We start from the raw sequence: 288,358 nt of genomic DNA, 5'->3' as shown, positions 1-288,358 counted from the left end.
TGATAGCTGTACAGTGACAGACAGTGCAGGCTCAGCAGAAGGGGAGCGGATGCCGGCATCTGTCAATGTCAATGACAGCGGACGCCGGCATCTGAAGGGCAGTGTAACAACTAGTAGTAGCACAGCACTAGCAGGCGGCCAGCCGCGGTCAATGTCCCCGACGGTGGCCGGGAATATCCATGACTGGCTGATTGAGCAGCCTGGGCTCTCCATTCTGTCAGAGTGGCCAGGCCCGGTACAACTGTGCACAGGGCACCCCCTTGATGGCGGCCCTGTCAGCTGCTCTGCATAATTTTATAGTATGCAAATTATAATTGTTGCGTCAATGCTGATTGGTTGCCATGGGCAACTTCTCCACAGGCTTACTTCTCAACACTTTACTCTGCTTCATGAATATTCCCCAGAATGTCGACAAAGTGAGTGCATACCAATTATGTAATATATCTATTGCAGTGGTTTCCAAACTGTGTGCCCTGGTACCCTGGGGGTCTTTGGCACTTGCAGGAGTGCCCTGGGTTGGTGGTCCAGGACCAATTAAAACTATTTATGGTCAATGTAATAGGCAAAATCAGTGCTTATGGCTTCCCATAATAAAATATTTGGGCAAATCCTGTCCCTTACCACATAACTGAACCTAAGGATGGCATATAAACACAATTTACTTAATTCAATATCTTTTTCTAAATTTCACAATAAGCGACTTCTGCCATAGGGGTGCCGTGAAAAAAATCTGATACTCTAGGGCGCTGTGATTTAAAAAGAAGTTTGGGAACCACTGATCTATTGTATCTAGCAACAATACACACACTTATACCTAATTTCATCTTTTTAATTATGTAAAAAAAAAGTCCCAGTGCCTTTATGAGGCAGATCTCCCTTTTGTAAAATCATGTTGAAATAAACACTTGCTTAATGGTGATTAAATTGTCAGTTTGATTCACCACAGCCCAGGGCTGAAAAAAGGGCTGGATGTTATGCAATGCCTCATGGGACGAGCTGCTGCAGCTGGACATACACAGCTGATCATTTCCTTCCATGTTTACATTGTGCTCAGAATGAAGAAAAGAAGAAGTCCAGAGAAAAGAAAGTTTTGTTCTGCTCATGGGATGTCAGTGCATCTGTGGGTGGCTCATGCCACAGACACTTTCTGTTTGTTCAGTATAAAGCTGGGTACACAGTCGATATGTCGTTCGATCTGGTGATCGGAATGACATATCGGGCACATCCTCTAGTGTATACCCATTATGTCGCTGACGATGCACACTCCTGTGGGTGTGTCACTAGCGAGGACCATCCCCGCATCGGCAAGTGTGTATGCAGCTCGTATAGCGTGTACCCAGATTAAGATTTCTAGTCAGCCGCGTGTGTGTGTGTGTGTGTGTGTGTGTGTGTGTGTGTGTGTGTGTGTGTGTATAGGGGAGGGGAACGGGGGAATTACAGGGCACCTGGAAACTGTCCCTGAGTGTTACACTGCCAGGGCCATAACTAGGGGGGGGGGGGGGGGGGGGCTAAGGGGGCATGCGCCCCGGGTGCAGGAATTGAGGGGGTGCCAAGGAGTTATGGAGGAACAGGATTGTTTTTTGTTGTTGTTTTTTGTACCAGCAGTGCTGTGCTGCTCCAGTGAGACAGCAGACTGCTCCCGGGGCAATGTCTCTGACCCACCTGTCTGCCCACAGTTGGCTCCGACGCTGTGCGTATGAGCTGCAGTACCTGGGATCTCTCCTATGCCGGCTACTGTCTTAAACTTTCTTCTTCACCATTGAGAAGACACGCTGTAGTGTAGTGTTGTAGTTCAGCAGGGGATGTTGTACGAGTGATGTAATGCAGTGGATATGGGAATGTAGTGCAGTGATATAGTGCAATGTATGGGGACTCACAGGGGGGCATGTAGTGGAACACGCTGCTGGGGGGGCATGTGACGCTTAGGGCATTTGGGACACATAGTGGAATATTGTCCAATAGTATCCCCCTTTTTTTCAAATTTTTTGATAAAATTATTATTTTAGTCTGACAGTGTTTGTTTGCATGTTTTTTTTGTTTTTGTTTTGTTTTTTTGGGGGGGAGAGAGGGAGCGGCAAATTACCGCCTTGCCCTGGGTGACGAAAATCCTAGTTTCGGCCCTGACACTGCTGTTGACTATCATAGAATCATACCTCCCAACTGTCCCGATTTTAATTGGACACTGTCCCGCTGTCCCTCCCGTGGGTCGCAGTGTCCCACGGGCAGGGGGGTAGTTGGGAGAGGTAGTGATCACCGCTGCTCTGCTTTGCAAAGAAGCCGGTGATCACACTATCAGCACAAGGAGGGGAGCTGGGGGCTGTCCAGCAGCTCATGGAGCGCTGGACACGCCCCCAAAATGACAAATACAGGGGTCATGGCAATAGGCCATGCCCCTTACTGCAAGACCCTCCCCTCTATCCAAAGGCCCGCCTCTTTCTAGCTGCGGTCGCACCTTCAGCGCAGCATGTCCCGACTCCAAGGGACAGAAGTTGGGAGGTATTTAGAATGCAGAGAGCACTTTTATGAACATTACACAATATTATAATTAATTAACCCCTGCTCAAAAATGATTAACTCCTTCCCTATTATCATCATATTATCATTACAACGCCACTTATCTTAATTAGTGATGAGCGGATTCGGTTTTACTCGGTTTTACTCGGTTCTCAAAACCGAATCTTATTGGCTCACTGATGTCACGTGTTTTGGATAGCCATCATCACTAATCTTAATTAACTCCTTTATAATCATTATCTCCCTCATCCCCATCATTACATAATCCCTGCATCATCATCAGTTAATTCCATTCATATTCATATACCACACTTATTATCTCCCTCAGGGGTCTATTTACTAAGCCTTGGATGGAGATAAAGTCGCTGGAGATAAAGTACCAGCCAATCGGCTCCTAACTGTCATTTTTCAAATACAGCCTGTGGCATAGCAGTTAGGAGCCGATTGGCTGGTACTTTATCTCCAGCTACTTTATCTCCATCCAAGGCTTAGTAAATAGACCACTCAGTCTAATCCAGTGATTCCCTAACTCTTTTGGACCACTGTCTCCTTGTTTCAATACATTTATTCCGGTGCTAACCACTCATTGAGAACATTACTCAAAACAATTTATTGAGAATTCTATTAAATGGTTTTAATAATATGAAACCATACCAATCAGATTAATAATGGAATTAACATTTTTATATAATTTACAACACAACAAACAATTGATATCGTTTAAAGAACACTTTTAATGAAACAGGTACTTGCTGTAGTGAACATTTGTTACAACGCTACCGCTATTGCTCGTCCCTCTGCAGGGTTACGGTCATTGCTAGGCAACCAGGACATAGAACGACTTCCGCCCAGTGGCCACCGCCAGTTCGTAAGCAACCAGGACGGCGGGTGGTGGTTTCTAGGTAACCAGGGATGCTGCTGGTCATATGTGCAGCACTCCAGCTGCACAATGTTAACAGTCACTAGGCCATGGGTCTGCAACCTGCGGCTCTCCTGCTACTGTGAAACTACACTTCCCAACATGACCTCCCTCAATTTTAGCATGCCTTAATAGCAAAATTGTAGCAGGGCATGCTGGGAAGTGTAGTTCCACAGCAGCTGGAGAGCTGCAGGTTGCAGACCCATGCACTAGACACTCCCAGGCCGGCTCTCCCTTATTGGCTTGTATTGTTCTTAAAAGCCAGCCAGCCTAGATCTCAGTGCTAGTTATAGTTTGTGCCTTGTGTATAAGCCGCTGTCCATGTCCTGTTCCTGACCAGGTCTTCCCCCTACCTCCATCCTTATGTGTTAACCATTCATCTGCCTTCCCAGTGTACCTGTGCTCAGCCTGCAAGATATACCATTTGCTCTGTTCCTGCATTCCATCTGCTCAGTGCCTGCATACAATCTACCCAGTGCCTGCTAGCCATCTTCACAGAGCCTCATCTGCCCTGGCTGAGATTCCAACCCAGCTCTGACCTCACCCTCCATGCTCCTGTGTGTGTCTAATATTCAGTTACTACCAGTCCATTGTCCTGTGGTCTCCAGCATATTGTTTGAGCCCTTACTACTGGAGGTTTAAGTCCAGGAGGCCCTCTAAGTACCGGTGTGCGCATCAAGCACTAAGGGAACAGCGAGGGTTTGCTATTGGCAAAGACCCTCTTGAGGGCTCAAGGGGTCTCACACCAATAGTGCTGGAGTTCCCTAACAAAATTTGTAATGTGATAGATGGGATTGATGAAGTACCCACATCAGAGAGACAAATCTGTGGAGGAGCAGAGATCTTGGAGTCGGGGGTGATGTTACTTCTGTGCCTATCTAACTGCCTATTCAATGGGCACCAGGGACGTTTTAAGAGAGGAGGCCTGTGTTCAGCCTCCTCCATTCGGGCCCCCTCCTATCTGCCCGGAGTGCTGTAGAGTCTGAACGCTAGAGGGCTCAGACTCTACTGCACATGCGGCCATTTTCCCTGAGATTTCTCTACTGCGCATGATCAGAACTCCGTGAAAATGGCCGCTGAGCCATTTTCACTGTGTTCTAATAGCGCTGCGGATGCCAGCACTGGACTTCGGAGGGGTGAGTATTTTTAAAATGGGTGCAGTGTATGCAGTGGGGGCCCCCTCTGGACTCAGGGGCCCGTGTGCACCGCACACACTGCATCCATTATAGAAACGCCAGTGATGGGCACCTATCTCAAACGTTTGAGTGTGGTAAGCTGCACCGTTGCCATCACCATCATTCGAATGCCCCTGCTTCACACAAAGTTAATAAGTTAAAGGCTGGCTAACTACTGCTCATAAACTGTCAGCAGTAAAATAACAGTATTCACCCCTAGTTGCCCAGCCACTTTTTCCAATAGTGTAGTCTTGCATTATCTCGGTACCTACTGTACGCTCTCTATTCATCTTGTTATGGGGAAGTAAGGTGCTGCATGGTTATATTTTTACTACAAAATTTCAGACCATCTTACTTGCCTACTCTTTGTAACTGGAGGGGATTACAATATTATGGCTCAACTGTTCAATTCCCGCATTGTGCAGTGCTGCGATTTACATTATTGTGCTGCAGTAGTTGGATCATGATAATATATATTATTTGCAAAGAATCACACACACAACCCGGTACACTTTATGAGAATATTGGGTAAGATTCAGCAGTATGGTCTGCTCTCCCAGTTCGGAAAAACACCCTGAAATGTGGGTATTTCATGGAATTCTCTGGAAGGGAGTCTTTATCAACAGGTGCTTTATAGTTCCTTCGACCCCATTACTGGCTGCTGTTGGAAAGCCTGAATGCCTGTCCAGTGAGACATTCAGAGTTTGCTGTCTGGCTCGAATAATCTGACCAAACACACAAAGGAAGAAAAGGGCAAACATTGCAATTCATGTTGCCTTTCAATAATGCAACACACATCACATAGCCAGCTGAGCAGAAAGATATACCATTTCCATTATAGAATGAGTAGTAATAGTTTATTAAATACAAATATCACTCCTGTAATAGGTAATCCTTAAAAAAACACACTGAATAACTTATTTATTATTATTATTCTTTATATGGCACCACAAGGGTTCCGCAACGCCTAACAAAGTACACAAACACATGAGCACACAAGAAAACATATTACAAGACATGGCAAAACAAGTACATGATTTATAAACATTGCTACATCAGTGGTTATAGCACTCAAATAAGCAGCATGGTTGCAGAAACCAATGGTTAGGTGCCATTGAAGGGAGCACGGCGTAGATGATGGTATTAGTAGGGAAACCAAAGTACATGAGGGAAGAGGGCCCTGCTCGTGAGAGTTTATATTCTAAAGGGGATGTGCAGACAGACAGGGCTGACACAGATGGGTGACACAATGTAGTGTCTGCCATACAATAAAGAACATTTTAGGTACCACAATACAATATAATGATAATTTTAGTCGTCTCCTGCATAGTCCCCAACTGTCACCACTGGAGAGAAGACTCTACAGAGGACCCAGACCACAGACATGCTCCCATGCACGAGCGGATTGAAGGTGCCCCTAGGCACAATAGTAACGGCCACCCACTGCCTTCTTAATTTTATTATTTTTATTGATTGGTTATAAGCCCTCATTTAATGATAACCAATTTAATAGAATAAGTAAAAGCCACTAATTACGAAGTTTTCATTTATTTAATTATGTATACATATTTCACTAAATGGGACAGCTTAAAGGGGCTGTATGTGCATGCCCTACCCATTTACACTCCATTCAAGATGGCAAATGATACAGTACAGTGGAAATATTTTGCAGTTAGTGGTACTTTTTGGGCTGACATTACCAATACAAGCATCCAAGTGTCTCAACCCCAACAAGTGCTGCCCCTAGGCACGTGCCTCAAGTGCCTAATGGGAAATTTGCCACTACTCCCATGGTAGTACTAACAGCCAGTGGTGCCACCACTTCCCGCAGTCCCTGCTGCCGCTGGCGAGTAGACATGTCTGCTGTGGACCCGGACCACAGACCTGTTCTCAAGGTAATGCTAACAGCTGGAAGTGCCACCATCTCCTGCACAGTTCCCACCACCGCTGGAGTACTGATTGTGATGTCTCTAGTGGCAGAAGGAACTGTGAAGGAGGCAGCAGTATTGGAGGATAAGGTGCGAGAGGTGTCAGCGCTGCCAGCTTTTAGAATTACTATGCGAGCATTTCTGCAGTCCTGGTCCTCTGCAGACATGTCTCGTCTCCAGCAGAGGCTGGGACTGTGTGGGATGCTCCATTCAGCTCAGCAGCTCTGTCACATTGGCACAGCTGCAGCTGCTATGTAAAAAGGCAGGAACTGCCAGGAAGAACACTGGGGTGGCAGCATATTTGCGTACTTTTGAAACAGCATTTCAGGGAGAGTGTGAAAGCAGCACCTATAAGCGCAGTGTTAAAATGGAAATGTGCTGCTTAGAGATGAGCGGGTTTGGTTCGTTGAGATCCGAACCCCCCACGAACTCCACCTATGTTACACGGGTCCGAGGCAGCCTCGATTCTTCCCGCCTTGCTCAGTTAACCCGAACGCGCCCGAACGTCATCATCCCGCTGTCAGATTCTCGCGAGATTCGCATTCTATATAAAGAGCCGCGTGTCGCCACCATTTTCACTCGTGCATTGGAGATTGAATGGAGAGGACGTGGCTGCGTTCTCTCCCTGAAAAGCTCTGTATCTGTGCTCAGTGTGCTGCAAATATCTGTGCTCAGTGTGCTGCAAATATCTGTGCTCAGTGTGCTGCAAATATCTACGTTCTCTGCCTGAAAACCGCTCCATATCTGTGCTCAGTGTGCTGCAAATATCTGTGCTCAGTGTGCTGCATTGTGGGGAACACCTGTATATAATTCTAGTAGTACAGTACAGTAGGCCATTGCTGTATCTTGTAGCTCTGTGTCAAGTATACTATCCATATCTGTGCTGCATTATTGTGAGCAGTATATAGTAGGACAGTGCAGCATTTTGGTGACCAGAAGTATACATATAGTACAGTACAGTAGGCCATTGCTGTATCTTGCAGCTCTGTGTCACTTCTAGTATCCTGATCAGTGCTAAATATCTGCTGCATTGTTTTGACCAGTATGTATACTGTACTGTGCGACGTGTGTTATACACCTGGTGATTTTATACATCCTGTAATCTGTACTGAGCGATGTGTGAGATACACCTGGGGATTATACACCCTGTATACTGTACTGTGCAACGGTTGTGATACACCTGGTGATTATACACCCTGTATACTGTACTGAGCGATGTGTGAGATACACCTGGGGATTATACACCCTATATACTGTACTGTGTGATGTGTGAGATACACCTGGAGATTATACACCCTATATACTGTACTGTGCGATGTGTGTGATACACCTGGTAATTAATTATACACCCTGTATACAGTACTGTGCGACGTGTGTTATACACCTGGTGATTGATTATACATCCTGTAATCTGTACTGAGCGATGTGTGAGATACACCTGGGGATTATACACCCTATATACTGTACTGAGTGATGTGTGAGATACACCTGGGGATTGTACACCCTGTATACTTTACTGTTCGACGTGTGAGATACACCTGCTGATTATACATCCTGTAATCTGTACTGAGCGATGTGTGAGATACACCTGGGGATTATACACCCTATATACTGTACTGTGTGATGTGTGAGATACACCTGGGGATTATACACCCTATATACTGTACTGTGCGATGTGTGTGATACACCTGGTAATTAATTATACACCCTGTATACTGTACTGTGCAATGTGTGTTATACACCTGGTGATTATACATCCTGTAATCTGTACTGAGCGATGTGTGAGATACACCTGGGGATTATACACCCTATATTATTATTATTATTATTATTATTATTATTATTATCCTTTATTTATATGGCGCCACAAGGGTTCCACAGTGCCCAATTACAGAGTACATAAATAATCAAACAGGAAAACAGCAACTTACAGTTGATGACAGTATAGGACAAATGCAGGTTAAATAAACATAGTTACATCAGCAGATGATACTGGAATAAGTATCAGGTGGCAGAAGACTGCTGGATGTGGTACAGTTGAAGATTATTAAAGTAAGACAAAAGGATAAGCACATGAGGGAAGAGGGCCCTGCCCTTACAATCTAAAGGGGAGGGGTAGACAGACAGGGGTGACACAGATGGGGTACATAGAGAATGTGGAACAGAGGGTTAGGATGAGATTTGGCTGGGTTTGGTGAAGAAGTGGACCCCCAGAAGGCACAAGTCAATACTTAACATTGCAACATTTTACTGGGCTATGCAGGAGAAAAATAAAAATAGGGGAAAATAATAATTAAAAAAAGAATCGATAACTTCTACCGCTTTCAAAAAGGTCAATGGAAGCTGAAATAATGGACAACTACCTCATGGAAGCCAGATACAGTATACTAAACAGTACTTAGCAGAGTTAGGAAGGAGTGCTTATGAAATACAGTAACATTTTGTCATAATATTTCAGAAACTGCATGGCTGGTCTCTTGCACTCTTTTGCTCTAATACACCACCTGCTTTAGGATTTATATTCAAAAACATTATGTCTCCATAATCCCAAAAACGTCAGTTTTCTTGGAAAGTGGTTTGTTCCTTTGTAAGAAAGAGAACAAACATTCTCAAACAACGGTTTCTCAATTTCTTTTTCCTCTGGGAAGGGATTGTGGATTTGCAGGAATATCTGAGCATTTCTGTAATCAGAAAGCAGCGACTTTCTACAAATGTTTACATTAGATTACATTTGGCAAAAAAAAAAAAAGTACAGAATCCCATTTAGGATGTCTTCACCAAATCGTAGACATGAATATGGAAATCGTCATCAAACTTAATGAGGTATACAGATGGTTTAGCTTCAACTTGATAAATAACCATGCCAGTCCTTTTTGAGCCATCTTCTTTGGCATATTCCACTTGCTTGCCCACCAGGCTGTCCACAATCTTCCCTGGTTCTCTTTCAGCTGGAGGGGAATCATTTGAGTCTGGCATGATCCGAAGATCTCCTTGTTTATAGTCATCTAAAAGTTGATACATATATAAGACTGGGTCCTTTTCATAAGTTATATAAAACCATGTGTTCATAATAGGTGCTCGTGCTAATACCATCCCTCGCCACTCATCCTTGGAACCATCCTCTGTTTCAAACATATGCTCCGCTGCTTTATCAATCATTGTGTCAGCCAAATGGGCATCGCTGATTCGGGATGAGGCAACTCTGTCTGGTAGAACTTCAAGAGCAGACACCCTTTCATCCTTGTGAAGCTCAAGTCCATAGACACAATCAAATCCATCATACTTTATAAGATAGACGGAGGGATTCACTGGTACTTGATCCAGAACTGTTCCTTTCCGCTGGGTTATTGGCCCACTGCCCTCTTTCCACCCATGCTGTATTCTACAGCCTACAATATTTTGCCTTGGCTGGGATATTGGTTTACTTGGTCCCATATTGTTTCAATGTTCCTTATGAGATGTTCTTTTCTTCATCATATTTACAGAAACACCTGCATGTGCTGCATCAGCTCTTGATCGCTGAGAGGCCGCCTTTCCAAATGGAGTTCATTCATCTGTGTATTAAAGGGCAGCAGGGCTGCCGAACTAGGGTGAAAAGTGTAGTCACTCCAAGTTTGTTGTAGTCCTTCCAGTCTACATGAAAAAGAACCCCTTCCTTTCCACCTTTCAGAAAAACTCCAACCCTCAATTGCTCTGATCAGAAGTCACTTATATGGGGCAGATAGGATGTGTTTCCCTACATTCCCCCAGCAGGTGATGGCTGCGGCACAGTGCTCCCCTGCGGCCAGTTGCCCCAATCCTCCTCCTCCCTCCTTTGTCAGACTCCGTCACCACCACTGTGCGCTGCTATGGAAGAGCAGCTCCCGCCTCACTCCCCCTGAACTTCCAAGCCCTCCGCTCAGACACTCCAGTGCTCGTTCCCTTCCCTCACCCCCTCCCTCTCCACACACTGCCAGATTTGGAGCTGGCTGCTACTATACGGCCGCCTGTCACTCTGCTGCCAGGACCAGGCTTCGCCTTCTTGCCAAATACTGATCCTTTCAGAGCTGTATACTGTACTGTGCGACGTGTGTTATACACCTGGTGATTATACATCCTGTAATCTGTACTGAGCGATGTATGAGATACACCTGGTAATATCTGTGCTCAGTGTGCTGCATTGTGGGGACCACCAGTATATAATTATAGTAGTACAGTAAGTACAGTAGGCCATTGCTGTATCTTGCAGCTCTGTGTCACTTCTAGTATCCTGATCAGTGCTTAATATCTGTGTTCAGTGTCAGTGCTGCATTGTGGTGACCAGTATACTACAGTACAATAGTCCAGTGCTGTTCTCGCTGCTCAGTGTCAGATCTCCGTAGTATCATCAGTGATCAGTATAATCAGTTCTCAGTATAATCAGTGCGCTGTTAGACGTGTGCCCATTTTCCGCCATTAGTGCAGTGGGATTTAGACAATTGATGAAGTTATTGTGTCCCCGGTACAAAATCCCATCTAGATTCCACTTCACTAGGCAGGCGATAGCGAGATTTTACCAATTAATATCAGTGATTTATAATTATTAATTACAGTGATCTTGCCAAATAATTCCAGTGATTTTATCATTTTCTTCCAGTGATTTGGACCAATAATACCATTGATTAGAATGAATAATTCCAGTGATTTTGTCATTTTCTTCCAGTGATTTAGACCAATAATACCATTGATTAGAACGAATAATTCCAGTGATTTTGTCATTTTCTTCCAGTGATTTGGACCAATAATACCATTGATTAGAACGAATAATTCCAGTGATTTTGTCATTTTCTTCCAGTGATTTGGACCAATAATACCATTGATTAGAACAAATAATTCCAGTGATTTTGTCATTTTCTTTCAGTGATTTGGACCAATAATACCATTGATTAGAATGAATAATTCCTGTGATATTGAGGTGTTTGTGTCGCTTAGCTTAGCCATCCAGCGACCTTGGTGCACCTCTTTTTCTCTTTTCCTTGCATCGTGCTGTTTGGGACCAATTTTTTTAAGTGCTATCCTGTCTGACATTGCAGTGCCACTCCTAGATGGGCCAGGTGTTTGTGCCGGCCACTTGGGTCACTTAGCTTAGTCACCCAGCGACCTTGGTGCAAATTTTAGGACTAAAAATAATAGTGTGAGGTGTTCAGAATAGACTGGAAATGAATGGAAATTGTGGTTATTGAGGTTAATAATACTATATGATAAAAATTACCCCCAAATTCTATGATTTAAGCTGTTTTTGAGGGTTTTTTGAAAAAAACACCCGAATCCAAAACACACCCGAATCCGACAAAAAATTTTCAGGGAGGTTTTGCCAAAACGCGTCTGAATCCAAAACACGGCCGCGGAACCGAATCCAAAACCAGAACACAAAACTCGAAAAATTTCCAGTGCACATCTCTAGTGTTGCTACACCTGAGAGTCATGTCATAAAAATGACTTACAGTACATTCAAATGCAAATTAGCCCCAAAGCAGTTGATGAAAAGACACAGATACTTTTCAGGTCTCACTCATGTACTGTGTTTTAAAAGTGGTTCCATATAAGTGACCACTAGAAAACTTATTATAAAATAGATAGATAGATAGATAGATAGATAGATAGATAGATAGATAGATAGATAGATAGATAGATAGATAAATAAAATTAACTACAGGTTTTAGATCGGTAATAGCAGCACAAATCTTAATACACCCCTCAACTTAACTGAGTGGCAGCTTTTCACAATAAGGTGTGTTAGTGAGACACACAAGGTAGTAATATAGGGGGTCATTCTGACCCGATCGCACGCTGCACTTCTTTACAGCCGTGCAATCGGGTCAGAACTGCGCATGCGCGGCGGCCGCACTGTGCACGCGCGTCATTGCCCAGCGACGGCCGCGGCTGAGCAATGACAGGGACAGCGCCGAAAGTGATCGCAGCGGCGATCGCAAGAAGATTGACAGGCGGAAGGCGTTCCGGGGCGGATACTCACCGTTTTCTGGGAGTGGTGAGTCCAACGCAGGCATGTCCAGGCGTTTGCAGGGTGGGTGTCTGACGTCAACTCCGTGACCAGTCATGCTGAAGACATCGCAGCCGGTGAGTATGTCAGGACCTACTTAGAAACTGCACAAAATCTTTTTGCATAGCAGGGCTGCACAAGCGTTCGCAGCCTTGCTATGCAAAAAATTCCTCCCCCAAAAAGCAGCTTTGTGCGATCAACTCGGAATGAGGGCCATAGTACGTTGGAGTGAATATAGCACCTAATGGTGTGGAAAAATAATAAAAAATTGGGATACAAAGATACATTTAGCTTCCTTTATATTAAATTCTTCAATCAAATGACGGAATTCAAGTTATATGCAAAACAAACAAAAAAACAATAAAAACATAGTGCAGCCTGTTATGATGCAAAGAATGGTTGTGTGTATATATAAATGTTTCTCATATAAAGGAACTGTATTTAGAAACTGTTGCAAGTTCCAAAAAAACAGTGTAGAATGTTTTTTGTATATATATAAACAATAATTTCATCGACATAATATTCCAAGTGGCAACCGAGAGGTATTGCACGTACAAGATAAAAAACAATAGCTTATCTGTCCAGAGACAACCGGTTCCTTAATCACAGATATTCCAAACGCTAACCAATAGGTAGAAAACATACAAGAAATAAGTTAAAAGAAGGCTTATCTGTCCATCAAAAGGGGTCCAGATGGCATAAGTTCCAACGTGTTTCGTCCTGGCTTGTGGACTTCATATAGACATTAATTGGGATTATTATGCCTAACCAATGCAGGGAAATTACACTGATGATCCCATTTGGATGTATATATAGGGAGAGTTGGCAGGTATAGGTGGTGGTCTCTCAGTTCAGTCAGTCAGGCAGCTTCCTATCGCACATAGGGGGTCATTCCGAGTTGTTCGCTCTGTATTTTTTTCTCGCAACGGAGCGATTAGTCGCTAATGCGCATGCGCAATGCCCGCAGTGCGATTGCGCCAAGTAAATTTGCTATGCAGTTAGGTATTTTACTCACGGCATTACAAGGTTTTTTCTTCGTTCTGGTGATCGTAGTGTGATTGACAGGAAGTGGGTGTTTCTGGGCGGAAACTGGCCGTTTTATGGGTGTGTGCGAAAAAACGCTACAGTTTCTGGGAAAAACGCGGGAGTGGCTGGAGAAACGGAGGAGTGTCTGGGCGAACGCTGGGTGTGTTTGTGACGTCAACCTAGAACGAAACTGACTGAACTGATCGCAGATGCCGAGTAAGTCTGGAGCTACTCAGAAACTGCTAAGAAGTGTCTATTCGCAATTCTGCTAATCTTTCGTTCGCAATTTTGATAAGCTAAGATTCACTTCCAGTAGGCGGCGGCTTAGCGTGTGCAAAGCTGCTAAAAGCAGCTTGCGAGCGAACAACTCGGAATGACCCCCATAGCACAGCTCTATCCCCCAGACTGTGGGGATACTGGGCCTAATTCAGATCTGATCGCAGCAGCAAATTTGTTAGGAGATGGGCAAAACCATGTGCACTGCAGGGGGGGTGGGAGGGCAGATATAACGTACAGAGAGAGTTAGATTTGGGTGGGGTGTGTTCTAACTGAACACTAAATTGTAGTGTAAAAATAAAGCAGCCAGTATTTACACTGCACAGAGACAAAATAATCCACCCAAATCTAACTCTCTCTGCAAATGTTATATCTGCCATATCAAAAAAGGAGGTGTGTTTATACAATGCGCTAAACCGCGATAATGGAATTTTAGAGATAAAAAATTGTCACCCACAATTAAACAAAATAGAAATAAAGGTATATCACCAAATCCCTTTGCGCAGATTTTTCGGAATCGAATAATTCGACATCCACAATGGGGTTTAACCTCAAAAAATATATGAAACATCATAGCATATAACTGTGTGATTAATCGAATATTAGAAATTATTCACTCTTCTAACCACAACTCGTACCAGATAAAATGGTCTACACAGATAAGTAGACAGTATAGCAATATATCTCCTCAGGGTCTGACCGGAACTGCTGACATTCTTGCCCTGTTCTTTCAATGACCTCCAAAGAATGGAAAATTGCTCCAAATAGTGTAAAAAGGTTTTAATAAAATACATAAAACATGAACAAGATAGGGCAAATTGGACTCTCGCCAACTCAATCGGTCTACTGAATAAGTAGACAAATAGCGCATAAGAATGGAGAAAACCAGGCGTCCCCGGAACATGCAGTCCTCACGGTGTTCGTCCAAAATCCACAATCAGCTCTCCTGTCTCCAACCCTTGAAAAAGGCCCCCTTGTGGTGTAGAAATGCTCCATTCTTATGAGAGTCCAATTTGCCCTATCTTGTTTATGTTTTATGTATTTTATTAAAACCTTTTTACACTATTTGGAGCTATTTTCCATTCTTTGGAGGTCATTGAAAGAACAGGGCAAGAACATCAGCAGTTCCGGTCAGACCCTGAGGAGATATATTGCTATACTGTCTACTTATCTGTTTAGACCATTTTATCTGGTACGAGTTGTGGTTGTAAGAGTGAATAATTTCTAATATTCGATTTATCACACAGTTATATGCTATGATGTTTCATATATTTTTTTGAGGTTAAACCCCATTGTGGATGTCGAATTATTCGATTCCGAAAAATCTGCGCAAAGGGATTTGGTGATATACCTTTATTTCTGTTATATCTGCCATACCTGCAGTGCACATGGTTTTGCCCAACTGCTAACAAATTTGCTGCTGCGATCAGATCTGAATTACCCCCACCGAAAAGTGTTTAATTAGGAAGGAATGAGAAGATACAGAAAGTGTTACTCTAGTACATAACAGTTTAATAAAAAGCATTACATTCGTAAGAAGTAGCTGTTTAAGTGTTAGATTAGTTTACTATATGTAACAAGTTTACAGACAGTCTGAAGTAGTTTAGTTATGCGAACCCAGAGGGACCTATGTTCTGAACTTGAACCCTATAGGTGCCTTTAGTTACGCGATATAATACATATTGAGAAGCAATATGTAGAGGGATTTTCTCTTTCTTTTAATTTTGCTCCCTTATCTCCCTTAATAAATAAACCCCCTAGTTTGCTTGTATTATAAATTCTGAAACATTACACAATAAGATTCCCTAATATCATGAAAATAAAAGGTGTTTAACCAAGTAGTAGCAATTCTGCCAATGTAGAAGAAGCGAAGAACCTTCCCTAACAAACAATGCCATATTATTTAACATCGTTTCATAAATTACATCACTTTTGGAAACATTAAAAGCTAAATCAGTCTCTAAATTGATTATAGGGGAGGAAGTCAGTTCGGAACCTGCATTTTTGGTTGTTAAAGCAGACTGCTGAACCTGTGTCTACCTATAAGAAATCAATCGTGAATCATCTTAACTGCACAGCCTTATCAGTAACTCCAGTACATTGGCAGTTTACGGCCCCTCGCTCCCACCATAACAGAATGGTTCTTTAGACTGGAGTATTATATGCCCATGTACAACATTTTGTTGTTCGGAGCTACTAGACTCCAAGAGTTCACCTTAATTTGGGGCTCCTGTCTTCTGTTTAAAGAAACCCAGTATTATTCAGACCCAGTGGCAAACGCAGGATTTCTAGAGAGGGTTTCCAAATGCAGTCTACAATTTCCCACTCTGCATAACATTGGAGCATGTACAGGAGTCTGGGAGAGCGTCAGAAGAACCTAGTAACAACCCTGGACTTTAATGTAAACATTGGTCTTTTTATACACTGGACAGTGTACGGAAGGGATGTAGTTATGTGACCGGACAACATCTCCCCCTACATCCCGCCCACGAGAATCCCGATAGTCTGCATGCCGACCAAGAGGGACTATTCCCACTCGTTGGTGTCCACGACACCCATAGAGTGGGAATAGAACCTGTGGAGACAGTAGGTTGCCTCCGAGCCTGCAAGGGGCTTGTTGCGCTCCCCCCCCCTCCCACCGGCATTCCACTGTCGGGATTCCAGCGGAGGTATGCCGACCGGACACGCATACCCAACTTGTATACAGCATTAATATTTAACACTATAGATGGTCTATAGTGTAGGCTTTATCAAACATATTTAAATTAGAGATGTGCGGCGAGCACTTTTCGTGTTTTGTGTTTTTGTTTTGGTTCTGGTTCCAATCTCGTGTTTTGGATCTGGATTGGTTTTGCCAAAACCAGCCTTTCATGTTTTGGTTTTGGATCTGGATGATTTTTGAAAAAAACATAAAAACTGCTAAAATCACAGAATTTGGGGGTAATTTTGATCCTACGGTATTACTAACCTCAATAAAATTCATTTCCACTCATTTTCAGTCTACTCTGAACACCTCACACCTCACAATACTGTTTTTAGGCCAAAAGGTTGCACCAAGGTGGCTGTATGACTAAGCTAAGCGACACAAGTGTGTGGCACAAACACCTGGCCCATCTAGGAGTGGCGCTACAGTGGCAGACAGGATGGCAGATTTAAAATATAGGCCCCAAACAGCACATCATGCAAAGAAGAAAAAGAGGTGCAATGAGGTAGTTGTATGACTAAGCTAAGCAACACAAGTGTGCGGCACAAACACCTGGCCCATCTAGGAGTGGCACTGCAGTTGCAGACAGGATGGCACGTAGAAAACCTAGGCCTAAACAGCACATAATGCAAAGAAGAAAAAGAGGTGCAATGAGGTAGTTGTATGACTAAGCTAAGCGTCACAAGTGTGCGGCACAAACAACATGGGACGTGCTGGAATTTGCCCAGATGTAATAAATGCACAATATTGTTGGCACAGGAGAGCATACCCCTAAAGCACACACACACACACACACACACACACACACACACACACACACACACACACACAGCAAAGCCTGTTAGAATTAATTTTGATAATAATAACCCTTTTATTTGGAGCCAAACCCTGTAAAAATGATTTGTATAATAATATATGTAATGTATATAAGCCTTTAATTTGGAGTAAATACTATACAGCACAGAACACTACCACTGGTCCGATGCAGGACAACACAGCAACACTGTAAGGGACTTATTATGCAGCAGCACTGGACATATGGCAGCAGAGGACACCACCACTGTGACTGGTCACTGGACTGACTGATGCACAGGACACTACCACTGGTCTGATGCAGGACAACACAGCGACACTGTAAGGGACTTATTATACAGCAGCACTGGACACCCCCACTGTGACTGGTCACTGGACTGACTGATGCACAGGACACTACCACTGGTCTGATGCAGGACAACACAGCAACAGTGTAAGGGACTTATACAGCAGCACTGGACATATGGCAGCAGAGGACACCACCACTGTGATTGGTCACTGGACTGACTGATGCAGCTAAGACGCTACACTGGACTGAGTAGCACAAGACAGCACTATAATCACCACCCCACTTTCCCACCCGCACAGACACTGAGGACGGAGACACGTCCTCTCACTATACTCTCCAGGACTGGAGTGAATATGGCGGCGACGCGTGGCTCCTTATATGGTATCCAAACCCTGCGAGAATCCGGCAGCGGGATGATGACGTTTTGCCTCGTTCTGGTTTCAGAGTCAGGCGGGAAAACCCGAGCTGGGCTCGGATCCGGGCTCAGGTAGTGAAGTTCGATAGGGTTTGGTTCTCTGAGAACCAACCCGCTCATCTCTAAATTAAATAATATAAATAAGTGGTCAGGAAAAGGTTAAACATACCATAATACATAAATACCCAAACATAATAGAACCAGTGCTGCACTTTCTAAGCACCCTTTCCACCACCTCATGATAAGGCTCCTGTCTCTTGTTCCTCTTAACTACTCTCTGGTCCAGAGCAATGACTGAGGACTGAGATCCACACACATAGCAAACTTGGTAGAAGCTGCTGCTACCACTGGGCATGTGCAGCAGTTCTGCTCTTTCCCTTAAACTGCAAGATGTGATGACAGCTCTAGTAATCATACTATATACCATTGCTATTGTTGTCATAATCTGAGCCACTTGCCAAGAGGAGGGAGTTTCCGGGCAACTGGAAAGCCTACTAGGTTTGCCTATGAGACCTACTATGAGATGATCTCTAATGCGCCTGCTAGTTATATTGTGTGCACTAACTTCTTCTTGGGTGGACTTCCCTATTTACCTACCTTTCTCCTTCTGTTTCCCCCTTATCTTTCTTTTTTCTTTACACCTATATATACTGTTAGCCCTGAGAGATGCACTTGAGTTTTAATTTTATTTGACTTTGGTATTTTTTATTTTCATATGCTACTGTGTAGTCCATGGTGCCTTTCTTTTTGTGTGTGTGTTGTCCTTCCTACTGTATGTTAATGACTTTGCTGACTTTAATAAAAACCTTTAATGCAAAAAAAAAAAACAACAGTAGTTTATGGTTAAAAGACCATTAATGTTCCTTTGCAACTTACTAGGCAAAAAAAAAGAATAGCACTCAATCAGGCATGATTAAAGCAAGCTATTAAATGCTTTAGAGACAGTAAAGCTGATATCAACCAGATCTCAACACTTAAACATGATCAGTGTAAACTTTGCATTATGTTCTACGTGCGTAATCTATCTGTCAAAGTGCCATATTGTAGTGAGCTGGATCTCCACTGCTTATAGGACAGTACAAAGAAAAGGACAATCTTATCTAACAGCTCAGTAGGTATATGATGATGATGGTAGTTTAGCATTCAATAAGGTTATGAGTAATTTACTGAGATCATTTTTTCTGGAAATAAAATCCCCTGCCTCATGCTGGGTGATAAAGACAATCTAACAGGAAATGAGGCATGATAATACTGCTTTTTACATAGAACATAAATACATGGAAATGCAGTGGGCAAATGCAGAAGGATTTAGATACTGTATATAAAGTTATAAAGACTATCAACATTATTATTACACAATTATGTTCCAGAAAAAACTAAAAATATTTTTGATAACGGTCATTTTCAGTTACTTAGCACAAAACGTCAGAGGTGTAGCACAGAAACGCAGCTGTGAAGTAGGTACCCATGAGTTTTTTTTATTTTGGATAATAAATGAGGTTCACTTTGTGAAGCAAGATCTTAAAAATGAGATAAAGCCTTTGAGAGAGCACATTTTTAGGAACGCTCCATGTTGTACGGATGAGGGCACAAAGAAGCTGACAGAGACTGGGAATCACTCGACTCTATCCTATTAGTGGGATGCATTTGGTACCTTACTGGTGCACTTTCGGTAAGGACGTGCATTTCTAAATTCTAATCAGACTTTTCCCTGTTTAAAAAAATAAATAAATACTTTAAGAGCCACATATGATCTATACAGTTCCCATGTCTATTCGTTCTCATGAGTAATGTTATTTTTATTTACAGTATAAGGCACCAGAAAGTTTCTACAGCGTCATACAAGGAGTATGCATAAAAACACAACCGAATTATGGAGCATAAGCAGGGCCGGATCTAGACCTTGTGGGGCCCAGGGCGAAAAAATAGGGGTGTGGCTTCATGGAGAAGGGGCGTTGTCAATTATGCCCCCTGTAGCTATGCCCTCAGTAGTTGTGCCCCATTTCCCCTGTTGCTGTGCCCTCAGTAGTTGTGCCCCCAGTACTGTGCTCCCTGTAGAGTTGTACCCCCAGTACTGTGCCCCCTGTAGAGTTGTGCCCTCTGTAGTATTGCCCCCAGTAGAGTTGTTCCCCTTGGTTGCGGCGCTTACAAAAAAATAACTAAAATAAATTAATACGTACAATCTCCGCTCCTGCTTCCCGACCGCTGCTGCCCTTCGTCTCCGGCCGCCGGCACCGCTCCTCTGATCTATGGGAGAGACGTCATGATGTCTCTCCCATAGCACCTCATAGACACTAGAGGTCAATTATGACCTCTAGCGTCTATGTGCCGCTCCCACAATGCAGTGCATCTCACTGGGTAGCAGGGTGAGAGGGGGCATTAGAACGCCATTGGGGGGGGCGCGGTCCGGACAATGCAGGCATGTCCAGACCATTGCTGGGTGGGCCGTGACGGCTGTGTGATGTCACATGCAGCTGCAACCCAGAATGTGGTGGGTAGCCGACTGCCAGCACAGCTAGTATGCGCCGGCAGGGAGCTACTTGGCGGGAGCGAAAGAATCGCCGCCGAGCAATGCTTACGCACCCGTGCGGGGAAGGGGGGTGCATAGGACCTGACATGTGGGGCGGACTGGCTCTGTGCTGGGCGCCCCCCCCCCACATGTCAGAGAATATGATTGTAGATGTGCTAAATTTAGCACATCTACGATCAGGTCTGAATCACCCCCAATATTCCCTTAATAACAATAGAGTACATTAACATTCATATAATTATGATAATTAGCCTAATCTTTATTATTCTATGTAAAGGATAAATACTCATACTTCACACACTCTTTCACACACATTGGGAGTTTTATCGAATCTTCTAAAGAGTACAAGTGAAGAAGTTACCCATAGAAACCAATCAACTTCCTGCTATCATGTCGCAAGTACATTCTTTAAAATTAAAGCTAGATGCTGATTAGATGTTTAGGGCAAAATTTCCAACAGTTTATATTAGAAGGTTTAATACATCTCCCTTTAAAAGTATTGTTCTCTCTAACGTCATTGTTAACATTGAAACTAAACTCCTTGAAGCAACATTGGTGCACAAATATGTAATAATGCTACTGTTTGTCTAAAGCTCATTTGCTGAGATGAGAGATGGTAAGAAAGGTAAGTAACGGGGGCAGAAATGGCATATGAGGGTGAGGGGGACAGAGAGGAGATACAGGTAGATGTGGAGATAAAGGGGACAGAAAAGAGAGATTGGCAGAAGGGAAGGTAGGGTAATAGAGATTAAAAATGGGACTTGAGGGGAGGGGGGGAGAGATAAATAGGATTTTAATTACCTACCGGTAAATCCTTTTCTCGTACTCTGTAGAAGATACTGGGGTCCATATTAGTACCATGGGGTATAGACGGGTCCACTAAGAGCCATGGGCACTTTAAGAATTTGATAGTGTGGGCTGGCTCCTCCCTCTATGCCCCTCCTATCAGACTCAGTCTAGGAAACTGTGCACGAGGAGACGGACCTACTTTGAGAGAAGGAAATAAAAGGATAGTGGTGAGATTCCGAACCAACACACACAGAGGAAAGCCAAGCTTACCAAACTTTAAACCAGGAACAGCAACCGCTGAACCAACAATACTTAATCAAGTAACAGTGCAGGAAGAAACGAAGCACTGGGTGGGAGCCCAGTATCCTCTATGGACTATGAGAAAAGGATTCACCAGTAGGTAATTAAAATCCTATTTTCTCTTACGTCCTAGAGGATACTGGAGTCTATATTAGTACCATGGGGATGTACCAAAGAGATGATGTTCTTGCAGCACTGATTGACCAAACTGAAGGTCCTCAGAGGCCAAAGTATCGAATTTGTAGAACTTGGCAAACGTGTTCGAACCTGACCAAGTAGCCGCTTGGCAGAGCTGCAAAGCCGAGACACCCCGGGCAGCCAACCAGGAAGAACCCACCGACCTAGTAGAGTGGGCCTGTACAGATTTTGGAACCAGCAAACCTGCCATGGAATAAGCATGCTGGATAGTAAGCCTGATCCAGCGTGCAATTGTCTGCTTTGAAGCAGGACACACAATTTTATTGGGATCATAGAGAACAAACAGCGAGTCAGATTTTCTGTGACGAGCTGTCCGCTTCACATAGATCTTCAAAGCCCTCACAACATCCAAGGACTTTGAAGTAGCAGAGGTGTCGGTAATCACCGGAACCACAATAGGTTGTTTGATATGAAACGCAGACACCACCTTTGGAAGAAATTGCTGACGAGTTCTGAGTTCAGCCCTATCTTCATGAAAAATCAAATAGGGGCTTTTGTGAGACAACGCCCCCAGCTCCGACACACGCCTCGCAGAAGCCAATGCCAACAGTGTGATGGCCTTCCACGTAAGAAACTTGACGTCTACGTCCTGTAAAGGCTCAAACCAATCCGATTGCAGAAACTGCAACACCACGTTGAGATCCCAAGGTGCCGTAAGAGGCACAAAGGGTGGTTGGATGTGCAGAACCCTCTTCAAAGATGTCTGAATCTCAGGGAGAGAAGCCAATTGTTTCTGGAAGAAAATGGATAAGGCCGAAATCTGGACATAGGCCCATATCCACACCCGACTGCAGAAAAAGGAGAAAACGTCCCAGTTGAAATTCCACCGCAGGAAATTTCCTATTCTCACACCAAGAGACTAATTTTTTCCAAATACGGTGGTAATGTTTAGACATTACCCCCTTTCTGGCTTGGATCAGGGTTGGAATAACCCTATCCGGGATCCCGTTCTGGGCTAGAATTTGACGCTCAACCTCCATGACGTCAAACGTAGCCGTGGTAAGTCTTGATAGATGAACGGCCCCTGTTGGAGAAGGTCCTCACGAAGAGGTAGAGGCCACGGGTCCTCTTGGAGCATCTCCAGTAGATCCGCATACCTGGCCCTTCTTGGCCAGTCCAGAGCAATGAGAATTGCTTGCACCTTTTCCCTTTTAATTCTTTTGAGAATCTTTGGGATCAATGGGAGAGGTAGAAACATGTACACCATCTGGTAGACCCATGGAGTCACCAGAGTATCCACCGCCACCGCTTGTGGGTCCCTCGACCTGGAACAATACCGCTTGAGCTTCTTGTTGAGACAAGAGGCCATTAAATCAATTTGTGGAATTCCCAACTGACGTGTCACACACCCGAACACCTCTGGGTGAAGGCCCCACTCTCCTGGGTGGAGGTCGTGTCTGCTTAGGAAGTCTGATTCCCAGTTGTCTACTCCCGGAATGAAGATCGCTGACAACGCCACAGCATGTCTTTCTGCCCAGAGGACAATCCTTGTTACCTCTGACATTGCTGTTCAGCTCTTCATTCCGCCTTGTCGGTTTATGTACGTTACTGCCGTCACATTGTCTGACTGAACTTGAATGGCTTGACCTTGAAGAAGATGTGATGCCTGTAGAAGGGCATTGTATATGGCCCGTAGTTCCAGAATGTTGATCAGAAGAATGGCTTCCTGACTTGACCATTTTCCTTGGAACTGTTCCCCTTGGGTGACTGCTCCCCAACCTCTGAGGCTTGTGTCTGTGGTTAGCAGAATCCAATTTTAAATCCCAAACCTTTGGCCCTCGGTTACGTGAGAAGTCTGAAGCCACCACAGAAGAGAAATCCTGGCTTTTGGGAACAGACGGACCCTCTGGTGCATGTGTAGATGCGATCCGGACCACTTGTCCAACCGATCAAGTTGGAAGGGCCTTGCATGGAACCTTCCATACTGTAGCACCTCATAGGCAGCTACCATCTTCCCCAGAAGGCAAATGCATAGATGCACCGATATCCAGGTTGGTTTCAGAACATCCCTCACCATCGACTGGATCACCAATGCCTTTTCCAATGGAAGGAATACCTTCTGTGCCTCCGTATCCTGTATCATCCCCAGGAACGGAAGCCTCCGTGTTGGTTCCAGATGAGATTTTGGCAGGTTCAGAATCCACCCGTGATCCTGGAGTAGTCAGATTGAGAGGGCAATGTTGTCTAACAACCTCTCCCTGGATGGTGCTTTTATCAGTAGATCGTCCAGGTACAGAATTATGTTCACTCCCTGTTTGCGGAGGAGAAACATCATCTCTGCCATTACCTTGGTGAACACCCTCGGTGTCGTAGAGAGGCCAAATGGCAGGGCCTGGAACTGGTAGTGACAGTCCTGTAAGGCAAACCTAAGATAAGCCTGATGAGGCGGCCAAATCGGAGTATGAAGGTATCCTTGATATCCAGAGACACCAAGAATTCCCCCTCCTCCAGACCTGAGATCACCGCTCTCAGAGACTCCATCTTGAACTTGAACACCCGTAAGTACGGGTTTAACGACTTGAGATTTAAAATGGGCCTTACCGAACCGTCCGGTTTCGGTACTACAAACAGGTTGGAATAATAACCCTGGTTTTGCAGCTGAAGCGGAACTGGAACAATGACCTGAGTCTGTACCAGTTTTTGAATTGCTTCCTGTAAAGTCACACTTGCTTCTTGAGAAGCTGGTAAGCCTGATTTGAAGAATATGTGAGGTGGGAGTTCCTTTAACTCCAGTCTGTAGCCCTGGGCTATAAGATCTTTGACTCAGGGATCCTGGCATGACATTTCCCATATATGACTGAAGAATATTAAACGGGCTCCCACCTGCCTGTCTTCCAGGCAGTGCGGTCCACCGTCATGCCGAAGGCTTAGAGCATAGGTCTGCAAACTCGGTCCTCATTACCCCATACAGTGCATGTTTTGTAGGTAACCCAGCCGGTGCACAGGTGCATTAATTACTCACAGACACATTTTAAAAGGTCCGCAGGTGGAGTTAATTATTTCACTTGTGATTCTGTGAGGAGACCTGCAAAACATGAACTGTGTGGTGTAATGAGGACCGAGTTTGCAGACCTATGGCTTAGAGGAAGCAGAACCGGGGTTCTGTTCCTGTGAACCTGCAGTTTCTGATTTTCTGGGTTTACCTCTATTGCCTTTGAAGGCCGTAGAAGAACCTTTGGGTTTGTTTTTAAACTTCGCTGTCCGAAAGGACTGCAGAGTTGGAGCAGTGTAGGATTTTCTAGCCGGGTGAGCTGCGGAAGGAAGGTATGTAGACTTACCCGCCGTAGCCTTGGATATCCACATATCCAGTTCATCTCCAAAAAAGCTTCACCTGTGAAAGGTAGGCTTTCCACACCTTTCCTGGAATCCGCGTCCGCAGTCCACTGGCGCAACCACAAGCCCCTGCGTGCTGACACTGCCATGGCAGTGGTGCGTGCATTGCATGGCAGTGGTGCGTGCATTGAGTAAACCAATTTCCTTTATCGCCTCCACCATAAAGTTAGCAGAATCCTGTATATGCTGTAGGAGTAAAATTATCTCCCACCCTGGATAAGGAATCTAACCCGTCAAATAGATTACCTGACCATTTTGCAATGGCCCTAGAGATCCATGCACAAACTATAGTGGGTCTCTGGGCCACCCACGTAGCTGTGTACAGAGATTTGAGAGTGGTCTCAATCTTGCGGTCTGCAGCATCCTTCAAGGAAGATGCCCCAGAAACAGGTAAAGCTATCTTATGTGACAGCCTAGAAACCGATGCATCAACTATCGGTGGGTTTTCCCATTTTTTTCTTTCATCCTGAGGAAACGGGAAGGATGTGAGTAACCATTTTGGGACCTGAAACTTCTTGTCAGGATTTACCCAAGTTGCTTCAAATAGGGAATTTAGGGGGTCATTCCGAGTTGATCGCTAGCTGCCGTTGTTTGCAGCACATCGATCAGGCCAAAAATTGGCATTTCTGCGCACACGCGTTGTACTTTCACAAAATCCGACGTAGTTTCACACAAGGTCTAGCGACACTTTTCTGTCGCACTGTTGATCGTTGAGTGATTGACAGGAAGTGGGTGTTTCTGGGTGGTAACTGACCGTTTTCAGGGAGTGTGCTGAAAAATGCAGGCGTGCCAGATAAAAACGCAGGTCTGGCTGGAGAAACGGGGGAGTGGCTGGATGAACGCAGGGCGTGTTTGTGACGTCAAAACAGGAACTAAACAGTCTGAAGTGATCGCTAGCTAGGAGTAAGTATCGAGCTACTCTGAAACTGCACAATCTTTTTTTGTAGCAGCGCTGCGATCCTTTCGTTCGCACTTCTGCTAAACTAAGATACACTCCCAGAGGGTGGCGGCTTAGCGTTTGCACTGCTGCTAAAAACAGCTAGTGAGCGAACAACTCGGAATGAGGGCCTTAATTCCTTAGATGCAGGGAAAGTAGCTGAGGATTTCTTTTTCACATTAAAATAAGATTCCTCCTCGTCCTCTGACACCTTATCAGGAATGTGCAGGACATCTCTAATAGCTTCTATCAGGGCCTGTATACCCTGTGACAAAGCTGCATCCCCCCCTCCCGAGTCCACCTCACCCTCCTCTGGGTCTGATACATCATCATCATCATCGGTATCAGCCGGCATGATTTGGGCCAGAGTACGCTTATGTGGACAAATGGCAGGGGTCTGAGACGCAGGAATGACCACTGAATCTCTATTCATGAGGTCATCAACAGATTGCCTTAAATATTGTGTCTCCTTCCCATTTTGGGATAATGTATTTGAAATATTTGAAATCATTCCTTTTAATGAATGTAACCATACTGGTTTAGATCCACTAGCCACTGAGAATGTGTTCTATCCTGAGTACACTGCAGTGTCCCTCAGATTGAGAAAAACACTCTGCTGTGCATGATACACACTCCTTTGACATAGCAAATGTGAAAGAACACACACACACACACACACACACACACACACACACACACACACACACACAGGCATATAGGTTAAAAGCACAGTGATTCCACACAGAGCCCTTCCAGGGAGACACAGAGTATAATGGAGCCAGCCACACAGCGCCCCTGTAGCTAAAGAACAAGTTTAGCTGGGTCGTAAACTAAGTATCCTTAATAGGGCTTAGTACACCAAATATTACCCCCCCCTGCTATGACCCCCTGGTACTGTTGAAGTGTTCTGGAGTCCTTGTGGAGGAGCTGCGCTTCCCTGCCAATCTGGCTGTGTATAGCTGCAGAGGGAAAATGGCGCTGGTGAGCTGCTGGATCCGCTCATAGTGAAGCCCCGCCCCCTTAATGGCGCGCGGTCTTCCCGGGTGTTTTATACTGGCTGAGGTAAATATTCTATTCTACAGTGGGTTAAAACCCCTGTAGTGTACTGCCAGTGTGGGTATCATTAGTGGCTTCAGCTCGCCCCCCACAGCATTCTCACAGTGTCTGTGAAGCATGTCAGTGCTGCGCTCCTACCCTTGTGCCGCCATTACAGCCGATGACCCGCTAACCGGGACACCGGCAACCTACTCACCACTCTTCTGACTTCTGGCTCTTTTAGGGGAGGCGGCGTGCTGCAGGTCTGTACGCTCGCCGTGTTGGGGCTTGCGAATAGGACCCTCAGCAGCTCAGTGTCCTCTAAGCAGGGAACGGGACCATTAACCCTAGGGAGGTGGGGCCTTTCACCCCCCCCAAGTCTCACGAAGCAGGCAATCTGGTGCCAACCAGACCTGCCTGAAAATAAAAAATAGAAAATAAATGCAGAAAACTCTTCAGGAGCTTCCCAAGCGTGACCGGCTCCTCCGGGCACATTTTCTAAACTGAGTCTGGTAGGAGGGGCATAGAGGGAGGAGCCAGCCCACGCTATAAAATTCTTAAAGTGCCCATGGCTCCTGGTGGACCCATTTATACTCCATGATACTAATATGGACCCCAGTATCTTCTAGGACGTAAGAGAAAGTGACATGGGTGTCAGGGGGACATGGAAGAGGCAGAGATGAAATACATGGATGGGGCATGAGAGGAACCTTTCAAAGCAGGGAATAATAACTAGCGACCCGGCATGTGACGATACAAAATACTAGTATATGAATACATAGCTGTGAAGGATACAGTTGGACTCCATTGGACTTTAAATAAGAGATGTGCAGGGCAGATATAACATGTGCAGGGAGATCAGATTTGGGTGGGGTGTGTTCAAACTGAAATCTAAATAGTAGTGTAGAAATTAAGCAGCCAGTATTTACCACGCACAGAAACAATACCCACCCAAATCTAAATCTCTCTGCACATGTTACATCTGCCCTGCCTGCAGTGCAACATGGTTTCGTCCAATTGCTAACTTTTTTGGTTTGCTAACAAACCTGAATAGCCCCCACTGAGCGGTGTGGCAGATTTAAATAGGTAAAGTCCTACCAGTGGCGGATTTTTACTATGACCTGCAGCCACCCCTACTGTGCGATCTGCCTCTGACAGAAAATCCAGAGTGGTATTACAGAGGTCTGCATAAAAGGAGCATAAACTGTTGGACTAACCTCGAGAAAGAAATAATCCATGCTGGTTCATAACTGGTAATTTATACCCCTTTCAGACTGCAAGAGGCGGGTTACACCCGCCTCGGCCCCTTCACACCTGTCCCCAGCCCGGCATATTGCCGTGTTGCTGACATCAGCAGTGACGGTTGGGTAGGCAGCGCTTGGAGATGAAAAGATGATCTCCCCACCCGTGCATACAGTGTGAATGAAAAATGTGTCGCATCAACCCTGCAACCCATTCACACTGCACAGCGACCCGGGTTGAAGCCGTATTCAACCCGGGTCGCTACCAGCGACGACCTGGGATATTTCCCCTGGGCACTTTTATACTGCACAGCAACCCGGGTTACTGTGCGCTCATGTGCAATAACCCGCATTACAAGCTGGCGGTCTGAAAGGGGTATTACTCTTATATAGGTTGTGGACACATTGGTCTTAAAGACAATTGTTTTCCACTGAACATTTAAGCTTCTACAGGGAAATATGTTTTGCACTTAATATTTTATATTTTTTAGATTAATTCACCTCCATAATGAAATATATTGAACGTTATAGATTATATTTTTATATTTAAAGTGAATTTTGTTACTCTGATATATTGGCAACCGGTTGCCAGCACATTATTTAATATATTATTATGATGATGATGATATGTCTGGATCAGTAGCGGACTTTTGCCCGGGGCGCCGCCTTCCGGAGGGCGCCGCACCAGGGCAAGATCCGCTGCTGCTGTGTGCCCCCTGCTGCCGCTGGCCGCTGCCTCCCCGCTGCCACTGTGAAGGGAAACTAGACGCGTACGTGTCTAGTTTCCCCTCGTGGAGAGGTCCTTTACTGTGCGGTGCGCGATGACGTCATCGCGCACCGCACAGCAAAGGTCCTCTCCACGAAGGGAACTAGACGCTACACGTCTAGTTTCCCTTCGTGGAGAGGACCTTTGCTGTGCGGTATGCGATGACGTCATCGCGCACCGCACATCATTTGAGTCTGTACAGGAGGCATAAATGACCACGCCCCCTGTATGAAGCCACGCCCCTTTTGCCGCCCGGGGCACACAGAGCGCCAGAACCGTCCCTGGTCTGGATATGTACCTTACCAGACACCTTGTAGTGTTAGTGCGCTGCTGGTGCTGTCTATATAAAATAATAATGATTCCATGACACTTTTACCTGTCAGGAAAACCATGATGACAACAGCAATCATGATATTTGCCTGAATTTACCAAACTATAAAATAAACAAAAAGGTCACTTACAGTATAAAGGGTGTCCCTCTTGTTACAGGAAGTGCATGAACCTGTGAGTGAAGGTCTTTGAGGGGCCATATTTCAATAGAAAGCATTGGGCAGACCAAGGCTGAATACAGGTTTGGCACCTGGTATTTACCTACATCAGGCATTCCAACCTAGTCCTCAAGGCACACCAACAGTACAGGTTTCAGTGATTATCCCGGCTTTAGCATAGGTGACTTAATTATTACCTCAGATATTTTGATTTAACCATCTGTGCTAAAGCCTGGATATCACAAAAACCTGGACTGTTTGTGTGCCCTGAGGACCGAGGTTGGGAATGCCTGACCTACATTTAAATAGGTTTTCCAGAACGTTTGACAGAAACCTTTTGGACCTGCCAGGTGCACTGCATAAAGTGAAGTACATTACGTGCATTTTTGACATAATAATGAAAACATTATAAGGTATGCTAGTGATGAGACACGTAATAAAGGCTAGTCCTATACCCAGCCACTGGCAAAATTAATTTAAGGTGCACTGTAGAAGGGCAATATTGTAGCAGTATTGTAAGAGAAAAAAGAAAAGCAAAGGAAACAATACTGTAGCTTAAATTAAGCTGATGGACAAAAGGTGGCTGATAGTAGCTCAAAGAACAATTTCACAAATGTGCCATGTAGTGAATATTTCTGAGTCCAGTTCCAAAAACTCTTTGAACCTGAGGAATCATGGGAGCCAAGATGCAGTTGGGTGGGTGGGTGGGTGGGTGTGTGTGTGTGTGTGTGTGTGTGTGTGTGTGTGTGTGTGTGTGTGTGTGTGTGTGTGTGTGTGTGGTGGGGGAGTATCTCTTGGACCATAGTATATCACTACTTAAGGGAGATGGGTGAGGACAACATTTTCCATCAATATATCCTTTAAAGTTGTGCTACGAATAATTAAAAGAAAGAAAAATCAATATGTACGATAAGCTGCTGGATTGATATATTTAGGCCAGCTGATGAAACACGCACATTTCCATTAGGGAAATACAGATTGAACAATCATTTCTCCGAAAACTTGTATGAATAAGCTCTGTTGATAAAAGTCATTAATAGTAGCATCAGATGCCTTGTGATGTATGAACAAAAATCTATCCCAAAGATAATCAGTCTTTTCATGCCAGAATTGTTTAGACATGTCCCAGCCTTCACATTGACAACAAGGCAATTTTGAGAACACACTGGAGATAAATGGTGTTAATGCCGCTCAGCAAACATGGCATTTTTGTTGTACTCTGGTCATAGACGAGTCACTAAGTACCGTGATTAATCACGAATCAATGTTACCAAGCTCATTTAGAAACTATCTCCCTCTTCAAAAACAGTTAGAGGCTTGAAATTTCTAAGCTAATGCGTTTATTCAACAAGCATCATCCATATTATTAGTTCTAACCATTTGAGAATGCAGGAAATGTGCTAGCAATTAAAACAGAGTGATGTCCTCCTTGTAAACACTTTGGCACTTTTTTATCTTACCGGATAACTGTGCAAATATATAAATGAAATAATGCATTGCAGATAAATTATGGCTAATGCAGTGTAGTTGGAAAAATAGATTTATTTCAATAGGATGATGGGTAACAGAATATGCTCTTTATCGTTTTTCTAAATGGATGGATATTTGCCTTGATTTTTTCCTGATTAGGAACATTATTAATTCTGATATACTTTTTTACTGGCATTGTTGTGACTATGCTTTTTTAGTTCTTCTTTTTAACAGTGTTATTTGTTGATTATTTAATTAGGCAATAGGTTGTTCAGTGCTGTAGATATTTAAAGCAATTACTTACACAGGTAATGCACGGGATGGATGTCAAATGTGTGTCAACAAGACTATTTTCAGAGGCGCAATAACAAATTTAAGAGCGATAACATTCTGTTGACATGTAGTTGTAGCAGAGGGGGCAGCCATCGTGTAGGCCCAGAATGCACTAGGAACTTGTGAAATCACCAAGGCTGTCTTCATTTTGTAGACTAAACTTTGACTAAAAGTAGTCATCAACTACAATTTATTTCAGGAGTAAAAAATAGACTAAAATAAGACTAAAATGAAAACTAAGATCCACTGACTAAAAACTAATGCATTGCAAAGCAAAAACAACAACAACTATGACTAAAAGTAAATTATTGTCAAAATTAGCACCGGCAGTAAGTAGGGCTTTACATTTTTAAAGAACAATTATGTGTTCTTGATATTTGCAGAAAATGAATATGAATGAATTCAAGGAAATGGGATTGCGTATTGCACTTGTTTGTTGTAACAAACTTAAGCATTTGTATATGATATATGAGAGCACTATGGTAAGTCAGACTCAGTATGTAACACATGCTCAGCCTACTGAGCCCAGACTACTTAACACATAGTTAAAGGCACAGTATGCAAACTTCTCAATGGAATTTTAGAGAAATGTTCTTCAGCAAAATCCATTAATGTATCATTAAACTGTTTGCAAAAGTTATTACTAAGGGGGAATTCAATTACAGTACATTGACTAAAATTAGACTAAAATTAAAACTGAGATCTACTGACTAAATCTTGACTAAAATGAAGCAAAAGAAAAAGACTTTGGGGGTAATTCTGAGTTGATCGCAGCAGGAACTTTTTTAGCAGTTGGGCAAAACCATGTGCACTGCAGAGGAGGCAGATATAACATGTGCAGAGAGAGATAGATTTTGGTGTGGTGAGTTCAATCTGCAATCTTAATTGCAGTGTAAAAATAAAGCAGCCAGTATTTACCCTGCACAGAAACAAAATAACCCACCCAAATCTAACTCTTTCTGCACATGTTATATCTGCCCCCCCCCCCCTGCAGTGCACATGGTTTTGCCCAACTGCTAAAAAATGTCCTGCTGCGATCAACTTGGAATTACCCCCTTTATACCAACTATAATTTTAAGTGAGAGACTAAGGGATATATTTTCTAAAGTGCGGTTTTATAAAGGTGGAGATGTTGCTATTGCAATCAATAAGATTCTAGCTATTATATTCTAGAAGGTGCTAGATAAATGATAAGTAGAATCTGATTGGTCGCTTTGGACAACATCTCCACTTCTATAAACCCGCATAATAGTATGATATACCTCTAAGATTAAAACTAAATTAAAAATCCTTGTCAAAATTAACACTGCACCAACGTACAAGGCACTGTGGAGTAAAATGTTGCACACAATTAGTGTTTTTTTAGGATGTACCGCCTCTTTGTTTTTGTTTCTTTTTGAATTCCTGTAACTAATTCCAAAACCAGGAAGCAATCAGTGGAATCATTTCAGAAATGAATAAACAAGTGTCTAAAGACTTGTCCACATCATGGAAGCTACTACACATCTTATATCAACTTGTAACTTTAGGTGAGAAACTGGACTTTATATCAGAGTTTCCCAAACTTCGCCATTACAGATCAGGTTTTAAGGATGTCCATGTTTGAGTCCAGATGGGTAAATCAAATTTACTGAGATACTAATTATGTCACCTGGGCTCAAGTTTGGAAAATTCTGCTTTATTTCACAGAAAAAAAAAGCACTGCATGCAATAAAGCATGAAAGAGGTTCTCACCTTCAGTCCTCAAGTACCACCAAAAGGTCTTGCCCCAGTGACTTAGGGGGACATGTACTAAGCAGTGATAAAAGTGGAGAAGTGAGCCAGTGGAGAAGTTGCCCATGGCAACCAATCAGCATTGACGTAACATTTCTAATTTGCATACTATACAATTGTATGGAGCAGCTGATTGGTTGTCATGGGAAATTTCTCCAATGGCTCACTTCTCCACTTTTATCACTGCTTAGTACATGTCCTGCTTAATCTATTTTGTTGGATCAGTAATTATCCCACCTGCCTCCACAGGCAGAAATCCGCAAACCATGGTAAAACTTGAGGGTTACGGTTGAGAACAACTGCACTACTGTATATAGCAGAAGCAGCAAATGATTGTTTTGTGCCATGTGTAACAGCAGAATACTTTGCTATCTGTGATTTATCCTCAGCATCTTTGATTGATTGATTGGTCGTTTGTTCAACCATTAAACTGTTATTACACTAACCAATTCAATCCTGGAGAAGTGAGGCATAGGTTGACATTTGGGTTGCTAGATCATCCCTTTAATAAGAGACACACAGATATGAATTACACAGATTGTGCGGCTGGCTGACTTCAAATCTCCATTTCACCTGGTTTAAATCAGCCACAAAACCTGTGTAATCCATTTGTGCCCTTTATTAGGGTTGCAATTAAAATACCGGCTGTCAGTGTTCAGGAAACCCACGCCGGTGAAATACTGTTGGAATACTGACCACCGCCAGGTGTTCCCACTCAGTTGGTGGGTCCACGCCACCAACTGAGTTGGAATATTACTTAAGGCGAGCAAAGCAAGCCAACGGGCCCGAAGCGCGACAAGCGCAGTGAGCCCATGAAGGGACTCGCTGCCGGGATTCCAACAGATGGGATGCCGCTGTCTGTATACTGACAGCCGGCATCCCGTCTGGCAGTGTACCATACCAGACCCCTTTATTAACCCTTTCATGCATGTATTATGATGACCTAGTACAAGATTTAAAAAAAATAAAGAATAGCTTATAAAAAGTAAACACAAAATAAATAGTTTTTTTTTAACTATCATACTAAAGAAGTTTTACTTGTGTCCACTTGAGGAACAACATGCATCCACAGCATACTGTAAAGCCTCCCGTATTATTATGGAACAGTATTTGTTTTGTTTTGGGGGGTTTTGCAAAAAATGTCAAATGAAAATACATTTGGTATGGTTCAAAGTTGTTCTCATCATGTTGCATGCTGTATTTTTTCTCTAGAAACAAAAAACCTCTAAGTTGAAACCAATACATGTTTCATCGCTGGGATTCTGGTCGCCAGAATGCCAACAGGGGGGAGAGCGCAACAAGGCCTCTTGCGGGCTCACTTGGACACCCACAAGTGGAATAGTCCTGGGCCCCCTGCCAGCATTCAGGCGGGGGGTATCCTGGCGTCGGTATGCTGACTATATATTAACTACATCCTCTTTCATGCCTATCTATGGATATATTCATCCAGAAAAAAAAGGTCCTCAGTAATTATAACACAAATACTTTCATTTTTTTTTTGCATTTGTTTCATACTTAGAAAATTACTACTAAATTTGACTGATATTAATGCTTGGTGTGAAATTTGGAGAAGCACCCTGGACACGAAGGCTATAGATACTGCATGCAGATGTACTTAGTTTTACTCATACAAGCTGCATTGTGGCACCTATTCACGTGTTTTGCATTCGTAAGCCTTGGCCAGTAATTTCCCACTGTGACCCTGATTTCAGGGGGTGCCTTTGACACAGTCCTGTGCTTCAACAGAGGTGGTGTCTCACTTGGACATTGCTCCACAGAGCCAGCGTCGATCATGGCTCAAGCATTGGATGCTCTGAAATCCAACTGATTTCTTGTAATTGAATCCAGACATGTGATACAGCAGCCATGCGTTTACACAAGTCACATCAAGAAAGAGAAAGAACAACCGAATGTACTCCTGCTTTTAGGTCTGTATGGGTACATCACCACACACTGATCCAGGAGATGCACTCCACAATGTGGCTGTTATACTAGTCTGTACCTAACCCTGTTACTATATGATCTTAATGTCTGGCGAAAAACAATACTAATACATACCTCCCAACACTATGCCCAGAAGGGGTGTGGCCTATACAAAGGGGGTGTGGCTTCATGGGAGTGCCGCAACCGCAAGTTACGCCCTGTCTTTCATCACTATTGGGGCATGACCAGCGCTCTGTGAGCTGCTGGCATGCCCCCTGTCCCTCCATCTCTAGTGAATAGAAGCTCTGCGCATGCGCATCGGGCCGTGAGTACTGGCCTTTACAGTATATACATAGGCAGTGATCACAGTAAGCAATTAGATGTGGCAGTAGGACCAGACTGTCTCAGTTGAATGGTTTAAATCCGACTGTGGCCACTATTCCACGATCCAAGTCCCCTACTCTGAGGAGCCCTAAAGTAAGTCTGGAAGGCTGAAGGGGAGAAAGAAGTAACTAACATGAACACTGGACATATTGTATATAGGCAAATTGGTCTCCTTATTCATTAGAATATGAAATATGAATATGAAATAGAGTATGAAATGCATTATTAATAATAATACCCCTTTTCTGCCAAACAAATAACTCAGGTTATCGTTAGGGCAACCCGGGTAAACGTTTGGTGTAAAAGGGTATGTGAAAGCTGAACTGGGCCCAGTTACCCAGGAATACAACCCTGGTAGTTACCAGGGTCAAACCCAGAAAGGACCCATGGTTGCATGCGGTGTAAGCGGGTGACCCGGGTCACGCTAAAAGCCTATAGAGAGACAGCTCAGGTGTCATTTCACACAGGAGAGTGTGGTCAAAAATGACTGGAAATTAATTTTATTGATGTTGATAATACTGTAGAGACAAATCTATGTCCAAATTATATGATTTTAGCAGTTTTTATCAGTTTTCAAGTAATACAAAACAAATCATAATCCAAACACTTGAGGGTGTTTTTGCCAAAACCGAAAAACAAAAACAAAATACTGAGGGTGGTTATGGCAAAATAAAAACATGAGGGTCTGTGCACATCTCTAAGTATAACCAGTAGGAGAGAGAACGGAGCTTTCTAAGAACACATTCTGTCACCTCATGTTAAGACAGCTGTCTCCTCTTGTCCAGTGCGCTGACTGAGCACCCAGGTCCACATGCAGTAGACTTGGTCAGAAAGCCCTCTTCCCAGTGGCAAATTTCCCATTAGGCATTTGAGGCACGTGCCTTGTGGCGGCACTTGTTGGGGTCAGCCAAAAAAGAACTAGTAACTTGAAAATATATTTTCACTGTACTGTACCATATGACATCTTGAATGGAATGTAAATAGGTAAGACATGCACATACTGCTCCTGTAAACTGTCCCACTTAGTAAATATGTATAAAAATGTAAAAAAAAAGTCATAGTGACATTTTTTATTATTATATTAAATTGGCTATCATAATATGAAGGCTTATAACCAATCAACAAAAATAATAAAATTAGGCAGGTGGGGGGCGGCCATTACTGTTGTGCTTAGAGGCACCATCACCCCTAATTCCGCCCCTATCTCTTCCACCCCTAACCCCTCTGTTGTGACCCCAGCTCTAGCAAAATCTAGCATCTGATAAGGCTGGGGGAGGTGTCCGGGCAACTGTAAACTGCTGTGGGTTTGCCTGTGTGCAGTTATTATAAAGTAAACAGCAGCAACATTATCACATCTTACCGTAAATACTACACAGTCGAGTTACATTATTATGACCACCTCCTACATTTGATGTCGGCAGCGCGTAGCCCATGAAGTACGTCACATGCCATGTGCTGGCTTGGTGGGTACATAAAGTGGGCGAAAGGCCGTCTGCGCACATATAACTCGTTGCCGTCATGGGTAAAAGGGGCCTTTCAGCCTGAGGGTGGCATTATTTCTGAAACAGCACAGTTTGTGAACTGTTCTCAGGCTGCTGAGTTGACGGTGTATAGTAACTGGACAAATGGCAGCATTGCGAATAACTGACATGGAAACTGACAAGTAACAAGTGCCATTGATGCGAGAGGTGAATGTCGGGTACTAAGGTGCGTCAGGGCTGACCGACATGCTACAGTTATGCAGCTCACCATCAAAATCAGCCTGGGGGGGCTTACATATCTGTTTCAAACCACAGTTCAGCACATCTAGCCGCTTTCTGTGCTGCACACGGTGGTTACACTGGCTATTAACTGGAGGTCATAATAATGTGACCGTGTACTTTTGCACGTTGACAACTGAGTAAAGTTGGCCACAGACAAGTTGAATTTGGTGTAAATAACAGTGTGTGCATATGTGTATGTAACAATAAAAAATAATGTTTGAAATAGTTATAATAAGGGTGACTGACAGTTTGTCAAGTGTAAACTAGAGATGTGCACCGGAAATTTTTCGGGTTTTGTGCTTTGGTTTTGGGTTCGGTACCGTGGCCGTGTTTTGGGTTCGAACGCGTTTTGGCAAAACCTCACCGAATTTTTTTTGTCGGATTCGGGTGTGTTTTGGATTCGGGTGTTTTTTTCAAAAAACCCTAAAAAACAGCTTAAATCATAGAATTTGGGGGTCATTTTGATCCTAAAGTATTATTAACCTCAATAACCATAATTTCCACTCATTTTCAGTCTATTTTGAACACCTCACAATATTATTTTTAGTCCTAAAATTTGCACCGAGGTCGCTGGATGACTAAGCTCAGCGACCCTAGTGGCCGACACAAACACCTGGCCCATCTAGGAGTGGCACTGCAGTGTCACGCAGGATGGCCCTTCCAAAAAACACTCCCCAAACAGCACATGACGCAAAGAAAGAAAGAGGCGCAATGAGGTAACTGTGTGAGTAAGCTAAGCAACCCTAGTGGCCGACACAAACACCTGGCCCATCTAGGAGTGGCACTGCAGTGTCAGGTCGGATGGCCCTTCCAAAAAATACTCCCCAAACAGCACATGACGCAAAGAAGAAAAAAAAGAGGTGCAATGAGGTAGCTGTGTGACTAAGATAAGTGACCCTAGTGGCCGACACAAACACCTGGCCCATCTAGGAGTGGCACTGCAGTGTCACGCAGGATGGCCCTTCCAAAAAACACTCCCCAAACAGCACATGACGCAAAGAAAAATAAAAGAAAAAAGAGGTGCAAGATGGAATTGTCCTTGGGCCCTCCCACCCACCCTTATGTTGTATAAACAGGACATGCACACTTTAACCAACCCATCATTTCAGTGACAGGGTCTGCCACACGACTGTGACTGAAATGACGGGTTGGTTTGGACCCCCACCAAAAAAGAAGCAATTAATCTCTCCTTGCACAAACTGGCTCTACAGAGGCAAGATGTCCACCTCATCATCATCCTCCGATTCATCACCGTGTACATCCCCCTCCTCACAGATTATCAATTCGTCCCCACTGGAATCCACCAACACAGCTCCCTGTGTACTTTGTGGAGGCAATTGCTGCTGGTGAATGTCTCCATGGAGGAATTGATTATAATTCATTTTAATGAACATCATCTTCTCCACATTTTCTGGAAGTAACCTCGTACGCCGATTGCTGACAAGGTGAGCGGCGGCACTAAACACTCTTTCGGAGTACACACTTGTGGGAGGGCAACTTAGGTAGAATAAAGCCAGTTTGTGCAAGGGCCTCCAAATTGCCTCTTTTTCCTGCCAGTATACGTACGGACTGTCTGACGTGCCTACTTGGATGCGGTCACTCATATAATCCTCCACCATTCTTTCAATGGTGAGAGAATCATATGCAGTGACAGTAGACGACATGTTCGTAATCGTTGTCAGGTCCTTCAGTCCGGACCAGATGTCAGCATCAGCAGTCGCTCCAGACTGCCCTGCATCACCGCCAGAGGGTGGGCTCGGAATTCTGAGCCTTTTCCTCGCACCCCCAGTTGCGGGAGAATGTGAAGGAGGAGATGTTGACAGGTCGCGTTCCGCTTGACTTGACAATTTTCTCACCAGCAGTTCTTTGAACCCCTGCAGACTTGTGTCTGCCGGAAAGAGAGATACAACGTAGGTTTTAAATCTAGGATCGAGCACGGTGGCCAAAATGTAGTGCTCTGATTTCAACAGATTGACCACCCGTGAATCCTTGTTAAGCGAATTAAGGGCTCCATCCACAAGTCCCACATGCCTAGCGGAATCGCTCAGTGTTAGCTCCTCCTTCAATGTCTCCAGCTTCTTCTGCAAAAGCCTGATGAGGGGAATGACCTGACTCAGGCTGGCAGTGTCTGAACTGACTTCACGTGTGGCAAGTTCAAAAGGTTGCAGAACCTTGCACAACGTTGAAATCATTCTCCACTGCGCTTGAGACAGGTGCATTCCACCTCCTATATCGTGGTCAGTTGTATAGGCTTGAATGGCCTTTTGCTGCTCCTCCAACCTCTGAAGCATATAGAGGGTTGAATTCCACCTCGTTACCACTTCTTGCTTCAGATGATGGCAGGGCAGGTTCAGGCGTTTTTGGTGTTGCTCCAGTCTTCTGTACGTGGTGCCTGTACGCCGAAAGTGTCCCGCAATTCTTCTGGCCACCGACAGCATCTCTTGCACGCCCCTCTCGTTTTTTAAATAATTCTGCACCACCAAATTCAAGGTATGTGCAAAACATGGGACGTGCTGGAATTTGCCCATATTTAATGCACACACAATATTGCTGGCGTTGTCCGATGCCACAAATCCACAGGAGAGTCCAATTGGGGTAAGCCATTCTGCGATGATCTTCCTCAGTTGCCGTAAGAGGTTTTTAGCTGTGTGCGTATTCTGGAAAGCGGTGATACAAAGCGTAGCCTGCCTAGGAAAGAGTTGGCGTTTGCGAGATGCTGCTACTGGTGCCGCCGCTGCTGTTCTTGCGGCGGGAGTCAGTACATCTACCCAGTGGGCTGTCACAGTCATATAGTCCTCAGTCTGCCCTGCTCCACTTGTCCACATGTCCGTGGTTAAGTGGACATTGGGTACAACTGCATTTTTTAGGACACTGGTGAGTCTTTTTCTGAGGTCTGTGTACATTTTCGGTATCGCCTGCCTAGAGAAATGGAACCTAGATGGTATTTGGTACCGGGGACACAGTACCTCAATCAAGTCTATAGTTGGCTCTGCAGTAATGATGGATACCGGAACCACGTTTCTCACCGCCCAGGATGCCAAGGCCTCAGTTATCCGCTTTGCAGCAGGATGACTGCTGTGATATTTCATCTTCCTCGCAAAGGACTGTTGGACAGTCAATTGCTTGGTGGAAGTAGTAAAAGTCGTCTTACGACTTCCCCTCTGGGATGACCATCGACTCCCAGCAGCAACAACAGCAGCGCCAGCAGCAGTAGGCGTTACACGCAAGGATGCATCGGAGGAATCCCAGGCAGGAGAGGACTCATCAGAATTGCCAGTGACATGGCCTGCAGGACTATTGGCATTCCTGGGGAAGGAGGAAATTGACACTGAGGGAGTTGGTGGGGTGGTTTGCGTGAGCTTGGTTACAAGAGGAAGGGATTTACTGGTCAGTGGACTGCTTCCGCTGTCGCCCAAAGTTTTTGAACTTGTCACTGACTTATGATGAATGCGCTGCAGGTGACGTATAAGGGAGGATGTTCCGAGGTGGTTAACGTCCTTACCCCTACTTATTACAGCTTGACAAAGGCAACACATGGCTTGACACCTGTTGTCCGCATTTCTGTTGAAATACTTCCACACCGAAGAGCTGATTTTTTTGGTATTTTCACCAGGCATGTCAATGGCCATATTCCTCCCACGGACAACAGGTGTCTCCCCGGGTGCCTGACTTAAACAAACCACCTCACCATCAGAATCCTCCTTGTCAATTTCCTCCCCAGCGCCAGCAACACCCATATCCTCCTCATCCTGGTGTACTTCAACACTGACATCTTCAATCTGACTATCAGGAACTGGACTGCGGGTGCTCCTTCCAGCACTTGCAGGGGGCGTGCAAATGGTGGAAGGCGCATGCTCTTCACGTCCAGTGTTGGGAAGGTCAGGCATCGCAACCGACACAATTGGACTCTCCTTGTGGATTTGTGATTTCGAAGAACGCACAGTTCTTTGCTGTGCTTTTGCCAGCTTAAGTCTTTTCATTTTTCTAGCGAGAGGCTGAGTGCTTCCATCCTCATGTGAAGCTGAACCACTAGCCATGAACATAGGCCAGGGCCTCAGCCGTTCCTTGCCACTCCGTGTGGTAAATGGCATATTGGCAAGTTTACGCTTCTCCTCCGACGATTTTATTTTAGGTTTTTGAGTCCTTTTTTTACTGATATTTTGTGTTTTGGATTTTACATGCTCTGTACTATGACATTGGGCATCGGCCTTGGCAGACGACGTTGATGGAATTTCATCGTCTCGGCCATGACTAGTGGCAGCAGCTTCAGCACGAGGTGGAAGTGGATCTTGATCTTTCCCTATTTTTGGAACCTCAACATTTTTGTTCTCCATATTTTAATAGGCACAACTAAAAGGCACCTCAGGTAAACAATGGAGATGGATGGATACTAGTATACTTATGGATGACGAGTGACTGACGACACAGAGGTAGCTACAGCCGTGGACTACCGTACTGCGTCTGCTAGTATAGAGATGATAATGATATAAAAAATATATATATATCACTACTGCAGGTATATATAATATAATGACGGACCTGCTGGACACTGTCAGCAGACTCCTAAACTACTAGTATGAAGAAGATAGAAAAAAAAACCCCACCACAGGTAGGTATACAATTATGGATGAGCACTGACGACACAGAGGTAGCTACAGCCGTGGACTACCGTACTGCGTCTGCTAGTATAGAGATGATAATGATATAAAAAATATATATATATCACTACTGCAGGTATATATAATATAATGACGGACCTGCTGGACACTGTCAGCAGACTCCTAAACTACTAGTATGAAGAAGATAGAAAAAAAAACCCCACCACAGGTAGGTATTCAATTATGGACGAGCACTGACGACACAGAGGTAGCTACAGCAGTGGACTACCGTACTGCGTCTGCTAGTATAGAGATGATAATGATATAAAAAATATATATATATCACTAATGCAGGTATATATAATATAATGATGGACCTGCTGGACACTGTCAGCAGACTCCTAAACTACTAGTATGAAGAAGATAGAAAAAAAAAAACCACCACAGGTAGGTATACAATTATGGACGAGCACTGACGACACAGAGGTAGCTACAGCCGTGGACTAGCGTACTGCGTCTGCTAGTATAGAGATGATAATGATATAAAAAATATATATATATCACTACTGCAGGTATATATAATATAATGACGGACCTGCTGGACACTGTCAGCAGACTCCTAAACTACTAGTATGAAGAAGATAGAAGAAAAAACCCCACCACAGGTAGGTATACAATTATGGACGAGCACTGACGACACAGAGGTAGCCACAGCCGTGGACTACCGTACTGCGTCTGCTAATATAGAGATGATAAAGATGATAGAGATGAACAAAAAAAATATAACACTACTGCAGGTAAATATTTATATAATATAATGAATGACGGACCTGCTGGACACTGTCAGCAGAATGCGTTTATAGAATAAAAAAAAAACCCACCACAGGAGTGTTTAACTTTTTTAGGCAAACAATATACTGGTGGTCACTGGTCAGTCACACTGGCAGCAAAAGTGTGCACTGTACTCCTGCTATAACTGCACCCCAGTCTCCCCCACAATTCAGCTGTGTGAGCAGTGAGCACTCAGCACAGTCAGATATACATAGATATATCATGCAGCACACTGAGGCTGAGCACAGATATGGTATGGAGCGTTTTTTTCAGGCAGAGAACGGATTAAAAAAAACTAGCAAAACTCTGCACTGACTGTACTCTTCCTAACAGCTCTCCCCAATCCTCCCCACAATAAGCTAAGCAGCAATCAGATCAACTAACTACTAACAGTAACTATAAACGTAGAGGACGCCAGCCACGTCCTCTCCCTATCAATCTCAATGCACGTGTGAAAATGGCGGCGACGCGCGGCTCCTTATATAGAATCCGAGTCTCGCGATAGAATTCGAGCCTCGCGAGAATCCGACAGCGGGATGATGACGTTCGGGCGCGCTCGGGTTAGCCGAGCAAGGCGGGAAGATCCGAGTCTGCCTCGGACCCGTGCAAAAAGGCTGAAGTTCGGGGGGGTTCGGATTCCGAGGAACCGAACCCGCTCATCTCTAGTGTAAACCGGCACCTACTCGTACACCTACAAACTAGTGTTACAGAGTATGCACTATACATTAAATCCTTTATTTTTCTCTTTTTTAATTTACAATTGTCATTAATAGACTATTGTCTATTATTTCCCACAGTAGTAATAATAAGTGTCACTAGCTTGCCCTCTGGTGGCCAAACATAGTAGTTTAAGCCACTTTATACAATATTACACTTGTCATGTTATCTGACCAGTAAATTAATTTCTATGACCTTACTATATTGGCAGACACTACAATTGTAGGTGGCAGCGGTGTGCAATGGAGGTTTATTAACCAGGTTCAGACAAGTACAGGTCAATATAGGTTTAATGGTAATGCAACAGGAACAGGATTCCTAGTTGAAGTCAGAAGCATTTTGGTAGCTGGACACTGTGGTGCACCAGTGTAGTATACACTATATGTGCTGCTAATGCAAAGTGGTAGCAGTGGGAATTATAGTAAAGTAAGCGTGTTTATATAGTGGAACCATGGGGTCTTTGTGGGCTCAGGGGCACTTCCATAATGGAAGATGCCAAAGAGGAAAGACGTGGCGTAGAGCCATGCAGAGCCGGCCTTAGCTATAGGCAGGCTAGGCATTTGCCTAGGGCATTCAAGCATGTCTAGGGGCATCCAAGCATGTCCCTGCAGCATCTCATGCTGAGAGGGACAGTCCGCAAACTAACTGTTACTTTCCAAATGTATTCAATCAGTACTTGTATACACTGCTGTTTACATTTGTCAAAAAAAATGCACACTGTGCCTTAAACTTCCTCTGACATGCTTGAATGCCCCTGACTTGTGAGACCTCAGACAGACAGCAGAAGCCCAGTAAATGCAATTCCTGGACCTGTGACATTTTTACTGACTATATAAGGTTATTACTGGATGGCTTCTTATGATAACACATGTGTATTTTGGAAGACTGCTTCACAGAAACCTGACATCACCTATACTGCTTGTGCACATGGGGGAGGGGGACCCTGCCATCCTGTGTGTGTCCCTTATCCCTGTGCAAACCCCAGGTGTCTGCAGGGACATAACATGGGCAGTGTTCTCCCCACACTTTATTTCCTAGTCAGTCCATACCGTAAAATTCCCCTGCCATCTAGCACTGTAACGTGGTCAGTAAGTTGCGTTGTGCTATTTCTAAACATCAGTGCAGCGTGACTTTTGGACACATCAGACTGGAGGGCAGAGCATTTAGCTCCCACAGTATAAAGTAAAGGGCATGCAGTTAACGGGAGTAACAGACACCAGCAAACACACTGAATAGTGAAGAGAATGGACAGTTTCTACATGTTTGATACTGATCTTTTTGTATAACCAGCAAGTGTGGCAGTATCTGTGGCAGTATATGTGTATTATGGGCATTACTAATGTGGGGCATATGTGTAAGGTGCATTACTGTGTGGCATTATGTGTATTATGGGCATTACTAATGTGGGGCATATGTGTAAGGTTCCTTTACTGTGTGGAATTATATGTATTATGGTCATTACTGTGTGGCATTGTGCAGAGTTGAACTGGCCCACAGGGTAACCCCCCGGTGGGCCCCACTACCTGAGCGTTGCAGGTACAGATGCAGAACTAGTGGCGGAGCTAGGGGGCACCAGACAAAATTTTGCCTAGGGCATCAGATTGGCTAGGGCCGGCTCTGGAGCCATGCATGCGCAGAAGGTGCAGGTCGGAGGTTGCGCTTCCGCGGAGAGCTGCTCCAGGTCTTCGTGTCCACCGGCCAGCACTGGTAACATAGAGGCAGCACAGAGTGCAGCTTACTAACATACTAAGTATAAATTTGAATCTCGTACAAACATATCTTTAAACTAGAGATGAGTGGATTTGGTTCTCTGAAAACCGAACCCTACCAAACATCACGTCCCGAGCCCTGATCCGAGTCCGGCTCGGGACTTCCCGCCAGACTCGGAAACCAGAACGAGGCAAAACGTCATCATCCCGCTGTTGGATTCTCGTAGGTTTTGGATTCCATATAAGGAGCCGCGCATCGCCGCCATTTTCACTCCAGTCCTGGAGAGTGTAGCGAAAGGACATGTCTCCTCAGTGTCTGTGTGGGAAAGTGGTGTGAGAGCGACCTGCTCTCTTATGTGTCATTCCAGTTCTGTCTTGCGCTGCATCAGTCCAGTGGTGGTGTCTTGTGCTGCATCAGTCCATTCACGGTGGTGGTGTCCTGTGCTGCCATAAGTCCAGTGCTACTGTAGAAGTCCAGTGCAGTGGTGCTGTGTTGTGCTGCATCAGTCCAGTGGTGGTGTCCTGTACTGCCACAAGTCCAGTGGTGGTGTCCTGTGCTGCATAAGTCCAGTGCTGCTATATAAGTCCAGTGCAGTGGTGCTGTGTTGTGCTGCATCAGTCCAGTGGTGGTGTCCTGTGCTGCCATAAGTCCAGTGCTGCTGCCGTATAAATCCAGACCAGAGGTGCAGCCGTATAAGTTCAGGGGTACTGCCGTATAAGTCCAGTCCAGTGGTGCAGCCATATAAGTTCAGGGGTACTGCCGTATAAGTCCAGTGGTACTGCCGTATAAGTTCAGTCCAGTGGTGGATTCTTGTGCTGCCATAAGTCCAGTGGTGGTGTCCTGTGCTGTATATTATTTACTCCAAATAAAAGGGTTATATACTTATATTATTATCCAAATAATTTTTACAGGCTTTGCCATGTGTGGTGTAGGGGTACGCTCGCCTGTTCTGCATATTATTATAATAGCTCCAAATAAAAGGGTTATTATTATCCAAATTATTTTTACAGGGGCCCTTTGTGGTGTAGGGGTACGCTCGCCTGTGCTGCATATTATTATAATAGCTCCAAATAAAAGGGTTATTATTATCCAAATTATTTTTACAGGCTTTGCCGTCTGTGTGTGGTTTAGGGATACACTCTCCTGTGCCACCAATATTGTGCATGTATTACATCTGGGCAAATTCCAGCACGTCCTATGTTTTGCACATAAAATTAATTTGGTGATGCAGAATTTTTTTAGAAATGACAGGGGGGTGCAGGAGATGCTGTCGGTGGGCCGAAAAATTGAGGGCCACTTTCGACATTCAGCCACTGCGTGCCACTCCTAGATGGGCCAGGTGTTTAAGCTAAGCGACACAAGTGTGCGGCACAGTCATACAGCTACCTTATTGCACCTCTTTTTTTCTTTGCAACATGTGCTGTTAGGGGCCTATTTTTTAAATCTGCCATCCTGTCTGCCACTGCAGTGCCATGCCTAGATGGGCCAGGTGTTTGTGCTGCACACTTGTGTCGCTTAGCTTAGCCATCCAGTTACCTCATTGCACCTCTTTTTCTTCTTTGCATGATGTGATGTTTGGGGCCTAGTTTTTAAAAGTGCCATCCTGTCTGACACTGCACTTCTAGATGTTTGTGCCGCACACTTGTGTTGCTTAGCAAAGTCATCCAGCTACCTCGGTGCAACCTTTTGGCCTAAAAACAATATTGTGAGGTGTGAGGTTCAGAATAGACTGGAAATTAATGTTATTGAGGTTAATAATACTGTAGGATCAAAATTACCCCCAAATTCTGTGATTTTAGCTGTTTGTTTGTTTGTTTATCAAAAATCACCCAGATCCAAAATCAAAACCAAAACCCGAAAGGGTGGGTTTTGGCAAAACTAATCCAGATCCAAAACACGAACGAGCATCCAGATCCAAAACCAAAACACGAAAAGTGCCCGCCCCACATCTCTACTTTAAACACCTCTAGAAGGTAAATAATGTGACTCTTCCTTCCCTTTGTGTCTTTGAGAATCTCCGAATCTGTCCTCAAAAAATACCCCAACAGACAATATGGGTAAGAATATTAGCCTGCCAAGGAGTATTTCAAGGATATAAATTGAATGGGAATAAATGCTTCCATTTCCTTGACAAACTCCATGACAGCCATAACATGTGGAACGTACCCAACCAATATATAAAAGAAGTCGGAGTTAAATATAATCGTTATGGTAGACTTACCATTGATAACTCTATTTCTCCTAAGTCCACAGGATCCACAGGATAAACATTGTGATATTAGGTAGCGACAGCGGATTATCACCAACGATCAAAGCTTTTGGCCTCCCATAATGCACCTGGCCCGTCCCCTATATCCCCGCCTCCTGGCTCAGGCAATTCAGTTGTTTTCCAAAGCTCAAGGCAGGAGCATCATAAAGAGCCCTAATTAGGCGAGAAGAACACACATGCACACCCTTCCGTACAAGAAGGAAGAGGTTAGTATGTTAAGGGATTCTCAAATCAGGTGTGTCAGGGTGGGATCCCTGTGGATCCTGTGGACTTAGGAGAAATAGAGTTACCAACGGTAAGTGTACCATAAGATTATTTCTCATGCAGGGTCCACAGGTTATCCACAGGATAAACATTGGGATGTCGCATAGCAAATTTAGTGGTGGGGACACTCCTGATTAGACAGGAGAATCCTTCGCCCGAATTCAACGTCCTGAGAGGCAAAAGTATCAAAGGCATAATGTCTAATTAAAGTGTTAATGGAAGATCATGTGGCTGCCTTACATATCTGTTCAGCTGAAGCACCACATTGTGCTGCCCATGAAGGACCTACATTACGAGTAGAGCGAGCAGAGACATTAGTGGAATTGGGAGATCAGCTTGAGAATAGGCTTCTGAAATAGTCATCCAAAGCCACCTCGCCAGTGTCTGCTTGTCAGCAGGCCATCCTCTCTTGTGAATCCGTAGAGAACAAAGAGAGTGTCTGTTTTTCTGATGGCACTAGTACAATCCACATAGATCCTTAAAGCATGGACTACATCCAACGATGCATTTCCCGCAGAAAGGTCCAGCCCTTTAAAGGCCGGGACTACAATTTCTTTGTTTAGGTGGAATTTAGACACCACCTTAGGAAGATACCCAGGTTTGGTTCTGAGAACCGCTCTATCTGGATGAAAAATCAGAAAAGGAGGGCAACATATTAATGCCTCTAAATCTGAAACTCTTCTAGCTGAAGCAATAGCCAGCAGAAAGAGAACTTTATCTGTCAGCCATTTAAGATCCACTTGCTATAGTGGTTCAAATGGAGCAACTTGAAGCACTTTTAGGACTACATTCAAATCCCAAGGCACTGCAGAAGGAACAAAAGGAGGTTGTATGTGAAGCATTCCCTGAAATAAAGTGCTTACATCCTGTAGGTTAGAAGTTTTCTTTTGAAACCATACAGTCAATGCGGACACCTGCACTCTCAAGGAAGCCACCTGTAGACCTCTGTCTATTCCTGCCTAAAGGAATGCTAGGACTCTGTAAACTCTGAAAGACCTAGGATCAAATTTCCGGTCACTGCACCATTGAATACAGGCTTTCCATATTCAGTGATGAATGCGAGCTGAGGATGGTTTCCTTGCTCTGAGCATTGTTTGAATTACATGTTGTGAGAATCCTCTTGCTTTCAGAATGGAAGTCTCAAGAGCCACGCCGTCAAAGACATTCGATCAAGATGCTTGTAATAGCAAGGACCCTGTTAGGCGCCGGGGTCCGCTCGTCGGTGCGGCCCGGCGCCTAGCAACCAGGGACGCCGTGCGCGTACAGCCGCCGGCTCCCTGGCAACGCTAGACGCCGGGCGCACGGAGCCGCTCTGACCTTAGCAACGGGGACGCCACGTTCGGCCGCGTTCCCCGTTGCTGGGTCTGTTCTAATTATATTTTGGTGTGCTGGCCGTGCAGCATGCAAGCTGCACGGCATTACCTGAGATTACCTTGTCTGGATCCTGCTTGGAGGGTTCCTGAATAAAGGCACTCTCAGGACTTCTTACAGACGCCGGTGATAGCTTCCTGTTTGCCTGTGTCAGCTACAGAGAGTTTCCAGTCCTGCTCAATCCGGTTGTTCCTGTCCTCAGTGATCCTGTACTCGGAAGTTTGTCATCTATTCCTGGAGTCTGACCGAGCACCTTTAACATCCTGTGGTGTTCGTGAGTCGCGGCGCAGCCGTGTGTTGCGGCTTGTCCGCTTACTGTTTATTATTTAGTTTATTTGTGTTCTGGAGCTTTTGTGGAGGATTCCGCTCCCACAGATCCACTCTGGTATCCAGCGGTGCTGGATAGGAGTAACGGATCAGTGGATCTTTGGTTGTCCTTTTCCCTGGCGGCTAGTCCGCACATACCTTTGGTTTAAGTTAGTTAGCTTGTAACCCCTGGCCTGGTTGCTTAGTCAGAGGGCCCCTTGTTATCACCCTGTCTCGGATTTCCCTTTGTCTCCCATTAAGACCTGCGGGGGCATCGGGGTTGGGCAGACATAATCCGCCCTTCGAACGCGGCTGCCATGGGCTCAAGCAACCATAGTCTCGCAGGGGATTTCTGATAACACGGGCGAGACAACGGAGTTAGGGCGCCAGGGGTTACTAGGCTCTCCTGCTCCCACAACCAGCATATCTTCCCAGTACTCAGACCTCTGCCAAAAGATCACCTCTGGTCTGGAGTACGGGAATCATAACATTATCACCGGCCAGACAAAAGAAAGAAAAAAAATTTTTAAATTAACAGGAGTTAATCTTTTTTTTCACTTATTCAGTTGGGAGATTTTGTCGGCCTCATGAATCCCGCCGGTGTTGGGCCAAATCCTGGCCAGCTTCTAGTTAGTCAGATTCAAGAACTTACTCAGATGGTTCAGGATCTGTCCCTCCGGGTGAGGTCACAGGAAGATCTGTTACGGACTTCCCCGAGGGTCATCCCTGAACCAAAAATGCATCTGCCTGACCGTTTTTCTGGGGATAGAAAACAGTTTTTTAATTTTAAAGAGTCTTGTAAACTTTATTTTCGTTTAAGACCAGTCTCCTCAGGTACGGAGGCTCAGCGGGTTGGAATTATTATTTCTCTGCTTCAGGGGGATCCTCAGACCTGGGCTTTTGGTTTAAAGACAGACGATCCGGCCTTATCGTCTGTAGACGCCTTTTTAAAATCTTTAGGGCTATTGTATGACGACCCTGATAGAGAGGCGTCCGCTGAGAGTCAGTTGCGTGCTCTTAGACAGGGTAGGAATCCCGCAGAGAGTTATTGTACGGAGTTTCGCCGTTGGTCGAACGACTGTGGATGGAATGACCCAGCCCTACGCAGTCAGTTTCGCCTCGGCTTATCTGAATCTATAAAAGACAGTCTCCTTCAGTATCCCGCTCCTGAGACTCTCGATAAACTCATGGAGCTCTCTATTAAGATAGATCGTCGGCTCAGAGAGCGGAGGGCTGAAAAAGGGGCATCTGTCGGGTCTACTCCTTGTGTTCTTTCCATTCCTGTAGACATGGAGGAGCCTATGCAGATAGGTCTTTCCAAATTGTCTCCTGAAGAAAGAACCAGGAGGCAAAATTCTGGTCTTTGTTTATACTGTGGAGGTAAGGGACATTTTGCCCGTAGTTGTCCGAACAAGTCGGGAAACTTCCTGACCAAGTGAGTTGTGAGGGGGTTCACTTTGGTCTGCAGCTTATCTCCTCAAATAATTCACTGTTAGTTCCTGCTAAAGTTTCCTTTGGCAGCCTCTGTTCCTCGGTCTCTGCTTTTGTGGACAGTGGAGCTGCAGGGAACTTTATGGATTTAACATGGGCCAAGGCCTTAGGTATTCCTCAGTTAACCTTGGGTAGGTGTGTCACCATGCATGGTTTAGATGGGAGTCCCTTGTCCAATGGGGTTATTTCTCTATGCACACCTCCTGTTTTACTCTCGGTAGGAGCTCTGCATTCTGAAAAGATTGAGTTTTTCCTTACCCATTGTCCAGCAGTTCCTGTGGTTCTGGGTAACCCTTGGCTGGCCTTTCATAATCCCATCATTGATTGGCAGTCGGGGGAGATCTTACAATGGGGTACCATCTGTAATAAAGAATGTATTACGCTTCCTATCCGAGTAGCTGCCGCCGTTCCCGCACCCATTCCTGGGGAATACCAGGATTTTGTTGATGTATTTTCCAAGGGCAATGCGGATATTCTGCCTCCCCATAGGCCTTATGATTGTGCCATTGAGCTAATTCCTGGTGCCACGTTGCCTAAAGGAAGGTTATATGCATTGTCTGGTCCTGAAACTGTGGCCATGAATGAGTATGTGAAAGAAAGCCTTGGGAAAGGATTTATCAGGCCATCTAAATCCCCTTTAAGTGCAGGTTTCTTCTTCGTAGAGAAGAAGGATGGTTCACTCAGACCCTGCATTGACTTTAGAGCTTTGAATAAAATTTCAGTACTTACCCTCTGCCGCTGATCTCTGTCCTCTTTGATCAGCTACGTTCGGCTGTGATTTTTTCTAAGATTGACCTGAGAGGAGCATATAACCTCATCAGAATCAAGTCAGGGGATGAGTGGAAAACGGCATTCAGTACTCAGTCAGGCCACTATGAGTATCTGGTTATGCCATTTGGCCTGTCTAACGCTCCGGCAGTTTTCCAGGATCTCATTAACGATGTGCTCCGTGAATTTCTTGGAAGATTCGTTGTAGTCTACTTAGACGATATTTTGATATATTCTGACTCTGTAGAACAACATGTTACCCAGGTGCGTCAGGTTCTAAAGAAATTACGTGAAAATCACCTATATGCCAAGCTGGAGAAGTGTGAATTTCATGTCACGGAGGTATCCTTTTTAGGGTACATTATTTCCCCTCTGGGATTCCGTATGGAACCAAAGAAGCTCCAAGCCATCCTTAGTTGGGCGCAACCCACCAACTTAAAAGCAATTCAGCGCTTTTTAGGGTTTGCGAACTACTATAGAAGATTTATTCACTCTTTCTCTGACCTAGTTGCTCCCATTGTGGCACTGACTAAGAAGGGAGCAGATCCTACCAATTGGTCACGTGAAGCTGAGTTATCTTTTCAGGCCTTGAAACAAGCCTTTGTCTCAGCCCCTGTCCTTAGACATCCCAACCCAGAATTGCCTTTCATGGTTGAGGTTGATGCCTCGGAGGTTGGAGTAGGGGCTATCCTTTCTCAGAAGGATCCGGATTCCCTTGAATTACATCCTTGTGCCTTTATGTCCAGGAAATTCTCATCTGCAGAATCCAACTACGATGTTGGTAACCGGGAATTGCTGGCTATTAAATGGGCTTTCGAGGAGTGGAGGCATTGGCTTGAAGGAGCGACTCATACCATTTCAGTTTTGACTGATCACAAAAATCTTCAATACATTGAATCAGCTAAACGACTGAATGCCCGGCAGGCTCGTTGGGCTTTATTTTTTACTCGTTTCAAATTTATTATCACCTTCAGGCCAGGTTCCAAGAATACTAAGGCAGATGCCCTGTCACGCAGTTTTCTTCCAGTTCAAGACAACAGTCCTGTTACTCCCATACTTCCGTCTTCAGTCATTCGGGCAGGCCTCACACAGGATGTATTTACCCAGTTAAAGCTGCTTCAACATCAAGCTCCTGGAAATACTCCTGCTGGTCGTCTTTTTGTCCCTGAGTTTTTGAGAGCAACTGTTTTGACGGAGTTTCATGATAGCAAAGTTGCCGGGCATCCGGGAATCGCTAAGACTTTGGAATTAGTCTCCCGCTCAGTATGGTGGCCTGGTCTTTCCAAAGACATTAAAGAGTTTGTTTTTTCGTGTCAGGTCTGTGCACAGCATAAAGTTCCCCGTTCTTTGCCTATAGGTCAACTTATGCCCTTGAATGTTCCTCTTAGGCCATGGTCGCATATCTCCATGGATTTTGTGGTGGACCTCCCTCTGTCAGCCGGATGCCGAGTCATATGGGTGGTAGTGGACCGTTTTAGCAAAATGGCCCATTTCATTGCTCTTCCCCGATTGCCATCTGCCCAGGGATTGGCAGTCTTGTTCCTCCGCCATGTTTTCAGACTCCATGGCTTACCCACTGATATTGTTTCTGATCGGGGTCCACAATTCATTGCACAATTTTGGAAGTCTTTTTGTGCTTCGTTAAAGATGAAATTATCTTTAACGTCCGGCTATCATCCCCAGTCCAATGGGCAGACTGAGCGAGTTAACCAATCTCTAAAACAATATTTGCGTTTGTACTCGGCCAAACTCCAAAATGACTGGTCTGAGTTTCTTCCATTGGCGGAGTTTGCTTATAATAATGCCTGTCATTCCTCCACCAATGTGTCTCCATTTTTTGCAGTTTTTGGTTTTCACCCCAGAGCTAATTCATTTTTTCAACATTCCTCTGTCTCCTCTCTGGCCCTGACCTCTCATCTTAAACTTATTTGGAGAAAAGTGCACCTGGCTCTCAGAAAAGCAGCATTCCGGGAAAAAAAAATTTCTGACAGGCTCCGGCGGCCGTGCACTTTTAAAGTAGGAGACAGGGTGTGGTTGTCGACTCGCAACATTAAACTTCGACAAACCTCAGCCAGATTGGGTCCTAGATTTATTGGACCATTTCACATTATCAAAAAAGTCAATCCAGTTGCTTTCCGGTTACGTTTACCAAAAACTTTGCGGATCGGAAATACCTTCCATTGCTCATTGCTGAAACCATATGTTTCGTCTAGTAGATTTCCTCGTAAAATATCTCAGGGGAGATCACCAATAAATGTACAGGGTCAGCAGGAGTTCTTGGTGGAGAAGGTTCTCGATTCCAAGTTGTCCCGGGGTCGGCTTTATTTTTTGGTACATTGGAGAGGTTATGGGCCAGAGGAAAGGTCTTGGGTCCTGGATGAGGATCTTCATGCCCCGAGGCTCAAAAGGGCATTTTTTCGAGAATTTCCTCAGAAACCTGGCTTTAGGGGTTCCTTGACCCCTCCTCAAGGGGGGGGTACTGTTAGGCGCCGGGGTCCGCTCGTCGGTGCGGCCCGGCGCCTAGCAACCAGGGACGCCGTGCGCGTACAGCCGCCGGCTCCCTGGCAACGCTAGACGCCGGGCGCACGGAGCCGCTCTGACCTTAGCAACGGGGACGCCACGTTCGGCCGCGTTCCCCGTTGCTGGGTCTGTTCTAATTATATTTTGGTGTGCTGGCCGTGCAGCATGCAAGCTGCACGGCATTACCTGAGATTACCTTGTCTGGATCCTGCTTGGAGGGTTCCTGAATAAAGGCACTCTCAGGACTTCTTACAGACGCCGGTGATAGCTTCCTGTTTGCCTGTGTCAGCTACAGAGAGTTTCCAGTCCTGCTCAATCCGGTTGTTCCTGTCCTCAGTGATCCTGTACTCGGAAGTTTGTCATCTATTCCTGGAGTCTGACCGAGCACCTTTAACATCCTGTGGTGTTCGTGAGTCGCGGCGCAGCCGTGTGTTGCGGCTTGTCCGCTTACTGTTTATTATTTAGTTTATTTGTGTTCTGGAGCTTTTGTGGAGGATTCCGCTCCCACAGATCCACTCTGGTATCCAGCGGTGCTGGATAGGAGTAACGGATCAGTGGATCTTTGGTTGTCCTTTTCCCTGGCGGCTAGTCCGCACATACCTTTGGTTTAAGTTAGTTAGCTTGTAACCCCTGGCCTGGTTGCTTAGTCAGAGGGCCCCTTGTTATCACCCTGTCTCGGATTTCCCTTTGTCTCCCATTAAGACCTGCGGGGGCATCGGGGTTGGGCAGACATAATCCGCCCTTCGAACGCGGCTGCCATGGGCTCAAGCAACCATAGTCTCGCAGGGGATTTCTGATAACACGGGCGAGACAACGGAGTTAGGGCGCCAGGGGTTACTAGGCTCTCCTGCTCCCACAACCAGCATATCTTCCCAGTACTCAGACCTCTGCCAAAAGATCACCTCTGGTCTGGAGTACGGGAATCATAACAGACCCTTGATCTGGACATTGAGGGAGTAGGAATGGAGCATCCATCGACAGCCTCTGCAGATTTGTGTACCAATGTCTTCTGGGCCAAGCCGGAGCTATTAGTATCACGGCGCCCTTTCCTTGTTTTACCTTTCGTATCACCCTGGGTTACAGGGCGATTGGTGGAAACACATAGACTAGATGAAAGCCCCATCTCAATGACAGGACATCCACAAAGGTCGCTCTGGGATCCTTTGTTCTTGACACGTATGTGGGAACTTTGTTGTCCTGATGGGACACCATGATATCTATCACCGGTAACCCCCACTTGTCTACCAGAGTCTTGAAGACCTTGGGGTGTAAAGCCTATTCGTTTGCATGAATAGTGTGTCGACTGAGAAAATCCGCTTCCCAGTTTAGGACTCCCATAATGAATACTGCGAACAAGCCTGGATGATGAAGCTCTGCCCACTTTTACGTGCGACCTCCTCATTGCTTTTTGGCTGGGTGTTCCTCCCTAATGATTGAGGTACGCTACTGCCGCTGCATTGTCCGGGTGAATTTGAACTGGTTTCCCCTGGAGGATGTCCTTTGCCTGAATGAGTGCAATATATATGGCCCGAAGTTCCAATATATTTATTGGCAGGCAACTTTCTTCCTTGGTCCACTGCCCCTGGAAGCAACTCTTTCCTGACACTGCTCCCTGTTTTGTTCATATGTTTGTAAATCCAGTCATAAGGATACAGAGACATGTGAGTTCACTGCTGTGCGGTTTATTCCATCACCAACTCCAGACACACTGCACACTGGACCACCCACTTCCCAGCATCCCCCTGGTCCTAGGGACCATCACTGAAGATTCAGGCTTACACAGATTAGTAAGGGAGTGTCTACAAATATTAAGCATTCTAATACACTAACATCACATCCACTTTTCTTTAAAGATAAGCCCTATACGCTTCAATGCAACAATTAACAACGTCATATTAAGAACATCATCTAACACGTTTCAATGAGTCTCTCAGGTCTGCGTATTTCCCTTTTGGGTCTTTCATACACAGTCTGTGTTTCATCGACCATGTTGGACCTTTCTAGAATCGTGGTTGGTTCACCATTATCAGGATCATCATACATGTCAGATGAAGGGTATTCTTCAGTCATGTTGTCTTCATTATGGTTAGGTTGAGATCTTAAATCCACCCGATTTCTTCTTACTTCCGTTCCACCCTCTGTACATATAGTATAAGATCTTGGTGCTACTTGTGCTTGCACAATACCTTTTTGCACCCAAATACCTTTCTTGTGATCTCTGAGACGGACTTGGTCACCCGATTTTAGATCTTTGTTTGTCTGTCGTGGAACAGTTTCTGTTTCGCTGTTGACATTCCTTACTCAGTCTGACCAACGCTGAGTTATGTGTATTAAGCAGTTCATCATGTATCGGGAGATTTGCTCTAATCCTCCTTCCCATCAGCATTTGTGCAGGAGAAAGTCCATTCTGTAAAGGTGTACTGCGATAGATTAAAAGACTTTTGTAGAAATCTTCTTTACCTTCTTGAGCTTTTTTCATGAGACTATTTACAGTTTTTACTGAACTTTCCACCAACCCATTTGAGCGTGGATAGTGGGGACTTGACATAGTATGGACAAATTCCCACTCATCAGCAAATTGTCTAAATTCAGCACTGGAAAACTGAGGACCATTGTCAGTGAACACTTCCATAGGAACACCATGCCTTGCAAAGATTGACTTCATGCAATTGATTACGGCTATACTAGTAGTTGTATGTAGTGTCTTCACCTCAGGGTAGTTAGAGTAATAATCAGTCACGACAATGTACGTTTTCCCATTACAATCAAATAAATCTGCGCCAACTTTCTGGTACGGTCTCTCTGGCACTGTGTGAGGACTCAGTGGCTCGACTTGTTGTTTCGGTCTATACGTAAGACATAATTCACATGTAGCTGTAGTCTGTGCTATGTCTTGGTTCATTCTTGGCCAATACATAACTTCACGCACTCTCCGCTTACATTTTTCTTCTCCTAAGTGGCCTTCATGTATCTTGCACAGCATGGTTTTTCTTAGTCGTGCAGGTATGACAAACCTATTGCCTTTGTAAATAATACCATCGACAACTGTAAGGTCACTGCGGTACATCCAATAATCATGGATAGACAGCGGGCACGCATGTTTTTCTGCTGGCCAACCTTTCAGAATGATATCTTTCAACACTTTCATTGTGTCATCTGTCTCTGTTTCTTTAATAATCTGTTCTTGTCTTGCAAGAGACACTGGTAGAGAAGCTATGATCAAATTAACATAGGCTTCTATCTCTTCATCCATCAGACTTTTGGAACCTTCACTTTTGTCCACAGCACGAGAAAGTGTATCAGCAATGTACATGTATTTGCCGGGACAGTACAGCAAGTGTACATCATATTTCTGTAGTCTGATAAGCATTCGTTAAATTCTCATGGGACAGTCATGTAATGATTTAGTCATGATAGCTACCAATGGCTTGTAGTCAGTTTCCACTGTAAATGTTTGACCATACACAAACTGATGAAATCACTCACATGCATATGTGATCGCTAGAAGTTCTTTTTCTATCTGACCATACCTTGTTTCAGCACTTGTCAGTGCTCTTGATGCATAGATTACTGGTTGCCATGTATCCTCATGTTCTTGTAACAGCACTGAGCCTAGGCCAAATTGTAAAGCATCTGCTGAAATTCTTATTCTTTTCGCAGGATCAAATAATTTTAGCACTGGTTGCTCTGTAATGATCTGTTTCAAGTTTTGCCAACTTTCTTCTTGTTCATGTGACCACATCCACTCATTATCTTTGTCCAACAACCATCTAAGAGATCTTGTTAGAAAAACGTTTTCGAACCAGCGCTCCAACACAGCAGTGCTGCAAACTCCGCTGAAGTGGTCACCCCCACTTCCAAGAGAACTTTTAGACAATGTACAAAATGCAGATATGCGCACCCTGGGGTGTTGCAGGATAATTATGTGTTCTGTGGAGAACGTTCAATGTTCAGATGTTCAAATCCTTCCCTTTTGAATTAGAACAGAATTCCTCCTCCCAACATGACCCTCTCCAGGAGGGACAGAATCCATCTAAGAGAGGCTATTTGTTCAGAGAGTTGAGAAATAAACTTTCCTAAGTAAGTAATCATTCCTAGGAATCTTCTGACGTCGTCTTTGTTGTTAGGACGTTCCATGTTCACTATGGCTGATATTTTCCTTGGGTCTGGTTTTACACCTTGATCCGAGACCACGTCGCCCATAAAGGTAAGTGTATTCATGCCAAATTCAAATTTTTGTCCTGGTTTAGCTTTAGATTCACTTTCTTGACAAGTTCCATTACTTGTCTCAATCTAGAACCATGTTCTTCCTTTGTAGATCCCCAGACAATAATGTCATCCATCATTGTTTCAACACCTGGAATATGTTCAAAAATCATGTGTATCTTTTTGTGATATACTTCTGGAGCAGACAAAATTCCATATGGTAGTCGAAGAAATCTGTATCGACCTTCTGGTGTATTAAATGTACAAAGCTTTGAACTGGCCTCATCTAGCTTCATTTGCCAGAATCCTGAAGATGCGTCCAATTTACTGAACCATTATGCTCCCACAAATTACGACATGATTTCATCTCTGGTTGGTAGTTTGAAATGTTCTCGTTTAATAGCTTTGTTTAAATCTCTGGGGTCTAGACATATTCTGAGTTGTCCATTTTTCTTTTCAACAATTACTAAGGAGCTTGCCCATTCAGTAGGCTCATCAACTTTCTGCATCACACCCAAGGCTTCCATATGATTTAACTCTTGTTTCAGTTTTTCTCTCAGCGCAAACGGCACTTTTCTACAGGGGTGTATCACTGAAGAAACTTGCGTGTCTATATTTATTTTATGCCCTCCAGGCAAACAACCTAGACCTTCAAACAAGTCTCTGTATTCTGCAAACATCGATTTGCAGTCATCTTCTACTTGTGATGTCACCATAAAAACTTTCTTTAGCAAGCTTAGTTTCTCACAGGAACTTAATCCTAGAATCGGTTGCACATTTTTATCCACAATCAGTAGAGATGTTTTAAACTGTTGCCCCTTATATTTCAGTGTCACTAAGTATGTACCTTTCACAGGAATTTCCTCCCCAGTGTACCCTGTAACTTTCACTTTGGTTGGATGAATTTTAGGTTTTACTCTAAAAGTCTTATAGTCTTGAAACGATATTAAATTCACCTGCACGCCAGTATCAAGCATAAAGGGAATGACAATCTCGTTCACAGTTAAAGGGACAATCCATTCTTTCTTATCTGCACTGCAAAGTTCAATGCAATCCACAAAGAATTCCTCTGTTTGTTTAACAGCATGCACATTGGTTGTTTCCCTTTTCATTTTACAGCATTTGTAAAAGTGATTAAGTCTATGCAGGTTTTACCATAAGCAGGGTGCATTTTAGGATTGTGAGCATTTCCACATCTACTACACATTTCCTTATTAGACTGTGGCTTAGACGGCTTCATTCTTGAGAATGGAGGTTTGCTTGGCACTGTTGTCTGCACTACATGTACATCAGCATCAGCTTCCTTGTGTAACGTTTGGGCTTGAAATCTAGTTCTTTCTGCAGATCTGCACATAGTCACTGCCTTTTCTAGTGTTAGGTCTTGCTTTCTCAGCAATCTTTCTCTGAGTCCATTTATCAGGTATTCTACAGACAATACAATCTCTAATCAGTGAATCCTTTAAATCACCAAACTCACACAGGTTTTACTGAGTGATTGCAGCTCTGTAACATACTGATCAAATCCATCTCCAGACTTCTGATCACATGTGAAAAACTTATATCTTTCATATGTCACATTTTTCCTTGGCACAAAGTAATCTTCAAACTTTTGCATTATAGAAGATAGCACCATATTCTGCCCCTCATCAAACTGAACACGATTATAAATGTCCAGCACATCCTCTCCTATCACATGGAGGAAAATGGATGCCTTCGTTTTGTCAGCCTCTGTATCAGCTCCACATGCAGCAAGATATATATTAAACCTTTGCTTAAATCTTTTCCAGTTCTCAGACAAGTTACCAGACATCAGCATGCCGGTTGGAGGAACTAGTTTATCCATGGTTACTCACTGTTTGAAGAGAGGAGCACACGGCAGGCTTTGCAGACACTGAGTATCACAGCCTTACAGACTTCTGCAAGATTCTTTCACACTCAGAGCACTAGCAGTCCAAGTTAAACTTCTTCTGACACCATGTTTTGTTCATGTGTGTGTAAATCCAGTCATAAGGATACAGAGACATGTGAGTTCACTGCTGTGCTGTTTATTCCATCACAAACTCCAGACACACTGCACACTGGACCACCCACTTCCTAGGGACCATCACTGAAGATTCAGGCTTACACAGATTAGTAAGGGAGTGTCTAAAAATATTAAGCATTCTAATACACTAACATCACACTCCCCAGCCCTGAAGACTGGCATCCGTTGTCAGAACTTCCAAAAGTTCTTCCAAATCTGATATCCAAAAGGGTCTCCCTTTGTCCAGATGGGATGTCTGTAGCCACCAGGCTAATGACCTTACTTCCAGAGGAAGGACCATAGTCTGTATTTTCATTGTCTGATGTAACCCATTCCATCTGGAAAGGATCAGATGTTGCAACGGCCTTGAATGGAATTGACCATACTCCACCATGTCGAATGTCGACTCCATAGATCCCATCACACGCATTGCTGCATGAATGGATACCCTTTGACTGTGTAGTAGCTCCTGGATCTTCAACTGAATTTTGGATATTTTGTTCAGAGGTAAAATTACTCTCTGGAGACTCGAATCCAAACACAGCCCCCAAGTGAGTCATCCGTTGTGACAGAACCAGGGACTACTTTGCCCAATTTATGAGCCACCTGTTTCTCTTCAAACAAGCTATTGTCTGTTGCAGATGACACTGAAGCAATTCCTGAGACTGTGCCAGGATTAATAAATTGCTGAGGTATGGAAAAATTCTTATCCACTGACAACGGAGATAAGCCACCATACCCACCATGATTTTGGTGAATACTCTGGGAGCTGTGGCCAGTCTAAATTGTAGGGCCAGAAACTGAAAGTGTTGCTGGAGGATAGTAAACCTGAGATAACACTGATGGGAGTGCTATAGGTACATGTAGGTAAGCATCCTGGATATCCAGGGATACCATAAAATCCTCCAGCTCCATGGCCAAAATTATTGGAATATAAAGTCTCCATATAAAACCGAGACACCCAAATGTACTTGTTTAGCACCTTGAGACGGAGTATGGGCCGGAATGACCCATTTGGTTTCTGAACCAAGAACAAGTTGGAATAAAAACCTTTTCCTCGTTGCACAGGAGGAACTGGAATTATCACTCCTGACTGAAGCAATTTCTGACCTGCCTCTTGCAAAGCCCTGGCCTTCGTTTCCACTGAAGACGGGCTGGTACAAAAATAACCTTTGAGGAGGGTGTTTCTTGAAGGCAAACGCATAACCGTGAGATACCATTTCTTCCACCTAGGCATCCGTGGTGGACTGCTGTCAGAACTGTAGAAAATGAAAAAGTCAGCCTCCCACCCTGGAATCCACCGGGTCGAGGCCTGCACTATCAGGCTGATAGCTTGTCTTCTGACTTGGAAGCCGGCCCCCTGGTCGCCCAATGCTTTTTAACTTTACCAGACTTGTCAGATTGAGACTGTTTGCCATAACCCTTTCCTATTGCTTTTCCTCGAGTCCGAAATGGCTGAAAAGCTGGAAATCTAGGCTTGGATTTGTATGTGGAAGGAAACTTCCCTTTCTTGAAGTCTGCTTCAGATTCCAAAATACTCTTTAATTCTTTACCAAAAAGAATCTCCAGTAAAAGGCAAAGACTTAAGAACCTCCTTGGATTCTGAGTTAGCTTTCCATGTACATAGCCAAGTTGCTCTACGAGTTGCTACTGCTGAAGCTGATGCTTGAGAGGCAATAGTACCCATATTTTAGGCTGCTTCTTCCATAAAAACAAGATTTTATATACCTACCGGTAAATCCTTAGAGGATACTGGGGTCCAATTTAGTACCATGGGGCAGGGCCGTAAGTAGGTGTGTGCGGAAGGGGCACCACACATAGCGCTGCAGGGTAGGGGGCGCTGTTGGCAGCACTTCTCAATTACCTGTTTTAATAACTTTCACTTGCTACTTCCCCCGTTTTTGAAGCCCAGCATCTCCTGACCGCCCCTGTCTCCTACCCCCACCCCTTCTGTCACTAATATCTATACAACATTCATGAACTCCACTAAAGATTTCTTCTGAGCAGGGTGTTTGATTAGAATTCAACAGATTATAGGTTTGAATCCAGGGTGGGGCAGTATATTGAAATATGTAATGTAATAAAGGGTATTGTAACTGAATAACAACAAGCTCTCAAGTAAAGTGCATGAATGTGGTATAAAGAGGATTTGTGACAAAATCCATTTTCTTCCAGTGGTCTATATATGTGTGTGTATTATATTATACAAATATAAAAATGTGGGAAGGGGCATTCATAGCATGGGATTTCTCTGGGATCAATCTTGTCATGCCCCTTACCCACGAGGCATGCACCTTATGTCTCTATTGGAAAAATGAGGAGGGGGCACCAATTCTCTTTCTGGCACAGGGCACCAAAAAGTCTAGTTACGGCTCTGCCATGGGGTATAGACGGGTCCACTAGGAGCCATTGGCACTTTAAGAGTTTAATAGTGTGGGTTGGCCCCTCCCTCTATGCCCTTCCTACCAGACTCAGTGTAGAAACTGTGCCCGAGGAGACGGACATACTTCGAGAGAAGGAAATACACAGATAGTGGTGAGATTCACACCAGCTCATACAGAACAAAAGGAAAGCCCAAGCTCACCAACGTGAAACGATTTAGCAACGGCTGAGCCAACAATACTTAACAAAGTAACTGTGCAGGAAACACGAAGCACTGGGTGGGCACTCAGCATCCTCTACGGACTACGAGAAAAGGATTTACCGGTAGGTATATAAAATCCTGTTTTCTCTTACGTCCTAGAGGATGCTGGGGTCCAATTTAGTACCATGGGGATGTACCAAAGCTCCCAGTATGGGAGGGAGAGTGCTGAGGTTCCTGCAGAACAGATTGACCAAACTTTAGGTCCTCAGAGGCCAAAGTATCGAAGTTGTAGAACTTAGCAAACGTTTTCGACCCTGACCAAGTAGCTGCTTGGCAAAGCTGAAGAGCAGAGACACCCTGGGCAGCCACCCAGGAAGAACCCACTTTACGGGTAGAGTGGGCCTGAACAGATTTTGGAATCGGCAATCCTGCCATAGAATAAGCATGCTGGATATTAAATCTGATCCAGCGAGAAATTGTCTGCTTGTGATCATAAAGGACAAACAGTGCGTCCGACTTCCTGTGACAAGTAGTTCTCTTCACATATATTTTCAAAGCCTCACAACATCCAAGGACTTTGAGGTAATCGAGGTGTCAGTAGCCACTGGCACCACAATAGGTTGGTTAATATGAAAAGCCAATACAACTTTTGGAAGAAAGTGTTGCAGCGTTCTGAGCTCAGCTCTATCCTCATGGAAAATCAAGTAGGGGCTCTTGTGCGACAATGCCCCCAATTCTGACACACATCTTGCAGATGCTAATGCCAACAGTGTGAACGCCTTCCAAGTAAGAAACTTTATGTCCACCTCCTGTTAAGGTTCGAACCAATCTGATTGCAGGAACTGAAGCACCACATTAAGATCCCAAGGTGCCGTAGGAGGCACAAAGGGAGGCTGGATGTGCAGAACTCCTTTCAAGAATGTCTGAACCTCAGGGAGGGCAGCCAATTATTTCTGGAAGAAAATGGACAAGGACGAAATCTGGACCTTTATGGAACCAAAACGTAGGCCCACATCCACGCCTGCTTGTAGAAAGAGGAGAAAACATCCTAGTTGAAACTCCACCATTTTAAACCTCCTGGATTCACACAAAGACACATACTTTTTCCAAATCCGATGGTAATGCTTAGACGTTACTTCCTTCCTAGCTTGGATCAGAGTAGGAATGACCTTGTTCAGAATGCCCTTCCAAGCTAAGATCTGGAGTTCAACCACCATGCTGTCAAACGTAGCGACGGTAAGTCTTGATAGGCGAACGGCCCCTGTTGGAGAAGGTCCTCATGAAGAGGAAGAGGCCTCGGATCCTCCAGCAGTAATTCCAGAAGATCCATGTACCAAGCTCGCCGGGGTCAGTCCGGAGCAATGAGGATCGCCTAAACTCTTGTTTTTTTTTTATTAGTTTGAGAATCCTTGGGATGAGTGGAAGTGGAGGGAACACATACACTGACTGGAACACCCACGGAGTTACCAGGGCGTCCACCGCCACTGCTTGTTGGTCTCTTGACCTTGAACAGTCCCTCCGAAGCTTCTTGTTGAGGCGAGAGGCCATCATGTCTATCTGAGGTACGCCCCAACAACTTGTTAACTCCGCGAATACCTCCGGGTGGAGGCTCCATTCTCCTGGATGGAGATTGTGTCTCCTGAGGAAGTCTGCTGCCCTGTTGTCCACTCCCGGAATGAAGATCACCGCCAGCGCCAGCGCATGTCTTTCCGCCCAGAGGAGGATTCTTGTTACCTCTGACATCGCAGCTCTGCTCTTCGTTCCGCCCTGTCTGTTTATGTAGGACACCGTTGTGAAATTGTCCGACTGAACCTGAATGGCTTGATGTTGCAGAAGATGAGCCACTTGTAGAAGGCCGTTGTATATGGCCCTTAGTTCCAGAACATTTATTGGAAGGAGAGATTCCTGACTGGACCACCTTCCTTGGAAGTTTTCCCCTTGGGTGACTGCTCCCCAACCTCTGAGACTTGCATCCGTGGTTAGAAGAATCCAATTCTGAATTCCAAACCTGCGGCCCTCGAGTAGGTGAGAAGTTTGGAGCCGCCAGAGGAGTGAAATTCTGGTTTTCGGCGATAGGCATATCCGTTGGTGCATGTGAAGATGTGATCCTGACCACTTGTCCAGGAGATCGAGCTGGAAGAAACGTACATCTTCCATACTGTAGAGCCTCGTAGGAGGCTACCATCTTCCCCAGAAGGTGAATTCACTGATGAACCGATACCCGGGCCGGCTTCAAGACATCCCCAACCATTGCTTGGATCACCAACGCTTTCTCCATTGGTAGAAACACCCTCTGAAGTTCCGTGTCGAGTATCATCCCCAGGAAAGGTAGTCTCCTTGTCGGTTCCAAATGTGACTTTGGAAGGTTCAGGATCCACCCATGATCCCGGAGTAGTTGAATTGAGAGAGCAATACTCTGCAACAGCCTCTCCCTGGAAGATGCCTTTATCAGTAGATCATCCAGATATGGAATTATGTTCACTCCCTGCTTGCGGAGGAGGAACATCATCATCTCTGCCATGACCTTGGTAAACACCCTCGGTGCAGTGGAGAGGCCAAATGGCAACGTCTGGAACTGATAGTGACAGTCCTGTAGTGCAAACCTTAGATAGGCCTGGGGAGGCGGCCAGATCAGAATGTGAAGGTATGCACCCTTGATATCCAGGGATACCAGGAATTCCCCCTCCTCCAGACCTGAAACCACCGCTCTCAGAGACTCCATCTTAAACTTGAATACTTGTAAGTATGGGTTCAAGGACTGTAGGTTCAATATTGGCCTCACTGAACCGTCCAGTTTCGGTACCACAAACAGGTTTGCGTAATAATCCCTGTTTCTTAGAGGAGGTGGAACTGCAATGACATTTGTTTGTACCAATTTTTGAATGGCTTCCTGCAGGATTGTACTTTCTGTCAAAGAAGCTGGTAAGTCCGATTTGAAGAATCTGTGAGGTGGGAGTACCTGAAATTCCAGACTGTTTCACTGGGTAACAATATCTTTTACCCAGGGGTCTAGGCACGATGCTGCCCAGACATGACTGAAATCTTTTAGTCTTGCTCCCACCTACCTGATTCCCAGGCTGGGAGGTCCACCGTCATGCTGAAGACTTGGAGGAAGCAGAACCTGGTTTCTGTTCCTGGGAACCTGTTGGTGCAGGTTTTCTGGACTTTCCCCGACCTTCTCTAAAGAAGGTGGGGGGGCCCTTGGATTTTTTACATTTTGTGGTCCGTAAGGACTGCAGTGTAAGCGTAGGATAAGATTTCCGAGCCGGTGCAGCTGCGGAGGGAAGAAAGTTCGACTTACCCACAGTTGCCGTGGATATCCACGCATCCAGTGTTTCCCCAAACAGGGACTGACTTGTGAAGGGTAGATTCTCCACGCACTTCTTGGATTCCGCATCCGCAGTCCATTGGCATAGCCAGAGTCCTCTGCGTGCCGAGACTGCCATGGAAGTAGCCCTTGCATTAAGCAGGCCGATGTCCTTCATGGCTTCCACCATGAAACCTGCCGAATCCTGTATGTGAAGTAAAAACAAGTCAATGTCACTCCTATCCATAGTATCTAATTCCTCTAGTAATGTGCCTGACCACTTTACTATGGCTTTAGAAATCCACGCACAAGCAATAGTGGGCCTTTAGGCCACGCATGTAGCAGTGTATAGTGACTTGAGCATAGTCTCAATCTTGCGGTCAGCCAGCTCCTTTAAGGCGTTTGAACCGAGGATAGGTAAAACCACATTTTTTGACAATCTAGATACAGAAGCGTCTACTATAGGTGGGGTTTCACACTTTTTCCTGTCCTCTTCAGGGAAAGGGAAAGCAATGAGAATTCTTTTAGGGATTTGGAATTTTTTCTCTGGGTTTTCCCAGGATTTTTCAAACAAGGAGTTTAACTCCTTAGAAGCAGGGAAGGTAAGCAAGGATGTCTTATTTACAGTAAAATAAGTCTCCGCTTCCTGCACAGGTATCTTCTCAGTAATGTACAAAACATCCGTAATGGCTTCAATCATTAGTTGCACCCCTTTAGCAAGGGAGGCATTCCCCGCCCCCTCTGCATGTCCCCATCACCGTCTCCTGTATTACAGTTGGTATCTGGTATCAGTGTCAGCTTGCATTATCTAGGCAAGCGTACGTTTTTGCGGGCATGTAGGTGGGGTTTTTAAGTAGTGGGGGACGAGTACTGCAAACCCTCCACAGTCTTCCACAAAAACTGCGTCTCTTTCTCAGTATGTGACATTCTAGTTGAAATCTGGAAAATCATGCCCCTTAAAGAATCTACCCATGCGGGTTCGGATTCGGAAGGCTGTGAAAGCATATTGCAGTCCTGAGTACATGGAATAGACTCCTCTGGAGAAGATAAACACTCTGCAGCTCAGGATACAGAGTCCTTAGACATGGTAATGTGGGATATACACACACACACAGGAATATGTCAGATACAGTTTTCCCCAGAGTACCTTCAGAGAAGAACAGAGTATAAGGAGCCAGCCACACTGCGCCACTGTAGGCAATTATGATAAAAGCCTGGCACTTACAAACTACCCTTAATAGGGTAGTTAGTACTGTTATCACACTCCCCCCCGTCTATAACACCCTGGTACCGTGAGGTATTGCTGGAGTTATGTGGAGGGCAGTGCTCCCTGTCAGCGTTTCTGTATAATCTGCAGGGAGAAAACGGCGCTGGTGAGTGCTGGATCTGCTCTGAGCAGAAGCCCCGCCCCCTGTAATGGCGCGCGGCTTCCCGCACTTAATGTTTAAACTGGCCTGAGGATTTTTGTGTTAACAGCGGGATTAGCCCCTGTTAACTCTATGACCAGTGTAGGGTTAATCCGCTGACTCAGGACGCCCCTCCAGCGTCTACATGCTGTGATGTTGCTGAGCCTTCCCGGAGCGCAGCCCCGCAGAGCTGCGCTCAACCCCTTGTGCAGCCATACCCGCCAGCGACCCGCTAACCGGAACGCTGGCGCTGTACTCACCACTCTTCTATCTTCTGGTTCTGTTAGGGGGTGGCGGCCGTGCTGCGGGAGTGAGCGGTCACCTCGTGGGCTTGCGATCATCACCCTCAGGAGCTCAATGCCCTGTCTGCAGAGATAGAGAACCATTAACTCTCCATTAAGTTGGTTCCTACTCCCCCCCTAAGGGCCCCATACACTAGAACGATCTCATGTCGGAGGTGATCGCAGGCGATCACCCCGGCAGCCTCCCGAGGGGCAGGATCGGCTAAGATACATCGTATGCTGCCCATTTGCATATGATATATCTTGGCGATCCTGGGCAATCCCAAGCCATGCCCCCAGGTCGGACCAGATTGAATGTGCAGCACATACAATATGGAGGATCCGATCCGATGCTCAATGGACTGCGCATCGGATCGGTTTGGGAACACATCTAAAATGCCCGATTTCAGCCGGTATATCGAGCCGAATGGCCAAATTGGGCCGAAATCGGCCATTATCGCTCTAGTGTATGGGGCCCTTAAGTCCCATGAAGCAGGAAGGCTGTTGCCAGCAGCCTTCCTGTAAAATAACAAACTCTAAAAAAATAAAAGAAAACTAAGAAAACTCCTAAGAGCTCCCCTAGCTGTGACCGGCTCCTCGGGCGCATTTTCTAAACTGAGACTGGTAGGAGGGGCATAGAGGGAGGGGCCAGCCCACACTATTAAACTCTTAAAGTGTCAGTGGCTCCTAGTGGACCCGTCTATACCCCATGATAATAAATTGGACCACAGTATCCTCTAGGACGTGAGAGAAAATAGCCGCCTGTTTAATATGTACAATATGGGATTTTTGCTCTCTAGAAGCCAATGAAAGATCATCCTCCACTGCATCAGCCCAGGTTGCCACTGCTTGTGTCATCCAGGCTGAAGCCATGGCTGGTCTTACGATTGCTCCAGACATGGAGAAAATGGTTTTTAAAAACCCATCTATTTTCCTATCCATGACATCATTTAATGATGTTAAATGCAGAGGTAATGTAGATTATTCGAACTAATCGAATGATATGCGTATCTACTTTGGGAGCCACCTCCCTTATTAAACAGTCCCCAGCCGGAAGAGGATAATTGGAATTCCATTTCTTCTGAATTCTAAACTTTGTACTGGGTATAACCCAAGCCTCTTGCATAATTTCTGTCAGCTGTTCTGACCCAGGAAAATCAGTCCTGTTTTGGGACGTTTAAACACAGGTGTCTTAGATTTTAACAAAGGCTCTGCTGCTTCCTCTATGGATAGAATGGCTTTCATAGCGCTAAGTAGCTCATGTATGTCCACTGAGCTGCGGGCCTTCATCCTTTTCTCTGAATGCAGACACGGAGTGCGATGAAGCCACATCCTCCGACGAGTCCTCATCTGAAACATGTGTAGACTGTGAAGATGTTGTATCATGTCTGTGTGTGTGATTTGCTTACCGCTGGCCTATTAGCCTGTTGTTTTTTTTTTGAGAGACTGCAGATTCCTGTACTGCATGTGATAAACCACAGGGGGAATGTTGCAAGTAAGGGTTAATAGGGTAACCTATGCCTGGTATAGAAGCTGGCATTATCCGCTCAGCTATACTGGGTAATGTCTGTGCAAAAGTAGCCCACAGGGGTTCAACAATACTATCCAATCACTACCTGCTTTGCACCAGCATTGAGGATCGGAATACACAGAAACTGACAGAATATAGTAAAGTCAGCAATCACACTAGTAATCAGTCACAGGTTATACATTAGTATAATGAGCAATATGAGCACATAATCAACTACAGATACATTTCAAGTATGTAGGAGAAACATATTACTGCATTACCTTATATAGGATTTTAAACGTATTCAGTCGCACAGCGAAAGAAACAGCAGCATTAGTTTACAGAGTCATGTGCATCAGGCACTTATCCAACCATACATACTCGAAGGCAGATAGAGACTTAAGCTGTATCACCCAGCTCAGGAGAGTGGGATGCAGGGAGACTTTACCCCACTTCCAGGATCGATCAATACATTAGTGAACGCTGAGTGTATCTAGATGCTATTAGTGTACACAACTGCCCTGTGAACCTACAGTGAACACCGACGTACCAGTCATACAGCCACCCATGCTGCAACTGGGTCCTCTTAGTACACAGCGTCTCTGAGGGAAGCGGGAATTCAGTTCATGGCGGGAAACTCGGAGGAAACTGGTCATGAACTGGGGGAGGGTTGTCCAAGGGAGCGTCTAACTCCCCACTGCTGACATCAACCCTAGGAATCACGGCCTCATACTAACCTGGAGCCTATGATCCCTGAGGACTATCGCTGGTGCACCCGAGGTGGTAGCTGCATCAGCAACTGTTTGGTAGTCTCCATCCCAAAACAGTGCGGCTGTGTCTCGCGTTTCCCCTACTAGCAGAACTGATCCCTTACATTTTCCCTGTGCTCCGGCCACAGCCTGGTAACATCTGCAAGACTTGCTAGTACATCCTACACAGACACCCACCGTAACAGCACTGTACATGTGGGTAAGCGTTGTTGCGACCCGGTGGGGAGTTGTTGGAGCTACTCTTTCTAAGGTAAGTATAAGATGCTTTTTAGAAAGATCGCTCAAAAAATAATAAGACTATAAAAAATAAAATAATAAAAAGTTTATGGCTGCTAAAAATCAGCAGCCCACTAACCATGGTCCAGCTCCTGCCGCACAAAACAAAAAAACTGAACTGCATGAGCCAGGATGGGGGGATATAGGGGACGGGCCAGGAGCATTCTGGGAGGCCAAAAGCTTTGATCGTTGGGGATAATCCGCTGTCGCTACCTCATATCCCAATGTTTATCCTGTGGATCCTGTGGACCTAGGAGAAAGAGTTATCAATGGTAAGTCTACCATAACGATTATATTTAACTCCAACTTCTTTCATATATTGGTTGGGTACGTTCCACGTTATGGCTGTCATGGAGTTTGTCAAGGAAATGGAAGCATTATTTCCATTCAATTTATATCCTTGAAATACTCCTTGGCAGGCTAATATTCTTACCCCTATTGTCTGTTGGGGTTTTTTTAGGACAAATTCGGAGATTCTCAAAGACCTGTGGACCCTGCAGGAGAAATAATCAACTGGAAAAAGTGAAAAATATGCAACAAATAATTTTATTGAATAAAACTTTCCTACCAAACAAAGATATCCATACAAATGATAGTGTCTGCTACTTTGCATAGCTCTTCCATAAGGCTTGAGCCCTGAGTTACCAGGTGGGAAGCCTTATTATTTATGGCACATCATGTCCAATCCTGCATAATACTATCCCTGATTTATCTTTTAAACATTTGGTTTGGTTGTGAGGGTGTCACTAACGAGGTCCTACAGGAAGGAGACAAATACGATATGTCTTCATGATTTCCTTTGTTTTAGAAAGGTAAGCTGAAATTGCAACAGAAAGAACCAATTTATGTAATCATTTTTATTTAGGTTTAGTTGGCTGCAGGAGGAGTAAAGGGCATATTATCTCCTGCTTGATATGGAAAATTTAAACTACTTTTGGAAGAAAAATAATAGCGGAGTTCACAACTACTCTTTGTCCATAAAAACTGCATGTATTTCTCCCTCCTGATGGGCAGACATTGCTAATCTATAGTAGATTAAAAGAACCTAACGTGCTAAAAACATCCCAAAGTGCTACAAAAGCTTGATACATGGGGGTAAATTTACTAAGATGGGAGTTCTATTTAAGATGGGATGTTGCCCATAGCAACCAATCAGATTCCAGGTATTATATTCTAGAAGGTGCTAGATAAATGAGAAGTAGAATCTGATTGGTTGCGATGGGTAACACCCCATCTTAATTAGAACTCCCATCTTAGTAAATTTACCCCCTGGTATAATCCTTCAGAACAATTGAAACAAAATAAATATACAAAATTGAAACATAAATAAATCAAAGCCCTTTCTGATGTTCAGAAAAATACTATTCACACCTGACCTATAAGGATAGTGTGGGCAAGGCCCTTGCCTAATTCCTAAAGGGAAAAATCCAGAATGTGTGTAATGGTCAGGGCCGGCTCCAGGCCTACTAGCACCCTGTGCGAGAAAATGTAAAAGCGCCCCCTAACCCCTATGCGCGCGCCGAAGGCGCGCGCTTCGGGAAAAGTGGGCGTGGCCTCCTGGGAAAGTGGGTGTGGCCTCGTAACTTCATATTATTAAACTATAAATAAATATATTTTTTCACACCCCCTCTATGCACACAATTAGCAGCCTTATGCAGAACAGCCACAGTAGTGTTCCTTACACACAATGTCTCCAGTGTAGTGCCAGCTACACATGACATGCCCCGCAGCAGTGCCAGCAACACATGACATGCCCCGCAGCAGTGCCAGCTACACATGACATGCCCCGCAGCAGTGCCAGCTACACATGACATGCCCCGCAGCAGTGCCAGCTACACATGACATGCCCCTCAACAGTGCCAGCTACACACAATAGACCCCCAGCAGTGCCAGCTACACATGATAGTGTTCACGTTTTAGGGCAGGGTGCTGATCACAAGGAGGGCACATTTTTAAGTAAGGAGGGCAAAATGATGTACATACTGTAATGCTTGGTGCTCCTCCACCCACATGCGGAAGCAGGGACAGTGCGCGCCGAAGGCGCGCAGCAAAAATTTAGGGCCGTTGCTTCGTGGGGAAGGTGCATGACCACAGAGTAGTGGCAATTCGCATTACACCACATAGTAGTGCAGCTAATACACATTGCACCAGGTAGAACCTCCTACACACTTTGCGCCAGGCAGAGCACGTTAGACACTTTGCGCCAGGCAGAGCACGATAGACACTTTGCGCCAGGCAGAGCACGATAGACACTTTGCGCCAGGCAGCGCACGATAGACACTTTGCGCCAGGCAGCGCATGATAGACACATTGCCTAGCCACAGACGCCTAGTAGATACACTACATGATATGCCCCCCAGCAGTGCCAGCTACACGTGACATGCCCCCCAGCAATGCCAGCTACACGTGACATACCCCCCAGCAGTGCCAGCTACACGTGACATGCCCCCCAGCAGTGCCAGATACATAAATGGCCACACAGTGCAGATATGCCCCCAGTGCCAGATACATAAATGCCCCCACAATGCCAGATACATAAATGACCACACAATGCCAGATACATAAGTGCCCCCACAGTGCCAGATGCATCAATGACCCCACAGTGCCAGATACATAACTGCCAGATACATAAATGCCCCCAGTGCCACAAAACATAAATGCCCCCACAGTGCCAGATAAATAAATGCCCGCCGTGCCACAAAACATAAAAGCCCCCACAGTGCAGATATGCCCCCACAGTGCCAGATACATAAATGCCCCCAGTGCCAGAAACATAAATGCCCCCACAGTGCAGATATGCCCCCACAGTGCCAGAAAAATAATGCCCCCACAGTGCAGATATGCCCCCACAGTGCCAGAAAAATAATGCCCCCACAGTGCAGATATGCCCCCACAGTGCCAGAAAAATAATGCCCCCACAGTGCAGATATGCCCCCACAGTGCCAGAAAAATAATGCCCCCACAGTGCAGATATGCCCCCACAGTGCCAGAAAAATAATGCCCCCACAGTGCAGATATGCCCCCACAGTGCCAGAAAAATAATGCCCACAGTGCAGATATGCCCCCACAGTGCCAGAAAAATAATGCCCCCACAGTGCCAGAAAAATAATGCCCCCACAGTGCAGATATGCCCCCACAGTGCCAGAAAAATAATGCCCCCACAGTGCAGATATGCCCCCACAGTGCCAGAAAAACAATGCCCCGACAGTGCCAGAAAAATAATGCCCCCACAGTGCAGATATGCCCCCACAGTGCCAGAAAAATAATGCCCCCACAGTGCCAGAAAAATAAACGGCCCCACACAGTGCCAGACAGATTTTAACTTACCTGTCTGTCACTGACACTGCGGTGCTGCTGGGAGCCGGGAATACTGCTGTGGGCGGGCCGCGGACGGAGGAACAAAACTGTGTGCGCGCTATGCACGCTGCGCGGCGCCGGCGTCCAACGTCAGACGCCGGCGCCGCACAGCGCGCTGCATAGCGCGCTGCATAGCGCGCACACAAGCGGCCGGGAGTCGGAGTCGGACACACAGAGGCTGGCTCCAGGCAGGAAAATGGCGGCCGCAGCGTGCGGCGCCCTGTAAGAGTGGCGCCCCGCGCGGCCGCTCTAGTCGAACATGCCTGGAGCCGGCCCTGGTAATGGTAGCAGTAGTAGGATCAATTACTTTAGGGTTGCACAAGATAATGTCTTCCACATCCTGCAGTAATAGAGGAAGAAATTGTTTTCTGGCTTTAAGAAGTGCCTCATTTACTTTGTCAGAGACTACCTTGTGTATTTGCAACAACAGCTCAATTTTCACTCTCTCAAAAGATTGGGCATTTAGGTTTGGAAGAAGCAGAGTATCTGACAGCTATGGCAAAGCCAAGGAACTACAAATCTTAGCATGGTAGTACCTCTCATTATTTTTAGAATTAGGGTGTGTAGTCTAAGCACACCCCCATCCCATCATAAAGGCCATGGCTAATTTAGACACATTCCCCAAGCCACTGCAAACTGCTACGACCACTACTGCTTCCCTTGATATTCCATAGAATGCGGAAACATACATATAAATACCAGGATTGCATACCTCCCAACATGACCCTCTCCAGGAGGGACATAATGCTCTGCTTCTGCACTTTTCTCCTAATTTATGAATGCTGGCACCTGTTTTGAACAGGTTAATGGATAAGAAAGGTGTTTCAGCACAGGTGATGGCAATCATACATTAGCCACTTAACTGACGATTTATTTCGCCGAAAACCGCTCCGAAATTGTCGGGGTTTTGTTATGAGTGAATTAGGTGAAGAACATGAATTTAACCCCATCCCAAATGATTTTAGTTAAAAAAAAGGGGAAAAAATATATTTTTAAAATAATTGTTCCAAACATTGAAACATCGATCAGAAACATCGCGACCATCGGAACACCGGGAACATCGCGGCTTTCATTTTGAAAGCCGGGACAGCCTGCAGGTATACAGGGGGGGCCTGGGGGTGGCTTGGGAGGGTTCATTTACACTCCCCAGCGGCTGCCATTGTCTGCAGCCGCTGGAGGGGGGGATCCTGCCGTGCTGCCAATCACACAGGGGGAGAGTGCTGCCGATCACACAGGGGGAGAGTGCCTGGAGGCAAAGGGACCTTCTGGTCCCTCTGACAGCAGCAGCGGAGGGAAGTTTATCTTGCTCCCGGAATTGACGTCAGACACCCGCCCTGCAAATGCTTGGACACGCCTGCATTTTTCCAAACACTCCCAGAAAATGGTCAGTTGACACCCACAAACACCCTCTTTCTGTCAATCACCTTGCGATAGGCTGTGCGAATGGATTCTTTGTTAAATCCATCGCTCAGCACCGATCCTCTTTGTACCCGTACGATGCGCCTGTGCAATGCGGTGTATACGCATGCGCAGTTTTGCTAAGATTTAACCTGATCGCATTGCTGCAAAAAGTTGCTAGCGAGCGATCAACTCGGAATGACCCCCTATATCTTTACATTTAGTGAGGTGTAGTCGTGGTGTAAAGGACAGAGTGTGATTCCTGATTAGTAATAAAAAAAACAAATACCAAACACTGAGCAACATCACCAAACAGGTAATTTCTACTTTAAACTGGTCATTTATTTTGTACTGTCTGGGCATGGCTACTAATAACAGATGCACAGACAAAACTCTTAAAGCTATGTGTGCAAATGCTAGGAGGAGCTTAGGAGACAAAATTCCAGAGCTATTTGCGATAATGACAAGGGATAACCTGGATATTGTGGCAATTATAGAGTCATGGTGCAATAAGAATCATGACTGGGACATAGCTATACTAGGATACAATTTATTTAGGAAGGATAGAATGGGAAGAATAGGAGGAGGGGTAGCAATGTATGCGAAAAAAAACATTAATACAAAATATTGAAGACAAAACTAAGGCCCTTTGGGTCACCACAGAAACCCGGGAGAAGGACATTATTCGCATTGGGGTGATCTATAGACCACCAGGCCAGGGGCAGGATTTGGTCAGGAACCTATTGTTGGACATCACTAAAATGGCTTTAATGGGAGAAGTCATAATCATGGGAGACTTTAATTTTCCTGATGTAAATTGGAAAGGGGTCTTTTGCAAGTTCAGCTACAAGTGGCAAATGTTTAAATCCCTTACAGGGAGCATCTCTCAAGCAATTGGTGAGGGAGCCCTCTCGCAAAGACTCAATATTAGATTTAATTCTCACAAATGGTGACAGGATATCTGCAGTGATCCCATGAACGAAAATGGCCAGTTGGGCAGTATTTGTTATGTCCGTTGTCTCGTCACAAGCCAGAGAGAAAAATTGGAAATCTCCCGCAGAATGTTTCAGTGTTTTTTCAATATCTTGTGCTAAATCAGTAATCCGATCGGAGACGGTTCTCCGGGACAAACTAACAGTCTGAAACAATTTTACTTTGTCTGGTGCTAACAACTCTGCTGCAGCCACCATGCACTCTTTCACAAAATCTCCCTCTACATCAGGCCTCAGCCTCTTTGCGATTAACTCGCTCACTACATAACTTGTCTGAATGACGTTGTCTCTGTCACAACGTGGCCTAGTGAAAGTGGCTTGTTGTGATTCCAAACTCCGCTGAAGAGCATTGATTTTATCCAGACGCATTTGGCCACTCAATTTACTGAGTTTAGCATGTTTTGTGCTGTAATGACGCTCCAGATTGGCTTTTTTCATTACTGCTAATGCATCGCCACAAACCAGGCACACAGGTTTGCCTTTGACTTCAAGAAAAAAATATTCATTTGTCCATTTCTCTTGGAAAGATTGACACTCTGCATCAACTTTTCTTTTCTGTGTAGTCGCCATTTATGTTGCTACAAAGTAGACAGAGGGATAATATAATAAGTGGCCGGTACTGAGTATGAGCTGACATTCACATTGCACCACACAGTATGAGCCAAATTCACATTACCCCACACATTAAGAGCCGAAATGTACATTACCCCACACAGTATTAGCCAAATTCACATTGCACCACACAGTATGAGCTAAATTCACATTGCGCCACAGAATACGAGCCAAATTCACATTATGCCACATAGTATGAGCCAAAATATACATTACCCCACGCAGTATTAGCCAAATTCACATTGCACCACACAGTATGAGCCAAATTCACATTAACTCAGACCCCACAAGCTTCTTCCCAGTCTTCAGGCAGCAGGACAGGGAATGAATAGCTTCCGATGGTCACTTTTTGGGCCTGGATGGGTCCACTTCACGTCAGTCTGTGTGCTGGCAGTGTGGCTCACTCTGTGCTGGCAGCGTTTCTCAGGCTTTTTATGTTGCAGCAAAATAATAAAGGGATAATATAATAAGTGGCCAGTACGCCACACAGTATGAGCCAAATTCATATTACGCCACATAGTATGAGCCAAAATGTACATTACCCCACACCATATGAGCCAAATTTACATTGTGCCACACAGTATGAGCCGAAATCCACATTGCGCCACACAGCATGAGCCGAAATCCACATTGCGCCACACAGTATGAGCCGAAATTCACATTGCGCCACACAGTATGAGCCAACTTCACATTGCGCATACAGTATAAGCCGAATTCACATTACCTCAGACCCCACAAGCTCCTTCCCAGTCTTCAGGCAGCAGGACAGGGGATAATTAGCTTCCGATGGTCACTTTTTGGGCCTGGATGGGTCCACTTCACGTCAGTCTGTGTGCTGGCAGTGTGGCTCACTCTGTGCTGGCAGCGTGTCTTAGTCTTTTTATATTGCAGCAAAATAATAAAGGGATAATATAATAAGTGGCCGGTACGCCACACAGTATGAGCCAAATTCACATTACGCCACATAGTATGAGCCGAAATCCACATTGCGCCACACAGTATGAGCCGAAATCCACATTGCGCCACACAGTATGAGCCGAAATCCACATTGCGCCACACAGTATGAGCCGAAATTCAGATTGCGCCACACAGTATGAGCCGAAATTCACATTGCGCCACACAGTATGAGCCGAAATCCACATTGCGCCACACAGTATGAGCCGAAATCCACATTGCGCCACACAGTATGAGCCAAAATTCAGATTGCGCCACACAGTATGAGCCGAAATCCACATTGCGCCACACAGTATGAGCCGAAATCCACATTGCGCCACACAGTATGTGCCGAAATTCAGATTGCGCCACACAGTATAAGCCGAAATTCACATTGCGCCACACAGTATGAGCCGAAATCCACATTGCGCCACACAGTATGAGCCAAATTCACATTGCGCCACACAGTATGAGCCGAAATCCACATTGCGCCACACAGTATGAGCCGAAATCCACATTGCGCCACACAGTATGAGCCGAAATTCAGATTGCGCCACACAGTATGAGCCGAAATTCACATTGCGCCACACAGTATGAGCCGAAATCCACATTGTGCCACACAGTATGAGCCAAATTCACATTACGCCACATAGTATGAGCCGAAATTCACATTGCGCCACACAGTATGAGCCGAAATCCACATTGCGCCACACAGTATGAGCCGAAATCCACATTGCGCCACACAGTATGAGCCGAAATTCAGATTGCGCCACTCAGTATGAGCCGAAATTCACATTGCGCCACACAGTATGAGCCGAAATCCACATTGCGCCACACAGTATGAGCCGAAATTCACATTGCACCACACAGTATGAGCCGAAATTCACATTGCGCCACACAGTATGAGCCAAAATTCACATTGCGCCACACAATATGAGCCGAAATCCACATTGCGCCACACAGTATGAGCCGAAATCCACATTGCGCCACAGTATGAGCCGAAATTCACATTGCGCCACAAAGTACCAAACATAGAATGATCCCCTGCACACCATCATCCCCCCTGTTCATCAACATTATCTTGCTGCACATTAAAATGTCCCCTCTGCACAGCAATATGATCCACCTTGCACACCAACAGGCACTTCCCCCCCCCCCCCCGCCACAGCAGGTAAGTTCCCCCATATTTAATTTATTTATTTACCTTTCAGTGGTAGTGGCAGTGTCTCTGCACTCCAGCTCCCTGTAGTTCTCCCCCTCCGCTCTCTGCTCTCCACCTCCCTCCTCACCGCGGCCACAGCGCGTTGTCTCAGCCGCGCTCCCCCCCCCAATTCTCCTGCGCAGGTCGAGCGGGAAGAGATGAGTAGGCCGGGTGACGGCCTCTCATTGTCCCTCCTCCATGCGTCCTCTCGCCGCCAAACACCCGCCCCCCCCCGCGCGCACGCATGCTGCGCAGTTGCCTAGTTACCCAGTGTCTGCTAAAATGCCATGTCTCCCTCCTCACTCCTCTCCTGCGGCTGCGGTGCTATGAGCAGGCTGGGCGGGCCGGGTAAAGTGTCATTGCGGGCCGTATACGGCCCGCGGGCCGGACGTTCCCCACCCCTGCACTAAATACAGGTGCCATTCCAGAGATCTGGAAAATATACATTATGGTAAGAACTTACCGTTGATAACGGTATTTCTCCTATGTCCACAGGTTTCCACAGGATAACATTGGGATATGATGGAGCAACAGCGGATTGGTACCAAACGATCACAAGCTTTCTGGCCTCCCAGGATGCAACGGGCTCGTCCATATATCCCCGCCCACTAGCTCAGGCAAATCAGTTGGATTCCAAAGCTTTTAGGCAGAAGCATTATGTAGAACCCTATTCAGGCGAGAAGAACACACATGCACACCCTTCCATGCAAGAGGGAAGAGGTTAGTGAGTATAAAGATTCTCAAATCAGGTGCATCAGGGTGGGATCCCTGTGGAAAGCTGTGGACATAGGAGAAATACCGTTATCAACGGTAAGTTCTTACCATAAAGTATATTTCTCCGGCAGGGTCCACAGGTCATCCGCAGGATAACAATGGGATTTCCCAAAGCAATTTTTAGTGGTGGGGACACTCCTGATTAGACAGGAGAACCTTTCGCCCGAATTCAGCGTCATGAGAGGCAAAAGTAACCAAGGCATAATGTCTAATGAATGTGTTAATGGAAGACCATGTGGCTGCCTTACATATCTGTTCTGCTGAAGCACCATGCTGTGCTGCCCGTGAAGGACCTACCTTACGTATAGAGTGACCAGAGACATTAGTCGAAACAGGGACATCAGCTCGAGAATATGCTTCTGAAATCGTCATTTGAAGCCATCTTGCTAGCGTCTGTTTAGTTGCAGGCCATTCCCTCTTGTGAAATCCGTAGAGAACGAAGAGAGAATCTGTCTTCCTGATGGCACTGGTACGAGCCACGTAGATTCTTAATGTACGGACTACGTCCAGCGACGCTTTTCCCGCAGAAAGTCCCGATACCTGAAAAGCCAGGACTACAATTTCTTCGTTAAGGTGAAACTTAGAGACCACCTTAGGAAGATAACCAGACTTAGTTCTGAGAACTGCTTTATCTGAATAAAAAATCAGAAACAGAGACTTACATGACAGCGCTCCTAAATCTGACACTCTTCTGGCTGATGCCATAGTCAGTAGAAAGAGTACTTTAGCTGTCAACCATTTAAGAGCCACTTTATTAAGTGGTTCAAATGGAGCCCCTTGAAGGGCTTTGAGGACCAGACTTAAATCCCATGGTACTGCAGGATGAACAAAGGGTGGTTGAATGCGCAGCATTCCCTGGAAAAAAGTACGCACATTCTGTAAAGTGGCAATTTTCTTTTGGAACCATACAGTCAATGCTGATACTTGATCTCTCAAGGTAGCCACCTTCAACCCCTTATCCATTCCTGCCTGAAAGAAATCTAAGATTCTGGATACTCTGAAAGATTTTGGATCCATACTTCTTTCACTGCACCAATGAATATAGGCTTGCCCTATTCGGTGATAAATGCGAACTGAGGAGGGTTTCCTTGCTCTGAGTATAGTTTGAATTACCTGTTGTGAAAAACCTCTTGACTTCAGGATAGAGGTTTCAACAGCCACGCTGTCAAAGACAGCCGATCCAGATCCCTGTGATAACAAGGACCCTGCATCAGTAGATCTGGACGTTGAGGGAGCAGAATTGGAGCATCCAACGACATCCTCTGCAGATCTACGTACCAATGCCTTCTGGGCCAAGCTGGAGCTATTAGCCAGGGCTGTTTCTAGCCAATTTGGCTCCCAGTGCGAGATTTAAAAATGCGCGTGCCCCCCCCCCCCCCCCCCATTGACATAACAAAAAAATGCGCCCCCCTCCCCCTCATAGATATAAATAGAAAAAGGTATGCACGCGCTCCCGGCAAAGGGGTGTGGCCTCGATAAAATGGGTGTGGTCTCTGTAAAATGGGCATGGCCTCGTCTGAAAATACTACCATACACCCCAGTTTTTGACCTTGCACCAACAGATCACGGCGAGCATAAGAAAAAAATATATATTGGCTTCCGGTTCCGGTGATATGCTGTGAGGCAGTGAGACTCCGGAGCTCCGTACCCACCCGGCCAATTATACCTTTTAAAGGCTCTCTCTGTGCCTCCACTGCCGCTGACACTGCCCGCTAACCTCACGGTGCGCATGGACAAGTATCTGTCCCCGTCCGCGCCACCGAAATAGACCCCGCAAGCTCCGGCTCCCCATCAGGTGAAACGCCAGGTGGAATCCAGCATGGCGCCCGGCATTAATACACCGCCGGCATCCCCGGCGCCTAAGAAACCCGTACCTGCCCAGCAACGCTCAGATGGCTCACAGGCTGCCCGCAGCCCTAACGCCCCCCTCACCCATGCTGATCTTACTGACGCCATTACCAGGGCGATGGCCCCCCTTCTCACTAAGGCTGTTGCAGACATCACCCAGCAGCTGCAGCAGCTACAGCATAAAGTTTCTGTAAATGAAAACAGGATTGGAGGCTTGTGCCATGACATGGCTGGAGTACAAGTGGAAATAAAAAGGCTGGAAAAGGAGAATTATCAACTATGGAACCATATTGAAGACGCAGAAAATCGCTCCAGAAGAAACAATATATGGTTAGTGGGCCTCCCTGAAACTGTGAAAGGGCCAGATCTGGCTCATTTTGTACAGAACACGCTCCTTCCTTGCTAGGAATCACTGAGGAATATAGGGATTTAGTCATTGAAAGAGTGCATAAAGTTGGCCCCCCTCCACGCACCCCTGATGGCCGCCCACGTGTCACTCTGTTTAGATGCCTAAACTATCTGCACAAAGTGGCCTTCTGGACCTCCTCCCGAAAACAGCGTAACCTACAATGGCAAAATGCTCGTTTATATATATTTCAGGACTTTTCGGCCGAACTGACCAGAGCTCGGAAAGCATTCAACCCTATCTGTTCTAAGTTAGTGTCTGCAAAAATGAAATTTACAGTTATGTATCCGGCCAGGCTACGCATATTCTGTGGAGACAATCACGCTGATTTTACTTCCCCTGGCAGATGCTAATGCCTATCTCACTGAGATTCTCTCGTCCGACCTGGAAGACATCGCTGATCGCCCGGACACTGATACGGCTTAACTGAGACATTATCCTCCGGCATGTTCTACTTACCTAAGCATTTACGGATTTCTTCTCTACATCAAGAAACCTCGTGAACTATTATTACATCTTTCTTTTTACCTGTGTTTATTAATTTTTACGCTGTCTTTGTTTATTCTTCTTCCATACTTTTCACTTATCTCCCACTAATTTTCATACCTGGCACAACACAGCGCCATATACCCGTCCTCCCCTCATATAACAGACTCATACACTATACTTTATCTCTCACCCATAAGGTTATGGTTTCCTCCGACTTGATCGGTTCTTTATGCTGACTTATTTGACACTGAGATAAATTATACAAAAAGCAAAAAAAAAAAAAAAACACTAACCCATATATTCATACTCCCATAATATTACACGCTCATCATACTACACGACAAAAAAACCCTATTCCCCCGAGATCTACAATCCCTACCCCCCCTTTTTTCTTGTTCAAGCCATAACTGCTGAATGTCTAATATATCTTTCTTTATACTATACTGCATCTACGTAATTCTTTAAGCACTGTATTCAACTTTCTGCATGTAGCGGGCACTGCTCAGCGGCCCTCTGTAACGGTTTCCTTAAATTTATCTGGCCGCTTGGTTCTGCGGAGTTCACAGCCGGATTACTGTATAGACATCCCCTGTGTCACATTTATATTTTTGCTTGTTTCCTGGAAGTTGGTTTGTATAACAAACCCTTTACTAATCTATGTTTGTTTTCTATGTTATTTTTAGTATTCTCCTATGTCCCTCCTCCTCCTATCCCCATTCCCGCCATGGATGCTTCGCTAAATCTCCTCGGCTGCTGTGGATTTCCTTTTTCGGAAGATCCTGTCACTGGGTAAGCAGATGACTGAGATTAGAATTGGCACGTTCAATGTTGGCGGCATTAACACTCCGGCTAAATGCCGTAAAATATTATTGTATCTAAATAAACAACACATAAGATTTGGCTTTTCTACAGGAAACCCATCTTACACAACCTGAGACCTTGAAACTCCAATTATTAGGATGGTCATTGATAGCAACAGCCCCATTTAACTCGAAATCTAGAGGGTTTAAAACTCTCTCCACTACAATAGACCCTCAGGGTAGATACCTTATAGCACACACCTCAATAGATGATAGGCCCTTTGTTTTCTGTTCAGTATATGTATCTAATTGATATAGTAAATCCTTCTTTCAAAACCTTTTGTCTACACTAAGCCCCTATAGCTCTGATAATTTAATCCTTACTGGTGACTTTAATTTGATTTCCTCTCCATATTTGGACCGCTCAAACCCTCCCAATGCACTTTTTCGTCTTCCTACGCTAGGTGTCCCTCTTTTCGCTTCCACACTTCAATTAATTGATGTGTGGCGAGCTCTCCACCCGATAGACAAGGAATACTCGTGCCACTCGGCAGCCCACAACACGTTTTCACGTATAGACTACATATTAGTCGCCCAACATCTATTCCCTTTCATCTCCATCTCTACTATGGAACCCATCTCAATTTCTGATCACGCCTTGCTCTGGCTATCACTGACTATACATCCCGCACATCCTCCTCCCCCTATTTGGAAATTTCCCTCACATCTAACTACCTCTAAAAGTTTCTGTGATTTCATGTTAGCAGCTTGGGACTCTTAGGAACTTATTAATGAACCACATTCTACAGTTGATCCTCCCCTATTCTGGCAAACTGCAAAAGCAGTAAAGCAAGGAAATATTATTTAATTTTCATCTGCACTGAAAAAAAAATATGCTAAATCCTATATAGATATACAACAATCTCTATCTAAAGCATATCAGCAATTTAAGACCGATCCCACACCGGCTCATAAGACTGCATATTTAAATCTTAAACTTCAATTCAATTAATTTCTATCTTCCATGGGAGACAATTATAAATTCCACATAGATTTGCATTTTCACAAACATGGGAATAAAACTGGTAGACTCCTAACAAATTTACTTAAAGGTTCTTCTTCTCCTATGATAATTTATCCCCTGCGACAAGAAGATGACTCGCTAACCTCTGATCCTTCTCAGATGTCACACATACTGAAATAATACTACGAAACTCTATACTCGGCTCCTATTCACTCGTGTCCACACAGTCTTCCTCCACAGTTCATATCTCACCACCTCTACTCCCTTCTCAGACCTGGTCACTACCCCAACTGCCTCAAATTCCCTCCGAATTTGTCTCTTCTCTATCTGCTCCTATTACCATTGAAGAAATACGCCACATAATTAAACATTTGAAACTATGCAAAGCCCCTGGACCAGACGGTTTCACAAATTAATATTACAAACTACTTATAGAAAGGAAGACTACGGCGCTTTGGTGCAGTTTTGTGATATCTATACCATAAGCGTAAGTAACCCTTAATCAGCAGATAAAAAACACTTCTCAATAAATTATGTGAGCGGCAGCTTATAGTACGTATAATTGTGCTTGGCATGCACAATATAGGTAATTAAAGGAATTTGTGAATACAAGCGCCCAAGAGTGTAATTTGTATAACAGGGTGAAATGAAGGTATTTAAGGAAACTGGTTTAGACAACTTATCTGATAGCCAGAGAAGCTTAATTCAAGCGGTACTTCTTTGTCGCTTAATACATGTGGATAAAGCAAAGAAGAACAAACATAGTGTGTACCGTTTAAAATTTCAAAGCATATCACTGCAAAAGTTCCATAGGCTCAATTAGGGAACCAGCGTATTCCCAAAACACAATCAATGTATAGCCTGAGCAGTGTATATATAAAAAATACAAATATTTAATACACAAAATGACATAAAAATATATAAAAGTACATAAAAGTAAATAAATAGCTGTATAACATGCGTACAGAATAAGAGAATATATCAAGCTTATCTGTCCATAAATAGCTGGATCCCCTTGATGAAGTCCTGCTGCTGACGGACGAAACGCGTTGGGACTACCTGCGGACATTTCCTCCTATGGACAGATAAGCCATATACAATTTTGAACTCAGTACGCATGCCTTCCAGCTATTTATGGACAGATAAGCTTGATATATTCTCTTATTCTGTACGCATGTTATAAAAATAATACATATATATATATATATATATATATATTATGCCATACACCACAATGCCCTTGATACATTAAATCCCCATTACAGCAGGCAAGAGTCCCCATTTTCCACATTACGGCAGGCAAGAATCCTCATTTTCCACAATACAGCAGGCAAGAGTCCCCATTTTCCACAATACGGCAGGCAAGAGTCCCCATTTTCCACAATACGGCAGGCAAGTGTCCCCATTTTACACAATATGGCAGGTGTCCCCATTTTCCACATTACGGCAGGCAAGAGTCCCCATTTTACACAATACGGCAGGCAAGTGTCCCCATTTTCCACAATATGGCAGGCAAGTGTCCCCATTTTCCACATTACGGCAGGCCAGAGTGCCCATTTTCCACAATATGGCAAGCAAGAGTTCCCATTTTCCACAATACGGCAGACAAGAGTCCCCATTTTGAACATTACAGCAGTCAAGTGTTCCCATTTTCCACAATACGGCAGGCAAGAGTCCCCATTTTCCACAATACGGCAGGCAAGAGTCCCCATTTTCCACATTACGGCAGTCAAGTGTCCCCATTTTACACATTACGGCAGGCAAGTGTCCCCATTTTACACATTACGGCAGGCAAGTGTCCCATTTTCCACATTACGGCAGGCAAGAGCCCCCATTTTACACATGATGGCAGGCAAGTGTCCCCATTTTACATGATGGCAGGCAAGTGTCCCCATTTTACACATGATGGCAGGCAAGTGTCCCCATTTTACACATGATGGCAGGCAAGTGTCCCCATTTTACACGATGGCAGGCAAGAGTCCCCATTTTACACATAGTGGCGGGGGGGTGGAGAGAGAGGGAGAGGCTGACTTACGTTGGAAGCAGTTCTTCCCGCTCTTCGGCAGCCTCACCCTCGTCTGCGCGGTGCTTGGCTCCCCCTGCAGCTTGGCTCGTTTGGCTCCCTTGGCTCCCCCTCCTGAGTCTTCACCTCCTCCTGAGTACCCAGCTCGGGGGGCGGAGTTTCGCAGAATGATACGGGTGCGTTGTGACGTCACGACGCACCCGCCTCATTCCGTGAAACTCCGCCCCCCGAGCTGGGTACTCGGGAGTAGGGAGGAGGGGGAATCACAGACCACAAGAAGTGCCGCGGCGGGCGCCCCGTGCAGTTGCACGGCTCACCCGCCGCAGGAAACGGCACTGCTATTAGCATCACGGCACCCTTTGCTTGCTTTATTTTTCTCACTACCCTGGGTAGCAGGGAGATTGGAGGAAACAGATATGCCAGATGAAAGTTCCATTTCACTGACAGTGCGTCCACCAGGATCGCTCCGGGATCCTTTGTTCTTGACCCGTATGCTGGAACTTTGTTGTTCAGACGGAACGCCATGAGATCTATCTCTGGCAAACCCCACTTGTTTACTAGAGTCTGAAAAACTTCCGGGTGTAGAGCCCATTCGATTGTTCGAACGGTGTGTGGACTGAGAAAGCCCGCATCCCAGTTTAGGACTCCTGGAACAAACACTGCGGACAATGCTGGAAGATGGAGTTCTGCCCACTTTAGTATGTGACTTACCTCCTTCATTGCTTTTTTGCTATGAGTTCCTCCCTGATGGTTGAGGTACGCTACTGCCGTTGCATTGTCCAAGCGGATCTGGACTAGTTTTCCTTGCAGAATGTCCTTTGCCTGAACCAGTGCCATGTATATGGCCCGGAGTTCCAATAGGTTTATTGGCAGGCGACTTTCTTCTGTGGTCCATTGTCCCTGGAACCATAATCTTCCGGACACTGCTTCCCAGCCCTGTAGACTGGCATCCGTTGTCAGGATCTCCCAATCTGATATCCAAAAGGGTCTCCCCTTGTCTAGATGGGATGTCTGTAGCCACCAGGCTAATGACCTTTTTACCTTTACTGGAAGTATCATCATTTGTTTCTTTATTGTCTGATGTACTCCATTCCATCTGGTCAGAATCAGATGCTGCAGAGGTCCTGAGTGGAATTGTGCATATTCCACCATGTCGAATGTTGACACCATCAAACCCATCACTCGCATTACTGCGTGAATTGATATTATCTGACTGTGTAACAATTCCTGAGTCATTAACTGCACCTTGGCTATTTTGTTCCGAGGTAAGAATATTTTCTGCAGACTTGAATCCAATACAGACCCCAAGTGAATCATCCGTTGTGACGGAATCAGAGACGAGTTTGCCCAGTTTATGAGACATCCGTGTTTCTGTAGACAAATTATTGTCTGTTGGAGATGGCTCAAAAGCAATTCCTGGGATTGTGCCAGGATTAAAAGATCCTCGAGGTATGGTAAAATCCTTATCCCCTGCTTGCGGAGATAAGGTGCCATAATCACCATAATCTTGGAAAATACTCTGGGGGCTGTGGCTAACCCAAAGGGTAAAGCCTGGAACTGAAAATGTTGCTGGAGGATGGCGAACCTGAGGTAATACTGATGAGACAGTGCTATAGGCACATGCAGTTAAGCATCCTGTATATCCAGAGATACCATGTAATCCCCCGGTTCCATGGCCAAAACTATGGAGCGTAACGTCTCCATGTGGAACCTTGGTATACAAATGTATTTGTTTAACATTTTGAGATTGAGAATTGGCCGGAATGATCCATTTGGCTTCTGAACCAAAAATAGGTTGGAGTAAAAACCCAGCCCCCATTTTGCTGGGGGTACTGGAATAATTACCCCAGACTGAAGCAATTTCTGAACTGCTTCTTGCAGAGCTCTGGCCTTCGCCTCTATATGAGACGGGCTGGTGCAAAAAAAACTTTGAGGAGGTTGCTTCTTAAAAGGGAAAACATACCCAGAGATACCACTTCTTGCACCCAGTCATCTGTTTTCGACTGCTGCCATATGTGTGCAAACTGAAGAAGTCGGCCCCCTACCTTGAGGTCCCCCAGGTGGAGGCCCGCACCATCAGGCTGATGGTTTCTGTTCTGGTTTGGAAGCTGGTCCTCTGGTGGCCCATTGCTTCTTTGCTTTACCAGATTTATTGTACTGGGTCTGTTTAGAATAATTTTTGCCTTTTTGTTTTTGGCTGAAACCACGAACCCATAGGCCTAGGGTTATAACTGGCAGGAAACCTGACCTTCTTGGATTCGGCTTCTGATTCCAGAATATCTGTCAATTCCTTACCAAAAAGAATATTCCCAACAAAATGCAAAGCTTCCAGGGCCTTCTTGGATTCTGAATCAGCTTTCCATGTACGTAGCCAAATTGCTCTGCGAGCAGCTACCGTTAAGGCTGACGCTTTGGAAGCAATTGTACCCATATCCATTGCTGCTTCTTCTAATAATAGCGCAGCCTGTTTCATATGAGCTATATGGGATTCCTGCTCCCTAGTAGGTGCTGAAAGCCCGTTTTCCAGTTCATCAGCACATTCAACTACCGCTTTTGCCATCCAGGCTGAGGCCATAGCTGGCCTTATGACTGCCCCTGACAGAGAAAATATGTTTTTCAAAAAACCCATCCACTCTTCTGTCTGTGACATCATTTAATGATGTTGATGGTAACGGCAAAATAGATTTTTGCACTAATCGAATGACGTGCGTATCTACCTTAGGAGGCACTTTCTTTTTTAAACAGTCCCCAGTTGGAAAAGGGTAATAGGGATCCCATTTTTTGGGGAATTCTATATTTCTTATTAGGTGTAGCCCAAGCTTCCTCCATAATTTCCGTCAGTTCTTCTGACCCTGGAAACTCAACCCTAACTGTTTTGGGACGTTTAAACACAGGTGCTTTAGTTTTTATTATTGGCTCTGCTGAATCCTCTAGAGACAGAATAGCCTTCATTACTCCAATTAACTCAGCTATATCCTCTGAGCTGAAACCTTCTACCTGTTCTTCATATGGTGAAGTAGAGTAAATGGAGTTATCCTCATCTGATGTATCATCCTGTGTAGCCTGTGAATTTGATGATATATTTACCCTTGGTTTATCAGCTTGTTGATTTGTAGAAGCTGTAGGGGCTAAACCATAAGACAGGAGCTGCATGTATGGGTTAATAGTGTACCCTATTCCTGAGGTTGAAGCTGTAGGGACCAACCTGTCAGCTAAACTGGCTAAGGTTTGTGCAAACACAGCCCAAGGTGGATCTATTTGTCGTTAAACAGGGATCTGCCTTGCAATCTGCTGAAATGCAAAACAATTTGCACATAACCCATCATGTGCCAGATGCTGAGCTGATAACCCCACCTTACAGGATAAACATGTTATAAGTGTTGGTGTTACTGTTAATGTAACCTTGTCACCTTTGCCGCTTTTAGACATGATAAATAATCAGCTTTACACAGTATACTACACAATCTGTGACTGTAATCACTTTACTTGTATTAAAGTCACATGTTATATATTAGTCATATGAGCATATTATCAACTACGAACACATTTCAAGTATGTAGGAGTACATTTACTGAATTCTGTTCTAAACAGTTATTTAACGTATTCAGACGCATTTGCGAATAAACCACATTCATGTATACAAACTCATATGCAATAGGCACTAAAGTTAACTATTCATACTAACAAAAGTAGATAGAAATTTAGTGCTGTATAACCCTTACTCCGTAGAGTGGGATACAGGGAGACTCACCCCACTTCCAGGATCGATCAATACGTTTGCGAACGCTGAGTGGATCCAGACGCTACTAGTGTACACTGCCGCTCCGGTACTTTTTAGCGGACACAGACGCTCAGTGAATGCCAGTGCATGCAGACGCACACGTCTGCGACCCAATTTCTACTGGTAACACTTAGTGTACACGGATGCAGCGGCCTATGCTGCGACCGAGTCCCCTTGTGGCAGCGCCTGAGACGGAAGTGAGGCAATCAGTTCATGGCGGGAGACGCACGTAAATTGGTCATGAACTGAGGGGGGCGACCAGGAGTGCGTCTAACTCCCCACCGCTGACATCAACCCTAGGGATCACAGCCTCAAACTAATCCTGGTGCCTACTGATCCCTAAGGCCTAGCGCTGGAGCACCCGTGGTGGCGGCACGCCAGCTACTTTTTGGTAGTCTCCTCCCAAACAGTGCGGCCAGGGGCGGATTGGTGTGCCCGGACGCCGGACCAGATTCCGTTTGGCCGGTCCGGCGTCCCCTCATTGGCATGCGCAGCTGCTCCGACGGTGGACATTTTTTAAATGCTTCACAGAGCTTGTGCGCATGCGCAGAAGCTTCACAAAACGCTGCCCGGCTGCCGTGATCACGGCTGATGGCCTGCTTAGGAGGTGATGATAGCGGCGGCGGCGGCCTGCTTAGGGGGTGACGATTGCAGCTGGTGGTTGGCGGCGGCCTGCGTAGGGGGTGACGGCCTGCCAATGAAGGCTGTATTTTATGGGTGTAGTATGGTATGCCGGCGGCCGGGCTCCTGGTGACCAGCATACCAGAGCCGGGATCCCGACCGCCAGCATACCGACAGCGTGGCAAGCGCAGATGAGCCCCTTGCGGGCTTGCTGCGCTCGCCATGCTGTGGGCACAGTGGCGCGCCACGCTATTTATTCTCCCTCCAGGGGGGTCGTGGACCCCCAAGAGGGAGAAAAAGTGTTGGCATGCCGGCTGTCGGAATTCCGGCGCCGGTATACTGTGTGCCGGGATCCCGACAGCCGGCAAACTGAAGACCACCCGTATTTTATGTATGATTTAGGATTAACTATAAAGCTATGTTTGCTGCAGAGTGACGGACAGCTAATGAGTGGCAACATTGCTGACAGCTCCGCCTCCTGCCAGCGGCATCACGTGTTCCGCCTCCCCTTCAGCCCCTCCGTCACACTGTTCAAAGGAGCGGCTGCTGATAAAACTTGGACGCGGCAACTAGCTAATTCCGACTGCGTCACACACCAGTTGTGTGACAGTCAGTAAGTACTGTCTACTCTACTACATTTAATAATTATATAGTGTGCCTGCCTGCTGCATCATATATATTTTATATATTAGTATAACATGCTCTACCTGGTGTATAACGTGCTCTGCCTGGTGCAATGTGTATAACGTGCTTTACCTGGTGCAATGTGTATAATGTGCTTTACCTGGTGCAATGTGCATAACGTGCTCTACCTGGTGCATTGTGTATAACGTGCTCTGCCTGGTGCAATGTGTATAACGTGCTTTACCTGGTGCAATGTGTATAATGTGCTTTACCTGGTGCAATGTGTATAATGTGCTTTACCTGGTGCAGTGTGTATAATGTGCTCTGCCTGGCGCAAAGTGTATAATGTGCTTTACCTGGTGCAATGTGTATAATGTGCTCTGCCTGGCGCAAAGTGTATAATGTGCTCAACCTTGTGCAATGTGTATAATGTGCTCTGCCTAGCGCAAAGTGTATAATGGCCCTCATTCCGAGTTGTTCGCTCGGTATTTTTCATCGCATCGCAGTGAAAATCCGCTTAGTACGCATGCGCAATGTTCGCACTGCGACTGCGCCAAGTAACTTTACTATGTAGAAAGTAATTTTACTCACGGCTTTTTCATCGCTCCGGCGATCGTAATGTGATTGACAGGAAATGGGTGTTACTGGGCGGAAACACGGCGTTTCAGGGGCGTGTGGCTGAAAACGCTACCGTTTCCGGAAAAAACGCAGGAGTGGCCGGGGAAACGGTGGGAGTGCCTGGGCGAACGCTGGGTGTGTTTGTGACGTCAACCAGGAACGACAAGCACTGAAATGATCGCACAGGCAGAGTAAGTCTGAAGCTACTCTGAAACTGCTAAGTAGTTAGTAATCGCAATATTGCGAATACATCGGTCGCAATTTTAAGAAGCTAAGATTCACTCCCAGTAGGCGGCGGCTTAGCGTGTGTAACTCTGCTAAATTCGCCTTGCGACCGATCAACTCGGAATGAGGGCCAATGTGCTTTACCTGGTGCAATGTGTATAATGTGCTCTATCTGGCACAAAGTGTATAATGTGCTTTTCCTGGTGCAATGTGTATAATGTGCTCTGCCTGGCGCAAAGTGTATACCATGCTCTACCTGGCGCAAAGTGTACAATGTGCTCTATCTGGTCAATATGTATAACATACTCTACCTGGCGCAGTGTGTATAGGAGGTTCTACCTGGTGCAATGTGTATAAGCGGCACTACTGTGTGGTGTAATGGGAATTGGCACTGTTATGTGACCACGCCCTTTCCCCATGAAGCCACCCCCTAAAAAAATTCTGCGCGCAACTTCCGATTCTTCCATGTAGTCAGGCCTTCTGAGCAGTAACCCTGCCCACTTGACAGACTCCACCCCCTCAACAGACCCCACCCCTATTAGGGCTGCTTCCATAAATTTCCCGGGCTGGTTTTTGATCCCAATCCGCCCCTGAGTGCAGCTGTGTCCGTATTCCCCTTCTAAGCGGAACCGATGCCTTACCTTCTCCCCGTGCTCCGGCCACAGCCTGGTAATGTCTACTTGGACCTGCTAGTATATCTGACACAGATGCCCGTTGAGACAGCACTTGTACCGTGGGTAAGCGTTGTTGCGACCCGGCGGAGAGTTGTTGGAGCGACTCTTTCCAATATGCGTGTAAGATGCTGTTAGGAAAGATCACTCAAAACAATGTGGTAAGACTATAAAAATAAAATAAAAAAAGCTTAGGGCTGCCAAACACAGCAGCCCTGTGACCATGGTCTGACTCCTGCCGTACCAAACAAAAAACTGATTTGACTGAGCCAGTGGGCGGTGATATATGGACAAGCCCGTTGCATACTGGGATGCCAGGAAGCTTGCGATCGTTTGGTACCAATCCGCTGTCTCTCCATCATATCCCAATGTTATCCTGTGGATAACCTGTGGACCCTGCCGGAGAAAGAGCGAATGTAGTTCCACTGTACAAAAGTGGAAGCAAGGTAGAAGCAAGTATCTACAGACCAGAAAGCCTTACATCAGTAGTAGGGAAAGTAATGGAAAAACTACTAAAAGAAAGAGTTGTGGAATATCTTCAATCGAACAACTTACAGGATCCAAAGCAGCATGGAATTACTGGTGGGAGATCATGCCAAACAAATCTTAACTTTTTTGACTCTGTGATAAAAATAATAGATCAAGGGGGAGCTGTAGATGTAGCATATCTAGATTTTAGTAAGGCATTTGACACTGTCCCACATCGCAGACTGCTAAATGTACTCGAAAGGGTTCAAAGGCGAGCTACTAAATTGATTAAAGGCCTAGAGGGAATGGATTATGAGGAAAGGCTTAATAGGTTGAATATGTATACACTAGAAAAGAGGCGTCTAAGAGGGGATATTATTAATATCTTCAAATATGTAAAGGGACATCACAAAGAGTTATCAGAGGAATTATTTATTAAAAGAACACAGTTTAGGACACGTGGGCACTCGCTGCGGCTGGAGGAGAGAAAGTTCCGAACGCGATGGAGGAAAGGGTTTTTCACTGTTAGGGCAATCAGGATGTGGAATTCCCTGCCAGGGAAGGTGGTAATGGTGGACTCTGTAAATGGATTTAAAAAAGGAATGGATACATTTCTGAATGAAAATGATATCCAAGGTTATAATATTTAAAATATCAACATGGTGAATCCAGGGGTTATATGAGTTATAGTAGTTAACTAGTCATAAAACATTATTCAGCGGGTATGTAGATTCATCACAACTTAATACAGGTTGAACACGATGGGCAAATTGCCTCTTTTCAACCTCAATTACTATGTTACTATGTATGTTACTATGTTACTATGTTACTTGAAAGCGTGGGGGTGGATTATAAAACAGTTTAATGGATAAGAACCTGGTTGTAGGATAGGAAACAGACAGTTGTAGTAAATGTAGTGCAATCTATGGAGGGAAATGTTACCAGTGGAGTACCCCAGGGATGTGTACTTGGACCAGTTCTCTGCAAATGGTATTGAAGGAAAAGTATGCCTTTTTGCAGCTGATACAAAGATTTGCAACAGCATAGACACACCGGGAGGGGTAAAACAAATGATTGATGACCTAGCTAGGCTTGAGAAATGGTCAAGAACGTGGCAACTACAGTTTAATGCTAAAATATGCAAAATCATGCACTTGGGTCTTAAAAACCCAAAGGCTAAATATAGTATCACCGTTACTATAATGGAAACTACTGAGGAGGAAAGGGATTTAGGAGTCATTATTTCAAGTGACTTAAAGGCAGTAAAGCAATGCAACAAAGACAATATCTCCAGAAGGATATAAATACATTAGAAGGACAACTAAGATGGTGCAAGGCCTACATCACAAAACTTACCCGGAAAGGATAAAAGATCTTTTTTTTTTTTCCAATAAATGTTTATTGATTTATAAAAGAATAATAGATTAAAGAAGACAGCGTACATTGGTTAACTGGTAATGTAGGAAAATACAATCCAATAGGTAAAACCAGTGACAGTTAAACATAGTCGTTATGGCCATTTATATATAAACTCAGTGTCCAGGTAAATATCTCACAACCTAGGTCGAACCAGGCCTCTCTAAATAAAAACTGTCTAAGCAAAGCATTTCTAAACACTAAAACATACAAAGAAACAAAGAAGGGACAGAAAAGAGAACAGGGTGGAAGAAAGAGAATCAGAGAAAGGGAAGGGAGGGTAAAGACAGTGTGGAATTTCCCAGGTCCGGTCGGCTCAAGGAGCATAAATATCAACACCTAGCTCCAAATAACAATAAGGCAGTTAGAAATCGGAAATAGAGGCCATTGTGAAGGGCCCAAATTAGAGCACTAATGTCGGGTATGCTTGTGAGGACTTAAATTCCAACCAAGGGTACCAAATAGTCGTGAATCTCCGATGAGTCTCCGGTGTCACCTGCAATTCTTCCATAGACATATACCAGTCCACTCTGGCAACCCATTCCCTCATAGTAGGACGTTCAATAGATCGCCAGCGAACCGGAATAACCGCTTTGGCTGTGCTATTGAGAAACTTTAGTAAAGAGTTTCTGTAGGTCGACAGTGGCCATGTAACACAGTTGAGAAGCCAGAAGGCAGGCTCAGAGGGAACCTCCGAACCCACTATCAATTTTGAGATTGCAATGACTTTCTCCCAAAAGGGACGAAGTATGGAGCAGTCCCACCAGACATGCATCGGGGAGCCCGTTTCATTGTTACATCTCCAGCACGTGTCTGGTACATCAGGGAACATTTTAGCCAGTGTTAGGGGGCACCTGTACCACCGAGATAGAACTTTGAAATGTGTTTCAAGGACTGAATAACTTGAGGAACTTACAAAGGTGGTTTGGAAACTTTTCTCCCAGTCTTCCTCTGATAAATCTATCTGTATGTCATGACCCCAGTCCCTGGTACTTAGGGAGATCTGGAAATTTGTTCACAATCAGAAATCTATAACATTGTGAGAGGAAGTGCAACGGGCGAGATGGGTCTGAGCACAAATTCTCAAAAATCGTTAATGGTCTAGTCAGGCTTGGGCGGACATTACTCCCCAGGGCAAAGTGTTTCAGTTGAAGGTATCTCCAAATCTCCGAAGGCCGGAGATTCAACTTTAATTGCATCGAAGGGAAGGGGATTATCTCTCCACGCTCCACCAGCTGGCCAGCACGCGTCACCCCCACCAGTTTCCAGGAATCAGACCCCCGGCCTGAGACTGCCGGCGGGAAATCTGGGTTATAGAACAGTGGGGTCAGAGGGGAGTATTTGGAGGAAATATACGGGAGAGCCCTAAGTCTATTCCAGTGTGAAAGTGTGGGGCCAATGGTAGGATGGTCTATATGTGGTATCTTTGAGCACCAAGGGTAGTAAGCAATGGGGGCAGGTAACACTGTTCCCTCAATATGGACCCATTGTTTTGTGTCATGTGGGCGTGACCATTCCAAAATTCTATGGAGAACAATAGCATCATAATACAGTGTAAAATGCGGTAGCTGAAGACCGCCCTTAGGTTTAGGGCGAAAAAGTATGGCATGTTGAAAACGAGGCCTTTTGCCTCCCCAAACAAAATCCCTAACTAAATTGTGTAGATCTCTGAACCAAGTTTTGGGATGGGAAACTGGGAGCGCCTGGAGGAGATCGAGAACTCTCTGCAAAACGTTCATTTTAATAACACTGAGCCTCCCCAACCAGGATAGTCTCCTGTTACCCCAGTCCCGGAACTCGGAGCGAAGTGAGGCGAGTAATTTTTTAACATTTTCATCAAAAAGGCGTGATAAATCTTTATGTAAAGTGACCCCCAGGTATTTAAAGCTAGAGGGGTGCCAATGGAAGGGGAAAGATTGGTTAAGGCCGTCAAGAGCTCGGGAGGGCACAGATACAGTCACTGCCACTGACTTAGAGAGGTTGATCTTAAAATTTGACAGGGAGCCATATCTATGTAATTCGGACATCAGGTTAGGAACAGATACCACCGGGTTTGATATAACAGCTAGCAGGTCATCTGCGAACAGCGCGAGTTTGTATTCTCTGCCCCCCACCGTGAGTCCCGAAATGTTCGGATTTAGCCTAATAGATCCTGCCAAAGCTTCCATACAAAGGACGAAGATTAGGGGCGAAAGAGGACACCCTTGTCTAGTACCGTTCCTAATCAGAACTGGGCGGGACAGGTCCCCATTAATTTTGATCCTTGCGGTTGGAAAATTATATAGTGCCAGAATGCGGCCCAAGCTGACAGGCCCCAACCCCAAGTGTCGCAGGACCCCCTCCATAAATATCCAGTCAACTCTATCGAAGGCCTTCTCTGCATCAGTAGAGAGCACCACTATTGGGTAATGGCTATGCGAAGCTAAATGCATCAAATCGATGATTTTGGTCGTATTGTCACGAGCTTCCCTCCCAGGTATGAAACCCACTTGGTCTGAATGCACAATATTGGGGAGTAGTAGCTTCAATCTGTTTGCTATAAGTTTTGCAAACAGCTTGATGTCTGTGTTAAGGAGTGATATCGGGCGGTAACTGGCACATTGAGCCGTGTCTTTCCCTTCTTTTGGTATAACCGTGATGAAGGCCTCTAGTGATAGAGGGGAAAAACCGCGATTGTCGGAAACCTCATTGAACGCCATAAGCATCTTAGGCAAAAGAGAGTCTTTAAAAAGCTTATAATAAGAGATGGTATAGCCATAGGGACCCGGCCTCTTCCCAGAAGGAGCCTCCTTAAGAGCTTGTTCCAATTCCGGGAGAGAGAACGGGGAGTCTAGCCAGGCGCCATCTTCCTCCGATATTCTAGGGAGCCCCGCATCACAGAGGTATCTCTCCACCAAATCCAGGGTTGTCGATAATGACCCTGGGGTTCTAGATTCCTGAAGATTATATCATTTGGAATAATAAGAGTGGAATGCCTCAGCAATGTCCTTTGTGAGGGTGCGGCAGGTCCCCGCCGCATCCTGTATCGACTGGATAAACAGAGTGGCCCTCTGCGTGCAGAGCACCCTAGCCAGAAGCTTCCCCGGTTTGTTACCCCATTGAAAAAAGCGATTTCTACAAAGCCTATAATCCCTCTTGATGTCCGCAAACAAGGTATTGAGAGCTGCTCTCATCTTGGTCAGAGCAGTCAGCACCGGTGGAGATGGGCCCGCCTTGTGTATTGTCTCTAAGTCCCTCAGCCGCTGAAGTAAAGCAGTTTTTTCCCCCAGCCTTTCTTTTTTCAGCATTGAACCTAGCTGGATAAGCTTCCCCCGCAGAAAACACTTGTGAGCTTCCCACACCATGACTCGGGAGACATCTGGCGTCTCATTCGTTATAAAATAATTCTCCATTGTCTCAAGTAGCTGGGGTTGGAACCTCATGTCCATTAAAATTTGTTAGTTTAACCGCCAAGTACATTGTTTGGAGTGTGGATAGGACGTCTCCAGAGTCAGGGAGATAAGAGCATGATCCGACCAGGTAATTAATCCAATACCAGTTTCCCTAACTAGATGCAGAAATATGTGGGGCAAGAGAAGATAGTCTAACCTGGAGTAGGTGTCGTGCGGCCTGGAATAGAACGTGTAGTCCCTGTCCCCGGGGTGCTGGAGCCTCCAGGTGTCAACCAGCTGGTGGTCGTGGAGAGAGCGACGCACTCTACGGTGCGATGCTAGGGAGGGCCTAGCCGGTGTCCCAGAGATGTCCACCTCTGGCTGGAGAGTCCAATTAAGATCACCTCCAATAACTGGGATACCTTCAACCAAAGGGGCAATACGATTGAGAACCGTCACAAGGAAACTAGGTTGTGATTGATTGGGGACGTATAAATTAATAAACGTATATAGCTGATCAAACAGTTTGCATTTTACTAAGAGTGTTCTGCCCTCCTCTAGAGATATAGACGTCATTTCTTGAAAAGGTAAGGGTTTGGACAGCAAAATAGCAACACCTAAAGATTTACCTTTGCTGTTATTGTTATAAAAGGAGTGTGGGTAATTACGATCTTTGAGAACCGGGGCTACTCCCACTTTGAAGTGCGTTTCCTGTAAAAAAGCAACATCAGCTCTGAATGCAAAAAGGTCCCTAAGCACCCTCAAGCGTTTCTCCGGGACGTTCACATTGAGGGAAACCAATTTTATAGTTGTCGCTTTGAGGTCAACCGCCATCATCTAGAGAACAGAGGACAATGCGGAGTCCGACCAGGAGGGCAGAACAACTCTCAAAACAGAGGACCACACATTGGGGGAGGGGAAAGTAAAGAGAGAAAGAAAGAAACAGAAGCAAAGAATACATTAGGAAATTAGTTCGAAGAACCTAACTCAGTAAAAAATCGGCAATTTAAACTAGGAACATAGACACACTACCGCCTCTCGGGAGCTCGGACGCGGTAGTCGCATCGGAGACCAAGAATACTCGGGCGGTGCAGGGGCAAACTGGGGGTCGGTGCCGGCCCCAGCCCCAACAGGAACATTGATATAACAGTCAGAAATGTAACTAACAGTTCCATCACACAACTATAAAGCATCTTAGAAAAACATCATATAGCATGAAACAACCACCAACTCAATCAGGTCGGGTAAATGCTCGTCTAGTCAAGTACAATCTTGATGCCTCGAGCACATCTCCAAAGGGAGTATGCGCCTTGCAGCAAGGAAATCCCTTGATTCGTCAGTAAACCTTTTAAACTAAATAAGAGTAATTCGAAATTGCTAAAGTAATTGACCCAAACCATGAAGAGACCCTCATTTCTTCGCCGACTGCGTGAGGGAGCGCTGCTCCCTAGGGGGTTTTGGGTTACGGTGGATGAGGTGACAGTCATTGTCAGGGTGAGAGAGTTCCGGTGGAACACTACTGGTCAGGGGTTCCTGCCAGTCCGGGAGAGTGACCAGAGGCAATCCAAGCTCTCGACAGAAAAGGAGTAAATCAGAGGGGTCTTTGAGAGAGCACAGCTTCCCATTGTGCGAGACCTGTAGACCAAAAGGAAATCCCCATCTATATTTAATTCCCAACTTCCGGAGCTCCGCAGTGAGTGGTTGTAGAGCTCTGCGCTTTTGAAGGGTCGTCCACGATAGGTCCTGGAAGATCTGAATTCTATGAGAAGCAGTCTCTATCACATCCATGCGACGGGTCTTGCAAAGGATCTCCTTCTTTTCTGTATAGTAATGTAAGCGGCAGATGATGTCGCGAGGGCGGTCAGATGGTGCGCCTCTGGGTCTCAGGGACCGATGGGCTCTATCGAACTCAATTATTGAAGCAGGATCCCGGCCCAAGAGTTCATTGAAAACCGTTGTTAGAAAGTCAATAAGGGAGTTAGGTGAAACGTCCTCTGAGACTCCCCGAACCCTCAAATTACTTCTCCTTCCACGGTTATCCAAATCATCTATGCGGTCCTAAAGCTGTTGAAGGCTAGACGCCTGCCTAATAACTGTGGCCCTGAGGGCGTTGTGTGCCGCTGCTGTGTCCGAAGAGAGGCCCTCCAATGAGGTTAGGCGGGATCCGATATGAGAGATCTCGGACTGAACAGCGGAAATTTCCGATCGGACAGTTTCTCTGACCCTACTCTCCAAAAGCTCAAAGTCCTATTTCGTTGGCAAGGCCTGAAGAAGGTTCAAAATCTGCGAGAGGCTTCCCGGATCCGTTGGAGTGTGCAAGTCTGCCGCATGGGTCCCCGCTTGAGAAGCAGAGACCCGAGCCAGGCGAAATACGTGGGGTCGAAGGCAAAGAAATATCTTCCGTGGGAGCGGAGCCTTGAGGAAGGAGAAATTGCCTCATACCAGCAGAAGTCGGAGTATCCATTGCACGTGTCTGAGTGACCTTTTGCGACTATCTCCCTCTCCCTTGCGATCCTCTCTTACCTCTCACCATGAGGCACCCAAGTTACATCAATAGAGCATCTTGACTAGTGTTGTGTGATTAGAGCAGCATCCCGTCAGGGCCGGCACCGGCACGCACCCCCCAGAATCAAGGTGGCTAGCCGGGCATCAGCGTGGAAGTAAACTTGCAAAAAAGGAACAGTAATTATGCATGGCCACGGGGGGGCGGCACAGCCCCATACAGTACAGGCAACAGGTAAATTGGAGATAAGTCCAGGCTGTGCGGCTGCACAGGTGCGTCAGTGGAGAGATGCAATGAAAGCTGGGCACGGAATGAATGATGAATGAGGCAGGGGTGACAGCAGTGTTCAGCTCCCAATTAGCATCCAGCCAGCCAGACCTGCAATGCTGTGTATACCTATGCAGGATAAGTGTGATTGGGTGCTGCACTGAATGACTCAGTGGAGTAGCAGTGGCAGGTAAACAGTGTCAGAGGGGCAAACAGTAAGAGGCACCAGGCACAGACTCACCAGGCACAGCTGTGCTTCAGCCAGTTCTCAGCCGTGGAGCAGGGCGAGTGCAGTGCCATCCACAAGATGGCCGCCACCTTCCAGTAAGACCAGCTCTCTCCGGAGGTCTCCCGGCCGTCAGCCGCCGCCAGCAAGGGGGAGTCTGTCAAGCGGGGGTCTGTTAGATGGGAGCCGGGGTCCAGGTGTCCAGGGGGACCAAGGTGTCAGCGAGGCAGGGCCAGGTATCCGGGCGGCGCCAACCTCAAGATGGCCGCCATCCGCCGGTCGCACGCCACCCAGCCTCCGTCTTCTGCGGGTATTAAGGTCCGCTGGGCGAGGGATCCAGCGGTGCCTAGATGGAGGAGGGGGTCCGCGAAGCAGACCGCACGGAGCCCAGCAGACAGACGTCCCCGGCGGCCACAGTCCAAAATCGAGGCCCCGGCTTCTGTAGTGGAGGTAGGCCGCAATCCGCAGGGGGCAGCGCAGGACCCCCTCGATTCCACAGCTCTGACCTCCAGGTGCAGGGTGACTTAGCGGACCCAGGGGACTGTAGCACAGCAAGTGGGCAGCCAAAACCCAGGTTGGGGCTAATATAAAAGGTGTAGCAGGCCGGAGCTCTGCAGTAACTCAACTTCCCCTGATGCCGGCCAGTCCACGCCCCCAAGGATAAAATATCTTAACATGTATAGTTTGAGGAGAGAAGGGAAAGGGGGGACATGATAGAAACTTTCAAATATACCAAAGGTTTTAACAAAGTTCAGGAGGGAAACATTCTTCAAAGAAAGAGGAGTATTAGAACGCGAGGACATACACTGAAACTGGACGGAGGCAGGGTCAGGGGAAATTTAAGGAAAAATGACTTCACAGAAAGAGTAGTGGATAAGTGAAATAGCCTCCCATCAGAGATGTAGAGCAATTTAAACATGCTTGCGATAGGCATATGAATATCCTTACAAAGAATTAAGGTTCAAAAAGGGTTGAGATTACCTAAAGCAGTGGTTCTCAACCTCGGTCCTCAAGTACCCGCAACAGTTCATGTTTTAAGGTCACCTAGCAGTTGAACAGGTGTATTCATTACTCACTGACACATTATAAAAGATCCAAAGGTGGAGCAAATTATTTCACTTGAGGAGACCTGGAAAACATGAACTGTTGGGGGTACTTGAGGACCGAGGTTGAGAGCCACTGACCTAAAGGATAAAAAAAAAGGGGCAGACTAGATGGGCCAAGTGGTTCTTATCTGCCTTCAAATTCTGTGTTTCTATGTTTCTATACTCCACGGCATAGACCAATCTACTATTTATTTTATTGTGTTGAACCTGTGGCATTACCTTGGCATTCTAATATGTTGCTATCAGATGTATTGGAGGACAAGAGGGATATCAAATATATTCTGCCATCACGTTCCTAATTTTGTGCTGGCTTAGCAATTTTTGAAAAGCAACCAAAGGCCATGGAGGTTGGGCTAGAAATAAATAATTGCAAAGTCTTTCGCCTTGGCTTACCTTCCCTGTTCTTGAAGGAACAAAAGGTTGATTAAATATCCTACCATCTACTGGAAAATATGAATCCAGTGGATGATAGTTCTGTGCTGACAAGATGATGACAATTGAAAACTCCTAGTTCTCCTGTCTTTCAGCAATTGATGGGATTCAACTGCAGTGACATTCTGAATTATTGAAACTCAACTTTTCACCGAACAGAAAATCACCAAAAAAATGTGGTTTTAGCTGTCCTTTAACTGTGGCCTACCAGCCATAAGTCTTCCTGGTGATTGCCAGGGACGTATTTATTAGAGTTGTGCGGCGGGCACTTTTCGTGTTTTGTGTTTTGGTTCTAATTCCCCACTCGTGTTTTGGTTTTGGGTTGGTTTTGCCAAAACCACCCTTTCGTGTTTTGGTTTTGGATCTGGATGATTTAAAAAAAAAAAAAAAAACAAACAGCTAAAATCACAGAATTTGGGGGTAATTTTGATCCTACGGTATTATTAACCTCAATAACATTAATTTCCACTCATTTCCAGTCTATTCTGAACACCTCACAATATTGTTTTTAGGCCAAAAGGTTGCACCGAGGTAGCTGTATGACTAAGCTAAGCGACACAAGTGTGTGGCGCAAACACCTGCAGTTGCAGACAGTATGGCACTTAAAAAAACTAGTCCCCAAACAGCACACCATGCAAAGAAGTAAAAGAGGTGCAATGAGGTAGCTGTATGACTAAGCTAAGCGACACACGTGTACGGCACAAACAACTGGCCCATCTTGGAGTGGCACTTCAGTGGCAGACAGGATGGCACTTAAAAAAGCTAGTCCTTAAACAGCACATGATGCAAAGAAGAAAAAGAGGTGCAATGTTGTATAAACAGGACATGCACACTTTAACAAACCAATCATTTCAGTGACAGGGTCTGCCACACGACTGTGGCTGAAATGACTGGTTTGTTTGGGCCCCCACCAAAAAAGAAGCAATCAATCTCTCCTTGCACAAACTGGCTCTACAGAGACAAGATGTCGACCTCATCCTCATCCTCTGATTCCTCACCCCTTTCAGTGTGTACATCCTCCTCCTCACAGAATATTAATTCGTCCCCACTGGAATCCACCATCACAGGTCCCTGTGTACTTTCTGGAGGCAATTGCTGGTCAAGGTCTTCCCGGGGGAATTTATAATTCATTTTGATGAACATCATCTTCTCCACATTTTATGGAAGTAACCTCCTACGCCGATCGCTGACAAGGTTATCGGCTGCACTAAACAATCTTTCGGAGTACAAACTGGAGGTGGAGCAACTTAGGTAAAATAAAGCCAGTTTGTGCAAGGGCCTCCAAATTGCCTCTTTTTCCTGCCAGTATATGTACGGACTGTCTGACATGCCTACTTGGATGCTGTCACTCATATAATCGTCCACCATTCTTTCAATGGTGACAGAATTATATGCAGTGACAGTAGACATGTCAGTAAATGTTGGCAGGTCCTTCAGTCCGGACCAGATGTCAGCACTCGCTCCTAACTGCCCTTCATCACCGCCAGCGGATGGGCTAGGAAATCTTATCCTTTTCCTCGCAGCCCCAGTTGCGGGAGAAAATGAAGGAGGAGCTGTTGATGGGTCACATTCCGCTTGAGTTGACAATTTTCTCACCAGCAGGTCTTTGAACCTCTGCAGACTTGTGTCTGCCGGAAAGAGAGATACAACGTAGGCTTTAAACCTAGGATCGAGCACGGTGGCCAAAATGTAGTGCTCTGATTTCAACAGATTGACCACCCTTGAATCCTGGCAAAGCGAATGAAGGGCTCCATCCACAAGTCCCACATACTTTGTGGAATCTCCTCCGTCTTAGCTCCTCCTTCAATTTTTCCAGCTGCTTCTGCAAAAGCGTGATGAGGGGAATGACCTGACTCAAGCTGGCAGTGTCTGAACTGACTTCATGTGTGGCAAGTTCGAAGGGTTGGAGAACCTTGCACAAGACGGAAATCATACTCCGCTGCGCTTGAGTCAGGTTCATTCCCCCTCCTTTGCCCGTATCGTAGGTGGATGTATAGGCTTGAATGGCCTTTTGCTGCTATTCCATCCTCTGAAGCATATAGAGTGTTGAATTCCACCTCGTTACCACCTCTTGCTTCAGGTGATGGCAGGGCAGGTTCAGGAGTGTTTGCTGGTGCTCCAGTCCTCGGCAGGCGGTGGCTGAATGTCGAAAGTGGCCGCAATTTTTCGGGCCACTGACAGCATCTCCTGCATGCCCGTCATTTTTCGAAAATTCTGCACCACCAAATTAATTGTATGTGCAAAACATGGGACGTGCTGGAATTTGCCCACATGTAATGCATGCACAATATTGGTGAATTTGTCCAATATCACAAATCCCCAGGAGAGTCCAATTGGGGTAAGCCTTTGTGCGATGATGTCCCTCAGTTTCCGTAAGAGGTTGTCAGCGGTGTGCCTCTTACGGAAATCTGTGATACATAGCACAGCCTGCCTAGGAATGAGTTGGCGTTTGAGAGATGCTGCTACTGGTGCCGCTGCTGTTGTTGCTGCGTGAGGCCATACCTCTACCCAGTGGGCTGTCACAGTCATCTAATCCTTAGTCTGCCCTGTTCCACTTGTCCACATGTTCGTGGTTAAGTGGACAGTGGGTACAACTGCATTTTGTAGGAGACTGAGGACACTTTTTCTGATGTCTCTGTACATTCTCGGTATCACCTGCCTGGTGAAGTGGAACCTAGATGGGATTTGATACCGGGGACACAGTACCTCTAACAATTCTCTAAGTCCCACTGAACTAATGGCGGATACTGGACACACGTCTAGCACCAACATAGCTGTCAAGGCCTCAGTTATCCACTTTGCAAAAGGATGAAACTTGTCATATTTCATCTTCCTCACAAAGGACTGTTGGACAGTCAATTGCTTAGTGGAAGTAGTACAAGTGGTCTTCCGACTTCTCTTCTGGGATGACGATCGACTCCCAGCAGCAACAGCAGCAGCAGAAGCAACAGCAGGCATACCACTCAAGAATCCTCCGGAGGAATCCCGGTTAGGAGAGGACTCCTCAGTCTTGCCAGTGACATGGCCTGCAGGACTACTGACATTCCTGACTGAGGAGGAAGTTGACGTTTAGAAAGTTGGTGGTGATGCTTGCAGGAGCTTGGGTACAAGAGGAAGAAGGGATTTAGGTGTCAGTGGACTGCTTACACTCTTACCCAAAGTTTCACAACTTGACACTGACTTCTGATGAATGCGCTGCAGGGGACGTGAGGGAGGATGTTCTTAAGTGGTTAACATCCTTACCCCTACTTATTACTGATTGACAGAGGTAACACATGGCTTGACACCTATTGTCCGGATTTGTGGAGAAATAATTCAACACCAAAGAGGTAGCTTTTTTGGTATTTTGCCCAGGCATCACAATGGGCTTCTTCATCCCACAGACAACAGGTGTCTTCCCCGGTGCCTCATTTAAACAAACCACATCACCATCAGAATCCTCATTGTCAACTTTCTCCTCAGCGCCAGCAACACCCATATCCTCATCCTGGTGTACTTCAACAGTGACATCTTCAATTTGAATATCAGAAACTGGACTGTGGGTGCTCCTTCCAGCACTTGCAGGGGGCGTGCAAATGGTGGAAGGAGCCAACTCTTCACGTCCAGTGTTGGGAAGGTCAGGCATCGCAACTGCCAACACACTTGGACTCTCCTTGGGGATTTGCGATACCATCTTAGAACGCACAGTTCTTGTCTGTGCTTTTTCCAGTTTAACTCATTTAATTTTTCTAGCGGGAGGATGAGGGCTTCCATCGTCATGTGTAGCTGAACCACTAGTCATGAACATAGGCCAGGGCCTTAGCTGTTCCTTTCCACTCTGTGTCGTAAATGGCATATTGGCAAGTTTACGTTTCTCCTCAGACCATTTCAATTTATTTTTTGGGGTCTTTTACTGAACTTTGGCTTTTTGGATGTTACGGCCCTTTTTGGATTTTACATTATCACATTGGGCATTGGCCTTGGCAGACGACATTGATGGCATTTTATCGTCTATGTCATGATTAGTGGCAGCAGCTTCAGCACTAGAAGGAAGTGGTTCTTGATCTTTCCCTATTTTATCCTCCAAATTTCTGTTCTCCATTATTTTTCTGGAGTTATATAACAATGGTGGTCATTCCGAGTTGTTCGCTTGTTGCTGATTTTCGCTATGCTGCGATTTGTTGCTAAATGTGCATGCGCATGGTATGCAGCGTGCATGCGCTAAGTTATTTTACACAAAACTTAGTAGATTTGCTGGTGTTCGTGCGGCACTTTTCAGTCGCACTGCTGATCGGTGAATGATTGACAGGAAAGGGGCGTTTCTGGGTGGTAACTGAGCGTTTTCCGGGAGTGTGCTAAAAAAACGCTGGCGTGTCAGGGAAAAACGCGGGAGTGTCTGGAGAAACGGGGGAGTGGCTGGCCGAACGCAGGGCGTGTTTGTGACGTCAAACCAGGAACTAAACGGACCGAGCTGATCGCAATCTAGGAGTAGGTCTGGAGCTACTCAGAAACTGCAAGAAAATATTTAGCAGCAGTTCTGCTACTCTTTCGTTCACTATTCTGCTAAGCTAAGATACACACCCAGAGGGCGGCGGCCTAGCGTTTGCAATGCTGCTAAAAGGAGCTAGCAAGCGAACAACTCGGAATGACCACCAATATGCGGTACTGGAGAGCGTACCTCTACACCACACAGGGCAAACCCTGTGAAAGATATTTGGATTAAATATTAATAACCCCTTTATTTGGAGTAAATAATATACAGCACAGAACAGCACCACTGAATTTATATGGCAGCACTTCTGGACTGGATTTATACGGAATTATATGGAATTATACGGCAGGATCACTGGATTTATATGGCAGTACCACTGGATTTATACGGCAGTATCACTGGACATATACGGCAGTATCACTGGACTGGACATATACAACAGTAACACTGTAATTATACGGCAGGATCACTGGATTTATACGGCAGGATCACTGGATTTATACAGCAGTACCGCTGGACATATACAGCACTATCACTGAACATATACGTCATTATCACTGGAATTATACGGCAGAATCACTGGATTTATACGGCAGGATCACTGTAATTATACAGCAGGATCACTGGATTTATTTCGGCAGTACCGCTGGACATATACGGCTGTACCGCTTGACATATACGGCAGTATCACTGGACATATATAGCATTATCACTGGACTGGACTTATACACCAGTGCCACTGGAATTATACAGCCAGATCACTGGATTTATACGGCAGTATCACTGGACTGGACTTATACGCCAGTACCACTGGAATTATATGGCAGGATCACTGGATTATATGGCAGGATCACTAAATATACGGCAGGACCACTGGATTTATACGGCAATACCGCTGGATTTATACAGCAGTATCAATGGACATATATGGCAGTATCACTGGACTGGATTTATACGCCAGCACTATTGGAATTATATGGCAGGATCACTGGATTTATACGGCAGGATCACTGTAATTAAACTGCAGGATCACTGGATTTATACAGCAGTATCAATGGACATATACGGCAGTATCACTGGACATATACGGCAGTATCACTGGACATATATGGCAGTACCACTGGAATTATACGGCAGGATCACTGGATTTATACGGCAGTATCACTGGACTAGATTTATACGCCAGTACCACTGGAATTATACGGCAGGATCACTGGATTTATATGACAGTATCACTGGACTGAATTTATACGCCAGTACCACTGGAATTATACGGCAGGATCTCTGGAGTTATACGGCAGGACCACTGTACTTATACAGCAGTATCACTGGACATATACGGCAGTATCACTGGACTGGACTTTTACGCCAGTACCACTGGACATATACGGCAGTATCACTGGACTGGAGTTATACGCCAGTACCACTGGATTTATACGGCAGTACCGCTGGACATATACGGCAGTATCAATGGACATATACGGCAGGATCACTGGACTTATACGGAAGTACCACTGGACTGGACCTATACGAAAGTACCGCTCGAATAATACGGCAGTACCGCTGGACATATACGGCAGGATCACTGGACATATACGACAGTACCACTAGAATTATATGGCAGGATCACTGGATTTATATGGCAGGATCACTGGACTTATACGGCAGCACAGGACATATGGCAGCAGAGGACACCACCACTGTGCCTGGACAGATGCAGCACAATACACCACTGAACTGATGCAGTACAACACAGCACCACTGGACTGGACTTATACAGCAGCACTGGACATATGGCAGCAGAGGACACAACCACTGTGCCTGGACAGATGCAGCACAAGACACGGACACTGAGGACGGAGACACGTCCTCTCTCTACACTCTCCAATGCCGGAGGTGAAAATAGCGGCGACGCGCGGCTCCTTATATGGAATCCAAACCCAGAAAGAATCCGACAGCGGGATGATGACGTTTTGCCTCGTTCTGGTTTCCGAGTCAGGAGGGAATACCCGAGCCGGGCTCGGATCTGGGCTCGTGACATGAAGTCCGGTAAGGTTCAGTTCTCTGAGAACCGAACCCGCTCATCTCTAGTATTTATTGGTGAGGGTGCCCCTAGGCAGGGCCGGCCCGATGTATACGTGGGCTCCGCAGCCGCGTTGAGCGCCAGGCAGTACAGGGCGCTGCTGCAGACAGTGAGTCACAGTTACTTCACTCACTACAGCAGTGGTGGCCAGCAAGCGGCTCGATCCGCTCCCGGCCACCGCTGCCCGGCGCGCACAGATGTCTCCGACGGCAGTGGCTATCTTAAATTCGGCGCCAGCCCGTGAGCCAATCAGAGCTCGCGGACTGGCAGCTAAGGCTCCTGATTGGCTGCCGGACCGTGAGCTCTGATTGGCTCATGGGCCGGAGCCGAATTGAAGATAGACACCGCCGCCGGAGACTGAGGGCCCGGGGCAGGAGAGGCACAGCAGTGTGGTGAGCAGCACTTTTTTTTTTGGGGGGGGCACTGTGGGGAAGTGTGTATCTGCACTGGGGGCATGTCTGGCACTGTGGGAACATGTGTATCTGCACTGGGGGCATATCTGGTGCTGTGGGGACGTGTATCTGCACTGGGGGCATATCTGGTGCTGTGGGGACATGTGTATCTGCACTGGGGGTATATCTGGCGCTGTGGGGACATGTGTATCTGCACTGGGGGCATATCTGACACTGTGGGGACATGTGTATCTGCACTGGGGGCATGTCTGGCACTGTGGGGACATGTGTATCTGCACTGGGGGCATGTCTGGCGCTGTGGGGATATGTGTATCTGCACTGGGGGTATATCTGGCGCTGTGGGGACATGTGTATCTGACACTGGGGACATCAGTCACCCACGATCTCAATGTCACCCTGCCTCAGTCAGCCATTATCTCCCTGTCATCTCCCAGTCACCCCTGCCTCAGTCACCCACCATCGCCCTGTCACCCCTGCTTCACCAGTAACCTATTTTCTCTTACATCCTAGAGGATGCTGGGGACTCCGTAAGGACCATGGGGATATACGGGCTCCGCAGGAGTCATGGGCACTAAGAAAGAACTTTAGGTATGGGTGTGCACTGGCTCCTCCCTCTATGCCTCTCCTCCAGACCTCAGTTGATTACTGTGCACAGAGGAGACTGGGTGCATTACAGGGAGCTCTCCTGAGTTTCCTGGAAAGAAAGTATTTTAGTTAGGTTTTTTATTTTCAGGGAGCCTGCTGGCAACAGACTCCCTGCATCGAGGGACTGAGGGGAGAGAAACAGACCTACTTTAATGTTAGGCTCTGTTTCTTAGGCTACTGGACACCATTAGCTCCAGAGGGAATGGAACGCAGGTCTCACCCTTGCCGCTCGTCCCAGAGCCGCGCCGCCGTCCTCCTTGCAGAGCTGGAAGATAGAAGCCGGGTGAGTATGTGAAGAAAGAAGACTTCAGAGGCGGCAGAAGACTTCAGATCTTCATAGAGGTAACGCACAGCACACACATGGCAGTCACTGTAAAGGTGCAGGGCGCAGGGGGGCGCCCTGGGCAGCAATAAGGACCTCCAAATCTGGCAATAAGTATATATACAGGCTGGGCACTGTATATAAAAGAGATACCCCGCCAGTTTTTTGAATTTTTCAGCGGGACCGAAGCCCGCCGCTGAGGGGGCGGAGCTTGTTCCTCAGCACTCACCAGCGCCATTTTCTCCACAGCACACCGCTGAGAGGAAGCTCCCCGAACTCTCCCCTGCTTACCACGGTGAAAGAGGGTTTTAAAGAAGGGGGGGGGGCACAAAATTTGGCGCAAATACATTATAACAGCGCTATCTGGGTAAACATATTGTGTTTTTCTTCCTGGGTCATTAGCGCTGGGTGTGTGCTGGCATACTCTCTCTCTGTCTCTCCAAAGGGCCTTGTGGGGGAACTGTCTTCAGATAAGAGGATTCCCTGAGTGTGTGGTGTGTCGGTACGCGTGTGTCGGCATGTCTGAGGTAGAAGGCTTTCCTGGTGAGGAGGTGGAGCAAATGAATGTGGTGTCTCCGTCGGCAACACCGACACCTGACTGGGTGGATATGTGGAATGTTTTAAGTGCAAATGTGAATTTATTGCACAAAAGGTTGGACAAAGCTGAGTCCAAGAATTATGCAGAGGGTCAGTCCCTGCCTGCCCCTATGTCGCAGGGACCCTCGGGGTCTCAAAAGCGCCCACTATCCCAAATAGTAGACACTAATACCGACACGGATTCTGACTCCAGTGTCGACTACGATGATGCAAAGTTTCAGCCAAAATTGGCTAAAAGTATTCAATATATGATTATTGCGATAAAGGATGTTTTGCATATCACAGAGGAACCCCCTGTCCCTGACACGAGGGTACACATGTATAAGGGAAAGAAACCTGAGGTAACCTTTACCCCTTCTCATGAGCTGAACGAGTTATTTGAAAAGGCGTGGGAATCTCCAGACAGGAAACTGCAGATTCCCAAAAGGATTCTTATGGCGTATCCTTTCCCGGCTAAGGGCAGGATACGGTGGGAATCCTCCCCAAGGGTGGACAAAGCGTTGACACGCTTATCCAAAAAGGTAGCACTGCCATCCCAAGATACGGCTACCCTCAGGGATCCTGCTGATCGCAAGCAGGAGGCTACCTTAAAGTCCATTTACACACACTCTGGTACCTTACTCAGACCGGCGATAGCGTCGGCTTGGGTGTGTAGCGCTGTAGCAGCGTGGACAGATACCTTATCGGCGGAATTGGATACCCTGGATAAGGATACCATTTTATTGACCCTGGGTCATATTAAAGATGCGGTCTTATATATGAGGGATGCTCAAGGAGACATTGGCCTACTGGGTTCTAGAGTCAATGCTATGTCGATTTCTGCTAGACGAGTTCTATGGACCCGGCCATGGACAGGTGATGCCGACTCAAAGAGGCATATGGAGGTTTTACCTTACAAGGGTGAGGAATTGTTTGGGGAAGGTCTCTCGGACCTGGTCTCCACAGCTACGGCAGGTAAATCAGAAGCCACCAGGATTCTTCGCTGGGCGGAAAATCATGTAAGCACACTGTCAGCAGTGTTCATTCCGGGAGTGGACAACTGGGAAGCAGACTTCCTCAGCAGACACGATCTACATCCAGGAGAGTGGGATCTACATCAGGAAGTCTTCGCACAGATTGCAAGTCAGTGGGGACTGCCCCAGATAGACATGATGGCGTCCAGCCTCAATAAAAAAACTACAGAGGTATTGCGCCAGGTCAAGAGATCCTCAGGCGGTGGCAGTGGACGCCCTTGTGACACCGTGGGTGTTCCAGTCGGTCTATGTGTTTCCTCCTCTTCCTCTCATACCCAAGGTGTTGAGAATAATAAGAAAAAGAGGAGTACAGACAATTCTCACTGTTCCAGATTGGCCACGAAGGACCTGGTATCCGGATCTGCAGGAAATGCTCACAGAAGATCCGTGGCCTCTTCCTCTAAGACAGGACCTGTTTCAACAGGGGCCCTGTCTGTTCCAAGACTTACCGCGGCTGCGTTTGACGGCATGGCGGTTGAACGCCGGATCCTAGCGGAAAAGGGCATTCCGGATGAGGTCATTCCTACTCTGATCAAGGCTAGGAAGGACGTGACAGCTAAACATTATCACCGTATATGGCGGAAGTATGTTTCTTGGTGTGAGGCCAGGAATGCTCCTACGGAAGAATTCCATCTGGGCCGTTTCCTTCCCTTTTCTGCAGACTGGAGTGAATTTGGGCCTAAAATTAGGCTCCATTAAGGTTCAGATTTCGGCCCTATCTATTTTCTTTCAGAAGGAATTGGCTTCTCTCACAGAAGTACAGACTTTTGTCAAGGGAGTGCTGCATATTCAGCCTTCTTTTGTACCTCCAGTGGCACCTTGGGACCTGAACGTGGTGTTGAGTTTCCTTAATTCCCACTGGTTTGAACCACTTAAAACGGTGGAGTTAAAATATATCACTTGGAAAGTGGTCATGTTGTTAGCCTTGGCTTCGGCTAGGCGAGTGTCAGAGTTGGCGGCTTTGTCTCATAAATGGTGGTTTCGTCTTTTCATATGAACCAACCTATTGTGGTGCCTGTGGCTACGCGAGACTTGGAGGATTCTGAGTCCCTTGATGTGGTCAGGGCTTTGAAAATTTACGTGGCCAGAACGGCTAGGGTCAGGAAAACAGAAGCACTGTTTATCCTGTATGCAGCCGACAAGGTTGGCGCTCCTGCTTCCAAGCAGACTATTGCTCGCTGGATCTGTAACACGATTCAGCAGGCTCATTCTACGGCTGGATTGCCGTTACCAAAATCAATAAAGGCCCATTCCACCAGGAAGGTGGGCTCTTCTTGGGCGGCTGCCCGAGGGGTCTCGGCATTACAGCTGTGCCGAGCTGCTACTTGGTCGGGTTCAAACACTTTTGCAAAATTCTACAAGTTTGATACCCTGGCTGAGGAGGACCTCATGTTTGCTCAATCGGTGCTGCAGAGTCATCCGCACTCTCCCGCCCGTTTGGGAGCTTTGGTATAATCCCCATGGTCCTTACGGAGTCCCCAGCATCCTCTAGGACGTAAGAGAAAATAAGATTTTAAACCTACCGGTAAATCTTTTTCTCCTAGTCCGTAGAGGATGCTGGGCGCCCGTCCCAAGTGCGGACTACTTCTGCAAGACTTGTATATAGTTTTTGCTTACATAAGGGTTATGTTGCAGTTTTCCTCAGTCTCGGACTGATGCTGTGTTGTTTAATACTGTTAACTGGTTCGTATATCCCAAGTTATAAGGTGTGGATGGTGTGGGCTGGTATGAATCTTGCCCTTAGATTAACTAAAATCCTTTCCTCGTACTGTCCGTCTCCTCTGGGCACAGTTTCTCTCTCTGAGGTCTGGAGGAGGGGCACAGAGGGAGGAGCCAGTGCACACCCATACCTAAAGTTCTTTCTTAGTGCCCATGTCTCCTGCAGAGCCCGTCTATCCCCATGGTCCTTACGGAGTCCCCAGCATCCTCTACGGACTAGGAGATAAAGATTTACCGGTAGGTTTAAAATCTTATTATCCCTGTCACCCACTATCACTCTGTACCACGGGGAGTACAATTGTGTAGCCACACCCCTTTCTTGTAAGACCACACCCCTTTTATCCCATCAAGGGGTGCCAAAATAGATTTTTGCTTACTACAAAAAATAAGCTTGGGCCGGCCCTGCCCCTAGGCATAACAGTAATTGATTGGTTATAAGCTTTCATGTGATGATAGCCAATTTAGTAGACTAATTAAAAAAAAAAAGCCACTATGACATTTTTTTATATTTAATTACTGCATGTAAAACACATTTGCTAAGTAGGATAGGGACAGTATGTGCATGCCCTACACATTTACACTCCATTCAAGATGGCATATGGTACAGTACAGTGGAAATATTTTGCCATTACTGATACATTTCGGATTGACAGTACCAACACAACATCCCAGTGCCGCCTCTAAACAAGTGCCGTCCCTAGGCACATGCCTCACGGGAAATTAGTCACTGGTGATGGATAGTGCCATACTGCTAGATGAGAAGATAATTGTATCAAGTGAAGCTTCACAAAGGACTTCAATACTTCTACAGTACAAATTACCTATTTTTTTTCTTGCTTATCCATAGTCTCTAACCATACTCTAACCCAAGGTTTTTTTTGTTTTGTTTATTTTTAAGTAGCACCAACAAGGAATTTATTTTTTAGTATTTTTTTCATCATCACTGATGGGTTTATCTATTTTGATGAGGCAGTAATTATCTTGTATTTCCAGTGGCAGAAAATCTGAAAACACTGAAGTGGCAGAAAATCAGAAAATTCTGAAGACTTAATCCATAATCACTAAGTATTGTTACCAAGAAAACGTGATATTTCTTAAAGCAGCTTTCTCTTTTCCTATCCTTAGGATCCTTCGGCGAGCATCAGCATTCTAGTGATATTGTGGTTCTAGCTGTCAGAGGCATCAATTTTGGGCAATGAACACAATTTACAAACTTATTTTATCATGAAAAGAATACATAGTTACTTATTTTGAGACCTGTTCCCAATTCTTTAATCCTATGTAATAAAACACTAACGCTGCTCCTCTCCTTTCTGGGGGGTTGGATTCAAGTGTTTTGCGCATCACCAGAAACTAGCTTGCACACGAAAGAGCAGTTCAAGTGTTGCTCCATTCAGGCGTGCATAGCCGCTGGCACTTACATTACTGTTATAGTGTTCCATCATTTTGACGGGCTGGTGACTAGTAATCTGTAAACACTCTGCATTTCTTGGAAAGTGCCAGGGACATAACCTAACCTTATGGTTTTAATTAAATATTTAAGCAGAATATTCCAAACACAGGGATAAATGACCTGGGCTCTTCCCTGATCTCTCCTGCCTCACTGCTAGATGACCAATCACTCTCATTAAGAGAACTTTGTGACCATGTTGTACACCCTCTATTTCCACACCTATACTCTCCAGTGACAGAATATCAAATAGACAGACAGAGGCGTAACTAGCACGGGGCAGTCAGGGCACGTGCCCTGGGTGGCGTGGCAGGCCCAGCAAAGGGGGGCACCAGTGACACCTGCACGGCCCTCTCACCCCACTGTGCCATCATTGCACCCACCACTATCGCATTGCCAGAGGTGCGCCCCTCCTCCATCGTGCTGCCAAAGCTCCCCCTTCCTCCCACTCTCCACGATGTGTCATGCTCCGTCTGATGACTGGAGCGCTGGAGCCTCAGTCTAGTGCCTGCCTCACATAGCCCCCTCCAGTTCCCAGCTGGTAAAGGGAGGGACTGGGGACAGTCTTAACATCACTGTAGGCAAATGGGCAAACCAATGCCCTAGGGCCCCTAGCGGAGGGGGGTCGCTACTGGCTGATGTTTGTGTGGGAGTTCTATATTCCTGGAAGGAAGGGAGAGGGAGGGAGAGGGCCTGCCCACAGCCTCTGTCCATGTCTCACTTCCCACCGGCAGCCTCTGCCTAGTGTGTCTCAGTTCCTGCCCTGCAGCCTTTTCAAGTGTCTCCCCTCCCACCTACAGCCTCTGCCCCTGTGCCTACTGTGGACCCTCCGCTGCAGCAGCCCGGCACAGTCCTCTCCCCTGCATCAGCAGCCCAACACAGACCTTTCCCCCTCATTGACAGCCCAGCACAGTCCTCTACCCCGTAATGGCAGCCCAGCACAGTCCACTTCTCTGCAGCCTGGATCTGACAAGCCCTGGTGCGAGCGCCTGCAGCGTGCAGGCACACTCAGGGAAAGGACAAGGGGAGGGGGGGGGGTGCTTCTGTTGGCAGCTGATATAGTTCTTTGCGAAGGTAGGGTTGCTAACCACAGCAGTTCTGACCATGGGGGGTGGGGGGATCAGCTATAGGCACACAGTATCCTGGGGCCCATGAGCAACTGCTCATTAAGCCCATAGGATGAGAAGGCCTTGGGGGTGGGGGTGGTCAGCTTTGGGAAGGTGACACGGTGAGAGTATTAGAAGGAGGGGTTTACAGTGACACACATGAGAGGCTTAGAAGTTAGAAGTATTTGGGGGGGGGGGGGGGAGAAACAAACATAATGAAAGGGGGGTGGAGACAAACTGACAGACATAGAATGAAGGTGGGGAGGCTGTTTGACACAGAAGGAAAAGGAGATGGTGAGAGACACGGGCAGAACATTCAAAGATGCAGGGGAGATGATGGCGCGCTGAGAGACAACGCAGGGGGTAGGTGATTGTGTGCTGAGAGACAATGCAGGGGGAGGTGATGGTGTCATGAAAGGGGATGGTGTGCTCAGAGATGTCGCAGGAGGAGGTGTGCTGAGAGACATCGCAGGGGGAGGTGATGGTGTGCTGAGACGACGCGGAGGTAGGTGATAGTGTTACTGAGAAGTTGCGGGGGGAGGTAATGGTGTGTTGGGAGACGACACAGGGGGAGGTGATGGTGTGCTGAGATGTCGCAGGGGGACGTGATGGTGTGCTGAGAGAGGACAGTGGGGTAAAAGGATGGTGTGTCAGAGATGTCACAGGGGGATGTGATGGTGTGCTGAGATGATGCAGGGGTAGATGATGGGTGTGCTGAGTGATGACGCAGGGTGTGAATTGATGGTGTGCTAAGAAACATTGCAGGGGGAGGTGATGGTGTGGCCGAGAGACGCAAAGGAGAGATGGTGTGGCTGAGAGACCCAAGGTGGCAGGATGAGAGTGTGGTTGAACTGCTGTTGTATGATGCTGACTATGTTAATATTCTTACACAAACAGGCATCGTCTGGGCGTTGTGATATCCTATATGAATAGTGAATACTGATTGAAGACTCCGTTTGCCTTAGAGGATACAATTCTTTTGAGGTTCCACATTGTGAGAAACCTTCATATGATGCATGTGGAATTGAAAAGAATGTTCCCAGTGTGAAGAGAAACGGGGCATGTCATGTTTGCAAACCCCAACGCACGTCTTCGGTGTGTGCACATGAGTTTCCTCGTATGTCTTTTTTTTAGGGGGAAGGGGGGAGGGATTCTTAATCTTGCCCTGAGCTCCAAAAATAGGATTTTAATTACCTACCGGTAGAACCTTTTCTCGTAGTCCGTAGAGGATACCACATTAGTACCATGGGGTATAGATGGGTCCACTAGGAGCCTTGGGCACTTTAAGAAATCAAGTGTGCACGGACATATCCTGAAGAAGGATTTAACAGAAGAGTGGTGAGACTAGAACCAGCTCACACAAAAGCGGAAGGCCATGCTAACCAAGCTTGAACAGGAGCAGGAGCAGCAACAGCTGAACCAACAACCATACTTAACGAAGTAACAGTGCAGGAAACGAGAAGCACTGGGCGGGGGCCCAGTATCCACTACGGACTACGAGAAAAGGATTTACTGGCAGGTAATTAAAATCCTATTTTCTCTTACGTCCTAGAGGATACTGGGGTCCACATTAGTACCATGAGGATGTACCAAAGCTCCCAAACTGGGTGGGAGAGTGCGGAGGTTCCTGCAGAACTGATTCACCAAACTGAAGGTCCTCAGAGGCCAAAGTATCGAACTTGTAGAACTTAGCAAAATGTGTTTGAAGCTGACCTAGTAGCCGCTCGGCAGAGCTGTGAAGCCGAGAAACCCCAGGCAGCCGCCCAGGAAGAACCCACTGACTTAGTAGAGTGGGCCTGTACTTTAGGAACCGGCACTCCTGCCAATGAATAAGCCTGCTGGATAGTAAGCCTGATCCAGCGAGCAATAGCCTGCTTTGAAGCAGGACACCCAATTTTCTTGGGATCATAGAGAACAAACAGCGAGTCAGATTTTCTGTGACGAGCCGACCTCTTCGCGTAGATCCTCAAAGCCCTCACCACATCCAGGGATTTAGTGGTAGCAGAGATGTCCATAAACACCGGAACCACAATAGGTTGGTTGATATGAAACGCAGACACCACCTTAGGAAGAAATTGCCGACAAGTTCTGAGTGCAGCTCTATCTTCATGAAAAATCAAATAGGGGCTTTTGTGAGACCCAGTCCTGACACGCGCCTTGCGGAAGCCAAGGCCAACAGTGTAACAGTCTTCCACGTAAGAAACTTAACGTCAACCTCCTGTAAAGTACAAACCAGTCCAAATGCAGAAAACGCAACACCACGTTAAGATCCCAAGGTGCCATGGGAGGCACAAAGGGCGGTTGGATGTGTAGAACACCCTTCAAGAACGTCTGAACCTCAGGAAGGGAAGCCAATTGTTTCTGGAAGAAAATGGACATCGTCGAAAGCTGGACTTTCAAGGAGCCCAAACGTAGGCCCACATGCACACGTGACTGTAGAAAAAGGAGGAAACGTCCCAGTTGAAATTCCAGTGCAGGAAATGTCCTGTTTTCACACCACAAGACATTTTTTACAAATACGGTGGTAATGTTTAGACGTTACCCCTTTCCCAGCTTGGATCAGGGTCGGAATAACCTTGTTCGGAATGCCTTTCCAAGCTAAAATCTGACGCTCAACTTCAATGTCGTCAAACGTAGCCAAGGTAAGTCTTGATAGACGAACGGCCCCTGCTGCAGAAGATCCTCTTGCAGAGGTAGAGGCCACGGGCCCTCCAGGAGCAACCCCAGTAGATCCGCGTACCAGGCCCTTCTCAGCCAATCTGGAGCAATGAGAATTGCATGAACCTTTTCCCTTTTTATTCTTTTGAGAACTCTTGGGATCAGTGGCAGAGGTGGGAACACCTAAACCATCTGGTAAAGCCATGGAGTCACCAGAGCGTCCACCGCCACAGATTGTGGGTCCCTAAACCTGGAACAATAGCGCTTTAGCTTTTTGTTGAGACGAGAGGCCCTCAGGTCTATCTGCGGAATTCCCCACCAACGTATTAAGGACTCGAACACCTGTGGGTGAAGGCCCCACCCTCCTGGGTGGAGGTTGTGCCTGCTGAGGAAGTCCACTTCCCAGTTGTCTACTCCCAGAATGACTATTGCCGACAACGCCACCGCGTGTCTTTCTGCCCAGAGGAGAATTTTTGTTACCTCTGACATCGCAGCTCTGCTCTTCATTCGTCCCTGTCGGTTTATGTACGTTACAGCCATCACGTTGTCCGATTGAACCTGAATGGCTTAATCTTGAAGAAGATGTGACGCCTGAAGAAGGGCGTTGTATATGGCCCTTAGTCCCAGAATGTTGATCGGAAGAATGGCCTCCTGACTTGACCATTTTCCTTGGAACTGTTGCACCTGGGTGACTACTCCCCAACCTCTGAGGCTTGTGTCGGTAGTTAGCAGAATTCAATTTTGAATCCCGAACCGGCGACCCTCGGTCAGGTGAGACGTCTGAAGCCACCACAGAAGAGATTCTGGCTTTTGGCAACAGACGTATCCTCTGGTGCATGTGAAGATGTGATCCGGACCACTTGTCCAACAGATCCAGCTGTAAGGGCTTTGCGTGAAACCCTCCGTACTGTAGTGCCTCGTAAGAAGCTACCATCTCTTTCCTAGGAGGTGGATGCAAATATGCACTGATATCCGGGACGGTTTCAGGACGTCCCGCATCATTGACTGGATCACCAATGCCTTTTCCATAGGAAGAAACACTTTCTTTTCCTCTATATTCAGTATAATTCCCAAGAACTGAAGTCTCCTTGTTGGGTCCAGGTGAGATTTCGGCAGGTTCAGAATCCACCCATGATCCTTGAGTAGGCGAGTCGACAGGGCAATTGCTGTGCAACAACTTCTCTCTGGATGGTGCCTTGATCAGCAGGTCATCCAGGTATGGTATAATGTTTACCCCCTGGATGCAGAGGAGAAACATAATTTCTGCCATCACCTTGGTGAACAACCTCGGTGCCGTTGAGAGGCCAAATGGCAGGGCCTGGAACTGGTAGCGACAGTCCTGTAACGCAAACCATAGATAAGCCTGGTGAGGCGGCCAGATTGGAACATGAAGGTATGCATCCTTGATGTCCAGAGACACCAGGAACTCCCCTTCCTCCAGACCTGAGATCACCGCTCTCAGAGACTCCATCTTGAATTTGAACACCCGTAAGTACAGGTTCAGTGACTTGAGATTTAAAATATACGTTATGGTAAGAATTTACCGTTGATAACGGTATTTCTCCTATGTCCACAGGTTTCCACAGGATAACAATAAGATATGATGGAGCGAGAGCGGATTGGCACCAAACGATCACGAGCTTTCAGTCCACCGCTGATGCAACGGGCCTGTCCATATATCCCCACCCACTGGCTCAGGCAAATCAGTTGGATTCCAAAGCATTTAGGCAAGAACAACACACATGCACACCCTTCCATGCAAGAGGGAAGAGTTTAGTGAGTATAAAGATCTTCAAATCAGGTGCATCAGGGTGGGATCCCTGTCGAAACCTGTGGACATAGGAGAAATACAGTTATCAATGGTAAGTTCTTACCATAACGTATATTTCTCCAGCAGGGTCCAAGGTCATCCACAGGATAACAATGGGATTTCCCAAAGCAATTTTTAGTGGTGGGGAGGCTCCTGATTAGACAGGAGAACCTTACGCCCGAATTCAGCGTCATGAGAGGAAAAAGTATCCAAGGCATAATGTCTAATGAATGTGTTAATAGAAGACCATGTGGCTGCCTTACATATCTGTTCTGCTGAAGCACCATGTTGTGCTGCCCATGAAGGACCTACCTTACGTGTAGAGTGAGCAGAAACCTTAGCTGGAACAGGGAGATCAGCTTAAGAATAAGCTTCTGAAATCGTCATTCGAAGCCATTTTGCTAGCGTCTGTTTAGTAGCAGGCCATCCCCTCTTGTGAAATCCGTAGAGAATGAAGAGAGAATATGTCTTTCTGATGGCAGTGGTACGATCCACGTAGATTCTTAATGCCCGGACTACGTCCAGCGACGCTTCTCCCGCAGAAAGTCCCGATACCTGAAAAGCCGGGACTGCAATTTCTTCATTAAGGTGGAATTTAGATACCACCTTAGGAAGATAACCAAACCTAGTTCTGAGAACTGCTTTATCTGGATAAATAAAAATCAGAAAAGGAGATTTACATGACAGCGCTCCTAAATCTGATACTCTTCTAGCTGATGCCATAGTCAGTAGAAAGAGAACTTTAGCTGTCAACCATTTAAGATCCACTTTATCGAGTGGTTCAAATGGAGCACCTTGAAGGGCTTTGAGCACCAGACTTAAATTCCACGGCACTGCAGGAGGAACAAAAGGCGGTTGAATGTGCAGCATTCCCTGGAAAAAAGTACGCACATCCTGTAAATTGTAAATTTTCTTTTGAAACCATACAGTCAATGCTGATACTTGCACTCTCAAGGAAGCCACCTTCAAATCCTTATCCATTCCTGCCTGAAGGAAATCTTAGACCCTGGATACTCTGAAAGATTTTGGGTCCATACTTTTTTCACTGAACCAATGAATATAAGCTTGCCATAGTCGGTGATAAATGCGAGCTGAGGAGGGTTTCCTTGCTCTGAGCATAGTTTGAATTACCTGTTGTGAGAATCCTCTTGACTTCGAGATAGAGGTTTCAACAGCCACGCCGTCAAAGACAGTCGATCCAGATGCCTGTGATAACAAGGACCCTGCATCAGTAGATCTGGACGTTGAGGGAGCAGAATTGGTGCATCCATCGACATCCTCTGCAGATCTATGTACCAATGCCTTCTGGGCCAAGCCAGAGCTATTAAAATCACGGTACCCCTTGCTTGCTGTATTTTCCTCACCACCCTGGGTAACAGGGTGAACGGAGGAAACAGATAAGCTAGATCAAAGTCCCATTTCACCGACAAAGCGTCCACAAAGATTGCTCTGGGATCCTTTGTTCTTGATCCGTATACGGGTACCTTGTTGTTGTTGAGACGGGGCGCCATGAGATCTATTTCTGGCAAACCCCACTTGTCTACTAGAATCTGGAAGACCTCCAGGTTTAGAGCCCATTCGCTTGCTTGAATGGTGTGTCAACGTAGAAAGTCCGCTTCCCAGTTTAGGACTCCCGGAACGAACACTGCGGACAATGCTGGAAGATGGAGTTCTGCCCACTTTAGTATCTGACTTACCTCCTTCATTGCTTTTTGGCTGTGAGTTCCTCCCGGATGGTTGAGGTACGCTACTGCAGGTGCATTGTCCGAGCGGATCTAGACTGGTTTTCCTTGCAGAGTGTCCTTTGCCTGAATCAGTGCCCTGTATATGGCACGAAGTTCCAACAGGTTTATTGGTAGTCAACTTTCTTCTGTGGTCCACTGTCCCTGGAACCATAATTTTCCGGACACTGCTCCCCAACCCTGAAGACTGGTATCTATTGTCAGGATTTTCCAATCTGATATCCAAAAGGGTCTCCCCTTGTCTAGATGGGATGTCTGCAGCCACCAGGCTAATGACCTTTTTACTTTTACTGGAAGTACCATCGTCTGTTTCTTTATTGTCTGATATACTCCATTCCATCTGGCCAGAATCAGGCGCTGCAGAGGTCTTCAGTGGAATTGTGCGTACTCCACCATGTTGAATGTTGACACCATCAAACCCATCAGTCGCATCGCTGCGTGAATTGATACTGTTTGACTGTGTAACAACTCCTAAGTCATTAACTGCACCTTGGATATTTTGTTCCGAGGTAAGAATATTTTCTGCAGACTTGAATCCAATACAGCCCCCAAGTGAATCATCCATTGTGACGGAATCAGAGATGACTTTGCCCAATTTATGAGCCATCCGTGGTTCTGTAGACAAGTTATTGTCTGTTGGAGATGGCTCAAGAGCAGTTCCTGGGATTTTCCCAGGATTAACAGATCGTCGAAGTATGGAAAAATTCTTATCCCCTGCTTGCGGAGATAAGCTGCCATAACCACCATAATCTTGGTAAATACTCTGGGGGCTGTGGCTAACCCAAAGGGTAATGCCTGGAACTAAAAATGTTGCTGGAGGATGGCGAACCTGAGGTAACACTGATGAGACAATGCTATAGGAACATGCAGGTACGCATCCTGTATATTCAGAGATACCATGTAATCCCCTGGTTCCATGGCCAAAACTATGGAGCATCACGTCTCCATGTGGAGCCGTGGTACCCAAATGTATTTGTTTAACATTTTGAGATTGAGAATGGGCCAGAACGACCCATTTGGCTACTGAACCAAAAATAGGTTGGAGTAAAAACCCTGTCCCCATTGTGCAGGTGGTACTGGAATAATTACTCTGGCCTTCGCCTCTATTCGAGATGGACTGATGCAGAAAAACCTTTGAGGAGGCTGCTTCTTGTAAGGGAAAACATAACCCAGAGATACTGCTTCTTGCACCCAGGCATCTGTTGTTGACTGCTGCCATATGTGTGAAAACTGAATAAGTCGGCCCCCTACCCCTGGAGTCTCCCAGGCGGAGGCCCGCACCATCAGGCTGATGGCTTATGTTCTGGTTTGGAAGCTGGCCCTCTGGTGGCCCATTGCTTCTTTGCCTTACCCAACTTATTGTATTGGGGCTGCTTAGATTAGTTTTTTCCTTTTTGTTTTTCCTTGCGACCAAAATGGACGAAAACCCGAACCCCTAGGCCTGGGGTTATAATTGGCAGGAAACCTGACCTTCTTGGATTCTGCTTCTGACTCCAGAATATCTGTCAATTCCTTACCAAACAGAATATTTCCAACAAAAGGCAACGCTTCCAGAACCTTTTTTGATTCTGAATCAGCTTTCCATGTACGTAGCCAAATTGCTCTGCGAGCAGCTACCGTTAAGGCTGATGCTTTGTAAGCAATAGTACCCATATCTATTACCGCTTCCTCTAAGAATATCGCAGCCTGCTTCATGTGAGATATATGGGATTCCTGCTCCCTAGTAGGTGCCGAAAGCCCGTCTTCCAGTACGTCAGCCCATTCAGCTGCCGCCTTTGCCATCCAGGCTGAAGCCATAGCTGGCCTTATGACCGCCCCCGACAGAGAAAATATGGTTTTCAAAAACCCATCCACTCTTCTGTCTGTGACATCATTTAATGATGTTGACGGTAAAGGCAATATAGATTTTCGCACTAATCGAATGACATGCGTATCTACCTTAGGAGGCACTTCTCTTTTTAAACAGTCCCCAGTTGGAAAAGGGTAGTAGGAATCCCATTTTTTTGGAATTCTATATTTTTTATTGGGTGTAGCCCAAGCTTCCTCCATGATTTCCGTCAGCTGATCTGACCCTGGAAACTTGACCCTAACTGTTTTGGGACGTTTAAACACAGGTGCCTTAGTTTTTAAGACCGTCTCTACTGAATCCTCTAAGGACAAAATAGCCTTCATTGCTCCAATTAATTCAGCTATATCCTCTGAGCTGACACCCTCTACCTGTTCTTCATATGATGAAGCAGAGTATATAGAGCTATCATCATCTGATGTATCATCCTGTGTAGCCTGTGAATTTGATGATATTTACACTCTGTTTATCAGCTTGCTTCCTTGGAGAAGCTGTTGGGGCTATACCGTAAGAAGGGAGCTGCATGTATGGGTTAATAGTGTACCCTACTCCTGGTATTGAAGCTGTAGGGATTACCTGTTCAGCTATACTGTACAAGGTCTGTGCAAACATAGCCCAAGGTGGATCTACCTGCCGTTGAACAGGGACCTGCCTTGCAATACGTTGAAACGCAAAACAATTTGTACATAACCCATCATGTGCCAGATCCTGAGAGGGCAATCCCACCTTGCAGGACAAACATGTTATGAGTGTTACTGTAACCTAGTCACCTTTGCCGCTCTTAGACATGATAAATAATCAGCTTTTCACAATATGTGACTGTAACCACTTTACTACTTTAAAGTGATATCAATCTGACCCCATCCCATGCACCAGCATTGAGGCTCAGAAGAAACCACTGACAAACATATATAAAGTCAGCAATCACACTAGCAGTCAGTCACGTTATATAGATTAGTCATATGAGCATATTATTAACTACAAACACATTTCAAAGTATGTAGGAGTACATATTACTGAATTCTGTTCTATACAGATTTTGAACATAGTCAGGCGCATTGCGAAGAAAACCACAGTAATGTACACAGACTCATATGCAATAGGCACTAAAACTTAACTATTCATACTGCAAAAAGTAGATAGAAATTTAGTGCTGTATAACCCATACTCAGTAGAGTGGGATACAGGGAGACTCACCCCACTTCCAAGATCGATCAATACGTTAGCGAACGCTGAGTGGATCCAGACGCTACTAGTGTACACTACCGCTCCAGGAACTTTTAGTGAACACAGACGCAGTGTGTATGCAGACGCATCGATCATACAGACGTCTATACTGCGACCGGGTCTCCTCACGGTAGCACTTAGTGTACACAGAGACAGCGGCCTATGCTGCGACCGAGACCCCTTGTGGTAGCGTCTGAGACAGAAGTGAGGCAACCGTTCATGGCAAGAGACCGACGGAAACTGGTCATGGGGGAAACCAGGAGAGCATCTGACTCCCCACCGCTGACATCAACCCTAAGGATCGCAGCCTCATGCTAATCCTGGTGCCTTATGATCTCTAAGGCCTAGCGTGGAGCATCCATGGTGGCGGCGCGCCAGCTACTGTTTGGTAGTCTCCTCCCAATACAGTGCGGCTGTGTCCGTTATTCCGCTTCTAAGTGGAACCGATGCCTTACCTTCTCCCAGTGCTCCGGCCACAGCCTGGTAACGTCTGCTGGACCTGCTAGAATATCAGACACAGACGCCCTCAGAGACAGCACTTGTACCGTGCGTAAGCGTTGTTGCGACCCGGCGGAGAGTTGTTGGAGCGACTCTTTCCAATATGCGTATAAGACGCTGTTAGGAAAGATCACTCAAAATATAGTAAGACCATGGTCCGGCTCCTGCCGCACTAAACAAAAAACTGATTTGCCTGAGTCAGTGGGCGTTGGCCCGTTGCATCCTGGGAGGACTGAAAGCTTGTGATCGTTTGGTGCCAATCCGCTGTCGCTCCATCATATCCCATTGATAACCTGTGAACCCTGCCAGAGAAAATAAGAATTTACTTACCGATAATTCTATTTCTCGGAGTCCGTAGTGGATGCTGGGGTTCCTGAAAGGACCATGGGGAATAGCGGCTCCGCAGGAGACAGGGCACAAAAGTAAAGCTTTTACAGGTCAGGTGGTGTGTACTGGCTCCTCCCCCTATGACCCTCCTCCAGACTCCAGTTAGGTACTGTGCCCGGACGAGCGTACACAATAAGGGAGGATTTTGAATCCCGGGTAAGACTCATACCAGCCACACCAATCACACCGTACAACTTGTGATCTAAACCCAGTTAACAGTATGATAACAGAGGAGCCTCTGAAAGATGGCTTCCTAAACAATAACCCGAATTAGTTAACAATAACTATGTACAAGTATTGCAGATAATCCGCACTTGGGATGGGCGCCAAGCATCCACTACGGACTCCGAGAAATAGAATTATCGGTAAGTAAATTCTTATTTTCTCTATCGTCCTAAGTGGATGCTGGGGTTCCTGAAAGGACCATGGGGATTATACCAAAGCTCCCAAACGGGCGGGAGAGTGCGGATGACTCTGCAGCACCGAATGAGAGAACTCCAGGTCCTCCTTTGCCAGGGTATCAAATTTGTAAAAATTTACAAACGTGTTCTCCCCTGACCACGTAGCTGCTCGGCAGAGTTGTAATGCCGAGACCCCTCGGGCAGGCGCCCAAGATGAGCCCACCTTCCTTGCGGAATGGGCCTTAACAGATTTAGGCTGTGGCAGGCCTGCCACAGAATGTACAAGTTGAATTTTGTTACAAATCCAACGAGCAATCGACTGCTTAGAAGCAGGTGCACCCAACTTGTTGGGTGCATACAGTATAAACTAGTGATGAGCGGATTCGGTTTTACTCGGTTCTCAAAACCGAATCTTATTGGCTCACTGATGTCACGTGTTTTGGATAGCCAATAAGATTCGGTTTTGAGAACCGAGTAAAACCGAGTAAAACCGAATCCGCTCATCACTAGTATAAACAGCGAGTCAGATTTTCTGACTCCAGCCGTCCTTTAAATGTATATTTTTAAGGCTCTGACAACGTCCAACAACTTGGAGTCCTTCAAGTCGTCTGTAGCCGCAGGCACTACAATAGGCTGGTTCAGGTGAAACGCTGATACCACCTTAGGGAGAAAATGCGGACGCGTCCGCCGCTCTGCCCTATGTCGAATGGAAAATTAAATAAGGGCTTTTATAAAACAAAGCCGCCAGTTCAGATACTCTCCCGGCCGAAGCCAGGGCCAGTAACATAGTCACTTTCCATGTGAGATATTTCAAATCCACATTCTTTAGTGGTTCAAACCAATTGGATTTGAGGAAATCTAAAACTACATTTAGATCCCACGGTGCCACCTTAGGCACCACAGGAGGCTGTATATGCAGTACTCCTTTGATAAAAATCTGGACCTCAGGGACTGAGGCCAATTCTTTTTGGAAGAATATTGATATGGCCGAAATTTGAACCTTAATAGATCCCAATTTGAGACCCATAGACAATCCTGATTGCAGGAAATGTAGGAAAACGACCCAGTTGAAATTCCTCCATCGGAGCACTCCGCTGCTCGCACCACGCAACATATTTTCGCCAAATACGGCGATAAAGCTTCGCGGTGACTTCCTTCCTTGCCTTTATCAAGGTAGGAATGACTTCTTCCGGAATGCCTTTTCCTTTTAGGATCTGGCATTCAAACGCCATGCCGTCAAACGCAGCCGCGGTAAGTCTTGAAAAAGACAAGGACCCTGCTGAAGCAGGTCCCTTCTCAGAAGTAGAGGCCACGGATCGTCCGTGACCATCTCTTGAAGTTCCGGGTACCAAGTCCTTCTTGGCCAATCCGGAGCCACTAGTCTTACTCCTCTTTGCCGTATAATCCTCAATACCTTTGGTATGAGAGGCAGAGGAGGAAACACATATACCGACTGGTACACCCAAGGTGTTACCAGCGCGTCCACAGCTATTGCCTGCGGATCTCTTGACCTGGCGCAATACCTGTCCAGTGTTTTGTTGAGGCGAGACGCCATCATGTCCACCATTGGTTTTACCCAACGGTTTAATAGCATGTGGAAAACTTCTGGATGAAGTCCCCACTCTCCCGGGTGAAGGTCGTGTCTGCTGAGGAAGTCTGCTTCCCAGTTGTCCACGCCCGGGATGAATACTGCTGACAGTGCTATCACGTGATTCTCCGCCCAGCGAAGGATCCTGGCAGCTTCTGCCATTGCCCTCCTGCTTCTTGTGCCGCCCTGTCTGTTTACATGGGCGACTGCCGTGATGTTGTCCGACTGGATCAACACCGGTCTTCCTTGAAGCAGAGGTTCCGCCTGGCTTAGAGCATTGTAGATCGCTCTTAGTTCCAGAATGCTTATGTGAAGAGACTTTTTCAGGCTCGACCACACTCCCTGGAAATTTCTTCCCTGTGTGACTGCTCCCCAGCCTCTCAGGCTGGCATCCGTGGTCACCAGGATCCAATCCTGCATGCCGAATCTGCGGCCCTCCAATAGATGAGCCTCCTGCAACCACCACAGAAGGGATACCCTTGTCCTCGGCGACAGGGTTATCCGCAGGTGCATCTGAAGATGCGACCCTGACCATTTGTCCAACAGATCCCTTTGCATGGAATCTGCCGAAAGGGATTGCTTCGTAAGAAGCTACCATTTTTTTCCCAGGACTCTTGTGCATTGATGTACAGACACCTTTCCTGGTTTTAGGAGGTTCCTGACCAGGTCAGATAACTCCTTGGCTTTTTCTTCGGGAAGAAAAACCTTTTTCTGAACTGTGTCCAGAATCATCCCCAGGAACAGCAGACGAGTTGTCGGCATTAATTGGGATCTTGGAATATTCAGAATCCATCCGTGCTGCTTTAGCACCTCTTGAGATAGTGCTAAACCCATCTCTAGCTGTTCTCTGGACCTTGCCCTTATTAGGAGATCGTCCAAGTATGGGATAATTAATACGCCTTTTCTTCGAAGAAGAAATATTATCTCGGCCATTACCTTTGTAAAGACCCGAGGTGCCGTGGACAAACCAAACGGCAGCGTCTGAAACTGATAGTGACAGTTTTGTACAACGAACCTGAGGTACCCCTGGTGTGAGGGGTAATTGGAACGTGGAGATACGCATCCTTGATGTCCAAGGATACCATAAAGTCCCCTTCTTCCAGGTTCGCTATCACTGCTCTGAGTGACTCCATCTTGAACTTGAACTTCTTTATGTACAGGTTCAAGGACTTCAGATTTAGAATAGGCCTTACCGAGCCATCCGGCTTCGGTACCACAAAAAGAGTGGAATAATACCCCTTCCCTTGTTGTAGAAGAGGTACCTTGACTATCACCTGCTGAGAATACAGCTTGTGAATGGCTTCCAAAACCGTCTCCCTTTCTGAGGGGGACGTTGGTAAAGCAGACTTCAGGAAACGGCGAGGTGGCTCTGTCTCTAATTTCAACCTGTACCCCTGAGATATTATCTGCAGGATCCAGGGATTTACCTGCGAGTGAGCCCACTGCGCGCTGTAATTCTTGAGACGACCGCCTACCGCCCCCGAGTCCGCTTGCGAAGCCCCAGCGTCATGCTGAGGCTTTTGTAGAAGCCGGGGAGGGCTTCTGTTCCTGGGAAGGAGCTGCCTGTTGCTGTCTCTTCCCTCGTCCTCTGCCTCGTGGCAGATATGAATAGCCCTTTGCTCTCTTATTTTTAAAGGAACGAAAGGGCTGCGGTTGAAAGGTCGGTGCCTTTTTCTGTTGGGGAGTGACTTGAGGTAGAAAGGTGGATTTCCCGGCCGTAGCCGTGGCCACCAAATCCGATAGACCGACCCCAAATAACTCCTCTACGCATCGCCTGTCCACTGTCGTGTCCATAAAGCTCTTCTGGCCGAAATGGACATAGCACTTACCCGTGATGCCAGTGTGCAGATATCTCCCTGTGCATCACGCATATAAAGAAATGCATCCTTTATTTGTTCTAACGACAGTAAAATATTGTCCCTGTCCAGGGTATCAATATTTTCGATCAGGGACTCTGACCAAACTACCCCAGCACTGCACATCCAGGCAGTCGCAATAGCTGGTCGTAGTATAACACCTGCATGTGTGTATATACCTTTTTGGATATTTTCCATCCTCCTATCTGATGGATCTTTAAGTGCGGCCGTCTCAGGAGAGGGTAACGCCACTTGTTTTGATAAGCGTGTTAGCGCTTTGTCCACCCTAGGAGGTGTTTCCCAGCGCTCCCTAACCTCTGGCGGGAAAGGGTATAAAGCCAATAACTTCTTTGAAATTAGCAGTTTTTTATCGGGGCACCCCACGCTTCATCACACACGTCATTTAATTCTTCTGATTCGGTAAAAACTACTGGTAGTTTTTTCACACCCCACATAATACCCTGTTTAGTGGTACCTGTAGTATCAGCTAAATGTAACATCTCCTTTATTGCCAAAATCATATAACGTGTGGCCCTACTGGAAAATACGGTTGATTCGTCACCTTCACCACCGGAATCAGTGCCTGTGTCTGGGTCTGTGTCGACCGACTGAGGCAAGGGGCGTTTTACAGCCCCTGACGGTGTTTGAGGCGCCTGGACAGGCACTAATTGAGTGTCCGGCCGCCTCATGTCGGCAAACGACTGCTTAAGCGAGTTGACGCTATCCCGTAATTCCACAAATAAAGGCATCCATTCTGGTGTCGACCCCCTAGGAGGTGACATCCTCATATTTGGCAATTGCTCCGCCTCCACACCAATAACGTCCTCATACATGTCGACACACACGTACCGACACACAGCAGACACACAGGGAATGCTCTATACGAAGACAGGACCCACTAGCCCTTTGGGGAGACAGAGGGAGAGTCTGCCAGCACACACCAAAAAGCACTATATATGACAGGGATAGCCTTATGATTAAGTGCTCCCTTATAGCTGCTTTTATATTAATATATATTGCCATTTATTTTGCCCCCCCTCTCTGTTATACCCTGTTTCTGTAGTGCAGTGCAGGGGAGAGACCTGGGAGCCTTCCTGACCAGCGGAGCTGTGACAGAAAATGGCGCCGTGTGCTGAGGAGATAGGCCCCGCCCCTTTTTCGGCGGGCTCGTCTCCCGCTATTTAGTACATTTAGGCAGGGGTAAATATCTCCATATAGCCTCTGGGGCTATATGTGAGGTATTTTTAGCCTTTTTAAAGGTTTTCATTTGCCTCCCAGGGCGCCCCCCTCCCAGCGCCCTGCACCCTCAGTGACTGCCGTGTGAAGTGTGCTGAGAGGAAAATGGCGCACAGCTGCAGTGCTGTGCGCTACCTTAAGAAGACTGCAGGAGTCTTCAGCCGCCGATTCTGGACCTCTTCTTGCTTCAGCATCTGTGAGGGGGCCGGCGGCGTGGCTCCGGTGACCATCCAGGCTGTACCTGTGATCGTCCCTCTGGAGCTTCATGTCCAGTAGCCAAGAAGCCAATCCATCCTGCACGCAGGTGAGTTCACTTCTTCTCCCCTCTGTCCCTCGTTGCAGTGATCCTGTTGCCAGCAGGAATCACTGTAAAATAAAAAACCTAAGCTAAACTCTCTAAGCAGCTCTTTATGAGAGCCACCTAGAATTGCACCCTTCTCGGCCGGGCACAAAAATCTAACTGGAGTCTGGAGGAGGGTCATAGGGGGAGGAGCCAGTACACACCACCTGACCTGTAAAAGCTTTACTTTTGTGCCCTGTCTCCTGCGGAGCCGCTATTCCCCATGGTCCTTTCAGGAACCCCAGCATCCACTTAGGACGATAGAGAAATGGGCCTTACCGAACCATACGGTTTCGGTACTACAAATAGGTTGGAATAATGGGGGTAATTCCAAGTTGATCGCAGCAGGAAATTTTTTAGCAGTTGGGCAAAACCATGTGCACTGCAGGTGTGGAAGATATAACATTTGCAGAGAGAGTTAGATTTGGGTGGGTTTTTTTATTTCTGTGCAGGGTAATACTGGCTGCTTTATTTTTACACTGCAAATTAGATTGCAGATTGAACTCACCACACCCAAATCTAACTCTCTCTGCACATGTTATATATGCCTCCCCTGCAGTGCACATGGTTTTGCCCAGTTGCTAACAGAATTCCTGCTGCGATCAACTTGGAATTACCCCCAACAAACTCTTGTTGTGTAGGTGAAGAGGAACTGGAACAATGACTTGAGTCTGTACCAGTTTTTGAATTGCTGCCTGTAAGGTCAAACTTGCTTTTGGAGAAGCTGGTAAGCCCAATTTGGAGAATCTGGGAGGTGGGAGTTCCTTAAATTCCAGTCGGCATCCCTGTGCAATAAGATCTTTTACCCAGGGATCTTGGCAGAAAGCTCCCCATATGCAACTAAAATAAATCAACTGGGCTCCCACCTGCCTGTCTTCAAGGCAGTATACACCACCGTCATGCTGAGGGTTTGGAGGAAGCAAACCCGGAGGCCTGATCCGGAGAACATGCAGCTGTGGGTTTTCTGGATTTACCTCTATTCCCTTTGAAGGTGGTAGCAGAACCCTTGGATTTGCCTTTAAAACTTCGCTGTACGAAAGGACTGCAGTGTTGGAGCCGAGTAGGTTTTCCTAGCTGGTGCTGCTGCGGAAGGAAGGAACATAGACTTACCCGCCGTAGCTTTGTTCATCACCAAAGCCTCACCCGTGAACGGAATCCGGTCTGAAGGTCGACAATGTTTAGGTCGACAGTCACTAGGTCGATAGGGTTTTTAGGTCGACAGGTCAAAAGGTCAACATGAGATTTTCAAAAAAATTTCTTTTTTGAACTTTTTCATACTTTACCATTCCAATCGTAGTCCACGTGGAATGTTATCTGTGCCCGAAGCATGGAGAGCGAAGCGAGCCATGCAAGGGGACACGGTGCACTAATAGGGGTTCCAGGTCACTCTACGAAGAAAACTACACCAAAAAACCCAAAAAAAACTCATGTCGACCTTTTGACCTGTCAACCTAGAAACCCTGTCGACCTTCCAACCCGGTCAACCTAGTGACTGTCAACCTAAACATTGTCGTCCTAGACACTGCTGATCTAATGATCCACACCCCCGTGAACGGCAGGCCTTCCATGCTCCGTCTGGAATCCGCATCCGCCGTCCACTGGCGCAGCCACAGGCCCCTGCGTGCAGATACTGCCATTGCAGTGGTGCGTGCGTTGGGTAGACCAATTTCCTTAATAGCTTCAACCATAAAGTTAGCAGACTCCTGGATATGCTGCAGGAGTAAAACCACATCATCCCTTGGGGTAAGGAATTTAAATCATCAATTAGAATACCTGACCACTTGGCAATAGCCTTAGTGATCCATGCGCAAGCAATAGTGGGTCTCTGATCCACCCCAGCCGAAGTGTACAAAGATTTGAGAGTGGTCTCAAGCTTGCAGTCAGCAGCGTCTTTCAAAGACGCCGCCCCAGGAACCGGTAAGACTACCTTACGTGATAACCTGGATACAGACACATCCACTATCGGTGGGTTTTCCCACTTCTTCCTATCCTCTGCAGGAAACGGAAATGAAGAAATCAATCTCCTAGGGATTTGAAACTTCTTATCAGGGTTTACCCATGTTTCTTCAAAGAGGACATTTAATTCCTTTGAAGCGGGGAAAGTAACAGAGGATTTTTTCTTTGTATTAAAGTAAGATTCCCCCTCAGCCTCCTCAGACTTGTCAGGGATGTGTAACACGGTTCTGACAGACTCAGTGAGGGCCTGAATTCCCCGTGACAGGACGGCATCACCCCCACTCGCATCTATCTCGCCCTCCTCATGATCTGACGTATCAGGATCAGTGTCACCCTGCATGATTTGGGCAAGGGTACATTTTACTGGGCAAATGGTAGGAGTTTGGGGTGCAGGTAAGGGAGCTGAATCTCTATGCATCAGGTCATCCATAGACTGCCTCAAGAATTGTATTTCCTTTTCATTATTTGACAGCTTTGTGGAAATATTTGAAATCATTCGTTTAATAGAAGCTAACCACTGGGGTTTAGACCCACTTGACTGGAAGTGCACACTATCCTGAGTACAGGGTAGTGGGTCCCCAGGAGATGACAGACATTCAGCTGTGCAAGAAATGCAGTCCCTGGACATGGTAAGGGACACCCACACACACACCACAATAGGGAACACAGTATATGTAGGCAAAGTCTCAGAAACACAGAGCTTGGACCAAGCCGCACAGCGTCCCTATCAGCAGTAGTAAAACTAAGCTGGGGCGTGATATATATATATATATATATATATATATATATATTATATATATATATATATATATATATTATATAGTGTAGTGTAAAAATACCCAAACTGCCCAAACCCCCCCCCCCCCCCCTTCACTAAGACCCCCTGGTACCACAGTGGAGCGTAGGGTCTTGTCAGAGGAGCTGCACGCCTTCAGCAGTGCTGTGTCACCCAGAGCTGCAGAGGAAATGGCACCGGAGAGCCGCGGGAACTGCTCAGTGGGATGCCCCACCCCCTAAAATGGCGCGCAGCTTCCAGCACTTCAGAGATTATACTGGCCCTGAGGAATCGTTTTACAGCGCTGAATAGATGCCTGGACACTGTTAGCGCTGTGTGTGAGCCAGTGTAGGTAACATAGGAGATTCAGGTCGCCCCTCACAGCGGGACCGCGCCAAAGCATGCATCTATCTGAATCACCTCTCAGCAAGCTGCGCTCCTACCCTAGTGCCGCCATTCCCGCCGGTGTCCCGCTTACCAGGGCGCTGGCGCTGTACTTACCACTCTTCTTACTTCAGGCTCTGTTAGGGGGTGGCAGCGTTGCTGCAGGAGGGTATGCTGTACCATGGTGTGGCTTGCAAATAGCTCCCTCAGTAGCTCAGTGTCCTGTCAGCATGAAAAACGGGACCATTAACTCTCTAGGAAGTTGAGCCGTTCTTCCCCCTAAGTCCCACGAAGCAGTCAGGCTGTTGCCTAAACAGCCCTGACTGAAAATAACAAAAAATAAAATAAAATTTAGAAAACTCTTCAGCTCTCCAAAGCGTGACCACCTCCTCTGGGCACATTTTCGAAACCGAGTCTGGTAGGAGGGGCATAGAGGGAGGAGCCAGCCCACACTATTAATTTCTTAAAATGCCCATGGCTCCTAGTGGACCCGTCTATACCCCATGGTACTAATGTGGATCCCAGTATCCTCTAGGACGCAAGAGAAATAGCAGTTTGGAAATCAAGTCTCCAGGGGATATATTTACTAAACTAGTTATATTCTTATCACTCGTTATGAATGTTAAATAGTGCTCCAATCAATCATTTAGGAGCAGATTGGCTGGAGCACCATTTAACATTTTGTAACAAGTGATAACAAGAATATCATTCGTTGTTAAACCTGCCCATTAGTACAGCAACAGGAGTCCACGCTGTCAATCTCTCAAAGCAACACTCTCACTACAGCAGACTAGGACATTTAGGGGTATATTCAATTAGGGTTGGATCCATTCAGACATGCATTTGTCGGAATGGATCCGACAACCCCTATTCAAATCTTATCTCAATTCGACTTTTAAAAAAAGTCGAATTGAGATGAGGGACCCAGAGGAGGAGGAAGGGCGCGGGGAGACCAGCAGGGACAGCCGGCAGGCAGACAGAGGAGATCAGCGCTACAGTAGCACTGCAGGAGGATGTCACACAGCCGCCCGACCTCACGGCAGTGTCCACCCGGCTCCGTGACGTCGGGCGGCTGTGTGACATACTGCTGTAGCGCTGATCTCCCCTGTCTGCCCGCGGCTGTCCCCCCCCTCCCTCCCCCCTTTCCTCCTCTGGGTCCCACATCTCAGTCCAACATTTTTTTATGTCGGACTGAGATGGTCGAAAAGGGGGCCAAAACTGACGTTTTCGACACAAGCACGTGGATCGGCAGCTATTCCGCCGATCCATGTGCTTTTCGACAAGTCGAATTCCTCGACTTGTCGAATATATTGAATAGGTTGGAACCCCTTCTGACCTAAAAAAAAGTCGAACACTGCCGTCTTTTCGACAGATGGCAGCTTTCGACGTCAATTGAATATACCCCATAGTTGTACTTTCAATAAACCCCAGCAAAAATAGGATTTTGGTACTTACCAGGTAAATCCTTTTCTTCGAATCCATAGGGGGCACTGGAGTACTCTTGGGATATGGACGGTGTTAGCAAGGACAGGCACTGAATATTTAAATTTCAGTAACTCTCCTTCCCTCCATACTCCCAGAATACCTCAGTGTTTTTTCCTGAGGCGAACAGGAGCGATAGAGAGGATGAACAATGGAGAATTACCTATAACATTATAACATAACGGACAACAATAAAGTTGACACATAACGTAACTGACAACTCAACAGTTGACACCATAACCGATAAATCGGTGAGAATGTGTTACCATAAGATCCACTGAACTTACCCCAAACCAGGTAAACTGCTCTGGGTGGGCGTCCAGTGCCCCCTATGGATTCAAAGAAAAGGATTTACCTGGTAAGTACCAAAATCCTATTTTCTTTTTCATCCACTAGGGGTCACTGGAGTACTCTTGGGACGTACCAAAGCTTCCCTCGTGGGCGGGAGAGCTGTTTGGCACCTGTAACACTAGGCGGCCAAAGCTAGACGCTAATGCCGCAAACGTATCAAACTTGTAAAAGCGCACAAACGTGTGCACTGATGACCATGTAGCCGCATGGCAAAGCTGCGTCGTAGAAACCCCACGACCAGCTGCCCATGAAGTTCCCACAGAACGCGTGGAATGAGCTGTTACTGATGTAGGCGGCTGTAACCTAACATGAAGGCAAGCCTGACGTATGGTCAGTTTAATCCATCTGGATAAGGTCTGCTTAGAAGCTGGCCAACCCATCTTGGCAGGCTCATAGAGAACAAACAACGTATCTGTCTTACGAACTGCAGATGTTCGGGATACATAAACGCGTAATGCGCGTACCACATTCAAAGTACCAAAATCTTCTGTTAACACAGGAATTATTATTGGTTGATTGATGTGAAAAGATGACCCTACCTTTGGCAAGAAAGCGGGATTCGTTCGAAGTTCCGCTCCGTCATCCTGAAACACCAAATACGGTAGCTTGCATCACAAGGCATCCAAATGTGAAACACGTCTTGCCGAAGCTAAGGCTAGGGGAAAAATTGTTTCCCAAGTGAAAAACTTAATAACCACTTGTTTGTTGTAAGGGTTCAAAATATGAAGACTGTAAAACTAAAAGCAGATTCAAGTCCCATGGCGCTGTAGGTGGAATGAATGGAGGCTGTACTCTGAGGACACCTTGCAGAAAGGTGTGTACCGACGGCAATAGAGCCAATCGTCTTTGAAAGTAAATTGACAAAGCAGATACCTGCACCTTTAGTGTAGATAAATGCAATCCTCCATCTAACCCCGTTTGTAGAAATAACAAGTCGGGATAACTTGAAATATGATGTCAGAAACTTCCGAGCTTCAAACCAACCTATATAGGCACGCCAAATTCTGTAATAATGAGCTGCCGTAACAGACTTCCTAGCACGTAAAATGGTTGGTATAACCGATTATGGAATGCCCTCTCTTCTGAAGAGGGCGGTCTCAACAGCCACCCCGTCAAACGCAGCCGCGCTAAATCGGGGTAAAGGGACGGACCCTGTTGTAACAGGTCCGGACGTAGCGGGAGCGGTCAAGGATCGTCTGCTAGTCCGCGGAGATCCGAGAAGCAAGCTCACCGAGGCCAATGAGGCGCCACTAGTATGACTGTGGCGGACTCTCTTTTAATCCGTTGTAGCAACAGAGGGAGCAGCGGAAACAGTGGAAACAGATACACGAGGCTGTACGGCCACGCGATTGCGAGAGCATCCATAGCCACTGCCTTTGGATCTCGCGTTCTGGACACATACTGGGCGTTTAGTGATTGTGGCGAGATTCCATCAGGTCCACTTGAGGGTAACCCCACCTCTGGACCAACATGTGAAACACTTCTGGATTTAATGACCATTCTCCTTGATGAAAATCCCGACGGCTGAGATAATCCGCCTCCCAGTTGTCCACTCCCGGAATGAACACTGCCGACAATATCACTTGGTGATGCTCGGGCCAATTGAGGATTCGAGCTACTTCCCGCATGGCCATGCAGCTTCTCGTTCCTCCTTGTTTGTTGATGTATGCGATCGCTGTCGCGTTGTCTGACCGCACTTGGGACAGTCTGAGACCGAAGCATGTGCACTGCTTGTCGTAGCGCATTATAAATTACCTGGAGTTCCAGGACATTTAGAGACAGCAATCTTTCGTGATCTGCCCAGAGACTTTGGAGCTGACAATTTTGAACCGCAGCTCCCCAACCTCTGAGACTCGCGTCCGTCATTAGAATTATCCAATTCCAGACGCCGAACCGTTTTCCTGCGGTTAGCGTGTGTACTTTGAGCCACCAGAGTAGAGATACTCTGGCCCGTGGAGACAACATCACCATCTGGTGAATCTGCCGATGCGAGGCCGACCACATCCAGGTGAAAAGGACGTGAGTGAAAACTTCGAACTGAAGCGCTTCGAAGGCTGGCACCATATTTCCGAACAATCGAATGCACAAGTGTACCGAGACTGTGCGTGGCTTGAGCACTAATTGTACTAGATGACGAATACTCTGTACTTTCTGTCCTGGTAGGTAAATTATGTTGGAGGGTACCAGATGACGAATACTCTGTACTTTCTGTTCTGGAAGGTAAATTATGTTGGAGGATCATCTGTTGAGACAGATTTTGATGATTAGATGGTTCAAGTACGGAACTATTATTACTCCCAGGGATCTGAGATGAGTTATTATCACAGACATCAGTTTGGTGACTACCCGAGGCGCTGACGAGAGGCCAAACGGTAGAGTCTGAAACTGGTAACGGTATCGCCGTAGCGCAAACGCAAGAACCTCTGATGAAGTGGCCAAATTGTAATCCTGTAGCTCTAAACCTGCAATTACTGACCGCAGGGATTCCATCTTGAATCTGTGGTAAGTGACTTACTGATTGAGCCCTTTAAGTTCAATATTGGTCTGACCGAGCCATCCGGCTTTGGTCCTACAAAAACCTGGAATAACAACCCTGACCTTGTTAGTGAACAGGGACTGGAAATAAACTGCTGAATCTAGTAGACTGAATTGCGATTTCCAGAACTCAGACATGGGCTGTGAGCACGTCATGCCCCAGGCTTCTTGGTGGCCCTAACGTTGTAAACCACGTCCTCTACCACATCTACTAGGTGTGGGTGTTCCTTTACCACAGCCTCGAAAAGGCTGAGGTCTCTAATTTAGAATTAAACAACTTCTTGCCAGCGGAAGGTAATGCTTTCAGAGAGCCCGTTGCCGAACTAGTGACGCTGAAAGACGAGAACTGACCTGACAGACGTCCGTAGAAGCTGTACGTAAATACTCAGCAGCTTCACCGATGTGATCAGCAAGAAGTATAAGGTGGTTGACTTGCAGGCGGATCTGAGTTGTGTTATTAATATAAATCACCGCCTCATGTACCCAAATTCCAACCAAACCAGGTCTAAGCAGCACCCCTGCTGCTGTATACATGGACTTTTAGCTTACGCTCTGACGGGTCTTGAAGCGTAGTAGAAGTTGTTACTGGAAAGGTTAATTTCTTTTTTTTTTTTATAAGTCTTGACACATTCGAATCCACCATTGGCGGATTCTCCTATGTAGATGTCACAGACTCTGGAAACGGGTAACTAGACTTAACCGGCGAGGTACTAAAGATCTGTCGTTTAGTAAATACCACCTCATAATTTGTCAGCGGTTCTTCAGGGTCTGTAAAAATTAGAGACTGACGTACCGCCCTGATGAGATTATCAATGCCGGCTGTCAAAATCCTCACTATATGACTGCTGGTCCAATTCACCTTCCTCATGCTCATCCTGCGCAGTCGCCAGGATGCAATATAGCAGAAACTGGGAGAGTATAAGACAAATGCGAACTATCTTTGTGACCCGAACTAGACTGGGACCTGTGCAAAGACGGAGACCTATTCTGAGACCCTCTGGTATCTCTTGTGGTCTCACCCGAGCCTCAATTTTTTATTATTTATTTTTTAATTTTTTAATTTGTTATTTATTTATTTTTCGCGCGTCTCTCGTCGAGCAGCGCCCATTTTGTGAGGCGACACTGACGGACATTGCAGTTACACTGCATCTTTGTTTTTGCTGGTGCCTTATTCATTATGTTGTACGGCTGAAGGCAGTGCACGTGGCCAGACTATAGGAAAAACTGATCCAAAAAGTCCTACCAACACCCCTACGCCATCCGGTGGAGTATTGTTGTAGGACAGCCCTTCCTGGAAAAAGAAACAGAAAGCATGGTTAAAATGGCTTCCAGCCATGTGCTTACATTGTATAACATAGCATACTAGGTTATAAAGACGTGCCCTTATACTCTCAATATAATGCAGCGTTTCACAATATAAAGCAGCATTCCACAATATAATGCAGCCTTTCTTAATATAAATCAGCATTCCACAATATAATGCAGCCTTTCTTAATATAAAGCAGCATTTCACAATATAAAGCAGCATTTCACAATATAAAGCAGCATTTTACAATATAACGCAGCATTTCACAATATAACGCAGCATTTCACAATATAATGCAGCATTTCACAATATAAAGCAGGCTTTATTTAATAACTTATAATCTAGGCTTAACAGCCTGTCTAGTACTGCTGCTGTGGGCATTATGTCCCCCCCCCCCCCCCCCCCCTTCAGCTGCGCTGCATGTAAAGGGGACAGACCGCGGCAGCCCTGAGCGCTGTCCGCGGTCTGAGTGAGGGCTGAGCCCCCCCCCCAGCGTGAGCTCCCGTACTGTGTAGCGGGCGCTCTGTAATACTGGGGAGAGGTGTGGAGCGGGTATTAGCGGGTGGCGGCGGCGGCAACAGGCATCATCTGGCTGACTCCCCTCAGCGCCAGATCCTTACACTGACGTGCGGGTCGGGAGCGGTGGCTAGAGCGGGCGCTAGGGAGCCTGTGAAGAGTGGCAGGCAGCAGGGGATTAGCGGCTGGCGGCGGGCAACAGCTATGGCGGCGTGCAGTCTCCACACACGGTGGGGCGGCAGCGGGAGCTGACCGCCCCTGTCATAAATACCTGTGAGTCCTGTGCTGTGACGGGGCTTTGTAGCTGACCTGTGCTCTTTGGCTCTGACGGGGCTTATCCAGCAAGCTCCGTCCAGTCCTCTCTGCAGCCTCAGTTGAAGTTAGCTGAGCTGCTTGTGGCTGTGAGGGGGCTCCTATTGTGAGGCCCGACACGCCAAGAGCTGCACGCAGCAGCTTCTGTAATCCCGGACCCATAGCTTTTGTGTAAACTGGGAAGGGATTATAATCAGAAAAAAGTAGAAAAAATATATCTAAAAGTAAAATATGTATGTCCCCCCCCTGGAGGTCCACACTTGTGCTTCCTATCCATGTGAGCACCAAAAAAACACTGAGGTATTCTGGGAGTATGGAGGGGAGGAGAGTTACTGAAATTTAAATATTCAGTGCCTGTCCTTGCTAACACCGTCCATATCCCAAGAGTACTCCAGTGACCCCTAGTGGATGAAAAAGAAGAACTATATCTATACAATTACATCTCCTCTAGGTTAAGAGCCTCATTACATTTTGCTGTAAGCTACATTCATCAGTACGACATGTAATATGGATGATTTTTATGAGTAAGAGATAGGGACAGAGAGAGAAATTCTAAAGGTTACATAACACCCACAGAACTGATTAATCCTCTTTATTATTCTCTTCTTAACATGATGACACACTTTGCAGGGAAAAGAATAATCACAAAATGACAAATAAAAATAGCTCAGAGTACGTATACATACTGTGTTCAGGTAAGAATACAATACAGCATTATAGCATGGGAAAAGCAGAGAATGCTGTGACCAATTAGATTATCTCGGTCAGTTGTCAAGTTTTACCAATGCACACATAGCAGCATTCAGATTGCTTTATGCATCTTAGGGCTCCTGCACATGAGTGACCGTGTGACTTCAGTTCCTTTCAGCTCAAATACAGATGACTGGTCTCTGTAGTGAATGGATACTGTATGTTCCTCCCTTTTGTCAACAAACCTCTATCCATTTTCTGTATCTCGTTTGAATAGGCAATACACTTCCAGATCCTCATGCCCCGATTACAAGGGGTCAATTATTGCCATGTACAGTTGCCCATGGACAGGTTACAGTGGGGTAAAAGCACTTATCCATGAAACCATCTATAGAGATGCTTTTTACAAGCAAGAAGCTCAATATTTGCAGTAGTGACAGTATGTACAGTACAACGCAACAGTTCTGAATGGAAACCCCTTATCACCAGATTTAGTGGTAATGATTAGACTTTATAAAGAATTTATCACATTACAATGCTTCTGGAAAGGGTCACCTTAGGCAAATTATCATGAAAAGGGGCATGCGTCCAAAGAGTTGCTCATGTTGTGAACAGTAACAAATCATTATTAATCAGTCAGTTACAAATAAAATATAGTATTAAAAGTCTTTATACTAATAGAACATAAGAAGAGGACCTGTCACCTACACTCTGGATGCATTTATTTTATAGGCTGAACCAATAATATTGATGAGAACGTACCCTACAATTTCGCCAATCTTCAGTACTAGCCAGGCCTAGCATCAGTGGCACTACATCTCAGCAAATTGCTGTGCACTGGCTCTGCCCGCTGTGTGTAGCAGCCAGGTCCATGTTTAAGTCCACCTGACCTTCCACAAACATAAAGATAGTCCGTTATATAACTTAATGTTTTTCATTTACCGACACTTTATAGGCATAAAAACCAGATATCCATAAGAAAGATCACTGCGGGTATCAGCAACTCATGGGAATGAAGTGTAAAAAAAGATGTATTTAATGAAAATAATTCTATCGAATCCAATGCTTTACAGAAAGGCCCACTTTGGACTGAATTAACAGGACTAATGCTTTTGTGAAATAACTAAAAAGGATGTAAAGTGCTTCCAAAGAGTAGCATGTCAAAACATTCAAAATGTATAGATTCATACATACAATGAATACTGCATCTTTAACTTTAAATAACGAATTCCCGTTACAAAAACATCTTAATGACCTGAAGCAAAAAATAAAATGTATTTTTCTGCATTAAATTCCCAGTTCAGGATATACCACATGCAAATGCTCTGTACTGTACATATATAAACATAACATTTTCCTCAATGAAATTTTTCACTTTATTATATTAGGAATTTTGTTACAGTAACTCAGATGTTTACAATATGCTTAGTGGAAATTCTTGCAGGCAGCCATTTTTATTTCACACACCTGTATAGTGTCCTAGGACTGGAACTGCAAGTTACAAAACTGTTAGTTTGCTATAAAACAAAATGCCATATAAAGCAGCATAACCACATGCAGCTTTTAGTAAGGAAAAAGAAGGAAAAAAAAGAAAAGAAAAAAAAGAGAGGGAGGGGGTGGAGGAGGCAGTTCATGACAATTACAGAAAGGGGTTTGGCCAGCATTAATTAGTGTACCTGCTGTCTTCGCACGAAGTAGGCAGCCATTTTGTGTGCTGGCCACTGAAAAGATCATCATGAGGAATTCATATCCATTCACTAGTGACTCGATAAACGGGGTATTATTGACAATTTGTGGGTCAAATTAAGTTTATTCTGGGCATACACAGGCAGATAAAATGCCAACAGACCAACAGTGATTTTATCCGACGATATCTAGGACATACACAGTCTATGTCACCCGATATCGGCGCTCTAACAAACTTCCCTTTAAATAAATTTCCATATTTAAAGAAGTTGACGACATAATATTTTATGAACCCGGACATTGATGCATACAAAAATAAAATAGTACTCAATGCAAAAGTCCCTATATTTCCCATGAAACACTATAAATGATCTGGGGAGATACTGTAACACTGCCATAGACCTCTCCAAACACAAGTCAGTTCTACAAACACTGAATGCAGAAATATTGCTATATACACATATACAGGTACAAGCAAACAGGTTGTGACAGTTCAACACCGTTCGAGATTAGCAAGCCACAAAAATAATGACAGCGTTCTTCTTAAGTCTGTGCCAAACATGTAATCCTCAGCACTGCGGAGGACGGCTTGCACTTTATACAGTAAAACTAATTAGTAAATAACAGGTGGACAACTGCCTGCTGCTTACAGAAAAACAGGTTGTTTGGTGTAAGACCAAGGGAAGAGGTGATTAAGGTGGTGTTTGTGTGCATCATCATCGCAGACAGTTCGATACTTATTGTCAGGTGGATGGGCAGAGATGCTGGGAGATGTAGCCTAAGCATCTCTGATGTTTAATGCAGTTTCATTGAGAACTATAGCTAGGTTTTTGTCTTCTAATGTGTTTTATTTACTGGTGACAGTTATCTAGGTTCAGCTATTCAGTTAACGTATTCATTGCTTAAAGAAATCAGGTACCAACACTGCTAAACCTTATTATCGTAATACAGGACAACTCAAAGAGGTATTCAATTACCTTAGAAGAAACAAACATTGGAAGCAAACAACTCTGTTAGATAGATATATATATATAGATATATATAGATATATACATATATGAATAAATAAAGTAGTCGGCGGCACTCACGGCTCCCGGTTCAGGGAATGAAAGAAGACACAGCAGCTGTGTCTTCTTTTATTCCCTGAACCGGGAGCCGTGAGTGCCGCCGACTACTTTATTTATTTATGGGCTTCCTACTTATGGTTGTTACTGGGAAGGCACCGGCATCATCTTTGAGATAAATTACGGAATGGAGTGCTGCTGATCTCTACGTTACATATACATATACATATATATATATATATACATATATATATATATATATATATATATTATTATTTTTATATTACTTATTTTTATTTATTTTTTCCAGGCTATCCAATTAGGTCACCCAACAAAAAAACAAAAAACAAAAAAAATCCTCCCAAATACATAAGGGTGTTTTCGGTAGAAACAGCCCTGTTTTTGTCCAAAACTGGGGGCGTTGAAAGCAGGTGAAAATTCCCAATAAGCCGCAGCTTGCTTTGGCTTATCGGGGCTCATAGCGTAGCCCCCAGCGATGCAACTACCAACTATCAATGATCGCGGGTAATTGAATACCGGCCATAGGAAGAAAAACCTGTCATCAAGGCCTTTGTATTAGTGATCTGACATTATTAAAGTTTACACTACAGATAGGTAGAACAGCTAACTATTTTAAAAAGCTAACCTTTCCATGTAAAAGTGTTATTTGAAATAGCGGGTGAAAATTCATGAATATGGTAGTAGCATGATGAAAGCAAGCTTTGTGATAGATAGTTTGGAGGTAGAATCTAGACAGGAAAAGAAAGGGTCCATAATCTACTCTAATACAGTTATTGAAACTTAAGGGTAGTGATCTGTTGCAGAGGTAAAAAAAATTGCATTCAGAAGGGACAGTTCAATTAAGAGTGAAGTTTGCGGTGCTAACGGCACCACATCTCTCCTTTTACCTTGCACCCTATTAGAGTGTCCAGTAAAAGGAACGACATTACATAGCCGTAATTATCCGTGATGCGTGCAGCTGCCGCACATCACAGGTAACTGAACTGCCCCAAGAGACCGTCATAGGCAATTTTAGTTCTGAAGTTTTTTATTGGAAACACTGCTTCCCTGTCACATTTTCACAACTGGAGAACTGTGTATGGTTTATCTGACAGGTAAACAGTTCTTAATGTAAGCCATACTAGATATGCGGGCAACAGCTCCAAATGACACAGGATGTAACAATAAAACCCGGCTAAAGAGTACATCACCATGAACAGCCCCACCTGTACATTAGGTTTTTTAAGAACCAAGAAACCATGTCCGTCTGCATACGACAAATGCATATGGTCCAAATCATCCTCCCGATACTCGTACAAAGAATGTAGCATTAAAGTTGAATAAAGCTTAGCTTTGAAGTGGCCACCTAACAACAAGAGGAGACAGTCCTGCAACAGATGAACTACAAGAAGAATTTGCACAGGGTCCACACTTCTGTCTGTAAAATGTGTGATGCGTCCTGCAAAGTGGTATGAAAAGGGGATACTGCATGGGGTGGGAGATCTAAGTCCTGAGACTTTATAACTCAGATAACCCAGCCTTACTGAGACTTAATAAGAACACTGCTAGTTCCACCCTCGTCACATGAGCACATCCACTTCTGCTTCATGTTCCTCCTCGTTCACTTTTAACGAGAGGACTTCTTCGTTTAGGAATAATCCACTGATTCTCTCCTTCCGGGCCTGCCTCTGCTCCTTCAGCTGCCTCTTCCGCAGGGCTTTCTGCTGCAGTTTTTTCTGCTTAGACCGCTTCTGAATGGAGAAATACATTACACACATTACATTCAAGAAAGAGAAAATACATCACATAATGATGCATAACGTCGTGTCTTTATTAGTGATCCTTAGCCATGTGGTTTCCCATGAACACCATCACCACGTCCACCAACTTTACCACTAGGTGTTTCCATGATGTATCCCTCATTAAAGTAAACTTGTTATAAATAGAACTTAGTTGAATGTATAAAACAGAGGTTTTGAGAGCGGAGTGTAGCATATTTATACAGGTTCACATTTACTGCATTACTAAGTCAAGGTGCTCAAGGTGTGCAGCTTTAGAAAGTCACACAGACCCACTCTACCATCATTGGATGCTGAGACTTATAGGCTGTACAAGTAAAACACTGATCTGCCATCTCCCAGAAATGTTAGAACGTTACCAATATGGAAATCACATAACCATAGTATGTGGCGATCTGAAAGCACAAACGATCCCTGACCTACTGGGTTGTGAAAGAACACCAGGCCTATACGGATGCGGTCACTTAAATGATATATGGTCTTCGCTTACATTTGCCAATCACAACAATCTTGCAACATGTAACACCTAGTTCCAACACTCACAAAACCATCTCTTAACATGGTTCTCTTCTCCAATAATGGAAGAGACAAACGTATGCTGGATTAGGTCCTCATCCAACAACGGTTTTAGAGTGCATTCCATAACATGAGAGCAATGCATGGAGCATCAACTGGATCAGATCATCATTTAGTACGAGCAAAGCTAAAAGTCCACCTAGAAGCACTAAACTCCTTGAAACCCTCACCAATTTTAGACTGGGCAACTTAAAAGACCTCAGTACCCAGATAAACGTTCAAATTCTGCTCAAAAACAGGTTCATACCCTTATCAACTAATGATGATGTAAATCACAGCTGGACTAACAAAAATGGAAATAAATGAGTCCCTCAAACAGATATGCCCAATTAAACAGAGAAAGATTAAATCATGGGTCTCTAACACCACTTTAGACTTTGTGGAAGAACGTGCGCAAATTAAAAAACAAATTCTACCTGTGCCCAGAGGCCAGTAGAAAGCATGATTCATGGATGCTTTCTACTGACCACCCATACACTGACCACCGACTGCTGTACGTAAGTGCTCGGGCACATGTAAATGTATCTGCAGATTAGTTGATCTCCAGATATATCTATAAGTGTGTACCCAGCCTTAGACCATGAGTTACTGGAAAATAATAACCTTCAATATTGCCGTGACATAACGGATAACCCCCCAAATGTAGATGAAATTAGACTAGCAATTAAAAATCTGAAGAATGTAAAAAGCATCAGGCATTGACATTCCTGCAGCTTTAAAAGCAGGACGAGAGGCAATAGTAAACCAACTTACAGACATATGTGCAACTGCCAGTACACCGCAAAGATGCCATAATAATTCCTACTTCCCTACAATCAAAGAAATAATTTTTCTAGTTTGTTGAATTTAAATGTGCTTTTGACAGTGTGGGCCATCTGTTTGGTGTGCTCTCAAGGCAGATAGCATACCATGTAACACTCTTATGGGACAAATCTATTGTTTTTGCGCCCCTTGCTGGGCGTCTTTAGCAATGGCCATCTATTGGAGCTATTCAATTGTTACTCTGATCAGACACCCATTGCTAATTAAGGCTCCTGTCAGCTCTGGCTAAACCCATCTAAAAAGCCTTAAAAGGCATCCATAGTCCAGGCTTGGGTGCCCAAAATATGGACTTCTTAACATTTTTCCTTCCTCCCCCAACCCGAGGGTTGCGAGAAAAAAAAATGTATCTGCCGTGGCTAATGGGCGTCTAGTGGAACAACTACTGAATATTTCTGATAGCCAGCAGGTGGCGTGCGCCACAAATGAATAAGTCCCTAAGCTCTCTACAACAACGGATCAAACAAAGTTAAATATGCAAGCAAAATGTACCAACTGTTCACAATCTCAGCTGGCATAAAGCAAGGTTGTATAGTAATGCCCACGTTTCATCAACAGTTATGGACTGGATTCTCAGAAAAACGCTTCTAAATAAAATGAGCACCGTTACTAGCAAACATACAACCCTCACAAATCTAATGTACACCGATAATCTAGTCTTCCTAGATGAAAACAAGCAAGGTTCCCAATACATCCTAAATAAAAACTCTGCACAAACTGCAGAAAATAAACAAATACATTTTTACTGGAACTACGCCTGCGCAGCTAAACCTAGGTGAAAACATCACTGAACAAGTGGATGCCTTTAAATACCTGGGTTCAACTGTCAATGGTCAACAGATTTCTACTATAAGCAACATCACAAGTCGTATAAGTTATGCTACGGCTGCCTTTGCATCGCTGAAAACAGGCATCTGGAACCAAAAGAACATTTCCATTGCCACAAATATTTTTTTTTTAAAAAGAAAAAGGTATTCAATGCATCGGTAAAGAATATTACGTTACGGAATCATGGACAATCCTTAAAAAACGACCTAACATGGCTGGAACGTTTACAAATTAAGTGCTTACGAAATACAATACAAATAAAATTAACAGACCACTGGAGAAATTAAGACATTAAAAAAAAATAGGATTTTAATTATCTACCGGTAAATCCTTTTCTCATAGTCCATATTGGATACTGGGCAGTGGTCGAAGTGGAAATTTTGAAGTGGGGGTATGCAAAAGTCAAGGATGTAATTATGCGCGCGCGCTCCAGAAAAGGGGGCGTGGTCACCCAAAAATAAGATTTTACTCACCGGTAAATCTATTTCTCGCAGTCCGTAGTGGATGCTGGGTACTCCGTAAGGACCATGGGGAATAGACGGGCTCCGCAGGAGACTGGGCACTTCTTTAAAGAAAAGATTAGGTACTACATCTGGTGTGCACTGGCTCCTCCCTCTATGCCCCTCCTCCAGACCTCAGTTAGGGAAACTGTGCCCGGAAGAGCTGATATTACAAGGAAAGGATTTGGAATCCAGGGTAAGACTCATACCAGCCACACCAATCACACCGTACAACTCGTGATAACTATACCCAGTTAACAGTATGAATAACAACTAAGCCTCATTAAACTGATGGCTCAGAACAAAAAACCCTAAAGTTAAGCATTAACTATATACAAGTATTGCAGCATTCCGCACTTGGGACGGGCTCCCAGCATCCACTACGGACTACGAGAAATAGATTTACCGGTGAGTAAAATCTTATTTTCTCTGACGTCCTAGTGGATGCTGGGTACTCCGTAAGGACCATGGGGATTATACCAAAGCTCCCAAACGGGCGGGAGAGTGCGGATGACTCTGCAGCACCGAATGAGCAAACTCAAGGTCCTCCTCAGCCAGGGTATCAAACTTGTAGAATTTTGTAAACGTGTTTGATCCCGACCAGGTAGCAGCTCGGCAAAGTTGTAAAGCCGAGACCCCTCGGGCAGCCGCCCAAGAAGAGCCCACCTTCCTCGTGGAATGGGCTTTTACCGATTTAGGATGCGGCAGTCCAGCCGCAGAATGTGCAAGTTGAATCGTGCAACAGATCCAGCGAGCAATAGTCTGCTTAGAAGCAGGAGCACTCAGCTTGTTGGGTGCATGCAGGATAAACAGCGAGTCAGTTTTTCTGACTCTAGCCGTCCTGGAAACATAGATTTTCAGGGCCCGGACTACATCCAGCAGCTTGGAAGCCTCCAAGTCCCGAGTAGCCGCAGGCACCACAATAGGTTGGTTCAAATGAAACGCTGATACCACCTTAGGGAGAAATTGGGGACGAGTCCTCAATTCTACCCTGTCCATATGGAAAATCAGATAGGGGCTCTTACAGGACAAAGCCGCCAATTCGGACACACGCCTAGCCGAAGCCAAGGCCAAAAGCATGACCACTTTCCACGTGAGATATTTTAACTCCACGGTCTGAAGTGGCTCAAACCAATGTGATTTTAGGAAATCCAACACATCGTTGAGATCCCAAGGTGCCACTGGAGGCACAAAAATAAGATTTTACTCACCGGTAAATCTATTTCTCGTAGTCCGTAGTGGATGCTGGGACTCCGTAAGGACCATGGGGAATAGCGGCTCCGCAGGAGACTGGGCACAACTAAAGAAAGCTTTAGGACTACCTGGTGTGCACTGGCTCCTCCCTCTATGACCCTCCTGCAGACCTCAGTTAGGATACTGTGCCCGGAAGAGCTGACACAATAAGGAAGGATTTTGAATCCCGGGTAAGACTCATACCAGCCACACCAATCACACCGTATAACTCGTGATACTATACCCAGTTAACAGTATGAACAATAACTGAGCCTCTCAACAGATGGCTCAACAATAACCCTTTAGTTAAACAATAACTATATACAAGTATTGCAGACAATCCGCACTTGGGATGGGCGCCCAGCATCCACTACGGACTACGAGAAATAGATTTACCGGTGAGTAAAATCTTATTTTCTCTGACGTCCTAAGTGGATGCTGGGACTCCGTCAGGACCATGGGGATTATACCAAAGCTCCCAAACGGGCGGGAGAGTGCGGATGACTCTGCAGCACCAAATGGGCAAACTCTAGGTCCTCCTCAGCCAGGGTGTCAAACTTGTAGAATTTAGCAAATGTGTTTGACCCCGACCAAGTAGCTGCTCGGCAAAGTTGTAGAGCCGAGACCCCTCGGGCAGCCGCCCAAGAAGAGCCCACCTTCCTCGTGGAATGGGCTTTCACTGATTTAGGATGCGGCAGTCCAGCCGCAGAATGTGCAAGCTGAATCGTACTACAGATCCAGCGAGCAATAGTCTGCTTTGAAGCAGGAGCACCCAGCTTGTTGGGTGCATACAGGATAAACAACGAGTCAGTTTTCCTGACACTAGCTGTCCTGGAAACATAAATTCTCAGGGCCCTGACTACGTCCAACAACTTGGAAGCCTCCAAGTCTTTAGTAGCCGCAGGCACCACGATAGGGTTGAGAGACCGAAGTCTTCTGCCGCCGATTTCCAGGACTCTTCTTGCTTCTGGCTCTGTAAGGGGGACGGCAGCGCGGCTCCGGGAACGGACGATCGAGGTCGGGCCCTGTGTTCGATCCCTCTGGAGCTAATGGTGTCCAGTAGCCTTAGAAGCCCAAGCTAGCTGCAAGCAGGTAGGTTCGCTTCTCTCCCCTTAGTCCCTCGTAGCAGTGAGTCTGTTGCCAGCAGATCTCACTGAAAATAAAAAACCTAAAATAAACTTTCTTTTTCTAGGAGCTCAGGAGAGCCCCTAGTGTGCATCCAGCTCAGCCGGGCACAAAATTCCAACTGGGGTCTGGAGGAGGGTCATAGAGGGAGGAGCCAGTGCACACCAGGTAGTCCTAAAGCTTTCTTTAGTTGTGCCCAGTCTCCTGCGGAGCCGCTATTCCCCATGGTCCTTACAGAGTCCCAGCATCCACTTAGGACGTCAGAGAAAGGGGGCTGAATATGCAGCACTCCCTTAACAAACGTCTGAACTTCAGGCAGTGAAGCCAATTCTTTTTGAAAGAAAATAGACAGGGCCGAAATCTGGACTTTAATGGATCCCAATTTTAGGCCCATAGTCACTCCTGACTGTAGGAAGTGCAGAAATCGACCCAGCTGAAATTCTTCTGTTGGGGCCTTCATAGCCTCACACCAAGCAACATATTTTCGCCATATGCGGTGATAATGTTTAGCTGTCACATCCTTCCTAGCTTTTATCAGCGTAGGAATGACTTCAACCGGAATGCCCTTTTCCATCAGGATCCAGCGTTCAACCGCCATGCCGTCAAACGCAGCCGCGGTAAGTCTTGGAACAGACAGGGCCCCTGCTGTAGCAGGTCCTGTCGGAGCGGCAGAGGCCAAGGGTCCTCTGAGATCATTTCTTGTAGTTCCGGGTACCAAGTCCTTCTTGGCCAATCCGGAACGATGAGTATATTTCTTACTCCTCTCTTTCTTATTATCCTCAGTACCTTTGGTATGAGAGGAAGAGGAGGGAACACATAAACAGACTGGTACACCCACGGTGTCACTAGAGCGTCCACAGCTATCGCCTGAGGGTCCCTTGACCTGGCGCAATATCTTTTTAGCTTTTTGTTGAGGCGGGACGCCATCATGTCCACCTGTGGCCTTTCCCAACGATTTACAATCAGCTGGAAGACTTCTGGATGAAGTCCCCACTCTCCCGGGTGGAGGTCGTGCCTGCTGAGGAAGTCTGCTTCCCAGTTGTCCACTCCCGGAATGAACACTGCTGACAGTGCTATCACGTGATTTTCCGCCCATCGGAGAATCCTTGTGGCTTCTGCCATCGCCATCCTGCTTCTTGTGCCGCCCTGTCGGTTTACATGGGCGACCGCCGTGATGTTGTCTGACTGAATCAGCACCGGCTGGTTTTGAAGCAGGGGTTTTGCCCGACTTAGGGCATTGTAAATGGCCCTGAAGTTTCTTCCCTGAGTGACTGCCCCCCAACCTCGGAGGCTTGCATCCGTGGTCACCAGGACCCAGTCCTGTATGCCGAATCTGCGGCCCTCGAGTAGATGAGCACTCTGCAGCCACCACAGCAGAGACACCCTGGCCCTCGGGGACAGGGTGATCAGCCGATGCATCTGAAGATGCGATCCAGACCACTTGTCTAACAGATCCCACTGAAAGATCCGTGCATGGAACCTGCCGAATGGAATTGCCTCGTAAGAAGCTACCATCTTTCCCAGGACTCGCGTGCAGTGATGCACCGACACCTATTTTGGTTTTAGGAGGTCTCTGACCAGAGATGACAACTCCTTGGCCTTCTCCTCCGGGAGAAACACCTTCTTCTGTTCTGTGTCCAGAATCATACCCAGGAACAGCAGACGCGTCGTAGGTACCAGCTGCGACTTCGGGATATTCAGAATCCAGCCGTGCTGTTGTAGTACTTCCTGAGATAGTGCTACTCCGACCAACAACTGCTCCCTGGACCTCGCCTTTATAAGGAGATCGTCCAAGTACGGGATAATTATAACTCCCTTCTTTCGAAGGAGTATCATCATTTCGGCCATTACTTTGGTAAATACCCTCGGTGCCGTGGACAGACCAAACGGCAACGTCTGGAATTGTTAATGGCAGTCCTGTACCACAAAACGTAGGTACACCTGGTGAGGTGGGTAAATGGGGACATGTAGGTAAGCATCCTTGATGTCCAGTGATACCATGTAATCCCCCTCTTCCAGGCTTGCAATAACCGCCCTGAGCGATTCCATTTTGAACTTGAACTTCCTTATATAAGTGTTCAAGGATTTCAAATTTAGAATGGGTCTCACCGAACCGTCTGGTTTCGGTACCACAAACATTGTGGAATAGTAACCCCGTCCCTGTTGAAGGAGGGGAACTTTGATTATCACCTGCTGGAGGTACAGCTTGTGAATTGCCGCCAGTACTACCTCCCTGTCCTGGGGAGTAGCTGGCAAGGCTGATTTGAGGTAACGGCGAGGGGGAGACGTCTCGAATTCCAGCTTGTATTCCTGAGATACCACTTGTAGAACCCAGAGATCCACCTGTGAGCGAACCCACTGGTCGCTGAAGTTCCGGAGACGGGCCCCCACCGCACCTGGCTCCACATGTGGAGCCCCAGCGTCATGCGGTGGACTTAGTGGAAGCAGGGGAGGATTTTTGTTCTTGGGAACTGGCTGTATGGTGCAGCTTTTTCCCTCTACCCCTGCCTCTGGGCAGAAAGGACGCGCCTCTAACCCGCTTGCCTTTCTGAGGCCGAAAGGACTGTACTTGATAATAGGATTTTGGTACTTACCAGGTAAATCCTTTTCTTTGAATCCATAGGGGGCACTGGAGTACTCTTGGGATATGGACGGCGTAGCAGAAACAAAGGCACTGAATATTTAAATTAAGAACTCTCCACCCCTCCATATCCCAGAGTACCTCAGTGTACGACCTCAGTGTTTTTACTGAGCGAACTACTATAGAGAGGTTGACAATGGAGAATTCCTATAACATAACGGACAACAACAAAGTTGACCCATAACTTTAATGTCAACTAAACAGTTGACAGCATAACCGATAGACCTTTATAATTTGAACCAATCGGTGTAAATATGTTACCATAAGCTCCTCTGAGCTTAATACAAAACAGGTAAAATGTGTTACCATAAGCTCCTCTGAGCTTAAAACAACCCAGGTAAAACTGCTCTGGGTGGGCGTCCAGTGCCCCCTATGGATTCAAAGAAAAGGATTTACCTGGTAAGTACCAAAATCCTATTTTCTTTTTCATCCACTAGGGGTCACTGGAGTACTCTTGGGACGTACCAAAGCTTCCCTCGTGGGTGGGAGAGCTGTTTGGCCCTTGTAACAGTAGGCGGCCAAAGCTAGATGCTGATGCCGCAACCGTTTCATAACGTGTAAACGTGCACAAACGTGTGCACTGAAGGCTATGTAGCCGCGTCGTAGACGCTCCACGACCAGCTGGTCCTGACATTCTCACAGAACCTGTGGGATGAGCTATTACTGACGTAGGCGACTGTAACTTAGCCTTAAAGTAAGCCTGACTTGTAGTCATTGTTATCCAACTGGATAATGTCTGCTGAGAAACTGGCTAACCCCAGTTGGCAGCATCATAGAGAACAAACAACGTATCCGTATTACGTACTGTAGACGTTCGGAACATATAGACGCGTAATGCGTGTACCACATTCAGAATTCTAGAATGTGCTGTCAACACAGGAACCACTATTGGTGTATTGATGTGAAGAATAAGAAAACGGAATTGGTCCGAAGTTCTGCTTTGTCATGAGAAAACTCAAATACGGTGGCTTGGAATACAAGGCACCCAAATATGAAAACAAAACCCTTGCCGAAGCTAAGGCTAGAAGAAAAATGTTTTCCAAGTGAGAAACTTAATCCCCATTTGTTGTAAGGGTTCAAAATATGAAAACTGTAAGAAATCTGAACCCAACCTCAAGTCGCCTGGCGCTGTAGGTGGGATAAATGGAGGCTGCCCTTTGATGACACCTTGTAGAAAGGTGTGTACCGACGCAATAGAGTCAAACGTCTTTGAAAATAAGTTGACTACACAGATACCTGCACCCTCAGTGCAGATAAACGCAGTTCTCCATCCGACCCCGTTTGTAAAATAACAGAATACGGGTAACTTGAAAGATGATGTCGGAAACTTCCGAGCTTTACCACCTATATAGGCACACCAAATTTTGTAATAATGAGCTGCCGTAAGCGGCTTACTAGCTCGTAACATGGTTGGTATAACCGATACCGTAATGCCCTATTTCTTTTCTTAAGAGGGCGGTCTGAACCCCCCACCCCGTCAACCGCAGCCGCGGTACATAGGTAATAGGTACATAGGTAATTAGGGGTAAAAGAACGGTCCCTGTTGTAACAGGTTGGACGTATTATGAGCGGGCCAAGATCGTGTGCAAGTATTCCTTGGAGATTCGAGAAGCAAGCTCTCCGAAACCCATGAGATATTACCAGTATGACTGTGACGAACTGTCTTATGATCCGTTGTAGCAACGGAGAGAGCAGCGGAAACTGGTGGAGCCAGATACATGATGCTGAATGACCACACGAAAGTGAGAAACTCCACCGCCACTGCCCTTGTGATCTGTCGTTCTGTACACATACTGAGCGTTTGTAATTGTGGCGAGATGCCATCATGTATACCTGAGGATAACCCCTTTTGTGGACTCACATATGAAACACCTCTGGAGTTAATGCCCAGTTTTCAGGATATAAATCCCGACGGGTGAGATCATCTGTCTAACAGATATCCACTTCCGGAATGAACCCTGTCGACAACATCACCTAATGGTGTTCTGGGCAATTGAGGATTCAAGCTACCTGCCGCATTGCCATGCGGCTTCTTGGTCCTCCCTGCTGTATATGCAACTCCCGTTGCGTCGTGTGACTGTACTTGGACAGACTGAAAGCGAAGCATGTAGTGCATTGTAAATTACACGGAGTTCCAGGACATTTATAGACAGCAATCTGTCGTGATCCGTTTTAGAACCCCTGTCGCTGACTTTTAACTACAACTCCTCAACCTCTGAGACTCTCGTCCAGAGTATATACACCCTCGCCCCCCTGTGGGAAACGCGAGAGAAGCCCAGCGAACTAAAGCGCTTTGAAAACACATTATTGTTCCTAATAGGCGAATACACCAATGTACCGCTAGTGTGCGTGGCTTTTGCACTAATTGTACTAGCTGGTATATTTGTTCTTGCTGGTGTAGTAGGTAAATTTGATTTACCGTATTTATAATCATACCTAGGAATTGAAGTCGTTCAGACGGAATTAGATGCGATTGCTTTTTTTGAACTTGACCTGCCACCATGTACGTTAGTAGCGCCAGTAAGAAAAACCTCTGTTGAGACAGAGTTCTTATGAGCAAATCGTGTAAGTATGGAACGATTGTCACTGGCAGGGCTCTGAGATGAGCTATCATCACCAACATCACTTTGTAAATACCCGAGGCGTTAACAAGAAGCCAAACGGTAGATGAAATGGTTAATAGTTGTGGCGTTTTGCAAACGCTAGAACCTGTGATGCGGTGACCAAACCGGAATGGGTATTGAAGATCAAGCGCAATTATGCAATTTTGTGGCTTCAAATATGCAAATACTAACCTGCAGAAATTCCATTTTCAAACTGCAGTAAGTGACTTGCTGATTGAGACTGCGACGGAGCCCTCTGGTTTCGTTACGCCAAACAGAGGGGAATAAATAACCCTGACTCTGTTGGTTTTCTAAGTCTGGAAATAAAAAACAGCTGACACCAGCAGAGACTGAATGGCCACCTGCCAAAACGCCTAGTTTCGTCCGACAGAGGCAGTATTTTAAACTGTAAATAGCGGATACATCCATAAGTGGATGTTTGGAAACCCGGCAAAAGTCACGTGTAAAGGCGCGCTTTCACAATTGGAAATTCAAGATGGCCTGAGAGGCCGTTAAGTCACTTGTTGACTTTTAGCACCCTGGTGTTACCAGTCGTGACTGTTTTTGTACCACAGCCTTGAAAAGACTGAAGACTAAAGTGATTAAACCTCGGGCCAAAGTATTTTAGTTTTGATACCGGAGGCCTGAATATCAAATTTAGGACCAACCCACTTCTGGCCTTGTTTTGGTGAAACTAGCGACGATGAAAAGCTAGAATTGAGGTAACAGGTGTCAGCAGAAGCTTTACAGAGATACTCTGCAGCTTTTTATTAACAGTGATCGTCATTGTTTGCATACATAGAGCGTCTAGTAATCCAAATGTTTATAACGTTTGTCACAGACGAATTCACCAATGACGGATTGTCCCATGTAGATGTGGAAACGGGTAAATAGGGTTAAATGTTAGTCAGATATTGTAAATAATAACTCATTGAAAATCTGTTGTTTAAGAAAATCGACAGATTCGATGTTGAAATCTACTTAGTCTCTGTAAAAATTGAGACACTGACTTACTGGTTATTAGCAATGTATGGTTGTCAAAATCCCGTACTATCTGACTGCTGGTCTAATGTACCCTTCTCACTCGTTGTGAGAATTGACATATAATTGTCAGATTAAATTATAAGACCAGTTAAATTAACACCTTGGTACCCAAAGGGAAAATTGGACCTTTGGAAATACTGAGACTCCTTTGTTAGAGCTGGCGGAGTGACTTCCGAGTCCTTAAGGGCGGCCATCTCAGGAGAGGGTAGAGCCCTTACAAGCGTGTGAGCGCTTTATCCCCCCTAGGGGGTGTTTCCGATCTTACCGCTCCTGTCGAGCGGAGTTATGCTTAACATAGGATCTGGGACTGACCCAGCTCCGTAGTGGAAACGTACAAACCAACAGAATTTGTGTTTCTGACATTATAGTAAACCTTATATTTAGTCTGTGTTGGAGGCTTACTCCTTATACAGACAGACCCATAATAGCCAAAAACAGACACTTGCACTAATTAGTAAAATGTTTACTTAAAGTGCGTAATATATTTATGGCTAATATGGCTAAATACAGTTTACATGGCCCTATGTGAAACCTGAACCAAATTTCCCACTAACACCCCTGCGCCTCCGGTGGCGAAGAGATGTAGTGTAGGAATGTTCTGGAATTATGGCATAAACAGGAAACATGATTAAAAATGGCCCCCATGCCATTCTTACATTGTAACTCATAGGAGAAATTACAATACTTGCTGCCCCACAGTATACACTGATAATCACAGCCAGTTGATAATCACATGCAGGCTACAATACCAACACAGGCAGGTGATATTTAATATAAGCTCTGCCTTTAATATTAATAACTTCTTATAGATATATATATATATATATATATATATATATAGGCTCAATTACACTTGTAGCCTCTGGCAGCTGCAGCCACGCAGTTCTGCCAGGTCCCCCACTCCCTCCTCCTTCCCTGTACTCCCTATAGCGCTGTGTCAGCGGGGAGCTGAGAAGCTTATTACAGAGAGGCGAAGGACCATAGCCCCGAGCAGCAGAAATCGGCTGGCCGGAGCGCGGCGTTACTACCGGGTCTGTGAGAGCACTGCTGTTGCCTGTGCGGCGGGTCTCCGTCCCTCCCTCTCTCTGTACTCTGCAAAGTATTGGAGGACGTTACCGGCCGCTGTTGCTAGCCAAGCTGCAGCGGGTCTCCCCTCTGGGCGCTGTACTTGCTATACAGTGCTGACGGCGCGCCTGGCGCCTAGGTCTGGAGAACGAAGCGGCCGCCGGAGCGCTGGAAGGGGCGGCTGGTGAACGGCATCTAACGGACCCCACACAGCGGGGCGGCCGCCTGCGCTGACCGCCCCGTTTTCCCCAGCATACCTTATGTAGGAGGCTAACGTCTTCTGGTGATAGCTGCGACGGGGCTTCTATGTGTAAGCTCCGTCCAGCTGCTTGTTCTTCACCAGCTGCTTGATTCTTTTTCATGGCTGTGACGGGGCTTCTTTCTGTAAGCTCCGTCCAGCTCTCTGATCACTGTTTCATGGCTGTGACGGGGCTTCTTTATGTAAGTTCCGTCCAGCTGTTGCAGGCCAGTAGACCTGTGGCTGTGAGGGTGCTCTTTGTGAGGACCGACACGCCATGCGCTGTCCGTGCAGCGGCACTATCCCGGACCCATGTTTTTCTTGAAACTGGGAAGGGATGTGCTATTGAAAAAAAAATTAAAAAGTAAAAATGAAAAATTATTAAAATCTTCCACCAAGTGTGGGAATCCCACAAGCCGATGTTAGTGCTTTGAGCACAGAAAAAACACTGAGGTCGTACACTGAGGTACTCTGGGATATGGAGGGGTGGAGAGTTCTAAATTTAAATATTCAGTGCCTTTGTTTCTGCTACGCCGTCCATATCCCAAGAGTACTCCAGTGACCCCTAGTGGATGAAAAAGAAAATACGGTGCTTTCTTAGGCTGTGAGGGAACCTGAGGTAAAAAAGTCGACTTCCCAGCTGTTGCTGTGGATACGAGGTCCGAAAGACCGTCCCCAAACAATTCCTCACCCTTATAAGGCAAAATTTCCATGTGCCTTTTAGAATCAGCATCACTTGTCCACTGCCGAGTCCATAATACTCTCCTGGCAGAAATGGACATCGCATTAATTCTGGATGCCAGCCGGCAAATGTCCCTCTGTGCATCTCTCATATATAAGACTACGTCTTTAATATGCTCTATGGTTAGCAATATAGTGTCCCTGTCAAGGGAATCAATGTTATCAGACAGGTAATCAGACCACGCTGCTGCAGCACTACACATCCATGCTGAAGCAATAGCAGGTCTCAGTATAGTACCTGAGTGTGTATACACAGACTTCAGGATAGCCTCCTGCTTCCTATCTGCAGGCTCCTTTAAGGCGGCCGTATCCTGAGACGGCAGTGCCACCTTTTTTGATAAGCGTGTGAGCGCCTTGTCCACCTTAGGGGATGTCTCCCAGCGTAACCTATCCGTTGGCGGGAAAGGGTACGCCATTAGTAACCGCTTAGAAATTACTAGTTTCTTATCTGGGGAACCCCACGCTTCTTCACACAATTCATTTAACTCATCAGATGGGGGAAAAGTCACTGGCTGCTTTTTCTCCCCAAACATAATACCCTTTTTTGTGGTAACCGGGTTAATGTCAGAAATGTGCAACACATTTTTCATTGCCGTAATCATGCATCGGATGGCCCTAGTGGATTGTATATTTGTCTCATCCTCGTCGACACTGGAGTCAGACTCCGTGTCGACATCTGTGTCTGCCATCTGAGGTATCGGGCGTTTTTGAGCCCCTGACGGCCTCTGAGATGCCTGGGCAGGCGCGGGCTGAGATGCCGGCTGTCCCAAAGCTGCGTCATCGAACCTTTTATGCAAGGAGTTGACACTGTCGGTTAATACCTTCCACATATCCATCCACTCCGGTGTCGGCCCCGCAGGGGGCGACATCACACTTATCGGCTCCTGCTCCGCCTCCACGTAAGCGTCCTCATCAAACATGTCGACACAGCCGTACCGACACACCGCACACACACACAGGGAATGATCTGACTGAGGACAGGACCTCACTAAGTCCTTTGGGGAGACAGAGAGAGAGTATGCCAGCACACACCACAGCGCTATATAATCAGGGATTCACACTAACAAAAGCGATTTTCCCTATAGCTGCTTTTATATATAGTTTGCGCCTAAATTTATGTGCCCCCCCTCTCTTTTTTACCCTTGATGTCTGGAAACTGCAGGTGAGAGCCTGGGGAGCTGTCTTCCAGCGGAGCTGTGAAGAGAAAATGGCGCCAGTGTGCTGAGGAAGATAGCCCCGCCCCTTTCTCGGCGGACTTCTCCCGCTTTTTTATCTGTATAATGGCGGGGGATTATGCACATATACAGCTTAAAAGCTGTATTATGTGTCAATTAGCCATGTAAGGTACTCTAATTGCTGCCCAGGGCGCCCCCCAGCGCCCTGCACCCATCAGTGACCGGAGTGTGTGGTGTGCATAGGGAGCAATGGCGCACAGCTGCAGTGCTGTGCGCTACCTTAATGAAGACCGAAGTCTTCAGCCGCCGATTTCCTCCGGTTTCTTCCGTCTTCTGGCTCTGCAAGGGGGACGGCGGCGCGGCTCCGGGAACGGACGATCGAGGTCGGGCCCTGTGTTCGATCCCTCTGGAGCTAATGGTGTCCAGTAGCCTAGAAGCACAAGCTAGCTGCAAGCAGGTAGGTTTGCTTCTCTCCCCTAAGTCCCACGTAGCAGTGAGTCTGTTGCCAGCAGATCTCACTGAAAATAAAAAACCTAACAAATACTTTTCTTTCTAGGAAGCTCAGGAGAGCCCCTAGAGTGCATCCAGCTCTGGCCGGGCACAGATTCTAACTGAGGTCTGGAGGAGGGGCATAGAGGGAGGAGCCAGTGCACACCAGATGTAGTACCTAATCTTTTCTTTAAAGAAGTGCCCAGTCTCCTGCGGAGCCCGTCTATTCCCCATGGTCCTTACAAAGTACCCAGCATCCACTAGGACGTCAGAGAAAAGGGGGTGTGGTCACCCAATAGGGGGCGTGTCCCATGTAGTAGAACCCCTTATACTATCTAGTACTGGTGCCCCTTTCACCTTGTAGCACACTGAATGAGCCGAAATTCACCTTGTAGCACACTGAATGAGCCGAAATTCACCTTGTAGCACACTGAATGAGCCGAAATTCACCTTGTAGCACACTGAATGAGCCGAAATTCACCTTGTAGCACACTGAATGAGCTGAAATTGTGACAGCAGGGACAGCCAGAGCGACGACAGGGACAGCCAGAGCGACGACAGGGACAGCCAGAGCGACGACAGGGACAGCCAGAGCGACGACAGGGAGAGAGACACAGGGGGAGAGAGCGACGACAGAGAGAGAGACACGGGGAGAGAGCGACGACAGGGAGAGAGACACAGGGGGAGAGAGCGACGACAGGGAGAGAGACAGGGGGAGAGAGCGACGACAGGAAGAGCGACGACAGGGAGAGAGAGACAGCGACGACAGGGAGAGAGAGACAGCGACGACAGGGAGAGAGACAGACAGCGACGACAGGGAGAGACAGACAGCGACGACAGGGAGAGACAGACAGCGACGACAGGGAGAGACAGACAGCGACGACAGGGAGAGACAGACAGCGACGACAGGGAGAGACCGACAGCGACGACAGAGAGAGAGAGAGACAGCGACGACAGAGAGAGAGAGACAGCGACGACAGAGAGAGAGAGACAGCGACGACAGAGAGAGAGACAGCGACGACAGAGAGAGACAGCGACGACAGAGAGAGACAGCGACGACAGAGAGAGAGACAGCGACGACAGAGAGAGACACAGCGACGACAGAGAGAGACAGCGACGACAGAGAGAGAGAGACAGCGACGACAGAGAGAGAGAGACAGCGACGACAGAGAGAGAGAGACAGCGACGACAGAGAGAGAGACAGCGACGACAGAGAGAGAGAGAGACAGCGACGACAGAGAGAGAGAGAGACAGCGACGACAGAGAGAGAGACAGCGACGACAGAGAGAGAGAGACAGCGACGACAGAGAGAGAGAGAGACAGCGACGACAGAGAGAGAGACAGCGACGACAGAGAGAGAGAGAGACAGCGACGACAGAGAGAGAGAGACAGCGACGACAGAGAGAGAGGCAGGGGGAGAGAGAGAGGCAGGGGGAGAGAGTGACGACAGAGGGAGAGTGACGACAGTGACGACAGGGGGAGAGTGACGACAGTGGGGAGAGTGACGACAGGGGGAGAGTGACGACAGGGGGAGAGTGACGACAGGGAGAGAGTGACGACTGGGAGAGAGTGACGACTGGGAGAGAGTGACGACTGGGAGAGAGTGACGACTCGACTGGGAGAGAGTGACGACTCGACTGGGAGAGAGTGACGACTGTGACGACAGGGAGAGTGACGACAGGGAGGGTGACGACAAGAACAGCAGGGAGAGAGGTGACAGTAGGGGAACATTACCTTATGTTGTTGCTGGCAGCGGTGAGCTGGCGCCGGGCGGCTGGTGAGTGGAAGCGGCGGGCGGCTGGTGAGTGGAAGCGGGGCCGGCGGGCGGCTGGTGAGTGGAAGCGGCGGGCGGCTGGTGAGTGGAAGCGGGGCCGGCGGGCGGCTGGTGAGTGGAAGCGGCGGGCGGCTGGTGAGCGGGGCCGGCGGCCGGCTGGTGAACGGGAGCAGCGGGCGGATGGTGAGCGGGAGCAGCGGGCGGATGGTGAGCGGTGTGCGCGGGTGGCTGGCGGCGGGGAGCGGCTGTGAGCTAATACAGCGCTCTACACAGCCGCCGGCCGCCGCGCAGGGACGGGGACCACCATGTGCAGCAGAATGGCCACTTCCCTCGCCTCCTGCTGCACTTTCTGGGCTCATTTCCAGGTCAGTGGAAGAAGTGGCGGTATACCATACCGCCCCACTTCGACCACTGATACTGGGAATACATTTAGTACAATAGGGTATAGACGGGTGCACTAGGAGCCATGGACACTATAGAAGTTTGATTAGGTGTGCTGGCTCCTCCCTTTATGCCCTTCCTACCAGACTCAGTCTAGGAAACTGTGTCCAAGGAGACGGGCATACTTTGAGAGAAGGATATAGAAAAGGAAAGTGGTGAGATTTCGAACCAGCACAACCATACAAAGAGTAAAGCCATGCTAACCAAAACGTGTAAACAGGAACAGCAACAGTTGAACCAAACCACTGTAGTTAAACAAATAACCATGCAGGAAGAACGAAGAACAGGGCGGGCGCCTAGTATCCTCTACAGACTACGAGAAAAGTATTTACCGGTAGGTAATTAAAATGCTATTTTCTCTTACATCCTAGGGGATACTGGGAATCCATTTAGTACCATGGGGAAGTACCAAAGCTCCCAAACCAGGCGGGAGAGTGCTGAGGTTCCTGCAGAACTGATTGACCAAAGTGAAGGTCTTCAGAAGCCAAAGTATCGAACTTGTAAAACTTAGCAAACGTGTTCGAACCCAACCAAGTAGCTGCTCGGCAGAGCCATAAAGCCGAGACACCCCGGGCAGCAGCCCAAGAAGAACCCACCAACCTAGTAGAGTGGGCCTGTACAGATTTTGGAACCAGCAAGCCTGCCGTGGAATAAGCATGCTGGATAGTGAGCCTGATCCAGCGTGCAATTGACTGCTTTGAAGCAGGACACCCAATTTTATTGGGATCATAGAGAACGAACAGCGAGTCCAATGTCCTGTGACGAGCTGTTCTCTTTACATACAACTTCAAAGGCCTCACAACATCCAAACACTTTGAAGTAGCAGAGGTGTCCGTAACAACTGGAACCAAAATAGGTTGGTTGATGTGAAACGCAGACACCACCTTAGGTAGAAATTGCTGATGAGTTCTGAGTTCAGCTCTGTCCTCATGGAAAAATAGGTAGGCTCTTGTGAGACAATGCCCCTAGCTCTGACACATGTCTTACTGAAGCAAAGGCCAACAGTGCGACGGTCTTCCACTTAAGGTACTTTACGTCAACCTCCTGTAACGGTTCAAACCAGTCCGATTGGAGGAACTGCAGCACCAAATTGATATCCCAAGGTGGCGTGGGGAGCACAAAGGGAGGTTGAATGTGCAGAACATCTGTCAAGAACGTCTGTACCTCAGGGAGAGAAGCCAATTGTTTCTGAAAGAAAATAGACAAGGCTGAAATCTGGACTTTTATGGAGACTAGACGTAGGCCCACATCCACTCCCGACTGCAGAAAAAGCAGGAAACGTCTCATGAAATTCCACCGCAGAATACTGTCTGCTCTCACACCAAGAGACATATTTCTTCCAAATACGGTGGTAATGTTTAGACGTTACCCCCTTCCTGGCTTTGATTATAGTCTGGATGACTTGGTCAGGAATCCCTCTCCTGGCCAGAATCAGCCATTCAACTTCCATGCCGTTAAACGTAGCCGCGGTAAGTCTTGATAGACGAACGGGCTCTGTTGCAGAAGATCCTAGCGAAAAGGTAGAGGCCACGGGTCCTCAAGCAGCATCTTGAGAAGATCCGCATACCAGGCCCTTCGTGGCCAGTCCGGAGCAATGAGGATTGCTTGTACAGTTTCCATTTTTATTATTTTTTGAATTCTTGGGATCAGAGGAAGTGGAGGAAACACGTACACCAGCTGGTAGACCCACCGAGTTGTCAAAATCGTCTATCGCCACTGCTTGTGGGTCCCTCGACCTGGAACAATACCGCTTGATGGCCTCTCGACTCAACAAGAAACTCAAGTAAACCTTTGGATATCCCCACCGACATGTCAACCACTGGAACACCTCTGGGTGATGGCCCCACTCCCCCGGGTGCAAGTCGTGTCTGCTGAGGAAGTCTGCTTCCCAGTTGTCTACGCCAGCAATGAAGACCGCTGACAATGCCACCGCGTGTTTTTCCGCCCAGAGGAGAATTCTAGACACCTCTGACATTGCGGCTGCTTTTCGTTCCGCCCTGTCAGTTTATGTATGTCACTGCCGTCACACTGTCCGACTGGACCTGAATGGCCTGATTTTGAAGAAGAGATGAGGCCTGCAGAAGGGCACTGTATACAGCCCTGAGTTCCAGGATGTTTATTGGAAGGACGACTTCCTGACTTGACCATCTTCCCTGAAACTGCACCCCATGGGTGACTGCGCCCCAACCTCTGAGGCTTGCATCTGTGGTTTGCAGAATCCAATTCTGAATCCTGAACCTCTACCCTCGACTAGGTGAGAAGTCTGTAGCCACCACAGGAGGGAAATGCTGGCTTTTGGCGACAGACGGATCCTCTGGTGCATGTAAAGATGCGATCCGGACCATTTGTCCAACAGATCGAGCTGGAAGGGCCTCGCATGAAACCTTCCGTACTGAAGCGCCTCGTAAGAGGCCACCAATTTCCCCAGAAGGTGAATGCATAGATGCACCGATATCCGGGTTGGCTTCAGGACAGCACAAATCATCGACTGGATTACCATTGCCTTTTACAAGGGAAGGAACACTTTCTGAGACTCTGTGTCCAGTATCATTGCCAGGAAAGGAAGCCTCTGTGTTGGTTCTAGGTGAGATTTTGGTAGGTTCAGAATCCACCTGTGATCCAGGAGTAGTCTGGTTGAGAGGCCAATGCTTGTCCAACAACCGCTCCCTGGACGGTGCCTTTATCAGAAGATCGTCCAGGTATGGAATTATGTTCACTCCCTGTCTGCGGAGTAGAAACATCGTCTCTGTCATCAATTTGGTGAACACCCTTGGTGCCGTGGAGAGACCAAATGGAAGGGCCTGGAACTGGTAATGACAGTCCTGCAGTGCAAAGTGGTCAGATCGGAATGTGAAGGTACGCATTCTTGATATCCACAGACACTAGGAATTCCCCCTCCTCCAAACTTGAGATCACCGCTCTCAGAAACTACATCTTGAATTTGAACACTAGTAAGTACAGGTTCAACAACTTGAGGTTCAGAATCGGTCTTACCGAACCGTCCGGTTTCGGTACTACAAACAAGTTAGAATAGTACCCCTTGTTTTGCAGATGAGGTGGAACAGGAACAATGACCTGAGTCTACCAGTTTTTGGATGGTGTCCTGTAAAATTATACTTGCATCTTGTGAAACTGGTAAGCCTGATCTGAAGAATCAGCCCTGGGAAATAAGATCTATGACCCCGGGATCCTGGCACGAACTTGTCCAAATGTGACTGAGAAATTTTAGCCGGGCTCCCACCTGCCAGTCTTCCAGGCATCGCAGTTCACCGTCATGCTGAAGGTTTTTGAGGAAGCAGAGCTTGAGCCCTGTTCCTGTGAACCGGCAGTTGCTGGTTTGCGTGGTTTACCTCTAGCGCCTCTGGTGGCTGTAGAAGAACCTCTGGGTTTGCCCCTAAACTTAGCAGTCCGAAAGGACTATAAATTGGGACCTGAGTAGGCCTTCCTAGCTGGGGGAGCTGCAGAAGGAAGGTATGTGGACTTACCCGCAGTAGCTTTGGAGATCCATTTGTCTAGCTCATCGCCAAATAAAGGCCTAGTCTGTGAAAGGGAGGCCTTCCACGCCTTTCTTGGAGTCCGCATCCGCATTACACTGGCGTAGCCATAGTCCCCTGCGTACAGACACTGCCATAGCCGCAGTGCGTGCATTAAGCAAGCCTATTTCTTTTATGGCTTCCACCATAAAATGGTGAGTCCTGTATATGCTGTAGGAACAAGATAACCTCCTCCTGAGGAAAGGTGTCTAACCCTTCAATCAGGTTACCCAACCATTTGGCAATGGCTCTGGTAATCCACCCACATGCTATTGTGGGTCTCTGGGCCACCCCAGCTGCTGTATACAAAGATTTGAGCGTAGGCTCAATTTTACGATCAGCCGCATCTAATAGGGAGGCTGCACCCGGGCAATACAATTTTACATGAAAGCCTGGATACCGATGCATCCACCATCGGTGGATTTTCACATTTTTTCCTATCAGGAGGAAAAGGAAAATAAGAATTTACTCACCGGTAATTCTATTTCTCGTAGTCCGTAGTGGATGCTGGGGACTCCGTCAGGACCATGGGGAATAGCGGCTCCGCAGGAGACAGGGCACAAAATTTAAAAATTTGACCACTAGGTGGTGTGTACTGGCTCCTCCCCCTATGACCCTCCTCCAAGCCTCAGTTAGGATACTGTGCCCGGACGAGCGTACACAATAAGGAAGGATTTTGAATCCCGGGTAAGACTCATACCAGCCACACCAATCACACCGTACAACTTGTGATCTGAACCCAGTTAACAGTATGATAACGTAGGAGCCTCTGAAAAGATGGCTCACAACAATAAACAACCCGATTTTTTTGTAACAATAACTATGTACAAGTATTGCAGACAATCCGCACTTGGGATGGGCGCCCAGCATCCACTACGGACTACGAGAAATAGAATTACCGGTGAGTAAATTCTTATTTTCTCCGACGTCCTAGTGGATGCTGGGGACTCCGTCAGGACCATGGGGATTATACCAAAGCTCCCAAACGGGCGGGAGAGTGCGGATGACTCTGCAGCACCGAATGAGAGAACTCCAGGTCCTCCTTAGCCAGGGTATCAAATTTGTAGAATTTTACAAACGTGTTCTCCCCTGACCACGTAGCTGCTCGGCAGAGTTGTAATGCCGAGACCCCTCGGGCAGCCGCCCAAGATGAGCCCACCTTCCTTGTGGAGTGGGCATTGACAGATTTAGGCTGTGGCAGGCCTGCCACAGAATGTGCCAGTTGAATTGTGCTACAAATCCAACGAGCAATCGTCTGCTTAGAAGCAGGAGCACCCAGCTTGTTGGGTGCATACAGTATAAACAGCGAGTCAGATTTTCTGACTCCAGCCGTCCTTGAAATATATATTTTCAATGCTCTGACAACGTCCAGCAACTTGGAATCCTCCAAATCGCTAGTAGCCGCAGGCACCACAATAGGCTGGTTCAGGTGAAACGCTGATACCACCTTAGGCAGAAAATGAGGACGCGTCCTCAATTCTGCCCTGTCCGAATGGAAAATCAGATATGGGCTTTTATACGATAAAGCCGCCAATTCCGACACTCTCCTGGCTGAAGCCAGGGCCAGTAGCATGGTTACTTTCCATGTAAGATATTTCAAATCTACCGATTTGAGTGGCTCAAACCAATGGGATTTGAGAAAATCCAAAACTACATTGAGATCCCACGGTGCCACTGGGGGCTGTATATGTAGTACTCCTTTTACAAAAGTCTGGACTTCAGGAACTGAAACCAATTCTTTCTGGAAGAAAATCGACAGGGCCGAAATTTGAACCTTAATGGACCCTAATTTGAGGCCCATAGATAATCCTGTTTGCAGGAAATGTAGGAATCGACCTAGTTGAAATTCCTCTGTCGGGGCCTTCCTGGCCTCACACCATGCAACATATTTTCTCCAAATGCGGTGATAATGTTGTGCAGTCACCTCCTTCCTGGCTTTGACCAGGGTAGGGATGACCTCTTCCGGAATGCCTTTTTCCCTTAGGATCCGGCGTTCAACCGCCATGCCGTCAAACGCAGCCGCGGTAATTCTTGGAATAGACACGGTCCCTGCTGAAGCAGATCCCTTCTTAGAGGTAGAGGCCGCGGATCTTCCGTGAGCATCTCCTGAAGTTCCGGGTACCAAGTCCTTCTTGGCCAGTCCGGAGCCACTAGTATCGTTCTTACTCCCCTTTGCCGTATAATTCTCAGTACCTTGGGTATGAGAGGCAGAGGAGGAAACACATACACTGACTGGTACACCCATGGTGTTACCAGAGCGTCCACAGCTATTGCCCGAGGGTCTCTTGACCTGGCGCAATACCTGTCCAGTTTTTTGTTGAGGCGGGACGCCATCATGTCCACCATTGGTCTTTCCCAATGGACTACAATCATGTGGAAGACTTCTGGATGAAGTCCCCACTCTCCCGGGTGAAGATCGTGTCTGCTGAGGAAGTCTGCTTCCCAGTTGTCCACTCCCGGGATGAACACTGCTGACAGTGCTATCACATGATTTTCCGCCCAGCGAAGAATCCTTGCAGCCTCTGCCATTGCCCTCCTGCTTCTTGTGCCGCCCTGTCTGTTTACGTGGGCGACTGCCGTGATGTTGTCCGACTGGATCAACACCGGCTGACCCTGAAGCAGAGGGTTTGCCAGGCTTAGAGCATTGTAGATTGCTCTTAGTTCCAGTATATTTATGTGAAGAGACGTTTCCAGGCTTGACCACACGCCCTGGAAGTTTCTTCCTTGTGTGACCGCTCCCCAGCCTCTCAGGCTGGCATCCGTGGTCACTAGGACCCAGTTCTGTATGCCGAATCTGCGGCCCTCTAACAGATGCGCACTCTGCAACCACCATAGCAGAGAGACCCTTTTTTTCAGGACTCTTGTGCATTGATGCACAGACACTGTCCCTGGTTTTAGGAGGTTCCTGACGAGTTCGGATAACTCCCTGGCTTTCTCCTCCGGAAGAAATACCTTTTTCTGAACAGTGTCCAGAATCATCCCTAGGAACAGCAGACGTGTCGTCGGGATCAGTTGGGATTTTGGAAAATTCAGAATCCACCCGTGCTGTTGGAGCACTACTTGAGTTAGTGCTACTCCGACCTCCAGCTGTTCTCTGGATCTTGCCCTTATCAGGAGATCGTCCAAGTAAGGGATAATTAATACGCCTTCTCTTCGAAGAAGGATCATCATTTCGGCCATTACCTTGGTAAAGACCCTGGGTGCCGTGGACAATCCAATCGGCAGCGTCTGAAACAGATAATGACAGTTTTGTACCACGAACCTGAGGTACCCTTGGTGTGAAGGGCAAATTGGGACATGAAGGTAAGCATCCTTGATGTCCAAGGACACCATAAAATCCCCTTCTTCCAGATTCGCTATCACTGCTCTGAGTGACTCCATCTTGAACTTGAATTTTTGTATGTACAGGTTCAGAGATTTCAGATTTAGAATAGGTCTTACCGAGCCGTCCGGCTTCGGTACCACAAATAGCGTGGAGTAATACCCCTTTCCCTGTTGTAGAAGGGGTACCTTGATTATCACCTGCTGAGAATACAGCTTGTGAATGGCTTCCAATACCGTCGCCCTGTCTGAGGGAGACGTTGGCAAAGCAGATTTTAGGAACCGGCGAGGGGGAGACTTCTCGAATTCCAACCTGTAACCCTGAGATACTACCTGCAGGATCCAGGTGTCCACCTGCGAGTGAGCCCACTGTGCGCTGAAATTCTTGAGGCGACCCCCCACCGCCCCTGAGTCCGCTTGTAAGGTCCCAGCGTCATGCTGAGGCCTTTGCAGAAGCCGGGGAGGACTTCTGCTCCTGGGAAAGGTCTGCTTGCTGCAGTCTCTTACCCTTTCCTTTGCCTCGGGGCAAATATGAATGTCCTTTTGCTCGCTTGTTCTTATAGGAACGAAAGGACTGCGGCTGAAAAGACTGCGTCTTTTTCTGCTGGGAGGGGACTTGAGGTAAAAAGGTGGACTTCCCGGCTGTTGCCGTGGCTACCAAATCCGATAGACCGACCCCAAATAATTTCTCCCCTTTATACGGCAATACTTCCATATGCCGTTTGGAATCCGCATCGCCTGACCACTGTCGTGTCCATAGACTTCTTCTGGCAGATATGGACATCGCACTTACTCTTGATGCCAGAGTGCAGATATCCCTCTGTGCATCTCGCATATAAAGGAATGCATCCTTTAATTGCTCTATAGTCAATAAAATACTGTCCCTATCCAGGGTATCAATATTTTCAGTCAGGGAATCCGACCAAGCCACCCCAGCACTGCACATCCAGGCTGAGGCGATTGCTGGTCGCAGTATAACACCAGTATGTGTGTATATACTTTTTAGAGTATTTTCCAGCCTCCTATCAGCTGGATCCTTGAGGGCGGCCGTATCAGGAGACGGTAACGCCACTTGTTTGGATAAACGTGTGAGCGCCTTGTCCACCCTAGGGGGTGTTTCCCAGCGCGCCCTAACCTCTGGCGGGAAAGGGTATAACGCCAATAACTTCTTTGAAATTAGCAGTTTTTTATCAGGGGTAACCCACGCTTCATCACACACGTCATTCAATTCCTCTGATTCAGAAAAAACTACAGGTAGTTTTTTCAGACCCCACATAATACCCCTTTTTGTGGTACTTGCAGTATCAGAGATATGCAAAGCCTCCTTCATTGCCGTGATCATATAACGTGTGGCCCTACTGGAAAATACGTTCGTTTCTTCACCGTCGACACTAGATTCGGTGTCCGTGTCTGGGTCTGTGTCGACCGACTGAGGCAAAGGGCGTTTTACAGCCCCTGACGGTGTTTGAGACGCCTGTACAGGTACTAACTGGTTTGCCGGTCGTCTCATGTCGTCAACCGACTTTTGCAGCGTGCTGACATTATCACGTAATTCCATAAACAAAGCCATCCATTCCGGTGTCGACTCCCTAGGGGGTGACATCACCATTACCGGCAATTGCTCCGCCTCCACACCAACATCGTCCTCATACATGACGACACACACGTACCGACACACAGCAGACACACAGGGAATGCTCTGATAGAAGACAGGACCCCACTAGCCCTTTGGGGAGACAGAGGGAGAGTTTGCCAGCACACACCAAAGCGCTATAATTATATAGGAACAACCTTATATAAGTGTTGTTTCCTTATAGCTGCTTAAATATATATAATATCGCCAAAAAATGCCCCCCCTCTCTGTTTTTTACCCTGTTTCTGTAGTGCAGTGCAGGGGAGAGCCTGGGAGCCTTCCTAGCAGCGGAGCTGTGTAGGAAAATGGCGCTGTGTGCTGAGGAGATAGGCCCCGCCCCCTATTCCGGCGGGCTCTTCTCCCAGTTTTTCTGAGACCTGGCAGGGGTGAAATACATCCATATAGCCTCATGGACTATATGTGATGTATTCTTTTTAGCCAGAAAGGTATTAACATTGCTGCACCCTCAGTGACCGCCGGTGTGAAGTGTGCCTGAGCGCAATGGCGCACAGCTGCAGTGCTGTGCGCTACCTCATGAAGACTGAAAAGCCTTCAGCCGCCGGTTTCTGGACCTCTGCTTACTTCGGCATCTGCAAGGGGGTCGGCGGCGCGGCTCCGGTGACCCATCCAGGCTGTACCTGTGATCGTCCCTCTGGAGCTAGTGTCCAGTAGCCTAAGAAGCAAATCCATCCTGCACGCAGGTGAGTTCACTTCTTCTCCCCTAGGTCCCTCGTTGCAGTGAGCCTGTTGCCAGCAGGACTCACTGAAAATAATAAAACTATCAAAACTTTTACTCTAAGCAGCTCTTTATGAGAGCCACCTAGATTGCACCCTGCTCGGACGGGCACAAAAACCTAACTGAGGCTTGGAGGAGGGTCATAGGGGGAGGAGCCAGTACACACCACCTAGTGGTCAAACTTTTAAATTTTGTGCCCTGTCTCCTGCGGAGCCGCTATTCCCCATGGTCCTGACGGAGTCCCCAGCATCCACTAGGACGTCAGAGAAAGGATGATAACTGTTTAGGGATTTGAAATATCCTATCGGGACTAACCCACGGTTCTTCAAACAGGGTATTTAGTTCCTTTGACACAGGAAAAGTGGCTGAGGATTTCTTTTTTATATTAAAATAAGATTCCTCACTCTCTTCTGTCACTTAATGGAGTCCAGCCATGCTGGTTCTGCCCCACTAGTCTGGGAGGGGACACTACATCGAGTACACACTAGTGAACCCCCCCTCGGGAAGAGGAATACTGTGCCTTACATGAAACACACTCTTTGCCTGACATACTGTAATAGTGACAGTACACACACGAACAGGTTAAATGCACAATTAACCCACAAAGAGCCCTTCCAGGGAGACACAGAGGGAGTATGGAACCAGCACACAGTGCCCTTAACGCTAATGCCAAGCTTAGTCGGGTCGCAGAGGTAATCTGGAGTCTTTCCAGAGGAGCTGCGCATCCCTGTCAGTCAGCTGCAGAGGGAAAATGGCACTGGTGAGCTGCTGGATCCGCTCATAGTGAAGCCCAGCCCCTTCAATGGCGCGCGGTCTTCCTGCACTTTTTTATACTGGCTGTATGTGTCTAAGTGCATAACATGGAGAAAGACTCATTTTATGGCTTTGTTGCCAGTCTGGCTACTGTGTACACTGTTCAGCGTCTGTGTACTTACACAGCGGGAGACGCAGCCCGCCCCGTTTAGAAGTCCGCTAACCAGGATGCCGGCTTAGTACTCACCACTCTTCTTTCTTCTGGCTCTGTTAGGGGTGGCGGCATGCTGCGGGAATGTACGCTCGCCGTGGTGGGGCTTGCGAATAGTTCCCTCGGGAGCTAGTGTCCTGTCAGCGGGGAACGGGACCATTAACCCTTCAAGAGGTTGGGCCCCCCCACCCCCACCCCCTTCGCAAAGGTTCAAACCAGTGAGACATAAGAAATTGTAACACCACGTCAAGATCCCAGGGTGCCACAAACGGAGATTAGATATGCAGCACTCCCTTCACGAAGTCTGAACTTCAGGAAGGGCGGACAATTCTTTTTGAAAGAAAATAGATAAAGCCGAAATCTGCACTTTGATGGAACCCAATTTCAGGCCTGCATCCACGCCTGCCTGCAAAAAATGGAGGAAACGACCCAGCTGAAACTCCTCCGCAGGAACCTTCTTGGCTTCACACCACGACACTTTTTTCTCTCCAAATACGGTGATAATGCTTCGCCGTGACCTCCTTTCTAGCCTTAAGGAGAGTGGGGATGACTTCCCCAGGAATACCTTTACGAGCTAGGATTTGGCGTTCAACCTCCACGCCATCAAACGCAGCCGCGGTAAGTCTTGAAATACGCATGGCCCCTCCAGTAACAGGTCACCTCTGAGAGGAAGCGGCCAAGGATCTTCTATGAGCAATTCCTGAAGATCCGGAAACCAGGCCCTCCGTGGCCAATCTGGAACGACGAGTATTGCCGGAACCCTTGTTCGTCTAATGATCCTCAACACTTTCGGAATGAGAGGAAGTGGAGGGAACACATATACCGACTGAAACACCCACGGAGTCACCAGGGCGTCCACTGCACTGGCTTGGGGGTCCCGTGACCTGGAACAATACCTCGGAAGCTTCTTGTTGAAGCGAGACGCCATCATGTCTATTTGAGGAATTCCCCAACGACTTGTCACTTCTGCAAATACCTCTTGATGAAGAGCCCACTCTCCTGGATGGAGATCGTGTCTGCTGAGGAAGTCTGCTTCCCAGTTGTCCACGCCCGGAAGGAAGACTGCTGACAGAGCGCTCACATGCTTTTCCGCCCAGCGGAGAACCCTTGTAGCCTCCGCCATCGCCGCTCTGCTCTTTGTTCCGCCCTGGCGATTTACGTACGCCACCGCTGTTACGTTGTCCGACTGAATCAGGACAGGTAGATCTCGAAGAAGGTGTTCCGCTTGCAGAAGGCCGTTGTAAATGGCTCTTAACTCCAGAACGTTTATGTGGAGACAAGTTTCCTGGCTTGACCATTTTCCCTGGAAACTTCTTCCTTGAGTGACTGCTCCCCAGCCTCGGAGACTTGCATCCGTGGTCAGCAGGACCCAATCCTGGATCCCGAACCTGCGTCCCTCTAGAAGGTGAGAACTTTGCAGCCACACAGGAGAGAAATTCTGGTCCCGGGAGATAGACTTATTTTCCGGTGCATGTGCAGGTGAGACCCGGGCCATTTGTCCAGCAGGTCCCACTGAAACACCTGGGCATGAAACCTGCCAAACGGAATGGCTTCGTAAGCCGCAACCATCTAACCTGGCACTCGAGTGCATTGATGAAATCGACACTTGCCGGTTTCAGAATCTCCTTGACCATGCATTGGAGTTCCAGAGCTTTTTCCGCTGGAAGAAACACTCTCTGCAGTTCCGTGTCCAGGATCATGCCCAAGAAAGGCAGAAGAGTTGTCGGAAATCAACTGAGAGACTTTGGCAAATTTAGAATCCAACCATGATGTTGCAGAACCGTCAGGGAGAGTTCCACATTTCTTAGCAACTGCTCCTTTGATCTCGCCTTTATCAGGAGATCATCCAAGTATGGGATAATTGTGACACCCTGCTTGCGTAGGAGTACCATCATCTCCGCCATGACTTTGGTGAAGACCCTCGGGGCTGTGGAAAGCCCAAACGGCAACGTCTGAAATTGGTAATGATAATCCTGCACCGCAAACCTCAGGAAAGCTTGATGTGGAGGATAAATCGGGACGTGTAAGTAGGCATCTTTTAGGTCGACTGATGCCATAAAATCCCCCCCCCCTTCTAGACTGGAAATCACAGCTTGAAGAGATTCCATCTTGAACTTGAAAGTTTTCAAATACAGATTGAGGTACTTTAGGTTCAGGATCGGTCTGACTGAGCCGTCCGCCTTTGGCACGACAAAGAGGCTCGAATAGAACCCTTCTCCCCATTGGGACGGGGGAACCCAAGAGGCCAATATCCCTCGCCGCATCCTTTAGGTAATCTGCAGCGTCCCTGATATAACAGAGAGTCAAAAGAATGTTATCCTTATCAAGGGTATCCATGTCAGATGCCAAATTATCAACCCACTTAGCAATAGCACTACTCACCCATGCAGACGCCACAGCAGGTCTGAGGAGTGCCCCCGTAGTGACATAAATGGCCTTTAATGTAATTTCCTGCTTACGATTCGCAGGATCCTTGAGATCAGCTGCGTCAGGAGACGGAAGCGCCACTTTCCTGGGACAGCCGGGACAGAGCCTTGTCCACATTGGGAGATGACTCCCACTTTTCCCTGTCGACCGAGGGGAAAGGATATGCCTTTAGAAGTGACAGATAAAAAAGGAAATTTGCTCCCTGCGCATTACCACCACAGGAAAAATAAGATTTTACTCACCGGTAAATCTATTTCTCGTAGTCCGTAGTGGATGCTGGGGACTCCGTAAGGACCATGGGGAATAGCGGCTCCGCAGGAGACTGGGCACAGCTAAGAAAGATTTAGGACTACCTGGTGTGCACTGGCTCCTCCCACTATGACCCTCCTCCAGACCTCAGTTAGGATACTGTGCCCGGAAGAGCTGACACAATAAGGAAGGATTTTGAATCCCGGGTAAGACTCATACCAGCCACACCAATCACACCGTATAACTCGTGATATGATACCCAGTTAACAGTATGAACATAACAGAGCCTCTCAACAGATGGCTCAACAATAACCCTTTTAGTTAATGATAACTATATACAAGTATTGCAGACAGTCCGCACTTGGGACGGGCGCCCAGCATCCACTACGGACTACGAGAAATAGATTTACCGGTGAGTAAAATCTTATTTTCTCTGACGTCCTAGTGGATGCTGGGGACTCCGTAAGGACCATGGGGATTATACCAAAGCTCCCAAACGGGCGGGAGAGTGCGGATGACTCTGCAGCACCGAATGAGAGAACTCAAGGTCCTCCTCAGCCAGGGTATCAAATTTGTAGAATTTTGCAAACGTGTTTGCCCCTGACCAAGTAGCAGCTCGGCAAAGTTGTAAAGCCGAGACCCCTCGGGCAGCCGCCCAAGAAGAGCCCACTTTCCTCGTGGAATGGGCTTTTACAGATTTAGGGTGCGGCAGTCCAGCCGCAGAATGTGCAAGTTGAATCGTGCTACAGATCCAGCGAGCAATCGTCTGCTTAGAAGCAGGAGCACCCAGCTTGTTGGGTGCATACAGGATAAATAGCGAGTCAGTCTTCCTGACTCAAGCTGTCCTGGAAACATATACTTTTCAGGGCCCTGACTACGTCCAGTAACTTGGAATCCTCCAAGTACCAAGTAGCCGCAGGCACCACAATAGGTTGGTTCACATGAAAAACTGATACCACCTTAGGAAGGAATTGGGAACGAGTCCTCAATTTCGCCTTTCCCATATAAAATACAGATAAGGGCTTTTGTCAATTCTGATACACGCCTGGCCGACGCCAAGGCCCACAGAATGACCACTTTCCACGTGAGGTATTATAGCTCCACGGATTTAAGTGGCTCAACCCAATGCGACTTCAGGAAATCCAACACCACGTTGAGATCCCACGGTGCCACTGGAGGCACAAACGGGGGCTGACTATGCAGCACTCCCTTAACAAAAGTCTGAACTTCAGGCAGTGAAGCCAGTTCCATTTTGAAAGAAAATCGATAGAGCCGAAATCTGGACCTTAATGGAACCCAATTGTAGGCCCATAGTCACCTCTGACTGTAGGAAGTGCAGAAATCGACCTAGCTGAAATTTCTCCTTTGGGGCCTTCCTGGCCTCACAGTACGCAACATATTTCCGCCATATGCGGTGATAATGGTTAGCGTTCACTTCTTTCCTAGCTTTAAATAGCGTAGGGATAACTTCCTCCGGAATTCCCTTTTCCTTCAGGATCCGGCGTTCAACCGCCATGCCGTCCAACGCAGCCGCGGTACGTCTTGGAACAGACAGGCCCCCTGCTGCAGCAGGTCCTGTCTGAGCGGCAGAGGCCATGGGTCCTCTGAGATCATTACCAAGCTCTTCTTGGCCCACCCGGAACAATGAGTATAGTTCTTACTCCTCTCCTTCTTATTATTCTCATTACCCTGGGTAAGAGAGGCAGAGAAGGGAACACATACACCGACTGGTACACCCACGGTGTTACCAGAGCGTCCACAGCTATCGCCTGAGGGTCCTTGACCTGGCGCAATATCTTTGTAACTTTTAGTTGAGGCGGGACGCCATCATGTCCACCTGTGGCCTTTCCCAACGGTGTACAATCATTTGGAAGACTTCTGGATGAAGTCCCCACTCTCCCGGGTGGAGGTCGTGTCTTCTGAGAAAGTCTGCTTCTCAGTTGTCCACTCCGGGAATGAACACTGCTGACAGTGCTAACACATGATTTTCCGCCCATCGGAGAATCCTTGTGGCTTCTGCCATCGCCATCCTGCTTCTTGTGCCGCCCTGTCGTTTACATGAGCGACCGCCGTGATGTTGTCTGACTGGATCAGCACCGGCCGGTGTTGAAGCAGGGGTCTAGCCTGACTTAGGGCATTGTAAATGGCCCTTAGTTCCAGAATATTTATGTGTAGGGAAGTCTCCTGACTTTTCCATAGCCTTGGAAGTTTCTTCCCTGTGTGACTGCCCCCCAGCCTCGAAGGCTGGCATCCGTGGTCACCAGGACCCAGTCCTGTATGCCGAATCTGCGACCCCCTAGAAGATGAGCACTCTGCAGCCACCACAACAGCGACACCCTGGCCCTTGGAGACAGGGTTATCCGCCGATGCATCTGAAGATGCGACCCGGACCACATGTCCAACAGATCCCACTGGAAAATCCTTGTATGGGACCTGGCGAATGGAATTTCTTCGTAAGAAGCTACCATCCTTCCCAGGGCTCGCGTGCATTGATGCACCGACACCTGTATACGTATTAGGAGGTCTCTGTCTAGAGACGACAACTCCTTGGAATTCTCCTCCGGGAGAAACCCTTTTTATCCTGTTCTGTGTCCAGAACCATACTCAGGAACAGTAGACGCGTCGTAGGAACCAGCTGCAACTTTGGATATTCAGAATCCAGCCGTGCTGTTGTAGCACTTCCCGAGATAGTGCTACTCCGCCGAACAACTGCTCCCTGGACCTCGCCTTTATAAGGAGATCGTCCAAGTACGGGATAATTATTTCGGCCATTACCTTGGTAAATACCTCGGTGCCGGGGACAGACCAACGGCAACGTCTGGAATTGGTAATGACAATCCTGTACCACAATTTTGAGGTACTCCTGGTAAAGAGGGTAAATAGGGACATGCAGGTAAGCATCCTTGATGTCCAGTGATACCATGAAATTCTCCAGGCTTGCAATAATCGCCCTGAGCGATTCCATTTCGAACTTGAACCTTCGTATATAAGTGTTCAAGGCTTTCAATTTTAGAATGGGTCTCACCGAACCGTCTGGTTTCGGTACCACAACATTTTGGAATAGTAACCCCGGCCTTGTTGAAGGAGGGGTACCTTGATTTCACCTGCTGGAAGTGCAGCTTGTGAATTGCCGCCAGTACTACCTTTCTCCGAGGGCAGCAGGCAAGGCTGAGGTGAGTTAACGGCGAGGGGGAGTCGCCTCGAACTCCAGCCTGTATCCCTGTGATACTATTTGCAGAACCTAGGGATCCACCTGTGGGCAAACCCACTGGTCCCTGAAGTTCCCGAGACGCGCCCCTACCGCACCTGTCTCCACCTGTTCTGGGAACTGGCTGCTGGTGCAGCTTTTTCCTTCTTCCCTGGTCTCTGTGCAGAAAGGAAGCGCCTTTGACCCGCTTGCTTTTCTGAAGCCGAAAGGACTGTACCTGAAAATACGGTGCTTTCTTAAGCTGTGAGGAAACCTGAGGTAAAAAAAATTTCTTCCCAGCTGTTGCTGTGGATACGAGGTCCCAGAGACCATCCCCAAACAATTCCTCACCCTTATAAGGCAGAATCTCCACGTGCCTTTTATAGGCAGCATCACCTGTCCACTGCCGGGTTTCTAATACCCCCCTGGCAGAATGGACATTGCATTTATTCTGGATGCCAGCCGGCAAATATCCCTCTGTGCATCCTTTATATATAAGACGACGTCTTTAATATGCTCTATGTTAGCAAACTATTATCCCTGTCTTAGAGTATTAATATTATCTGACAGGGTATCAGACCACGCTGCAGCAGCACTATTTATGCTGAGGCAATTGCAGGTCTCAGTATATAACCTGAGTGTGTATATACAGACTTCAGGATAGCCTCCTGTTTTTTATCAGCAGGCTCCTTCAAGGTGGCCGTATCCTAAGACGGCAGTGCCACCTTTTTTGACAAACGTGTGAGCGCCTTATCCACCCTAAGGGATATCTCCCAACGTGACCTATCCTCTGGCGGGAAAGGGTACGCCATCAGTAACTTTTTAGAAATTACCAGTTTCTTATTGGGGGAACCCACGCTACTTTACACACTGCATTCATTCATCTGATGGGGGAACAAAACACTGGCTGCTTTTTCTCCCCAAAAATAAAACCCCTTTTATGTGGTACTTGGGTTCATGTCAGAAATGCGTAACACATTTTTCATTGCCGAGATCATGTAACGGATGTTCCTAGTGGATTGTGTATATGTCTCAACCTCGTCGACACTGGAGTCAGACTCCGTGTCGACATCTGTGTCTGCCATCTGAGGTAACGGGCGCTTTTTTGAGCCCCTGATGGCCTTTGAGACGCCTGGGCAGGCGCGGGCTGAGAAGCCGGCTGTCCCACAGCTGTTTTACGTCATCCAGCCTTGTAAAGAGTTGACATTGTCGGTTAATACCTTCCACCTATCCATCCACTCTGGTGTCGGCCCCACAGGGGACGACATCCCATTTATCGGCCTCTGCTCCACCTCCACGTAACCTTCCTCATCCCACATGTCGACACAGCCGTACCGACACACAGCACACACACAGGGAATGCTCTGACTGAGGACAGGACCCCACAAAGTCCTTTGGGGAGACAGAGAGAGAGTATGCCAGCACACACCAGAGCGCTATATAATGCAGGGATTAACACTATAACTGAGTGATTTTTCCCCCAATAGCTGCTTGTATAAACAATATTGCGCCTAAATTTAGTGCCCCCCCTCTCTTTTTAACCCTTTGAGCCTGAAAACTACAGGGGAGAGCCCGGGGAGCTGTCTTCCAGCTGCACTGTGAAGAGAAAATGGCGCCAGTGTGCTGAGGGAGATAGCTCCGCCCCTTTTTCGCTGACTTTTCTCACGCTTTTTTATGGATTCTGGCAGGGGTATTTATCACATATATAGCCTCTGGGGCTATATATTGTGATATATTTGCCAGCCAAGGTGTTTTTATTGCTGCTCAGGGCGCCCCCCCCCAGCGCCCTGCACCCTCAGTGACCGGAGTGTGAAGTGTGTATGAGGAGCAATGGCGCACAGCTGCAGTGCTGTGCGCTACCTTGGTGAAGACTGATGTCTTCTGCCGCCGATTTTCCGGACTCTTCTTGCTTCTGGCTCTGTAAGGGGGCCGGCGGCGCGGCTCTGGGACCGAACATCAATGACCGGTTCCATGCGGTCGATCCCTCTGGAGCTAATGGTGTCCAGTAGCCTAAGAAGCCCAAGCTACCACCAGTTAGGTAGGTTCGCTTCTTCTCCCCTTAGTCCCTCGCTGCAGTGAACAGAAAATTATTAGTGCTGCGCTCAATCCTAATGTTTCAATGGAAATAATGGGTATTGATCGTTTTTAATGTTAATTCTTTCACGCTTACAGTAAATGTACCCTTGTTTCTCTGTCCCCCTTGACCTCAAAAGTTGTCTTGAGCCTCTAGTGAAGGCCGTGGTATGTGTCCTAAACAAGGAACCGTATATAGCACAAATGTGTGAATGAGAGATAACCAAACGACCAGCATATATAGATAGATATAGAAATGAGTGATTGACCAATATAGATCCTTTTTGAGCACTGCTACTGGCTCATTTATTTAAAGTCCGTTTAAAGTCCGCTTAGAAGTAAAAGTCTCTTAAATAAATTATGTCACAATCTTCAATGTCGGATTGCGGCGTCCCGCAAATCCGTTACGTGGCAAGTCTATCAATCCTTCAGATGCAAAAGAGATTCCAGCTGTAGCAAATAAACATCCGGTCTTCACGTTTACCAGAGCCTCAGGTTAACAATGCAGAAAAATGGAAATGGAGGGGGATCCGGACTGGCTCCTGCTTCCCAAACCCCGTCGCCCGTGGTGCGTCTTTGCACAGCCGCCCCCTGGGTGCCGGTCGGTCCGGAAGTGGAACCTGTCTAAGGCTGGGGGGAAGCTCAGAGTGCGCTCTGCAGAGCCGCACACTGTGTAACCTCCTGCCTCCTACGGACACTCACCTGCCGTCCTTTCTCGTTCGTCACCGAGGCTCCACCAACGGCTTCCTCCTCCTTCTTCTCATCCAGCGGTTGCTTAGTTGCACAGTCGCGTCCCGGACTTCCTGGTCACGTGACCCGGTTGTTTGCAATTGATTCAGCGTTGTGCGCTCCGTGCATAGAGGTTGCAGTGATTTAGAATTAAGATCAGTAGATGTCTCCAACGCGTTTCAGCCTTTGTTAGGCCTTCCTCTGGGAGTAGTGGGTGCTTGATAAGTGGCCAGTATGATCTTATATAGGGTGCCTCATTTCCTTAGTCTGGTCATGTGATCCCAATAGAATGTTCCTATTGGTTTATCCTCTACCCTCATCTTTTGTGTATATTAGAATCCCTGAGATGAATTAGAACTGTGTTTCCTCTGGATGAATTCTAAATCGCCTCGTAATATCTGTTTTTATAGACCTAGTTCTCCAATTTTGGTTTCTTGCAATATGACTGTATCAGACTGGGATTACTATTAGATCCCTAGTGGTTCATTTTTCTACCAATAATGAATGTATATAGAACAAAGCTGGAGTTTACAATTGTTCTCTTTATGTTCCCTTCACTTTTTGCATATTACCGATTTCACTTCATTGTCTTTATTAAGGCCAAAGGGGGTAAGTGTTTTCATTTCATACATCCATTTAAGTTCTGTTCTATTGATTTTTTCAATGAAGTCTCCTCCCCTCCAGTTATGTTGTACTTCTTGGATTCCTACAAATTTCAGTGTTCGGGGGTCGCTATCATGGTGATCTTTAAAATGCTTTGACAAATTATGTTCCTCCAACCCTCTTTTGATATTTCTAATGTGTTCACTTACTCTTGTTTTGAGAGGACGTATGGTGCGGCCCACATACTGTTTTCCGCACCCACATTCTAACATGTATACGACCCCTTTGCTGTTACAGAAATTGGTACATAGTCATATACAACCAAGCAAAACGATACAAACACACATTAACCAATCTAAACCGAAAGCAGGATTCTACTACTGTGGAACATGTCTAGGTTGCAGGAATAGGGGACCCCAAAGCACCAAACCAGTGACTAGTTTCAGCTCAAACAACACACATAAGGTCTTCAATATTAGAGAAGGATTGACATGTAACAGCAAAGGGGTCGTATACATGTTAGAATGTGGGTGCGGAAAACAGTATGTGGGCCGCACCATACGTCCTCTCAAAACAAGAGTAAGTGAACACATTAGAAATATCAAAAGAGGGTTGGAGGAACATCATTTGTCAAAGCATTTTAAAGATCACCATGATAGCGACCCCCGAACACTGAAATTTGTAGGAATCCAAGAAGTACAACATAACTGGAGGGGAGGAGACTTCATTGAAAAAAATCAATAGAACAGAACTTAAATGGATGTATGAAATGAAAACACTTACCCCATTTGGCCTTAATAAAGACAATGAAGTGAAAATAAGAATTTACTTACCGATAATTATATTTCTCATAGTCCGTAGTGGATGCTGGGACTCCGTAAGGACCATGGGGAATAGCGGCTCCGCAGGAGACTGGGCACAAAAGTAAAAGCTTGAACTAGCTGGTGTGCACTGGCTCCTCCCCCTATGACCCTCCTCCAAGCCTCAGTTAGGATACCGTGCCCGGACGAGCGTACATAATAAGGAAGGATATTGAATCCCGGGTAAGACTCATACCAGCCACACCAATCACACCGTACAACTTGTGATCTGAACCCAGTTAACAGTATGATAACGTAGGAGCCTCTGAAAAGATGGCTCACAACAATAAACAACCCGATTTTTTTGTAACAATAACTATGTACAAGTATTGCAGACAATCCGCACTTGGGATGGGCGCCCAGCATCCACTACGGACTATGAGAAATAGAATTATCGGTAAGTAAAATAAGAATTTACTTACCGATAATTCTATTTCTCGGAGTCCGTAGTGGATGCTGGGGTTCCTGAAAGGACCATGGGGAATAGCGGCTCCGCAGGAGACAGGGCACAAAAGTAAAGCTTTTACAGGTCAGGTGGTGTGTACTGGCTCCTCCCCCCATGACCCTCCTCCAGACTCCAGTTAGGTACTGTGCCCGGACGAGCGTACACAATAAGGGAGGATTTTGAATCCCGGGTAAGACTCATACCAGCCACACCAATCACACCGTACAACTTGTGATCTAAACCCAGTTAACAGTATGATAACAGAGGAGCCTCTGAAAGATGGCTTCCTAAACAATAACCCGAATTAGTTAACAATAACTATGTACAAGTATTGCAGATAATCCGCACTTGGGATGGGCGCCCAGCATCCACTACGGACTCCGAGAAATAGAATTATCGGTAAGTAAATTCTTATTTTCTCTATCGTCCTAAGTGGATGCTGGGGTTCCTGAAAGGACCATGGGGATTATACCAAAGCTCCCAAACGGGCGGGAGAGTGCGGATGACTCTGCAGCACCGAATGAGAGAACTCCAGGTCCTCCTTTGCCAGGGTATCAAATTTGTAAAAATTTACAAACGTGTTCTCCCCTGACCACGTAGCTGCTCGGCAGAGTTGTAATGCCGAGACCCCTCGGGCAGCCGCCCAAGATGAGCCCACCTTCCTTGCGGAATGGGCCTTAACAGATTTAGGCTGTGGCAGGCCTGCCACAGAATGTACAAGTTGAATTTTGTTACAAATCCAACGAGCAATCGACTGCTTAGAAGCAGGTGCACCCAACTTGTTGGGTGCATACAGTATAAACAGCGAGTCAGATTTTCTGACTCCAGCCGTCCTTTAAATGTATATTTTTAAGGCTCTGACAACGTCCAACAACTTGGAGTCCTTCAAGTCGTCTGTAGCCGCAGGCACTACAATAGGCTGGTTCAGGTGAAACGCTGATACCACCTTAGGGAGAAAATGCGGACGCGTCCGCAGCTCTGCCCTATGTCGAATGGAAAATTAAATAAGGGCTTTTATAAAACAAAGCCGCCAGTTCAGATACTCTCCCGGCCGAAGCCAGGGCCAGTAACATAGTCACTTTCCATGTGAGATATTTCAAATCCACATTCTTTAGTGGTTCAAACCAATTGGATTTGAGGAAATCTAAAACTACATTTAGATCCCACGGTGCCACCTTAGGCACCACAGGAGGCTGTATATGCAGTACTCCTTTGATAAAAATCTGGACCTCAGGGACTGAGGCCAATTCTTTTTGGAAGAATATTGATAGGGCCGAAATTTGAACCTTAATAGATCCCAATTTGAGACCCCTAGACAATCCTGATTGCAGGAAATGTAGGAAAACGACCCAGTTGAAATTCCTCCATCGGAGCACTCCGCTGCTCGCACCACGCAACATATTTTCGCCAAATACGGCGATAATGCTTCGCGGTGACTTCCTTCCTTGCCTTTATCAAGGTAGGAATGACTTCTTCTGGAATGCCTTTTCCTTTTAGGATCTGGCATTCAAACGCCATGCCGTCAAACGCAGCCGCGGTAAGTCTTGAAAAAGACAAGGACCCTGCTGAAGCAGGTCCCTTCTCAGAAGTAGAGGCCACGGATCGTCCGTGACCATCTCTTGAAGTTCCGGGTACCAAGTCCTTCTTGGCCAATCCGGAGCCACTAGTCTTACTCCTCTTTGCCGTATAATCCTCAATACCTTTGGTATGAGAGGCAGAGGAGGAAACACATATACCGACTGGTACACCCAAGGTGTTACCAGCGCGTCCACAGCTATTGCCTGCGGATCTGAGGCGAGACGCCATCATGTCCACCATTGGTTTTACCCAACGGTTTAATAGCATGTGGAAAACTTCTGGATGAAGTCCCCACTCTCCCGGGTGAAGGTCGTGTCTGCTGAGGAAGTCTGCTTCCCAGTTGTCCACGCCCGGGATGAATACTGCTGACAGTGCTATCACGTGATTCTCCGCCCAGCGAAGGATCCTGGCAGCTTCTGCCATTGCCCTCCTGCTTCTTGTGCCGCCCTGTCTGTTTACATGGGCGACTGCCGTGATGTTGTCCGACTGGATCAACACCGGTCTTCCTTGAAGCAGAGGTTCCGCCTGGCTTAGAGCATTGTAGATTGCTCTTAGTTCCAGAATGCTTATGTGAAGAGACTTTTTCAGGCTCGACCACACTCCCTGGAAATTTCTTCCCTGTGTGACTGCTCCCCAGCCTCTCAGGCTGGCATCCGTGGTCACCAGGATCCAATCCTGCATGCCGAATCTGCGGCCCTCCAATAGATGAGCCTCCTGCAACCACCACAGAAGGGATACCCTTGTCCTCGGCGACAGGGTTATCCGCAGGTGCATCTGAAGATGCGACCCTGACCATTTGTCCAACAGATCCCTTTGCATGGAATCTGCCGAAAGGGATTGCTTCGTAAGAAGCTACCATTTTTTCCCAGGACTCTTGTGCATTGATGTACAGACACCTTTCCTGGTTTTAGGAGGTTCCTGACCAGGTCAGATAACTCCTTGGCTTTTTCTTCGGGAAGAAAAACCTTTTTCTGAACTGTGTCCAGAATCATCCCCAGGAACAGCAGACGAGTTGTCGGCATTAATTGGGATTTTGGAATATTCAGAATCCATCCGTGCTGCTTTAGCACCTCTTGAGATAGTGCTAAACCCATCTCTAGCTGTTCTCTGGACCTTGCCCTTATTAGGAGATCGTCCAAGTATGGGATAATTAATACGCCTTTTCTTCGAAGAAGAAATATTATCTCGGCCATTACCTTTGTAAAGACCCGAGGTGCCGTGGACAAACCAAACGGCAGCGTCTGAAACTGATAGTGACAGTTTTGTACAACGAACCTGAGGTACCCCTGGTGTGAGGGGTAATTGGAACGTGGAGATACGCATCCTTGATGTCCAAGGATACCATAAAGTCCCCTTCTTCCAGGTTCGCTATCACTGCTCTGAGTGACTCCATCTTGAACTTGAACTTCTTTATGTACAGGTTCAAGGACTTCAGATTTAGAATAGGCCTTACCGAGCCATCCGGCTTCGGTACCACAAAAAGAGTGGAATAATACCCCTTCCCTTGTTGTAGAAGAGGTACCTTGACTATCACCTGCTGAGAATACAGCTTGTGAATGGCTTCCAAAACCGTCTCCCTTTCTGAGGGGGACGTTGGTAAAGCAGACTTCAGGAAACGGCGAGGTGGCTCTGTCTCTAATTTCAACCTGTACCCCTGAGATATTATCTGCAGGATCCAGGGATTTACCTGCGAGTGAGCCCACTGCGCGCTGTAATTCTTGAGACGACCGCCTACCGCCCCCGAGTCCGCTTGCGAAGCCCCAGCGTCATGCTGAGGCTTTTGTAGAAGCCGGGGAGGGCTTCTGTTCCTGGGAAAGAGCTGCCTGTTGCTGTCTCTTCCCTCGTCCTCTGCCTCGTGGCAGATATGAATAGCCCTTTGCTCTCTTATTTTTAAAGGAACGAAAGGGCTGCGGTTGAAAGGTCGGTGCCTTTTTCTGTTGGGGAGTGACTTGAGGTAGAAAGGTGGATTTCCCGGCCGTAGCCGTGGCCACCAAATCCGATAGACCGACCCCAAATAACTCCTCTACGCATCGCCTGTCCACTGTCGTGTCCATAAAGCTCTTCTGGCCGAAATGGACATAGCACTTACCCGTGATGCCAGTGTGCAGATATCTCCCTGTGCATCACGCATATAAAGAAATGCATCCTTTATTTGTTCTAACGACAGTAAAATATTGTCCCTGTCCAGGGTATCAATATTTTCGATCAGGGACTCTGACCAAACTACCCCAGCACTGCACATCCAGGCAGTCGCAATAGCTGGTCGTAGTATAACACCTGCATGTGTGTATATACCTTTTTGGATATTTTCCATCCTCCTATCTGATGGATCTTTAAGTGCGGCCGTCTCAGGAGAGGGTAACGCCACTTGTTTTGATAAGCGTGTTAGCGCTTTGTCCACCCTAGGAGGTGTTTCCCAGCGCTCCCTAACCTCTGTCGGGAAAGGGTATAAAGCCAATAACTTCTTTGAAATTAGCAGTTTTTTATCGGGGCACCCCACGCTTCATCACACACGTCATTTAATTCTTCTGATTCGGTAAAAACTACTGGTAGTTTTTTCACACCCCACATAATACCCTGTTTAGTGGTACCTGTAGTATCAGCTAAATGTAACATCTCCTTTATTGCCAAAATCATATAACGTGTGGCCCTACTGGAAAATACGGTTGATTCGTCACCTTCACCACCGGAATCAGTGCCTGTGTCTGGGTCTGTGTCGACCGACTGAGGCAAGGGGCGTTTTACAGCCCCTGACGGTGTTTGAGGCGCCTGGACAGGCACTAATTGAGTGTCCGGCCGCCTCATGTCGGCAAACGACTGCTTAAGCGAGTTGACGCTATCCCGTAATTCCACAAATAAAGGCATCCATTCTGGTGTCGACCCCCTAGGAGGTGACATCCTCATATTTGGCAATTGCTCCGCCTCCACACCAATAACGTCCTCATACATGTCGACACACACGTACCGACACACAGCAGACACACAGGGAATGCTCTATACGAAGACAGGACCCACTAGCCCTTTGGGGAGACAGAGGGAGAGTCTGCCAGCACACACCAAAAAGCGCTATATATGACAGGGATAGCCTTATGATTAAGTGCTCCCTTATAGCTGCTTTTATATTAATATATTGCCATTTATTTTGCCCCCCCTCTCTGTTATACCCTGTTTCTGTAGTGCAGTGCAGGGGAGAGACCTGGGAGCCTTCCTGACCAGCGGAGCTGTGACAGAAAATGGCGCCGTGTGCTGAGGAGATAGGCCCCGCCCCTTTTTCGGCGGGCTCGTCTCCCGCTATTTAGTACATTTAGGCAGGGGTAAATATCTCCATATAGCCTCTGGGGCTATATGTGAGGTATTTTTAGCCTTTTTAAAGGTTTTCATTTGCCTCCCAGGGCGCCCCCCCCCCAGCACCCTGCACCCTCAGTGACTGCCGTGTGAAGTGTGCTGAGAGGAAAATGGCGCACAGCTGCAGTGCTGTGCGCTACCTTAAGAAGACTGCAGGAGTCTTCAGCCGCCGATTCTGGACCTCTTCTTGCTTCAGCATCTGTGAGGGGGCCGGCGGCGTGGCTCCGGTGACCATCCAGGCTGTACCTGTGATCGTCCCTCTGGAGCTTCATGTCCAGTAGCCAAGAAGCCAATCCATCCTGCACGCAGGTGAGTTCACTTCTTCTCCCCTCTGTCCCTCGTTGCAGTGATCCTGTTGCCAGCAGGAATCACTGTAAAATAAAAAACCTAAGCTAAACTCTCTAAGCAGCTCTTTATGAGAGCCACCTAGAATTGCACCCTTCTCGGCCGGGCACAAAAATCTAACTGGAGTCTGGAGGAGGGTCATGGGGGGAGGAGCCAGTACACACCACCTGACCTGTAAAAGCTTTACTTTTGTGCCCTGTCTCCTGCAGAGCCGCTATCCCCCATGGTCCTTTCAGGAACCCCAGCATCCACTTAGGACGATAGAGAAATTCTTATTTTCTCTAACGTCCTAAGTGGATGCTGGGACTCCGTAAGGACCATGGGGATTATACCAAAGCTCCCAAACGGGCGGGAGAGTGCGGATGACTCTGCAGCACCGAATGAGAGAACTCCAGGTCCTCCTCAGCCAGGGTATCAAATTTGTAGAATTTAGCAAACGTGTTTGCCCCTGACCAAGTAGCTGCTCGGCAAAGTTGTAAAGCCGAGACCCCTCGGGCAGCCGCCCAAGATGAGCCCACCTTCCTTGTGGAATGGGCTTTTACAGATTTTGGCTGTGGCAGGCCTGCCACAGAATGTGCAAGCTGAATTGTACTACAAATCCAACGAGCAATCGTCTGCTTAGAAGCAGGAGCACCCAGCTTGTTGGGTGCATACAGGATAAACAGCGAGTCAGATTTCCTGACTCCAGCCGTCCTGGAAATATATATTTTCAGGGCCCTGACTACGTCCAGTAACTTGGAGTCCTCCAAGTCCCTAGTAGCCGCAGGCACCACAATAGGCTGGTTCACGTGAAACGCTGAAACCACCTTTGGGAGAAATTGAGGACGAGTCCTCAATTCTGCCCTATCCGTGTGAAAAATCAGGTAAGGGCTTTTATAAGATAAAGCCGCCAATTCTGAGACACGCCTGGCTGAAGCCAGGGCTAACAGCATTACCACCTTCCATGTGAGATATTTTAATTCCACAGTGGTGAGTGGTTCAAACCAATGTGATTTTAGGAACCCCAAAACCACATTGAGATCCCAAGGTGCCACCGGGGGCACAAAAGGAGGCTGTATATGCAGTACCCCTTTGACAAATGTCTGGACTTCAGGCACAGAAGCCAGTTCTTTTTGGAAGAAAATCGACAGGGCCGAAATTTGAACCTTAATGGACCCTAATTTTAGGCCCATAGACAGTCCTGTTTGCAGGAAATGTAGGAAGCGACCCAGTTGAAATTCCTCTGTAGGGGCCTCTTTGGCCTCACACCACGCAACATATTTTCGCCAAATGCGGTGATAATGTTTCGCGGTTACATCCTTCCTGGCCTTTATCAGGGTAGGGATGACTTCTTCTGGAATGCCTTTTTCCTTCAGGATCCGGCATTCAACCGCCATGCCGTCAAACGCAGCCGCGGTAAGTCTTGGAACAGACAAGGTCCCTGCTGGAGCAGGTCCTTTCTTAGAGGTAGAGGCCACGGGTCCTCCGTGAGCATCTCTTGAAGTTCCGGGTACCAAGTCCTTCTTGGCCAATCCGGAACCACGAGTATAGTTCTTACTCCTCTCCTTTTTATGATTCTCAGTACTTTTGGTATGAGAGGCAGAGGAGGGAACACATACACTGACTGGTACACCCATGGTGTTACCAGAGCGTCCACCGCTATTGCCTGAGGGTCCCTTGACCTGGCGCAATATCTGTTTAGTTTTTTGTTGAGACGGGACGCCATCATGTCCACCTTTGGTTTTTCCCAACGGTTTACCATCTCTTGGAAGACTTCTGGATGAAGTCCCCACTCCCCCGGGTGAAGGTCGTGTCTGCTGAGGAAGTCCGCTTCCCAGTTGTCCACTCCCGGAATGAACACTGCTGACAGTGCTATCACATGATTCTCCGCCCAGCGAAGAATCCTTGCAGCTTCTGCCATTGCCCTCCTGCTTCTCGTGCCGCCCTGTCTGTTTACCTGGGCGACTGACGTGATGTTGTCCGATTGGATCAATACCGCCTGACCCTGAAGCAGGGGTTTTGCTTGAGTTAGGGCATTGTAAATGGCCCTTAGTTCCAGAATGTTTATATGAAGAGATGTTTCCATGCTTGACCACAAGCCCTGGAAATTTTGTCCCTGTGTGACTGCTCCCCAGCCTCTCAGGCTGGCACCTGTGGTCACCAGGATCCAATCCTGAATGCCGAATCTGCGGCCCTCTAGTAGATGAGCACTCTGCAGCCACCACAGACGAGACACCCTTGTCCTTGGCGACAGGGTTATCCGCTGATGCATCTGAAGATGCGATCCGGACCATTTGTCCAGAAGATCCCACTGAAACGTTCTTGCATGGAATCTTCCGAATGGAATCGCTTCGTAAGAAGCCACCATTTTTCCCAGGACCCTCGTGCACTGATGCACTGACACCTGGCCTGGTTTTAGGAGATTCCTGACTAGCTCGGATAACTCCCTGGCCTTCTCCTCTGGGAGAAACACCTTTTTCTGGACTGTGTCCAGAATCATTCCTAGGAACAGGAGACGTGTCGTTGGAATCAGCTGCGATTTTGGAATATTTAGAATCCACCCGTGCTGACGTAACACTAACTGAGATAGTGCTACTCCGACTTCTAACTGTTCCCTGGACCTTGCCCTTATCAGGAGATCGTCCAAGTAAGGGATAATTAAAACGCCTTTTCTTCGAAGAAGAATCATCATTTCGGCCATTACCTTGGTAAAGACCCGAGGTGCCGTGGACAATCCAAACGGCAGCGTCTGAAACTGATAATGACAGTTTTGTACTACAAACCTGAGGTACCCTTGGTGAGAAGGGTAGATTGGGACGTGGAGATAAGCATCTTTGATGTCCAGAGACACCATATAGTCCCCTTCTTCCAGGTTTGCTATCACTGCTCTGAGTGCCTCCATCTTGAATTTGAACCTCTTTATGTAAGTGTTCAAGGATTTTAGATTTAAAATTGGTCTCACCGAGCCGTCCGGCTTCGGTACCACAAACAGCGTGGAATAATACCCCTTTCCCTGTTGTAGGAGAGGTACCTTGATTATCACCTGCTGGGAATACAGCTTGTGAATGGCTTCCAAAACTGCCTCCCTGTCGGAGGGAGACTTTGGTAGAGCAGACTTCAGGAACCGGCGAGGGGGAGACGTCTCGAATTCCAGTTTGTACCCCTGTGATACTACCTGCAGAATCCAGGAGTCCACTTGCGAGTGAGCCCACTGCGCGTTGAAATTTTTGAGACGGGCCCCCACCGTGTCCGAGTCCGCTTGTAAAGCCCCAGCGTCATGCTGAAGACTTGGCAGAAGCAGAGGAGGGCTTCTGCTCCTGTGAAGAGGCTGCCTGGTGCAGTCTTTTTCCTCTTCCTCTGCCCCGGGGCAGAAATGAGTGGCCTTTTGCCCGCCTGTACTTATGGGGACGAAAGGACTGAGTTTGAAAAGACGGTGTCTTTTTCTGCTGAGAGGTGACCTGGGGTAAAAAGGTGGACTTTCCGGCCGTTGCCGTGGCCACCAGGTCCGATAGACCGGCCCCAAATAACTCCTCCCCTTTAAACGGCAATACTTCCATATGTCGTTTGGAATCCGCATCCCCTGACCACTGTCGCGTCCATAACGCTCTTCTGGCAGAAATGGACATAGCACTCACTCTTGATGCCAGGGTGCAAATATCCCTCTGTGCATCACGCATATATAGTAATGCATCCTTCAAATGCTCTATAGTTAGTAATATACTGTCCCTATCCAGGGTATCAATATTTTCAGTCAGGGAATCCGACCACGCAACTCCAGCACTGCACATCCAGGCTGATGCGATTGCTGGTCGCAGTATAACACCAGTATGTGTGTATATACCCTTCAGGATATTTTCCAGCCTTCTATCCGCTGGTTCTTTAAGGGCGGCCATATCAGGAGACGGTAACGCTACTTGTTTAGATAAACGTGTGAGCGCTTTATCTACTCTAGGGGGTGTTTCCCAACGCGCCCTAACCTCTGGCGGGAAAGGGTATAGTGCCAATAATTTATTAGAAATTAGCACTTTTTTATCGGGGGAAACCCACGCTTTATCACACACCTCATTTAATTCATCTGACTCAGGAAAAGCTACTGGTAGTTTTTTCACTCCCCACATAATACACATAATACCCTTCTTTGTGGTACTTGTAGTGTCAGAAATGTTCAATGCCTCCTTCATTGCCGTGATCATGTAACGTGTGGCCCTACTGGACATTACGTTTGTCTCCTCACCGTCGACACTGGACTCAGTATCCGTGTCTGGGTCTGTGTCGACCCACTGAGGTAACGGGCGTTTTATCGCCCCTGACGGTGTCTGAGACGCCTGGACAGGCACTAATTGATTTGTCGGCTGTCTCATGTCGTCAACAGTTTTTTGTAAAGTGCTGACATTGTCACGTAGTTCTTTAAATACAACCATCCAGTCAGGTGTCGACTCCCTAGGGGGTGACATCACTAATACAGGCAATTGCTCTGCTTCCACATCATTTTCCTCCTCATACATGTCGACACAATCGTACCGACACCCAGCACACACACAGGGAATGCTCTGATAGAGGACAGGACCCCACTAGCCCTTTGGGGAGACAGAGGGAGAGTTTGCCAGCACACACCAGAGCGCTATATATATATATATATATATCAATAGGGATAACCTTATATAAGTGTTACTCCCTTTTATAGCTGCTGTTTATAATTTAGCTGCCAATAGCGCCCCCCCTCTCTCGTTTTTACCCTGATTCTGTAGGGACTGCAGGGGAGAGTCAGGGAGCCGTCCTTCCAGCGGAACTGTGAGGGAAAATGGCGCTTGTGTGCTGAGGAGATAGGCTCCGCCCCTTCACGACGGCCTTATCTCCCGCTTTTTTCTGGAAAACTGGCAGGGGTTAAATACATCCATATAGCCCAGGAGCTATATGTGATGTATTTCTTTTGCCATCCTAAGGTATTTCTGTTTTTATTGCGTCTCAGGGCGCTCCCCCCCAGCGCCCTGCACCCTCAGTGACCGGAGTGTGAAGTGTGCTGAGAGCAATGGCGCACAGCTGCAGTGCTGTGCGCTACCTTAGTTGAAGACAGGAACGTCTTCTGCCGCCGATTTCACCGGACCTCTTCGTTCTTCTGGCTCTGTAAGGGGGCCGGCGGCGCGGCTCCGGGACCCATCCAGGCTGAACCTGTGATCGTCCCTCTGGAGCTAATGTCCAGTAGCCTAAGAAACCCAATCCACTCTGCACGCAGGTGAGTTCGTTTCTTCTCCCCTTAGTCCCACGATGCAGTGAGCCTGTTGCCAGCAGGACTCACTGAAAATAAAAAACCTAAAATAAACTTTTACTCTAAGCAGCTCAGGAGAGCCACCCAGCATGCACCCTTCTCGTTCGGGCACAAAAATCTAACTGAGGCTTGGAGGAGGGTCATAGGGGGAGGAGCCAGTGCACACCAGCTAGTTCAAGCTTTTACTTTTGTGCCCAGTCTCCTGCGGAGCCGCTATTCCCCATGGTCCTTACGGAGTCCCAGCATCCACTTAGGACGTTAGAGAAATCGGTAATATGCAAAAAGTGAAGGGAACATAAAGAGAACAAATGTAAACTCCAGCTTTGTTCTATATACATTCATTATTGGTAGAAAAATGAACCACTAGGGATCTAATAGTAAACCCAGTCTGATACAGTCATATTGCAAGAAACCAAAATTGGAGAACTAGGTCTATATAAACAGATATTACGAGGCGATTTAGCATTCATCCAGAGGAAACACAGTTCTAATTCATCTCAGGGATTCTAATAAACACAAAAGATGAGGGTAGAGGATAAACCAATAGGAACATTCTATTGGGATCACATGACCAGACTAAGGAAATGAGGCACCCTATATAAGATCATACTGGCCACTTATCAAGCACCCACTACTCCCAGAGGAAGGCCTAACAAAGGCTGAAACGCGTTGGAGACATCTACTGATCTTAATTCTAAATCACTGCAACCTCTATGCACGGAGCGCACAACGCTGAATCAATTGCAAACAACCGGGTCACGTGACCAGGAAGTCCGGGACGCGACTGTGCAACTAAGCAACCGCTGGATGAGAAGAAGAAGGAGAAGCCGTTGGTGGAGCCTCGGTGACGAACGAGAAAGGACGGCAGGTGAGTGTCCGTAGGAGGCAGGAGGTTACACAGTGTGCGGCTCTGCAGAGCGCACTCTGAGCTTCCCCCCAGCCTTAGACAGGTTCCACTTCCGGACCGACCGGCACCCAGGGGGCGGCTGTGCAAAGACGCACCACGGGCGACGGGGTTTGGGAAGCAGGAGCCAGTCCGGATCCCCCTCCATTTCCATTTTTCTGCATTGTTAACCTGAGGCTCTGGTAAACGTGAAGACCGGATGTTTATTTGCTACAGCTGGAATCTCTTTTGCATCTGAAGGATTGATAGACTTGCCACGTAACGGATTTGCGGGACGCCGCAATCCGACATTGAAGATTGTGACATAATTTATTTAAGAGACTTTTACTTCTAAGCGGACTTTAAACGGACTTTAAATAAATGAGCCAGTAGCAGTGCTCAAAAAGGATCTATATTGGTCAATCACTCATTTCTATATCTATCTATATATGCTGGTCGTTTGGTTATCTCTCATTCACACATTTGTGCTCTATACGGTTCCTTGTTTAGGACACATACCACGGCCTTCACTAGAGGCTCAAGACAACTTTTGAGGTCAAGGGGGACAGAGAAACAAGGGTACATTTACTGTAAGCGTGAAAGAATTAACATTAAAAACGATCAATACCCATTATTTCCATTGAAACATTAGGATTGAGCGCAGCACTAATAATTTTCTGTTTGCTGTTATTTAGGCTGGTCACCTTTAAGTGCAGCAGCTCATCCGAACACTAGAGGGCCTCAGTGCGCAGTTAACCCCAAAAAAAATTCTGTAAAAATCCGACCTCGCTGCAGTGAGTCTGTTGCCAGCAGATCTCACTGTAAAATAAAAAACCTAAAATATACTTTCTCTCTAGGAGCTCAGGAGAGCCCCTAGTGTGCATCCAGCTCAGCCAGGCACAGGATTCTAACTGAGGTCTGGAGGAGGGTCATAGAGGGAGGAGCCAGTGCACACCAGGTGGTCCTAAATCTTTCTTAGCTGTGCCCAGTCTCCTGCGGAGCCGCTATTCCCCATGGTCCTTACGGAGTCCCCAGCATCCACCAGGACGTTAGAGAAATAAGAAATACGTAGGCTTAGTAATATTCCAAAAAAAGAATTTTATTAATGAATAACGGAAGTGATCATAAATCAATACTGCCTGAGATAGGAAATTATCATCTTTAACCCTGATTGCTAAAAATAATAATAGCTGATAGAGGGAAATAAATGGTATGTATAAGTTATAAAAAATTGTGTTACCTAGTACCGGTACACTGAACGAACAAGACAATTTGTACACAAAGACTGACACCACAAAATCACATATAAAAAGGTAGAGAGAAGCGCTATGTGCGTCTTACTCTATCTACCAAGCAGTCATTAAAATAGACTCACAGGTTAAAATCTGTACTCTCCACTTTGGGGGTTAAAAACCTTAAGTCCAATTGACACAAAGTCCATCCGCTAATACATTGAAGTTCTTTATAGTGGTCACAGCAAAACCACAGCCTCTGAGTGGGTGGGAACTATTTGGTACAAAGTAACAAAAAGTATCATAAAGTCCTGCGTCTCACAAAGCTTAGTGATGAAGCTGGTATATTCAATCACTTGTCCCAGCTGGTCCGTAAAGAGCAGTGATCGCGCTGAGGCCAAAAAAAAATGGGTCCCAGGGACCCCTCACTTTTAAAAATTGGGGTCCTACCGGTCCTTTTCTGGGTCCCATCGGAATTAAGGTTTTTATTAATCTTAATCTTGTTGCAAGGTGGTGGGATGGGGGTGACAGTGCTGCTGGGCTGTGTAGCATGCAGGACACCCTGCACCAGAGCTGTAACTAGACATTTTGGTGCCCCTTGGCAGAAAGTGAATCGGTTCTCCATCTCCCAGAACCTGAAGTATAGGGAGTGCGCGCCGAAGGCGCGCGCAAAAAATTAGGGACATGGCTTAATGGAGAAGGGGCGTGGCCACATAATAGTACCAATTCACATTATACCACACAGTAGTGCCGCTTATACACATTGCACCAGGTAGAACCTCCTATACACACTGCACCAGGTAGAGCACGTTATACATATTGCTCCAGGTACAGCACGTTATTAGCGCCAGGCAGAGCACGTTATATACTTAGCGCCAGGCAGAGCATATTATACATATTGCACCAGGTAGCTGACAATATGCACATTGCACCAGGTAGAGCACGTTATACACGCTGAGCCAGGTAGAGCACGTTACACACACTGTGCCAGGTAGTGCACGTTACACACACTGCGCCAGGTAGAGCACGTTATACACACTGAGCCAGGTAGAGCACGTTTCACACACTGCGCCAGGTAGAGCACATTACACACACTGAGCCAGTCAGAGCACATTACACACACTGAGCCAGGTAGAGCACGTTATACACACTGAGCCAGGCAGAGCACGTTATACACACTGCGCCAGGCAGAGCACGTTATACACACTGAGCCAGGTAGAGCACGTTATACATACTGCGCCAGGTAGAGCACGTTATACACACCGCGCCAGGTAGAGCGCGTTATACACACTGAGCCAGGCAGAGCACGTTATACACATTGCGCCAGGTAGAGCACGTTATACACACTGAGCCAGTCAGAGCACGTTATACATATTGCTCCAGGTACAGCACGTTATTAGCGCCAGGCAGAGCACGTTATATACTTAGCGCCAGGCAGAGCATATTATACATATTGCACCAGGTAGCTGACAATATGCACATTGCACCAGGTAGAGCACGTTATACACGCTGAGCCAGGTAGAGCACGTTACACACACTGTGCCAGGTAGTGCACGTTACACACACTGCGCCAGGTAGAGCACGTTATACACACTGAGCCAGGTAGAGCACGTTTCACACACTGCGCCAGGTAGAGCACATTACACACACTGAGCCAGTCAGAGCACGTTATACACACTGAGCCAGGTAGAGCACGTTATACACACTGAGCCAGGCAGAGCACGTTATACACACTGCGCCAGGCAGAGCACGTTATACACACTGAGCCAGGCAGAGCACGTTATACACACTACGCCAGGTAGAGCACGTTATACACACTGCGCCAGGTAGAGCACGTTATACACACTGAGCCAGTCAGAGCACGTTATACACACTGCGCCAGGTAGAGCACGTTATACACACTGAGCCAGGCAGATCACGTTATACACACTGCGCCAGGTAGAGCACATTATACACACTGCGCCAGGTAGAGCACGTTATACACACTGAGCCAGGCAGAGCACGTTATACACACTGCGCCAGGTAGAGCACGTTATACACACCGCGCCAGGTAGAGCACGTTATACACACCGCGCCAGGTAGAGCACGTTATACACACTGAGCCAGGTAGAGCACGTTATACATACTGCGCCAGGTAGAGCACGTTATACACACCGCGCCAGGTAGAGCGCGTTATACACACTGAGCCAGGCAGAGCACGTTATACACATTGCGCCAGGTAGAGCACGTTATACACACTGAGCCAGTCAGAGCACGTTATACACACTGCGCCAGGTAGAGCACGTTATACACACCGCGCCAGGTAGAGCACGTTATACACACTGAGCCAGGTAGAGCATGTTATACATACTGCGCCAGGTAGAGCACGTTATACACACCGCGCCTGGTAGAGCACGTTATACACACTGAGCCAGGCAGAGCACGTTATACACATTGCGCCACACATTGCGCCAGGCAGAGCACGTTATACACATTGCGCCACACATTGCGCCAGGCAGAGCACGTTATACACATTGCACCAGGCAGAGCACTAAACAGTTATATGATAAAAAAACAGGACAACATTATGAAATAATACATTTTCTATATGTAATGGGTTTATGGTGCCGCTATAATAGGAGCCCCGGACTGGATTTAGGCACTACAGTGTTGTGGGGGAGGGAGGGGTGAGAGGGTGACAATGCTGCTGGGCTGTTATCATATCGGAAGTATGCGTTCAGGATCCCGGCTGTCAGGATCCCAGCAGCCGTAATACCGACGCCGGAATCCTGACAGCCGCCAGAATACAGACGCTGGCATCCCGAGGAGATCAGGATCCCGGCAACGATATCCTGACAGTCAGGATCCTGAAGTTAAGTATGCACTGCCGCCACAGGTTTAGCGTGCGGGAGGGGGTGTTAGGATATGGTGTTGGGGAGGTTAGGGTTAGGCTGCAGAGAGGGGGATAAGTGTTAGGCACTAAGGATGTTTAGGCTGCGGGAAACGGAGGGTTAGGGGTGGGAGGTTAGGGCACCCTCTGCACCCCTGTCGGCATTGCTGTGATCGGGATGCTGGTGTCGGTATACTGAATGCCGGCATCCTGACCGCCGACTTCGGACACTTGGTACAACCACTGGATTCGAGTCATGCTGCCGGTAATTAATGTGCTGAGTGATCAACTTCAGTGACACTCACTGTGCTGGCTGTCTTTACAGTAACCAGCAGCAACCAACAAAGACAGCCAGCACAGTAAGTGTCACTGAAGTTGATCACTCAGCACATTAATTACAGACAGCATGACTCGAATCCAGTGGTTGTACCCAGTGTCCTCTATGCTGCACAGGCCAGCAGCATCTCACCCCCACCCCATGCAACATTTTTGTGGTGTTTTACACGTTTGCCGGCGCCATGCAGCCCCCATCTCCGCCTTCTCACCGATATGAGCAGCGCCCAGCCGCCACCGCAAGTCCAGCTCACCCTTCCTCAGTGTCACGGCACTTACAGTCCGTGGTCAGTCCGGCGTTCACCTCCCCACGCGGCAGAGTGTATCGCGCCGCAGAGCCGTCCTCGCACTCTGTCCGGGGGTGGGGGAGGAGGAGAGGGAGGAGGAGAGAGAGGGGGAGCACGCCGCCGCAAGAGGACTGGTAAGGCTCTGCCTCCGTCCTCTATTACAGGAAGCTAAAGACAACCAGCTTCAGCGGAGCGCGTCCCCGGGGACCCACATAGTTTACAAAAGTGAGTCCCCGGACCACAGACCTTGGTAAAATACGCGCTATAGCGCGTATTTGCGAACACTGAAGAGTGAGGTTTAAAGTTTGCTGCTTACCTCCTCTGTGTATGGGTCCTCCTTCGTGGTGGGTAATAATTGTCCTATTGGTCCCCGCAATGTCGGGCAAATGGTCGTGACTGTACCAGCCCTATAACAGGACCACCGTGGTAGGTCTTAGATGTCCAGATGCTCTCTCCATAATAGTTACCTTTGTGCGGGTAGAAGGAAATGTCTGCCGGCAGACTCCTAACAGCGCGCTGCATACGTCTAGCGCTGCTGTCAGGGGATCCAGTCTATCGGTGATCAACGCGTTTCGCCTAGAAGGCTTCGTCAGGATGGCCGATATGCTGGTCTCATCTCCTCTCTCCCTTATAAACGGTTCATGCGTTCCATTGATATAGTAACTTCCTGATTTTTGCGTTCCAGCTATTTATCATGGTGCTGCGGGAGTTGTGAACACGCTAAAAAGCTCTCCTTTCCTTTAATAAAAACTGCCTCAGTTACTCCAAAGGAAAAAAAACCCAAAGTGGAGAGTACAGATTTTGACCTGTGAGTCTATTTTATTGACTGCTTGGTAGATAGAGTAAGACTCACATAGCGCTTCTCTCTACCTTTTTATATGTGATTTTGTGGTGTCAGTCTTTGTGTACAAATTGTCTTGTTCGTTCAGTGTACCGGTACTAGGTAACACAATTTTTTATAACTTATACATACCATTTATTTCCCTCTATCAGCTATTATTATTTTTAGCAATCAGGGTTAAAGATGATAATTTCCTATCTCAGGCAGTATTGATTTATGATCACTTCCGTTATTCATTAATAAAATTTGTTTTTTGGAATACAGTATTACTAAGCCTACGTATTTCTTATTTTCCTGTGGTGGTAATACGCAGGGAGCAAATTTCCTTTTTTATCTGTCACTTCTAAAGGCTGTTGTAATACAGCCATGCTCCCAGCTGCAAGTCCCCCATAGGACTCCTTTGTTATAAAGAGAGCGCAGTATCACTATCCTTTTTTACTTGAAATGATATGCCATAAAAATTCTCTTGGGAATCTGCCACCTTTTGTCAGGCGACTCCCAAGCCTTTTCACAAAGAGCGTTCAGTTCATGAGAGGGGGGAAACTTCACCTCATGCTTTTTCCCTTTAAATAAACAAACACTTGTATCTGGAACAGGAGGTTTCTCAGAAATATGTAAAACATCTTTAATTGCCACAATCATGTACTGAATACTCTTTACCAATTTTGGATGTAAACTTGCCTCACTAAAGTCGACACTGGAATCAGAGTCCGTGTCGGTATCTGTATCTGCCATCTGGGTAAATTAACGTTTCTGTGACCCTGAGGGGACCTGTACCTGAGACAAGGCGTCCTCCATGGATTTTCTCCACGTTTGTGTCTGAGAATCAGATTTATCCAGCCTCTTAGGCAATAACGCCACATTTGCATTCAATGTACTCAACATATTCACCCAATCAGCAGTCGGCAGTGCCGACAGAGTCACTCCCAAATCCTTCTCTGCGCCCCCAGTAACCTCCTCCGGGGAGGAGCACTCAGCCTCAGACATGTCGACACACTGTACCGACACACACACTCTCACACTGGCAATAGGGGACAGACTCACAGGGAAGCCTGTTAGAGAGAACACAGAGGGAGTATACCAGCTTACACCACAGCGCCCATATACTACTAAAAAAATAATATATGTACTGTACCCCCCCCCCCGTTTTGCTCCCTGTACTTGTAAGGAGAGTGGAGGTCCCGGGCCAGCGTCTCTGCATGCTCTGTGAAGAGAGAAAATGGCGCTGGTAAGCTGTGCGGGCTAAGCCACGACCCCACCCGGCGCGCTGTAGTCCCGCTCAAATTAAAATTATTATACTGGTGGGGGTCTCATATTTAGTGCCTAGGCACCGATAATATGCTTTTTTTTGCCAGTGAAAACTCCAGTAACCTGCTGCCCATGGCGCCTCCCCCCTGCGCCCTTGGAGTGCCGTTGGTGTGTGTGTGGGAGCATGGAGCGCAGAGCGACCGCTGCGCTGTACCTCCGTTACTGAAGTCTTCTGCCTTCTTATACTCACCCGGCTTCTTTCTTCTGGCTTCTGTGAGGGGGTTGACGGCGCGGCTCCGGGAACAAGCAGCTAGACGCACCAAGTGATCGAACCCTCTGGAGCTAATGGTGTCCAGTAGCCTAAGAAGCAGAGTCCTTAACTCAGAAGAAGTAGGTCTAACTTCTCTCCCCTCACTCCCACGAAGCAGAGAGCCTGTAGCCAGCAGGTCTCTCTGAAAATAAAAATCCTAATCTAAAGTCTTTTCAGAGAAACTCAGGAGAGCTCCCCTAGTGAGTGTCCAGTCTCTCTGGGCACAGAATCTAACTGGAGGAGGGGCATAGAGGGAGGAGCCAGTTCACACCCATTCAAAGTCTTATAGTGTGCCCATGTCTCCTGCGGATCCAGTCTATACCCCATGGTCCTTTCGGAGTCCCCAGCATCCTCTAGGACAGGGGCGGCCAGACTTTTGGAGTCGGTGATCTACTGTGAAAGCTAAAAAGCTTTTGTGATCTACCTAGGAGGAATAATAGCGCGCGCCGCAGGTGTGCGCGCGCAAAAAAAAGGGTGTGGCATAACAAAAATGGGCGTGGCATAACAAAAAGTGGGCGTGGTATAACTAAAAAAATAAGATTTTACTTACCGATAAATCTATTTCTCGTAGTCCGTAGTGGATGCTGGGGACTCCGTCAGGACCATGGGGATTAGCGGCTCCGCAGGAGACAGGGCACAAAAATAAAGCTTTAGGATCAGGTGGTGTGCACTGGCTCCTCCCCCTATGACCCTCCTCCAAGCCTCAGTTAGGATACTGTGCCCGGACGAGCGTACACAATAAGGAAGGATCTTGAATCCCGGGTAAGACTCATACCAGCCACACCAATCACACCGTACAACTTGTGATCTGAACCCAGTTAACAGTATGACAACGTAGGAGCCTCTGAACAGACAGCTCACAACAAGAACAACCCAATGTTTTTGTAACAATAACTATGTACAAGTATTGCAGACAATCCGCACTTGGGATGGGCGCCCAGCATCCACTACGGACTACGAGAAATAGATTTATCGGTAAGTAAAATCTTATTTTCTCTAACGTCCTAGTGGATGCTGGGGACTCCGTCAGGACCATGGGGATTATACCAAAGCTCCCAAACGGGCGGGAGAGTGCGGATGACTCTGCAGCACCGAATGAGAGAACTCCAGGTCCTCTTTAGCCAGGGTATCAAATTTGTAGAATTTTACAAACGTGTTCTCCCCCGACCACGTAGCTGCTCGGCAGAGTTGTAATGCCGAGACCCCTCGGGCAGCCGCCCAGGATGAGCCCACCTTCCTTGTGGAATGGGCCTCGACAGATTTAGGCTGTGGCAGGCCTGCCACAGAATGTGCAAGTTGAATTGTGCTACAAATCCAACGAGCAATTGTCTGCTTAGAAGCAGGGGGTGGTCTTCTGTTTGCCGGCGGTCGGGCTCCCGGCGCTCAGTATACCGGCGCCGGGAGCCCGACAGCCGGAATACCGACAATTATTTTCCCTCGTGGGGGTCCACGACCCCCATAGAGGGAGAATAAAATAGTGTGGCGCGCATAGCGCGCCACCGTGCCCGTAGCGTGGCGAGCGCAGCGAGCCCGCAAGGGGCTCATTTGCGCTCGCCAAGCTGTCGGTAAGCCGGCGGTCGGGCTCCCGGCGCCGGGATGCTGGTCGCCGGGAGCCCGACCGCCGGCCAGCCGTAGTGAACCCGAAGCAGGAGCACCCAGCTTGTTGGGTGCATACAGTATAAACAGCGAGTCAGATTTTCTGACTCCAGCCGTCCTTGAAATATATATTTTCAATGCCCTGACAACGTCCAGCAACTTGGAATCCTCCAAATCGCTAGTAGCCGCAGGCACCACAATAGGCTGGTTCAGGTGAAACGCTGACACCACCTTAGGCAGAAAATGAGGACGCGTCCGCAGTTCTGCCCTGTCCGAATGGAAAATCAGATATGGGCTTTTATACGATAAAGCCGCCAATTCTGACACTCTCCTGGCTGAAGCCAGGGCCAGTAGCATGGTTACTTTCCATGTAAGATATTTCAAATCCGCCGATTTGAGTGGCTCAAACCAATGGGATTTGAGAAAATCCAAAACTACATTAAGGTCCCACGGAGCCACTGGGGGCACAACCGGGGGCTGTATATGTAGTACTCCTTTTACAAAAGTCTGGACTTCAGGAACTGAAGCCAATTCTTTCTGGAAGAAAATCGACAGGGCCGAAATTTGAACCTTAATGGACCCCAACTTGAGGCCCATAGACAATCCTGTTTGCAGGAAATGTAGGAATCGACCCAATTGAAATTCCTCCGTGGGGGCCTTCCTGGCCTCGCACCACGCAACATATTTTCTCCAAATGCGGTGATAATGTTGTGCAGTCACCTCCTTCCTGGCTTTAACCAGTGTAGGAATGACCTCTTCCGGAATGCCTTTTTCCCTTAGAATTCGGCGTTCAACCGCCACGCCGTCAAACGCAGCCGCGGTAAGTCTTGGAATAGACACGGTCCCTGCTGAATCAGGTCCCGTCTTAGAGGTAGAGGCCACGGATTTTCCGTGAGCATCTCCTGAAGTTCCGGGTACCAAGTTCTTCTTGGCCAATCCGGAGCCACGAGTATCGTTCTTACTCCCCTTTGCCGTATAATTCTCAGTACTTTGGGTATGAGAGGCAGAGGAGGAAACACATACACTGACTGGAACACCCACGGTGTTACCAGAGCGTCCACAGCTATTGCCTGAGGGTCTCTTGACCTGGCGCAATACCTGTCCAGTTTTTTGTTGAGGCGAGACGCCATCATATCCACCTTTGGTTTTTCCCAACGGTTCACAATCATGTGGAAGACTTCTGGATGAAGTCCCCACTCTCCCGGGTGTAGATCGTGTCTGCTGAGGAAGTCTGCTTCCCAGTTGTCCACTCCCGGAATAAACACTGCTGACAGTGCTATCACATGATCTTCCGCCCAGCGAAGAATCCTTGCAGCTTCTGCCATTGCTCTTCTGCTTCTTGTGCCGCCCTGTCTGTTTACGTGGGCGACTGCCGTGATGTTGTCCGACTGGATCAACACCGGCTGACCCTGAAGCAGGGGTTTTGCCAGGCTTAGAGCATTGTAAATCGCTCTTAGCTCCAGTATATTTATGTGAAGAGACATCTCCAGGCTTGACCATACTCCCTGGAAGTTTTACAGCCCCTGACGGTGTCTGAGACGCCTGGGCAGGTACCAACTGGTTTGACGGCCGTCTCATGTCGTCAACTGATTTTTGTAATGTGCTGACATTATCACGTAATTCCATAAACAAAGCCATCCATTCCGGTGTCGACTCCCTAGGGGGTGACATCACCATTACCGGCAATTGCTCTGCCTCCACACCAACATCGTCCTCATACATGTCGACACACACGTACCGACACCCAGCAGACACACAGGGAATGCTCTATTGAAGACAGGACCCCACTAGCCCTTTGGGGAGACAGAGGGAGAGTTTGCCAGCACACACCCAAGCGCTATAATATATATGGGAACAACCCTATATAAGTGTTGTATCCTTATAGCAGCTTAAATATAGTAATATCGCCAAAAAAAAGTGCCCCCCCTCTCTGTTTTACCCTGTTTCTGTAGTGCAGTGCAGGGGAGAGTCCTGGGAGCCTTCCTCACAGCGGAGCTGAGCAGGAAAATGGCGCTGTGTGCTGAGGAGAATAAGCCCCGCCCCCTATTTCGGCGGGCTCTTCTCCGGAGTCTGTGAGATCTGGCAGGGGTTAAATACATCCATATAGCCTCAAGGGCTATATGTGATGTATTTTTAGCCATAAAAAGGTATTATACATTGCTGCCCAGGGCGCCCCCCCAACGCCCTGCACCCTCCGTGACCGCTGTGTGAAGTGTGCTGACAACAATGGCGCACAGCTGCAGTGCTGTGCGCTACCTCAGGAAGACTGAAAAGTCTTCTGCCGCCTGCTTCTGGACATCTTCCATCTTCGGCATCTGCAAGGGGGGTCGGCGGCGCGGCTCCGGGACGAACCCCAGGGTGAGACCTGTGTTCCGACTCCCTCTGGAGCTAATGGTGTCCAGTAGCCTAAGAAGCCAATCCATCCTGCACGCAGGTGAGTTCACTTCTCTCCCCTAAGTCCCTCGATGCAGTGAGCCTGTTGCCAGCAGGACTCACTGAAAATAAGAAACATAAAAAACTTTTTCTAAGCAGCTCTTTAGGAGAGCCACCTAGATTGCACCCTGCTCGGACGGGCACAAAAACCTAACTGAGGCTTGGAGGAGGGTCATAGGGGGAGGAGCCAGTGCACACCACCTGATCCTAAAGCTTTATTTTTGTGCCCTGTCTCCTGCGGAGCCGCTAATCCCCATGGTCCTGACGGAGTCCCCAGCATCCACTAGGACGTTAGAGAAAAGGGACTTAGCCTTGCTGCGCAGAGTGTAATGACTGCCTCACACGAAATAACACATTGGCCCCCACAGGTAATAACCTCAAACACATATGCCCCCACAGTGCCAGATACACATGCCCCTACAGTGCCATGTGCCCACAGTGCCAGATATGCCCCCACAGTGCCAGATACAGATATGCCCCCACAGTGCCATGTGCCCACAGTGCCAGATATGCCCCCAGTGCCAGATACACATGCCCCCACAGTGCCATGTGCCCACAGTGCCAGATATGCCTCCACAGTGCCAGATACAGATATGCCCCCACAGTGCCATGTGCCCACAGTGCCAGATATGCCCCCACAGTGCCAGATTACAGATATGCCCCCACAGTGCCAGATATGCCCTCACAGTGCCAGATATGCCCCTATAGTGCCAGATACAGATATGCCCCCACAGCGCCAGATTACAGATATGCCCCCACAGTGCCAGATATGCCCCCACAGTGCCATGTGCCCGCAGAGCCAGATATGCCCCCAGTGCCACATATGACCCCACAGTGCCAGATATGCCCCCACAGTGCCATGTGCCCACAGTGCCAGATATGCCCTCACAGTGCCATGTGCCCACAGTGCCAGATATGCCCCCACAGTGCCAGATACAGATATGCCCCCACAGCGCCAGATTACAGATATGCCCCCACAGCGCCAGATATGCACCCACAGTGCCATGTGCCGGCAGAGCCAGATATGCCCCCAGTGCCACATATGACCCCACAGTGCCAGATATGCCCCCACTGAGCTATGTGCCCACAATGCCAGATATGCCCCCATAGAAGAGCTCACCGTTGGTGTGTGGAGAGCGCAGCGCGCGCTTCTCCTGTCTGCCGCTCTGCCTCCTCAGTCTGATCTCCGGCGGCGACGGCAGCGTGTATGGCTCAAATCAGGTGCCGGTCCGCGAGCTCTCATTGGCTAACGAACCGGCACCTGATTTAAGCTATACACTCGGCCGTCACTGCCGCAGACCAGACTGAGGAGGCAGAGCGGCAGGCAGGAGAGGCGCGGCTTCGGGTGGCTGGGCGGCGGATCGCGATCGACTGGTCGCATGTCCGCGATCGACCAGTCGATCGCGATCGACTGTTTGGCCACCCCTGCTCTAGGACGTAAGAGAAAAAACTATAAGCAGATATGGCTACCTGTCTAATACTCTATATGCAGTGCAAACCATCTCCTTACATCTCCTCCCCTTCACTGTGGGGATTCCCGCTCTGCCGGCGCACCTAAAAGTGAATAAAATGGGCGCAACTGAGATTTTTTAATCACCTCGCAGCAGTGCCTAACACCTAGGGAGTATCTCTGCTGCCCCCCCTATCAAAGGATCCCAGCTCTATCAGCCGTGTACGGATATTACCCGTCTCACCGCTCAAAGCCCCTTCCAGTGCACCATGTTCAGCCGCTCTGGAGCTCCGTCTCCAGCCAGCAGAAACACCTGCCACGGAACCCGCCGCTCAGCACCTCCCCGAAGCTTCGTCTGACAGAGCATTGGCTAGCGGAGCCTACTCAGCCTGTGAGACCTGCGCTGCTGTCTGGTAGAGCAGCCTAACTAGGACCCTTAGAGATGCTCACTGTTTAGAAGATCCCCTGGGTAAGCCTCTGATCCCTTCCTCCGGGATCGTTGTCTCATAAGTACAGAATTTGTACTTTTAGAGAAGCCTGCACCCTCCTTTCAGATAGGTGGGATTGTGCTACAGATCAATTTAGAACAAAACGAGTTTTATGGTAAGAACTTACCTTTGTTAAAACTCTTTCTGCGAGGTACACTGGGCTCCACAAGGAATGGACAATGGGTGTAGAATAGGATCTTGATTCGAGGCACCAACAGGCTCAAAGCTTTGACTGTTCCCAGAATGCACAGCGCCGCCTCCTATATCACCCCGCCTCCCAGCACAGGAGCTCAGTTTTTAGTTAACCAGCCCAATGCAGTAGCAGGAAAAGAGACGACAACGGTTAGTATCCACAACACCGCATTCTCACAACAGGAGACGTGTCAGCGGCTAATGCCATACCAACCCAAAGAAGCTAAGTGCGTCAGGGTGGGCGCCTTGTGGAGCCCAGTGTAACTCGCAGAAAGAGTTTTAACAAAGGTAAGTTCTTACCATAAAACTAATTTTCTGCTGCGGGGTACACTGGGCTCCACAAGGAATGGACAATGGGGATGTCCTAAAGCAGTTCCTTATAGGAGGGGACGTACTGTAGCGGGCACAAGAACTCGGCGTCCAAAGGAAGCATCCTGGGAAGCGGCAGTATCGAAGGCATAGAACCTTATGAACGCGTTCCCCGAGGACCATGTAGCCGCCTTGCACAATTGGTCAAGGGTCGCACCACATTGGGCCGCCCAAGAAGGTCCAACAGATCGAGTAGAATGGGCCGTAATGTGAGCAGGAGCTGACAGACCAGCCCTCACATAAGCATGTGCAATCACCATTCTAATCCATCTGGCCAGTTTGCTTATGAGCAGGCCAGCCACGTTTGTGAAATCCAAACAAAACATAGAGAGAATCAGATTTTCGAATAGAAGCAGTTCTCTTCACATAGATACGGAGAGCCCGTACCACATCCAAAGACCGCTCTTTGGGAGACAAATCAGGAGAGACAAAGGCCGGAACCACAATCTCCTGATTAAGGTGGAACGAAGAAACCACCTTAGGTAAATATCCCAGGACGAGTCCTAAGAACCGCCCGGTCACAGTGAAAAATCAGATATGGGGAACTACAAGACAAGGCACCCAGATCCGACACTCTTCTAGCAGAGGCAATAGCCAGCAAGAACACCTTAAGGGAAAGCCACTTAAGGTCAGCTGAACCAATATGTTCAAATGGAGGCTCCTGCAACGCCTCCAAAACCACCGACAAGTCCCAAGGAGCCACAGGCGGGACATAGGGAGGTTGGATACACAACACACCCTGAGTGAAAGTATGAAAATCAGGTAAAGCCGCAATTTTTCTCTGAAACCACACCGACAAGGCAGAAATATGAACCTTAAGGGAGGCCAGACGCAGGCCTAAATCTAGGCCTTGCTGCAGAAAAGCCAAAAGCTTGGCTAAAAAGCTTTTCTTAGGGCTGCCTGGAGCAGCCCCTCTGTTCAGTGCCTGCTTACTGCAGCACCAACTTAAAAAATTGAGCTCCTGTGCTGGGAGGCGGGGTGATATAGGAGGCGGCGCTGTGCATTCTGGGAACAGTCAAAGCTTTGAGCCTGTTGGTGCCTCGGATCAAGATCCTATTCTACACCCATTGTCCATTCCTTGTGGAGCCCAGTGTACCCCGCAGCAGAAAAATAATTTCTGGAGCAAGAGCTCCTTTTCTGTGCTTCTTCCTGCTAGCACAATTTTTCAAACTGGAGGGATGGGGGGGGGGGGGAAGGGGTGTGAAGGGGGAGGAGCCAGATGTGCATAAGTTTTTAGTTTTACATTGTGCTACCTCCGGTCTGCATTCTTCACACCCCAGCTGTCTAGATCTCCAGTGTCCCCTAGTGGATGATAGAGAAATACAAATGTTCGTAGTAGCTACTGAATGACAGCACTAGTTAATCTATGGCTACCTTAGAAATTGTGGGAGATGTAGTTTTGTTGCACCTACGATACCAAAAGCTAAAAGACATTTCCACAGTTATAGACCAATACACTGACACAAACCATGTACAGACAAGTGTTACCTTTGAATCTCTGATTCTTTCTGCTGCGCTTGCGGATAGATTGCTGTCACTGTGGGTCCGGCTCATGTTGGCACTTGAGTTGGAGGCGGAGTTACCGCCACTAGAGCAGCTGCTCGCTGTGCTGATCATGCTGGCACTGCTGCTGCTCACACTCGCCCCACTCACACCACTTGTGCTGGCTGTGCTGTAACTGTTCCTTTTCCAGCTCTCTCGTGCGGATCGCTGCCGGGGACTATGCTCCTTGATATAGCTCCTCACCTGGAAGGTGAATAACAATGGGATATGGGAAATGCAAGGAAAGGAAACACCTACACAGAGTCTTAAATAAGGTGTGCAACTAGCACAGGATATGTCGACAAAAAGTGTAAGGGGCCATGTAATAGCTGCACTCTATTTTGTCACATGAAGCCACTCTTTCCTGATCCGCTCAGTCCACCAAACATAATTATAGCACATACTGGAAATCAACTTGTCACACCATTGAGGAGACATTCATAACTCAGCGTTTTTCAACCTTGGTCCTCAAGGCACACTAACAGTCCAGGTTTTAGGGATATCCATGCTTGAGCACAGATGGTAAAATAAAACAAAATGGAGGTACTAATTAATTATTTTGTGCTCAAGTATGTTTATCCTTAAAACCTGGACTGTTAGTGTGCCTTGGGGGCTGAGGTTGGGAAACACTGGTGTAACAAATTTACTGGTGCAAAGCTAGAATTAAATACACGCCTCTTGTACTGTAACGGTGACTTTTGAGAATTTAAAGAGCAAGTGAAGCGGTTATTTCGCACTAATGTGTATCAAGAGATTATCCACCCCTAGGTGGAAGTACCAGAAAATGCCAACTATTATACATCAAGCAGCATTCAGTTCCTTGCACATGGTAAGATCAAATGGCCATCAGCAACATCACTTGGTTATGTAGCAAGGATGGAGCACTATCTAATTAAAGATTGGAGTGTGTAGTGTCTCTCAGGGCCTAATGTGAAATGATTGTTGTATAGTATAATGTATAACAACTGCAAACTCCCAGCATAATAACATTGTATCTAGTAATATAGGGGGTCATTCCGACCCGATCGCACGCTGCACTTCCTCGCAGCGGTGCAATCGGGTCGGAACTGAGCACGCGCGGCGTTGCCCGGCGACCGCAATGGCGCCGGGAACGAGGAAAGTGGTCGCAGCGGAGACGGCAAGAAGATTGACAGGAGGAAGGAGTGTCGGGGCGTCAACTGACCGGTTTCCGGGAGTGGTCCAGCGAACGCAGGCGTGTCCAGGGGTTTTGAGGGTGGATGTGCGACGTCAAATTCGGGACCTGCATCGCTGGATCAGTCGCAAAGGGTAAGTAGGTCTAGGTCTGGTCTCGTTTTGCTTGAAACTTTTTTAGCATAACAGGGCTGCACAAGCGATCGCAGCCCTGCTATGCTAAACTATACTCCCCCATAGGCGGCGTCAAGTTGATCGCACGAGCAGCAAAAAGTTGCTACGTGCGATCAACTCGGAATGACCCCCATAATGCAATTCTTTTGCATTACTCATTGTTTGACAAACCTGTTTCAGCTTTTCATCGGTCAGGCAGTTCAGCTCGATGATAAACTCGCTGTCAGTAGGGGAGATTTGCGCTGTAGGATCAATGATCTTTATTATGTCAAGCTGCTCCCGAAGTCCCATCTCTGTGCTGACTTTTCGACTGAGGTACTCAATGTACTCAACCTGGAAGAATCAGGTGTAAAGAATTTATCCGCAAGAAAAAATTATAAATAATAATAGTAACAAAATGGCAGTTCCACACAACAAACACAGGCATAGAAGTGCCAGACTCAGGCCAGAATACAGATCCATTTATCAATCCCTATCCTCTAGTCTCTGAAATTTCAAGTGTTCCCTGAAAACTCACCTCTGCAGACAAGCTTATCATATTCCGCAGCCACCCACATAACCTCCAAAAGCTTTCCTACACAATTACATCCCCTCTATACAGTCCACACATAACTTTATATGTTCTCTTCATCCACACATCCTCCTGAACTCAGGCTGACAGTACTGTGTGACTGGATCATACAGCCCACCAAGAAACTCTAATCTGGCTGGACCACTATGCAATAGGTAGCGCCTATCCTTGTATATCAATGCCTATATATAAAATATATTGATTGTAAGCTTGTGAGCAGAACCCCTTACCTTATGTCTGTCTGTCTGTTATTACCCAGTCTTGTTTTATTACTGATGTTCCCAATTATAAAAAGAGCAATAGAATATGCTGGTTCTATAAGTAACGCTTAATTAGTAAATTATAACGCCGTAAATAAACAAACACAAAAAAAAAAAATCAGTAAAAAAAAAAAAAAAATCTAGTGCACAAGTTAATGCATCAACTTTATTATGTTTGTGTGGTCATCCAGATGTTGGTCACACCTGCACCACGATCATACCAGTACAGCTTTACTTAATTTGAACACTAGATTTCAAAGGCCTGGGTAGGAAGAGAGTGTTTATTCAACTGTATGTCTAAGTGCTAGTTAGTTACCTGCTCATCATTCGTCATAGCACTCCAAGGGAGCTCGTCTAGGTTCCTGTGTTTGTTCTTCTTCTTGGAAGGCAGACAAGGAGAGCTGGGTACACTGGGAATGACGTCTGACAACACATCGCTTCCGCTTGCAATGTCACTCCCAGGCAACTGGAGGGAGCAGAAGTCATGCAGGTTTTATTACTAACATTTTCTTTTCACTGTTTTTTGCCAGTTTCAATAAAATTATTCAGTGTTAGTGATCCTTTTTCTCATGACAAAGGAAAGTCATACATATTTACAAGTGTACGATTGTACACAATTTCATACAATATATCAGACGGATATATCGGAATTGTATGAAATCGTGTAAAATCGTACTAGTGTATGGGGCCCTTTACGCTATACTATTTTATATAAACGCATCCTTTATTAGCACAGTGTGGCTTGACAACATGCACCCAATATGGGAGGCTGGACAGGATGTAAAATGGAAATGCATGAATATAACCAGCATGCCTGTATTCTGTCTGTATTTGTTAGATTCAGGCAACAGCTCAGACTGTCTCCTTAGTATGCAGGTCTTCCCAGGGCACAGCTCGTTACTGAATATACACTATATTACATCCCAAAATAAACTCTATAAGAAACTGTAGATGACTGGATTATATTGTGCACTTCATGCTCCCAATAACAAGGCTGGTAAACATAGGAGCTCCCCATCTTTCAGTAATATACAGTGGCACAAAAAAAAAAAAGAATCTGGCACTGGGGCCAAAGCTGTAATCAAGACTGCAATCAACGACTAGAGGGAGTTTCCCTACAAAAGCCTCCAATTAACAGACATACAATACAGGGATGACTGACACTGACAAAAGTGTACACAACAAAGAAACCTCTATGAAAACACCAATATTAACTGATGGGTAGTTTCAGTACCTCACAATCTGTTCATATCCATGCGGTGGTTGAAGATTTACAAAATTAAATCATTTTTATTCAAATAAAATCCATCTGTATGAGAACATTGTAACAATAAAATATGTCTTGAAGTTGTTAGCACCCCTATTACGTAGAGGATGCTGGGGACTCCGTAAGGACCATGGGGATAGACGGGCTCCGCAGGAGACATGAGCACTTTAAGAAAGAATTTAGTTCCTGGTGTGCACTGGCTCCTCCCTCTATGCCCCTCCTCCAGACCTCAGTTAGAGAAACTGTGCCCAGAGGAGATGGACAGTACGAGGAAAGGATTTTGTTAATCCAAGGGCAAGATTCATACCAGCCACACCAATCATACCGTATAACTTGTGATAACTACCCAGTTAACAGTATGAAAACAACATATCATCAGTTCAAGACCTATGCAACTATAACATAACCCTTATTGAAGCAATAACTATATACAAGTATTGCAGAAGTCCGCACTTGGGATGGGCGCCCAGCATCCTCTACGGACTACGAGAAATAGATTTACCGGTAAGTAAAATCTTATTTTCTCTAACGTCCTAGAGGATGCTGGGGACTCCGTAAGGACCATGGGGGATTATACCAAAGCTTCCAAACGGGCAGGAGAGTGCGGATGACTCTGCAGCACCGATTGAGCAAACATGAGGTCCTCCTCAGCCAAGGTATCAAACTTGTATAATTTTGCAAAAGTGTTTGAACCCGACCAAGTAGCAGCTCGACACAGCTGTAGTGCCGAGACCCACCGGGCAGCCGCCCAAGAAGAGTCCACCTTCCTAGAGGAATGGGCCTTGACCGATTTTGGTAACGGCAAACCAGCCGTAGAATGCGCTTGCTGAATCGTGTTACAAATCCAGCGAGCAATAGTTTGCTTTGCAGCAGGGGCACCAATCTTGTTGGATGCATACAGGACAAACAGCGCTTCAGTTTTCCTGACTCTAGCCGTTCTGGCTACGTAAATTTTCAAAGCCCTGACCACATCAAGTAACTCGGAATCCTCCAAGGCACGTGTAGCCACAGGCACCACAATAGGTTGGTTCATATGAAAAGATGAAACCACTTTTGGCAGAAATTGCGAACGGGTCCGCAATTCTGCTCTATCCATATGGAAAACCAAATAGGGGCTTTTATGTGACAAAGCCGCTAATTCAGACACTACCCTAGCCGAAGCCAAGGCTAATAACATGACCACCTTCCACGTGAGATATTTCAACTCCACCGTTTTAAGTGGTTCAAACCAGTGTGACTTTAGGAAACTTAACACCACGTTAAGATCCCAAGGTGCCACCAGAGGCACAAAAGGAGGCTGAATATGCAGCACTCCCTTTACAAAAGTCTGAACTTCAGGGAGAGAAGCCAATTCTTTTTGAAAGAAAATGGATAGGGACGAAATCTGGACCTTAATGGAACCTAATTTAAGGCCCAAATTCACTGCAGTTTGTAGGAAGTGAAGGAAACGACCCAGATGGAATTCTTCCGTAGGAGCATTCTTGGTCTCACACCAAGAAACATATTTTCGCCATACACGGTGATAATGTTTTGCTGTTACTTCCTTCCTAGCCTTTGTCAGCGTAGGGATAACCTCAACAGGAATGCCTTTTTCTGCTAGGATCCGGCGTTCAACCGCCATGCCGTCAAACGCAGCCGCGGTAAGTCTTGGAACAGACAGGGTCCCTGTTGCAAAAGGTCCTGTCTTAGAGGAAGAGGCCACGGATCTTCTGTGATCAGTTCCTGCAGATCTGGATACCAGGTCCGTCTTGGCCAATCTGGAACAATGAGGATTGTTCTCACTCCTTTTCTTCTTACTATCCTCAACCTTTGGTATGAGAGGAAGAGGAGGAAATACATAGACTGACCGGAACACCCACAGTGTCACTAGGGCGTCTACCGCTACTGCCTGAGGGTCTCTTGACCTGGCGCAATACCTCTGTAGCTTTTTGTTGAGGCGGGATGCCATCATGTCTATCTGTGGCAGTTCCCACCGACTCACAATCTGTGCGAAGACTTCTGGATGAAGTCCCCACTCTCCCCGGTGTAGGTCGTGTCTGCTGAGGAAGTCTGCTTCCCAGTTGTCCACTCCCGGAATGAACACTGCTGACAGTGTGCTTACATGATTCTCCGCCCAGCGAAGAATTCTGGTGGCTTCCGCCATTGCCACTCTGCTCCTTGTGCCGCCTTGGCGGTTTACATGAGCCACTGCGGTGATGTTGTCCGACTGGATCAGAACTGGTCGGTCGCGAAGTAAGGTCTCCGCTTGACGTAGGGCGTTGTATATGGCAATTAGCTCCAGGATGTTGATGTGAAGACAAGTCTCTTGACTTGACCAAAGATCCTGGAAATTTCTTCCCTGTGTGACTGCTCCCCAACCTCGGAGGCTTGCGTCCGTGGTCACCAGGATCCAGTCCTGAATGCCGAATCTGCGGCCCTCGAGAAGGTGAGCACTCTGCAGCCACCACAGTAGTGACACCCTGGCCCTGGGGGATAGGGTGATCAACCGATGCATCTGAAGATGTGACCTGGACCACCTGTCCAGTAGGTGTCATTGGAAAGTCCTCGCATGGAACCTGCCGAAGGGAATGGCCTCGTATGACGCCACCATCTTTCCTAGGACTCGAGTGTAATGATGCACTGACACCTGTTTTGGTTTCAATAGGTTCTTGACCAGAGTCATGAGTTCCTGGGCCTTCTCTATTGGGAGATAAACCCTCTTCTGGTCCGTGTCCAGAATCATGCCCAAGAAGGGCAGACGAGTCGTAGGAACCAACTGCGACTTTGGAATATTGAGAATCCAGCCGTGTTGCTGTAACACTTTCAGTGAAAGAGATACGCTGTTCAGCAACTGCTCTCTTGATCTCGCTTTTATGAGGAGATCATCCAAGTACGGGATAATTGTGACACCTTGCTTCCGCAGGAGCACCATAATTTCCGCCATTACCTTGGTGAAAATCCTCGGGGCCGTTGAGAGACCAAACGGCAACGTCTGAAATTGGTAATGACAATCCTGTACCGCAAATCTTAGGTACGCCTGATGAGGTGGATAAATGGGGACATGAAGGTACGCATCCTTTATGTCCAGTGACACCATAAAATCCCCCCCTTCCAGGCTTGCGATGACCGCTCTTAGCGATTCCATCTTGAACTTGAACCTTTTCAAGTATAGGTTCAGAGATTTTAAATTCAATATGGGTCTGACCAAACCGTCCGGTTTCGGGACTACAAACAGGGTCGACTAATAACCCCTTCCCTGTTGAAGGAAGGGAACCTCGACCACCACCTGCTGAAGATACAATTTTTGTATTGCGTTTAACACTATTTCCCTCTCTTGGGGGGAAGATGGTAGGGCCGATTTGAAATACCGGCGAGAAGGCACCTCTTCGAATTCCAGCTTGTAACCCTGAGACACAATTTCTATTGCCCAAGGATCCACCTGGGAGTGAACCCACATGTGGCTGAAACTCCGAAGACGTGCCCCCACAGGGCCCGGCTCCGCCAGTGGAGCCCCAGCGTCATGCGGTGGATTTTGTAGAGGCCGGCGAGGACTTCTGTTCCTGGGAACTAGCTGCGTTGTGCAGCTTCTTTCCTCTGCCCCTACCTCTGGCAAGAAAGGATGCACCTCGGACTTTGTTTCTTTGTGAACGAAAGGACTGCATTTGATAATGCGGTGCTCTCTTAGGCTGTGAGGGAACATAAGGCAGAAAAATTTGACTTTCCAGCTGTAGCTGTGGAGACCAGGTCCGAGAGACCTTCCCCAAACAATTCCTCACCCCTGTAAGTAAAACCTCCATATGCCTTTTTTGAGTCGGCATCACCTGTCCATTGCCGAGTCCACAGGACCCTTCTGGCAGAAATCGACATAGCGTTTATTCTAGAACCCAGTAGACTAATGTCTCTTTGGGCATCTCTCATATATAGGACATCGTCTTTTATATGCACCAGGGTCAATAATACAGTATTCTTATCTAGGGTATCCAATTCCTCAGATAAGGTATCCGTTATGCCGCTACAGCACTACACACCCAGGCCGACGCAATTGCCGGTCTTAGTAAGGTACCCGAATGTGTATAAATGGACTTCAGGGTAACCTCCTGTTTGCGATCAGCAGCATCCTTGAGGGTAGCCGTATCCTGGGACGGCAGGGCTACCTTTTTGGATAAGCGTGTTAAAGCTTTGTCCACCCGAGGGGAGGATTCCCATCGTAACCTATCCGTTGTCGGGAAAGGATACGCCATAAGAATCCGTTTGGAAATCTGCAGTTTTTTATCTGGAGATTCCCAAGCTTTTTCACATAACTCATTCAGTTCGTGTGAGGGGGGAAAAGTTACCTCAGGCTTCTTTCCCTTATACATATACACCCTCGTGTCAGGGACAGGGGCTTCCTCTGTGATGTGCAAAACATCCTTTATTGCTATAATCATATTGAAGGGATTTAGCCAATTTTGGCTGTAACTTTGCATCATCGTAATCGACACTGGAGTCAGAATCCATGTAGGTATCTGTGTCAACAATTTGGGATAGTGGGCGCTTACGAGACCCTGACGGTCCCTGCGACATAGGGTCAGGCATGGGTTGAGACCCTGACTGCCCCAATGCATCAGCCTTGTCAAATCTTTTATGCAAGGAATTAACATTATCATTTAAAACCTTCCACATATCCATCCAATCAGGTGTCGGCGCCGTCGGCGGAGACACCACATTCATTTGCTCCCGCTCCTCTCCCACATAGCCTTCCTCATCAGACATGTCGACACAAGCGTACCGACACACCACACACACAGGGAATGTCCTTTCTGAAGACAGTTCCCCCACCAGGACCTTTGGAGAGACAGAGAGTATGCCAGCACACACCCCAGCGCTATAATATCCCAGGAATAACACAGTAACTTAATGTTAACCAGGTAGCTGCTGTATGTTACAGTTTTTTTGTGCCTAATTATGTGCCCCCCTCTCTTTTCAACCCTCTTCTACCGTGCATCAGCAGGGGAGAGCCCGGGGAGCTTCCTCTCAGCGGTGCTGTGGAGAAAAAATGGCGCTGGTGAGTGCTGAGGGAGAAGCCCCGCCTCCTCGGCAGCGGGCTTCTGTCCCGCTTAAACTGTAATTTTGGCGGGGGCTCATACATATATACAGTGCCCAGCTGTATATATGTGTTCTTTTTGCCAATATGAGGTCCCAAATGCTGCCCAGGGCGCCCCCCCCTGCGCCCTTACACAGTGACCGGAGTATGTTAGTGTTCACTCTAGGCTGTTTTAGCAGGGCGCCGCGCCCTGCCCGTTTTTTAACAGGCAAAACCCGCCCTGCCCCTTTTGCGGCGCCCTGCTAGAACAGCCGCCCGCTCCCTGCCCTCCCGGCGTGTATAGATGCCGTGCGCATGCGCGCGGCATCCATTCACGCATTGGGAGAGGGCTGGGGGAACCCCAGCACCGACGGAGGTGCTGGGCACGCCCCCAACAGTGACGTCGCCGGCCACAGACACTCTCTATAGTAGCGTCTGTGGGCCGCACCGCCCCCTAAAATGACGGAGGCGTGGCCACGCCCCCTAATTTACGTGGCCACGCCCCCATCTCGAGCGCGCGTGGCGAAGCCGCGCGCGCACACATGTGCCCCCGGACTCCGGCGCCCTGCCCCATTTCACTCCTAGAGTGAACACTAGTATGTGAGGTGTGTGGAGCAATGGCGCACAGCTGCAGTGCTGTGCGTTACCTCTAGTGAAGATCATGAAGTCTTCTGCCGCCTGTGAAGTCTTCTTTTCTTCTCATACTCACCCGGCTTCTATCTTCCGGCTCTGCGAGGGGGACGGCGGCGCGGCTCTGGGACGGACGGCGAGGGTGAGATCCTGCGTACCAATCCCTCTGGAGCTAATGGTGTCCAGTAGCCTAAGAAGCAGGACCTAGCTTCAGAGAGTAGAACTGCTTCTCTCCCATCAGTCCCTCGAAGCAGGGAGTCTGTTGCCAGCAGAGCTCCCTGAAAATAAAAAACCTAACAAAATACTTTCTATCAGTAAACTCAGGAGAGCTCACTGAAAAGCACCCAGCTCGTCTGGGCACAGTATCAAACTGAGGTCTGGAGGAGGGGCATAGAGGGAGGAGCCAGTGCACACCAGGAACTAAATTCTTTCTTCAAGTGCCCATGTCTCCTGCGGAGCCAGTCTATCCCCATGGTCCTTACGGAGTCCCTAGGACGTTAGAGAAAATAAGAATTTACTTACCGATAATTCTATTTCTCATAGTCCGTAGTGGATGCTGGGGACTCCGTAAGGACCATGGGGAATAGCGGCTCCGCAGGAGACTGGGCACATCTAAAGAAAGCTTTAGGACTAACTGGTGTGCACTGGCTCCTCCCCCTATGACCCTCCTCCAAGCCTCAGTTAGGATACTGTGCCCGGACGAGCGTACACAATAAGGAAGGATTTTGAATCCCGGGTAAGACTCATTCCAGCCACACCAATCACACCGTATAACTTGTGATCTGAACCCAGTTAACAGTATGATAACAGAGGAGCCTCTGAAAAGATGGCTCCCAACAATAATAACCCGATTTTTGTAACAATAACTATGTACAAGTATTGCAGACAATCCGCACTTGGGATGGGCGCCCAGCATCCACTACGGACTATGAGAAATAGAATTACCGGTAAGTAAATTCTTATTTTCTCTAACGTCCTAACGTGGATGCTGGGGACTCCGTAAGGACCATGGGGATTATACCAAAGCTCCCAAACGGGCGGGAGAGTGCGGATGACTCTGCAGCACCGAATGAGAGAACTCCAGGTCCTCCTCAGCCAGGGTATCAAATTTGTAGAATTTAGCAAACGTGTTTGCCCCTGACCAAGTAGCTGCTCGGCAAAGTTGTAAAGCCGAGACCCCTCGGGCAGCCGCCCAAGGTGAGCCCACTTTCCTTGTGGAACGGGCTTTTACAGATTTTAGCTGTGGCAGGCCTGCCACAGAATGTGCAAGCTGAATTGTACTACAAATCCAACGAGCAATAGTCTGCTTAGAAGCAGGAGCACCCAGCTTGTTGGGTGCATACAGGATAAACAGCGAGTCAGATTTCCTGACTTCAGCCGTCCTGGAAATATTTTCAGGGCCCTGACAACATCCAGCAACTTGGATTCCTCCAAGTCCCTAGTAGCCGCAGGCACCACAATAGGTTGGTTCAGGTGAAAACGCTGGAACCACCTTAGGGAGAAACTGAGGACGAGTCCTCAATTCCGCCCTGTCCGAATGGAAAATCAGATAAGGGCTTTTACAGGATAAAGCCGCCAATTCTGACATGCGCCTGGCCCAGGCCAGGGCCAACAGCATGACCACTTTCCATGTGAGACATTTTAACTCCACAGATTTAAGTGGTTCAAACCAATGTGACTTTTGGAACCCAAACTACATTGAGATCCCAAATTGCCACTGGAGGCACAAAAGGAGGCTGTATATGCAGTACCCCTTTTACAAACGTCTAAACTTCAGGGACTGAAGCTAGTTCTTTTTTGGAAGAAAATTGACAGGGCCGAAATCTGAACCTTAATGGACCCCAATTTCAGGCCCATAGACACTCCTGTTTGCAGGAAATGCCCATATACGCTGTGCAGCGGAAAGGAATGGAGCGTCTCTCTCACAACCCGGTCGTGGCGGCGTGTGCGCTGAAGCCGCTGATGTCGGATGCTGTAGACGGAGGGTGCAGCGGGGACCAAGGAACACCTGGAAGATTTCACCTGAGCTGAGTGTGGATAGGGGCGGGTCCTGACGCGTTTCGTCACGTTCACGTGACTTTCTCAAAGGTAGCTTTTGAGAAAGGTAGCTTTTGAGAAAGTCACGTGAACGTGACGAAACGCGTCAGGACCCGCCCCTATCCACACTCAGCTCAGGTGAAATCTTCCAGGTGTTCCTTGGTCCGCGCTGCACCCTCCGTCTACAGCATCCGACATCAGCGGCTTCAGCGCACACGCCGCCACGACCGGGTTGTGAGAGAGACAGTCCATTCCTTTCCGCTGCACAGCGTATATGGGCATTGCAGGACATTGAAGCCGAGGACGCTCGGCTCTTACCAGCCCATTTTGGAAAGGTATTGAATATCAATTTCAACTGAGGGACTTTTAATTCATTAGGATCCTACCAACACACCTGGTATTTATCAACTATCTAAGTGAATCACGGAACTTTTCACCCCAATAAGCTGAGTTATTACAATATACCACTAGTTCACGTCTAGTGATTGTTCTTATATATATTTATATATATATTATTCACCGGTTATTTGATAAATAATCTTTTTATATGTTTTATTAATAAACATTGTTATTTTTTACGTTGGCTCTCTGTACATTATGTTTCGTTCCTGATATTCAGCGCAGCCGTTTGTTCTTTTTCTATGCTATCACCACAATACTACACATAGTATTCCGGCAAGCGCAGACTATCAGGAACATAAAATTGTGATTATTTAATTCTATGAAACACGTATTGGTTTTCACTTTTTATTTTGATGATTAGGCGCTCGTTTGTTGCAGTTTTTTGTTTTTGTTTGCAGGAAATGTAGGAATCGACCCAGTTGAATTTCCTCCGTCGGGCCTTACTGGCCTCGCACTACGCAACATATTTTCGCCAATTGCGGTGATAATGTTTTTGCGGTTACATCCTTCCTGGCTTTAGATCAGGATATGGATGACTTCATCCGGAATGCCTTTTTTCCTTCAGGATCCGGTGTTCAACCGGCATGCCGTCAAACGCAGCCGCGGTAAGTCTTGGAACAGACAGGGTCCTTGCTGGAGCAGGTCCCTTCTTAGAGGTAGAGGCCACGGATCCTCCGTGAGCATCTCTTGAAGTTCCGGTTACCAAGTCCTTCTTGGCCAATCCAGAGCCACGAATATAGTGCTTTCTCCTCTCCATCTTATCAATCTCAGTACCTTGGGTATGAGAGGCAGAGGAGGGAACACATACACTGACTGGTACACCCACGGTGTTACCAGAGCGTCTACAACTATTGCCTGAGGGTCTCTTGACATGGCGCAATACCTGTCGAGATTTTTAATCATGTGGACGACTTCTGGGTGAAGTCCCCACTCTCCCGGGTGGAGGTCGTGCTGAGGAAGTCTGCTTCCCAGTTGTCCACTCCCGGAATGAATACTGTTGACAGTGCTATCACATGATTTTCCGCCCAGCGAAGAATCCCTGCAGCTTCTGCCATTGCCCTCCTGCTTCTTGTGCCACCCTGTCTGTTTACGTGGGTGACTGCCATGATGTTGTCCGACTGGATCAACACCGGCTGACCTTGAAGCAGAGGTCTTGCTAAGCTTAGAGCATTGTAAATGGCCCTTAGCTTCAGGATATTTATGTGAAGTGATGTATCCAGGCTTGACCCTAAGCCCTGGATATTCCTTCCCTGTGTGACTGCTCCCCAGCCTCGCAGGCTGGCATCCGTGGTCACCAGGACCCAGTCCTGAATGCCGAATCTGCGGCCCTCTAGAAGATGAGCACTCTGCAGCCACCACAGGATGGATACCCTTGTCCTTGGTGACAGGGTTATCCGCTGATGCATCTGAAAATGCGACCCGGACCATTTGTCCAGTAGGTTCCACTGGAAAGTTCTTGCGTGGAATCTAACGAATGGGATTGCTTCGTAGGAAGCCACCATTTTTACCTAGAACCCTTGTGCATTGATGCACTGAGACTTGGTTCGGTTTTAGGAGGTTCCTGACTAGCTCGGATAACTCCCTGGCTTTCTCTTCCGGGAGAAACACCTTTTTTCTGGACTGTGTCCAGGAACATCCCTAGGAAACAGAAGACAAGTCGTCGGAACCAGCTGCGATTTTGGAATATTGAGAATCCAATCGTGCTGCCGCAACACTACCTGAGATAGTGCTACACCGACTTCCAACTGTTCCCTGGATCTTACCCTTATCAGGAAATCGTCCAAGTAAGGGATAACTAAAATTTCTTTCCTTCAAAGGGATATCATTTCGGCCATTACCTTGGTAAAGACCCAGGGTGCCGTGGACCATCCCTACGGCAGCGTCTGAACTGATAGTGACAGTTCTGTACCATAACCTGAGGTACCCTTGGTGAGAAGGGTAAATTTTGACATGAAGGTAAGCATCCTTGATGTCCCGAGACATCATGTAGTCCCCTTCTTCCAGGTTCGCAATCACTGCTCTGAGTGACTCAATCTTGAATTTGAACCTCTGTATGTAAGTGTTCAAAGATTTTAGATTTTAGATTTAGAATCGGTCTCACCGAGCCGTCTGGCTTCGGTACCACAATAGTGTGGAATAATACCCCGTTCCCTGTTGCAGGAGGGGTACCTTGATTATCACCTGCTGGGAATACAGCTTGTGAATGGCTTCCAAAACTGCCTCCCTGTCAGAGGGAGACGTCGGTAAAGCAGACTTTTGGAAACGGCGAGGGGGAGACGTCTCGAATTCCAATATGTACCCTTGAGATATTACCTGAAGGATCCAGGGGTCTACTTGCGAGTGAACCCACTGCGCACTGAAATTCATTGAGAACGGGCCCCCACCGTGCCTGAGCTTGTAAGGCCCTAGCGTCATACTGAGGGCTTGGCAGAAGCGGGAAAGGGTTTCTGTTCCTGGGAACTGGCTAATCTCTTCAGCCTTTTTCCTCTCCCTCTGTCACGAGCAGAAAAGAGGAACCTTTTGTCCGCTTGCCAACAAAGGACTGCGCCTGATAATACGGCGTCTTATTTTGAGAGGCGACCTGGGGTACAAACGTGGATTTCCCAGTTGTTGCCGTGGCCACCAGGTCTAAAAGACCGACCCCAAATGTCCCTTTTCAAAGGCAATACTTCCAAATGCCGTTTGGAATCCGCATCACCTGACCATTTTACTGGTAGAATTGGACAACGCACTTATACTTGATGCCAGTCGGCAAATATTCCGCTGTGCATCATGCATATATAGAAATGCATCTTTTAAATGCTCTATAGGCAATAATATACTATCCTTATCTAGGATATCAATATTTCCAGTCAGGGAATCCGACCATGCCAACCCAGCACTGCACCTCCAGGCTGAGGCGATTGTTGGTCGCAGTATAACACCAGTATGTGTGTGAATACATTTTTGGATACCCTCCTGCTTTCTATCAGCAGGATCCTTAAGGGCGGCCATCTCATGAGAGGGTAGAGCCCTTGTTCTTACAAGCGTGTGAGCACTTTATCCCCCCTAGGGGGTGTTTCCCAACGCACCCTAACCTCTGGCGGGAAAGGGTATACACCAATACTTTTTAAGAAATTATCACTTGTTATCGGGGGGAAACCCACGCATCATCACAGACCTCATTTTATTTCTCAGATTCAGGAAAACTACAGGTAGTTTTTCCCTCACCGAACATAATACCCCTTTTTGGTGGTACTCGTATTATCAGAAATGTATAAAACATTTTCCATTGTCTCAATCATGTAACGTGTGGCCCTACTGGAAATCACGGTTGTCTCTTCACCGTCGACACAGGAGTCAGTATCCGTGTCGGCGTCTGTATCTGCCATCTGAGGTAACGGGCGCTTTAGAGCCCCTGACGGCCTATGAGACGTCTGGACAGGCACAAGCTGAGTAGCCGGCTGTCTCATGTCAACCACTGTTTTTTTATACAGAGCTGACACTGTCACGTAATTTTCAACAGTACATCCACTCAGGTGTCGACCCCCTAGGTGGTGACATCACTGTTACAGACACTCTGCTCCGTCTCCACATCATTTTTCTCCTCATACATGTTGACACAAACGTACCGACACACAGCACACACACAGGGAATGCTCTGATAGAGGACAGGACCCCACTAGCCCTTTGGGGAGACAGAGGGAGAGTATGCCAGCACACACCAGAGCGCTATATATATATATATATATATATATATATATATATATATATATATATATATATATATATACATACACAGGGATAACCTTATATAAGTGTTTTTCCCCTTATAGCTGCTGTATGTTTTAATACTGCGCCTAATTAGTGCCCCCCTCTCTTTTTTTAACCCTTTCTGTAGTGTAGTGACTGCAGGGAAGAGCCAGGGAGCTTCCCTCCAACTGAGCTGTGAGGGAAAATGGCGCCAGTGTCCTGAGGAGATAGGCTCCGCCCCCTTTTCGGCGGCCTTATCTCCCGTTTTTCTGTATATTCTGGCAGGGGTTAAATGCATCCATATAGCCCAGGAGCTATATGTGATGTATTTTTTGCCATGTAAGGTATTTTTATCATGTTTTATTGCGTCTCAGGGCGCCCCCCCCAGCGCCCTGCACCCTCAGTGACCGGAGTATGAAGTGTGCTGAGAGCAATGGCGCACAGCTGCAGTGCTGTGCGCTACCTTATTGAAGACAGGAACGTCTTCTGCCGCCGATTTTTCCGGACCTCTTCGCTCTTCTGGCTCTGTAAGGGGGCCGGCGGCGCGGCTCCGGGACCCATCCAGGCTGGGCCTGTGATCGTCCCTCTGGAGCTAATGTCCAGTAGCCAAGAAGCCCAATCCACTCTGCACGCAGGTGAGTTCGCTTCTTCTCCCCTTAGTCCCTCGATGCAGTGAGCCTGTTGCCAGCAGGTCTCACTGAAAATAACAAACCTAAACTAAAACTTTCACTAAGAAGCTCAGGAGAGCCCCTAGTGTGCACCCTTCTCGTCGGGCACAGAAATCTAACTGAGGCTTGGAGGAGGGTCATAGGGGGAGGAGCCAGTGCACATCAGTTAGTCCTAAAGCTTTCTTTAGATGTGCCCAGTCTCCTGCGGAGCCGCTATTCCCCATGGTCCTTACGGAGTCCCCAGCATCCACTTAGGACGTTAGAGAAATACAGATTCTCAAGACCTACATCTCTATTAAAGCCTTCCAGCTCTCATCCTAACCAACTGCTCCATGCTCATGGTCTCTCAGATCTGTATCACCCCAGTCTGTCTGCCCTTCCCCTTTAGACTGTAAAGGTGGCCATATATTAAGCAGATGTATTGCAAGCAGCCTCGCATGCGATACCTCGGCAACTCCCCGCCGGCAGCTATATCGCATACGTGCCTCCTGTACTTTGCACAATGCCACTACTAGCCTCCTACACTGGTCTGCTATCTTAATTGCTATATTTCAAAGTCCAAGTTGATTTGCCCACTCTTACATGCACATCACCAAGCTCACACACTGCAGAGCTATCAGGTGACCTCAACTTGATGCTGCAACTTGATATTTCTAAATGAACTGGGCAAGCTGTTCTGATATTTATTTATTTTTTATTTTTTATTTTTTTTGGGGGGAGGAAATATAAACTATCATGAGACTTCACAATATGAATTTGGTAATTCAACAGGGTCATTTATATAAAACACGTTCATGTTTAGAGGTCCAATAATACATTTTCCACCAGAAGACACTGCTAATTTGGAAAAATCTCTTCTGAGAAAAAGTTAAATCGTTTTTTAAATGATAAATTGAGATGACGAATTACCTGCCATTCAAACTCACTATCAGACCAGTCCCAGTATGTACTGATGGATGAGGAGACATCACTGCAAACACTGCCCTCAGGAAACAGGTCAAAGGAAGTGAACTCTTGGTCATCCAGGAGGGAGTAGCAGTCATCTTGGTCTCCTACTGACACAGAGGAAAATAATTCCTCGCTGCATTCAGAGCTTGCCACACTGGTTCCACATGATGTTAGATTCCACCTACAAACATGAACAGGATAAATATTTTTCTACTAATGACTGAAAAACAAGAGAACAGGATAAACATTTACCACAACTCCTTTCCAAACATTAGCTTATATTTAATGTCCAGAAAGTAATTCAGAAATATACTTATATATGATAATACAAATCACACACCAAACAAGTTCCAAGAACGTGACAGAAAATCCTCAAGACAACAAAGAATGCATTATTTGACGATAGCTACATGATTACCATTTCGCAGGTCGTAGTGTAACAGATCTTAAGGGCCCTACACACTGTTCGACCAGGCGGCAGGGGGGGGAGTGAAGTTTCTTCACTTCCTGACATCACCCGGCCCCATAGCCCTGCATGCCAATATGGACGATATTGTCCACATTGGCTTGCAGGTATAAACGAGCTGGCACCAACGCTGAACGATCGCGGAGCCACGCATCGTTATTCGTTGGTGCCTACACACTGAGCGATATGAACGATATCTCGTTCATATCACTAAGTGTAATCGATAAGTGTGTAGGGCCTACAAAATACAGTAACAATCATGTTTTCTAACAGAGTTAGGTAGCCTGTGGACCTCTCCAGCTGTTGTGGAACAATACAGTATGTCCCAGCATGGATGTGTAAATGCCATAGCAGTAGCTGTAGTATCTGGTTTATTTGAGGAAACGTGAAATAGTTTAAAAATATAAATGTGTGTAATCTATAGATGCATAACAGACAAACCACTTTACAGAGCAACTGCGCCCATATTCCGGCTGCAGGATGTTGTGCAGCAAGCAGTGACATCAGCAGTTAAAAACTGACGATAACGGGGTCGATTCAATTGAACGTGGATTGAAGTGTTCTGAAGGAGCTCCCAGAGCTATTCAATTCAGCGCGATGTTATCCCAGACTAGAGTATGTCTTGCCACACCCCTCCGGGTAGCTAGCAGGGTTGAACACAGGAGCTACCCAGGTTTCCTGGCAGTGTGAACAGGTAACCCGGGCCATCCGACCCAGGTCCCGTTCAAACCACACGGAGAGCCGGCTCACTGGCGCTTGGAGTTCCACTGCACCATTGTGCAGTGTGAATGCCGCCAACCCGGGTTGGCGCCACTGTGTGAAAGGGGTCTGACCCGGTTTGGAACAGTGTTCCAAATCCGGGACTTTGGTGTGAAAGGGGTATCACTCGCACCTAGCAATACCATTAAGCATGTGTTCTCCAGTCCTTTACACTGTAACTTGCATGGATTACAGCAGCGCTTAAAGTAGGTACACACTATACAATTATCTGTCAGATAATCTGCCAGATCTAGCTGGTTGAAATGAAAATCTGGTAATGGATGAGAGCAAATGACAATCGACCATTTGCTCCCAAACACTGGAAAACTAACAAAAACCTGTTGTTCATACAAATCGGTTAAACACAAATTTAACCAACTTGGATGAACGACTGTTTTTGTCCATTTTGCAGTTTTTAGGAGCAAATGGTCGATTGCCATTTTCTCTCATCCATTACCAGATTTTCATTCCAACAGCTAAATCTGGCAGATTATCCGACAGATAATTGTATAGTGTGTACCTAGGCTAAATCCAGTATGTTAATAATTAAAAACTGCCATCAGCATACACTATACAATTATCTGTCAGATAATCTGTGGTTGGAATGAAAACCTGGTAATGGATGAGAGCAATTGACAAACGACCATTGGCTACCAAACACTGGAAAATGGACAAAACCTGTCCGTGATTTAACCAATTCGTATAAATGACGTTTTGTCCGTTTTCCAGTGTTTGGTAGTAAATGGTCGATTGTCAGTTGCTCTCATCCATTACCAGGTTTTCATTCCAACCACAGATTATCTGCCAGATAATGGTATAGTGCAGGCATTCCCAACCACGGTCCTCAAGGCACACCAACAGTGCAGGTTTTAGTGATATCCAGGCTGCAGCACAGATGGTTAATTAGTAGCTGAGCTATTTTGATTTAAGTCACCTGTGCTGAAGGCTGGATATCACTAAAACCTGCACTGTTAGTGTGCCTTGAGGACCGTGGTTGGGAATGCCTGGTATAGTGTATGCCCAGTTTAAGTATTATACATCTAGGGCTCGTGCACCTTTTTATGCACTTTTCAAATTAAGAAATACATAAAAAGTGCACTAAAAAACAGGACAAATGATATATGCCATTTAATGGGATAGATGTGGGTGGGATACACCACTGTATGTCGCAATCAAAATAAGTAAACACGAACAAGTTATTTGTCAAGCATGAAGATGCTACCAGTGCAATAGACTGTACTGGTAGCGTTCCTAAAACACATCTAAAGCACACATTATTTATTAACATCTCTATAGCACCAACATATTTTGTAGTGCTTTCATAGTCGTGTATTTACTTGTTTTCCAATACATGCTTTTAATAAGCCCTTACATGTGAACCATGATCGTACTGTAATGTTGGAAGTGTCCTGAACATGAGACCCACTTTGGTTTTGCACTCATTATTATTATTCTCCTTTATTTCTATAGTGCCACAAGGGATCTGCAGCGCCCGATTACAGAGTACATAAACAATAATTAAAACCGAAAAACAGTGACTTATGGGCCCTACTCACTGGCCGAGGTGCCCGACGGCCGATACGGCCGACGAGCGACCCGGCGGCGGGGGGGGCAGTGACGGGGGGAGTGAAGCTTCTTCACTCCCCCCGTCACCCGGCTCCATAGACGTGCAGGCAAATATGGACGAGATCGTCCATATTGGCCTGCATGCACAGCCGACAGGAGACCAGCGATGAACGAGCGCGGGGACGCGCATCGTTCATCGCTTAAGTCTCCACACTGAAAGATATGAACGAGATCTCGTTCATTTATGAACGAGATCGTTCATATCTTTCAAAATATCGGCCAGTGTGTAGGGCCCATTACAGTTGAAGACAATATAGGACAAGTTCAGGGTAAATAAACATAGCTACATCAGCAGATGACACTGACATAAGTATGAGGGTGGCAAAAAACCACCGGATTTGGTGCAGTCGAAGATTATTAAAGTTAAAAAAGGATAAGCACATGACAGCTTACTACTCTAATAGTATCAGCAGAAGTTTCTTTAGCTTCCAAAACCTTCTGCCCCTATAATCTATAAAATGAAGTAACACATGTGAAGTGGTTTCATTGGCTTCTCTAAGTGATGAAACAAATCCGAATTATATACATTTGTCAGCGATGGTATAAATGTGCTACTCAAATATCTCCTGGGGTCGCTTTGCTGATGAGCGGGTGCAAAACCCTGGAGCACTACAATACCCAGCATTGTCTGCAAAATAATTTAATAAGCTCTTGTTCAGCTAATAGTGACTTGTAAAGGGCAGAGTAACACACAATATAATGGGCTGGTCGGCCATGAGAAACAGGGACAAGAAGCCCTTACAACTGGGCCTGCCAGGGACTCCCTGGGGTGAGGAGCAGCCGTGGCGACGGGCACAGTCTCAGCGTCCTGGCAGTGGGGGGGGGGACACCCCAGAAGCGGGCAGAGCCCTCCCCGGGGCGGGCACCCACCTGTTGGAGTGGAAGCGGTGCAGGGGGTCGGTGCGGTGGCAGGAGGAGAGCTGGCAGCCGAAGTCGCTGACATCCAGGCACCCCTCCTCGCTCATGCTGCCCGGCCGCTGGGAGAGCAGGGGGAAGGGCTCGTCCGGGGCCAGGAACTTCTCGTACAGGCCCTCAGACATGGCGGGGTATGGGGTGGGGGCCTATGTCAGCGATCTGCCCGCACACTGCCCCATGCCACTGCTGCCTCTCCCCTCGCTCTGGTCTCCGCGGCTACTGTCCCCGGGGCCGGCGGCGGTGATGATGCGGCGGCCTCTGCGTGTGCGTCCGGCGGCTTCGAGCTAAGAGAGGTGTGTGCGCGCAGCCGGACCCGGCGCCCCCTACAGGGCAAGAGGAGCGCAGCGGCAGTGCCCCCAGACCGGTGCGCTGTACGGCCGAGCGGCGGTGACTGGGACACCATGCAGCGGGAGATTCACACAGCTTAGGTGTACACCACCGGGTACATGCCTATCCGTGCCGGCTCTGAGACCCGGGGATGCCCTTTCCAGTGGAAACATCAACACTGGACAGGATGCGAGTTGTAATCATAAAACCCTCCTCTAGGGGGCGCTGACCAGGGAAAGACAGGACTCTACTTTGTAACGTCTCATTGTCTCTACCGAGCATCACATGACATGTCACGTGTGTGGAGAAAATAATAAATTGGGAGGGGGAAATGTCACGTGGGCTGAGCAGGAGATGTCACGTGTAGTCTGGAGGGAGGAGGCGCACAGGGTGACGTGCAGGGTGTCAGACGCAGGAGAGTGGAGGAAGCCCACTTGATTCTAGCATCTACCTTTATGGGTGAGGGAGAAAGATGGCCTCCTTCAGGTCTGTACACACACATCCCTCCTCCTCTATGGTGAATAATGACAGGGCAAGCTACCTGGGAGCCAGGATACCCCCGGAGGTGGAGGCCATGGTTAAGCATCTGAAGGACCTGGATATAGATGTATTTAGGAAGATACTGAAGGGTGAGTGTCCACACCCCATGCCATATGCTGCAGCCACAGCTGTCATCCCACTGACCATCTGTAGCTCTCCCAGCTATCCTGCCCTCTATAGGGATGTCTTCCTACTGACCATGTACAGCTATCCCAACCGTCATGCCCTCTATAGTGATGTGTAAGACTTTTAGGTGTCTGAGATCAATTTGGGTCTATGGGGTCACATATTCTTGGTTGACTTCCTATCTAAAATCCCATTGTTTTCAGCTTTCTGGTTTGAGATGGCTGATAAAAGAGAACATTAGCTTGCAGTTGTACATACCATGCAAGATAAGAAGATGCTGGTGCACAGCACACTATAAGCACTTAGAACTTTGATCTTCAAATCAGATATAATAAACCTTGCAAATAACATGGAGTAGCAAATATTTGGTAGCTTGTGAGCCCATCAGATGGGTCTGTAACACAGAACATGTAAATACTTTGTCAGATTTCCCAAATGCTTTCTAAATGCATAAGCTTTTACGTGTAATTTGTGAATGTTACGGTTTTTGTTACATATATTTTAGAGTTACTAGTTATTCTTTAAATGCATTTTTTCCTCTTAGCTGTTGTGGGTGCTCTTGAGGGTAAGAACAGCAGAGAAGCTCTGAAAGTTATACAGCAGACAACATCAGTATCAGAAGAACAACTCGGTTATATCATCTCTGGCGCATACACCCTCCTACGTGTGGCACTTAGACTTCCAGTGTCAACACTTAAACAGGAGGTGAGTACAGCAAAGAGCTTTCACGTTGTTTGACACTGATTCTAAATATCATTCATCCTTTTCTTATGTAACTTTTAATTATTTTTTTTTTTAGGTTTTTAAAGAAGATTTGAAAGATCTTAGGTAAAACCCATATATACATAATTAAACATAAAAAGACAAATTAATTGTGTCCTTCTGCACACACAGGCACTTATTACCCCACCCTTTCAGTTGAATCCACACCTGCAACTCCCTAAAGGTGGCAGGCAAAGCCCAGCCCCTCTTCCCTGATTTGCCCACTGCCTGCCATTCCCCAACACAAAGAATTTATCGATCGGTGCAAGCAATTAACGGTTTCTCTTTAATGGTTTCTTGCCATCAATGCTAAACACTGCTGGTGACCATTGATGATTAACCCGTCAAGGCCATTCCCAGAACAGTGAACAATGAGATAGTTAATTAGTTTGGCCTCTTGTGTTATCCTGTTGCCTGCCACGTACTACAGCATGTCTTTAAAAGCCAAGGGTTTTAAATTTCCCTTGTAGCTGTACTGACAGTGTTTCTATTGGTCCTATTGTATCATGTGATAATGGATTTGCCTGCCCCTTTTCTATCATATGTTCACTGAGAAAGGAAAAAAGATTAGGTAGAGCTTTAAACGTACTCCCTTGCAACTGTATACACATAGCATTTCAATTGCAGATACAGAGTACTCTATGCTTGACTGGAATGTGTTAGGGCTAAAACACACTACCCGGCTTTTGCCGGCTGGGAAAAAGCCGGACGGCTTTATCCCGTGCCGGTATTGTAGTTAACAGTGTGAGGGGTAGGGTCCCTTCACACTGCACGGCCCCGGCCGGGTCTCACCACTGGAAGGTCTGGCTGCCGGGCCGTCTTTGTAGCCAGTAAACAGTGTGTGTGAAGGGGAGCTTTCACACACAACGGTTTTTCTGAAGCCGTGTCTGATGCTGCGCATGCGCACAGCATCACACACGGCTCAAAGCCGTCCTGTGTGAGCGACTCTGCCGGTTTCTCCCGGATGGCAAAAAGCCGGACAAAGTTTGTCCGGCTTTTTGCCATCCAGGGAAAACCGGCTAGTGTGTTACAGCCCTTAAGGTGCATATACACTGGGCGATTTTGAGCTCAAAGTAGCTAATTTTTGGCATCTTGAGCTACTTTGAGCTCAAAATCGCTTACTGTGTATGGCCTTGCGGTGAGTGCTGATGCGCGCTCCTCCACCATCGCTGCCCGCTGTCGGCCTGTTTTGCCGGCCTACTGTGGAAAGTGGTTCACCCCCGTGAAAATCGCTCAGTGTGTATACCCTGTGTGATTTTCCGGCCAGTGATTTTCACATCATCACTCAGCATACACACTAGGCAAAAATGCCCAGTGTGTATGCACCTTTAATTACATCACCCTCAGCGTCCTTGCATTGTATTTGTATGTCTAAGTGAGGCACAGCACAAACTATGAAAGACCAGAGCGATTATGTGTTGCCATCGCCTTTTTTTTTTAGTTTTCTGGGTTTCAGGTGCAAAAATATCTTTGAGCTCCAGTAATACTAATGTTAAGCACAATGGTTCTAGTACTACAAGTTATGTGTAACCTCATGTATAGTTCTAAAAATGTTAATGTCACTAGCAGTTGCATAATCAGATAAGTATATTTCTCTGCATCCTACACATAGGACTCTTTCTCAGCATTCACTCTGAATAATCAGCATTTACAGTATTCATTTAAAGGGGTTTCAATGTAAATGGGCTGCAATGCATTTCTAACTTTGTATTGTCGAGTTACTTTATTATACCACAACCAGAAAAAAGGGAGTCCAAAATAAAATAAAAAAAATAAAATCAGGGTAAATAATTTAGGAAAGAACTTTCCTTTTGATTCATTCACACTGTTAACTGCTTAACTGACAAACAAGATTATAATAATGTTGTTTATTATTACTTTTGAGTATATTTCTTTATGTATATATGTTTTTTTGTTTTGTTTTTTTGTAGAATTCCTGATGACTTCATAGCAGATTTTGCTAATATTGTGTATGGAAACAGGTCGGTAGCAAATTGTTACCATAGGTTATTTTCTATACTGTGTTGATTCTGGAAATAAGAGGTTTGTATCTTTGTAAAAACATGTTTTCTGCCCAGTGGAAGGCTGCAGGTGTAAATTATGACATTGTAGAGCCTCCTACATTGAGAAATAGACATTACTGATTAGGAATGGTTATAAGCCACCTAGCATAAATAAATGATTTGTAATATCAATACAAAGTAATACTGAGCCTAATTCAGATGTGGTTGTTCTTGCAATTGCTATTTTTTGGCGTTCGCAATCATATGCTTATATGGGCAGAAGCTAACCTGAGCATAGGGACGCACACTGCTGTCTCTTCATTTCCATCCAACGGTGTACAACTGCAGAAACCTAAGTATCATTGTCACATATCGGGTCATCACGCAGATTGAGTGCCTCTGAAGACATGCAGGCCAATCAGCTCTCCTGGGACACAGATGGCTCTTAATTGGCAAGTAAGATCACAACTAATTCATGCATGCCCAGAAAATGGCGTCTGAACAGCCATGACACTCCTGCGTTTACCAGACCACTCCCCGTTACAATGTCTTCCTGTCACTCACTTAGCGACTAATCCCTCGTTGCGACAGTCATGTGCAATATGAAAATATCAACCGATTTGCGTACAATAGCCGCTTTGCGACTGCATCTGAATTGGGCCACAGTGCAAAGAATGTTGGCCTCATGAGTAATTGAAACCATCTAGATTTATGTTGGGACAGTAAAAAGTATATTTCCGGAAATGGAAGAAATTTTTCTAGATTACTTTTGTAAGTGGAGGAAGAACCAGCTAGCCAGGTTGCTCTGCTGGGCTTGGAATTACTTCTAATTGGAACAGGCATTATAATCAGTGGCAGGGCACAAAGGGAATAGTAATCCTAAAATGTTAATGCTTGACTTAAGTCTACATAAAAGGATGTCTGAAAAAAAACTACAAAAAGTTTGAGTCTTTTGAAGGGCAAAATGTAATTAGCTCACAAAACTATCGAAGCTTGTAGACTGGAAATGTGTTCTAAATAAAATTATAGAGACCAAATGAGTTCTTTAAAAAAACTATACATGCTGTAAGCATTCAAGGCAATACAGAAAAAATGAACAATGACATTATTAAAACACAGATGACTGCTAAATTATTCTGTAAATACAAAGAATGTCGCTAAATATGTAAAAGAGAAATCTGTTTATATCTCTGCAGAATAAATTCCTCTCCGGAAGCAGCTGCAAGTATTTATTACTGTACGCAAGTTGAGAAAACACTTGAAATAGGAGGGTTTGAATAAATCTACGTTTCATATAAAGCAGTGGTTTTCAAACTGTGGGGCAGATGTATTAACCTGGAGAAGGCATAAGGAAGTGATAAAGCAATGATATGTGCAAGGTGATAAAGGCACCAGCCAATCAGCTCCAATATGTAAATTAACATGATCTGATTGGCTGGTGCCTTTATCACCTTGCACATATCACTGGTTTATCACTTCCTTACGCTGTCTCCAGGTTAATACATCTGCCCCAGTGTGCCATGGCACCCTGGGGTGCCTCAGGGCACTTGCATGGGTGCCTTGGATTTGTTGTTCAGGGCCAATTCAAAATATTTATGGTCAATGTAATAGGCAAAACCAGTGCTGCTGGATGTCATTCATAAAATATATGGACAAACCGAAGCAAATCTTGGGGAAGATGTATTAACCTGGAGAAGGCATAAGGAAGTGATAAACCAGTGATATGTGCAAGGTGATAAAGGCACCAGCCAATCAGATCCTAACTGTTAATTTACAAATTGGAGCTGATTGGCTGGTGCCTTTATCACCTTGCACATATCACTGGTTTATCACTTCCTTATGCCTTCTCCAGGTTAATACATCTGCCCCCTTGTCCCTTACCACACAGTTTAACCTAAGGATGACCATTATTTAATATTTCTTTCTAAATTTATCATTAAGAAACATTTGGCCTAGGGGTGCCGTGAAAAAAATTCTGATACTGTAGGGCACCGTGATTCAAAATAGTTTGGAAACCACTGATATAATGTGCATTTCATCAAAGCTTTAGCCTTGTACTTCTGTCTTATCTGCCTGGATCACTACATGTGGACTGATTTAAGTTATTGCAATAAAAGTACTAAGTAGGACAATGAGATACTGTTTTGCCTTTACAGTTTGCAAACAAAGCTATATAGGCTGCCTGAGTCTGCACCCTTAATGTAATACTGCAATGAATTAGTATCCTGCTGATATAATTAACTACTGGCTCTCCAGCACAAATGTTTAGCTTTGTATAGTCCTAACCTGAGTTATCTACAGGCGGCCAATTCTTGAAGATGCGGCTTTGAAGCAAGGAATTAGATTGCCAACTGTGGAGGATCTGAGGTGGAGGGTTGATGTTGCAATTTCCACAAGGTATTTTATTATTTATCCTACTGCTTTAGTTAAAATACTCTGAACTATTCAGTGGCAATGGTATGTACACGTGAAAACGTGATTGGTTGCCTAGACTCGTGCTATACCGACAAGCAGAGCGTGTGCAGACTGGCAAATTGTATAATGCTGCTGTCATAAAGAAAAAGGTATTCTTGGCGCCAATTAAATACCCAGCGTTAACAGAATTGCCGCAGCTTTCCAATAAACAGGGAATACTCAACCCTTTTTAGAAAACACCAGAAAACAAGAAGTAGAAAAGCGCTGGCAAACTGTGTTATATATATATATATATATATATATATATATATATATATATATATATATATATATATATATATATATATATATATATATATATATATATACATACATACATACATACATACATACATACATACATACATACATACATACATACATACATACATACATACACACACACACACACACACACACACACACACACACACACACACACACACACACACACACACACACCTTGTATATAGCAAACAAAAGATGTATTGATAGGCAGACGTTTCGGAACTCACGCACCGTCCTCAGTACCAAATACAGTAACATTGCACAATGACAAAACAAACATTTAAATACCTGCACCAGTTTGCGCCGACCGCTCTTCCGGCCATCGCCTCCCATCTCCCCCTGCTCCTTAGACGTCACTGTTGCCATAGACACGCACAGCGTGCGTGTCATTGGCTCCACCGTTCGGAAGACAAAGGGGATTGGATTGGATCCGTGGTTCCTAGAAGGGGCATCCCACTGTGGTTGCTAAGCAGGACGGGTGGACAATAAACAAAAAAACAACAACAAAATCATACTAAAAACACAATAAGACATGCGTTTAACAATGACATATGTAAATATTCAGTGACGATGCTCTATCTATTCATATGGATATCTACAAGCTTAATCACATCATTGTTACCCCAGCCTGCAATATTGAAAGTATGCAGACTGTCCCATAACATTCAATGCACAACACCATTATGCCTGCTTGAAGATGGAATAATTCAAATATAATTAAAGGTTACCACTAGGATTGGATATAAACTATCAAGATCAATTCCACTATATTTAAGGAATTTGCTATAAGAATCCCTTAAATATAGTGGAATTGGTATACTTAGACATATAGGAAGGGTACCGTGCGTATAGACTACATCTAATTGGGTTACATGGACATTTTGTCGTATGTGTAGTGTGGCATGTGATGATCTTGATAGTTTATATCCAATTTAGCTTCACTATAGTAAATGGATACAGATGCATCCTTATACATCTAGCCTCAATACACCACGCCGCGCGAGATGTCTACTGTGAGCTGCCAGGTCCTGTGCAACTTTGCTAGCGTCGGGCATCTTTTTTTCTGCTGAAAATGTGTGTTAGCTGAGATGCGGCTAAGACATACCAGAAGACTGTGCTGATTAATTTGATATGCGACACCTGTATATCTGTGCAGTGGCGCTGAGGGATGGGGGCAGGTACTCTTTCCCCGGGCCCCCCTCGCGCTTCCTCGTTGCAGAGAACCACACTTCAAGCAGTGATAGAGAGGACTGTTGCTGGTGTGCTGGGCTAGGGAGAGTGACATATTGCTATATAACCGCTTGTAATTAGTTAAATATAAAAGATATGATGCGCAAAATATAATGTATTTGAAGAAAACTATCCTTTTGGCTACTGCCTTGGTGCTATAGTGGTCGCCAAAACTATTATTGAGAGACTTAGATGTCTCTTTCAGACCGTTCTAAAGCAAGTCTAGCAGAAGAATCAGCTCCTGTCTTCCAGTGGTTGCACAGTCTTCATCGCAGCTTTTACAATTCGATTCTTGGCGAATACAATCCCCACCACCCAATAATAGTTTATGGCGGTCACAGCTAGCTGCCAAGTAGAGGCTGATTATGTAGCCTCTGCTTCCCAGGCTGCTCTGTGTCTAGTTTTGCCCTCTGCTTCTGTTAACTAGAAACTCAGTGTGCTGTCAGTATGTCGACGATCATAATATCAACAGTTATGATGTTTGTATCATTGAAATGTGGACAACTAACATCAACAGTTGCAAAATATCGACATGTGAAATGACAACATTTTGGGAAATGCTAACAATAGGTTTAACAGTAGGGACATACCGTCGGAATCGTAGTTTTGTGACGTACGCATCCTGCGATTAAAGCTGTAAATGGCGTAACATTAGAAGCAGCCACCAGTATAGGCTTAGTGTACTTAGGGAGTAATTCAGACTGCATTGTGGCAGCGATCACAGTCTGAATTACTTTATGGAGTGCGCACCACCCCGGTAGCCCAGTGAGATGCTATCATCTCACTGGTGCGATCGCCTCTGCCTGTTTGACGGGCAGAGGCGGTTGCGGGGCGGAAGGTGGCGTTCCAACGGCATTAGAACGCTGTTGGCAGGGCGCGGTCCGAACAGCGGAGTCTTGTCCAGGCCATTGGGGAAGGCAGGGAGGGCCACAGCGGCTGCGTGACGTCCCGGGGTGCCGTGGGTAGTGGCCTGCCAGCGTACAGGAGCTGCACTGGCAGGAAGCTACTGTTCAGGTACAAAAGCATTGCCTTCGTGCGCTGCTTTTGTACCTGTGCGGGGGGGAGTAGGGCCTGACATGCGGGGCGGACTAGCCCTGTGCTGGGCGTCCCCCCGCATGTCAGAGTAACTGATCGTAGATGTGCTAAATTTAGCACGTCTATGATCAGATCTGAATTAGGACCAATTGTCAATATTATCATGTTGCCATTTCATCTGTGTCTACATTTTAAGTCAACAAAATATCCTGAAATCGACACACACAGCAGTGGCATGACTTTCTGTTTCAGCGAGTGCTGCTTGGCGTAACATGTTGCTCTGCATTCTGTTTCAGCGAGCGCTGCTTGGCGTAACATGTTGCTCTGCATTCTGTTTCAGCGAGCGCTGCTTGGCGTAACATGTAGCTCTGCATTCTGTTTCAGCGAGCGCTGCTTGGCGTAACATGTAGCTCTGCATTCTGTTTCAGCGAGCGCTGCTTGGCGTAACATGTAGCTCTGCATTCTGTTTCAGCGAGCGCTGCTTGGCGTAACATGTAGCTCTGCATTCTGTTTCAGCAAGCACTACTATAACACCATGTAAATAAAAGACCCCTCTCTATAATTGATGCAATGTTGTATTCAGTATATGCAGATGTGGCACTGGCCCTCATTTAGATCCCGAAGGATCTGCAATGTATGCCACAACCAATGTTCGGTACTTTGCGCATGTGCAGGAGCCACATTGCATATGTACAGTATCAGTCTACGGTGGCAGTCACAGGATTGCAACAGACTGTCAGTGATTGACAGTCTGATGCCATTTGGGAGCGACGATGGGCTCCATTTCTTAGAATGGAGGCATGTTACCAGTGTTGCCTCCTGCTACATTACTATATTAGAGCTATCGCTGCTGTTTCTATGTAAGCAGACGTGATAGCAACTCCAACCACATCTGAATAAGTGCCATTGTGTATTCATTACATTAATTAATTTCCATTTGTTTGGTTTCAATCCTTCTAGCTCTCTTTCACGAGCCTTGCAGCCTTCCATTCTAATGCAAATGAAACTTTCTAATGGAGAGTCCCATCGATTTGAAGTAAGTAGTTTTTTATTTACTACATGAAATCAGTCACGGGGGGGAATTCAGTTGTTTGCAAAGTCGGTTGGGTATCTCCTTTTCTCTAACGTCCTAGTGGATGCTGGGGACTCCGTCAGGACCATGGGGATTAGCGGGCTCCGCAGGAGACAGGGCACATCTAAAAAAGCTTTTAGGTCACATGGTGTGTACTGGCTCCTCCCCCTATGACCCTCCTCCAAGCCTCAGTTAGGTTTTTGTGCCCGTCCGAGAGGGTGCAATCTAGGTGGCTCTCTTAAAGAGCTGTTTAGAAAAGTTTTTTTTTAGGTTTCTAATCAGTGATTCCTGCTGGCGACAGGATCACTGCAACGAGGGACTTAGGGGAGAGACTTGCAACTCACCTGCGTGCAGGAGGATTGAAGTCTTAGGCTACTGGACACTGAGCTCCAGAGGGAGTCGGAACACAGGTCAGCCTGGGGTTCATTCCCGGAGCCGCGCCGCCGATCCCCCTTACAGACGCTGAAGAACGGCAGAACGGAGGTCCGGAAACAGGCGGCAGAAGACTTCTCAGTCTTCATGAAGGTAGCGCACAGCACTGCAGCTGTGCGCCATTGTTGCTACACGGCTCACTGATCTCGGTCACGGAGGGTGCAGGGCGCTGCTGGGGGCGCCCTGGGCAGCAATATAGATTACCTTAGAGGCAAATAAATACATCACATATAGCCATTAAGGCTATATGTATGTATTTAACCCAGGCCAGTTTTCCTAATAACCGGGAGAAAAACCCGCCGAGAAAGGGGCGGAGCTTATTCTCCTCAGCACTCAGCGCCATTTTCCTGACCAGCTCCGCTGGTGAGGAAGGCTCCCACTCTCCCCTGCACTACAGAAACAGGGTTAAAGAGAAGGGGGGCATAAATTGGCGATATAATTATATATTAAGAGCGCATATATATAGAAACAACACCTTCTAGGGTTGTTATATACATTATGGCGTTTTTGGTGTGTGCTGGCAAACTCTCCCTCTGTCTCCCCAAAGGGCTAGTGGGTCCTGTCCTCTATCAGAGCATTCCCTGTGTGTGTGCAGTAGGTCGGTACGTGTGTGTCGAGGAAAATGTTGGTGAGGAGACGGAGAAAATTGCCTGTAATGGTGATGTCACTCTCTAGGGAGTCGACACCGGAATGGATGGCTTATTTAGGGAATTACGTGATAATGTCAACACGCTGCAAGCCGGTTGACGACATGAGACAGCCGGCGGACAAATTAGTATCGGTCCAGGCGTCTCAGACACCGTCAGGGGCTTGTAAAAACGCCCATTTACCTCAGTCGGTCGACAGACACTGACGCGGACACTGACCCCAGTGTCGACGGTGAAGAAACAAACGTATTTTTCCTTTAGGGCCACAAGTTACATGTTAAGGGCAATGAAGGAGGTGTTACATATTTCTGATACCACAAGTACCACAAATAAGGGTATTTTGTAGGGTGGGAATAAACTACTTGTAGTTTTGCCTGAATCAGATAAATTAAATGAAGTGTGTGATGATACGTGGGGTTCCTCCGATAGAAAGTTATGGGCGGTATACCCTTTTCCCGCCAGAAGTAAGGGCGAGTTGGAAAACACACCTTAGGGTGGATAAGGCGCTCACACGCTTATAAAAAACATGGCGTTACCGTTTCCAGATACGGCCGCCCTCAAGGAGCCAGCTGATAGGAAGCTGGAAAATATCATAACAGTATATACACACATACTGGTGTTATACTACGACCAGCAATCGCCTCAGCCTGGATGTGCAGCGCTGAGGGGGCTTGGTCGGATTTCCTGACTGAAAATTTTGATACCCTTGACAGGGACAGGATTTTATGGTCTATAGAGCATTTTAAGGATGCATTTCTATATATGCGTGATGCGCAGAGGCATATTTGCATTCTGGCATCAAGAGTAAATGTGATGTACATATCTGCCAGACGAAGACACGACAGTGGTCAGGTGAGGCAGATTCCAGACGGCATATGGAAGTATTGCCGTATAAAGGGGCGGTCCATTGGACCTGGTGGCCATGGCAACAGCTGAAAAATCCACCTTTTGTTACCCCGAGTCACATATTGGCAGAAAAGGACACAGTCTTTCAGTCTCAGTCCTTTCGTCCTCATACGGGCAGGCGGGCAAAGGCCAGTCATATCTGCCCAGGGGTAGAGGAAAGGGAAGAAGACTGCAGCAAGCAGCTCATTCCCAGGAACAGAAGCTCCTCACGGCTTCTGCCAAGTCCGCAGCATAACGCTGGGGCCGTACAAGCGGACTCAGGTGCGGTAGGGGGTCATCTCAAGAGTTTCAGCAACACTCGCAAGGGAACTCCGGGATCCTACATGTAATATCCCAGGTGTACATTGGAAATTCGAGACGTCTCCCCCTCACACAATTCACAGGCTGTATTCCCAGCAGGTGATAATCAAAGTACCCTTCTTACAACAAGGAAGGGGGTAGTATTCCACACTATATTGTGGTACTGAAGCCAACCGGCTCGGTGAGATCTGAAATATTTGAACACTTACATACAAGCGTTCAAATCAAGATGGAGTCACTCGGAGCAGTGATAGCGAACCAGGAAGTAGGGGACGATATGGTGTCACTGGATATCAGGGACGCTTACCTACAGGTCCAAATTTGCCCTTCTCACCAAGGGTACTTCAGGTTCCTGGTACAGAACTGTCACTATCAGTTCAGACGCGGCCGTTTGGATTGTCCACGGCGCCCCGGGTCTTTACCAAGGTAATGACCGGAATGATGATTTTTCTTAAAAGAAACATGGACGCTTTCCTGATAAGGGCAAGGTCCAGAGAACAGTTGGAGGTCGGAGTAGCACTATCTTAAGTAGTTCTACGACAGCACGAGGGGATTCTAAATATTCCAAAATCGCAGCTTTTTCCGACGACACGTCTACTGTTCCTAGGGATGATTCTGGACACAGTCCAGAAAAACGTGTTTCTCCCAGTGGAGAAAGCCAGGGAGTTATCCGAGCTAATCGGGATCCTCCTAAAACCAGGAAAAGTGTCAGTGCATCATTGCACAAGAGTCCTGGTAAAAAAATGGTGGCTTATTACGAAGCAATTCCATTCGGCAGATTTCCCGCAAGAACTCTTCAGTGGGATCTGCTGGACAAATGGTCCGGATCGCATCCTCAGATGCATCAGCGGATAACCCTATATCCAAGGACAAGGGTGTCTCTCCTGTGGTGATTACAGAGTGCTCATCTTCTAGAGGGCCGCAAATTCGGCATTCAGGATTGGATGCCGGTGACCACGGAGGCCAGCCTGAGAGGCTGGGGAACAGTCACACAGGGAAAAAAAGAAAAAAAAAAATTTCCAGGGAAGTGTGATTAAGTCTGGAGAATTCTCTCCGCATAAATAAGCTTAGAGCAAATTTATAATGTTCTAAACTTAGCTAGACCTCTGCTTCAAGGTCAGCCGGTATTGATCCAGTGGGATAACATCACGGCAGTCGCCCACGTAAACAGAAAGGGCGGCACAAGAAGCAGGAGGGCAGTGACAAAACTGCAAGGATTTTTCGCTAGGCGGAAAATCATGTGATAGCACTGTCAGCAGTGTTCTTTCCGGGAGTGGACGACTGGGAAGCAGACTTCCTCAGCAGGCATGACCTCCACCCGGGAGAGTGGAAACTTCATAGGGAAGTTTTTCAACATGATTGTGGACCGTTGGCAAAGACCAAAGGTGGACATGATGGCGTCCCGCCCGAACAAAAAACGGGACAGGTATTCCGCCAGGTCATGAGACCTTCAGGCGATAGCTGTGGATGTTCTGGTAACACCGTGGGTGTACCAGTCAGTGTATGTGTTCCCTCCTCTGTTTCTCATAACCAAGGTATTGAGAATTATAAGACATAGAGGAGTATGAACTATACTAGTGGCTCCGGATTGGCCAAGAGGGACTTGGTACCCGGAACTTCAAGAAATGCTCACAGAGGACTAAGGGCCTGGGGAGCTAAGAAGGGACTTGCTTCAGCAAGTACCATGTCTATTCCAAGATTTACCGCGGCTGCGTTTGACGGCATGGCGGTTGAATGCCGAATCCTGAAGGGAAAAGGCATTCCATAAGAGGTCATACCTACCCTGGTCAAAGCCAGGAAGGAGGTGACCGCACAACGTCATCACCACATGTGGTGAAAATATGTTGCGTGGGTGAGGCCAGGAAGGCTCCACGACGGAAATTCAACTAGGTCGATTTCTACACTTCCTGAAAACAGGAGTGTTTTGGGCCTCAAATTGGGGTTCATTAACATTTAAATTTCGGCCCTGTAGATTTTCTTCCAGAAAGAATTGACTTCAGTTCCTGAAGTCCAGATTGTAAAGGGTGTATTGCATATACAGCTTTTTTGTGCCTCTAGGGGCACCGTGAGGTTTCAACATAGTGTTGGGATTTCTTAAAATCATATTGGTTTGAACAGCTCAAATCTGTGGATTTGAAATATCTCACATGGAAAGTGACCATGCTGTCGACCAATATCTCACATGGGAAGTGACCATGTGTTAGCCCTGGCCTCGGCCAGGCGATTGTCAGAATGGGCGGCTTTGTCTTACAAAAGCCCATATTAAAATTTTCCATTTGAACAGGGCAGAACTGGGACTCGTCTCCAGTTTCTTCCTAAAGGGGTGTCAGCGTTTTCACCTGAAACAACCTGTTGTGGTGCCTGCGGCTACTAGGGACTTGGAGGACTCCAAGTTACTAGACGTTGTCAGGGCCCTAAAAAAAAATATATATATATATATATATATATATATATATATATATATATATATATATATATATATATATATATATATATATATATATATATATATATATATATATATATATATATATATATATATATAATATAGTTAGGACGGCTGGAGTCAGAAAGTCTGACTTGCTGTTTATATTGTATGCACCCAACAAGCTGGGTGCTCCTGCTTCTAAGCAGTCTATTGCACGCTGGATTTGTAGTACAATTCAGCTTGCACATTCTGTGGCAGGCCTGCCACAGCCGAAATATGTAGATGCCCATTCCACAAGGAAGGTGGGCTCATCCTGGGCGGCTGCCCGAGGAGTCTCGGCATTACAACTTTGCCGAGCAGCTACGTGGTCAGGGGAGAACACGTTTGTAAAATTTTACAAATTTGATACTCTGGCTAAGGAGGACCTGGAGTTCTCTCATTCGGTGCTGCAGAGTCATCCGCACTCTCCCGCCCGTTTGGGAGCTTTGGTATAATCCCCATGGTCCTGACGGAGTCCCCAGCATCCACTAGGACGTTAGAGAAAATAAGAATTTACTTACCGATAATTCTATTTCTCGTAGTCCGTAGTGGATGCTGGGCGCCCATCCCAAGTGCGGATTGTCTGCAATGCTTGTACATAGTTATTCTTACAAAAATCGGGTTATTACTATTGTTGTGAGCCATCTTTTCAGAGGCTACTTCGTTTTGTTATCATACTGTTAACTGGGTTCAGATCACAAGTTGTACGGTGTGATTGGTGTGGCTGGTATGAGTCTTACCCGGGATTCAAGATCCTTCCTTATTGTGTACGCTCGTCCGGGCACAGTACCTAACTGAGGCTTGGAGGAGGGTCATAGGGGGAGGAGCCAGTACACACCATGTGACCTAAAAGCTTTTTTAGATGTGCCCTGTCTCCTGCGGAGCCTGCTAATCCCCATGGTCCTGACGGAGTCCCCAGCATCCACTACGGACTACGAGAAATAGAATTATCGGTAAGTAAATTCTTATTTTTTCCTGTCTATAAGATAGGAATCAACAGACTCCCAACTGACTTTTCAAACAACTGAATACCCCCCACTTGAGTGGTAGCAGACTACATGGCACCTGAAATGCCTGGCTACAAGAAGACTGTACTGGCAGCATTGCAGTGTCAGATTCTGTCATACTATGGAAACTTATTACTTCCTTTTCTCATACGTCCTAGAGGATGCTGGGGACGACATCAAGACCATGGAGTATAGACTGGATCTGCAGGAGACATGGGCACTCTAAAGACTTTTCATTGGGTGTGAACTGGCTCATCCCTCTATGCCCCTCCCCCAGACCTCAGTTTTAGAAATGTGCCCAGGTCGACTGGATGCACTCTGAGGAGCTCTACTGAGTTTCTCTGAAAAGACTTATGTTTAGGTTTTTTATTTTCAGGGATTTTCAGGGGGCAGAAGCAGGACCAACCTCCTCAGTTTCATGGCTCTGCTTCTGGCTGACAGGACACCATTATCTCCTGAAGGGAACTGAACGCTAGCCGTGTCTAGATGCTCACTCCCACAGTACGCCGTCACCCCCCTCACAGAGCCAGAAGACAGGTGAGTATGAGAAGATTGAACTTCAATCAAGTAAGTGATAGCTCAGGTACGACGCGGCTGGCGGGAGCGCAGCGCGCCATTGCTGCCCACACACACAGGCACTGCAGGGGGGGGCACCCTGGGCAGCAAAATACCTCTATAAACTGGCTAATAGGGGGCATAAGATGCCCAGGCACAGGCCTACCCCCGCCAGTATAAATATTAGTCTCTGAGGTAAAAAGGGCGGAGCTTCTTCCTCAGGCAGCCAGCACACTGCTCAGCATCCTTTTCTCTCTCTCTCTCTCCTCAGGCTGCAGAGATATAGCTGGTCCTCCTCCACTTCTGACTACAAGTATTCAGGGTGTAAATAAGGGGGGCACAAAGCGATTTGGGTGCTTTACAAATGATTTTTACTGTGTAAAGACCGCTGCATGTCAGTGGGCATTCTGTGTTCACAGACCTTAAATACAGGCGCTGGGGTTGTGAGCTGGCTGCTCCTATACTGTGTCCCCCAGATTTTACTGTTGGTCTGTCCCCAAATAAGTCCCAGTGTGTCTGTGAGTGCTGTACAAGTGTGAGGCATGTCTGAGGCAGGGAGTTCCTCCCCGGAGGAAGCCATTTTAGGGACACAGAGTTGTAATGTGGTGGCGCTACCGGCACACCAAGAGCCTGCATGGGTGAAAGAGCTACGTGACAGTATGCATCTGATTAACCGTAGATTGGATAAGTCTGAATCTAAGGCTGCATGCTGGAGAAAATCTGTGGAGGATGTGATTTTTCAGGATGCTGTTATTCCTTATGTGGGCGGCCCCTCTGGGTCACATAAGAGACCATTTGCAAATGTTGTTAACACTGATACCGACACGGATTCTGATTCTTGTGTCGACGATAGTGAATCCAGAAAGAGATCATAAATTGGCAAAAAGTATACAATATATGATTGTGGCTATAAGGGACGTTTTGGAGGTTACAGAAAGCACTCCTGTACCTCAGGAGAAAGCTTATTTATGTAAGGAAAAGAAATCCAAAGTCACCTTCCCTCCTTCACACGAACTAAATTCTCTGTTTAAAGGGATGTGGGTGAATCCTGATAAAAAATTTCGTATTCCCAAAAGGATTCACATAGCTTATCCTGTCCCAGTTGAAGACAGGAAAAAATGGGAGTCACCCCCTGTGTTAGACAGTGCACTTTCCAGGTTGACAAAGAAGGTAATTCTCCCTGCTCCTGGCACGGCTTCTCTTAGAGCCGGCAGACCGCAAAATGGAAACGACATTGAAATCCATTTATGTTACCAATGGTACACTGCTCAGGCCCACTATTGCCTGCGCATGGGTGAGTCGCGCTATTGCAAAATGGTCAGAAAGCGTGTCATCAGAAATTGACACGATTGATAAAGATGAGATACTCCTTAAGTTAGGGAATATCAAGGACGCTGCCGCCTACATGCTGGAAGCAATGAAGGATATTGGACTCTTGAGTTCACAAGCCGCTACCATGGCAGTATCTGCTAGGCGGGCCTTATGGATTCGCCAGTGGAACGCGGATGCAGATTCCAAAAGAAACATGGAGGCTCTCCCATATAAAGGTGAGGCCTTATTTGGCGATGGCCTGGATGCGTTAGTCTCGGCGGCTACCGCAGGTAAGTCAACATTTTTGCCCTATGCACCGGCAAAAAAGACCTATCACCCACAAATGCAGTCCTTTCGAACCAATAAATACAAAAAGATGAGAGGTTTCCCCTTCTTTGCAGGTAGGGGAAGGTGAAAGAAGCCCACACCGGCTCCAGGTTCCCAAGAGAAAAAGTCTACCCCTAATTCTGCCAAATCCCCAGCATGACGCTGGAACTCCCTTGCGGGAGGCCGCTCGGGTGGGGGCACGTCTCAAACTCTTCAGCCAGGATTGGATTCTATCTGGCCTGGACCCCTGGGTGTTGCAAATAGTATCCCAGGGATACAAACTAGTTTCAAGATATTCCCCCATGCCGATTTTTCAAATCGACCTTGCCAGCTTCTCCGCCAGAGAGAGAAGCAGTAACAGCGGCAATCCAAAAATTATGTCAAGACCAGGTCATAGTCCTGGTACCGTTATCACAACAATGGCGGGGTTTTTATTCAAGCCTCTTTTTTCCGAAGCCGGACGGCTCGGTCAGACCGATCTTAAATCTAAAAGATCTGAATTTCTTCCTGAAAAGGTTCAAGTTCAAGATGGAATCACTTTGGGCGGTGATTGCCAGTCTGGAGGAGGGGGACTATTTGGTGTTGGTGGACATAAAGTATGCTTACCTGCTGTTCCCATTTATCCTCCTCACCAGGCTTATCTGAGATTCGCGGTTCAGGATTGCCATTACCAATTCCAGACGTTACCTTTCGGTCTCTCCACGGCGCCGAGGGTATTCACCAAGGTGATGGCGGAGATGATGGTCCTCCTTCGTCAGAAAGGAGTCAATATAATCCCTTATCTGGACGACCTCCTGATAAAGGCGAGATCCAAGGAGCAGTTATTACAAAACATATCCCTCTCCCTGTCAATACTCCAACAACACTGGTGGATCATAAATTACCCAAAGTCACAGTTGGAACCGACGACAAGGTTGTCTTTCCTCGGGATGATTCTGGACACAGAAGTTCAGAGAGCATTTCTTCCACTGGAAAAGGCTCTGGAAATCCAGAAAATGGTAAAACAGATATTTGAAAAAATCAAGTGTGTCGATCCATCAGTGCATTCGGTTGTTGGGAAAGATGGTGGCGGCCTACAAGGGCATACAGTTTGGCAGGTTCCATGCCAGAGTATTCCAGTGGGACCTGTTGGACAAATGGTCGGGGTCACACCTACACATGCACAGAGATAATCCTGTCGTCAAAAAACAGGATTTCGCTCCTGTGGTGGTTGCACAGCTCTCACCTGCTAGAGGGACGCAGGTTCGGGATTCAGGACTGGGTCTTAGTAACCACGGATGCAAGTCTCCGAGGCTGGGGAGCAGTCTCTCAGGGAGAAAACTTCCAGGGACGTTGGTCACAACAAGAAGCCTGCCTTCACATAAACGTTCTGGAGCTAAGAGCCATTTACAACGGCCTTCAACAAGCGGTACATCGTCTTCAAGACCGTCCCGTGCAGATCCAGGCGGACAATGTAACAGCAGTCGCATACATACACAGGCAGGGCGGAACGAAAAGCAAAGCAGCAATGGCAGAGGCGACAAAAATCCTCCGCTGGGCAGAAAAACATCTACAAGCTCTGTCTGCAATATTAATTCCGGGAGTAGACAACTGGGAAGCAGACTTCCTCAGCAGACACGATCTCCATCCAGGAGAGTGGGGCCTCCACCAAGAAGTCTTTGCAGAGGTGACAAGTCTTTAGGGATTTCCTCAAATAGACATGATGGCGTCTCGTCTCAACAAGAAGCTTCAGAGATACTATTCCAGGTCGAGAGACCCTCAAGCAGTAGCAGTGGATGCACTGGTGACCCAGTGGGTGTTTCAGTCAGTGTATGTTTTCCTTCCACTTCCGCTGACCCCAAAAGTACTCAGGATCATAAGAAAGACAAGGGTTTGAGCAATCTTCATTGCCCCAGACTGGCCAAGGAGGGCTTGGTACACAGATCTTCAGCAGTTACTCATAGGAGATTCTCGGCCTCTTCCTCCTCGGGAGGACCTGCTGCAGCAGGGGCCGTGTGTGTACCAAGACTTACCGCGGCTACGTTTGACGGCAGAGCTATTGAGCGCCGTATCCTAGCCAGGAAGGGTATTCCCAAGGAGGTCATCCCCACCCTTATTCAGGCCAGAAAGGGAGTAACGTCAAAACATTACCACCGTATTTGGAGAAAATGTGTCTTGGTGTGAATCCAAGAAGGCTCCTTCGGAAGAGTTTCACTTAGGACGTTTTCTCCATTTTTTTTTTTTTTGCAGGATGGTGTGGAGGCGGGCCTACGATTGATCCCAATCAAGGTCCAGATTTTGACCTTGTCAGTGTTCTACCAAAACAATTGGCCTCTCTTCCAGAGGTTCAGACCTTCGTGAAAGGGGTTCTGCACATCCAGCCTCCAGTGGCACCATGGGACCTTAACGTGGTATTGCAGTTCCTTCAATCGGATTGGTTTGAGCCTCTACAAAAGATAGAGTTGAAGTTTCTCACTTGGAAAGTGGTGATGCTTTTGGCATTGGCATCCGCAAGGCGGGTGTCTGAATTGGGGGCCTTGTCTCACAAGAGTCCTTACCTGATTTTCCATGAAGATAGGGCAGAGGGGTGTGGTATTGAAAGTTGACAATGTCTAGGTCGACCACTATTGGTCGACAGTAACTAGGTCGACAGGGTCTTTAGGTCGACATGTTCTAAGTCGACAGGTCAAAAGGTCGACATGAGTTTTTCATGTTGTTTTGGTGTCGTTTTCTTCGTAGAGTGACCGGGAACTCCAATTAGTGCACCGCGTCCCCTCGCATGGCTCGCTTCGCTCGCCATGCTTCGGGCATGGTGCCTTCGCTCCGCTACCGCTTCGCTCGGCACAGATTACCGTTCCAATCGTAGTCCACGTGGATCGTTAAGTATGAAAAGGTTCAAAAAAAGAAATAAATTGTGAAAAACTCATGTCGACCTTTTGCCCTGTCGACCTAGAACATGTCGACCTAAAGACCCGGTCGACCTAGTTACTGTCGACCAATAGTGGTCGACCTAGTTACGGTCGACTTTCAGTCCTGATCCCGGGCAGAGTTGCGAACTCGCCAACATTTTCTTCCTAAGGTGGTTTCTGCTTTTCACATAAACCAACCTATTGTGGTGCCAGTAGTTACTGACACATTAACTGATTCAAAGTCTCTAGATGTGGTTAGAGCTTTGAAAATCTATATTGCTAGAACAGCTCGTATACGGAAAACAGAGGCTCTGTTTGTCCTGTATGATCACAACAAGATTGGCTGTCCTGCTTCCAAGCAGACTATTGCACGTTGGATTAGAATTACTATTCAGCAAGCTCATACTACGGCTCGATTGCCGTTACTAACGTCTGTAAAGGCCCACTCCACTAGGAAGGTGGGCTCATCCTGGGCGGCTGCCCGGGGGGTCTCGGCATTACAACTTTGCCGAGCAGCTACTTGGTCAGGGTCAAACACATTTGCTAAGTTCTAAAAGTTTGACACCTTGGCCGATAAAGACCTAAAGTTTGGTCAATCGGTGCTGCAGGGTCATCCGCACTCTCCCGCCCGTACTGGAGCTTTGGTATAGACCCCATGGTCTTGATGTTGTCCCCAGCATCCTCTAGGACGTATGAGAAAATAGGATTTTGATAACCTACCGGTAAATCCTTTTCTCCTAGTCTGTAGAGGATGCTGGGTGCCCGTCCCAGTGCGTACTTTACCTGCAGTTTAGTTATTACAGTTACACAAGTTGTGTTATCTTGGTTTCAGCATGTTGCTGCAATTAGTTCATGCCTGTTGGCGTGTTATGTTGAATGCCATGTGTGCGGCATGGTTGAGGGTGTGAGTTGGTACATATCTCACCACTAGTTAAGTAATTCCTTTCCTCAAAATGTTAGTCTCCCTGGGCACAGTTCCTACAACTGAGGTCTGGAGGAGGGGCATAGAGGGAGGAGCCAGTTCACACCCAATGAAAAGTCTTTAGAGTGCCCATGTCTCCTGCGGATCCCGTCTATACCCCATGGTCTTGATGTCGTCCCCAGCATCCTCTACGGACTAGGAGAAAAGGATTTACTGGTAGGTTATCAAAATCCTATTTTACATTTGTGAGAATGTTGGTCTTTCTGTTGGGTCAGTTCATATTCAGTCTTTAAAGCACATCAAATGACTCTGTTTTCTTAAGAATCGCCACATTTTTGACGGGTGTCCAGTACTATAAGGCTAACTAGCTAAATACCTGTACTTTGTTACGGAATTCATAGAATAATGCCAATCTTTGTCAGGCCACACCTCTGGGCTTCCCCCGGATTGATGCTGTCAAAATGCTGGTGCTGAGGAGAATAATCCGCCGCCTCCTCTGCCCCGTCCCACCTCTGATGCTGCCCTACTCAGTGCTGTAAATGCTGGGACAACAGGCCAAGCTCCACCCACTGTATGTTAAATATGTAAGGTTTGCAGGCTGACTCTATTTCTAAGGGCCCTAGGTCTCCTTGCTTAGTTTCTCGCTCTCTTTAGGGCGCCTCCTTTGAGGTAAAAAGTTAAAGATTTTTGCACAACACTTAAGGTCACTGGGAGAGCTGTTGGAACCATTTACACAGCTGATAATCAGTTGCTGACTATGAAGCTTTCCAGGAACAGAGCATTGTGTCCTCCCCCCCCCTTCGTGACTTGATATCGCTGGCACCATGACTCTCCTCTGTGATGGGGTAAATTCCAATAATCATCCCACCCCTTTTTAACCCCTATGTGCGTGAAATTTTGAAAAATCCCTTCTTAGTGGGTGCCTGCATCACAAAGGCAAGCTACTGTCCAAATGTCCTTATGGTTCAAGAGATTTTGTGATGAGTCAGTGGTATTTGAGATTTTTTTATTATATATATATATATATATATATATATATATATATATATATATATATATATATATATATATATATATATATATATATAATTTTTTTTTTTTTTTTTTTTTTTTTGCTCGCGGCTTCGCCCATGTGGTAATCTTACTGCAATAAGACTATTTTCATTGTGCCCATCTTCAAGGTTAAGTTCACTACCTCTTATATGTATGTATAGATAGATAGGTAAACCGCCTTACATTTAATAGTCATACTCATGGTCTTCATCTCTTGTTATATTCCAGGTTCCAGTTGCTAAATTCCAGGAACTGAGGTATAATGTTGCTCTAATCCTCAAAGAAATTAATGACCTTGAGAAGAAAAGCATCTTGAAAATCCAAGACTGACCCATTGGTCACTAATGCTAGATCCTTTTCGTGCATATACCATTCTGAACGTTTCCGTATTCACCCTGGTCCTTTGTCCATTTCAGCATTAAGTCATACAGCAGGAGCTAAACTTTTACAGGCATTCTAACCTGGAAAGGTCTCTGTTCAATCGTGCCTAATATAGGGCAAAGCGTATGCTAACTGTTGCCTGTAGTGAGGGACGGCATCATTGATGTACACACTGTTGAGTCTGCCACCTCAGTGCATTGTCCTCTGTGTGAGGCTAGCTACCGGCTCCAGTGCCATAATGCCTGCCCTAGATGGCACTCTTGCCACTAGGTCACCTCCCCAAACTATTAGTGAGAAGATTATTAGACATTAATAGGCACCAAAGGAGGTCTCTAGAAGGGGAAAGGGGGGTTATTAAGAACATGAATGCCAGTATTGATATGCGAGTTCAGCTAATAGCCTTGGCAACGCCTTCATAAAGAAATTAAGTTCCATAATATGTTGATTTATTTTGCAGTCATCTCTAAATATTTCCGATCACTACAAAGGGAAACATTTTCCGGAAAAGTTCCTTTTAATGCTTTCATGGACAATGCTTAGGTTAAGACTGGGATTAATGGAAACAGAACCTCTTGGGATAAAGCTACTGGGTCACTTTCTAAGGAATATCATGTAATATTTGTTTGGCTACAGTTTTTACCTGTAATATATCATTTGTATGTAATTTACATATTTCTCTAACGTCCTAAGTGGATGCTGGGGACTCCGTCAGGACCATGGGGATTAGCGGCTCTGCAGGAGACAGGGCACAAAAATAAAGCTTTAGGATCAGGTGGTGTGCACTGGCTCCTCCCCCTATGACCCTCCTCCAAGCCTCAGTTAGGTTTTTGTGCCCGTCCGAGCAGGGTGCAATCTAGGTGGCTCTCCTAAAGAGCTGCTTAGAAAAAGTTTTTAGGTTTTTTATTTTCAGTGAGTCCTGCTGGCAACAGGCTCACTGCTACGAGGGACTTAGGGGAGAGAAGTAAACTCACCTGCGTGCAGGATGGATTTGCTTCTTAGGCTACTGGACACCATTAGCTCCAGAGGGAGTCGGAACACAGGTCTCACCCTGGGGTTCGTCCCGGAGCCGTGCCGCCGACCCCCCTTGCAGATGCCGAAGTTGAAGAGGTCCAGAGGTCCAGAAACAGGCGGCAGAAGACTTTCAGTCTTCATAAGGTAGCGCACAGCACTGCAGCTGTGCGCCATTGTTGTCAGCACACTTCATACCAGCGGTCACTGAGGGTGCAGGGCGCTGGGGGGGGCGCTCTGGGCAGCAATGTATTATACCTTTTTTATGGCTAAAATACATCACATATAGCCCTTGAGGCTATATGGATGTATTTAACCCCTGCCAGATCTCACAAACTCCGGGAGAAGAGCCCGCCGTTTTAGGGGGCGGGGCCTATTCTCCTCAGCACACGGCGCCATTTTCCTGCTCAGCTCTGCTGTGAGGAAGGCTCCCAGGCTCTCCCCTGCACTGCACTACAGAAACAGGGTTAAAACAGAGAGGGGGGGCACTTATTTGGCGATATGATTACATATGTGAAAATGCTATAAGGGAAAACACTTGTATAAGGGGTTGTCCCTGTATAATTATAGCGTTTTTGATGTGTGCTGGCAAACTCTCCCTCGGTCTCCCCAAAGGGCTAGTGGGGTCCTGTCCTCTATCAGAGCATTCCCTGTGTGTGTGCTGTGTGTCGGTACGTGTGTGTCGACATGTAGGAGGACGATGTTGGTGAGGAGGCGGAGCAAATTGCCTGTATTGGTGATGTCACTCTCTAGGGAGTCGACACCGGAATGGATGGCTTATTTAGGAATTACGTGATAATGTCAACACGATGCAAGGTCGGTTGACGACATGAGACGGCCGGCAAACAAATTAGTACCTGTCCAGGCGTCTCGGACACCGTCAGGGGCTTGTAAAAACGCCCATTTACTTCACACGGACACTGACTTCAGTGTCGACGGTGAAGAAACAAACGTATTTTCCTTTAGGGCCACACGTTACATGTTAAGGGCAATGAAGGAGGTGTTACATATTTCTGATACTACAAGTACCACAAATAAGGGTATTATGTAGGGTGGGAATAATCTACTTGTAGTTTCTCTAACGTCCTAGTGGATGCTGGGAACTCCGTAAGGACCATGGGGAATAGCGGGCTCCGAAGGAGGCTGGGCACTCTAGAAAGATCTTAGACTACCTGGTGTGCACTGGCTCCTCCCACTATGACCCTCCTCCAAGCCTCAGTTAGATTTCGTGCCCGGCCGAGGTTGGATGCACACTAGGGGCTCTCCTGAGCTCTTAGAAAGTTATAGTCTTAGAATTTTTTTTTTTCAGTGAGACCTGCTGGCAACAGGCTCACTGCAGCGAGGGACTAAGGGGAGAAGAAGCGAACTCGCCTGCTTGCAGCCGGATTGGGCTTCTTAGGCTACTGGACACCATTAGCTCCAGAGGGATCGACCGCAGGCCCAGCCTTGATGTTCGGTCCCGGAGCCGCGCCGCCGTCCCCCTTACAGAGCCAGAAGCAGGAAGATGGTCCGGAAAATCGGCGGCATGAAGACATCCTGTCTTCACCAAGGTAGCGCACAGCACTGCAGCTGTGCGCCATTGCTCCTCATACACACTTCACACTCCGGTCACTGAGGGTGCAGAGCGCTGGGGGGGGGCGCTCTGAGGCAGCAATAAAAACACCTTGGCTGGCTAAAATACCTCAATATATAGCCCCTGGGGCTATATATGAGGTAAATACCCCTGCCAGAATCCCAAAATAAGCGGGAGAATAGGCCGCGAAAAAGGGGCGGAGCCTATCTCCTCAGCACACTGGCGCCATTTTTCCCTCACAGCTCGGCTGGAAGGAAGCTCCCTGGCTCTTCCCTGCATTTCTACAATACAGTAAGAGGGAAAAAGAGAGGGGGGGCACTAAATTGGCACTGTATACAGTATAAGCAGCTATTAGGGACATAACTCAGTTAGTCCCTGTATATATATAGCGCTCTGGTGTGTGCTGGCATACTCTTACTCTGTCCCCCCAAAGGGCTTTTGTGGGTCCTGTCCTCTATTTGAGCATTCCCTGTGTGTGTGGAGTGTGTCGGTACGGCTGTGTCGACATGTTTGAGGAGGATAATGATGTGGAGGGGGAGCAGATGCCTTTAGCAGAGATGTCACCCCCTGCGGGGCAGACACCGGAGTGGATGGTATTATGGCAAGAAATGAGTGCACGTATAGACTCCTTACATAAAAAATTTGACGACATGCCGACTGTGGGACAGCCGAGTCTTCAGCTCGTGCCGGTCCAAGGGTCTCAAAAGTCATCAGGGGCTCTAAAACGCCCGTTATCTCAGGTGGCACAGGTAGATGTCGACACGGATACTGACGCCAGTGTCGACGACGATGAGTCAAATTTAATGCCCGTTAAGGCCATTCGCTGCATGATTGAGGCAATGGAAGAGGTGTTAAATATTTCTGATTTACATCCAGGTACCACAAAAAAGGGTATTATGTTTGGGGAGAAAAAACTACCTGTAGTTTTTCCCCCGTCAGATGAATTAAATGAAGTGTGTGAAGAAGCGTGGGCTTCCCCTGATAAGAAATTGGTGATTCCTAAGAAATTACTAATGGCGTTCCCTTTCCCGCCAGAGGATAGGTTACGTTGGGAAACACCCCCGAGGGTGGATAAAGCGCTCACACGTTTGTCAAAAAAGGTGGCACTACCGTCCCAGGATACGGCCGCCCTTAAGGAACCTGCTGATAGAAGGCAGGAGGCGATCCTGAAGTCTGTATATACACACTCAGGCATTATACTCAGACCAGCAATTGCGTCAGCTTGGATGTGCAGTGCTGCCGCTGCATGGTCAGATAACCTGTCAGAAAATATTGACACACTAGACAGAGACACGATCCTGTTAACAATTGACCATATCAAAGACTCAGTCTTATACATGAGAGATGCACAGAGGGAAATCTGCCGGCTGGCATCTAAAGTAAGTGCACTATCTATCTCTGCTAGGAGATGCTTATGGACTCGCCAGTGGACTGGAGATGCAGATTCCAAAAGGCACATGGAAGTTTTGCCTTATAAAGGGGAGGAATTATTTGGGGATGGTCTCTCCGACCTAGTTTCCACAGCAACGTCTGGGAAGTCAGCATTTTTACCCCATGTCCCCTCACAGCCTAAGAAGGCGCCATTTTATCAGGTTCAGTCCTTTCGATCCCAGAAAAATAAGCGGGGAAAAGGAGGGTCTTTTCTGTCTAGAGGCAGAGGCAGGGGAAAAAGGCTGCAGCAAACAGCAGGTTCCCAGGAACAAAAGTCCTCCCCCGCTTCCTCTTCCAAGTCCGCCGCATGACGGTGGGGCTTCACAAGCGGAGCCAGGTACGGTGGGGGCCCGCCTCAGGAATTTCAGCGATCAGTGGGTTCGCTCACAGGTAGATCCCTGGATCCTTCAAATAGTATCTCAGGGATACAGGCTGGAATTCGAGGCGATTCCACCCCGCCGTTTCCTAAAATCCGCCTTGCCGATTGCTCCCTCAGACAGGGAGGCAGTGCTAGCGGCAATTCACAAGCTGTATTCCCAGCAGGTGATAATCAAGGTACCCCTACTTCAACAAGGCCGGGGTTACTATTCCACACTATTTGTGGTACCGAAACCGGACGGTTCGGTGAGACCCATTCTAAATTTGAAGTCCTTGAACACATGCATAAAAAAATTCAAGTTCAAGATGGAATCGCTCAGGGCGGTTATTGCAAGCCTGGACGAGGGGGATTACATGGTATCCCTGGACATCAAGGATGCTTACCTGCATGTCCCCATTTACAATTCTCACCAGGAGTACCTCAGATTTGTGGTACAGGATTGCCATTACCAATTCCAGACGCTGCCGTTTGGACTCTCCACGGCACCGAGGGTATTTACCAAGGTTATGGCGGAAATGATGATACTCCTTCGAAAAAAGGGAGTTTTAATTATCCCATACTTGGACGATCTCCTAATAAAGGCACGATCCAAGGAACAGTTGTTAGTGGGAGTAGCACTATCTCAGGAAGTGCTGAGCCAGCACGGTTGGATTCTGAATATCCCAAAGTCACAGCTGGTCCCCACGACACGTCTAATGTTCCTGGGAATGATTCTGGACACGGCCCAGAAAAAAGTGTTTCTCCCGGAGGAGAAAGCCAGGGAGTTGTCTTCTCTAGTCAGAGACCTCCTAAAACCAAAACAGGTATCGGTGCATCACTGCACGCGGGTCCTGGGAAAGATGGTAGCTTCTTACGAAGCAATTCCATTCGGCAGGTTCCATGCCAGAATCTTTCAGTGGAACCTGTTGGACAAGTGGTCCGGATCGCATCTTCAGATGCATCGTTTAATAACCCTGTCTCCACGAACCAGGGTGTCTCTTCTGTGGTGGCTGAACAGTGCTCATCTTCTGGAGGGCCGCAGATTCGGCATACAGGACTGGGTCCTGGTGACCACGGATGCCAGCCTACGGGGCTGGGGGGCAGTCACAAAGGGAAGAAATTCCCAGGGACTATGGTCAAGTCAGGAGACTGCCCTTCACATAAATATTCTGGAACTAAGGGCCATTTACAATGCCCTAAGTCAAGCAAAATCCCTGCTTCTACACCAGCCGGTGCTGATCCAGTCAGACAACATCACGGCAGTCGCCCATGTGAATCGACAAGGCGGCACAAGAAGCAGGACAGCGATGGCAGAAGCCACAAAAATTCTCCGATGGGCGGAGAATCATGTACTAGCACTGTCAGCAGTGTTCATCCCGGGAGTGGACAACTGGGAAGCAGACTTTCTCAGCAGGCACGACCTCCACCCGGGAGAGTGGGGACTTCATCCAGAAGTCTTCAAAATGATTGTAAATCAATGGGGTCGTCCACAGGTGGACATGATGGCGTCCTGCATAAACAAAAAACTAGAGAAGTATTGCGCCAGGTCAAGAGACCCTCAGGCGATAGCGGTGGACGCCCTAGTGACACCGTGGGTGTACCGGTCAGTATATGTGTTCCCTCCTCTACCTCTCATACCAAAGGTACTGAGAATAATAAGAAAGCGAGGAGTAAACACAATTCTCGTGGTTCCGGATTGGCCAAGAAGAGCGTGGTACCCGGAACTTCAAGAGATGATCTCAGAGGACCCTTGGTCCCTGCCGCTCAGACAGGACCTGCTACAGCAGGGCCCCTGCCTGTTCCAAGACTTACCGCGGCTGCGTTTGACGGCATGGCGGTTGAACGCCGGATCCTGAAGGAAAAGGGCATTCCGGAGGAAGTCATTCCTACGCTTATTAAAGCCAGGAAAGATGTTACGGCAAAACATTATCACCGCATATGGCGGAAATATGTTGCATGGTGCGAGGCCAAAAAGGCCCCAACAGAGGAATTTCAACTGGGTCGATTTCTACATTTCCTGCAAGCAGGAGTGAATATGGGCCTAAAACTAGGCTCCATTAAAGTACAGATCTCGGCTCTGTCGATTTTCTTTCAAAAGGAACTAGCTTCAGTACCTGAAGTTCAGACATTTGTGAAAGGAGTGCTGCATATTCAGCCCCCATTTGTGCCTCCTGTGGCACCGTGGGATCTCAACGTGATGTTGAATTTCTTGAAATCACATTGGTTTGAGCCACTAAAAACCGTGGATCTGAAATATCTCACGTGGAAAGTGGTCATGTTATTGGCCTTGGCATCAGCCAGGCGAGTGTCAGAATTGGCGGCTTTATCATGTAAAAGCCCTTATCTGATTTTTCATATGGATAGGGCAGAATTGAGGACTCGTCCCCAGTTTCTCCCTAAGGTGGTGTCAGCGTTTCACCTGAACCAGCCTATTGTGGTGCCTGCGGCTACTAAGGATTTGGAGGACTCCAAGTTGCTAGACGTTGTCAGGGCCCTGCAAATATGTTTCCAGGACGGCTGGAGTCAGAAAATCTGACTCGCTGTTTATCCTATATGCACCCAACAAGCTGGGTGCTCCTGCTTCTAAGCAGACTATTGCTCGTTGGATTTGTAGTACAATTCAGCTTGCACATACTGTGGCAGGCCTGCCACAGCCTAAATCTGTCAATGCCCATTCCACAAGGAAGGTGGGCTCATCTTGGGCGGCTGCCCGAGGGGTCTCGGCTTTACAACTTTGCCGAGCAGCTACTTGGTCAGGGGCAAACACGTTTGCAAAATTCTATAAATTTGATACCCTGGCTGAGGAGGACCTGGAGTTCTCTCATTCGGTGCTGCAGAGTCATCCGCACTCTCCCGCCCGTTTGGGAGCTTTGGTATAATCCCCATGGTCCTTACGGAGTTCCCAGCATCCACTAGGACGTTAGAGAAAATAAGAATTTACTCACCGGTAATTCTGTTTCTCGTAGTCCGTAGTGGATGCTGGGCGCCCATCCCAAGTGCGGTCTATCTGCAATACTTGTACATAGTTATTGTTAACTAAATCGGGTTATTGTTGAGCCGTCTGTTGAGAGGCTCTATCGTTTCATACTGTTAACTGGGTTTCATATCACGAGTTGTTCGGTGTGATTGGTGTGGCTGGTATGAGTCTTACCCGGGATTCAAAATCCTTCCTTATTGTGTACGCTCGTCCGGGCACAGTACCTAACTGAGGCTTGGAGGAGGGTCATAGTGGGAGGAGCCAGTGCACACCAGGTAGTCTAAGATCTTTCTAGAGTGCCCAGCCTCCTTCGGAGCCCGCTATTCCCCATGGTCCTTACGGAGTTCCCAGCATCCACTACGGACTACGAGAAACAGAATTACCGGTGAGTAAATTCTTATTTTTTCCTGAATCAGATAAATTAAAGTGTGTGATGATACGTGGGTTTCCTCCGATAGAAAATTATTGGAGGTATTCCCTTTCCCGCCAGAAGTGAGGGCGAGTTGGGAAACACACCTTAGGGTGGATAAGGCGCTCACACGCTTATAAAAACAAGTGGCGTTACCGTCTCCAGATACGGCCGCCCTCAAGGAACCAGCTGATAGGAAGCTGAAAAATATCCTAAGAAGTATATACACACATACTGGTGTTATACTACGACCAGCAATCGCCTCAGCCTGGATGTGCAGCGCTGGGGGGGCTTGGTCGGATTTCCTGACTGAAAATATTGATACCCTTGACAGGAACCATATTTTATTGACTATAGAGCATTTTAAGGATGCATTTCTATATATGCGAGATGCGCAGAGGGATATTTGCATTCTGGCATCAAGAGTAGATGTGATGTCCATATCTGCCAGACGATGTTTATAGACACGACAGTGGTCAGGTGATGCAGATTCCAGATGGCACATGGAAGTATTGCCCTATAAAGGGGCGGTCCATCGGACCTGGTGGCCATGGCAACAGCTGGAAAATCCACTTTTGTTACCTCAAGTCACATCTCAGCAGAAAAGGACAGTCTTTTCAGTCTCAGTCCTTTCGTACCCATAAAGGCAGGCGGGCAAAAGGCCAGTCATATCTGCCCAGGGTTAGAGGAAAGGGAAGAAGACTGCAGCAGGCAGCCCATTCCCAGGAACAGAAGTCCTCCACAGCTTCTGCCAAGTCCGCAGCATGACGCTGGGGCCATACAAGCGGACTCAGGTGCGGTGGGGGGTCATCTCAAGAGTTTCAGCACGCAGTGGGCTCACTAGCAAGTGGACTCCTGGATCCTACACGTAGTATCCCAGGTGTACATTGGAAATTCGAGACGTCTTCCCCCCACAAGTTCCTGAAGTCTGCTTTACCAACGTCTCCCTCCGACAGGGAGGCAGTATTGGAAAAAAATTCACAGGCTGTATTCCCAGCACGTGATAATCAAACTACCCCTCCTACAACAAGGGAAGGGGTATTATTCCACACTATATTGTGGTACTGAAGCCAAACGGCTCGGTGAGATCTAAAAGATTTGAACAATTACATACAAGGGTTCAAATCAAGATGGAGTCACTCAGAGCAGTGATAGCGAACCAGGACGATATGGTGTCACTGGATATCAGGGACGCTTACCTACAAGTCCAAATTTTGCCCTTCTCACCAAGGGTATCTCAGGTTCGTGGTACAGAACTGTCACTATCAGTTCAGACGCTGCCGTTTGGATTGTCCACGGCACCCCGGGTCTTTACCAAGGTAATGGCCGAAATGATGATTCTTCCTAAAAGAAATATGGACGCTTTCCTGATAAGGGCAAGGTCCAGAGAACAGTTGGCGGTCGGAGTAGCACTATCTCAAGTAGTTCTACGACAGCACGAGTGGATTCTAAATATTCCAAAATCGCAGTTTTTTCCGACGACACGTCTAATGTTCCTAGGGATGATTCTGGACACAGTCCAGAAAAGGATGTTTTCTCCCGGAGAAGAAAGCCAGGGAGTTATCCGAGCTAGTCAGGAACCTCCTAAAACCAGGAAAAGTATCAGTGCATCATTGCACAAAGGGTCCTGTGAAAAATGGTGGTTTCTTACAAAGCGATCCCATTCGGTAGATTTCACGCAAGAACCTTTCAGTGGGATCTGCTGGGAAAATGGTCCGGATCGCATCTTCAGATGCATCAGCGGATAACCCTGTCTCCAAGGACAAGGGTTTTTCTTCTGCGGTGGCTGCAGAGTGCTCATCTATGAAAGGGCCGCAGTTTCGGCATTCAGGACTGGGTCCTGGTGACCACGGATGCCAGCCTGAGTGGCTGGGGAGCAGTCACACAAGGAAAAAATTTCCAGGGAGTGTGATCAAGTCTGGAGACTTCTCTCCACATAAATATACTGGAGCTAAGGGCAATTTACAAGGCTCTAAGCTTAGCAAGACCTCTGCTTCAAGGTCAGCCGGTATTGATCCAGTGGGACAACATCACGGCAGTCGCCCACGAAAACAGACAGGGCGGCACAAGAAGCAGGAGGGAAATGGCAGAAACTGCAAGGATTCTTCGCTGGGCGAAAAATCATGTGATTACACTCTCAGCAGTGTTAATTCCGGGAGTAACCTCCACCCGGGAGAGTGGGGACTTCAGCGGGAAGTTTTCCACATGATTGTAAACCGTTGGGAAAAACCAAAGGTGGACATGATGGCGTCCCGCCTGAACAAAAAACTAGACAGATATTGCGCCAGGTCAAGGGACCCTCAGGCAATAGCGGGGGACGCTCTGGTAACACTGTGGGTGTACCAGTCATGGTATGTGTTCCCTCCTATGCATCTCATACCAAAAGTACTGAGAATCATAAGAAGGAGATGAGTAAGAACGATACTCGTGGTTCCGGATGGGTCAAGAAGGACTTGGTACCCGGAACTTCAAGAGATGCTCACGGAAGAACCGTGGCCTCTACCTTTAAGAAAGGACCTGCTCCAGCAGGGGCCTTGTCTGTTCCAAGACTTACCACGGCTGCGTTTGACGGCATGGCAGTTGAACGCCGGATCCTGAAAGGGCATTCCAGATGAAGTCATCCCTACCCTGGTCGAAGCCAGGAAGGATGTAACCGCAAAACATTTTCACCGCATTTGGCGAAAATATGTTGCGTGGTGTGAGGCCAAGAAGGTCCCTACAGAGGAATTCCAACTGGGTCGTTTCCTACATTTCCTGAAAACAGGACTGTCTATGGGCCTAAAATTAGGGTCCATTAAGGTTCAAATTTCGACCCTGTCGAATTTCTTCCAGAAAGAACTGGCTTCAGTGCCTGAAGTTCAGACGTTTGTAAAAGGGGTACTGCATATACAGCCTCCTTTTGTGCCCCCGGTGGCACCTTGGGATCTCAAGGTTGTTTTGAGTTTCCTAAAGTCACATTGGTTTGATCCACTCACCACTGTGGACTTAAAATATTTCACATGGAAGGTGAAGATTCTATTAGCCCTGGCTTCAGCCAGGCGTGTGTCAGAATGGGCGGCTTTATCATATAAAAGCCCTTACTTAATTTTTCATTCTGACAGGGCAGAATTGAGGACTCGTCCTCAATTTCTCCTTAAGGTGTTTTCTGTTTTTCACATGAACCAACCTATTGTGGTACCTGCGGCTACTAGGGACTTGGAGGACTCCAAGTTACTTGACGTTGTCAGGGCCCTGAAAATATATGTTTCCAGGACGACTGGAGTCAGAAAATCTGACTCGCTGTTTAGCCTGTATGCACCCAACAAGATGGGTGCTCCTGCTTCTAAGCAGACGATTGCTCGCTGGATTTGTAGTACAATTCAGCTTGCACATTCTGTGGCAGGCTTGCCACAGACAAAATCAGAAAAAGCCCATTCCACAAGGAAGTGGGCTCATCTTGGGCGACTGCCTGAGGGGTCTCGGCTTTACAACTTTGCTGAGCATTTACTTGGTCAGGGGCAAACACGTTTGCTAAATTCTACAAATTTGATACCCTGGCTGAGGAGGACATGGAGTCTCTCATTCGGTGCTGCAGGGTCATCCGCACTCTCCCGCCCGTTTGGGAGCTTTGGTATAATCCCCATGGTCCTGACGGAGTCCCCAGCATCCACTTAGGACGTCAGAGAAAATAAGATTTTACTTACCGATAAATCTATTTCTCGTAGTCCGTAGTGGATGCTGGGCGCCCATCCCAAGTGCGGATTGTCTGCAATACTTGTACATAGTTATTGTTACAAAAAAATCGGGTTGTTATTGTTGAGCCGTCTGTTCAGAGGCTCCTACGTTTGTCATACTGTTAACTGGGTTCAGATCACAAGTTGTACGGTGTGATTGGTGTGGCTGGTATGAGTCTTACCCGGGATTCAATATCCTTCCTTATTGTGTACGCTCGTCCGGGCACAGTATCCTAACTGAGGCTTGGAGGAGGGTCATAGGGGGAGGAGCCAGTGCACACCACCTGATCCTAAAGCTTTATTTTTGTGCCCTGTCTCCTGCGGAGCCGCTAATCCCCATGGTCCTGACGGAGTCCCCAGCATCCACTACGGACTACGAGAAATAGATTTATCGGTAAGTAAAATCTTATTATTTGTTACTTCATTAAAAATGATGAAAGTGTTTATATTACAAATCTTAAATGAGACTTCCGTTTCCGGCCCAGCTGATGTGAGCCGCACGCTGCTGCAGCTCTGATACGGCCGCCGGGCTCCAGCTATAACGGCTGTTCATACAGCCTCCACGCCGCCGGGACCCGCACCCGCTACCCTCCCTGACACCACAGCGGTGCATGGACCGCTATCTTACCCCCCTGATGCCCCGCAAAAAGGTTAAAGGAGCCCGGGACGCCCCATCCAAGATGGCGCCCGGAGCTGGCTGGACGGACTCTCCAGCACATGTGCCAGCCACAGAAGCGCACAGCAGAGGTGAGATGACCCCCCAAGCATCCCCTGACCATAATTTTAGCAATGAGGCCCCACAGCTAGACACCCCTGTGACTTACAGGGACATGGTGGCTGCAATCAGGGATGCCATAGGCCCCCTTATCACTGCACAAACTGCTAGTATCACGCAGCAGCTGAACAAACTTACTCACAGAGTCCAGGACACTTAACAAAAATTGAGGGCTATATTCTCTGACGTGGCAGATTTACAGACCTCTTTTACCAAACAGAGGAAGCTGCAGCACTCGATCATTAATAAATTGCAAGATTTGGAGAACAGATCGCGCAGGAATAATGTATGGGTCGTGGGGGTCCCTGAAGATGTAAAAGGTCCTGCACTTTATTATTTTATACGACTCGCTCTTCCAGAATTACTGCAAATGTCAGATCAGTGCCGCGATATGATTATTGAACGGGCACACCGACTAGGAGCGATACGCAATCAGACGGGAGCACGCCCTCGGGTGGTCATCTTCCGTATCCTCAATTACGCACATAAGAACTTACTATGGGTGGCCTCCTGTAAGCTCGGTTCCCTGCAGTGGAATGGAAATAGACTGCTCCTGTTTCAAGACTATTCGGCGGAGCTAACAGCTGCTAGAAAGGGGTTCTCCCCAGTTTGTTCATACCTGATCAAGAAAGGGACAAAATTTGCCTTGTTATACCCGGCACGACTCCGCATATATAATGGTTCATCACACGTAGATTTTACCTCAGCGGCCGATGCCCAACAATACCTGGATGAACTGCACACTGATATGAATGCCCAATCTGGGAACGACAATGATTGAAACGATTGCCTATCACGGGGATTGCTTAAACCCTGTCATGCACATATATGCAGACTCATTCATACATGGCTGTATGCACAGTTCCTTACTTTGAAATACTATTTGTTTGTTTAACCACAATTGTTCTTCTATACACCAGCTTACCCATGCTGATAGACAAACTTCACCTACTTGATATAGCTGGAGAACGCATCACCCGACTGACCAGGTATATACGTGCCTATTGGCAGCCCACGGTTCCCTATCCAGAATTGACTACATTTTAGCTTCGTCCTCCCTGTTCTCTAAAATAGAGGAGGTGGAAATATCCCCCATCTGCATGTCTGACCATGCCATGGTCTGGCTAACACTACGTACTACTATAGACCAAGGCCCTTACATTCAATAGCGCTACCCCACCTATTTTGCCGCATCTATTAAATTCCGCAGCAAAGTCCAAGCTGCAGGGGCAGATTATGAATCACATAACACAGAAACATTATCTATTGACCCTTCATTATTTTGGCAGACATCCAAGTCGGTACTTAGGGGAACAATTATAGCGTACACCCATTCTTTTAAAAAGAAACTAGCAACTGACTATCTTTCTCAACAATCCAATCTCACTGCCTCTTACCAACTCTACATGTCTAACCCCTCTATCGCTAATAAATCAATATACTCCCTCGCAAGGGCCCAGTTTGATGCCTTGCTTGCTAAATTAGAATCTTCATACTCCTTCCGCAAAGATCATCTATTCTTTCGGTTTGGAAACAAGGTAGGCAAACTACTGACAAACCTCCTACGCAGCCAAACCCTACCAATGGTGATCCACCCATTGCGGCTCCCTGGAAGCTCGTAGTGCGTATATAGTCGACATCCTGACAAACTTCTATACCTCATTATACTCAATCCCCACAAATGACATTCAGACTGATGACTCCTTTTGTACTGACATAACTGTTCCGACACTCCCATCATCTGCCTCCGACTTGTTGACGGCACCGATAACAGAGTTGGAAGTGAAAACGCGATTTCTAAATTAAAATCAGGGAAGGCACCAGGACCTGATGGTCTGGCGACCGAATATTACAAGCTCCTAGCTCCTTCCATTGTCCCTATTTTGACAACCCTATACAATCATATTATTTCTACACATACCCTCCCACGATATTTCAACTCTGCTATTAAGCTAATCCCGAAACCGGGAAGAGACTTTAGCAATCCCTCCTCATACAGACCAATATCACTCCTCAACCAGGACTATAAAATCCTGACGAAAATCCTAGCTGACAGACTAAAAACTTTCCTCCCTTCTATAATCCACACAGATCAATCTGGATTTGTAGCTGGACGACATTCCGTCACGAACACTCGAAGGGTCTTCTCTGCTATCTTTTCAGTCTCCCAAGAAGCCTTGCCAAAACCCAGTGCTATACTCTCCCTAGATGCCGAGAAGGCCTTCGACATGGTGCTCTGGGATCATCTTTTTACCACTATGATCAGATTTGGTTTTCCAGATAGCTTTATTAAAATTATCAAAACTCTATATTATTCCTCTACCTCCCAACTATCATGTAACGGATATCTGTCACTACCCATAATGAGAGGCACCAGACAAGGCTGCCCCTTATCCCCTTTGCTCTTCGACATCGCTTTAGAATCGCTGGCAATTACGCTGCAGGACTCCCCTCTTTACCAAGGCATTCGTGTAGGCCCGATTGACCTCAGAATCTGCTTATTCGCAGATGACATGCTTTTGTTTTTATCACACCCAGAACATTCCCTCCCAGTGGTGATGGGTGTCATTGCCAGATTCAGCATTTTCTCAGGCTACAAAATAAACATTGATAAGTCAGAAATTATGCCCATCTCAGGATCTCTGGATTTCATACGTTCAGACCCATCTTTGCATGCCATGAAGGTAGTCCCTACACACTTCAAATACTTAGGTGTCCAAGTACCGGCCAAGCTATCTGACCTTTTATGATCTTAATTTCACTCCTTTAATACTGCGCATCTCTAACATTTTGGAGGGATGGAAATCCCTACCGCTCTCTTTGTTAGGCAAAGTGGCGGTCATAAAACACATAATATTCCCCAAATTATTCTACCTGATGCAGATGCTCCCTATACGTATATCCAATAAAGATATCTCTTTTTTGAACACCACCTTCCAAAAGTTTCTTTGGAGAGGGGGGAAATCCCGTATAGTACGAAAGAAACTACAAATGTCGCATAAACATGGCGGTCTAGGCCTCCCAGACATACTAGTCTAGACCCATTCGATTCTTTTCAGATATGCCTCTGACTGGCTCCTGGAAAGAAGTGTGTTCACCGAGTATAACTTGACTGTGCGCTGCTACACCCACTATCACCCAACGCCCTCCTCCACACCCCGAGGACAAAATTACCACCCAAGTTACTCCATAACCCACTCTTTAAGGACACGTACATATCATGGCTGGCTATCAACAAAAAGTTTAAACGTGACCATCGATACACCAAGCGTATATCCTTATGGGGGAACCCCCTTTTTGAGCCGGGTAGAGACTCCTCCATTTTTCATAGGCTATGCTTGAAGGGAATCCGGGCAACCTCAGATGTGTTTGACCCAGGGGTCAAATTGTACACCTTTCCCGTCATTCAGGAAAAGTTTGGACTCACATCGCAACATATATACCCCTACATACAAATTCAGCATTTGTTTCCTCCTTATCTCACTTTGCACCGTCTGACTCCACTCTTGATGAAATAGGCTCACTCCTACGCTTTCTACACCAGAATACTTACAGATTGAAATTCCTCTATCTTCCCTTACTGTCATTATACAAGGATAGGATATGCAACTCCATAGTATCTCAGTGGGCTGTGGATCTCCCTTTGATAGAATCAACCGCTACAATATTTCAGCATTACGACCGTTCTATGAAATTACTAAGGTCCTCCTTACTACAAGAGGTTCACACTAAGGTGATACATAGGGCTTACATTACACAAACTCAACGCCAGCATTATATACCTTCTGAACTCAACTGTTGCCTGAAATGCTCTACTGCAACAGCGACATTTATATATTATGTATGGCAATGCCACAAAATCCGAAGGTTTTGGAATAAGACTAAGTTTTATTAATACTACTCTAAAATTGCAACTTAGTCTAGACCCAATCCCTTGTCTTTTTGCTAACTTCAAACCTTGGATACAACAGGGCATGTTGTCAAACATAATCCCCTTTCTCACAATACTGGTATCTGTAGCGAAAAAAGTTATCATGAGACATTGGATTTCGTCTACCTCTCCCTCGCTGTGTGAAGTGAAATCACTACTACTCAAGATTCTCTATTTCGATAGGGAATCGACAATTCCTGATTTGGAGAGGGGGGTGGTTTGCTTTTATAGGAAATGGGGCATATACATTACTACACTTGATGAAGAGACGCGATCCAAAATATTCCAGCTATATGAAAACACTGATTGGTGGCATTATAAACGATTGGAAAATCTGATCTGATTAATATACCCCCCTGGGCTGAACTACAGGGTACTTCGTATACTTATTTCTCTGACCTAAATCCACCTCCCCCTTTTTTCTCTCCTCCTCCTCTCTTGCTTAGTCTTGCAGTGAATGTATTGCTTAGGACATCCTATATGTACACCCAAACATCTCCTCGATGCTACTCCTGATTGGCGCTTGTCAGATAACACCCACATAAAACATTATGATTGAGCCATGATTGGTAGGAAATAAGGCATGTGTCTAGTGTTATGTAAAAACAATCTCTGTTTTAATTTAAACAAACACTTAAAATCAAAACACATATAAAATGGAAGTAGATAACACAGAGAATCCTACCAAGATGGTGGCCGGAGCCGCAGGTGTTATATGCAAGGTATACCCGGGAAAGATACCCTGCATAAGGCTCCGGAAGGCGAGATTTTCCCTGTGGTATAAACTGAGTCCAAAAACGTCCTTGGAAGTCCAGAGCACTGGTAGGCAGAAACCAACGCGTTTCGGGACATCAAGGTCCCTTTTTCAAGGTAGTATGTCTCCAGTGCTAACTTAGTGTCTTTATATAAGGTGTGCAATTAGTGAAATGGCCTCCTGCAAAGCACTTCCTGTCCGCCGATTACCGGAACCGGAAGTGACACTCCTGTGCGTTCCACCAGCCGACCGGAAGTGATCTTGCGTCCGCCGGAACCGGAAATGACGTTTTTTGTAAAAAAAAAAAAAAATTTTTTTTCCTTCCTTTCCTTTTCTTCCTTCCATTAGTGTGTCCATAGAAGTTGCTGAATTGAAAGTTCCAAATACAACTTATTGTAGATGTTCATCTTGGTATTGGCCTCAGTACCGGTACATAGAAAAAATAGAAATAGAGATAATGAACAAACAATAAAGTTATCAAAAGGGGAGCTAAAAATGAATTAAGGAATTTTAATCTTTAGAGGAACCATTTGATTTCAAAATCCCTGTTTAGACCAGTGGGAAAGAGAGTTTGTAAATTAAATATGGTTTTCATTTCGGCTTTCGCGAGATTTGTCTCCAAATTGCGGTTCTTCCACGTGGCTTTAATGTGGCGCAGACCTATCAAGTTGGAAATGGAATTTGTGGAACATTGATGTTCAATTCTAAAATGTTCTGACAGGTGGTGAGTTGTAAGACCTTTTTTGATGTTCCGCAAATGTTCCCCTATTCTGGTTTTTAATGATCTCGACGTCCTGCCGACATATGTTTTCCCACATTTACATGTAATCATATAGACTACGTTGGTGGTGTTGCAGGTAATGAAGTCACGAATTTTCATCTTGGTGCCATTGACTTTGACTTCAGTAAATTTGGATTTTTCAGATTTGATGTTTCTACACCCAATACATGTCCCACATCGGTGGAAACCAGATGTTCTTATGGGATTTGATGTTTTAAAGGGTAGCGCACTTCTCACCAAATGGTTTCTTAAATTCGGAGCCTTGCGGTAAACAAATTTTGGTGCAGATGGAATGATTTTCTTCAGGATAGGGTCACCTTGCAATATGTGCCAATGTTTTTTTATGACTTGTTCGAATAGTTTGTGGTCTGAATCAAAATTGGAAAAGAATGCCAGCTGTGTCTCCTTGAGGGCATTCGGGGGCTTTATCTGGTCCTCTATTAATGTAGATCTTTCTATTGACATCGTTTGTTGTGCAGATTGTTCGATATCTTCTGATTTATATCCCTTCTCCAAGAACAACTTTTTGAGACTCTGTATTTGGGATTCACACATGGGAAGTTCACTGCAGTTTCTTCTTGCTCTTATGAACTGCCCCTTGGGGATCCCTTTCAACCATTTGATATGATGTTCACTGTTTATTGCTATGTAGTTCTGCGTATCAGTAGGTTTGTGATATGTCCTAGTGTGAACTGATCCAGTTTTGATGTAAATTTGAAGGTCCAAGAAATCGATTTCGTTTTGACTGATTGAAAAAGTAAATAATATATTGTCGGCTGGTGGAACGCACAGGAGTGTCCCTTCCGGTTCCGGTAATCGGCGGACAGCAAGTGCTTTGCCGGAGGCCATTTCACTAATTGCACACCTTATATAAAGACACTAAGTTAGCACTGGAGACATACTACCTAGAAAAAGGGACTTTGATGTCCCGAAACGCGTTGGTGTCTGCCTACCAGTGCTCTGGACTTCCAAGGACGTTTTTGGACTCAGTTTATACCACAGGGAAAATCTCGCCTTCCGGAGCCTTATGCAGGGTATCTTTCCCGGGTATACCTTGCATATAACACCTGCGGCTCCGGCCACCATCTTGGTAGGATTCTCTGTGTTATCTACTTCCATTTTATATGTGTTTTGATTTTAAGTGTTTGTTTAAATTAAAACAGAGATTGTTTTTACATAACACTAGACACATGCCTTATTTCCTACCAATCATGGCTCAATCATAATGTTTTATGTGGGTGTTATCTGACAAGCGCCAATCAGGAGTAGTCCTCTTTCTGTATTGCATATATCCATTTCTATTTTTGGGCTCAACAGGGGAGCCCTGTGACCACCCCTAGGCCAGCTAAAGTCTATACAGCGCATTTTTCTACCTCAACCCCATTTTGACAATTCACTCTTCCCCTCACTGAGGAAGTTACTGCTGCAGTATGTTACAACACATAAAACGAAGAAATGATGAAATCAAAGAAGCTTTTGGTGTCCATTACAACAAAGATGAGTTTGTCACTAATGACGAAAATTTAGAGACCATTATGCACAGAGTTACAGATTGGCTTCTAAAAGAAAACCGTCTGTGGTGGGAAATTGCAACTCTAGAAAAATACAAAGTAGAACAATTAATCCCAAAAGGACTCCGGATAGACAAACAGCCATCTTTTGTAGACACCTCAGAAGAATTCATCAAAGAATGGTCCACCATATTGGACACTTTGTTCTTTTTCACTCATCGATCTTATTCTAAAAGAAAGAACAAATAAATTAAAAGAAACAAAAGATAGGATCGAATCATTGAACCTTTTACAAAATTAAAGAAGTTTGAAGAACTGGAGAAAGAACTAGCAGTAAAGATGGAACAGAATACCAAGGAGTTAATTAAAAATAAACAGAAAAAACTCCAAAGAGACTGTGACTTATATCGCTTTGGAATCTCCAAAACAAGAAAACCCAAACCACCACCCTCAGATCCATCCATCAATTCCACTGCCGTACCGCAAAAAGATTCCAATAATATTCAGAGGCCGGTTAGAGAAAGATCAACAGAATGGAACAAGAGGTGGAATTATCAAGAACACCGGTATAGACCACGGAGGACACCATGGGAGAGAAGGGTTAATATTTACAGATATCCAAAGGAATATGAAATAAGGAGACCGATGTGGAATAATTATAGTGAAAGAGAATACAATACCCGACCAGAAGCTGGTAGAAGACGTGAATACAGGAATAACAGGGACCAAAGTAGGAGAGAGAGATCACCACTAGATCTCCACAGATCTAGAGCAAGGTACCTGTCGCCTCGCAGAAAGGAATTGACGATCGATCGTTGGCCTACTCCAGAGCGAAAAGATAAACCTTTACCCCCAAGAGAACAAAGAAAAGGTCCATCAAGAAGAGACGATAGAGGAACAAGGACAGACAGAACTGATTCATATCGTAATAGAGAGTTTCGTACAGAACCCCCTTTTCAGGAACAGAGGAGAGGTTCAACGAGGATCTGATACCTAACCAAAAACAAAAACAAAAGAACACGATTCGAAGGAAAAGGGGAAAAAGGGCAGGAAAATTGGTAAAGAAAAAGAAGAAAGGAGAAAGTATTGCGAACATTGCAACAGAAGAAAGAAAACAAATCATCTTCAATCTCAGTAACCGTGTTCTTACAGAGGAAGAGACAAGGGTCTTAGAAAAAGGCCTAAAATATGCCCCCACCACATCATCAAAGGCCTTTGACAAATATATTGATCTGGAAAAATTCACAAGGAAGGTAACCCTCAAAAAATTCTTTGAGATGAAGAAATCAGAAAACACACAAGAATCTCACCAAGATCAAGAAGAAATACCACTCTTCAAGAAGAAATCCACATTCTATCCGGCCCATATTAAAGGGAGCTTTATAGATACATTTCAAAAATTAACCACCGAAGAGTTCCGGAAAATAGAAACCAAGAAACGTCATCCACGCTGGAACCTCAGTCGGAAAGAGCGACAAGCAATCACCACTTTAAGTAAAGATGAATCTATCGTCATAAAACCCTGTGATAAGGGTGGGGGTGTGGCCATCCTTAATTTGTCTGATTACATTCAATAAATCATGAGACAATTATCCGACACAACAACATATCAAAAATTAAAAACTGACCCATCCATACGAATCAAGAACAATTTTGAGAAACTTCTTAACAAACATCTAGAATCTGGTGGCATATCCAAGGGTGAATTTGAATACCTCAACATAGAGAATCCTGTTACACCCACCATCTACGTCCTGCCAAAAGTACACAAGAGCCTCACTACACCTCCCGGACGACCTATAATTACCGGAACGGGCAGCTTAACATCTAATCTATCAGCAATGGTAGATCGTTTATTACAACCCTCTGTTATTCAAACCCCTTCCTTCATTAAAGACACCAGAGACGCAATTAGGAGAGTACAAAGGATCAATTGGAAAGTGAACACCTTTCTGGTAACAGCTGATGTCTGTTCACTTTACACCATCATCAAGCATGAGGATGGCCTCAAAGCAATTAAGTGGTTCCTTGACCAGACCCAATACACGGAAGAAAGGAAAAGTTTCGTTTTAGAAGCCATCAACTTCATCCTCATGAATAACTTCTTCTTCTTCAATGGAGAATACTTTCTTCAAAGCAAAGGCACCGCTATGGGCACTCGATTTGCCCCAAGTTACGCCAACCTGTTTATGGCTTATTGGGAATCCATCACCATCTACCCAAGCGTAACTTGGGGTGAACAACTTAATGATTGGGGTCGATATATTGATGATGTAATTTTCACTTGGACGGGAGAAAGAGAAGAACTTGAATCTTTTTGTACATCTCTGAATAACAATGACAACAATATATTATTTACTTTTTCAATCAGTCAAAACGAAATCAATTTCTTGGACCTTCAAATTTACATCAAAACTGGATCAGTTCACAGTAGGACATATCACAAACCTACTGATACGCAGAACTACATAGCAATAAACAGTGAACATCATATCAATTGGTTGAAAGGGATCCCCAAGGGGCAGTTCATAAGAGCAAGAAGAAACTGCAGTGAACTTCCCATGTGTGAATCCCAAATACAGAGTCTCAAAAAGTTGTTCTTGGAGAAGGGATATAAATCAGAAGATATCGAACAATCTGCACAACAAACGATGTCAATAGAAAGATCTACATTAATAGAGGACCAGATAAAGCCCCTGAATGCCCTCAAGGAGACACAGCTGGCATTCTTTTCCAATTTTGATTCAGACCACAAACTATTCGAACAAGTCATAAAAAAACATTGGCACATATTGCAAGGTGACCCTATCCTGAAGAAAATCATTCCATCTGCACCAAAATTTGTTTACCGCAAGGCTCCGAATTTAAGAAACCATTTGGTGAGAAGTGCGCTACCCTTTAAAACATCAAATCCCATAAGAACATCTGGTTTCCACCGATGTGGGACATGTATTGGGTGTAGAAACATCAAATCTGAAAAATCCAAATTTACTGAAGTCAAAGTCAATGGCACCAAGATGAAAATTCGTGACTTCATTACCTGCAACACCACCAACGTAGTCTATATGATTACATGTAAATGTGGGAAAACATATGTCGGCAGGACGTCGAGATCATTAAAAACCAGAATAGGGGAACATTTGCGGAACATCAAAAAAGGTCTTACAACTCACCACCTGTCAGAACATTTTAGAATTGAACATCAATGTTCCACAAACTCCATTTCCAACTTGATAGGTCTGCGCCACGTGGAAGAACCGCAATTTGGAGACAAATCTCGCGAAAGCCGAAATGAAAACCATATTTAATTTACAAACTCTCTTTCCCACTGGTCTAAACAGGGATTTTGAAATCAAATGGTTCCTCTAAAGCAGTGGTTCCCAAACTTTTTGGAATCATGGCACCCTAGAGTTTCAGAATTTTATTCACGGCACCCCTAGGCCAAAAATTTCTTAGCGAGAAATTTAGAAATAAATATTAAATAAAAAATTGTGTTTATATGTCATCTTTAGGGTCCATTATGTGGTGAGGAACAAGATTTGCTTCTGTTTGCCCACATATTTTATGATTGGCAGCCGCCAGCATTGGTTTTGCCTATTTCATTGACCAGAAATAATTTTGATTGGTCCTGGACCACCAATCCAAGGCACCCCTGCAAGTGTTCTGAGGCACCCCAGGGTGCCTAGGCACACAGTTTGGGAACCACTGCTCTAAAGATTAAAATTCCTTAATTCATTTTTAGCTCCCCTTTTGATAACTTTATTGTTTGTTCATTATCTCTATTTCTATTTTTTCTATGTACCGGTACTGAGGCCAATACCAAGATGAACATCTACAATAAGTTGTATTTGGAACTTTCAATTCAGCAACTTCTATGGACACACTAATGGAAGGAAGAAAAGGAAAGGAAGGAAAAAAAAAAAAATTTTTTTTTTTTTTTTTACAAAAAAACGTCATTTCCGGTTCCGGCGGACGCAAGATCACTTCCGGTCGGCTGGTGGAACGCACAGGAGTGTCACTTCCGGTTCCGGTAATCGGCGGACAGGAAGTGCTTTGCAGGAGGCCATTTCACTAATTGCACACCTTATATAAAGACACTAAGTTAGCACTGGAGACATACTACCTTGTAAAAGGGACTTTGATGTCCCGAAACGCGTTGGTGTCTGCCTACCAGTGCTCTGGACTTCCAAGGACGTTTTTGGACTCAGTTTATACCACAGGGAAAATCTCGCCTTCCGGAGCCTTATGCAGGGTATCTTTCCCGGGTATACCTTGCATATAACACCTGCGGCTCCGGCCACCATCTTGGTAGGATTCTCTGTGTTATCTACTTCCATTTTATATGTGTTTTGATTTTAAGTGTTTGTTTAAATTAAAACAGAGATTGTTTTTACATAACACTAGACACATGCCTTATTTCCTACCAATCATGGCTCAATCATAATGTTTTATGTGGGTGTTATCTGACAAGCGCCAATCAGGAGTAGTCCTCTTTCTGTATTGCATATATCCATTTCTATTTTTGGGCTCAACAGGGGAGCCCTGTGACCACCCCTAGGCCAGCTAAAGTCTATACAGCGCATTTTTCTACCTCAACCCCATTTTGACAATCTCCTCGATGCTGACTCCCTCTTTAATCGAATAGTCTTCCCCCTCTTCCCTCCCCCTCCTTTGATTAGTTATTATGCTCAGTTATTGTGAGAGAGAGAATAACCACTGATATTGTACTTTATGGCTATACTACAGATGACAGACACACTAATTGTTTGTGAATACTTTATTAACATGATGAGACGCTTGAATATAACAACCACAATCTGTCTTTTGCTACTTGATGATAATATTATACGTCAGATGCCTGAACACGCTTTGATGGTAATTGTAAGCGTTACATCGTGTTGCCTTATTACTAGCTTTAACCTCCTCTCTTCTTCTCTGTAATGATTACTATTGTTGTTTTCATATAAGAAAATCCAATAAAAATATATTTTAAAAAAAATAAAAAAATTCTTAAATGCAGTCAGTATTCATTCCTTAACATATTCAAAGGGACAGTCCAATTGTACAGACTGTTTAACTTTCTTATTAAAGCAATTACCATAAACCATACAAAACAGAGAATTGTGTAAAGGACAGTAGAGACTCTAAATAATATCTGTAAGCATCTTGTCTAGAGGCAAGCAGAATAAGCTTTACTGTCGCTAAATAAAATACAATTAAAGAATTGGTGCAATCCTGCACCTTATTATCACAACCCAAGATTTGCCATACAGTATCATTTTAAATGACTATACATTTCTCTAACATCCTAGTGGATACTGGGGATCTGTACTTTAGTACCATGGGGTATAGATCTGGTCCACTGGAGCCTGGCACTTTAAAACCTTTAGTGTGTCTATGTGTGTGCTGGCTCCTCCCCTCTATGCCCCTCCTACCAGACTCTGTTTAGAAAAATGTGCCAAAGGAGCCGGGTGCATTTCTCTGGAGCTCCAGAGAGTTTCCTTTTATTTTTTATTTTAGTTTATTATTTTCAGGTAGTACTAGTTGGCAACCAGTCTACCTGCTTCATGGGACTTAGAGGGGGGACTGAACCAACCTCCTGAGGGTTAATGGTTCGTAATCCCAGCTGACAGGACACCGAGCTCCTAAGGTGCTGTTCACACACCGTTAGTGTGTGTGCCCACGCCAGCAGCTAGCCGCCACCCTCTAACAAATGCTGAAGATCGTTTGGTGCAGTGAGTGTTAACATCGGGTTCCCGGTTAGCGGGTCCCCGGTGCGGTTTTGGCTGCATGTCACGCGGCAGTCACGGGCCACAAGCTGCGGTGCCCGCCGCAGACTACACTGGCTCAGGGCTCAGTTGTGTTAAAGATGTCTGTTGACATGGTTATGTGAGCTGCTTGTAACTCCACTCCTTCAGCGGGTTCTCTCATGTGTGAACAGTGCTCCTTATCTCCTCAGTGACACAATTCACTGGCACCTGACTGGCTAGATAGTTTTAAAAGCATGAGTCAGAATGTAAATTCAGAATTAGCTGCAGCGAAGTAGGAGAGACAGGTGTTAAAACCAGTCTATTGATTGTATGGCAAAAGCAACAGATACCAGAAAGGCTTCTCAGCCCCCTCTGTTGGTTTCACATAAACGCTCACTGCCACAGGTGCTCCAGTCTGATCAGCCTGATGTGGATAATGATGATATGGATGAGGACAGCTCTCTGTCCCCTGGGGTAGAGGCCCTCATTTTTGCGGTAAGAGGTTCTTCACATACTGGATCAGTAGGCAGAACCAGATGAGGAGTTGTACTTTAATGTTAGACCAAAGACCTCAGTCACTTTTCCTGTGTCTAAAGAATTAAACTCCCTGGCCAGGGATGCATGGTTGAACCCTGATAAGAAACTTAAAATTCCTCAGAGGTTTTTAGCTACTTTTCCCCTCCCAGCTAAGCACAGAAAGGTATGGGAAAACCCCGGCGTCAGTCGATCCATCTGTATCCAGACTGTCTAAGAAACTAGTACTGCCGGTGCCAGGGTCTATATCCCTAAAAGATCCGGCTGATTGTAAAATTGAGACCACTCTCAAGGCAATATATACGGCAGCAGGCGTAGCACAGCACCCCACAATTCTTTGTGGTTGGATTTCAAGGGCGGTAGTCAAGGGGTCTGATACTGTTATTGATGGTTTAGACTCTCTGCCCCGGGAGGAGGTCATTACTCTGCTTCAACATATACAGGATGCTGCAAATTTTATGAGCAAGGCTATAAAAGAATTGTGTAAGATAAATAGTCGCACTATTACTATGACTGTTTCGGCATGCAGAGCTCTGTGGTTACGCCAATGGACAGCGGACACTGATTCCAAAAAGGGTGTAGAAAATCTTCCCTTTACATGTGATTCCTTGTTTGGCGACAAATTAAATAAATGGATCTCCCAGGCAACGGCGCGTAAGTCTATCTATCTGCCATTGGCTGCGCCACCTGCTAGACGTTCTTACGCAGCACCCTCCTTGCAGTCCTTTCATGTGGCAAGGTTCAGAGGCAGGTGCCGAGGGGTCTCCACCACTCCCAGAGAATCTCGTGGTAAGTCCCGTAAACCTGCAGCTGCTGCCTCCCTGGACCAGACCACCGGATCCCCTGCCGCTAAGCCTTTCGCGTGACAGTTGGCCCCAGCAGCAATGCGACTTTCCGGTGGGTGCTCGCCTTCAACACTTCGCCCACGTGTGGGCGGACTCCTGCCGGGATCCTTGGGTAAGGGACCTCATTTCCCAGGGATACCAGCTGAAATTTCAAGCACTTCCTCCTCACAGATTTTTCAAATCGGGCTTGCCAGTTTTACCCACAGCAAAAGTTACCTTGCAAGAGGCTAGTCAAAAACTTTTGCGGACAGGGGTGGTGGTTCCAGTACCACCTCCAATACGCAACAGGGGTTTTTACTCCAGTCTTTTTGCCGTTCCAAAACCATATGGTTCGGTGCGACCCATCTTGAACCTGAAATCTCTAAACCTGTTTCTATGGGTGTTCAAATTCAAGATAGAATCACTGCGGGCAGTGGTGTCCGGTCTGGAGGAGGGGGAGTTCCTGATATCGTTGGATGTCAAGGATGCTTACCTACACATTCCCATGGGGCTCCCTCATCAGGCTTACCACAGGTTCGCCATATTGGATGACCATTTCCTGTTTTAGGCTTTGGCCTGTCCACAGCTCCGAGGGTCTTCACCAAGGTCATGGCGGAGATGATGCTGCAACTACGCATGATGAGAGTAGACATAGTCCCCTACTTGGACGATCTCCTGATAAAGGCTATGTCCAGAGAGCGTCTGCTGCACAGCATTGATCTGACAACTCGTCTACTTAAGGATCATGGGTGGATCCTGAATTTTCAGAAATCTCATCTGGAACCGACCCAACGTCTTCAGTTCCTGGGAATGATACTGGATACGGTGTCTCGAAAGGTGTTTCTTCCAGTAGACAAAGCCTTGGCTATCCAGGTTATGGTCCGCTCAGTGCTCCATCCTCGCAAAGTATCCATACATCTTTGCATCCGATTGCTGGGCAAGATGGTGGCTGCATATGAGGCAATCCAATACGGCAGATTTCATGCCCGGCCATTTCATCTAGATTTGCTGGACTTGTGATCGAGGTCTCACCTTCACAGACTTCAGGAAGTGACCTTATGCCCGAAAGCCCAGATTTCTCTGTTGTGGTGGCTTCAAGTTCCTTACCTGGTAGAAGGCAGGAATTTCAACATCCACTCGTGGATTGTACTACCGTCAGATGCCAGCCTCCAGGGTTGGGGGGCTGTGACCCAAGGGGCCCAGTTCAAGGGGATATGGTCGAGTCAGGAATTTGCTCTGCCGATAAACATACTGGAACTCGGGGCAATTTACAATGCTCGTCTGCAAGCTTCCCATCTCGAGTGATCCAGGTTCAATCGGACAATGCCACGGCGGTGGCATACATAAACCGTCAGGGAGAAACAAGAAGCAGAGCGGAGATGTGAGAAGTGTCAAAAATACTCCTCTGGGCGGAGGCCAATGCAAGGGCCATCTCCGCCATATGCATTCCAGGAGTAGACAACTGGAAGGCGGACTTCTTCAGCAGGCACGACCTCCATCCGGGTAAATGGGGCCTACGTCCCAAGGTGTTTCAACAGTTACTTCACCGGTGGGGTTGTCCGCAGATAGATTTGATGGCTTCTCAGCTCAACAAGATGCTATGCCGTTACTGTTTCAGAATGAGGGATCCGCAGGCTGTAACCGTGGACGCGCTGACGACTCCTTGGACGTACCAGTTTGTGTATCTGTTCCCTCCTCTACCGCTAATCCCAAGGGTTCTAAAAAGACTAAGAAAGGAAAGCATTCAAGCAATTCTAATTGCCACAAATTGGCCTCGTCGAGCGTGGTACTCGGACCTCCTATCCATGGCTCTGGAGGATCCCTGGCCTCTGCTGCTCCAAAATGATCTTCAGCAAGGTCTGTTCGTCTATCCAGTCTTATAGCGGCTACGTTTGACGGCTTGGAGGTTCAGAGGGAAATTCTAGCAAGAAAGGGTCTTCCTTCCCGGGTTATTTCCACCATGGTCCAGGCCGGGAAAATGGTTACGTCATAACATTATCATTGTATCTGGAAAAAGTATGGTTCCTGGTGTGAAAGTAGAAAGGTTTCTCCCGTGGAACTTAGAATTGGTCTCTTTCTACTTTCCCTGCAAGCGGGAGTGGATATGGGCCTACGTTTAGGCTCCATCAAAGTGACGGAAGAACAAACTTTCCTAAAAGGAGTTCTTCATATGCAACCGCCCTTCGTACCTCCCACTGCTCCGTGGGATCTCAATGTGGTTCTGTCCTTTCTTCAGTCGGACTGGTTTGAACACTTACATAGGGTGGAGTTAAAGTTTCTCACCTGGAACACGGTGATGTTATTAGCATTGGCATCTGCCAGACGTGTCTCTGAATTGGGGGCCTTATCCTGTAAGAGCCCTTATTTGATTTTTCATGAAGACCGTTTTTGACAAAAGTGGTTTCAGATTTTCATGTGAATCAACCCATTGTCGTTCTGGTGTTGTCTGACGCTTCCGTTGGCCCGGAGTCCTTGGATATGGTGAGGGCTCTGAAGACTTATGTCAAACGGACTGCTCATCATCGGAAATCTGATTCGCTGTTTGTCCTTTATGATGCCACCAAGATTGGTCGTCCGGCTTCTAAGCAATCAATTGCTCGTTGGCTCAGGTTGACCATTCAACAGGCCTATACTTCGGCGGCTCTGCCTTTGCCGACATCTATTCAGGCCCACTCGACGAGTTCTGTGGCCTCTTCCTGGGCAGCTGCCATGGGTGTCTCGGCCATACAGTTGTGCCGAGCTGCTACTTGGTCTGGTTAGAACACTTTTGTGAAATTCTATCGGTTCAACACCATGGCCAAGGAGGACCTTCAGTTTGGTCAGACGGTTTTACAGCGGTCCCAACACTCTCCCACCGATTTGGGAGCTTTGGGACTTCCCCATGGTACTAAAGTACAGATCCCCAGTATCCACCAGGACGTTAGAGAAAATAGGAATTTAATACCTACCGGTAATTCCTTCTCTCGTAGTCCATAGTGGAAACTGGGCACCCGCCTCAGTGCTTCGATTCCTGCTTATCTGTGTAAGTTTTTGGTTGGCCCACCGTTGCATTCCCGTTATGTTGTTGGGATGGCTGTGCTATCCTGGTTAGGTTGGTGTTGCTTGTTCTGGTTAGCGCCCTCCTTTCGGTTATGGTTGTGTGGTGGCTTAGTGCCTCACCGCTGTTGTACCTGTTTTCTTCTCTTGTGGCATGTCTGTCTCCTTGGGCACAGTTTCCTATACTGAGTCTGGTAGGAGTGGCATAGAAGGGAGGAGCCAGCACACACATACACACACTAAAGGTTTTAAAGTGCCAGGCTCCAGTTGACCCGATCTATACCCCATGGTACTAAAGTACAGATCCCCAGTATCCACTACGGACTATGAGAAAAGGAATTACCGGTAGGTAGTAAATTCCTATTTTCTTTTCACCATGATATTTTCTTTTTTGTGTCCTATGCTTTCTATATGGACGCTATAGAACACCTCTAATGAAATGTGTAGGTAACTTTTCTGTTCCATGCCTCTATACGGCTATTGCATTTTGCTAACTATGGGGATGAGGAAAGACTCTGCAACTACTGTACTTCCATTGCCCAGAGGCAGCTTCTGCTGGAAGTTCGGATTAGAACACAGTCAGTGTAAGCACAGCACTGATTGCTTTTAGGAAGAATATAGAATATACTAGGTGATTCATCGTGCCCTACGGGCGCTCTTCACACCGTCGTTAGGGGCTACGCCCAGTTAACCCCTGCACGCCTTTGAACATACGTAGGCCGGTAGAGAACAGAACCAGAAATGCAGGGCAGTATAGAGGACATACAGAAATGGGTTCCGGTTGAGAAAAGGTAGACAGGTGTAGGGGGGGAGAAAGGGAATGTACAGAAAAACGCTGTGCGATGGGTAAAGGATAGGGAGAGGCAGGGTGGTAGGGAGAGGATAAAGAGAGGGAAGGTGTTAGACAGAAAATAGCGTTGCAAGAGGCTACAACCTGTTAACCCCTGCACGGGCTTCAGCTGTGCTATAATTGTTATTATATGGAGTATTACCTTCACAAAAGTTTATGCTATTGGGTAAATATTGCAAGGGGGAAGGGCATGCAATTGTCAAGGGGACGTAGCCCTTTGTGAGGGCGTGAAGAGTGGCCGCAGGGCACAATGAATCACATAGTGTAGTATATACTGCTAGTGTATGTAGCGCAGCTTATACACACAGTGGCCACAGGTATCAGAGCCGCATATACACACAATGGACACAGGTAGCTGAGCCGCTTATACACACAATGGCCACAGGTAACGGAGCCGCGTATCCACACAGTGGCCAGAGGTAGCAGGCCAGCTTATACACACAATACCCACAGGTAGCAGAGCCGCTTATACACACAATACCCACAGGTAGCAGAGCCGCTTATACACAAAGGGCCCACAGGTAGCAGCGCAGCTTATACACACAGTGGCCACAGGTATCAGAGCCACGTATCCACACAGTGGCCAGAGGTAGCAGGGCAGCTTATGCACACAATACCCAATGGTAGCAGAGCCGCTTATACACAAAGCGCCCACAGGCAGCAGAGCCGCTTATACACACAGTGCCCACAGGTAGCAGAGCCGCTTATACACACAGCGCCCACAGGTAGCAGAAACGCTTATACACACAGTGGCCACAGGTAGCAGGGCAGCTTATACACACAATACTCACAGGTAGCAGAGCCGCTTATACACACAATACCCACAGGTAGCAGAGCCGCTTATACACACAGGGCCCACAGGTAGCAGCGCAGCTTATACACACAGCGCCCACAGGTAGCAGCGCAGCTTATACACACAGTGGCCACAGGTATCAGAGCCACGTATCCACACAGTGGCCAGAGGTAGCAGGGCAGCTTATACACACAATACCCAATGGTAGCAGAGCCGCTTATACACACAGCGCCCACAGGTAGCAGAGACGCTTATACACACAGTGGCCACAGGTAGCAGAGCCGCTTATACACACAGTGCCCACAGGTAACAGAGACGTTTATACACAACGTGTCCACAGGTAGCAAAGCAGTTTATATACACAATAACCACAGGTAGCAGTGTTGCTTATACACACAATGGCCCCCGGTAGCAGTGCCACTTCTACACACAATTCCCATAGGTAACAGAGGCGCTTATACACACAGTGGCCACAGCTAGCTGAGCCGCTTATACATACAATGGCCACAGGTAGCAGCACCACTTATACACACAATGGCCACTTTTAGCAGCACCGCTTATACACACAATGGCCACTGGTAGCAGTGTCACTTATACACACAATGGCCACAGGTATCAGCACCACTTATACACACAATGGCGACAGGTAGCAGTGTCATTTATACACACAATGGCCACTGGTAGCAGAGCCGCGTATACACACAGTGCCCACAGGTAGCAGCGCCACTTATACACAATGGCCACAGGTAGCAGTGTCGCTTAGACACATAATGGCCACAGTATTACTTTTTTTAATTAATCCAATGTCCACTGGTGGCATCTATACTCACAGAAGTTCAGTGTGTGTGTGGGGTGTTTGGAAAGAGGGTGGGTTCAGTGAGGTGGAGGTGCCTATCCGTGCCGCTGATCACCCTGATTCAGGGAATCACTTGTAGCGGCTGCGAATGGTGTCCGAGGTGCTACGTGTGGTGGAGGTGTGGGTGCGGGAGGGGGTCCAGAGGTATTGCGGGTGGTGGAGGGGTGGGTGCAGTGGCACGGATGGCGGAAAGGGTGCAGAGGTGCTGTGGGTGGGGGAGGGATAGGTGTGGAGGGGGCGCGGATGGGGGAGGGGGTGCGGGTGGGGGAGGTGTGGGTGTGGAAGGGGAGAGTAGATGCTGTTGGTGATGGAGGGGGGCTGTGGATGAAGGAGGGGGGCTGGAGGTGGTGTGCGTGGGGGAGGGGCGATGTAGTGGGAGTGTGTTTGGGGAGGTGGGGTTGCAGGGGGGTGAGGTTGGGTTCTAGAAGTGCTGCGGGTGGAGGAGGGATGGCTGCAGGGGAGCCGTGGATGGGGTCCGGAGGTGCTGTGGGAGATGGTCCAGAGGTGCTGCGGGTGGGGGAGGTGTGGCAGGTCCACGAATGGGGGAAGGTGTCTATAGATGATGTGGGTGGGGGAGGGGGCCGAGGGGCTGGGGTTGGGGGAGTGGCGGCTGCGGGGGCGTGGTGGGGGTCCGGATGCACTGTGGGCAGGGGAAGGGGCGGAGGGTGCTGCGGGTGTGGGTGCTACGGGTGGGGAGGGGGTGGGAGTGCAGCGGAAGGGAGGGGGATGTTGTGGATGGGGGGGGCGTGTGCCGCGGGTGGGGGCAGATGTGGTTGGTGCCGCGGGTGGGGGTGGGGGTGGGGTGGAGTGGAGGGTGTGGAGGTGTAGCGGGGGGGAGAGGTGGGTATGGGGGTGCCCTGGGTGGGGGAGGGGTGGTGGGTGCTGCAGGTGTGGGTGCTACGGGTGGCGGAGGGACGTGTTCCGCGGGTGGATGTGGTAGACGCTGTGGGTGCCGCGGGTGGGGGAGGTGCGGGTGGGGTGGAGGGGGAGGGGGGTATGGAGGTGGGTTGGGGAGGGTGGGGTGGAGGGTGCGGGGGTGTAGCGGGGGGAGAAGTGGGTATGGGGGTGGGGGAGGTACGGGTGTGCCGCGGGTGGGGGAGGGGCGGGGGTTTTGCGGGTTGTGGGTGATACGGGTAGGGAAGGGGGCGGGAGTGCCATGGGTGGGGGCGGGGCATG

General features: G+C 46.8%; 2 protein-coding genes across 4 annotated transcripts; one reads left to right on the top strand and one right to left on the bottom strand.

The window, feature by feature from the left end:
- Positions 1-146,230: 146,230 nt before the first annotated feature.
- On the bottom strand, positions 146,231-232,844 carry FAM199X (family with sequence similarity 199, X-linked). Of its 2 annotated transcripts, none has more exons than XM_063937354.1 (6): positions 232,736-232,844; positions 228,481-228,700; positions 214,111-214,260; positions 213,135-213,296; positions 211,584-211,841; positions 146,231-146,951 (listed from the first exon to the last, which is right to left on the bottom strand). In XM_063937354.1, the coding sequence occupies exons 1-6, from the start codon at positions 232,783-232,785 to the stop codon at positions 146,781-146,783; spliced, it is 1,011 nt and encodes a 336-aa protein (XP_063793424.1). In that variant the 5' UTR covers positions 232,786-232,844; the 3' UTR covers positions 146,231-146,780. The 2 variants fall into 2 exon arrangements, with proteins under 2 accessions (XP_063793424.1, XP_063793423.1); XM_063937353.1 differs by having other exon boundaries at positions 232,241-232,832.
- Positions 232,845-232,938: 94 nt separating this feature from the next.
- On the top strand, positions 232,939-255,920 carry COMMD5 (COMM domain containing 5). 2 transcript variants are annotated; one of them, XM_063937355.1, is made up of 7 exons: positions 232,939-233,241; positions 233,823-233,983; positions 234,078-234,106; positions 235,972-236,022; positions 238,345-238,440; positions 242,011-242,086; positions 255,166-255,920. In XM_063937355.1, the coding sequence occupies exons 1-7, from the start codon at positions 233,085-233,087 to the stop codon at positions 255,265-255,267; spliced, it is 672 nt and encodes a 223-aa protein (XP_063793425.1). In that variant the 5' UTR covers positions 232,939-233,084; the 3' UTR covers positions 255,268-255,920. The 2 variants fall into 2 exon arrangements, with proteins under 2 accessions (XP_063793425.1, XP_063793426.1); XM_063937356.1 differs by lacking the exon at positions 238,345-238,440.
- Positions 255,921-288,358: the final 32,438 nt, after the last annotated feature.

The sequence above is a fragment of the Pseudophryne corroboree genome, chromosome 8 (assembly GCF_028390025.1).
Source record: "Pseudophryne corroboree isolate aPseCor3 chromosome 8, aPseCor3.hap2, whole genome shotgun sequence".
Classification (NCBI taxonomy): Eukaryota; Metazoa; Chordata; class Amphibia; order Anura; family Myobatrachidae; genus Pseudophryne; species Pseudophryne corroboree.
This window is presented reverse-complemented; position numbering and strand designations above follow the sequence as displayed.

Coding starts and splice junctions, on each gene's coding strand:
- FAM199X (XM_063937353.1), bottom strand. CDS start 232,410: ATGTCTGAGGGCCTGTACGAGAAGTTCCTGGCCCCGGACGAGCCCTTC. Junction 213,297..214,110: donor CTATGACGAATGATGAGCAG/GTAACTAACTAG, acceptor TGATTCTTCCAG/GTTGAGTACATTGAGTACCT. Junction 146,952..211,583: donor AAAGAATCAGAGATTCAAAG/GTAACACTTGTC, acceptor TTCTCCATTCAG/AAGCGGTCTAAGCAGAAAAA.
- COMMD5 (XM_063937355.1), top strand. CDS start 233,085: ATGGCCTCCTTCAGGTCTGTACACACACATCCCTCCTCCTCTATGGTG. Junction 236,023..238,344: donor AATATTGTGTATGGAAACAG/GTCGGTAGCAAA, acceptor AGTTATCTACAG/GCGGCCAATTCTTGAAGATG. Junction 238,441..242,010: donor GATGTTGCAATTTCCACAAG/GTATTTTATTAT, acceptor CAATCCTTCTAG/CTCTCTTTCACGAGCCTTGC.